The sequence below is a fragment of the Opisthocomus hoazin genome, chromosome 5 (assembly GCF_030867145.1).
Source record: "Opisthocomus hoazin isolate bOpiHoa1 chromosome 5, bOpiHoa1.hap1, whole genome shotgun sequence".
Taxonomy (NCBI): Eukaryota; Metazoa; Chordata; class Aves; order Opisthocomiformes; family Opisthocomidae; genus Opisthocomus; species Opisthocomus hoazin.
In genome coordinates this window covers 67,530,463-67,818,820 of record NC_134418.1, presented here as the reverse complement: position 1 = coordinate 67,818,820, position 288,358 = coordinate 67,530,463, and the positions used below count along the sequence as shown (strand labels likewise).

The window sequence follows — 288,358 nt, the reverse complement described above, 5'->3', positions numbered from 1 at the left end:
AAATCCCGAGGCTGGAATGTCTGCAGAGGACAACTATAGTGGAACGGGTACAAAGGACGTTTTTCCACCTTTTCTGGTCTTCAGTTATTGCTACACCCTGAACTGCTTGTTCAAAGACTATGCGACCGAATGGAACTTTCCACACCATGTTATTAGCAAAAGTGGCTTTGATCATTGTGCAAAATTAGAGTCAAAACCTGGGCTGCTGCAGTATGAAACAAGCTCAAAGACCGGAGGAGAGGCAGATTAATCTGCCTCAACCAGTCAATCACACTTCACACTGAGGAAAGAAACTTTGTGCCAATATGGGATGTTTTAGGAAGTACAAAAAAGCCTTCAAGAAGTTAGCAGCCATCTGTTAGGAAAGTACACCACGATATGGCACAGCTTCTCTATATGCTAATGCTGCAATAATGAAGGTGGTAAATAAACATCATGTTCAGATTGAAACAACAGGTCAGAAAAACAGTCTGTTTCAATGACAGTTGCATTCAATTACATATTGCTTGGCTGCGTACTGTAAGCATTTGAAAATATTTTTCATTGCTAGGACAATTACCACAATGCAAAAGAAATCACTGCAAATACTGCTGGAAGAATCATGTTAAAACAATAATGCTTTTACAAATAAAGTAAGATTTCTGTTATAGAATTAAAATGCAGTGCAAGTCTTCTGACAAAAAAGACTGCCCATATTCCACACAATTCTTACACAGCTCTTCTTAGAACTGTCAGGATCCTAGTGTATTCGTCTAAATCTCCATTACTGCCAGCTGCAGGAGACACTGCTTTCTGAACCCTGAATCTGGTAACCTGGCAACTCTGTTAAGCAACAGAAATATAACTTTCTCTTGTTGTCTCCAAAATCAGGACACACTTCAGGAAGCTTCTCTCCCCTGCCTCTCTTCTCTCTCTCCTCCCATCACCCAAATAAAAACCACGCTATTTCCATTTAAATGCATGAAATTTACCTCATTTATTTCCTTCAAATCTAAGAACTCACCTTGAAAATCTGCCTGTCCGGCTTTCTGACTGTGTTTGTACCTTTCCCCACAATTACAACCTTGCAGTAACACAACAAAGTATGAGTGTCCAACAAAGTATTACCTCCTAGATGCAGAAGCAGGTAATCAAATCTCAGAAGAGACTACTGAAATTTTTAGAGCCACGCTGCAAGTCATGGGGGAGTCGGCTCTTTCAGGGTCAGGTCTTAGTTTGTGCAATCAGCATAATTCTACTGAATTTAACACAGCCAGTATAATTTATCCCAACTAAAAATGTCGTTCTCCATTTTTAGCACGACCATTTTCACAAACTTTTCAAACAGAAATGTTATACACAACAGAACGCTCATCATCTCCTCTTCCCCTTAATCAGCATCGCTGGAAGCATCCCTTTTCTACATTTCATTAAAGTAATCATCTTCCAGTTCCCAAGAAAATGTCATTGTGTAAAACGGTGTATTTGAAAACTTGTACAAGGATTTGGAAAGAGATAAAATTAACTTGGTAGGTACAACTACTTTTTGTTTAAATGCTTTTCCTTTCTCGAGCTAGAAGGGCCAACAACCGCTTCTGAACAGACTGTCTAACATTACCTGAGAACACCTTACACCATCTAAAAGGATACAAGGTTTCAGCACTGAGCTTCTCTGTTAGGAGGATAGGGATAGCTACGGGAAAAGACTCTGAGGCTGACGGGTAGAAATACTAGCAAGAAATTGGCATAAATCTTCAGGAATAAAGAGGATTTCCTGAGGCAGAGAAGGTATAGCAGAAAATATGTAAGTGATCTGTTACTCTCAGAAGACTTCATACTACATTTTTAAAGGAACAAACTGTTATTTCCCAACTGGTCATCTGTGACCTGCCATACACATTATTCTGAGAAAGTCAGATGTTTAGTCCAAGACATCCATTGCTTACATATATCTCTCTGAAATGATGCAGCTGGGAGTCTGCTTCACCCGCCTTGCCCAGCCCAGCCCAGCCCACACCTCGCCGCTGGAGCACAGCTGGCACCGCAGCTCGCAGCTGTTCGGCGGTGACCTGCCGCACCTCTCCGAAGGCCTCGGTCCCTCCAGATGGCTGAAATGGATTTTAAAATCATCACCTAACTAAAAACACCGGCATACGCATACCTCTGCAGAGAGGACTACCTCACACAAACTAATGATTAAATGTTAGCAGCAAGCGAAACAACGGACCTCAACTTCCTACAACTGTCTTTGGGCTAACAGCTTCTGTCCCTCACCAGACAAGTGACAGGTCTCTTCCACCCAGCATTGTTCCAACCTCATCCACTGACCCACAGCAAAGGGTGGCTTATACTTCAATGGGATTATTTTGGTGGCTTTTTAGGCTGCACTTCCAGACATAGTCTAATTTCCTGTAACGTCTTATGGATTTACGACATTCATTGGGACAACCAACTGTTAACCCATGTGCCGGGCTTTATCCGTATTTACAAATGGCCTGATATTCATGTCACACACCTTCCTATCTGCATGCCCGATTTTTTCAGTGACTGCAGAAGTAACAGAAACATTACTTATTTGTGAAGCACTCAAAGGCCATCCAATAAATGGTACCAGCCATAGAAATCAGACAAGCAGTAAAATCCTCTTACTTAGGACATCCTACTGAACTTGTCCTGATTATATGACTTTTTTAATTTAGAGAAGAAGTTACTCAAAAATAAAACAGCACAGAGAGCTTTAAAATGATAAAATAAAATGAGCATTCATTGCAAGCACAGGAAGCCAACCGATATTCCTTGCCTCTCCTTCATTAGTTCCTTTAATCTTGATGCATTTCAAAATGCATTAAAAGTTTCTAACTTTGCAGCTTCTATTTAGGAAAATTCAGTTTGGCACTAGTGGAATTAAGCTTTTGTTAACCAAAACTTACAAAAATGTAACAAAGTATATCATTACCAGTTACTTTAACAAAGCAATGATTCATCCTTCAAAACAGAAAATACTACAATATGTGCTTCACTGTGACTGGAATTTCAGTTCCAGATTTTTTCGTCCCATGTTCAGATCCCACAGGAGTGGGGCCAATCAGATTAATGATGTTTTACACTGTTTAACCTCCGAGTTTTGCCTATAATACCTGTGCCAGTTTGAGTACCTAAATTGTACTGCATGCTATTTATAGACATGCCCATAACACTACATCAAACTAAAAAATAAAATAATTTATTATAGAGGAAACCTATCCAGTGCTAAAACCAGTGTGAAAATATGTTCCCATTCATCATTGCGATAGTGCCTGAGGGTCACAAACTCTGAGCCTTGGAGTTCTCTACAGCAAACCTCCTATTATGTATGCTCTCTCACTGTGTAAGAGTTCTGCAGAGGTGTACAGGATTATGAGATTGAGCTTTGTAAAAATATGCCATTCACCCACCCTAACTGCTGTTTCCGTGGTGAGCACAAGCCATCACCAAAAAAAAAGTACAGCCATTGTACGGCCTTAATAGTTTCAAACCATACCTCCTCCTTTAGCTGGACAAAGAAGATGTCATCAAGAAACTGTCTGCTGTGCATGTAAGATCTGCAGCTCATTTTTGGAAAATGAGTTTTTTCACCACAAGGATTTGTTTTTACGCTTTAAAACTTTATCGTAATTTAACTGAGATAAACAATCATTAAAATATTTACCAACACTACTTAGTAAATACCATTTAGTAAAATTGCTTTAGTAAAGCAAATAAAGCTTTACAATTTCCCTTGCAAATAATCACCTGAAACTGACCCTGTTTACTAAGAGCTTCTAGGCACAGATTTAGTCAAACAACGGTCTTTTCTGGGCACATTTACATCACAGAAATGAAAATCCACTTCTCCTTTGTATGATGTATGAGAAAAGCAGTATTTAGTATAGTGTCCTTCCAGAAGACCTCAGGTTCAGGGAGATGCATCAAAAAAAAAACATACCACCTGCACTGCACATTCAAAGGTCAGACTAAGGACCCTGTCTGCGTGCCCCAGCCACTGGGAGACCTAATCATAGCATAAACTGTGCTCTGGTCATTCACACTGTGCCTTTAACCATGTGTATGTCAGCAAGCTGCACACTGCCCTAGCAGCACATCTGTCGAATGGAAAGTTGGTATTGGAAGAGTGAATATATGGTTTCATGGGTTTTACTTTGGGCTAACTTTAGGTCACTCCTGTGGACTCAATGCCCACTAGCAGTCTGTGTGCCTTGGTGGAACTCCAGAAACACATCCTCCAGTTGAGTTTAATTCAAAACCAATGTGTCCCTTGTGCTCCTAAACCACTCAATAATGAGAGCCAAGCAGCAGTCAGGGTTGATTAGTAAGTTTCCTTCAAAAAAAGAACATTAATCCAAACCACATGACTCAGGTGGAGGCACCCGTGTATTTTCAGCTTGTATGAAAAATGTATTTCCATTTGGATGGAAGTAAAATGCGGTATGATGGCATACCACTAGAACTGGTTATGTTGGGCTGTGTAAATGTAGTATCAATTGAGTATTTCGTATTTTTTCCACTTACAACATTCTGAAAAGGAGTTTACCCCAAGAACAGAAGTATTAAGCATCAAGACTTATTTAACTCCCTGTTCTTAACAGGTACTTCATTTTTCATACCACACAAACAGGTTACACCAGCTCCCATGCAAAAAAAAGAAAAAAAAGATACTATGTTTACCTGTGTTGACATCTTGCACAGTCCTAGTGTCTGGTTTGGTGTTTTGTTTGAAGTCCTAATTGCTTGAAATAATCCTAAACACGTCACCTCCCAGAGAAATATTACCTCTCTTCTCTCCTGTTATTTTTAAAAACTCCTGACTTCCAAACAAGTGTCATGATTTGGGTGTTTGTTTCATGAAATGAAGACCAGGCACTGCCAAAATACAGTAAATCATGCTGTAGATCTTACAGACCGATTTGTTATACTTACAAGTGGTTATTTAAAACTTCTAGGGTGAACCAGCTGGAGTGGCTGCTGTGCATTGCCTCTGCAGTCCAGTCTTGAATAATGAAGACTTCAGAGCTATAAAACACAACTGAGCTCCTACAGTTTAAAAAATTACTGTGTCTCAGCTCTACTAACATCCTCTATTACATCTGGCAAATCAAACTGCTTTATTTGTAGACTGAAAATATTTCTTGCCTCCTCACAGAAATATGATAGTGTTGAATGACACAGGCATTATTCCTTCATTGATGAAAAACACAAATTTCCTAGCTAAGAAACAGTTTGATCAACTGCTGAAGTTCAAGTTAAACAGCTAAGACTTTTTGCTCTAACCTAACATTGCAGGGAAGAATATGCTTTCTAGTGTTTCCCTTACGTGAAATTCAGTAGCTACTTCAAATTTTGGATAACGTGGTTGGGAGGTACTTGCTTGTTTTAGTGTTTTTCCATAGTTAGACCAGGAAACAACATTTAGATTATTCCAAATCATGATTATTAGAAATATTACTTCTCCCTTTGAGCCACACTTACTGTATTTAACTGAAATGCTACATATATTACGATAACTTTGTTCAGGGTAAGCTAGTATCTCACACTGTTTGCCCGGAGTAATCAGTTTTTGCCCATACAGCATTCTAACACATACAGCATCAAGCTCTTAAAATAGCTTCTCTAAATACTGCTGATCAGCACGTAATGCAACAAAACACAGCATTTTGTAGCATATGGCATGCAAAGCAGCGAAGTGAAGGGCATGCCTAGATCTCAGCTGTGGCATGCCACCTAGTTTGTCCCATAACACTTATCTAACCATATGGCTCATCCTAGGTGGCAAGCCACCACTAAAGCACAGGTGTGTATTCTTTCACTTGAATTCATGACCCATGCGACAAAGCTGAAAATCAGCTCTTTTCATCACATATTCAGTGTCAGTTCTGTTGTATAAATTTACTTAGGGTTTACTAAGAAAACAAACAAATCCTGCATAACACCTGCATATGACAAAATACTTAATTACATTGAGTATTGTCTAAAAACACTTCCCTTTGGGGAACAAGACCTAATCTAAAGCTCATTGACAGTGATATAAACCACAGAGCAAGCATGATGCATTTAAAAGGAAAAATCTACAGTGTCTGACCAACAGCAAATGGATTCTCAAACTTCCTCTGAAACAAAGTCATCAGTATGGAATCAAAATCTCATTTATTCTGGCTCACTTCTCAGTGAAGCAAACCTGAAAAATTCAGCTCACAGGTTTCCCCAGGTCCTGGATCTTCCAAGGTTCTTATTTCAGAACTGCTCTGCCTGTGAACTAGATCCTCACCATTGCTTTCCACCTGGCTAGCAGCAACCTGTTTCCAGAAGTCCTCTGAGCTTACTAGGCTTTGTCGCCTAAAGGACAACAAATCAACAGAAAGGCTTCTATATTTCAGTTAAACAGTGCCAATTTGTTGCAGTATCACAGGTACCCTCTAATGCTATGCAAATCAGAAAAGGCTCAAACACATAAAGACATTTTTGCTGCTCTTTATATTAAGGCATGCTAAAAGTGTTGTAGATCATCTAGCTGAATCTATTACATAAACGAGCTTTGGGATTTCCCTCCCCCCAGCTCTTTCACCTTTTCATTAAGCATCTTTTTTTGCAGATACTGTGAAATGCTTTGCCTCAGTTCATCCTCTGTGAAACACAGAAAGCAGATAAAGCCAATTTCAGAGTTGTCCTGAGCAGAGCTGGCATTTCAGGACCTGAAATCACCATTGGAAATATTTGCAAGAACCACCATTTTATTATGCAAACACGAAATACAGTAACAGCTTAATCTTATTCTCATTGGAGCCATTGGAAGTTTTGCTATTTACTGAAACAGGAAGCAGCTCAAACACGAGAAGCTTAATAATGCAAGCGCACTTACCACTGTGCAAACAGCATTCGATTAATTCAAGGCACCGTTGTAACACACGGAATGGCTCTGTGCAGCAAAAAGAGAAGCCCCACTCTTCACAGGAATGGAAAACATTTCTAGCGTAGAAACCCTGGGAGGAATCCATCGTGCCTCAGTGTGCCACTGCTGGTCAAAGAGCTATGGGACGGGGCTCTGTGCCCAACACACGCTCAGCCATCAGGGCTCGAGTCCCCACGTAAGTCACCACCCTGCAGACACCCCAGTAAATCCCACTGAAAATCTGGTTCTCCAGTCAGCTCAGTGAAACCAATTCTTCTATACAGCTATGAGTTTACAGCATCAGGCAGAGCAATTCTGTGCATAGATGTATTTTTTCATCAAACCAGAACAAAGTTGCATTTTATAGTGCTTAGCTTTACTAAGGTATTTTATGTAACAGCAAGAATAAATTTGTTTAGACAATGACAAATAACAGAGGAAATAATGTACATTTTGCTGCTCTCATGTCAAATACATGCTAGTCAAATACTTCATCAACTCCTACTACAGAGACAGACCGCCAGAATGGTAGAGAAATTTTGAACCTTTATAAGACAATTTAACCATATGTCTTGATCAATTTATATGCAGATCTCTTCCCTCAGCAGAACTTTTTTGCACTGTTAGCCCATATTGTGGAACTGAATTCAGTACAACAGTAGTGAACATAGGAACTGTTCCCTTTTAATTTGAATTGTGATAAAAATGCAAATCTAATAAAACTATTTTTATAGCAGCCTGTAGGTTTTATATGTAACTGGCAAATCATAAACAGAAGCATATTTACAGGTTTTAAAAAAAAAAAAGAATTATAGCCAAAAAAACATAAGTAAACTGAGTGTAAATGTAAATACAAATAATACTGTACCTTGAAAGCTGATGTGAAAAAGAGAAAAGGGAAGCAAAAAAAAAGGAAGAAAATCAAAGGCTGCTGGAAGCCAGAAATAAGGCACAATCTCCCCTCTTTTTCTTCTTAACACAGTATCCTGAGGCTTGAAGTCACTACCTTGTAGTATCTTAATAGTCATGCAAGTAGAAAACTGTGCCAAGAACAATTGTGGACAATTGTGCTATCCTAACATAAAAACAAGGTTTATTTTTATGTCCGAGATCTGCATGCAATGCATAAGATGTATGTATGTTTTGTACATTCAAAAGACAAATTAAAAATATTTTACATGTAAAGGGACTACTTTTTATTTGTTTTAAATTACTTAGGTAAATACAGCGTACATGAAAATACTGCAGATGTACCATTCATTATATAGTTGCTAATTTTAAAGGAGGTATGCATTTTTTGTGTTTAAAAATTTAAAATATTTCATATTGCTTTTGTTACTAGTTTAAAAAGGTAGAATGTGCTGTAATATATGCTAGTTAGGGACTTAATCTAAAATTAATGAATTATTTGCTGTAAGCAGAACAAATTACATGAACTTTCAGAGAAAACAGTATTGTATTCCACACGACAATGCCAAAACAGATTAATAAACCTCAGTGTAAAATAAAAGTTCAGAACAGTATGGAGCAGGGATACAACATAAAAGGTTAAGCAACACTGTTGATGGCAAAAGGTTTAACTTGCTTCACAAAAATATGGGAGATAAATGACTTTTTTACGTAAATGTAACTATTCACAGCTCTCCTTGACAGTCAAATGACAAGCATGGAAGTCAAATATTGAGCCAGCATGTGCTAAGTACCATAGAAAAAGGATATCTCAAACATTACTTATCTTTTATATAAAAATGCAACTTGTATCACACGTAGTCCACTAAAAAGCTTACTCTGTCTCAGATCCTTTTGGGGGATACAAAGTCAGGCTGTGACACTGTTAAAATGACAACTTGAAGAATCATTTATCCAACGCATGGTGTAATGGTTAATTTTTCTCTTACTTTCAACTTCTTCATTTGGCCCTTTTATTTTTTTCAGTTCTTTCTGTCACTACCATGGTAACAGTAATAGTACCGCTATTTACAGCACGGTAAACAAGTGTTGAGTTCTAAGCTGTCCATACGGCCAACTTTTTGATTGGATTCAAATAACTTCCTACCAGTTTTACACAAAATCACAGGCAGTAGATATGACTAAGACTGCAAAAATCTTCTCCTGTAAGTCACTCTCCTTCCAGGGCAGGACCATGGCTTTGACGCTCTGCCGTCTCCTAGTAGACACTTTCACCAATCATGGAGTCTCACATTCCGCTACATGAGTTATGCAACGGAAGCTGTAACATTAAATGACAGAAAGTACCTTAAAATTCTCTTTAGGCACTAACATACAGAAAGGAAGGGGGTTTGGTTCAATAGAGTATGCCCTTGTTGGGAGGTTCTGAAATGCACATTAACCTCACAACGTTAGCTAAGCCATCCTAATTTTTGTTGGGTATGTCTGCGCAGACAATCTCAGAGTTTCAATCACTGCAAAAGGAAAGTCTATTAACCTACATGTTATCATTAATGGATGCTAAGCTGCAGTTACTGCACAGTATCAGCAACACCTTTTACAGAGAGGCCTTTATGTTTAAGCCCTCAGTGGCATTTCGTATAGAGGTATTTGGGGAAAAAAAAAATCCCCTTTCCTTTATCTTAAAATACTGGTTATCTTTAAAAGGAAAAAAAAAAAAAGAACTTGTATTTATAGAGTTATTACCAGCACAAATTGTACCAGAATTAATGACACTTTTTTGATTATGACAGTATAATGCTCCTGTGGACACCCTTATTCTGGAATACACCTTCAGAAATAAAGCCTCCACTAGAAGTAAAAAAAATTTAGCCGAAATACTAGACTTGCTTTCAAATGCTGTAATAAAGGCCAAACAGTCATAATATTAATTAGTGGACTAAAAGTTAAATCAATACAGCATAGCATAGATCAAAAGAGACTTGTGCCCTAATGTTCTCACAGTAGACTGTACAAACTGCTCTGGTTTTTAGTTTTTTCAATACCACTAGATGTGCCTTACGCTTACCTCATTCTACAGTATGAGGATGTTTATGACAAGAGTGACTGAGCTAATACAACCTTCTATAAGTAAAGCAGGCAGAAAAGAAAGGCAAAACCATTAATTGCAAATGGAAGGAGATGAAACAAGAAAGAAAAAAAAGAAAGAATAATTTCTGTGAAAGGTAAAGGCAAAGCCAAGAAAGAACAACTACAAAATCATCACTGGAATAGTGTAATATATCCAGTTAAAGGACCTCCTTGCACAGTCCTTGCTCTTTTCTCACGACAAAGAGCTTAACCATTGAAGGTGTCCCTTTTCTCTTTCTGTACTATAGCTAGAAAGCATGCCGCGTCACTGCTGACAAGCTGCTGTTCTCAGAAGTGTTCTTCAAACTGAAGTCCTACATGCACTGCTTTTCTGTCTCCCTTCAATATGGCATGACCTCAGCCCCTTTCAGTTGCAGCATCAAAAGCTGTCCAGCCCCACAGTTCTTGGCCCTTGAACAGGTAGGCTCCTTGGCAACTGGCATTTGTAATTATCAAAAAGTGTGCGGAACTTGTACTATTTGACAATGACACCAAGCACAAGGAAGTAGCATCTTTGCTTTACAACACAGGAAAAGACCAGTCTGCGTGACGATGCCAGCATCATCTAGATGAGTCACACGAGCAGATTAAGTAGGGCACTCACATCAGAGAGCAGGGCAATGAGAACCCAAGAAGAGAAAAATGCTTTTTTAGATTTTTAAGCAGCGGTAAAATCAACAGTGGGACTAACACCTTAGATATCACTACAATTAACAGAATTCCTTCTAGGGGTGACTCTTGCAACAGAAGAATTAAAGACATTAATTTATGTTCAAGGGCCTGGAATATCTATCACTGGAAAATCAATTCTATTTACAAATGTAATGAGAGTAGTGAACCACCATTACTATAATTAACCATATAAACTTCAGTGGAGAACCATCTCCTCTGTATGGCACATTTCAGTCATTTTATAGCAATGAAGGCACTTTTAAGCGATTTACCTGAGTGGTTTCAGTGAGAAGAGAGTCATGTGTGTACTGTGAATAGAATTAAGATCCAAGAGAGCAAGTATTTCAGGAAAACCTATCTACCTGTTATTTCATCCCTTGTAACAAGTTCATATATGGTACTAAATGCTCAATCCAAATATTGGCAGGTCAGTCAGAGGAGAAAAGCAATCTGTTTTTAACAGTCCTTTGGGAAGACAGGGCTTGCAGTGAATTTGGTGCTTTCTGGTATATTGCCTACACTCCAAAAACCCAAAAATACTAAATACTTGAAGGACCTATGGAAGACAAAGTCATTGTGAATGACAGTCTAGTGCATGACAGTCTCAGAAAGGAATCCATCAAAGCCCTTTAAATCCCAACTCACAAGTTGTGAGTTGGCAGTGTATGCCAGATCTTACCAAATCACAGCAAAACGTAGATCACTTTGGAGCAAGCTGATGACAAAAAGAGGCCACTAGGTCAGATGTAAGCAGAGAAAGAGGAAAGCAGCTACGAGCATCAACCCTGTTAAGTAGCAATAGAAATGCTGAACTCCCTGTCAAGAGCAGAAATTTGCAAGGAGTCTGTGAAAACTACAAACTACAGAAAAGATGAGCAATGACTAGTCTTGAATAGTATTCTCAATTGGGTTTTCCAAAACATAAAGACTGTATCACCTTTTAATCCAGAGCTAAGTATTACAAAGACTGTTAGGAAATAGTATCAAATGCTACCTCAACAAGAAGAACTTTGGGCACATACTTCTAGACTGAAACTCCAGCGATATACACACTGAGAAAACTAACACCAATGCAGCAAAATGATACTCCGATCAAAAACAGAAATATCCATTCATTCACCGTCTGACATTCTATTAGTATGCATGGGGCAGCACTGTAACACTGCTACTGATCATCTTCTTGGCAAACCACTAGCTTCTTCAGTGCCAGGACGCGATCTCAGAGACATAAAGGTATGACCTTAAAGTGAAATATATTCTGGAGAGATATTCCTGTCCGAGATGTTTGGTCACTCCATTTTCTAGACAGATCAAACAGAAAGAAAAGAAAGCTACAGAGATGTGTATACGCTATTACAAAATACCTGCTGACATCTGAAAACAAAACTAGCAGAAAAACAGAATAAATAAGACCTGAGGCAAACAATCCTTTGAAGAGAATAATTAAGTGATAAATAAAATCAACACATTTCTAGTCTAATCAGGTACTTCAAGTGTAAGAAAAGGATTGAGAGCAGAGGCTGAACTAATGGGGAAAAGATGAGGAGAATCTCCAGGAAAATCTGTTCAAATATTCTGGAAGATATGGGCAACTGATCTGTTTAACCCTAGATGAAATCAGTGAGTGTTGATTTAGATAGCTGATTAAAGTAATTTAACAGGTGCACCTTCTGCTCCTCTTTCACATGTCAACATCACAGGGTGAATTCTGACCACTGGGACAAGACTATTTGGAATACAGTCTTAGCTTTAGGAGAGAAGCTTGGCATCTAAAGCACTTATTACTGATGTAATATCCAAGAACACAGATTTGACACATTTAATTCAAGCCCAATTATGAATAGTAATACTAAGAGGATAAGATTGGTCTTTTTCATCTCTCTTCTGTTTTACAGCCTGCTCTGTCTTTAGTGACCCTCGTGAAACTTTTTAATTAGCTTCTTTTTAGAATGGAGGAAGTAAAAATTAATTTCCCTCAAACAGAATTATTATTGGTGGAGGTTTAACATAGGGTTTGTTGAGCCTAAAAACGGAACTTGAATTAGCAGGAAAAGACGGCTTGAATCTGTATTCTCCCATCTTAGCCCATCACTTCTTTATAGGTTGCGAAGTATTTCTTTACTCCTGTCTCTATACAAACAGGAACCTATTATCCTTAAAGTCACTGAGACAGCTGAATAAATTAAATTTCATTTTAATCTAATCACTAGATACTGTTTCACATCAGGATCATCCCAGAAACATGAAACTCATATGAACCCTGACTCGTTAGGCTCCTCTTCACACAGCCAGTCACTCTATGGAAGTAATACCTCAAAGTACTGCTTATCAAATGAGTTCCATATTTGTATAATAAATGTCTCATGATCACTACACTGTCAAACCAGTTTTCAAGCTGTTGTGCAGAGGATGCAAAAGTTTGTTTTTAATAATAAGTATGCTATAATCTTAATTATAGATGTTCTACTGCATACCGAAAGCAAATATTTTTAGGACAAAATATTGCCTATTTTTCCTCCCTGCAATTAGGGAGACTACAGCAGAACATCTACCAGTTAGTCTTCAACTGATTAGACCACCAGAGATGTGGCCTGAACTAATATTACAGAAAAATGATAACAGATGCTGCAAAAATCAGTGCCTTTAACAATTACATCTGTTCAGTAGCAACAGAAACAGAATTTCTGCTTTCTGACAATTTTGTTCAAATACTGGAAGGAGGACAACTGGTACAATCAGGTAAGATTAAGAGATCCCTCTGAACAATTCTTTAACTTGTTTAATCAATCCTCTCCATTCACAAATAAATTTAAGGTACAAATATATTTGAAATTCAATGTCATAAATTCAGTTCTATTTATGCATTATTCAATTACTTTTTAGGATTTCTTTTATTTTTCATTAAGTAACCATTAATTTTATTAATATAATTGGAACTGGTGGCTTACTACATAATTTCTTCTGCCAGATGTCTCAGATGAGTTAGTGGATTTCTGACTTTCAGGGACATGGAAACAAGGAAGTAATACCTTTGTCAGATGCATTTTAGCTTTGCTTCTCCTTACCATATAACAGTTACTGTTATTTTTAAGTTTCATCTCAGTTTGATAAAAGCCTATATGCTACTGACTGAAGAATATTCTGTTTCCCTCAAGACTAGATGCATGTAATTTAATCAAACTTTCTGTAATGAACACCAGTAATATAAAATAGCAACAAATAGCAGTAAGAATCAGTGTGCATTTAGTGAAGTAATCACCTCACTCTTTCGCAGCGAGCAGAATCTGGCAACTGAAGTAACAAGCTTGAGAACCTAAGTTTTCATCCACTACTGAGAAGTTGCTGACACAGGAATCAGCTAAGCTCTGTAACTTTCTCCTTAACACTCGTTAATTAAGGTTAGCATCATAAAATTTACACTGTCTAGCCTTCTACTGGATCAAAGACTTTTGCTAACCTAATCAGAGGTCTATCAAGGAATTCTACGAAAATACCAAAAATAATCTGAGTTCTTCCTAGACAATGAGAAATGGAACCAGAACTACCAATTTGGTTACTTGCAACACCCCCTCCCCCGACCTATTCCCTCTTATTCACAACTGACATTCAGCCACCAGTACAACCAGGAAAATACGTACATTATTGTTGCCAACAAAAGAAGGATGATAAAGTACTATTCAACATAAAATATGCAGTAAGTCCATCATTAAAATGTGAGTCATTATTAAAATGATTCACAATCCAGTTACACATAAACAACATGTGACTGAAGCAGAACCCATTCAAAACAAAAGCAGTACTGGTTAGCCAAAAACAAACAGTTTTGAGGTCCTAAAACTAGAAGGTCGTCTTTTGTTTCATTCACGGGAGTTGGACTAGATGGTCTTCAAAGGTCCCTTTCAACACAAAGCATTCTATGATTCATTTGTACGCAAACCAACAAGTCTTATTATTCTGAAATTTAGGAGGTTGTTAGATTGTTAAATGATGATTATTTTTTTCCAGGCAGTTATCTCCATATTCAGACATTTATTGTTTGTTCAAATGTATTTCACTACCCTGGTGGAGATCATCTACCATCTCTGTACAAAGTATTTTATATCTACAGCTAGTACAAAAAACAGAAATCATACCTCCAGACCAGAGATGAGCAGGATTTCATACCTGCCCTTCTCATTCAATGTTGCTTTCCCTAAAATATTGCAAGAAACTAAAGGTCTCAATCCTGTATTTTAAGTCAGAATAATAAGCAGTCATGAAGGCCCAGGATATCTAGATAATGCTAAACCTGGCAGGAAGCCTTCAGCAAAAAAGAAGCGGACCACTGGTGAAAGAGAAGAAGCTTTGCCTGGTACAAAACAAGGTTCTGCACAAACCCCTCAATCACATTTTTTAATGATACAAAATACATTTAATTGACTTGTTCTTTCCTGCTAGAAATGTATCTGCTGACAACAATGAAGTAAAACCAACAAAATCAAGCTGAAATTTTATGACTGCAAAATCAAGTCTTATGTTTCAGCTAGGAAGTAAAGGATTAAGCATTTCACAGACTATGTGTCATAGATCTTACACAGTAACTCATGCCCTGGAAGACCTGTATTCCACAGCCAGGAAAGGTCTATATTTAAGATCTATTTCTGCAATTTTCTTTATTTTACTTTTGTCTTAATTACTACTATGAGTTTGTGGTGGTTACCAGTAATCAATGCAAAGCCCCTTCTATGTCACCAGCTGGAAAGTTAGCATTAAATGGAATTTAGCAATATTCTTAAAAAAAAATATGACATTCACACCCTTTCTAAAACATATATGCCAGAAAAGAAAGGTTGTTCAATTTTTTTTGTGTATCTTAGTGTGACTCTTCGCCAAAAGAGAGGACATATAAGAGTTAATCTGTTATTCTGCACCTATGCACTTTCTGGAATATAATGATTCTTGACTGAAAGCAGTGTAATGCATTAATTAACAGAAATGAGACAACCTAAGATTCTGGAGTGGGATTTAAAAATGGGGTTGGTCAGAAACATTTTTGTAAGACATTCATATTCTGACAACTGGAACTTTTTGTTGAAATTTATCTTTTCACCATTTCCTTCTTCCCCCTCGTCCCAAAAGAGAACTTCTAAGATCCAAACCAGAGTTTTGGGTCACAAACATAAGGAAAAAGGATAGGAAAAAGGGCAAGTGTTCTCTAATTGGCGCTTATTTAAAACAATTCATCGGGTCAAGTACCTGAATCATGCAGAGGAGAAAGTGACTTTGATTTCCCCCCTTTCACACAAACGCTCCAAGATATTTCTCTCTCTCCCTTCCACTCACCTCCCTCCTATCTAGTAATTTTCTCTTCCTATGTCCTTCTCCCTCTCTTCAACTTTCTCTGTCTTTTTTCCTTACCCATAAGAAATTCCCGATGTATTGTTTTCCCTCCCTCATTAGAAAGGAAACTAATATCAAAATAATGAATTTTTCTGTCAAACAGAATTCTTGTTTTCTCACCAGCCCTTAGGAAATCTAGACTCATTTCTAGCTCTGCTGTAGACATTCATTATGACCTTGAGTAAATAACTTAATTTCCCTCCACCCTCTTTTCCACTGCATGTGAAAAGAGGAATAAAGTCCTTCTGTGTCCCTCATATACTTCACTTCTGAGCTTTTTGGGACAAGGACTGGCACTTCTTATACAGCTGTGCAACATCTAATATAATAAACCTGCAGTACCTTCAAGGACATCCAGACACGAATGTAATGCAAGCAAACACAGAAGATGCTCTGTAGCACAAACTAGTTCTTATTTACAGTTGCTGAAGGGTTCCACCATGAAACTGCTTGCACAGTTACCAAATGTACAGCAATCACTCTCAATACCTGCTTATAAATACAGAAATACTTACAGGCTTTTGGAACACTAAACAAAGTAGCCTCAAATTAGCAATCTCGTATATTATAGCACTGATGCAAAAGCAATTGATAAAAAGGCTATGTAGTTGAAATCCCGCAAAACTACTAACAGACACAGACCAGTCTAAATGTAATATCCCAAGTGCTCTTAACTGCTCCTCACCATCTTCAACACTCCCCTTGTGACTAGTATATATGATACCCCTGAGGAAATAGAAATAATCTGAAATGAATACCAGGACCTGAGAAAAAGCATTGACTCACAATCAGATTGCAAGTCTTATGTACACTGATTTATAATGGTGTGAGTTGGAATGGTGTGATTTATGTGAGATGATTATACATGATTTATATCTGATTAATAATAGTGTGCATTCAAAATCATGATCTTCACCTTCGTAATCGACTGTTTCATGCTATGCTGCAAATTGACTGGCAGAAGCATTTCCATTTCCATTGTTCGTCCCTAAGGATTAATATTTAGGCCATACATTTTATTCCAGAGCATATATACTTTGTTCAACTTGAGCATAAGGTGAACAAAGTCTTTCAGTAAATAATTTGAAGGAAAAAAATTCACAAAAGAACCTCCAAACATGCACATACAAAAAAAAACCCTAACCCAAAAAAACCCCAAGCCCCACAAAATTGCTGAAGCTTTCAGACGAGTCCACTTCAAAAACCAGTTCATTTTTAAAGCCTAGTGGAACACTAGCCTACAGTTTGAAAAAAGGGTCTGTCTTCAGAGAGTTGCAAGGCCTTGAAACCTACCAAACATTACTGTAAATGAAGGACTGGCTGATACTAGAAAGCCCTCAAACTGCAGCTCAGTATCAAAAGGCCACTCTTCAGTCCAATTTATGTTTCTTCTTCAGGGGAAATACCAAATCCCAGACTAGAATTACACACCACTGTGACAGTTAAAACAGAACTCCAGAACAATGCAAATGCTGCTGTTTACATTCAGGACTAAATTAGTCCCAGTAAAACAATCAATTTCTTATATCAAACACTTCTCTTAATGCTACACCAGGTGAAACACAGCAAAGCAAACAACAGAGGAGTGCTCTTAAAATAGCAATGTATTTTTCTCCCAGAAAAAGTATCATGTCTATAACTTATACACGGATTGAACTTGGCAGCATGAGCATCTGAAACAGGCTGTGGGGTTTCTAATGCCACTGTAATGCATTGCCAGAAGTTAATGTTAATAAGAATTCCAGAAAAGCGTAGGAAAAACTGCACCCAGTTTCCCTGAAGGATACATCACAGTACATTCAGAATCTTTTGTCAGAAAAGTGCACTGCATTTTCTTGATAGCACAGCAACCTCTTTTTTTTCCTCTTCGTATTAATGAATTTATTTAGAAACTAGCAAAACTGAGAATTAATGCAACATGAAACCACAGAATATTGCAACCAGAAAAAAAGATTTTAGTATGTTAATAAGAAAGCAATGTTAGGCCTTTTCCTGGAGATTTCTTTCTATTAGGCTAAATGTAAAGGCAAGTTAATTAGATTTGCTTTGTGTTTTCCGAGTATCTTCTTTTGCACAAGAGTCATCTTTTTCATCACTGAAAACATGCGTGTAGGAGCATCTTGGTTCCTATCATCAAATATTCCAGAGCAAAGGCCAGGACATACAAGGAGAATGGTAAAAGAGACACTTCTGACACCTCTCTGTATTCATAATTCCTGGAGTGGGTGGCAGGAAATCTGGAACGGTGAACTCAAGTCTGCCCTTACCTGTGTCATGCTGAGAAAGCCTGCCCCTCTCGTTCTGCTACGCAAAGAAAAATTCCAAAGTGACACACTCCTGACACATGCCCCCATTCCCTCCTGCCTATGATGTACTTCCAACAGATCATCTGTTCCAGAAGAAGGATATGCAAAATCTCAGGAGCAGGAGAGAGCAGGAAGGAGAACTCGAAGTCATCCTTGATATGCGAGACGAATCCTTGATGTCACGAAACAGTGAATACAGTAGTGGTATAGCAAACAAGATGAGCCCCTACACATTCTCCATCCCCACCGCCACTGGCTGGGCAACTTGCATCCAAACAGCCAGCCACTCTTCCCTTAAAAACAAGGTGGCCAACACCAGATTGCTGATGGCAAGCAGCTCCTGGCCTGCACTCTCCCTAAACCACGCCTGGACGTTGGCTGCGGCTGGCTGGCATAGATCAAAGCCTGCAGTGCTGGTACAGCTAGAGTGACGAACGATATCAGCCCACTAGACCACAGCACATTATAAAGCATTACCAGCAGTCAGAAAAGACTACTTGCAAGTTGCAAAGTAAGTAGTAAGAAAGTTTATCTAAAGGTGAAATCGCTCATGCTAATCAGAAAATCCTGAATGATTACTCATGAAAACGCTAAACCACATCCAGTCATCCATTGTTTAATCACCATCACGAATTCTTTTATAACATACATTCTTCTATATGCCATTGAAAAAATTACTTCACAAATATTTTCAAGTTCAATTGTTTGTCTTATTCTTACACTCTGAAAAATAACTTGTTTCGGAGGACTCCAAACATACAAGGTTAACAGTTATAAAAAAATCTCATCAATCCGTTCACACTATACATGCAAATTTATTACTTTTTTTCAAAGTGATACACGTCCCTGCTTCTAAGACCCAACCACTTGCAACCTCTGCCTACTAGAAGCAAGTCTAAAGCTATGCTAGGGAGGGGAAGAGCTCTCTTCTCCAGCGTTACAATCTAGTTTTCAGTCTTTCAGTTACAAACCAACAGACTGAAGGTTAAGCTTCTGCTAAATGAGCACAATCTTCAAGTTTCAGAAATTAAAGAAAAAACATCATGAGCTTCAATTGTCATTACAAAAAATCCTTCTCGTACATATTTTCTACACTGTGTACAAAGGGTGAACAAATAAACATTCTGTGCCCAACGTGTTGCCTGAATCTGAAAGAGCGGTAGATTATCACCACCACAAGATGGTATGCACGTGTATTTTCTGAAGAGAGACATTTTGGTTTGTTTCACTTGTCAAAGACTTTGTAAAAAGAATTTAAGATATTGAAAGAAATACCATCAAGCTGTTTCATTTTTAGGGGAATCAGTAACTGCTACCTGACATTTTATCAGAAAACTCAACCACAATGCTGATCATTCCATTGAAATTATTCTTTTTAAAAACAGAACTATAGCTCACAATGAATTACAACTAGATGTGATTAACATTAACCATTTCTCAAAAAAGAAAACTTCCATGACATTTACTATGAAGGGAAATGTATAGCTAAAGACACAAAGACAAAGAATCTGAGGAGGAATAATCTTAACAAGAGAGGTGCATATGCAGACCTTCGCTCTAGCCTATCCTGCTCAACAAGATTTCTCTTGATTAAGTCATGTTTTCAAACAATCTCCAGAAGAATAGTCACTGAAGAACAAGCAATGGTTCAAAGGAAATTACATCTTCAAAATTGCCACAATTCCTACATTTTTTTTACTAATTATAGTTTGTTTAGGCCAATCAGTGGGTATATTCTAAATTAATCATTAAGAGCTGGTAGTATTGCTACCGAAGCAAATGACATTATTTTAATAAGGACTGTGTGTTCTGCTCAAGTGTAACTACTTATGGACAGCAGACCTAGCAGCCCGATGGAGCACCTCTAGTCTGGGCAAGAGTTCTTCCTGACATTTGGGGGGGGGGGGGGGGGGGGGGGTGACAGAGCATTGACTGTCCCTTCAGAAACACCCTTCTGCATGGGAAGCAAATTCAGGCACACAAAAACGCAGGAATGCTGGTGTGCACTGGTACCCAGTCGGTCTCATCATGGGATTAGAATTACAGCCTCCACCTGCCATGAGCCATATTAATTTAGCAACAGAAAACTCATCGTTTAATTCAGCCATGTGTGAACTCTCTGCAATGTTTATTGTTAATTTGAAACTCCAAAAGTTTTCCGTATATTTTGTGCCTGAGCTAAAACGTGATGAACTGCAGTCAAATATATCGGGAGGGCTTGCACACATCCTGCAAATCACAGCCCTGCTGAGCTTCTGCAATCCTATGTACCTTGCTGGCATGCTAAGTACCCTGGACCTTTCAGGATTCAGCCTTATAGTAGCTGTCAGTGAGTTGCAGCAACTGAATAGAGATTTTGAAGGAAAATCTAGTAAACTCATTCCTGAGGGCTGCATAAGATTTTGTGATTACTGTTTTTTCATTGCCTGCAAAAAGGTACAGACACACCAGAACAAGGCTGTTCTGTTCATTTTTCTCTTGATGTCCCTCTTTGCTATTAAACAGCATATCAGTACAGTTATTCATGGTATTGTTCTAACTCCAGGTTTAAATTGTTCACTGTCCATGCTATGTACATATAATCCAGATCTTGACAAGAATGTTTTATTTGTTTGTAAGCATATTTTTCCTTGAAATTTTGCTTCCTGTTTCCACACATGAAACCAAAAATCAGCCTAGTACACAGAACATATTATGTGCCTCTAAAGGGTGACAGGAACATATTTTTCTTATGCACTTTACAGTAAATGTAACTTCCATTCTTTGTGGTCAGTAATCCAGAAAAAAAAAAGGGGGAGAAAAAAAAAAATCGAGTGCTTTATTGCTATCTCCTATTTTCCCCTTCACAGAAATGGACCCTGATATGAATTAATCATTCCCTGCACGAAAGTTAAACGGAAATAAACAAACTAATCTCATTTTATCTGATGACCAAAAGGAAGATATCATTCCTAAAAATAATTCCTCTTATCATTATCCAAACAGCTCCTTCAGCAAATACTTGGGACGAAACAGATTGTCTGACAGATCACGAAAATCACATAGAAAGTTGAGCATCCTTCATAGAAAACATACTGTCAACAGCATCCTAATCTTTAAATCTAGTGCCTTTTAGCTTTAGTGTCTATGAACGTAGCTGCTGAACAAGAAGGAATCTCTATCCACATAGCCAGAACTAAACATATACAGAACTCTACAGTCTGAACTCTCTATCCTGAATTAATCTAGAAACAATGAAGCGACTAGGCCCATGGGAAGAGCAAGTACCATGTTGGTCACGGTCAGCGCAGCTTAAAATACGAACAGTGTTAACTTTTACCACCTAAAATATACAACATAGAATACAAACTGTAACTCCAGGATAACAATGAACTCGTTCAAAAACACACTGCAACCCCTCCTACGGGAGGCCAAAAGACAGAGCTTCTGTTACAATATCAGGTTCAAAAACAGAGGTCTACTAGTACAAATTAAGTTAAAGAACTTAATCTAATGAGAAACCTTGAGGTTGGTACATCCTAGAGAAAAGGAGACCTGATCGTATAACTGCTTCTCTTTTTCACGTGTCTCGCCCTGGCCCCAACTGTGTTCCATAAAGATAAGGCAAAAAGTAAGCTCTTCTTTCCTACCATCCTCTGAGCTCTCAGACTCTTTCCCTTCTTTCTACACCATTGGGTTATTCCAACCAAAAGGTGGAAGACCGGCACAGCATCCGGAGCACCATACAGCCCGAGCGTTTAAACCCCTCATAGCTTAGCAAGTAGCTTCTGGCCACTTCCATTGCCTCGGAGCATGGTCAGTCACTCAAGCAGGGAGAGGAACAGTTTTGACAGTTTCAGTTAGAAGCTTCTAAATAGCAGCTTTTTGTCATTTAGGCTGACTTCATGTCTTTTCCACTACATGCTAACTGTTGCGAATTTCATTGTTAGGCATCTAATTCTCACCACCCAGCCTGGGTAACACAGATGTCTCCAGCCTTGCTGCGTTCCTGGACTTCAAAGTTCCTAGTTTGTACATGTGACAGTGTTATGCACCACAGTTTCCAAATCACTTTGGGGACTGGCCTGTATTGGTCAGCTTCATGGAAGAGAACTGGAGATGTCACCACAGCTAAGAAGGACTCATAGCAAGCATATAAGCCACCAAAGATTACAGAACAAGAAATTCCCAGAAACATCAGAAGCAGCCTAAACTGCAATGCGCACATCTGCCCCTGGCTTAAAAGTCTGGAAGGGTACTTAGGACAGATCTGAACTGCATGAGATTTTTTTTTTCCTCAAAACACTCCTACAGCATATCAACAGTGAGGTACACCTCTTCCTGACTTCTCAAATTATACAGCTGCTCCTTCGGTCCAGCGCACACACTGAGGAACCTGCTATGGAATGAGATGAGATCTCTTGAGTGCTAATACAGAAAGCATTCAGAAAAAGAAGCAATCAAAAAGGTTTCTACGGCTTCCATACTGAATCCTGACAAAGCACTTAACAAAAGTGTGCGATACTTTAAAAAAAATGGGGTCATACATGAACATGCACTGTAAAGTTCAGAAAAAATATTCTGTAAGTCCAATAGATACTCCAACATTTTAGCACTTTTTAGGAATTGTTTAATCCCTGCCTCTTTCCTTATACAAAAAATTAAATCAGTCTTCCACACTCATACATAAAAAGAAATAATACAAATTTTGGATCTGTTTTTGTTCCTACTACCATCAGCAGAAGCTTGTCCATTTACTTGACTGAGCAAAACCAGCCTGGCCTTATTAGTCTGGAGTCCCAGACTATGGGATCAGGTTGCTGAATACCTGAACTAATCCGGTTAGTCACTAAAGGGACTGAATGACTTTTCAGTCACGACTTTTCAGAATTTCAGTATGATCCACTCTCACCAAATGAAAGCATCTTAAAATGGGGCAGATGTAAGGCTGTGAGTGAAATTAAAACCACACTTGCAGTACAATTTATAATGTATAGTGACTCATTCTCATCTATTTCCTGATCCCTCAAATCCATCTAGTCTTCAAATATAATAAAATTACATCATTATGTTTCCAGGTGTTCATTTAAAATGGCTTCCAAAGTTTAAAGCTGTGTATAAATATAGCCAATTAATATTTGTTGATTGAGCAATTATTTAAATTAATATAATTGACTTTTCCTAACATTGTCATATTTCCCCCCTCTATGCTTTATCATATTAACAACAAAAGGAAAGAAATTGTCTTCCTGCTCCCAAAACTTAGCTAAAAGTTACTTCTCCCCCTTCCTGCATCAGGACAAAAGTATAATTACTGAGATTTTTTTCACCAAAAATTAATCAAGGCAAGAAAAATGAAGAGTGACAGACAGAGAGGGAAACTGATGTCAAAACTAAAATGGCCCAGCACTAAGGCCATTAAACTGGGAAGTGAAAGACAAAGGGTTAAATTCAGGTCTTCTGCCTGACATGGACAAGATATGAAATAAGCGGGTTAAATCCCAGATGATTCTCCAAACTACTCACTGTAATGCTAGTGTGGATCAGTCCTGCTGCTGCTATAAGTAAGACCGCTGTAGCTTATGTAATTATGAGCTTGGTATGCACTAGCCATGCAAACTGTTTACATTGCTTTTCAAACACCACACCTGGAATAAACTCCCTGGTATCAGTATGTCTGCACAAGGTACAATCACGCAGGAAATTTTTGCTGCTTGCAGGATCCCACATTTGTAGAAAGAACCCCCCTCTGAGACTACTATTAAAGTATTATGGAATTTCCTACATTCATATGAAGGAAAAACAAAGAAAAAAAAATCAGCATTTTTGGCTTGGAATACATTTTGTCAAAACCAACTTATAGCTAGTATCAGGGAGGAACATTTTGAGCAAGCTAACCCTCAACGTCTTCAATTTCAAAGATTTATGAGATTATTGAAGAAATTGCTCTGACTTGCTCAGAGCCATACAGTCAATTTAATTAGCATACATTTGCAGACATTCTGAGATCGTTTACACATATACAAGTGAACACAACACATTCCAATATTTTAGATCCACAGTATATGGGATGGTAAACCACATTAGCCTCTTCATTTTATGGATACAGACCAGCATCCTACAATTACCAAATACATTCATAAAAGGCAGAAAACCAAAGAAAATAAAACAAATCCTTTCTCCAGGCTGCAAAGCAGTTGCAGAAACGTTCTGTCAAGCTCTCTAGCCCTGTTGCTGACATGAGCTCTGAAAGCAGTCTTCTCCGTAGACGTGAGAGAATCTTCACATTACCTAACAGATTGCTGTTTAAATTATCCATCATACAGTGTGCTTAGCAATAATCTGTTGTTTGTGATTTTCAAAGTGTGTGAAAGAAAATCAGTTCACACCATTTGCAATAAGCAGAGGCATCTTTTCCACCCCAAGTCATGTTTCTAAACTTTTAAACAATTTATACCGAGAATAAATTACAGCAGTAATTTACAGCCCTAACCACAACAGCCTGAAAAACTGCAGCATCAAATCAATGCAATATTAACTACCTGAAACCGAGATTAAACTGAATAGGTGGGATACTATAGCAAGCATGTGTTCATACATCTATTTTGAACATTTCATATAATCAGCCACTGCCCCTTACTGAGCTTTGAAACTCTTCTAGCAGTTGTATGAGCATGCATTTATGAGTTAGGGCCAATACAAACATTTCACAGAATTTTGTCCTACTCTTGTTATCAGAAGAGCCATCTGGAAAACACATGTCCATTTTCAAACACAAACAGCAAAGTACTCTTTAACACTGAAATACAAGCACGTTTACCTTTTGTAGTTAACCATGATACTGCTTCCATGTGCAGTAAAGCCCAGGAAGTCACTTCTGGACTAGCTGAAGTGATTGGTAATTCAGTTACAGACCCGGCACCCCAAGCACACAAAGCAATCACACCCTGATTGAAGTTAATGAATACAGACCTGAATAATACCCTTCCTCTGATATCAAATAAAATAGTAGATTAGAGTTGAAATAAGACATTCCTTGTGCTTGATTCCATCAGCTGTAGTTGAACTGCATGTAATATTTCAGCCCTCAAAAAAATCCTGTTCATTTCTCTGAGTCAGGTTTGAGACCAGGTGGTGGGAGACAGCAGTAGCTGGAGCTGAACCACACCTTGCAGTATCATAAAGAATATCTTTTTCTTGTAAAATATATATATATTATTTTTACACTCTCACAAAGCGACAAGGGGGTACAGCAATGTTGCATTAGAAGTCAAAAATGTTCTATGGTGGGCCTAGATACAGACAGATAAATAAAAGTAAATAGTATTTCAAGAGACATCTATGCCACTCTATAACTGCATGCAGATAAATACAATAGCAGTATTTTAAGCATAGTTATTGATTTTAGAAGGTCCAATATGAATTTGTTCAATGTATGGTTATTTAAAACCTGCTTTTACTCCTTACTGTTGATCTGTTTTACAACAGGCATTCACTATGTTTGTCTGATGCTTTTACTTACTCCTTATTGTTTATCCATACAGAATTCATTATTGGAAGGACATACTCATTTAAATCAAAGCCCTTTTTCAGTTTCAACAAGGTCCCATCTAATATGTACCTGTAGTCATTGCAGATCTTTTTTTGTTAATGAACTTACTAAAGGAAAACATTAAGATTTCAAGATAAAATAATTATGATGCTTCACAAGCCTATATATTTTGTACAAAAACATGCAGACTTTTGCCCTATACCTTTTCAGAAATCTGTATGGCAAAAGGAATTAATCCCCTGTCCACAGCCTTCTAAAAGCACGTGCTGCTGTATTCATGTTCTGATAAATGACCAGTTATTAAATAATAATTGAAAAATCTTGATCATTTCAGAAATAAAAGTTACAGTTAATTGTCATGAGAAGTCCATTCACATATCCATATACAGAGAGTTTAATATACACCACCATATTTTTTACCTATTCAGGTATCTTTTCAGTGTTATTTTCAGTCTGACCTGACATTCCTTAGCTTCAGTTGCAGTGACAGACTTTTGTTCCAGAAGATGGGCACAAGTCTTCAACAGAAAAAAATCAGTAATCCATGCACCCAGTTCACAGGGGTGAGAACACTGACTTGACGTGATAAATTAGCTTACTAGTAACAGCTTTGAAAAAATCCTCTTCAGAAAATGGATTGTAGGGTTTAACCAATGTCCTGCTTTTTAATTATGTGACATTCAAAATAAACTACTGTTCATTATATAAGTAGGCATGTACATTTATATATATGTGTGTGTATACACACACACATATACACCATGTTTATGTTAACTGTGGGTTATTTCCTCTTTGTAGTTTCCTAAAAATTAAGTCCTACCAGCACATATTAAAGAATTATTAATTTAAAGTTGTATCTTCCTTGAGCAAATGTTTTTTTACAATTTAATCATGTTTTCACAGAAGATGCTTAATAAATTAATTCTGCTGATTATCTTAATTTACTACATAATGGTGACAGAATAGCCTTTACCTGTTTAATGCATTTTCAAAATAATAGCATGTTCCCAGTTATTATATAGTTTCCTAGTAATTACCAACTACTCAAAAAGAAATATTTATATGTTAAACATGTCTTAATTCTCAAAAATATTTTAATCATGAGAAGCTTGATAAAAGAACTAATGAAATCGGCAGTAAGCGTACCACAATGCAGTGGCCCTTACTTTAGGGTGTGTGACACACACTGGATACTACAGTAAGTCTCTCGCATGCAGGAGTTAAGTGCAGCCCCAGCTATGTGCAGTCAGTAGTCCTACCAAAGTCAGTGTAAATTAAAGCTTTTATTAGCATAAACAGAAAAAAGTTACTACATTTTCACACAGTAAACATAAACAAAAGCATATATAAACATATGAATATATTGAAGAGACTGATAATACTGGGAGCTTGACTGGTATATTTAAGGCTTGATTGATATGCTACTCAAACTGCTATTAAACATAACTCATTTCAAGGTTTGTAAAAGTAAAATATATATTCATACTATATGCAAAATTGCATGGTAAATTTTTATTTCAGATATATGGACAACATTAATGCAATAATCACATGATAAAAAACTAAATAGTCAAGCAGCCAAGCCAAAACTGTCATATTTGTATCTGCCCACATTCTGGATCACAGCTGTGTGAAAATGCTCTGTGAGCCAGGAGCAAAGATGCACAGCAGGGACAGCACTGTCACACAATAAATACCCCAGGTTTTTTTACAAATAACTCCCAGGAGTAGAAGGATGCTTAAAGTTTGCTGCATAGCTTGATTTTGAGGGGAGAAATGTTTTGAGAGCAGCAAAAGCACGAGAGTTCCTACTGTAGGCTACATGCTGGTTTTATTGTATCATTTCAGGACAGAAACCCATCTGATCTTGTCCATTTCAATTACAACAGGGTACAGAACCTATTTTACATCTGCTCACTGAGCCTGAGAAATGTTTTATAGTGAAAAGGAAATGAGAAGGACTAGGAATACAAATGAACTGAAACATAAGCATTTAAAAAAATCCTCCATTCCTCTAAAATCAGTTCTGATAATTTATCGTGAAACATACTTAGGCTTGGTCCACAGTAATTTTAATTCAAATAAACATACAGACATTTCTCCCATGTGATATTTTTTTTTTTTTTTGCTTATTCTTTAATCATTTTGCCAGCAGTACACTGAATGCTATTTCTTTACGAATGCAATCTATAGCACTATATTCCAAAAATGGCTGGGAAAACCTTCGCCATGACTCCCAAGTTGCAACATGCTAGATATTCATAGGTTTTCAAAGCTGCCAGTTGAAGATATAATGGAAGGATCTAAGGTTTACGCATGAATCAGCATCCCCTTGTCATAATGTCATGGTGCAGTGATCCCTGCAGAGCTGTAGGGCTTGATTTAAAACAGAAAAGCTCAACAGTGGCTCTTGAGCCAGCAGGATTAAACATCCAAGATCGTGCATGTATTACCTCTGTGCTGAAACTACTGCATGAAAAACTTGTTACAGTTATGGAAGTTTTATAGTACTCCATAGGAAACATCTCTTTAGGTGACCGAAACGTCCTTTCAGTACATAAATGCGTGAGTACATAACACAACCATCTCCGTTTGGGTTGGCAGATTTAAGAGGAAAGGACCTCATCTTCACCAGTTTCCTCTTTTTTTGTTTTGACAGAACTAACAATTTTTTGAAAAACCTGATGTCACTGATGGTCAGCACTTCTCCAACTAGACCAGACACGATTACACTGTGCTGAAGGACAACAGAGTCCAGTGGTTTGGATACCTTCCAGTTCCTCCCTGTGAACCACCTGCAGCGCTGTGCCTTTGCCCCAGCTGTTAAAAGCCAAAGAGGTTTTGCTAGAGTGAGCTGCTTTGTTAACACCTGCCTTTACCACCTAGACTGTAATCCTCCGAATCGCCAAGAATTTTCAGAGGGCTAAGCCTAGCCCATTTCTCTTGAAGGATGTAACAGTAGTCATGGCAGCACACATTTCTCTTCACTGTGCCACCAGTCTGAAGAAAGACCGCACCATCTCTCGGTCAAAACCATTCAGCCTCCTAGCAACGCCGACTCGCGAGGTGTCAGACTGCAATCAGATGCCAACAGCTACTCCTGATGACCTGTCAAGACAGCCTTGCACAAGGCTTGCAACAGTCCAACAACCTAAAGTGACTATTTGTTACGGATACATTATGCGAGTTAAGGCCACCTACTCACAGAGCGACCATTCCTCCTCTGCTACAGGTATCTTCTGGTCACCTGTAAATGACTGACCAGTCTTACTGCTTCAAACATCCCTCAGGGGTACATAACCACCATCTCTTTTCTGGAAGTTTAGGAACCTAATTTAAAACTCGTACCAGCAATACAACTCATTCATCTAAAAACTGTTTGCTCCATCAACGTACTCTGAGGAAGTGCTGATAATAAGTCTGAGGACTCCCTTAAATAGTGTTACAGTGGGTTTTTTGTTTTTAAAGCAGATGGAACTGCACGTCCCGGTTTCCCTTTGGTTACAAAGCGGCGGGAGGGAGGCAGGCACAGCCCTGCCCAGGGCGCACAGCTGCAGACCGTATCTCCCACACCATCGTTCAGACCTTCTGCAGCCTGAGACTGGGCTGGTTTGGGGTTTTTAAATCTAAAGCTGAAATATTTTGGTTGCCAATTTTAGAAAACGTATTTGTTATTCTTAGGGCAGAAAAAAGTCATTACTTCTATCATAGTGTAAGCCTGCCACTATATTTCTGCGAAGGAAAAATCACCTTGCTGGAGTGAAATACCTGGGTAACTATTGAAGCATTTTCAGTTTCATAATATCCTACATTTCTGTGACCTTCTTTTACACTTGTATTGTTCAACTGTTGATAGGGCTGGTTTTGGACACAAGTTCTCTGTACACTATTCTAAAAAAAAACCTCACACCCAACCTGCAGATTTTTCACTATTTCAAATAAGAACAAGTATAAAGTCAACAAGAAAAGATGGATCCTCCTTAACCATTTGTGCACGGAGCTCTCTGCAATCAACCACTAAATTTTGCTTCTTACATGGGAAGTATTTGTCTTTCGAATTCTTTGTCCTACAATCAAGCCTTTCTTGGACAGTAATCAAGGAGATGCTACACATATTTTTAGCATATGCTTCACTAGTCAATTAAATTCAATTGACAAGATAACATCACTAAACCGTCAACGGTGACCGAGGTGACGAAAAAGCAAGTCCACGTTCATGTCTTAATTTGGTGCTCTTCAAACTGCTTAAAAATGGAAGCCTTGGAGAAGGTTCTGCCACAGGGAAACCCAAAGTGTGGACAGCATCTCCCATCTGCTGAGAGTCTCAAAGTCCATCACTGTGCTCTACAGCCTACACATGTCATCTGAGTATTACAAGAGCTCTCCAAGGAAGACAGCTAAGCTCAAGAGCAAGGCTGATGCAGGCACACAAACACAGGTAAAAAACTTGATGGGTTTGGAGAAAAATATGAATTCTTTACTTTTGCAAAGACCAAGCGGCTATACTTGTCTCTAGTACTAGCAGAAAAGAAAAATTTCGGGCATTTTACACTAGTTCTTTTCAGGATTTTATTGACTTCGGAGAACTGAGAAACACAGAAGGACCCATCTCATTTTTGCAGGATGCCACCTAGACTGCTACACCACCCCTTACCTCACCGACAGTCCCAGTAACACACACTGCAGATACCAACCACACGCAGCAGCTCTGCTGGCGGGAAACCCTCAGCCCCTAAGGAAGCAAAACCTCCCCACTTCGCAACGACCAGCAGAGCGGCCTTCCTGCGGCTGATGACCCGCTCTGACCTCTCCTGACTCCAGCTGTGTGTGCTGCACCCTCCCACCCGCCACCGAAAGATCCCGGGTTTGAGCTCCTGCACCGCCTCCCCCAGAGCCTCTGCCGCGACGCCCCTCTCCGGCACCCCCGCACCGCCACCACGCAGCGGCGTCGGGGGAGGGAAGCGGCCCTGGCTGATCGCTGACCCCGGACCCGGTGTCCCCAGGAGGAAGGGGGGGGGGGGGGGAGCGCTCGCCCCGCCGGGCAGTGCCGGGGGACCCCCCCCGCCGCCAAGGGCTCCTCGCTTCGCCTCAGCACGACCGCCCCGCCCCGCCCATCGCCTCCCCGGGCACCGCGTGTGCTCCGCGCCCCGCGGCCCGGCCCTGTCCCGCCGGAGGCGGAGCCGAGGCAGGGCAGGGCCGGGCCCCGCCGGCCGCCCCCAAAGCCGCGGGGGCGGCGGGCTCCGGGGCCTCCCCACGAGGGCAGGGGGCTGCCGGCGCAGCGAGATGGAGCCGGGGCGCGGCGCGGCGTAAAATGGCTGATCGCCCCCCCCCGGGCAGCCGCCCCCTCGGCCACCGCCGGGAGGGGTCCCCCCGCCCCGGCGAAGGGGAAGGCTCCGCAGCCTTATATAACGCGTGCGGGGGGGAACCATTTTAACCCCCGGCGAGGGCTGGGGAGGCGCACGGGTACCCCGTTCCCCTGCCCCCGCTCGGCGGCGGCGCGGCGACCCCCCCCTCCCGCCGCGGCGTGGGCCGGGCCGGGGGCCGTTACTCACAGGCGTTGGTGACGGCGAAGCTGTTGGCCACCTCCAGGTTGTCGATGTGGGGGGTGAGCCTGAACTCCGAGGTGGAGAACTGAACCATCCCTACGCGGAACGCGCTGTACTCCTGGTCGGCGCCCCTCGGGAACAGCCCCCCTGCACGGAAACACACACAGACACACACAGAGGGGCGTGAGGAGGGCGCGGGCAGGCTCCGCCGGCTCGGGCACCGCTGCCGGGGCGCCGGCGGCTGCGGGTCCGTCCCGCGCGGCAGGGCTCGGGGGAAGGCGAGGGGACGGGGCGGGGATGCCCGAGGAGCCCCGGCGGGAGGAGGGCGAGGTTCCCCCGGCGAGGCGGCGGGCACCTACCGATCTGTATGCTGTTCGAACGGACCCCCCAGAGCAGTCCCCACAACACGGGAGCCAGGAAGACAGAAATATGCATAATCTTTTGCATTTCCAGGAAAAGTAGAGCATCCACAAAGCCACCGAAACAGCCCGTTCTTCCTCCTCCTCCTCCTTCGCGGAGCGCGCTCGTCAGCAGATTAGATCCCCAGCGCGGCGGCCGGCGGGCGCAAGCCAGCCGCGGGAGGGAGGGAAGGCAGGCAAGCACGCAGAGCACCCCGGGGCGGGCGGCGGGAGCCGGAGAAGCCGTCGCCCGCGCTGCCGCCGCTCCGGTCCTCGTCCCGGCTCCGGAAATACGGGGGGGAGGGGGTGGCGGCTGCGCTCCTGCTGCCAGAGCGCGCCCGACCCGGCCCTCACACGGCGCTTCGCCCGCGCTCCCTCGCACTCCACGGGCGGGCGGCGCACCCGGCGAGGCGGCGGCGCGCCTGCGCGAGCAGCCAGCCCGGCGGGAGCGCGCCCCGCCCGCCCGCCCGCCCGCCCACCTCGCCGCCGCGCCGCGCCGCGCCGCGCCCCGCCCCGCCCCTCCAGCGCGCGGCCGCCGGCCTTCAGCACCGCGGACAGAGGCGCGGCGGGGGGCGGGGCTGCGGCGCGCGCGGGGCGCAGGGGGCGCGCGGGCCCCTTCCAGGTATAACCGGACGGCGTGTTTGGAACTGCCGTGATCGGAACAGCGGAGTCCGTAGGCAGGAAGGGTTAACCCCACCCGGATCCTTCCTGTCCACGTACAGTGGGGGTTTGTCCTCCCCGCGGTGGGTTCCGGCCGCGTTATTCACCGAAAGCTGGATCTGACGTCCTGCGGTTCGGCACCAAGTCCGCTGCTACGCGCCGCACACGCGGACACACAGCCGAAGGAGCTGCAGCAATGTAGCAACGCTATGGCTGCCACGATGGATTTGCTATTAAATGATCTTTTGCTGTTGTGTCTATATATATATATGTTTAAAAAATATTCTTCTTTTTTTGGTCAATAAAGACGAGGAATATCCATGTAGGAAAGGATACTGATCTTGCATTGCATTTCCTTTCTTTTGTTATTAAATTGTCTTAATTCTCCTTTCCAGAGACAAAGAAAGGTCTTGACACTTCAGATGTTCAGCTGCCAGTACATCTCCTGAACACCTGGGAAAGAGGCAGTTGGAGGCCCTTCACCCATCCCTAATTCGTGACGAGTTTGGTTTCGTTTGAGTCATTTCACCGGGAAGTTCTGTGCTAGCTTCTGTCTGTACCTGTGCCGTCACCCCTCTCACCACAAAATGAGTTGAGCCCGACAAAGAGCGCAAGATGCGACACCCTGCGCTTGCAGACCCTGTGGCGGTATTTGGGGGGAACGGCAGAGCGAGTGCGGCCGCTCCCCGCTCTCTCCCCCAGCCTGGTCCCTCCCGGTGCTCAGGTTTTTTTGTGCTCTATGGTAAACCCCCCCACTGCGTTCTGTGACAGGAGCAAACAGTGTCACTGTTTCAACCGACAGATGAGACAGCAGAGGAAAGCTTGCATTCAGGTAGTCCTCGCTGCGCCCCGGGCAATGAGATCTACAGGCATTTACTTTTAACAAATACTTTAATGTAATATTGCCAGTCTTCAACAGCACAGATCAATCATAAACATACGCTTTTTTTTCACCCAGGTCTGAAGAATCCCCTTCTGCATATCAAATAAGGTTAAGCTGCGGCAAAGATCTCAGTTTGAAGATTGTATTTTAATATTTTATAATTTAAAAAAATCTGTTTGCCAATATACATTACAGCTGCATAATGAACTAAAATATAAAAAGGATTAAGATGATGCAAAATATAAAAATGAAATCTAGAAGAACCCCAGTTTTTGAACTAGTTGCCTTTACAGTTATAGAAAGGAATTAAATCTCTAAGCCGCTTTGTTTGGCTGGTTTATTTTGGGGTTTGTTTTGTGTCATAGAGAACAGTGCTATTCCACATGCACACCAACGCCTTTGCCAGATACAGCAAGAATAATCCATGGCAATGCACTTTTTATATGGGTAGATTGTAAAATGCTGTTTTACTGTTTATACTAAAGAGTGGATAAATGCTAAACGAAGTTTGGATCCCACTGTACTGGGCACTACACAACGAGCAACCTTACCCGAGTCAAAACAGTTTATAGATGAAGGTCCTGAACCCACTTTCCATCATGGCAGTGCCCTTGCTACACCTTGCGAGTCAAAGACCTACGGAACACAGAACAGCAGGCAGGTAAAACGGAAGTGACCCGAGTAAGAAGTTAATTATCAGCTACAGCTGGGGGTTTTCTACAGACTGTTTGTGGTGAGGTAATAACAACCACCATGGCAATCACGGCTGATACCAGCCTGCCTGTTGATTTTCCAAGGCATATTTTTCCGTTACAGAATTGTGAGTATGCATATGTATACAGTACATACAACATGTGTGTGTGTGTGTGTGTGTGTGTACGTATGTGCATGTCATATTCCAGATTGGTATCGTCACGTCAGAACATGTAGAAAAAGTGTCAAATTTAGTGGCCATACTCTAGCGTTGGTGTGCCAGAGAAAAATAAAAGATTCCAACTGAGATGAGTAAGTACAGAAGGATGGCATGGGCTAGTGAATCAGCAAGGAAAATGTTTAATCAGAATTTAATAACAGGGCAAAATGCTGACAATAAAATAAGACCTTCTTCAATTCTGTATTTTTTATAACAGTCCTATGCTAATCCAAAAGATGCAAGCAGGCAAAGGAGAAAAAAGAAATTTATAGGTGATAGTAATTTATGACCGTGTACTAAGAATAGACATGTTCATTAACATTGTGCATAAAAAAATCAGGCTACATTACTGGGAATCACATTCAATACTTTCTGCACAAGAAAAGGAAAAGAATCCAGCAAGAGGTAACTAAGGATTGTAATCTTAAAAACAGAAGATTATATTCTCATATGCATTCTTCTAAATCCACGATAAAAGCTTATATAAAAATGCATTAGTTCAGAATCTGAATAAAGCATCAACAGGGAGACTGTTAATAATCAGCATCAATCACTTGTTGAAAGGAACATAGCAGTGCAACAATAATGAAAACAATGATAGATGACAGAAGGCCAGATATCAAATAATAAGATGTCAAAACCCTAAAAAGGCTAAGTGCCTAATCCTGGTTCCAGAGAAGCCCAGGAGAGATTTGCTACTTATTGCAAAGAATGCAGGATTCGATCATGGCTGTATCTGATTTAATAGGCTCTAATGGACGATATTGTGAACATAAGGTAGAAGTTGGTGAGGAAGTTAAAATGGGCTAATACATGTGCTGATCAGAGATAAATATGAGTTTATCAGGAATACATTTCCTCAGCAATTCATCCTGGCACGGTCCTGGTTGAGACAGTGGCTGCAATTCAGCCAAACATCCACACATTTCAGCAGGTGCCCAGGAGATGTGGAAACAAATGTGGCAGTGGCTGAAGAACTGGAAATTTTTGCCTTGTGCTCAGAGATATTTAGTGATCGCTCCATCTACTTGTCAAACAGATAGGTGAGGAACGACTCGATGACATGGAGTACATGCTTCAGGAATGTAACTTTTATAATATAAAGCATCTGAGGAGATGTATGCAGCAAAAAACCCCAGTATTTGAATGCTAATATTAATCATCTTCAGATTAGAAATAAAGTTTATCTTTTCTTTTGCTGTTTTAGTAAGGTGTCATTGACGATGGCAATCACATGCTAAGCTTTTTAGTGAATTGCTCAGCCCTGGAAAATGCTCAGTCAGAACCAGATTCTGTTTGAAAAATCCTTGTTGTAGAAGTTAAATTCTGAGAAGTTCCTTGGTAAGGCCTCAGACGTAATGGGTATAATGGTCCCTTCTAGCCTCATATGCCATCAATGTTTGGTCTTACATTCAGAATCTTTTTCATTAGAAAAAAAAATCTTAAAATATGCAGACTTTGTAGGATGCAAAAACGCTGTACTAGTGTATGAATCCTTTGATTTTATGGCCAGTCAAGACATTCTTCCCTTCAAAAAAGATTGTTGTCTTTTTTTGAAATCTGCAGAACTTTTGCAAATAGCAACAAATGCAAATAAAGAGGAAATACAAACAGAAGTTTCAAGTTCCAGATTTTTCTTAAACTGTTTAGTCCCATATGTTCACTGTTGATCTCAAGAGTCTTTTTAAAAATAAAAAGTACATCCTGATCTCCCGTGCTCATTCCGCTCCCACTCCTGATCAGCAAACACGTACTGTTCCCATTAACAGCACATACACCCAGGGACGACACGCACTAAGGAATAGCTTATGCTGCCTTCTATTATGTTACCCCGATGGTGAAAAAAGCAACATTACTACCCTGTGGTATAACTAATGCGAAATAGTGATAATCATACAACCCTAAGTTCCTTTGGCTGTATAGTAGCTGTGACAGTGCAGTTTGTTACGGCTTAGCTAACAATTCTGAGAAATTCATAGTGAATTGAGATTGATTATATTTATCTGGGCTACTAACATTCTTGCTATTTGAGAGAAATGTTATATATTTCTACCGAGATTATGGCAAATTACATGATTAAGGCTCCAGAAAAAGATAAAAGGAACACTTGCAGATTAGACTATGCATGCTAAATCCTTGATTCTTGTCTGGCAATCTCTTCCCTTTTCTTTCAACAGCATAAAACCTTCCATTGCCTTGTCTCAGTCCCAAATAGCACACTTCTTATTCCTGTCCTAATTTTTTCCTGCCTACCTGCTACCTCTCTTCTTCCTTGCTGTCTCCTTCCTTGCCTGATTTGCATCTGGTTTTCCAAATCGTCACCATCAGAATCTTCTTTTTCTCTCCTGTTATTTTGGTTTTACCACCCCCATTCCCCTTGTAGCGCACAGCTAATTAAAATGTGTTGGTTTTTTGCTTTAGACTGTAACAGCCAGCCTTGATCCTCTCTCTTTTCATCCGCCACCTCTCCCATCTGCTCCGTGAGCAATGCCAGCCTTGACTCCAGTGTTGTTTTTTATTCTCACCATGTTCTTATTCCTTTTTTCCATGCTGACATCTATGTTTCAAATATGAACCCTACACCCTTTCTTCAGGTCAGTTCTTGAACACTGAAATTTCTCTTTAGCCTTGCATATTTTCTGTCACCTGTGAGAAATGTATTACTCATTATTCATAACAAAAAGCCCTTTGGAGATGATGAAGACATCAGACTTCATATACTGGTGGACTGTACTCTGCTGAGGTATGGTACTTGTCAAATCGCCCCTCCACCTCAGTTCCCTGCATTCATCAACACCATGCTAAAATGCTGAAAGGCAAACACAAGCTGACAAGAATGTTGTAGTCCACTCTCCATTGACACATCTGCAGTACACTTTTGCTGTTACTCATTCTCCGATTTCTACTCACTGGTAACTTAGGCCCTTTTTTCTGTACAACAGAAGCAATTTCCCAAAAGCAAGGGGTTTTCTCCACCAGCAATCACAGCACCATGCAGTGATCTCGCGTCTTCAGAATCCCAAGCAACGACAGCAAGGAGCCGCTCCAGGTCCACAAATTACAGAGAGATCGAAAAACAAGGATAATACGTGCCATTGATAATAACACCTTTGTATATTGCGGCTCAAACATTTCTTATGGTTGCGCTTAACATTATGGATATTGTAGGGAGTCATTTCTGTCGTTGCAGTAAGTGTGCTGAGGCAGTATTTTGAACAAGGATACTGGACAAATACCAGCCTGTGGGAAATGGACCGTGTAACGATCATTCTTGAGATGGAGAAGGCACGTTCTTCATTTAATGTTTCATTCATAAAAACTACTCATAAAATATATGCCTACTCCGCCTACCCTAGAAACCTGGAGAAATCAACTGATCTTTTTTGAATTTGAACCTGTTGCAAATCTGATATCTCAACAAGGTCAAAAAATGTCAGAAACTTGACTGCTTTTTATATCTTGACAAGGAAAATTCGTTCATCAACACTGAACTCCTATGGAGAATGGAAGTTCTGACCGTGGCATTGCACTGCTAGTCAATACTCTAAATTGCTTCATGACCCTGCACAGGATTCAGGGTGGCATTCACATCAGCTTTGCAGAGAGGCTTTCCACCACAGCAGAACTAATGAGTCCCAAACTTTTACACTAAACTCCTTAATCCAAGCAAGACAGTTTCTCACAGTATTCCACAGTGCAGGAATGAATCTCTGCTACTTGACTTCTTGTCTGAAACAGCATCGGTGCGATCTCATTCACATCCTTCACGCAAGGCTTCGAGGCCAAGAGCTCTTTGAACCAGCAGGAAAGCTGCGATGACAGCGCTGGCGTTAACCCTGCTCTTGGCCTGGGGACCAAGCCAGTGAGGAGCTGTTGCCGGGGAGGGGGAGCGGGCGGTGTCACCTCCGTCCCCTGGGGCTGGGATGCCCAATTCCAGGCTGCTCAGTAGAGGGCAGCCAATTTGTCTAGCTGTCAACGTGGTGAGATATGTGATGGCAACAGGCTGCTTCTCTGCTCCCTCCACAGTAAAGCGGAACAAAATTCACTGCATTCACCAGGGGAGTAAATGAAACATCTGGTTTTCTTCTTCTGTAGGGGTGTTTCACTTTTGAACCTCACAGAAGTATCGGAAGGTACACAGGCATCCATTTCCATTTATACCAACACCGCTGGTCACAGTCATAACCACTTTACACTGACCTGGCAGCATAATATGGTTTCACGGGTCCTCAGGTAACTGAGAATTGGGTCATAGATTCATTTATAAGCAAATTGTGTAAAGCTGGATTTTTTTGGTGGATTTTAAAAGGTGAAAATCCCTTTCTTTTAAAAAGACATGTGTTCATGTTATGGATTTAGTTTAGACAATGGTTACGTTATTGCAGTGTATTTATCGAGATCACTTTTACAGTTTTATAGTTTTGTCAGGGTTTCTGTTACGAGGAAAATAAAGGGAAATTTAAGCTGTAGTAAGAGATTAAACACCGATCAGTCAAACATTCCCTGTTATGTTTTTCATAAAAAAGGATAGAAAAATGATATCAATCATACAAAACCATTTGAGCAAATGTTAAAATCATGTACTTTATGACACAAATAAGTAAGAGACAAATTGTGTTGTTGCAGAAATTATAACACAGAGCTCAAGCACTTAGCAACATTAAAAATACCTTAACCTGGAGGAATAGATAGAATTGCATGAGACAAGATAATAATTCATTTCTTCAGGAAATATCCAAAAGATATAAAGATGTTTTTACTTATTTAATTACCCACTGCAGGCATTTTACACTATTCTTTCAAAAATCCCATCAAAAATATGATATAAGATTAAAAGGACTGCTGTGATTTGGAACATCAGCTCTCTTATCATTGCAATCTTTCAGCAACAGAAATACCTTTTGAGTTCACTGTTGACTTGTTTGGCATCAATAATTTTTATTTTGATAAAATCATCTTGTCGAGAAGCAGCTCGATCGAGTTATTACGGAAATGTACAGAGTTGAGCCTAACAGAAGTTTATTTTTAGTTCTGAAAAATCACTTCAGTGGTTCAGTCCCAGAACTAGTTCACAGCACAGATAGGAGATATTTTTACTTTCACCTCTGCATAGGTATATCTTCCCAGAGATTAACTGTGATAAAGTTTGCTATTAATGGCAAGCTTTTGCACAAGGAAAAACAACAAACCAGAAATGTAAGAAAAAATAAACAATTCTTACGAGGCACTTAATTACACACTTTGGACTAGAAATGCATCTACATCATAGTAAATGCACAGAAAATAACATTCTTATAATGGCATAATTTCTTTAAATATAGGCTTTAATTGCAGAGCTCATAGTAGAAAAAATTCTGCTTGCAATATTTGTGGCGTTGTAGACAAACTAAATGATGCTGCTTGTCTTTATTGAAACTTCATTTGTGTTACAATAGGAAGTTATCTGACACAAATTAACGGCTAGCCATTATCGGAGTCTGTGTAGTTGCCCTTTAACCTGAGGCTTACGTTACTCCTTGCTAATTGCATGGCCCTAATAAAACATACACACAGAGATGATGTGTGCAGGTAGTTGCGTTCTGAACGATTTTAAATTTACGGTTTCCCTTCACTACAGGTCAACATACACAGCGCAATGCATCAAGGGCTTAAAAAGAAAGAGACAAGCTGGTGGGGTTTCAAGGGCAACTCAAAGATGGTGGTTATGGGCACACTACAAAAACCTAGCCTTGAGCTTAGAAACATCCCTGTCCTGAGTCTAAACCAGCTACAAAGAAAAACAGCCTATGGACAGAGCTACACCACAGCTAGGAGTAGGCGGACCAAGGACAGGCATGCTCCCATGGGGATCCACCATCCTCTGTCCCATGTTTTGGTTGTCCCCAACCTGTCAGTACCAGCTGTAGCTACTGTGAATACAGCATTCACACCTTTCTGTTAAATCAAACAGATCTGCTAATGTGATCTAATGATCTCGGTTTCTACAACTAAAACTACAAAAAGTGCTCACTTATGGTGTCTGAAGAAACTATGAGTGCTGAAAGGCATTTTCTGGAGGAGAACCTTCACCAATGTTTGCCTATGTTCTGCTGGGCTCCCTGTGGTTTTAGTAGTAATAAGAAAATAGGACCTTCATTTTAGAGATTGGTCAGCTACAGCAAATTAATGACAAAGGCAACGAAATGAGCTTACCCAAAACACATAAGATCTCATTTAGAAAAAAACAAGGGAAATATACAGAGATCAGAAACTTCTAGCCTCAAACGTGTATCCAGAATCATCCAGTTCTTACAGATGTTTTCATGCCAGAATGGTAGCAATAGCTCAGATTTTCTTTACAGCAAGGAGAGTTTGGTTATTTGAGGCAGTTAGGGAAAATCACAGGTCTCGCAAGCACTCTGAGTGCTGCTGCTGAACAGGATAGCAGAACGCAATATTGATTCTTCACAGCTATTGCAGCGCTGCACTAAAAAAATGTCTGTAGTATAAACGTTATGTTTTGGAGTGGAATTTTCTCTATTCATCATCTGATGATTTCATAATTTTATTCATTATAACTCATCTCAATACAGTGTCTCATTAGAACAACATACAATTTGGTGTTATTGACAAATGATTGTGTGATACACATGGACAATCAATTACAGTAACATCCCATGAAACAACAGTGAAATTAAATGGATTGAAAATGCCACCCTTCACGGGCTTCTGCAGTCTTTTGCTGTTGAACATCAACCACGAAAGAAAACCCTGCTTTCTGACAAGAGCAGTGCTGGGCTTCCTCTCCATCCTGGAGAAGGCGGTAGGCAATCCACGAGTCAGACAGACGTGTGGCATTCACTTTTAACTTTCTGTATATAAGCCAGCCCCCAGGTGATTATATCTACACTGCTGTTGGATCATTGTCCTACAAGTGAGAGACTGTGTCGCCTAATGTGAGCTTCCCACCTCAAGGATTTAGCTAACAAACCCCAGGAAACATAGCTGTATTTTTCAGTATCCTTTCATTAATTTATGTACTAGTAATTAACTTAATATACTCATTAATTGCCATATAGTATTACTAATAGTAACAATCTAGGAAAACATGAGATACCAATTAATCACTGTTTTTCCTTAAAAAATAGTACTTTTTGATTACATTACATGTGACAAAACTTGTTCTGAGCTTGCAATTGGAGGAACTACTCCAGCACGTAATTTAATAACCCGTGGCTCACATAACTCACTCTGTGCCATGGCAGGGGATGATTTATTTTACCGAGAACTGAAAAAACATGTGGTATGACATTGATGTACTTTGAAAATACTTGCAAAACAAAATAATAATAATGGAAGGGGGAAAGACCAGTAAGTTATTATATCCTGACAAGCTGTTTTCGTGAAGGCTTAGTCCTTAGAATGCCATTAAATTAAACATGGATATTTATGCACACGTACATTAAAATATAAATTAACAAATGTACCATTTTAAAAGATGCAACTTCTTCCTTTGTTATTCTGTAGATTCTTCTGTGGAATTTGGATCTGAGGAAGGAACTGTGAGGTTATTTGAAGAATCATTTTTAGACATCAGAAAGGAGTAATATTGAAGGGAAGCATATACACATACAGTGGGTTTCATCCTCCTCTGAGAGTAAACCAGAAAGAACGGCAGTGCAAAGCTAATGTCAACGAAGAGAATATCAGGCACTTGGTATCAGAGCCAGACTACTTCCAGAAATGTTAAGACCGGGGAAAGACAAACAAAGATATCACTACTGTATACCACTCAATCTATTATTAACAATGACTGAAAGAATATATATTATTCGTGTGCATTACAGTAGCCTCTTAAGGCAGTGTACAACACACAGCAACAGATGAGTTTTGGTCCCAGCCATGTCCAACCTACACAAAAGGCCCTTAGCGCAACAGAAAGCAGCCTTGTTACCATCTATCATTTGATGCAGAGGACCGTAGGAAAACCGAGGAAATAGTCTGCCACACCTGCACAGGAGACCTGGGGCAGGGACACCCTGCTCTCTTTAGCAACTGGAGACCGTGCTGAGCTACAGACCGTCACTTACGCACGACGTTCAAACTTATGCTGTATACGGAGCCATGCCGTCCGTCATGCACCGGGCATCATCAGCTGACAGCAGTCATTTTACTGCCTGGTCAGAGAAGAAATAATTTCATGTATTGAATTCTTGCAACACAAACTGGCAGAAAGGCCATATTACGGGCGAGCGTGCTGGTCGGGTGCAGATAAGAGGTCAGTATGGAGAAGACCACCTGGTCTTTTCTATAAAGCTGTATTTTTTCTTTTCAGTGGAGAAATGAGAACTGTTGAAAGATTCAATGTTGTCCCGTCTTTTAAGGCTGGAATCTCCTTTCAGCCAAAATAATTTATTCCAATTGTCAAAGCTCATCAGGCTCTCAGCGTGAGTCTTGCATAAATGGATTTATTCCTGGCTGTTTCATTTGCACACTCCATGAAATTTTTTTCCACCTATTTAATTTCATCAAGACTTTCTTCACAGAGACTAGTAAACTTGTTGCAAGAGCACTGTAATGTAAAAGACACTATCTCTTTCTTATATTCCTGTGGAAAAAAAATAGGATAAACCATAATATGCTTTAATAATTCATATACTTACAAATAATCCCACTTTAAGATGCTGTTCCTGAAATGGGAAAAATATGGAAGTATGTGACAAATAAAGCAATAAAGCCATGCTTATGGGTAACAGATAATAAAGTGCTGCCAACTTGGATCAGCATTTTCTGTTTAAAATCTCTCATGGTGAAATTCATGATATTCCATATTCTACAGTAGTGGTGTAAAACTCTCCCATGAAACTGCAGTGTCTGGGAATACTACTCTGGCATCATCATTCTTACTTTTCTAAATAAAGTGCCTCTCTGTCGCACAAAAACTCATCAAGTGGAAAATGTGACGAACACGTTATTGCAAAGGGACAGGGTTTGGGAAACCTAGCCGTGTTTTCCTTTGCCTAGACTGCAGCCGTACGGGGCAGGTCCTGCGCAGGGGGTCTGCTCTTCGTCTGTGCTTCCGTAGGGCAGCCGTAACGAGTTCAGCAGCAGTAGACCCTCCGAAGCCTTCTTGGCTTTAAGACCACAACAAGGGAAGAGCTTTTAAGGCCAAAACCAGCAGGGCCAATGCGATCCTCTCCTGCCGTTATGCACATTTGTTTATTCATTTAAGAAATTGAGTTATTTAGGAAGTTTTCACCTCAGGGAAACAACCAACTAGAAAATATGAAGAATTAATAAAGAAAGACTAAAGTTTAATTCCACGAAGTAGATTATAGCTGACGGTGTATGCTGTATATCATTTGTATTTGCTTGAAAAAAGAAGATTGTTTCTATAATAGCCTGATCCTGAAGCACATCTAGGAGGGGAATGGAAGCAAAGCTGCCTTAGAAGCTGACACAATCAGACAGACAGATATTTTAAAAAGCCTATGAAGATTTTACACCCTCCAGTAGGCTGAGGCTAAACAGGATTTGTCAGAAGCAGGAGCAGGTAGCAAGATAGGCTTTGTCAAAAGCAGAGACTGATGCCGGAGTGGTATTGGTCAAAAACATCAGTCTTTACAGTCAGTTCCTGTCAGTATTATGCCTTTGAAATAGCCAGTCTTCAAATTAATGTCTTCCAATGAGCTGGCCTTTGGGAGTCAAAGAAACAAACAAATTAATCTGAAAGAATGAGCCTGCCTGCGACACTGATAAATCTGTTGTGACAATGTAAGGCTTATTAAACACTGAGAAATATATTTCCCTAGCCTCTGGGTCAAATGCAAGTTTTAAGGTTAATAGAGAAAATCAACATTTAAAAAAATGTCACATGAACTACTTTTTTTTCATAGTCTGCTTTTGACAGGAAATTCATGATTCAATACACTTAACTCAAAAATATAATGCATATAGTGAGGAGCTATCCAAATAACAAAATATTCTGAGTTACAGGGATATAACTGAAATGGGATAACATAGATGATGTTATCTGTTCTTGAACATCAGCACTGGCTTGCCTTCGTGAACTCCGTCAGTCACACACATGATCTTTGCTCTGGCTGTACGGAGATGAAAGGAAGGATAGGTGGAGCGTATTGCCGAGGAAATAACTCAGTCTTGATAAAAGGGGTGCTTTGCAGAATAGAAAAGCTAAACACTGCTATTGATTATCATGATGTATGCCACAGCGAAAGAAGGTGGAACCGCAGAGGCTGCCTACACACAGCTTTTCCTCACAGCAGCAGCCGCAGTTTCAGCAGGGATTTTTCTTGCAATTCATGGCATTAGAGAAGGATTCCTCTGAGTTGAAAGGTTTTTGCAGGGGACAGTGGTACAACAACTTGACTTGCTATACTCAGGAGGGTTTACTGGGCCCCAAAACCTCTGCAGTTTGCTTCCTCAAGTGAAAAATGACTCCCACTGTGGATGTCCGTAGAAAGAAACAGACATACTCAGACATATATATGAAAAAAACCACGCTACCCACTGCCACAGCCTGAAGAACTCATCAGGTGCAGAACAGCTATCCAAAACGTTATGCTTTCTCCTCCACAGTCCCCACACATCTTCCTTTCAAACCACGCCATGTGGCTTACGCAATTGCCTGGTGGCACAGAAACCCTTCGTAACCCACCTTGTCATACTGGTTGGTTTCTGCCACTGTGAACCATACTTTCAGGCAATAAGGGGAAAGACTGTTAATTTTCTTGTACTAAAAGTTCTGTATTTTATATACCTGCTGCCTCTGTGTGATAGTTAACAGAGCCAAGAAGACTTGAGATTTACCTCAATACTCCAAAGATTTGACTAACGAGCTTGAAGGTCCTTCAGGTACCTTCTCTGTTTGGAGGGAGTCAGTCAATGTGGTTCTCCAGAATCCTGACAGGCACCGTCATGTTGAGAAACACCATGCTGAAAAGCAATCAGTGCCCCCCCAAAACCAGGGTTGACCTCCGTGGACAACCTGGAAGCCAAACAAGACTTTTATAGTCTTGGCCTCATTAGTCTCACTGGTCTCTTTAGCCTCTTAATAATCTTTTAAAAGATCATAAACCAATATCCATTATTAGAGTTAGGAACTTCAAACAGAATGGCTCTTCTAATGTGTAAAAGGGATAGTCTTACGACCTAGACTCAGTAGACAACCTCATTCATGCTCAGGTGGGTAAATCCGGCTTGTTCTTTTACAAATGCATCGGTTCAGGAAAATGAGTTTCATCTTTGGCACTACCAGTGAACACTTCTGTCAGTACACAGAATGAAATATGTCAGAAATCCTGCACGTCATCAAGAGCCATAGAGAGAATATTTCACGATGGCATCTTTCACATCACCAGCGGGAAAAAATAATTCAGTTCCAGCACACAGTGCGTCATACAGCATACACCTACATTTCGCAGGCACGGGCTGATCAACACCCACACGAGCTAACTTTAAACCAACTGTTTGAGCGCAATAGCCAAGGCAGCATAAACCTTTGTGGGGGTTAACACCAAAGTATATTTTTTGATCTCCTACGCCAGCAGGTAGGCTTCCCAGCCGGAGCTCGCTGTTACCATGGCTACGTTACCAGCCCTCCCCAACTCAGCTAGTTTAAAGCTAATTTGGATAAGCCTGCATTAGCTGCAGACATTTCAGTGACTGCAATGTAGACATACTCATAGCAGTAAGGGATTTTAGAAAGATTTCAAAATAGCCAACTAATTTTTTTTTAAATGTCTGCTGACACTATTACCACCGATGGAATGAGGAGAGGTGCTGGGAGGTAGATGTAGATGGGTGGGAGACTTTCCTAAGTAAGTCAAATTGCAAGGGAGTGCTGCAAGCAGCCCAGATTGTTTGTGATTTATTTGATACAATGGTATAGACAAAACCACAACAAGGATAATTTTATGTCTTTAAAACTGCATTTTGCCTTCTGTGTGTTCCATTGTTTATTCAAGTGTAGAGCTTCCTATGAAAAGAACTAGTTTCTGTATCTTTCTGGCATCACAGATGAACTTAAATTTTCTTTTATTTATTCAGTAATTCTTTTTATATATAAAAAAAGCAGGTAACATATATTATTACTATATGGAGCAATTAAATTGTTAGACACAATTAAATTGAATTGTAGACAGAAGCAAAACTATTATTCAATCTCTCTGTATCTGAATTTCCTTTTCTTTTCACATTATCTTCCCTAATCCCAGAATTAGTATACCAAAGTATCAAGTAACAGCGTCCTATCATTCCCTTATCTGCCACACACTGCATTTGTACTTGTTTCAGCACTAAGCTATCTCCATTGCCTGAAAAATCACTTGACATTGCATATATTCAGGTTGCAGTGCCTTGGAAATAAATAATTTCTTGTTATCTATTCCATAAATATGCTCAGCACAAGTCATCCAATGACCACAACGGTAAGCTGCTTTAATTGAAGAAGAGACCAATGGTCTCAGCTGTATTATAACATCTCTTTAATAGATTACCTTGACAGACTGCTAAAGTAAATTATCGTCTCTCTTCAGAGTGAAGTGTTTTCAAATTCATATTCCTTTTAAGTGCATTTCCTTCAAAATGATTACACAGCCAGATCAATCTCTGGGTCATGCTCATTGAAACTACCCCAAAAGGTAGTGTTTTACTGCTTCCTCTTTAATGGGTAACAGGGCACTGAAGATGCTCTCTCTTTACCCACACATTTCCTCTTACCAACTCCAAATTAATCCAAAGACTTTGAAGAATGAAAGCTGCTTGGCAATGTTTCCAAGTGGTCAGTCTTCTGTACGCTGCACTTACAGAAATAAACTCCCTTCCTTGCTCAGGAGGCAGACTGCTCACATACGCCATCTCAGCCAGAATTAACGTGAGGCTGAAAAAAAAGAGGAGGTGCCAAAGCCCCACTACAGAGCTTCTCCTAACACTGGGTGTCAAACAGGAGTCGAAACAGCATGAGAAAGTAAGGTGTGGATTACGCCACACAGCGCATTTCACACATCCGAACGGGGAATTAGCGCATAGCAGCTGATACACCTTTCAAGTCAGATCCTTACTTATTGTATAGCTTAAATTTGTAGATGCAGTTGAGCAATGAATTAATTCATCCCCATGGAAATTCCTGATGGAGTGTTTGAATGTGTTTTAAAATCCTGAAATGGAAAGATATCTAAAGGGCCATAACGCTTTGAGAGAAAGAGATGAACTATTTGGATACTAACCCTCAATGCTTAAGGGCCAAGAAAATGATGAGGTTTATGTTAAGGGTAGAACAAGGATTTGTAACTCTCCTACCAGCAAACAGGAGAACTTCAAGCAAATGTCAGCTGAAACACAGATGGTCTCTCCCTCAGAAACAGATTTTGCTGTCACACAGCTTGTTCAGACATCACGACTAGTTAATCTAGTTACTAATGTGTATACTTCATGAGCCTCACCTTTGCTACTACTTGAATGTCTCAACTTCTACCATTTTAAATTCACACTGGATGGCAAGTTTCTATAACTGTCCATTGATTTTATGTCCATTTAATTTATTAATATTTTTCCCTTCATATTATCACTATTAAGTAACATCCTATACTCCCTATACAGTTTTATATTTGCACCTCATTCTGGAAATACGTCAACAGGCAGAATTTTACAACTAGAGGGTGCTGGAGGACCATAATGTGACATAGTATGCAAAACTCTCAATGACCTTTAGTGGAAAGCAGAAAAATAAAATAAATCAATTATTACTGCTCAGTAGGACGAGTTAATACATTCTGAGGTAATATAAATACTGCAATATCATTGAGTGTAAATAAAAAGAAAATTAATACTTTATCGCTGATACAGTTTTATTTTAAATTTTGTTTCAATTTTGCTGTTAAACTTAACTTCAGTCCTTAGTTTTTGTGCTGTAATGAATGAAAAGCCTTTATCTTAATAATACACATTCCTTTTGCTTCCTTTTGTGTGAGTTGGAAAGCAAGTACTGTGTATTATTGATTAAATGTTTTATGATAAAACACAAAAGCCGTCAAGTAAGCAGGAAAGCAAGAAGGAACAAAGATTAATTTAACAATAAAATCTATAATTGAGATTATACAGATAGAATGTGGACATTAATTACAGATAAATCATTTAGTAAGAGTTCTAACATGAAAATTATCTTCCAAAATTCATATAATTTCCAACACAGGGTAATTATTTTCTTGCCTTCCAGTACTGTAAGAAAAAATACAAGTATGAGAATAAATAATGTCTATAAATATAGCACTCTGATTGTATGTAGAAAAATTACCCCTCCCTTCCTTCCTCTCTTTGAATTATCCTTATTGCTTCTCAGAGTCTCTGACAATTCTGTAAATACCTTCCACAGATAGAAATATTTAAACTTTGAACTGGAGATAAAAATACATATATTTCTTCCCCCTCTGGGAAATGTCACAGGTCAGTGACATTTGGGGTTTCCCTTCCATTTCCTCTGATCGGAAAGAGATCCAAAGGACAAACTGTGGCCGCCTCGTAAAGTGGCTCCCCGAGATCTCCACGAGAAAGTGGCCAGGAAGCTGGCGGAAAGCACCTGACCCTATTCTGAAGGGAAGACCTCTTCAACCCAAACACAGATCATTGCAATCAGGCTGTTGATCACAAAATGGCAGTGGTTAGGAAAAACCCTGGGCACGTGCAGATCCACCAGATGCCCAGCGAAGCCAGCGTGGCATGCTCTGCTCTCTTTATGTTCCCACTTCTGACCTTCTGGTTGTGCAGGCTCACCACACGTGGACAACATTCACGTGGTGGGCAATACCCAAGTGACTGAAGAGCCCAGCTGTGGCCTGCATTGGTTCAGCACATCCTGGATGAGCTAGAAATGTAGCACAAGTGTGATTGTGTCTATTTCCTCACTATGGAAGGTTTCAGGTCTTTAGTTCAGCCCCTTTCTCACCTATGAGGAGCCAATAATCCATGTTTCCTTTTATGAATTGCCAATTTAGTGAGAACTGTCTGATTTTAATATTTAAACAAACTGTGGTGCCCCAGCTTCACAAGAGCAGACATTTCCCTACAGCATGCTCACAAGGGCTGAGGCACAGTCCCCGAGTATTCCTAGGGAGCAGAGGCTACTCAGATGTCTACACACAAGCAGCTTTCTCTTGGCTGTGTTTCACCTCATGACTTGCCCTAATGAAGGGGTTACCCTGGCACCTACAGGAGACTCCAGGTCCTGCACTGCATGCCCAGGGGAGATCATGTTTCTGTAGTCTCCATGTCATGGGGTTTCCTCTGGAAAAAGGAGACCAGTCTCCTATCAGAGCAGATTCGTGCATAGGACCTTATTCTCCAAAACGGAGCAGCCAAACCAATGAGTTGGTGAGGGCAGCCATGAATTAACACGTAGGCAGAAAGACTCATGCTATATTTAAGAGTCTCAGCCCCTTAGACCTTTAGACACTTCTTCACTTCTGCTGGTGGCTAATTGTTAGCTTCGGTCATCTGCGCCACAATAGGCAAACTAAAAAAGTACAACTAGCGGTAAAAATGGGATTTAATCTTGACAACAACTGGTCCGTTCAAACTGAAAGCTTTCAAGGGGACAAACAAAACAAACTGAGTAAGACGTATCCGACGCAAAACCAAAGAAATTGTGACTTATATACTGCAGGCTTGCCAGATGCTACAGAAGATGAGTCAGAGGACAGAGTAACGTAAAAAAAGTAAAATATAACCTGATACTGAACTGCACCTTGTGATGTTTCTCCAAAACTCCTGATACGTTCAGTCTAGAAAGTGGCCTGTTTGTTTTTGACATATTGTATCTAGTTTGTTCCTAACGAACCAGCAGTCAAAATTTGGCCCAATGTTTTATTGTCAGCATATTCTCACACACTTAAGTGTGCCTGCTGGATGGATACAGTTTTTGGGTTTTTCTCCTAAATGAGCTAATTTTACAAAATTAGTATTTCTCTGATATTTATTTTTCCACATTGACAAGATCAGCTTATTCAATGCTGCCTTCACTTACAAAGTCTAAATAATATGAATTACAACTTAGCTTTTTCTTCAACAGTGCCATCGAAAATTATACAAGAACAAGATGTTTGGGTTTTGTTGGTCTTGTTCCTCTGGAAATCAGCAGAAAAGCTGTTAAATACTACATATACTAGAATACTGATTTTAATAATACTCAACGTGCACATCAGTTTCATTGTCAGAAACACTTTAAATCTCTGTATGTTACTAATAACTGAAGAGCATTATTCAGCTTTATAATGTAGTATGCATTGTCCTTCATATATATTCCTGAAGCAGGATGTATGCTGTACATTTATATACAATGTTGGTCAGAGCACAGACATTGCAGTGTCATGCTTTCATTCAAATTTCAGATGCCATATGTTCAGTACAATCGCATGGCATCAAAATGCAACATATTGCTTTGCAAACGCAAATAATTTCACACGCTGGTGGTCTTCATGACTGGGAAGGGCTAATGAAATGGGACGTATTTTACACATATGAAAAAATAAATAAAAGATTTATCATAAATATATGGACCAGTATATGACGTTGAAGAACAAGAAGCAAAAAGGAAACAGTGCTCTCGCATAAAGATCGATTCTCTTTGCGGCTGATGGAATGACAGGCTTGGGAGGAGGAGGCTTCTTGTTGTTCTTGGCTTGAGATTTCCCGAGCCCATTGTTGACTTCAATGGGCTTCCCATAACAGTCATAATTCGATAATTCAAAATCCCTTGGCAAGCTTCCAACGATGCTGAAATCATTGGATCTCAGATCAGATTTCGAAGTGCAAACTTTTTTGCATCTGGTCTCACCAACCTATGAAATGAAGAGTGAGGGGAATGATGATCTACTCACCATATTTCATTAACAAACTTAATGCAGCTGCTAGAGAACACTGCAAACAAACATATAGGAAATTACTTGTTGATAGGGATACATTACATCAGCCCAATTTGCTGAATGGTTGCGTTATAAAGTACTTAAGGATGATAAGTCAATCATATAAACTAATCCAAACATTCATAATTGTGTAATTTTTCATGCACAAGGTGCCTCATGCTGTGCAACCTGCTATAGTTACACTCCTTCATTTTAAGATGATGGAAGGGGAGAGAATATTTCTGTAGAGCGTATTTTGGGAAATCGATTCTGTGCTGATGAACCTGCAGGACAGATACTATTCAATACTTACATTGTTCTGAGGCCTGGAAGCTACAGTCAGAATTAACCCTAAAATTCAGTGTTTGATGCAACAAAGTCTATTCTGGCTCCACACAGTAGCTGGCTCAAGATCCTACATCTCATCCTAGGGTTATCCCCTTGCACTGCTAGAAGGCACTTTCTTTGCACCTGCAGTCTTTGGTGCCACTCTGCAGACACGTAACAAAGATGCGACACCACTCCCAGCGCTTCCCGTCGGTACACTGGAGAACTGGGCGACTGGGAAATCTAAATCCAGCAGCTGAATACCTGTCTTTCCTACCGCGTTGTCAGTGCTCTTGGGGATCAAGTACTACTGTGCCATGGGGTAACCCCAGGTGAATGATTCTCTTTTCAGAGACCAATCGTTCTGGCACATACAATGAACCTTTAAAAGGAAAAAAGTATTTGGTGCCCTTCAAACTTAAGTGTTCGGGGTGTGTGTGGGGGGAAACATTTCTACATTTGCTTCCTTGAATTTTATAAAGTTTGTATTTCAGGTACAAGAAATCTCTAGGAGGAGCACACCCACACTGCTCAGGGAGCTTGAGGAGACCACTTGCAAGGCTTGCAGCTTGGGTAATTCTCTCCCAAAGTTTCATTTCAGTTGGACTACACAGTAAAGCGGGGGGAGGGGGGGAAATACAAGTTATGAAATTTAACTACATTATTAATAATGCCATTTGTTCACATGTATAACCTGAGAGTTAGCTGGGAAAAACGCTGCATCACAAATCAGGTTAATATGCACGGGCAACTGGCATTACCGTAAGTTTCACTAGGGCTTTCTGCAGCCACAGATACACTAAAATTTGGTTCTTCCAAAAGCTGCCCATCCCCCCTTCCCAGCAGCCTATCTCTCCTCCACAAAGCCTTCAGGCATTTTACTCTCAGCTCTCTCCACCTCTGAGTTTTCTTTAGTCTCAGGATGATGGTTCAGGATATTCACTCATCACATTTTGTAATTAAAATAATAACAGTGAAATACAGTACCAGACTTACAGATGAATGAGAAACATTCTAGAGAACATTATTAGCTTCTTTGTGACAACTGTCAAGGTATCCTGGATGAAAAGAGTCGTGGCAGTCAGGAAGAGACCTAAACTTTGACTGGAGCTTTTACTCCAACTACTGGCAAGGCTGATTCTTGTGCAGGATGGAAGAGAAGCATGGCACCCTTCCCTCAGCCAGGAGTGGAAAACATCCCCAGATTTGCCAGACTAGTATTTCTCAGGAAAACAGTAAATTCTGAAACCAATACACTAAAACTGAGGTGCAGCTTACATAACAAAACCAAGCTCACAGGTCGTAAAAAAGAAAAACAAGATAGGTGTTCCCTGATGGCAAGGCAAAACTACATATATAAATTTCCTGCAACTGCTTCCCAGTCATCAAAGAGCTGACAGTCTGGGACAGTGTCCAGTATTGGAGTAGCAGGGGCAAACTGTCCAGTAAGGCGGTGACTGAGAGACGTATGAACACGATTATGTGACCCTGGGTGACACAGGGGCTGTCACTCAGTGATCCGAGAGGTTCCTTCCAATCGGATCATACCCAAAGATGTGGGTAATGAAGGTAGAAAGGACACCCTTGTGCAATGCAGGGGTAATTTGCAGGACTGGGGTACACGTTAACTGGAGATTCATAGGAATATTACACTTTTTCCCATGGTCAAAACTAGTAAGATTTAGTAAGGCCATTACAAGAAATAGAATCATGTATGAAATTATAAGCCTCCTTCTGGATTTGCAGACTTGTCCATTCCTCTTACTACCAGCAATATACTGTAGAACTCAGTGACACTAATTGTAGCCTAAGCACTCCTGTCTACCACACTGAATATTCCTGTTCCAACTGCAGTATGTAGAGGGTGGTCCCTAAAGGCTGCTACACGCTGGTTCTCATTCCCTCGTGGGACAGAGCACTGAGAGAATGGCTTCTAGGTCACCTCTGCCTTGTCAGCAGAGGGCTGTTCGCAGCACCTTCACACTGAGCTCTGCTTAGTTTAGTGTCAGCTGTAGTTCGGCTCTATCAGGGTGACACGATTTCCCTTGTACGAGCAACCTGACCCAAATTTCTCTTCAGTAAGTGTATGTTATTTTTAAAAATAATTTCTTTAATTTCCCTGGCTTTACAAATCTAATGTGCTTCTATTTTCTACATTCAGTTCCTGACTACATATGCTTTTAAATTTCTTCTCATACATCCCTTCAACTCTCCAATATTTCTGTTGTTTTACTCTAAATGCGCTTCAGTTGACCTACAGCTTTCCCTAAAAATATGAGATCATATATTAAAAGCAGTTTATCTGCTTTTTATTCATCCTGTCTTGGCATGTACTAGGGGTAGAGATGTTCCTGACACTTCCCAAAGGCTACAGGAACCGTTTCTGTGGAAAACAATACCAGAGGACTTGATCTTAGAGTACCGCACTGATGACTTGTAAAGAAAGTAAAACACTGTTAAATGTTTTATCTGTTTGATATCATCCTGACACAGAACTTGGCCTTGGAACATATTTGACATCATTTGCCTTATCCTGCCCCAGCATCACGACCCGTGGGCCAGCCCCAGCCCACAGGATACTTCCACCAGATCTACAGCTCTTCCCCCACTAGGGATGGGGAGCAGCTCTTCGGGCAGGGAAGGCTGCCAGAATAGCGCTGCAGGCTCCCCACATCGCCAGCGAGCTTGGGTCGCTGCTCCTCGTCCCTCCAGCATGGAGGCGGGGGGCTGAGGAGGGCATGGGCAGGTGACATGGTGCTGGGGGCTTGGCCCAGCACACAGACCCTGCTCCTGTTTCTCCCAGGACTTGGCCACCTTGCCTAGATTTGGTATGTTGGACAGGACACCTGCCTTTCGATGAACAGCTCAGCAATGCCTAAAAATGACTCCTAGAAGCCAGAAGGCCCCTTGCGATGAACTTTTCTCACCTTTTATGAAATTCAGGCTGATGGGTGTGCACTGCCAAGCTCAGCACCTGCTGCTGTCCTGGATGCTGTGGTGTCCAGAGCTGTGCCGTGTGTGCCACCACAGCCAGGCCATACCCAGCTCAGAAAGCCTTCGTTTGTGGGGCTAGGGGAATAATGTGACAGGAAAGTGGGAAAAGAGCAGAAGAAAGCAGAAGTGCTGCCTGTGCACACAGACTGGCAGGGAGGGGGAAGCAGCTCCCCACCACTGCCTCTGCTGCTTCTGATGCTCCTCATCACTCTCCACATTCACTGCCCAAACTACTTATACCAGATGTTCCTTTAAAAACATCCAGGATGAAGACCTTTTTCCATGACCTTTTTACTCACAAACATATGTACCTTATTTCTAACCTGAAATTATTTGGCTTCAGTTTTCAGTCATGAGGCATGACTATAGTTAGTCTGATTAACTGCTGGTACTTACAGATGGTAACAAATCTAACCTTGATTTTGCATAATTCAGATGATGTAACCAGGCTGGCATATGTAGCCAAGTCAAATGTTCTTCAGTTTCTTACCTCCACATCATTACCTCTGTCAACCTAATTGATCATCTTTTAAAAAATTATATTCAGTTTGATTAAATCAATAAATACACAGATCAGCTTTAATTTTGCTGACCCATTCAAATTTATTAGCTAACATAGGGTTGAACGATGAATAATATTAATGATAATTAATACTTATGAATAGTAATTATTAGTCATCCCCCTGTTAGCTATGCAGTATTTTCCACTGATTGATATGAGGCTTATAATTATTCATGTTATGCCACTTATCCTTTAAAAGTACTGGCACGATGTTAGCTTCTTGCTGTCTTTTGGAACCCTCACAGTTGCAAAGGATTTATTAAAAAATCAATATTAATGTTCCACAGCACTCATGGACCAGCTCTTTAAAAAATCCTAGGTGCAACTTAAACTGAAATCTTGATTGTAAAATGTCTAACTTTAATAGCTGCTGCTGAACATCCTCATTAGCTACTGTCAATGAAAGCCATTCCATCATCTGATTGAATATATCTGGCTTTCCCCCAAACACAAAGCAGAATATTTGTTCAACACTTTCGCCTTTTCTGCTAATTCTTGATACTTGCAGCATCTCTGTCTAGTGTCGGACCTGTACTCTTGTTACCAGTTTTTGTATTCTTCCTACAAGTGTAAAGTAACTTCCTATTGCCCTCAACTATGCAAACCATAGATCCCTTTTGTTATCTACACCTATTAACTACACCTATTTTCTGGATTTCAGCTCATATTAATTGCTATTAACTTCTCCATTTGCCAGTGAGAAGAAAAGAGAAATGCTTGAAGATGAGTTAGTTTCTAATCTTTGGGGTGTTTGTTTTCAATTGCACTGTTTGTTAGGGGTTTCTTTTTAATTAGTATAGCTTCCCTTCTGGTCTGTAGCTGTTTTGAACATTGTTAGACACCTTACCAGCATCATTGATTTTTTTTTTTGTTTAAATTCTTCCACCCAGATGAGAAGAAATAGTTTTCAAATTTGTGATATCTGTCCTTTCACAGCACCAAAAATACTAGGAGTCAACTAAATTTGTTTTGTGCAAATAGAATAGAGACCATTTTCAATGGACTGTTCATCCTGTGATCAAGTCCTCATCTGTCAGGATGAAGCATAATATAAAATTCCATCATTTTGGATTCAAGAATTTTTGAAAGCAGAAATGTATTGTCCATAATTTCTAGCAAAGCTTCAAGCATGCTACAGCACTGGCAGCCTCTCAAGCTCAGCAGGTGCCCCTCAGGCTGAAGTGCCTCCCCACCATAATGCAGCATTCTCTGCCCTGCACAGCACCTCTTCTCTGCCATAAAATCATTTCTTCTGCTGCATGGAACCTCTTCTGGCATGCAGCTCCGTCACTTGTGCTGCCAGTTGTGTGAGAGTCTTCCGTACAAGACGAAGGAGGAGTTCTAACAAACTCTGTCATTAATCTTTCTTCCACTTGTTTTGTGCTCTTCTCTTGCTCTTGCCATAATGATAGATGTAGATCATCAATAAAGTAATGATTGTTTAGCATTAGAGTATATTCAGACTGAGTATGTTTTCTGCTGCAGTTCAGCAGGAATTTGCTATCACATTCCAAATATTATATTCCTTTCAAATCCTTATTACCCTACTAACTGCAAAGTACAGCACAAAGGATATTTACACATAAAACATCAGAGAATCACAGCATAGTTGAGGCAGGGACCTCTGGAGATCATCTAGTCCAACCTCCTGCTCAAAGCAATTGCTCGGGGACTTTTTACAGTCATATTCTGAATTATCCCCAAGGATAGGTACATGAGTCACTAGAGCAGAAAGTACCTATCCTGTACCTGAAATGCTGTCAGGAACTATTAAAATAGATTGCAGCCCATGGTTTCATGTACAACATAAAATGTATACTGGGTTTCTGGTGGTCCTGTAAGAAAAATCTGTGTCTGGAGTGCCACTTGAGGGGAAAAGACAATATGGGAAGATCAGGTCACCACAGGTCACCACCAGTGGTCAGGCGCATCGTAAATCAGTAGAGATGAATATAACCCATACCAGGTTTCAAAGCCTAGACGCGGCTCTGACAAGATAAAGCAGGCGATAGTGCTACTTCTCTTTAAAAATAACTGGGTTTAGAGCTATCACCACCACCTGCACAGCACTATTCATCACCCGCCAGAGCCATTCTTTTAGCAAATGTTCTCTCCAGTCATCAGCACATTATCTGTGGGGGACAGCTTCTATAAATGGCCTTGATGAAAATGTGACTTTTCATATTGAGGGGTGTTGTTATAGCTAGCAGTGCAATCTCTCCCTGTAATCACACCACCAGTGAAAGCAAAAAGAAACTGATTCGTCTTCAAAACATTTCCCTTGTTGCTTGTTTTTCTCACTTCATGATGTCACATTGCTAGGAAACACATGCAAACTCCTACTGAGGATTCCCAATAAAAAGCCAGTGCCAGCAGTTACCACCAGGTTGTATAATTTTCTCCTTTGCTTAGAACAGCATCTACTTGCAGCCGCTACGAGCTAAGCGAGCCAAACTGTTCTTTCTCATGGCTTCTTGCCTGTAAACGCATAGCCACTGCAGCTCCTAGCAGACACAGCAGAAGTGCTTATGCTGGATTTTCTTTTTTTTCTACAGATTCAGGTTGATCTTGCCAGATAGACCACTTGACTTTAACCAGTCATATCGATAAACCTGGGGGCTTAAAATGGCACTGACATTTCAAGGGTTTTTAGTCGGAGGGGCCATGAGTCATAAAGCGTGGACTCGGGGGTTTGGCGTATGCTGGCAGCAAACGGCTTTTATGTCAGCCAGTAACCAGCGTTTGGTGGAGAGGAGAAGTAGTTATGCATCCATGGAAGGCTTTCTCCACCTTCAGCTGATTCTCAGACGGTGAGCATTGTTTTCATCCTGCCATCTTCACTGCTGCTGTTGGTGACTATAGGTCGTAATCACTGACTTCACTGACACAGCAGTGCTTTCTGCTGAAAACTTCCAGCTGGACACGCTAAGGGTTCTGCTACAGGGGTCTCTTCTCCTCACCATCAATTATGAATGGCATCAAGCTTTCAATTTTTAGGATATACTGAAAAGTTTATCCCTTTACTCAATTTCTTGTCATAAAAAAGGAACAATAGCCACTGCAATTTTTAAGTATGATCATGTGTTTTTGTTATGGCTTGGTTTTCACTAATATCAAACATGCCAAGCTCCAGACCAGATGCCATTTTTATCTGTCACAAATGGAGCAAGCACATGAAAGCAAGTTGTTCTACGAGGGCTGGAACCAGGGTTGCTTGACCACCTCACTTGCTTCCCTGTGCTCCCTCCGATCCTCCCCATGCCTGGGACCTTCCCACCCCAGCAATCCCGCTGTACCTGATGCATCAGCCCCTTCCCCAGATCCCCAGCAGAGACACCGCTGCTGCGATGCTGCCTGGCTGCGAGAGGCAGCAAGAGCGCAACTTGCTGCTCAGGGAACGCTGGCAAACTGGCCTGGCTTTGGGATCAGGGGCATTTTAAAGTGAAATAAAGCAATTTCTCTTTTTAAACTTGAGTCCCCTCTAATAACTTACAGATATGTATCAGTGCCATTCAGTTAATGTCTCATAATAAAGAAGTGCTTCATTTAAGCTGGGGAAACATTTACAAATGCAATTATTCATGCTCTCTCTTTTTCCCTTCTTGGAGTCTTCTGCTTCCAAGTCTTTCTAGTTCGCTTTACCTTTGAGCCCCATCTGTCTATCCACTGCTTGAAGCCTAGCTATGCTGAGATTTCCAGCTATGCCCTCAGTCACTTTTGCCTTAGTAGCACCTGCTCTGGTTTAGGAGTTTAGCACAGCCTCCTCCAGGGCTGAGAACATTCAAGTACTCCTATGCAGTAGCTGGTTCAGAGAGGGTGTTTTCAGTGAGAGAGATCTGTTGCATTCAAATATAGAGAATCTAGCATCAGTATCCTACCACATCCCGATGTCAAATGATTCATCGGTCTGGGACCTTTTTTTATCTCAGCCTGATGATCTTCCCAGAAATTACCAGCCCAGGACACCCTTCCTCAGGTAGACTGCATTTCAAAGTGGGTGGCTGGATACGAGCGGGATCACTAGCCATGGGAGGAGGTGACAGCTTAGCCACATGACCAGCTTTTACAGCAGCAAATACATCTTTCCAATATGTCTCTGTAAACAAATGTTTTGTAATTCTCTGTGTAAAGATCATCAGAAGCTACGCATGCCCAGGACCCCATATAAATCCAGCACAGATCATTGTTGCAGAACTCACAGATGCTGGACAGTTAAAGGTCTCTGACAACAAATTGGGAAGACCCTGAAAAGTGCAGGTCAAACACGACATGGTGGAGCTGACATTGCACGACTGTGGAGGGGAGACACTGCAAGATGTACCCAGTACAGGCTTGGGGCGGAGCTGCTGGAGTGGCAGCTCTGTGGAGAGAGACCTGGGAGTGCTGGTGGACGACAAGTTCACCATGAGCCAGCAGTGTGCCCTGGCTGCCAAGAAAGCTAATGGGATCCTGGGATGCATTAGGAGGAGTGTGGCCAGTAGGTCGAGGGAGGTTCTCCTTCCCCTCTACACTGCCCTAGTGAGGCCCCATCTGCAGTACTGTGTCCAGTTCTGGGCTCCCCAGTTCAAGAAAGATGAAGAGCTACTGGAGAGAGTCCAGCGGAGGGCTATGAGGATGATGAGGGGACTGGAGCATCTCTCCTACAAGGAGAGGCTGAGGGAGCTGGGCTTGTTCAGCCTGAAGAAGAGAAGGCTAAGAGGGGACTTACAAATATCTTAAGGGTGGGTGTCAGGAGGATGGGCCCAAACTCTTTTCAGTGGTGCCCAGTGACAGGACAAGGGGCAATGGGCATAAACTGAAGCATAGGAAGTTCCGTCTGAACATGAGGAAGAACTTCTTCCCTCTGAGGGTGACGGAGCACTGGAACAGGCTGCCCAGGGAGGTTGTGGAGTCCCCTTCACTGGAGATATTCAAGACCCGCCTGGACGCAGTCCTGTGCAGCCTGCTGTAGGTGACCCTGCTTCGGAAGGAGGGTTGGACTAGATGACCCACAGAGGTCCCTTCGAACGCCCAACATTCTGTGATTCTGTGATTCTGTGAAGATCTTGGAGGACAGACTGAGATCTGAATCCTAAAAACATTCAGCCTACTGCTGGACACCACTGATGGGCAATGTTGCTGAATTTTTGTGGACAACGACTCCCCTTCCTCTAAGTTCTAAAATGCACTGTACATCCAAACTTGCCTTCCTGAAAAAATTATTAAAAGATGAAAGGATAGCACAGGTGGTAAAAGTTACCATTTTATTCTCCTTATGGCTACGACAATGGCAAGCACCTTAAAGGGTGTACACACCAAGGAGAGTCAGTAATTTAGCAGTTTGGTTTTGTACACATACTGAAAAACTTCAGTTCTTTTGTTAATCTTGTCATTGTTCAATCTATACACTTACAGTTCTTAAGTACTTGAAATAAATAGGAATAAATAGATTTTATGCTGCTTTGCTGGACTGTTGCAACTATTTTGTCACAAGAAACATCTGAATTTGGGACCCGCAAATTGCTGAATACCAAAATATCACAGACAGTTCAGGGGAAGCAAAACTGTAGCGGAGCCGTCGTTCCTTCTACTCAGTTCTCATGTTGCCTGGACTTGGGGATGTACTTGTGACACAAGTCAAAGCAGATGAAGGGTTGCTCTAAGCTGAGCCTGGTTGCCTGCCAAAACAGTTCCCAGGAGACTCTTCTACCGGGTGAGAATTATGGTAGTCAAGCGCACCACTCTGTGATAGCTGCAGCTCTTCTGGACTGGGGGTAAATAGTTATGAGGCAATGCCAGCTTGATACTAGGACAGGGTTTCTGCCGTTCTGGCGTAAGCTGCTCCCTTCTTAAAGAAGCTTTACAGTCACATTGTATGCTACTGATATCACTGCTTGGATCTGGCCTAATAGCTTTAATTTACACATATAAATTGCTGAGTCTTTGAAAACTGCAAGCCAAATTTGTATTCCATATATTGTAGCATAACATATGTTCTTCTGTGATTTAAATGTCACTATTTAAATATCACTCAGGACTGAGGGCAGTTGGCCTGGGATGTCTCGTAACTCTTGGAGAACAAAGGGGGAGTTGTACAACACCAGGAATCTACCATCGTGATGGAAAACTTTGGCCTGAACGCAAATGGACACCTCATCTTCATCCACATAATGAGATCTGACCAATTTACCCATGAACTATCTGGCAACACAAGAATTGCAGGATCTGTTTGACAGACAAACAGACCTGTCTTTTGTTTACAAATGCCAAGACTTCTGGATCCCTGGCTTCAGAGATACTTGACATGCAACAGGGTGCAGCTGTGGCCATCCCGAGGAAAGCAATGAGATGGGTGTTATTTGAGTACACTCTCAGCAAATACTGACTGAGGGTCCTGTCCTCTGGATAGTTACGGCTTGACAGCTGCTATTTGTTAGGAGAAAAATAGCAACTGTAAAGCTGCTTGCTACTTTGTTTACCTGAAGCTCGGCAGCAACTATGGTGCTAGGGTATTAAAAGACAAATTTTTCACTTAATACCTCTGACCCCAAATCACTAGGGACCAATTGGTCAGATTGCTAGCCATTAATTACCAGCGTGTTTTTGATGTCTTGGCCACTGCTGAGACTAAGCACTATCCAAAACTGTTATGATGCTATATTCCTGGCGTTGTATTAACAGAGGACAATGCTGATTTTGTATATGCAGATTCGCAGCTCCTACCTGTAAAGTGCTGATGTGGACCGGAGTCCCTGTGCCATTCACAGTGTTCTTCTTAGCAGCATTTCCACCCTTCCCTTCTGCTTGCTCCGCCTTGGCAATCTTTGCTTTTTCGGCTTCAATTCTCTTGGGATTGTTTAGCATTACCTGAACCACCGCATACTCCACCAGCGATGCAAACCCAAAGAGAAGGCAAACAATCAGCCAGACATCTAAGGCCTTCACGTAAGACACTTTGGGAAGTTCAGCGGCGAGAGTGGTACATTCAGATGCCAAGCTGAGCACTGAGAAAATACCTACAGAAAGAAAAACAATATATTGGTTAAAGAAAACTTACCCTTACTGACACTGGCTGTGCTCTTCCTCTGAACCAGACAACACCAAGTGATGTTTTGCAACAGCGAATGGGACTTCACAATGCAGTCAGTGTATTTTGCAGCAGGTAGACAAAGTGAACATGCCTTCAGTTAATGAACAAGTTACATGGAATACTCATGTAGGATATTGCAGTTAGTGATGAGTTATTAACAATGCGTACCTTCATTTTATAAATGGATAAAGAAGTAAGTGAGGCTAAACTGGTTGCTGTGGTTTTTCTGCTTCATCACACATCACAGAACTGGGACATGGGCCTTCCGGAGACTTATCCTGTAATGTGCATCTATGTCTGGCAAGATGGAAGAGGAATATATGATACTTCAATCGAAAGACTCCAAGTCCTTTAAATTAGACGTGAAGAGCTACCGTTGTCCCAGAAATCTGAATTGTGCTACAGCAGGGGCAATGCTCTGAATGACCCATCCACAAGTGTGATACACAAATCTTTGGTGAAAGGGAAGTTTCTGCTAAAGAGCAAAACTGTACCAGCACATTAAAAAGCCTGTGTTCCCAATTCACTGTGAAGATGGAAACACTGAGGTGACTGAGGGTCCGCAATCATTCCCTGTTTCAGCTTCCATGATCTAGAGGAAGCTTTCTAGATAAAAGGCTTTCCAGGAAGCCCTTATCATGAAAAAAAATACATCTGCAGAGGCTGTTGAAAGGTCACACTCATCGTCAGACTCTGTTTCAACAAGCAGTGCTCCTCACAAGGCTTCCAAATGTCACCATCAACACAGGGCTCACATTGCAAGAGACTAAATACAAGCCTGATCTCAAAGAGGCTCCTATGAAACGGCCGAAGTAGCGTGAACAGCTACATTTGGAAAAAGCTAACTTTAGAAATGGCTGTCATGTGCCATCAAGCTTATTTCACCCTCCCCAGTTCAGAATGTCCCATTTTGGCTTTGTGAACCCTAGCAATAAATATCTTCTTTGGTTATGAGCGGGTGACTTCATAAAACGTAATTGATGACCCTAGAAAATGTTGGCTTGAAGGAGATACTCAGCTAGTCTTAACTATGTTTCTTATATTGCTCATGTGTGCTATTCAAAGCATGAAAAAAATTTTAATTCATAGAGAGATCATTTTCTTCAGATCCATTTTAAGTAACTGAGGATGTGAAAATGTTAATAAAACTGAAAGTTTATTGACCTATGAAAGTATTAAATTCTAGTTGATCGTAAATAAGAACTTGTTAATTTGCTGCTGTTCCCATTTGGATTTCAGTAAGATTGATATGATAACTTATTTGGTATTAATCTCAAATGGGCAACTTACTAGCTGCCAAAACACTGAGGAGAAACTGTAAAGAAATCATTACATGATACAATTTTAAAATACAGGATCTTACAGTATTTTATTTTCAAATGTGCAATAACAACGTATCATTGCAAAACTGTTTTTTTTTGTCCACTGAGATAATACAGAATGGTCAGATGTGCTATGTGAGATCATAATGACATGGCAAATACTGAATAAACAAACCTCAGTGTCCACTCCAGCTTATTTTCGATCTACTGTATCTGAAGCATTCAAGTACAAACATGCCCATAAGGACAGAAAGTCAGCACAGAATAGTCTCCCTTTTTATAAATGTATTTTCACTTACCAACACCAGCTGTCTTGGGCTGAACACTAATTATGGATCATAACGAACAGCAATAACAAGTACAAATAAGGCTGTATTGCCTCCCAGTATATAAAGGACACCTCTGCCTACGCCCAGCTTTCTGTTCATTCTGTAACAGTCTATTGTACCAAGTATCACACTGGGTCTATGCTAAACTTCTGAAAGGCAGCCTCTACCTTTACCCTGAATAATCAAAATTAGCCAACGATATGGACTGGCTCAACATCTTGGATATTGTAATTTTTTTCCTACTAACTTTAAAAAAGTTAATAATCTTAATATGTGAGTATTCTCATGCCTGCTGCTTAAAACATTTGTACAACCACTTTGTAGAGTTTAAAGTACTACATCTTACAATCTTGGATTTAATTCTATAAAACTAATTCACTAACTACTAGCTGAAAAGATTTTAGTGAAGCTTTCATCATTTTTTTCAGTAGAGCAATTGAGGTCATCGTGACCTGCCTCTAATTTCCATTTGCTTGGATTCCTAGGATGAAAATTTCATTCTTAGAGCCCGAGAAATTTCTAGACTTTCAAGGTAACAACAAAGTGAGACAGAAGCACAGGAATATTCCATTAAGCAACAATTTTCTGCCATATCAGAGTTGGCATGGCCTTGGAGACCCTAGTACCAGAGTTGTAAGCCGCATCTCTGGCAGCAGCAGCACTAGGTACCTACCTAACACGGTCCAAAGCCCAGGGCTCAAACCAAGTGAGGAGAATGAATAAATAAACTGTAAGATTACTTACTAAAAAAAACAAAAAGGGAGCAAAAAATCCCTGTTTTCTTCTCAGGGAGCACTAAAGACAGGGACAGAGCTCCTTCCTCTACACTTGCAAAGTAAAGGGAAAGTTGGCCTTTCTAGGAAATACCCCTGCATTTTTACTCCTACTGTGGTATCCCTCTTGATGGCAAAGTTCAGCTTATCAGTAAGGCTAGTTAGCTCCCGGCCCTTTGACTGTACAGAGCTACTTTTTAAAAAATATTGCCTAAGGTTACATATGGATAATATCAGAAAGTGTCAGCAAAGCACTTCAGCATGTGCTGCCAGATAAATATATCTCCCTTTATTGAATCCATCAAAACTTACTGGCCTCAGCACTATCTTCTAGCAGTGAATTCCACAGGTTAATTATATGCTGTACAAAACAGTATTTTCTGGTTTATATTACTGCTTTCAAAATGTCTGGCTTCATCTCATTTATGTTATTGAAAATAGGTAATATTCTGTCTTCCTTTCCTTATAATTTGATATCTCTAATACATTCTCTTCTCTCATTAAACTCCATCAAATAAAAGATATACTCTTTGCCAATCCTTCTTCATACCACAGTTCTAACATATATCTTTATGTCTTCCTCTGAGACCCTACGTTTGTTACAATTTTATAAAATTAAATGACTAGAACTGAGACAGATCTGAGGACAGGAGTGATGGGGCAGGGGCATGCCTGGCCTCAGATCTAGCTGCCCCTTGTACGTGTGGAACCTATCATCGCTGCTCCAAGCCTTCAGCAACCCTGTTGTACCCCCACCTGCACTCAGGACCAATGCTCTGTGCTGTCAGGCTGCTGCGGGTGGACAGAAGTCTGATCCCTGCAGCTCCAGGGAAGATCTTTTTCTCTTTGGGAATCACACAGCAGTGAAGGAAAGATATGAATTTTTCAAACAGATACTGGCACAATGTCCACCTGTAAAGAACTGGAGAGTCCTCTGTTGGGCTCATTAAAAGGTGAAACACCAGTGTCTAATTAGAAAGAAGCATGCAGGGATATCAGCCTTTATGTCGCTTAGCCACAGCGGTCCAGGTACCAGTCCTTTGTGGAATTCCCTACCACCAGATGATCTAACTGGATGAAATGTTACAGGGCTTGCAACTTATTTAGTTCCTACATGGACAAAGGCTTTTTCTTCAAACAAATGTACATCCTTCTCCTAGAACATTAATCAGCCTACAGATACATATTCTGCTAGCTGGCTTGCAAAGTATCTTTTATTCCTAAATCACCTGGAAACTTCTGAGATGCCTAGCCACGGGGTGCAGTAGGCCACTATATATAATTCTAAGGATAACTGTATTAAGATATTTTTAAGTAAATCTGAAGTAGCTTCTCATCTGATGTGATCTGTATCTAGCCATTGAGAGTGTAGTGGCCATTGGTAATGCTTTTTGGGGATCAGGTATCATCCACTTGACACAGAAGTATTAATCTTGTTAGATTTCAAGGTCAACTGTCTTCAAGGATGTAGCTAGAATAGTTAGTTTGTCGCTGCCTTTCAAACTGGAGAAACATAAAACTTACCCCAGTGACAGTGCTATCAACTTGTGCTACCAAATACTGACTCGTCGCTAAAGGATGGTCAGATTTAGCAGGTTTTGCTTTGCTGGGGAGTCAGGAAATGTCACATAACTAGGTCAATGGTTCTTATCTTTAAAAATGCATTATTTTAGAAATGCTAATACATAAAAGGAGCCAATAAACACTTATAATATATGAAAACAAATAAACAATAAATAAGTATGCATGTTTAGTCATAAAGCAAGACATCCATGTTACATAAATCAGCACTACATCTCTTATAAATCTAATACATAAATAATAGGGCCGTCTGGTCAGCTATTTGAAGTGCAGGATTATGAAACAAGAAATACAGCTCAGGTTTTGATCCCATTGGTGCTCACTACATAAAAATATTTCCAGTTCTTGTTTCTATCTTTTTAAGTTAAGGCATGCTACGTTTTCCCCACACTGTTTTTTCTTAGACTGTCTTCTGTTGTGCATTATGGAATGCATCCTTGCTGCTTTTCAAGGCAAAAGATTATATTTGTTACTTGCTATCCAACTGATACAGATTGTGACTCCTCCCCAAGTAACTATTAATATTTTTAAAGGTCAAGAAGAATAAAGCTGATTTATATTCTGAAACAGACCCTTAGAAAAAAGAGACAGTAAACATAATACTGTTTTTGTTATGTTTAATTAGAGCAAGGTAGCCAACACTGACTCAGAAGCCAAACGTAGCACTCTGATCATGGTTCTCCAGTTTTTTCACAGCTCGTGGTTCATTTTGGCTGTCATATCACTGGAGGAGGAAAAGGCATGGTAGATGACTTGAGACGGGAGCAGTGGGGCTCCAGCCAGGGGGTATGTGGACACTTCTCCACCTAACAAAACTCAGCAGGCCCCCTTCCCACTCCAGCTGGCTCGTAACACAGGGGTTTCAGCTGCCCACTACTGTAAGACCCTGCTGATCACAGACACGGACTAGTAAGGTGATGTGGCCGGCCCTGACGCGAAGGGTCTCCAGCGCTTCTCGACGCACGTGAGGCTGTACAGGGCTCACGTCGTGTGGGGATGTGGAGGTTCAAGTGCGGGTGAGAGGTTTTTGAGGAAGGCAGGGTGCTGGAGGGATTCTGTAGCTGCACTCACGGGGTCTTGAAAACAGATGCCATAAACATCCTGGGACACGGAAAAAGTTTAGAAAATAAGGGGTATGGACTTGTGGAGGAGTGCCAGTGAAAAGGGGTGTATGGGGAGGCTAGAGCATGGGGAAGGAGAGGTCGTGGCATGGGGACAGGAATCCAGATGGGAGAAGTGTCAGGATGCAAGAGCCTGGCTCTGCATTTCATTGAGCTCTTGGGGTCAGCAGGTTTGGCCACCCCAGAGCTGGAGTCCCATGTACAATCCAATTCGTCAAGATAATATTGTTTTGATTAACTCGATGTCCTACTAACTCATAATAAACGAAGAGCCTGCCTACTGCGTTGTACTAAGCAGCATGAAAGCATGGGCCTGAAGTACTCTCATGAACTGAGTCTCTAATGAAATAAAACCAATCAGGTAACAAGGATGCTAATTCTCTTCCAGATATCATTCTGTTTCTATTACTCTTCAGAAAAACTGCTCCAAGAGGTAGTTATTTACAACCTTACTCATCTTTCTGCTTTCTTACTGATTATTCAGATGTTCAAATTCCTCTAAACTGCACATTGCCACAGTGTCTGCAGCATCACCTGTACATGGATAATATCATCTTTGTCTGGGCTGAGAGACGCACAGACAGTGTGCTTGTAAGTGCTGGAACCATTATCAAGCAAAGCCTAAATGCGGAGGTGGATTTTACAGGACTAGGGATGAGCAGGTTTCAGTGAAAATGATCAGCAGACGATGGAAATGAAGTTGCTTTCAGTGTCCAGTGTCATGTTGTCAAAGCAACTGAGAATGGCTCAATGGCATTAAAGTGGATTGTGATGGTACGTGTACGCGCAGGTTACCCAGTGGGACTCTCGCAGCACTTGCATCAGGATTGATCCAAAATGACAGCCAGGATAGAACAACAATTAGCAGTGTAGGAGCATAAACACCCATCATGTAAAATCCAACTTGTCTTCTTAAAGTGAAGATTACTTCTACACAAGTGTAATAACCTTTAAAAAAATAAATGCATTAATGTTTAATGTGCTTTGCAGGTCAACCTCTTCAGATCTGTATCTTCTAGGCCTTTTTCTAGTTAAGAGCAAAAGTTCAATGATAAGATTTTCTTTATAAAAAGGCAAAGAGTTCAGTTCGGAAAAAAACTGTTCAAAACACAGAGCAATATAACTGCCAAGCATGGCCGGGCATGTGGTACTCTCTGTGCTCTGTAAGGCACCCTCCGTCTTTTCACAGCGCATCAGTAACGGGCAATTCAAGTGACCCCCATCTTGATGCTGGCTTCAAGATGCAGTCCAGATAAAACCAATGTGTTCTAGCAGTCATACTAGCTTAAGCTCATCTGAAAATCCTATTTAGCATTCCTTTGTGAAAAGGATGGAGTTAAGAAATATTAGCGTAGGAAGTTTAGAATGGAAAGAGGTGATCTGAATGTGACACTAAGCAGAGGTTCCCCTAGTACTGAAAGATGGTACAGGTGACTTCTATAATTGGTTACAGACTTCTTAGAAAAGACTCTAAAAACTCAGTAAATTTTGAAAACAAGGAATACAGCCACAAATATTTTAAAATGAGGATGTAAGTCACCCAAATATTTAAGATATCTGTTAAGATGAATTCAATAAAAAATAAAGCTGCAGATACTAGAGGTTTTGCTGGAGACAGGAGATGGATCAGGAAGTCCAACAACCAGAAAACAAATTCTGTTCATGTTTTCACTCAGTTAGCAGAACTGGCATTTTTATGTTAATACTAACACAAAAGCTTTGTAAAAACAACTTCATAAACTATTCTATCACAAGGAAAAGGCATGTCTATGTCACACTACAACAATTTCAAAATTCAGATCAGGTTATATCTATAAATAAAGTTGATGCAAAGCTGATTTACAAGATAGAAACTGTCAAAAATATACATTTTTATCTTCTCCGTTTGATCAATTAAGTGTCATAGAACAATAAGCCATCTTAAAAGTGCTATTTGGGCATGCAATAACCAAACCAACAAAACAATAACACATTAAGGAAAAATTTCCTTGTGTAGAAGACACTATAAGGTATTCCACAGTTGCTCTTCCATGATCTGTTGTCAGACAAATTTCCTCGCAATAATTTCTGAGTAGTTTCCAGATACTTTTAGGTTTTATTTTCAAATTACCTTCAAAATCATTATTTTTTGCTTTATGACAGAAATGCATTATGTGTGGTTTTGTATCATCTTTCATCAAGCAGAGAATACTATCTATTGCCCTCACCCTTCAGCTCGCGAGGACCTCTTTGGATCTGTCCTACATTCTGATAAACAAAGAGTAGACAATTTGCAAATTTAAATATTAAATTTATTGCCACAAAAAGTCACCCCAAATTTGTGGACCCTTTTTCTCCTTAAGTAGGTATGATAAAACATCAGTTGACGTAAACAGGCAGTAAAGACTAAGTTTTTTGCAACTGGCAAGAATCTCCTACATAAGCCTTTAATTTTGAAAATTCACTTGTACATGCAACACTGCCTCTTGATTATCTGACAAATCCTTAACTGAATTAATTTTAACCACATGTGGAAAATCTTTAAAGTCAATCAAACAACTACTGATTACTGAAAACAAACTTTAAAAGTACTTGAGAGTACTAAAATATTCCATTCACATTAATGAAATATTAGTTCCTGTCCTGATTAAGAGATTAACACGGATGTTCTTAATTTTCAAACAAAAAGGATTTGCACCTACTTTGACCATTCTCTAATGTTCTTTCTTTAATGTTCCAAACTCATACACACACACAAAATGTGACCATTTTTCTGACCACTTTCCACAGTGTCATTTCAACTTGTGGTCACAAGGTGCTGAAACTTGAGAGAACACTACTGATTTTCTTTTCTAATTAATGGTAAAGCATACAATTCTTAGATTTTTCTTTAAGGTTCATAAAAATACATAAAATGTCTGAAGATTTTTTAGATGTTTAATTTTAGATTTAGGGCAAAACTCAAAATTATCATGATAACTTCAATAATAAGATATCAATCTCGAGTAAGTATTTCCTTTTTCCCTCAAATAGAATGCAAGTCTTCCAATTTTCCAATTTGTATGAATTTTATTTGGGAATCTCAAGTTCTATCCCTTTAATTTTTCACTACTCTAGAGCTTATTTTTTTCAGTGAATTCATTGTTTCATTAAGAATAAAATATTTTTTTCACTGCTAAGTAAGCTTCTACCATATCCACACTTAGATTGAATGCAATCACTGTCAGTTGGCTATGCTCTCACAAATGCAGAATTTTCCTGAGGGAAGCTAATTTCATATTATTTACAAAAGGTGAATCACCTGAGATACTGAATGTCGTAGTTTAACCTGGCAGCCGGCAGCTACGCACTAGACAGCCGCTCGTTCACCTCCCCCGCCTTTCCCCACAGCGGGATGGGGCAGAGAAATGGATGACAGCGAAAACTTGTGGGTTAAGATAAAGGCAGTTTAATAAGGCAACAAAGGAAATACTAATATTAATGCTACTACTGCTGATAATAATAATGAGATTAATGAATATGCAAAAAACCCATATACAATAGATTTCTCTCACCCCCTGACAACTGATTCGCAGCCCAAAAAAAAAAGTTCAAACTCCTGGCCAAGAAAGAATTCAAAAAAACCTCCTGGAAACCAAGAAGAGCCGATAGCTCTGTTCATAATAGCTCCCATTCATAAACTGAGGATGCCATCCATGGCATGGAACATTTCCACTGGCCAGCTGGAGCTATCTGTCTGGCTGTGCTTTCTCCCAGCTCCTGCACACCTGCTCATTAGCTGAATATGGGAGACTGGAAAAAGTCCTTGATTTCTTAGTAACAACTAAAACCACCAGTGTTATCAATGTTCTTCTCGCACTAAATCCAAAACACAGCAGCTACTGGGAGGAAAATTAACTCTCTCCCAGTCAAAACCAAGACACTGAATTACATCGTTAGGCTAAGAACTCACTCATTTTGCCGTTAAAAACCAAACCTCATTTCAATTTCTATTACCTCTTTCAAGATAAATTCCTTAACTCTGAGATCTACTACGGTTACCTGAGATCTCTTCAGACTTGGAACCTAGTTCAGGAGCAACTGCAAGTGACAGACCCTTGACTTCAGCTGAATAGTCAATAAGAAACTTGTTCAGTTCTGATCTGAGGATCCTCAGAAGCTGCAGAACCACAGCCACCCTCACTGAGTTTTAATGGGAGATTTATTCAGATAATGCAAGCGCACTGACTAAAATACGCCCTGCTGACTTCTGTTGTTGTAGAAAGTCTTGCGGTTACCACAGTATCTGAGTAGTTTGGATATAATTACAGGCAAGAACCAATCTAGGTAAAAAAGATAAACCATTAGAAGCCAGACTACAGAAACCATTGGATAAATCTGTGCCCACACTCAGAAAATAATCATAGGATTGAATAACTACAGGGCTGAGGAGTGTAAGCAGCTTTCTGTAATGACAGACTTTCTAGAACATTTAGAGAAAGGAAGAACCTGCAGGGTGAAGCATTTGAAGATACACTCTGATACTAGTCACTTCTGGAACAAAAGCTGAACCAGCAAACCAAAATTATCCTACTTTGCTGCAACTGGCATAATTCTACATGAACATCCTATCAGATAAGATAAGCATTTACAAACATAAAAATGTATTAGCACTATAGAAACAAAACAGTAACATCAGAAGACATGAAAGCAAAACCACTAAAAACATTTCATCTCATATTCAGCCTGGATGTTTCCAAATTTGAATCAGTTTGCAGTAATTACATGTGGTAGTTAATGTTATATGAACTACTGGTTTGTTAAACGTTATCTGTTTTCTCCCCCAAAATGCAAGACATGAAGTGGCATATTAACCATTAAACTTAAACAGTAATTGAAGGAAGCTTAAAGTTTTTTACTAAGAAAGTCGCTTGTATTACCTACCTGTGCCTTTATAATACTTGGTACAGTTACCATATTCAATATCCTCCTTTTTAATATCAAACTGAGGCAGAGCAATTTTCTCTAGCTGTACAGGATCTCCAGACTGCCAGATAAACCGTAAGTCATCAGTTGTGTAACCAACTACGAGAACAAAATAATAATAAGCATTTAAACAACCATCGCAATCAGAGTAAACTGTGCAAGAAAATCTAGCATATATATATCGTATTTCTTTCACTCTTTCTTTCTATTTCCCGTTCAAAGAACTAAATACAAAAATGAAATAATCCATAACCGAATTTTTATGTAGGCCTAAATTAGGACTTGGTGGGTGGAGCATTGCATTATCAGCAATACTGCACTGTTGAAGAGGTGTTTGTTACAGTGCTTACTGTTTAAACAAAGCAAGCAAAGCTCTGTTCCCCACAGCTTTGAAGCCTCCATATTCATTCATACTCTACTTCAGCAAAGCATGAAAATATACTGAACTTTAACAGCACTCACAAGTCTTAGTAACTTCAAAAGTATTTAACAACTCAATTATGGTGATGAATCTTGGCTTTTGTGTAAAACAACCTTTCTGCTTAGTTGTTCAGATTAAAGGCCTTGATACACAAGAGCACTGACATTCAGGAAATACTTGACCAGGAATTTAAGTAGATGTGTAGTCCTACTGAAACCAATCCAGTGCCTTCCTGATCTCCTGAGCACAGACAGACTTCAGTATATACCTGTCTAAATCATGATATACACAACACCACCAAATGAGAAGCAGCAAAAGTTAGGCTCACAATATTAAATCATAAAGCAACAACAATTAAATGTGCAGTCATAATCATGAATTTACATGCCATTTTTCTGCTACCTTCTGTTTATCGAGGATTAATTTAATTCAAACAGAGATAATGTGTGTTATATGGGAACAGAGATGGGGAAACATAAAAAAGATGGAGCTGGAATGCAATGTTGCATAATTCAAAGCCTCTGAAAAATGTTTAAAGAACTGTTCTTTTTCTGAAGGCTTTAGACAGATTTTTTCACATCTTTAAAAAACAGCTGTGATTAAAAAGGTGAACTGTTCATAAGCTAACTGATACATACAGCAAATCACAAAACTGCCCAGATCCTTTAAGATAACAATTACTGGACAGTGAAAACTTTGTCTATAGGGAATGTGTAGAGATGGGGATCATAACTGCAGATACGAGAACAGCTTAGTAAAAAACGGTGGCCTGTTTTGGTTTGGAAGTCTAGTAACTAGAAACAAAATATTGATTTAAAAATATCTTTGACTAAAACTGCCAATGGCTGACAGTGAAAGCAAGCCGACTGTTGGAACTGGAGGGACAGACAGAGCCGTGGGTATCATTCTCACTTTTGCCAAGTGAATTAAAATGTAGAAGAAAGTTTAGCACACACTGTCTTTACAAAGGAGCAATTTCCCCCTGAATTTGAATATACCTACTTATCATGGAGAGACAATAAGGTTATTTAAATAAAGTTATTGAAAAATTTTTTATGAGTAGTTCTTCCTTGAATAACTATACTTTGCAATGTGTGTAAAGCAATCCAGACTGAGAAAGCTTGAGCAAACTTCCATTAATATTACTGCTTAATTCCAGATTAACCCCAAACTGATCTGGGTTTACCCTAAGAGTTTGCTTCAGCTTATGTATATACGTATTAGTGATGGGCAAAACTACTACGGACATACTACAATTCTAAAGGTAATCACTGGCAAAAAACCACTAAATTATAATGCTCTGATATGATTATCATTATTATCCTTGCCCCTACCGGGATGCCCTGCTCAGCCTTGATTAACCTTACTCTTTCTTCGCTTCGGTCTCCCCTTCCCTAACCCCACCTTCCTCACCACACCCAGTGGAGTAACAACCGAATAAAGTTTTTTGTATTATGGCAGGAACAGAGCAAGCCACCTTCCTTTCATACTAAAAACAAACAAAAAAAGTTTCATACTAAATGCTTTTAATGTATGAGCACCAAATACTCTTCCTCTGTTACCGTATCAAAAGAGATTGAAACAATACCATGCGCCATCAGTGCAATGGGATCAACTGGATCCCAACAACCGACAAAACAGCAAAGGTTGTGGGAGTTAAAGTTGCCTGGGGAAAGCATGGATTCTTTTTTCCAAATTATATGTGTTTCCATTTTACAAAGTTTATTGTAAATGTTTTTATAAAACTCATCAGTTGTCATTATGTTTGATAGCAAAAACTATGAACAGAGTGCATGGTGCCACAACTGTAAGAAACTTTTTGATAGGGAAGTGTATGTTGGTAGGAACCAGTCAATATTAATTTCAAGATTCATTAAAAATGTCGACATGAACCATGCAGAATTCATCATTTTTCATTTGATTCTTGGGCATGCCTAGAAGGCAACTGGTTTTATGCACAAACTGATGTACATACAGCTTTCCAGTTGCATCTTGCAGCGCTGTGTATCCATAGGAAACAAGGTCAAGTCCAAAGGGCATGACAGAGTAATAGACAACCTGAAAATACAGAAATGGAATTTAAAAACAGTAGACTGCAATAAGAAAAAAATCATAGGTATTAGATTTTCAGCTTCTAAAATAGCAGAAAAAATTAAAGTTATAATAAGTAGTAGATTGAAATTTAGCTATCTCTAGTAGTCTGAGAAAAAAATTTTACAGAGAGTTTTAAAGATACAGTAGTTCACAAATTAGAGACCTACTAATACACAACAAAATACATATAGATCAGAAGACTAACCAAACCAAAGGTCCATACAGAATCGAGTCCTATCCCCAGCAGTGGCCAGTGGCAGACTCCTGAAGGCAAATATGAGACTACAGCAATCAGGAATTTTTTTTTTCTAGATTATCTAGCAGCCTCTTGAAAGTTGCACCTCAAGGACTTCCCAAACTAGAAGTAATGTTTCAGTATTCAAGAGACATCAACAGATTTTTTTTGCCTCCAAGAAGTTGCTTTGCTTCCAGTTCCTTTCTGGAATCTGTATAAACTTTAATCATGTATAGCATCCTGCAGCAAGGAATGCCATAGCTAAGCTGCACACGCTCTAACAATCTCCTTTAATCTATCTTGAGCCTGCCTCATAGTTCTCTCACTGGAAAAGAAGGAGAAAAATCAATGTCCATCCATTCTCATTATTTAGAGGGCTCTATGCCACCACCTCAATTATCTTGTTTTTTCCATTGTGAAAAGTTCTGGCTTGCTTAGCTGTTCTTTATACAGGATGCTGGTCTCTACTTTTGACCATCCTTGCCTCCCTTCTTGCAGTGGGAAGACCAGAACTGCACCTTGTATTCAAGATGCAAGGATAGCATGAATTTACACAGTGGCATGACATTCTCTTTAATCCCTAATATTTCCTAGAATTCATTTCACTTTCTCAATCAGTACTGAGCTATTAGCTGACATTTTCAGAGAACTAGCTATTATTACCCAAAAGGTGTTTTCCTAGCTGGTAATAACCACCTCAAACCAATCAGTTTTTCTATAAAGTTAAAATATTTTTTTCCCACGTGCATCATTTTCAGTTATTTAAATTGAATTTCATGTTATATTTTGATGCCTAGTCATTACATTAATCTGTAATTCTCACTGTTGTCTCTTATCTTTACTATCCTGAATATTTTGGCATCACCAAACCCACTTGCCAGTTCACAATTTTCCAGATGATCTATGTTGAACAGCACAGGACCCGGAAGAGACTTTTCTATGGGACTTTACTGCTTCCTTCCCCTTATGTGAGCACTTGCTGTTTATTCCTACATTCAGTTTCTCAATTCTTAACTATTTATGCAGGCAAGAGCTTTCCCTCACACGCATTTTGTCATTCATGTATTTTGATAACTGGAGATTCTTTCTTTAATATGTGATAATATCTCTGTAAACTAAAAACATAAGGCATAGCAATTACAGATTTAAAAAAAAATGAAAATCTTAGTAGCATGTCACCAAACCACAGTGGCTCAAAAAATTAATCTTATCTGCGTACATATCATTTATGAACATACTGTATCATTAAAATCAGCAGAATATACGTAGAGCACGACATTAATTTCAAACTTTATTGAATTTGGTCTTGTTATTTGGAATTTTTCAGAGAAGAATTTTTCCATTAGAAACACTTCTATTAGTATTCACTCAATATTCACTATTCGCTAACCTAACCTATTGACTGAAATAAGCTCATTTACGAATAGCTGCAACCTGGAAAAATATTTTTTAAAAAGTTTCAATGTTTCATCTAACATTTGCTATTTCAAATGGGAAGTTTCTTTTGTAGCTGAAAGTGATTTTCTCATAATCAACTGCAGTCAGAACCAGGACCTTCAGAGTGGCCAAATAAAATGCTTTGATTGCCCAATATATTTTCTTTTCTGATCACTGCTGGCAAAAGTCTGGAGATTGAGTTTTGTCATTCTGATCTGGAATAGGCAAAAAAGAACCCAGACTCTCCCATCTTATTTCTTCTTTCTAGCCACTTCTACTCCAGGAAGAAATAGCTCAGTGGCCGTAATTTCAGAAGTGGTTCCCTCTTCATGGTAAAGTTGTAGTATATGCGGATAATCATTTTTTCCTCTATGAGGGCAATATGTTCCATCTCACACCAGAAGAAAACTCACTCACTGTTAGGAAATTGAGCCCAATCTCTGCAAATCATTGTGTCTACAAACTCTCCAGATCTGTAATTCACTATGAGATCCTTTTAAATCAACCAATTTGCTATTTCCAGTGGATGACTATTTTTATGGCGTCGTGTATACCTTTGACAAACCAAGCTAAACCACAAAAAAGTATGCGTTAATTGCAATGAAATGAAACCATATTTTTGGGTCTTCCTAAAAAATCTATATCCATTAAGAAATAGACCTTCATCAGGATTATGTCCCAGTACTTTTACAAAACATTTATATTCACAAATTTTGTAATTTCTGCCTTTCCCTATTTCATTAGTAAGTTATCACGATTTTCTTTAGTTGGTGTAGAAATTCAAGTAGTGTGCAAGTTCTATGGTTTTGCTGAAGTATTTACTTCAGATATCCATTTCATTATGCTTCCAGAGATCCAAGCAATTATCAAAAGGATTTAAATTTGTTTCCAGTAATACTAGTTTACTTAATGTGTTAGCTTAACGTGACATAGAAACGCACATGCACTTCAAATTTCTAGTACTTGCTGTGCTATCAACTGACATGCTTTAAAACATCTTCATGTGATTTCTTCACACACAATTTATTGTAGTATTGCTTACAAACTGTCATATAAATTTAAATATTAAACTATATTACATTGCTAAGTCTGACAAAGCACATATATATATATATATCATATCAAGTAATTTAAAAAATGAGTAGAAATATATCAACAAAATACCTCATGCTGACTAGGACATCTCCATCCCGAAATATGAAAAGAAGGATATTTTCTTGTGTGACATCATGGAAGTTAGCATTTTTTTCATTTGCAAAGAATAAGTCTGGCTTCCAAAGACATTTAAACATTGTTGGGTCCACTGTCAGTGTATCTGAACCTCTCCAGTCATTGGGTAATTTGAGTCTGGGGTCATTCCACTTCTGTCTTAGAAAGATGTTGACTCTATAATCCTGATGGGAATAATAGTACACAAATATTAGATGAGCTAAAAGTCTAGCCAAAAACACACAGAGAAAGAAAACCATTCTACCAGACTGAAAAGAAAAGCAATTTATGCCCTGACTTTTCTATCACAGATAGTAATCACTATTCAAATTACATTGATAAGTGTTAAGTTTACTACAAATTGCTAGATGATGTCTCACTCATGTTATGAATGTGGTAACATTTTTTTTAAAAAGGGCCAAATTGTCCCCCAGGATCATTTTTCTGTCTCCTTGAGAGCAGGCCTCTGTTACCTAGGCACAGAGAAAAGCATGCAGCAGGACAGAGGGAGGCCATAGCTTGGCTACACTGAGTTGCTGTAGGCAGCAGGCAGAATATCACTTCTCTCAGGATATCCTGTGAGTCTAAATTGGCTAAGCAGCATACCGACATCAAAATATCACACTATAAAAGCAGAAAAAAGACCAGGCAGAGCACAGATTTTACACTACACCCCCAGAATACAGCCTCAGACCTTGTAACAACGATTTGGGACTATGTTGGTGACTGAGGAAGACTGGTGCCAGCCTGCAACACAAGTACTGAGGTAGCGCGTATGAACACAGAAACAGAGTAGGGCTCAGAGACAAAATCAAGACTTTACACAGAGGAAACTTCCCTCTGAATTCATCAGGACTCTTGCTCAGGGATGGACAATAGTAGAGCCATGCTCAGCGACAACGTAATTTTGCCTTTGGGAATTGGAGTAGCGTGTATCTCAGGGCAGAGCGATATCTGCACGTGTTCTGTCCTTAGTGAAAGCTGTGTGCATCCAAAGGAAAAATCTGACCCAGTATGTCAGCTGCAATTTTTCAGTCTTACCTCTCAGTCTTTTTGCCTTTTACATTTACATTTAAGCCAGCGCCTCTTTTTTACGTATATGTACACTAGGCAGACCACAAGATCAAGTAATGCTTGAAATAAAGTAAATATAGTAAAAAACAAAAACAAAAACAAAACAAAATTCTGTAGGTAAGATATGTCCTATCTCCAGTCTTCCTAGTTGTCTTCTATGGTGTATTTTATTTTTTCGTAATTGTTTATTAGGCACAAAGCATCCTGAGACAAGGGCTGTGTCTTTTAGAGCAGTGAAAATACTGCTACTGCTTTACACTTACAGCGAAATGCTAGAAATCTGTGAGTGAAGGTTCTCAATGTATTTTTGGTTTGTCAATGTATTCTGCATAACAAACCAATTTTATGAAGTTGTTTATTTTACATGTTAACACCCTCTTACATGTTTTTCTGTTAATACAATGTGAGTTTTTTTATGTTGTACTTACTATAATGTATACATTTACAGTCCAAAGCAAGTGCCATGTTGAGATAGTCATGCCAACTCCAACAGGAAGGAGTTCACTTGGCAAAGACCTCATGCAGCATAATTCACCCTGTTGATTTGCTCTGTTAATCTGAATACAGTGCCCACTTTTCCATGCTCAGTCCACCAGTGAGATCTGCCCAAGTGTTTCTTTATTACACTATACTGTGTAATATTTTTCCGTATTGCATTGTAAGGAAAAGCAAAGCATCAAAACTAACTAGAAAGAACCAAGGCAATATTTATTAATATGCATAGTTCTGAGAGATACGTTACTTGTTGGCAGTCCGTTTTTGAAAAAAATGTATATAGTCTGACTCTTATTTATACAGAGACCTATATTGTCCTGTCAAAGTAAAGAAGTAGTATAAAAATGTAGTCGATATGAAATTACTTTCTACTGGAAGGCCCTCATAGAGAAGCTTCAGAACAAGAGGGAATTCAGATCATTATCTTAGAAAGCATATTTTCAATTATATGCATGTAATTGAAAATTTACTTTACTTGCTTCTTGCTGAAGTTCCTATTCCATATGCACTTCTTGTCTCAGTGAAAACAATTACTTTACACCCTATGAGATAAATACTGCATACCGTTCATGCTCACAAGCATTACACTATTCATTACACCAAAATTAATTTCCCCATAAACAAGTGCATTACCCTAATTTTAACAAAATAAAATGCCTTCTCAAAGCCATAGGCAAATGATAAACAGTGTCCAATGCTTGTCTTCAGCTTACGCATTCAGAAGATGGAGATGTTTACATCACTGAAAAGTAGAATGCACTGGCAAAATAAGAATTGGAAGTAAGATCCTTGCTCAACTACAAAAGAACTTAAATTACCAAACAACGGGATGTTGTGACATTTTAAATAGTTGATTCTGTTCCCATTTAAGTCAATGGAAGAAAAAACCCATTAACCTAAAATAAGTAGGTTCAGACCTACCTAAACGACTAGAAACTTGTGACAGTGTACTTGGAGAGGAAGGCCACCGACATACTTGAGGCAATACAGAAAATGCAGCAGGAAGCAAAGAGATGTCAGGATACAAAACTGTGGCAAGCCAGACGATGATGTGCAGCAGGGCTTCTTTTCAGAAGAATATAAACTATTATAGCATCTGGCAGCAGTATACACTATGACCTGGTATAAATCTATTTTGAAAGAAGTCTGCAAGCAGTCCTCTCAAATTCGGCCAATGGATTTTAAGAGCACATGAACGATGATTCGGTTCAACAGGGGTTGAAGAAGTAGTCTGCATGAAGCACATGGCCTTCTTTCCATACATTTTACAAACATTCTTTGAATATTGCAGAATGAGTGGCATTTTATAATAAAGGAGAATCAAATAGCAATTTCAAAGCCTGAAACTAGGGGGGACTGGAAGAGATGTTCACCAGCACTAGAAATAGGAGGACTTGGTAGGTAAAAAGAATCACAGAAGTATTCTGCAGGGCTTTGTTTTCCCATGAAACTCCAACAGAAGGCAAGTTGTTTTCAGGGAGGTTGAAAGGGGAGGCATTCTAGGAAATATTTCAAATGCGACCTACTAAACAGTGGGCATGTGGCCAGAAAAACTCCTCAGGCCAGAAACCAGGCATAGCCAATACATCTCTTTCTGCAAACTGGAGCACACAGAGGATCATGAAAAGCTTTTTCTACATGAACTGCACTCATACAAAGAAAGGAAGCATAAAAGCACTATCTGTTAATAAAGTAGAAAATGGCATTTTTAAGACTAAAGTAAGGAAACTGAATTTTCCTTTTTATACGTAAATATTAAAAAGAGCATTCTGCAAGGTTTTAAAGCAAAGGAGAAGGAGGAACTGATATTTTGCCATCTGAGTCTGTGAACAAAGGTTACACTGCAAGTACAAACCTTAAATATAGATTCTACAGCCAGAGGGTGAGATCGTCAGCACAGCTAAAATACTATAGCCCTGTGGGTATTTATACCAGAAAGGAGCTATCCCTAGGAATCCTAGACTGGTCATCCAATCTATGACAGTTTCGAAATGTGACATAGTCACCATGTTATCCCACAAATCTGCAGTCTAAAAAAATATCTGCAAAATCAGAAGCAGAGTTAGCATGGGGATCCTACACAAGTAGTCTAATGAGCTAGAAGGAAACAAGTTACAGTATCCATGACAAAGGGAATTTACTGGAAGGCAGCAGCTCTGGTATAAGCTCTTGTCTGTTTTAGCCGTGCAAATTCTTATTCACTCTGTAGTTAGCTGATTTTTTTTTTTAGTTTTTCCAGGTAACATGTTTGATAAATGTGTGAAAGCATCGCAATTCTCTCGAGTATTCAACAACACAACATGAACACTATCCTTTCTAGACACAGAGCAAACATTTGCCCTTCAGTTTCCTCACAAGCGCTTGAATAAAGCAATATGGGTTTCTGGGCATAGGATCCACACTATGGGTCCTATCTTGCTTCAAACCAATATTGCTTCAAACCTGTCAATGCTTTTCTAGAAAGAAATTCCTTTCTCTCTTAAAAACTAGGTAGACTGTACTTCGGTGGGAGGTAATCTCTACTCAGCAGAGCTAAAACAGGACGCTTCACCCTCACACAGATTTTGCAAAAACCTATGAATTCAGCCATTACAGCCAGGAACGGCTACAGACCTAAGAATCATTATGATACTTCATCAACTGAAATACTTAGAAACACATTATTGCACATATTTTGGTATTGGTAATGATACCACTCCAATCAGTTTAGTAGCTTCTGGTAACTCTAGAGACAGACAAGAAATCAATATTCCTGGCGATTCACACCAATGCCTGAGACAGTAGAGATGCTGACAGCCACTCTCCTCTCCAACACTGGGGAACCTTTCTCAGCAGTTCTGTTACTGCCTGCAAATGTCTCTCCTTCCTGAATGCAAGAGGTCCCTCTGGTCCTCCACAGAGTCGTGGCCTCAGCTCCAGGAAACACTTCTCCAAGCTTTTCCCTGTTATAAGGGACTTGCTTCTACTGCCTGGTGCATTACTCAGACCATCTGAAGACAAGTACCAGGCTATCCCCACAGGTGCAGTGGCTCCTCAACGTCCACAGGACCCAATGCCCACTGCAGTAGGAAGAGTTTCCCAAGTGATACATGGAAGAACAGATTGTTTCTGTTGTCCGTGCTTCCTGTGATACATTAAGGCAACCAAGAAGTAATCCAAACTTCACATAAACACACTTAGCTATCATGGTGATCAGCTGGATGTAGAAATTTGAACAAAAGCATATATTAAAGCAAGTATGGTGTCTGAAGTTCTAAAATATGGAGAAGAGCATGACTTATCTTACAGAACATCCCAGTAAATATGTGGGTGAGCACACCAGGAATTCACAGGCAGGCATACATACATCGCTGTGGAGGGCATACTTAATTTGGGGGGTGGTGAGCACACTCCTTACATTCATGTTTTGTTACTATTTAGATCTGGGTAAATTGTAAAAAAAGCCTCTGTAAAAGCCACTTTTTAAAGCATGTAATAAATTTTAGAAACTTGAAAGGGCCATCTGGCCTAATATACCTGCCATCTTGGACACTTATCTCACTCCTACTTTCCTGCTCTTCCTCCCTGCCCCTCTTTAAAATCCAGCTCCCTTTTTGTTTTCAGGAAATAAATCTCGAGGTATCTTCAGCATACTTACATTCTCTGTTTTAATATCACTTCCCACTAATGCTATTAGTTGACTTACTATCTTTTGCAATCAAATCTAAATCTTTATTCACTCCTAGTTGAAGAAACCGATATTTCTGGCCAAGCTGTTCAAAAGCTGCTTCAGCCACCACATACATTTAACTCTGAGCAGCTCTGCAGTCCTACAGCAATGTCATTATGGTACTGTATAAGATGGTTCTGAACTTGAAGTGGGTACTTACTTCCACCGACCACAAAAGGTGTTTATTATTTATTAGTCATATTATGGTTTACTGCTTCTATGCCTTTATAAGTAGGAATGCTGCCCTAGACACGGCATTGAACAGAGCTGCCTGGTTTCGGGAACTGCCTCAATGTTTAGGATGGAGCAGATCACCCAAGTTATTTCTAAACGGGATGCTCAGGAAGCACCTCAGAACTCCCATGCTGAGTGCATGCCCTGGCTGTGGCTTCCCATGTACTGGCAAGACATGGTGTGCTACCCCCTTTCTTACATTAAGGAAAACCCCAATCAAGTCAGAATATCTTCAACAATCAAATGTCTATTCTTTTGCAATATTTTTGATGGTATTTGTTGGAAATACCATTGCATAAAAGATCTTCAAGTCCCAAAATATTTGGAATGGCTTTGCTGAAATGACTTTTTATTTTGAAATTGATATTATTTCCTATAGAAAAAACATCAAAATTGTAATGAGGATTATTTAGTGCTGTGGTTGACATGTTGAAATTTTGTGACTGAGCTGGAAACACATTTTTAGAAACTTCACTTCTCAGTTTCTCTCCCTCACACAGTAAATAAACAGGACTAAGAGTATGGTCATTGATGATCTACCTTTACTCTTTCTCCATCCAGTCCTCCACGATTTACTCCTATCCTCAGAAGTAATTAAAACAGAGAACCTGTATGCTCCAGACTTACGCACGCGTGTTCTTTTTCTTTCATATACAGTCCTAGTATTTTCTTTTGTAATACACCAACCAATTTATATTTTAACTCGTAGGAAGATTACTTAATTCCCCTGAACTGAATAAGTTATGGAAATATGTGTATTTCTTGCATCTTAGAAACCATGGATTTCCTTTCACGTACCTCAAATTCTAAAAGCTATGACAATGTGTGGACAAATACAGAGTGAAACAGATTAATAGGTTTATGACAGAAAGCACAGACAGTCTATCACTAAACCCATTAACTCAATTATCAGTGTCTAGAATCACAACAAGTATTTCTACTTCATAGTTCATAATCCTCAGCCTGAAATTTAATTTCATAAGAAAATCTCCATGTGTGCTATATTAATTTCATTTCAGTCTTACCATAGTTGTCTCTTGAATAGATCCAAAGCTGTTAATGAAGATGTTGACTGCAACATCGACTGGAATTCCTTTTTAAAAAAAAAAAAGATTTCTAGTGAACTGCACAATCCAGTAAAGTTACGTTTTCCTTCCTTTAAAGATCCTTTATCCTGCTATCACAATGTGAAATGTTTTTTTATAGGGTCATACAACTTTATCTTTTCAAGTTAGTATATACACAGATTTCAAAAGCTATGGTTTAATCTGTTCCCATTCAAAGCCAATAGAAATCAGAAAAACTCTTTTCAACCTAGCGATAAGAAAACAGATAAAAAAAGCCTTATTCCAGAGAGCTAAGCTTAAAAGAATTTCACAGATCATAAATTTGAATAATTTTCGAATTCCATGATTTTCTGTTCTAACAGAATGCACAATCCAGCAGTACTTTTGCATGCAGTGTACTGCACAGAGGCAATTCACATTTCTAGCAGTGGAGACTTTTCACTGTCAAGGTCATAACGATGATCTACCATCCCAAATAACCTGTTTATGATTTATGATGACATATTTATTTGTCTTGTAAGAGGATACTTCTTTGTGCAATGCAAGTACCTAACTGTGAAGTATTAATGCAGGCAGACAAAAATTGTTGCATGCTGCTTTTACAGCTACCTAGCCTTGGTGCAGGAGAAAGCTGCTCCATTTTACAATGTTCATCGATTTGCCAAGAAAAATTTCTAGAAGCCAGTAGCTGTGAAGATATTAAGATGAACTGGATTTTTCCCTCTTTTCCACAGCCAGGATTCCTGTAGTTGAAGAGGGATGGTGTGACAGCTGCTGCATCTGCCCTCTGTCACCCTGTGGGAACTGATTGGCAGTCATCTAATCGGGTGTTAACGGAGAGTTATCACGACGCAGGGAGAAGTGGCCTGATGGTTGTGAGAACTAATTATGGTCCACTGGTTTTATTTAGCACCTACATGTTGAGAGTGTCAGTATGTACACTAGATGCATGTATCTGATCTCCTTTACACTGTTTGTTACTAGTACTTAATTCAGTGGAATTCTTCCTATTCTCAGCAATTCGAGATATAACAATATATAAAGACCATTTTGAAAAAGTAAACAAATACAAACTAACGTATGTCTCATCTAACAGTTTGCTTGTCTGCATACAATATTTCAGTGTACATTTAATACACAACTTCAAACTCTTTCTTTTGGTTCACCGGAAAATTACTAAGATAAAATTTCACTTTTTTTCAATTAAACCAGTTTGTTTGTTTTTTCAAAAAATCAGACCAGTTAAATGCGGTGCTTTTGGTTATGCAAGAAGCATAATACTTTGTTCAGCGCCTGACGCGTGTGACAGAGCACCCACCACACCACTCGTAGCCAAGAGTGCACTGTCTCTTCCAGATTTGAATAGGAAGTGCTGTCCAAGAAAACCACTCATGTGTGAGGAATCCATTAACATGGGCAAACCACTTGTCAGAAAACATTCTTTTTCTTCCACCTCCCTGTGAGCTAATATTGCATGTCCTCCCTTTTTCTTCCATCTTGATTCTTACCAGACTGCCAGCAAGGTTATCAAAAACATAAAGAAATCTGCAATATGCTTTGTGATTTATCACGCTAAAGAACAGGTAGAACAGAGGCTGGAGGAACAGACGCTGGACATTTATTCTTTGTGACAAGGCTCAGTGTTGAAAACATACAAATAAGATTCTATGGAGAATAAGGAAAAAGCAGGTCACTTGCTGAAAACTGAGTTTTATACATTTATAAAACTTAAACAGAACATCTGCAAATGGTCTCTTCAAAAGCACAATAAAATAAATTTATCATACTATTGATACGCATGTTAAAATACCTCTTAAAGTACATATAAATATAAATTTTAAAAAGAAAAAACCAATGCATGTAAACTGCAGTGTCTGTAATGTAATAAAATTGTCCATGTCTTTTTCCAGCAGGGAAATAATCTAATTCCTAGAAAGTGTAACTTATAGCTGTATGAGTTATTAGAGGTTTTGCAGAGAATATGTATTCCAACCTCTTCTGCATATGTAAGGAAACCACATTTGCCTACACAGAAGATTCCTGCAACATTCGAGTACCAGGGAGATGTTTTAAAGTCAGAGAATGTGTTTAAATTCACTACCTATTTGAAATCCCAAAGAGTGAAGTCTGTATTACTGACATGTATTCAAAGGGTTTAATAACTGTATGGTTTCCCGATAGTGATACTGCTGATCCCAAGTTTTATAAAGTCATCTTAAAGGATTTCTATAGAGAAATTTGGTGTTTTAAAATACTGTAAACTGGAGATACTACTAATGTCTAACTAAAATGTAGGGATAAAAATACATTTTAAAAACTTATTCTACAAAATCTAATTATACTTTTAAAAAAGCTTTTATAAAAAAATAAAATAATAATAATAATAAAGCATCACATAGAATTATGATCATGAAATCCTAACATATTACCTTTCAGCTCAAAAGGGTAAATAAATTCTGCAGTTTCACACTATCTAGGGAAATTTCCATTTAAAAAAAAAAAACACAAAAATTTAGGATGTGAATATTATCTCTATATAAATTTTCTGTGTGAACAGAGCAAAAATTAAATTACAAAAATTAAAAAAAATGTTGAAACATCTGACAAACCTTTGAAATTAGGCCTTATCCTGGGATCATAACTGAGCAATAGCCTATTCAAGATATTGCTTGTAGAATTAACTGGTACTCTTGCAAGGTCTTCAGCTGACTGCTGTCTGTAAAAAAAAGTGCATTAGTTAGTGTTAAGACAGAAACAACTGTGTGCTTAAACTTAAGTCATTTTAAAGTCATGCCATAAATGCCATTTCACAAGCAAACTATGTTCAGGATTTTCAGGTTCCGTAGTGTATAGTCTTCCATTCTTTGTGATGCTTCAGTATTTTTCAAGAAACTATAACAAACGCCAAAGCTCTCCTATATACTCTTAACTGCAAACTGCAGAAAATAAACTACAATTCACTAACTGTTCCCTTCCCTCCTAACAGAAATGTCCAAAGGGACTTGATTTCTTCCCTAGCAGAAAGCAGCCACCTGAACTATTTTTAGTGACAGTCAGATTAGGGACATCAGTAAAGTGACAGGCTCTCCGTAGGTGCCAAACCATGCAGCGGCTTTTGGCAGCCTCCTGCTCTCGCATGCCAGCGCCAGCTATTCCACCGCGCTGGAGCCGTTGCATAATCTCCTTGTCAAGGGCTCATCAAAGCTTTGTTATGGAAAACGAGGCCTTGGACTCTCCTCTGGTTTTGCAGGGGGAATTTAAACATCTCCATTTACCTTGCTGTTATTGTATTGGGTGGTAAATTAAAACCATCGGTAAAATAAAAAAGAACCTGTCACAGATAGATGTAGCTACAAGAGTAACACAAAATTGAGTGCCATTAAAAGCAAGGGTGCCTCAGTCCCCACCCCATGTATTTTAGGCACCTAGCAGGATGATAACGTCATGTAAATGAATTTATATGTTGTCTGTAGAACCTGCCCAGTGATGTTTTCCAATTTTGAATGCTGTCATGTAATCACTTTTCCATCCGTTTTATGATGACTACTCTGCTGACTTTCTGTCATTATAATTTCGCAACCAAGAGGCCATGTAAAAATAAGACGAACACCCTATAGCGGCATAAGTCATATGCATCAACGCCACTACCTCTAGCGAACAAACATCTGAACATATTTTTAAAAATGATGCAGTTTATTTCTTAAACGTTTTCCATAATCAGCATCAGCTGCCATTGCCTCCTTTACCCTTTTTAAAATCTTTTTTTCATTATTCTCTCTCTCCCATATCAATGTCACCTTGACTTATTCTTTATAACATCTCGGTGCATTGCTAGTTTTCTTCTCATCCTTCAGTTTCCTTCACGCTCTCTGGGACTTCTGCATTATTCAAACATTTACTGAAGAAAATACTCACACTCCAAAAGGCTTTTTGCCAGTTAACAAAAAAAAATTTGCATGAATGTATCAGACCTCCTGATTTTAAGATGTCCAATTATAGTAGCTCCTGTTCAGCATCTTCCTTAATGACTACTGGGAAATTAATTAATTAATAAACAACTGTCACCATTGTATGATATCACTATTTGATTGAAAACTGGAAATGAAACCAGATCCTAGCCCTTTGCAGAGCTTTTATGAATAACCGCACCTTCAAAACCAACTGTTTTAACTCAAACTATAAGGGAAACAACAGGAACAATTGAACAAGATCTGCTGACTTGGTAGCACTTATGCCTTCACAACGAGATTTAATCTCCTCAGTTAACATTTAACAGCTAAAATGTTTATAAATAAAACCATGAAGGAGTTTCCTGTTATTAGTGTCTGCCATATATAATTCCCAACGCATCTCTCACAAACGCACTAAAACTGCTGCCACATTTAACAACTGCATAGGCGAACTACTTGTTCTATCAGCACTTATCCAGAGATAAATACTCCACTAATAAAACAAGGAATTTTTTACTTTGAGTAACATATGTTAACTTCCACTAGTATGTCCTTGTTCTGTGTACAACAAACCTCTGCTAATTTACTATTACAGCAGTTAAATAGCAACAGGTGTTCTAACCCCTTTGAATAATTGATAAATTCCCTTCAAATAGTTCTCCCAGGGTTGTGTTTACGGCTTTTTATATTTGATTTGGATTTGGATCATTATGCAAAAGAACTAATTGATTTCTGTCATTTTGAGATTTCTGTTCAGTTTTCAGGAACGACCTTTACCAATGAACAGGTTGCTACAGAAATATCATAAACCAGCTTCGTATGCTTTTTTTTGCAGTTACCACTAATTGGACAATAGGAAAACATAAATGTTAAGATTATTTTCTATTTTGTAGCAGGAACAAGACAGAAAAGAATGTTCATTTAGGTACTCAAAAGCCAGGCAAACACTCTCTACACTGTATTTATCTGATACGAAAAGATTCACAACATTGCTTCCTTTCAAGCTGCACATCTTAACATCTTAAACATCTACATGCCTACAGAAATTATATTTATAAAAGGAGGGTCTCCTCAACACAAGCAATAGGAATTGTTTCTAAATCATATAAACCCAGGACGAAGAAAATACCAAAACGAAACCAAACAACAACTAATGAATGAACTTAAATCTTCTATTTTTTTTAGTTTCTCTTATGGCTTATACAAAGTTTATTAAATAGTGATGATGGTAATCTGAACCACAGGGATAACATTGGCACATAAATTAAATACAGATGCTCATAAAATGCAATGAGGAAAAGAGGAAAAAAGTCAGAGAAATTAAATCAGTGAGCATCAAAAAGCAAAAGAAAGCCAAATACAGCTGACAGGATTATTTGTCTCTTCAAGGAAGAGGAATAAGGCAGTAGCTCTGTGAGATCTGAGTTGCACTGCAGAAGTATGTTAATACAAATATCTGTTCAGGCTGTTTGTGCAAAGGTCAACACTGAATTAGACAAAGGCGATTTACTGCATTGGGAAAACAGTGATGGGATGAAGAATGGGTGGCAGCACTACTTTTTGGTAAAGAACATCATGATCTCATCTTCTGTAAGTTGTCAGGTAGTGTTTTGAAATTACACAAGTGTTAAGCACACACATTTATCCTCTTTCGTATACAAACCAAGTGAAATGCAACAGCATTGGCTGTTTTGAGTTGGGAGAAGAAGCAAGGAGAGTCAGTAATTGCTATTTTTTGAAAATAATTTTGAATGAAGTGGTTGGAACAGCTGCTGGAAAAAGAAAATCTACTGAGTATCAGTTATATTTTCACTGTGGTCTTTTAGCACGCTGTCATTGAACTACTGCCACTGAATAGCACTCATGCGACTAAACATTGTTACAAGACTGGATGTCCTGCAGAGAGCCTTGCTGATCAAAATGCCTGAATTTCACCTGTAAATCAATAAACCATATGTGTAGCTTTTGGGGATTTAAGAGGTCACTTTCAGAGCGATAGACGAGCAGCATGACTTAACGAAACAGGGTTAGGTGCTTGGAGAAACAGGCTGGGACTACACATGCCACTAAGATATTTACCTAAAGCCACAACCACCCCTGCTTAATTGGCCATTCTGGAATGAATTAATGATAGGCGAATGTGTAGACTACATAAGAGAAAAAGAATTTGATCTGAGATCTCCCTTCCTGATATATTCCTGTTGAATGTACGTGGAGCTGCTGGAAAGCATTAGGAAATGGAAATGCAGCGGCATTCTTCAGAGTAACTGATGAGTTCTAATCCAGATACGGTGAATATCAAACAAAAGGTAAGGCAACAGAAGTCTCACAGTTACTATAAAGGAAATATAAACGTAAGTAATAGTAAAGATAGAAATTGCCTTAACAAGAATTTTGCCTAAATAACAATTCTGAAAAAAAAACCAAACCACAAAAAAACCCAAACCCATAGTATGTTTTCTCTTTTTCTGAAAAAAAAACTATTCTCACTTCTGCAGTCCCCTCAAAAGCCAGAAAGAAAACAAAGTGCAGTTAGTCTTTCGGCATAACATCTGTCTGATATGACTGGCCTCTCTCCAGTGTTTGGGAGGTTACTTCTGGTATCTTTGATGAATAAAAGCATGACTCTAAATACTTTATTTCACAGTATATGCAGTAAGGTGTCCACCTCCTCTTCCACTGCAGCTCTACACATTTTATCACTGCCTTTGAAGAACTTAATCAATGTTTTCAGTTGATGGCGATGGATAATTATTTTCACAATTCACTAATCAAAATCCAGAAGTTTAGATAAGCAGATATCCATGGCAAAAGGAAGCATATATTACAATTGGTTTGAAATTTATATAGCTTCCTTACTTTTGTGTTAAGCAAATGTGTCAGAAGACTTTATATCTCTATGGGTTATCATGACATTTAGTCTCTCGGAGCTCACTAAGCTACAAGGAGTCCTTATCACACGCAGTGCTACAAGATGATGACTGGAGAAAAGAATATTAACAATATTCTACACAAGTGGAAAGGAGAACCTTTGCTGTTGTATTAATTCACTTACTGACCTGATCCCTAGTCTTAAGATCCCATTATGCTGAAGAATCTCTAATTTTAGAAGAGAACATGAACGTACTTTTTACTAACGGCATGTCAATCAGGAAAAAAAATGACAGGGACGTGTTCACATGCCATAACACACTGCAGTCCAGACAGTCAGGTAGCGTGCTTATTCTGTTGTTGGTGTTTGCTTAGAGTGCATAGCTTGGATAATCTAGCACTGGGTTTTGCCTTTGCATAGTTCTAGATTACTGTCTGACAGATAAAAATACGTATTCCAACTCACACTGTTCAGTTATCTCCAGCAAAATTTCCTATATAATGCTGAAACAACAAATTTTACTACAGTTCATCTAATCTATGTGACGGAAACTGACATTTTAGTCATATATGTGGTAGTGTATATCTGAGAATGATGAAACCAAGTTTTGGTAAACACAGTGTCTGTCATCTCACCATATAATATACGGATTATTTCCCCAATATAAACTATTAGAGTTCTGATTTACAGCCATTTGATTTTCTGCATGCAGTAACTCAAAGCATAAAACCAAGTTAATACAAATCAACGAGATGCTATATAATTCTTCTGAGTGATCTCTATGGTCTCTAGTATGCTTAATAGCTACATTTTCCAACTGTACCAGGTGACATCTCTGTTACTAGGAAGAATAAATATGATGCCTCCAATGCGAAGTGATATCACTCAAATTACAATAAAACTATGGAACTCTGAATAACTGTTTATGTGTCCTCACAAACGCAGTTGACAGCTAAACACCTAAAATTAGATACATAACTTCAGTACCTAAATTTGGAGGTAATGTAGTGTGGTGAACCAAGAGAAAGGTTCCTTCATAGCAGAATCTGAAACAGAAGCCCAGATTGGGCACCCCGAATTGTGAACCCTGAATTGTGGGGGGTGAAATAACCCATCTTTCATCTCCTATTGTAGACAGACCAAAGCGCACAGCCTCCTAAGGCGGGTACGTAAGCAACTTTCCTGAAGTTGGGTGGTGTGAATAGCTCAGTTAGTGTCACTACTTCAGTTCTTGTCTATCAGAAACCTCTAGGTCCAACTTTGGTTTCGCATGCAACATCGCCAGGTTTGGACACCTTAAGGAGTGTTTATATGGTAATCTGAAGTGCCTTCATATTATTCCCTAGGCTTGAGAAAAGTAAGATGATTCGTCCGCCAGCCACAGAGGTGACAGCTCCCAAACCAGTAGAACCAGGTTAGTACGGTACTTCATCCAGCCTGACTTGTACTGCTCACAGTAAGCTCACAGCAATGCTTCTATTTCTTAAAACTGGACTGTTTGCTCCTAGCTTAGGCATCTCTGCATCCTACCGACTTCACCACCTAAGCAACCCTTGTGCATAAAGGGCAACCTGTTGTGTCCTGACATCGCATGGAGACATGAAACACGATCAGCATCCAGATGTTTTAGCAGAACTGCAGACATTTTACAAATAATTTATCCACATCAGTTCCTTGTCCCAGTCTTTTTTCCAGATGCAGTAAGTACTGTTTAATTACTGTTTTACAAGAGAACTTAGGTTTTGCTTGTATAGCTTTATCTTTTACTCCCCAGCACATTTACCTAAGCTGAAAACAAATTCCCAAACCCCCTGGAATGTGGCCCTATCTATCTGGGATCACAGCCTTCCATGAGAGTTACATGCTACAGAATATTCAAACCATTGACCAACTGCTGTTACTATGGTGCAAAAGAATTGTTATAGGAACCAGATCTGGGCTCTGCAATGTGCTTATCTTCAGAATGACTGTGAGATGTAACTGCCTCCACAACCAAATTCAGGCTTTTCTTTCAACTTCATTCCATCTTCTCCCAGAAACTGTATCAACCCTCCCATCATACCTACAAATCAAAATATTCACAAACTATCAACAGTGTCTTCTACAAGATGGCAATGAAGACAGAGCTGATTCCACTTTCCCGCTATTGGCATTTTGGCAATGATCGCATACTACAGATAGAGAGGCCACGTATACCCAAACACTTGACATATCATCATAATTAAATAAAGTCCTCGTCCATGGGAAGGTGGAGAGGATCCAAGATCCAAGATACACTTTGAACTTCTTTTTTAGTCTTTATGGGAAGAGCATGTCAGAAGCTGACAGCTATGCAAGAGAAATTTTAGGACAGACTTTCATACGATTCTATGTTTTAAACATCTAAAGGCTTTTTTTCCCTAGTTCCACTGTCTTTCATTGTTATTTTTTAAAAGAATCTGTTTATTGAACCTTGGCATTGGTGACCTTTCTAAGCTTCTGCCCTGGCAGATGGTACAAGCCATGTTTTCTGGAGGGCTTAGAGGGCCATTTCACAGTTTCTGAAGTAGCTGATATGCTTTATTGAATACAAGCCAAAATATGATTTCTACTCTTGCTTTGTGGGTAAAAAAGTCTCTATAGATGTCATACAGTATTTAGTAAATCATCTCCATAGATATAAATCCCCATCTGGAAAAAATGCGTAAAGGTGAGGGAGGGACGCTATTTTAAAAGCACAATCTTGATAACCAGACAAAAGAATGAGGTTGAGTGATTGAGGTTATACACTTAGCATTGCCGTAGCATTACAGACACTGTGCCACCTTCGGAAATGAACATTGTGCAAGAGAGCAGCTGAGTCATGCTGAAACTGTAATTAATAGGGACAGCTGTGATTATGAGCACAGTCGTAACTGATTTTTTTAGCTGCTGTCTGACACTCTTACATCTCCATGACTTCTACAACACTGTCATAACCAAGCATCCCTTTCCTTAGAGTCTCTTTTCTCTAGAGAGCTTGCAAGTACTTTTGAGACCTTTGGATTTGGGGGATAACAGCAGCAGCTCACACAGCATGAAATAACTGAGTTATTTATTATGACATAACAAAAGGAAAAACATTTTTCACCAGTGCTATTAGAAAAAGTCACAGCTAAGTGTCCAACATGTTTACCAGAAACAGGTATTGTGAGGAATTATGCAGAAATTAATGAGAACTGAGTAACAGAGGTAATACAGCTGATGGATAGTCTACAACCAAGAAAGAGATCAAGTGACTAAATCCATCTGTAGTTATATTGAAATCATCCGTATTCAGTATAGTGAATTTCAAAACAGGCTTTGTAAACAGAAGATTGCAATCCACAAAATTCTTAATTTTTTTCTTGAACAAGTGGACCTATTTTATTTTAAAAAATATTTTCCATGGAGACAAAACACAAGAGTTTTGTTACACTAAAGCTTTATATTTCAGTGCACTATGTACCTGTGGAAGCCAGCTTCTCAGATTTATGCTTCTATACTCCCTATTAAAGGATTTTAGGCCTAATATATCAATTTCTTTGTTAATCAACAAACATTCAGGAATCAGACATGAGTATAATTACTCCATGTTTCATTTAGAAAGCCTGAGGTAAGAAGTAAAATTATCTAAATGTAAGATGTGAAATCTTACATCTGTTCTGAGCAAGCATTAAATCAAAGTACGAACGAAGTGATTAAGCACCAGCTTCATGAAACGCCTCGATAAAAAAGCTGTGAAAGACTGTTTCAGAAATAAATGAAAATAAGATGTCCAGTCGAGCCACTATCACACAATGCACTGAGAACTACGGCGTTATGAGTAATCACAAGTAAGAAGTTTTGCTCTAAGATACAAACCAGAATTTTCCTAGTTGAAGGAAGCGAATATCTGTTTATGAGGCAATAATGAACTTTTTATGGAGTTTCTAATCAGTTTGTTTTCAGCTTATTCTGATAGTAGTTAATTTCATGCCAGAGGGGCACATTTGGTGAAAGGCTTCCATTCTGCACAGCCATAAAAGGAAAAGTTCAAGTACGCTCAGTTTTCGTACAAACAAATTCATGCTGAAGTCCCAAACCAGTCTTGTAACCATCCATTTCTTAAAGTCAAACTAAGGAATTCAAGCAGTAACATCAGATTCAGCATAAATCTTTCCTGGAAAATTATTTGCATACATTAGAATTTCATTATAACGTTTGTAAAGGATAGACTGCTCCTTATATAATTACTAGCATGGTTTTGCGTTCTCTTGAGGAGGTAAAATTTAGCTTTTCACATGTTGTAAGGAAACAAAAGGCAATAATTCATTACAATCCAGCTTTACTTTTATTGCACCAGCAACCAATGCAAATTAAAGGTAGATTAAGATTTCAACTTATGAACGTTTGTTTTCACTAGGAATTTGTACCATTCAATTTTATAAATGATGCAAAATCCTATTTATTTTCTTTTAAAGAGATACAATACATTCTTCTAAAAGGATTCACTCATGCTTTACTAGTAAATTTTTCATTCAGCCACCTCCTTCAGTCAACCATTATGGTCTCACTTAATTCCCACTCCACTGCATTGTGTTCTGGTTTGTTTCTGAGGAAACATTCCTTACTTTTTTTCTCCACAGGAAAAAAAGTACTAAGAGTAGGCAGCCTTTTTTATCATGCAGAGTGTCACCAAGTAAAGAAGTTCTGTGAAAGATTATAAGAAGCATGCTGATGATTGAAAGTTTGCCATCACTAGCCTGAGTTAAGAGAGCACTAGATGATTTCCCTGAAAGACAGAACTGACTTTCGTTGCTCATTCACACGAGAGGTCTTCCAGGTGCCAGCCACGAAAGCAGCAGTCCTGCAACCCTGCGATTACAAGTGGTTTTCTCTCAAGCTGTGATCTTCAGCCAAGTAAGATATAGACAACTTCTTCATTATTCACAAAATCTGACAGGGCTTAGTGCTACGGCAATTAATTCTAGCTAGCATCGCTGCACATACTGATATGTACACTGATACACCGTCAGTATTCTCACAGAAAGCTTCACCTAGCTGGAATATAAAACTATCACTCCAAAAATTACAGCTTTTATTCAATGCTTTGCAAGCATATTGGTGACAAATGACATCTTATTTAATGGTTGTAATGTCAGCTGGTATAAAAAAGAACAGGGTACTAAGAAATACTGTGCTTCAGAGAAAAACAAACAAGCAAAAAGCCATCCACTTATCAAGACAAAATGACATCAATGTTTTCAATTCTAATTGAGACCCAGTCAAGAGCAAGGGGGAAATGCTGGCTGCTTCAGTGAGACTGTGGAGATCTGGATTCAGTTCCCAGCTGTGTAACTCGCTTTCTGAGGAGTTCAGTGCTTACGTCTGTCGTGGGAACTATGACATTTCTCTCCTTGCTACATACCCTCACCGTAGCTCAGACCAAAAGCTCCATACAGAGCTCAGCTTCACTATTCAAAGTGGATAGAATGGGTAGGGGTCATTTCAGATGAGTAATGATCACATCTGAGACTCGTATCTTGATGTATTCAAATCACAACACGCATTTAATTTTTCAGGTTTGATATAAAAAAAGAATTTAAAAACTCACCATATGTATAAACTTTCTAAAAAATGTGGGTTACATGTAAACATCACAGTCAATATCTAAAAAGACTGGGAACTTTAAAAAGTATTATTCAAACATTGTTTCTATCTGGTTATTCTACTTCTATTTTTCTTTTCTTTAGAAAAAGTCTATTAATGTCAAATAGTCAGTCTCACCTTCCAGTCTTTTGCTTTTATGGTTGAAGAAGAAATGTGTTTTACATTTGTCTAAAAAAATTCTATCATTTCAGGCATAGTGCTTTTCTATGCTTATTGGCAACTTACTGTATTCCATCGATATTTTCCTCAGCTATTTACACCGTAACACTACAAAGATAAGCAAGGCTGGCCAAGAAAATGACAAAAGACGCCCTCAAAAGTAAAACTTTTGTATTGTGCTATGGATCACAGCCTAAAAGGTGGTAGGCATTAGAAAGAGGGAGTATTTTTAACATGAAGTAATTGTGGGTGTCCAGAATACGTTCTCTACTCAGCTGGGCAATCGCAGGTTTTAATTTCTGTATTTTTACAGGTATTATTCCATAAGGGCATGCTTTATAGCAACAATCAATCCACCTCCATAAAAGGTATAGTACTGTAAATCATTGATGGGAGATGCTGAAGACCTTCGCTCTATCCAACGTGCAGTAAACATATGAGTAAGACAAGCCTTCTCTTACAGAACTAAGCTAACCAGAAACTGAATTTCAGTATGACTGTTTTGCATCCTCTTTGCTTTTCTCAGTATACCTGCAACACGATACTAGACAGCACAGCACTACGGGACTACATTACTCTGTCCCCATAAACAGCAAGACTCTGGGTTGGAATCCCCGACAAAGAAAGAAATTATTTACCATGGCTTAGATTTGCCCTTCCATTAAAACAGAGGACCTGCTGCAGAAGAAACATACTCATTGACTGAACTTAGCTACAAAGCTGGTCAAACCTTCTTCCTCCCATTCCCACCTCAAACCCCATTCTCTGCAGATGCAGAAAGCATCACCTTCTACTTCAATTGTCATGTAATTTTCACTGTTAAAAATATGGCAGGATTGCCATCATACAAAACCATAAAAGAAACAAGGAACATACGAAGGACATAGATATTGCTTCTTCTTCCCTTTTCCTTTCTTTGAAGACTTCTCTTTGGAATAGACTTCTCCAACCAACAAGGAGAACGAGATGAAAAAGAAAACCGCTAATAAGAACTTCATCTTGCAGATTACGCTTCAGAGAAACCTTCAGTCTGTGGCAAGAGAAAAGAAAGAGCTTTACATTAGCAGGGCCAGATATGGCAACTGGGAACACATACCCACAAAACGTAAACAAATGTTGGTTTTGGTTTTGTTTTTTTAAAGTGTGATCTTAGTTGCCTTGGGAGAGAGAGTCTGTTGAGGCGTAGCTCTGATATGGAACCAACTTTGGCAATTTTCTGAGAGTCCAAGTAGCTTCCCAAAGTTAAGAGAATGACAGTGAGGAGCAGATTTAAGTGCAAGTTTGCTCCAGTGTGTTTAAGAAATAAACTCGGTGTCCTTCAAAGGCTGCCCAACTCAAAATCCTCAGGAACAGAATTCCTCACCAAAAATGTCACGTATCAACTACGTGAAACATGATTAAATGTGACCAACCAGTCATCTCAGCACGGCAGAGAACTGCAAGCCCTCTACGACCTCGCACGGACAAAACAACAACCATTTCAATGCCAGTTACCAGAAAGACTCGCGAATCTAATTTCACGCACAGAATTTAAACAGAAATCACTATTTTGCTGTGGAGCTGGCACCGCAAGGGCCTCGCAGAGATGACTAAACACAATCCGCAACACCGTGCTCCATTGCACCGTGTTCGTTTCAATGACCGGACTTCCCGGGGGCGAAGCCCGCGTCCCAGGGGCCGGGAGCCCAGTGAGCCGGGGCAGAGGCGGCCCCGCCGGGGGCTCTCCATTTGCCCCCCGCCCCCCAGACACCGACTGCCTCAGCACCAGCTGCCTCTGACATTTTTATGTCGTTTATCTATTTTTACTCCTTTTGAAGGGGCAGCGGCTGCCTCTCTCCCTCCCTCCCTCCCCGCCACCTCCGGGAGGCACCGGGATGCTTCAGTGCCCTCCCGCAGACCCCCCGTCCCCCGTCCCCAGCTGGTGACGGTCGCGGAGCTCCCACCGCCGCCCCGCTACCCCTCGCCCGGCCGCCTCGCCTCCCCGGCCCGGCCCGAGGCCTCCTCCCGCCGGCCCCAGCACCGGGCAGGCAGCGGCCTCCGTGCTGCCGGGAGGAGGGAACGAGCCGGGCAGCACCCCCGAGCCCTGCCGGCGCCCTCCCGGCCCCGGCCCCGGCCCCGGCCCCGGCCCCGGCCCCGGCCCCGCCGCCCCCGGCGCTGGCCGAGGTGCTGCTGCCGGGGCCTGCGAGGCGGCCGCCCGGCGGGGACCGGGCTCTCGGCCGGGACCGTTTCTCCTCCCCGCACCGGGGGCAGACGCAGCCCGTCACCGCCGCTGCCGATCTCCGCCCCCCCCCCCCCCCCCAAAAAAAAAAACCGCGATTGCGGGCCATATCGCGATCCGGTGGGAGAGAAAGCCCCTACCTCCGACGGTGCCCTCCGCGGCCAGTGAGCATGTGCGGGAGGAGCGGCGCGGAGGCCGCCCAGTGAGCATGTCCCGGCCGCCCTCCCGCACATGGGCACTGGGCGAGCGGCATCGACCGCCGCGGGAAGGCCGGGGGAGGGGGGGGCTGCCCGGGCGGCCTCTCCAGCTCCCCCCCCCCCCTCCCCCGGCCCTCCCGCCCGACCCTGAGGAAGAAAGACCGGTGTGCGTGTGTGTGTGAAGCATAGACTTCTCTTCCCCAGGCTGAACAGCCCCGACTCTCCCAGCCTTTCCTCACAGGAGAGGTGCTCCAGCCCTCTTGACCATTTTCGTGACCAAGTCACTGAAAATCATGACCATTTCCAAGTCTTCTTTATCTTCCAGCCTTGTTTCTTATCTCTCCTAGTATTCACTGCCAGATCTCCAGTCTGGAGTATGACAAAAGAGCGGCATCACCCGAGGAATGCTTTTTATTCTTCAGGATGGAACCAATGTTAAAGTGTAGTACATCAATGGACTCTTTCTGCGAAGTCCTGTATTCCTCATCAGGCTTCTTTGTGAAGCTCTGTCGGGGTTTCAACTGTAACATAACAACAAATAAAAAAATGGAGAATGTCACCTGTTTGGCAGATGAGAAGTAAGTGGGCACACGGCCCAGTGAGCGTGCCACGGCAGGCAGCAAGCAGTGTGTAGATTCTGTGATACCCGAATGTCGGGTACCGTCAGCTCCACCTTCCGAGCAACGTTCCCATTCTAACTGAATTGTAGACACACTCTGAAAATACTTCCATGCCCTTCAGAATTTGCTGCCGTGTGGTGTACATATACTGCCATATATGTATATACATATGTGTGTGTACACATACATGCACACGGATGTTAAAATCTACTGCCATGGGTCAGCTTAAGGCCGCAGGTGTGTAGAAGAACGCTACGAGCTGGTTTTGTCTCGACTTTGCTGTTGTCATCTCTTCTTGGCCTCCGAAAAAACCACCACAATGACCTACAGGAAAGCACTTGTGTGTGGATTAGCGTGTGGACTGGCAAGAGATGACTTGTCTAAGCGGGCAGCACGTGTGGCACGAACTGCACGTACGGCGCATGGGCAAATGCCCCTATAAAAGGGCAGCACGTGCTTCTCTGAGCTCTCTTGCTCTCCTCCTCACCGCCTTGCTGCCGGCCCTCATTCTCGCCGGAACCTCCACGCCTGCACAGAGACTGAGCCGACCGGACATCGCTGGACATCACCGAATCCGTGGTGGTGGTAACCGATTCTCCTCCCGCACTCCTCTCCTCTCCTTTCTTTCTTTCTCTTGCCCTTTCTTTCCTTTTTTTTTTCCTTTCTTTCTCATGTTCTCCCCCCACTGCCGTCCCCGCCCGACCTCCGATTCCCGATTCACCAAAATAAAGTTTACAAGATTGCACGGCATATGATTCTGCTTGCATCTTAATCTCGTCCCCTGGGATCGCATCAAAAACCCTCCCGATACTGGATCAGGACAAGGTCTCTCAAGACACAGTTTTCCAGCTCCAACACAGGGACTTGCAAAATTAAACAAAGTGAAGTTGTTTCCTGAAACAAAAAACAAAGCCCAGAGGCTTCCCCTAACACTGTCTAACTGCGGAAAACAAAAGGTAAGCTTATTTTTTTAAAACCCTGCTGAACTTTATCTTGGAAATAGAAACCAAGATGCTGTAGACTTTCTAGAAGGATTGGCATAAACGTGTTTGAGCTCAGGTGCCCACTGATCACCATTTCCATTTTTCTGCATTTTTGTTGTGTTACTGGGGATAGGGGCATGAAAATTAAGACAGCAATATGCTTAAGGCACGAGGACAGACCAGTCCCCTCTTTGTGTTAAGAAAGCCTTAACATGGAGGAGCAGAACAAGCATCCACAGCGTGCCGTAGCAGCGACGGCAGAGGAACAAACGTCTGTCAGCACCGGCAGCCTGTGCTGCCGCAGCCACGACAGGCTCCGCTCGCTGCACGCTGCTGCCTGCAGCCACCCAGCCTGGCTACCCATGACCTCCTCTGGTGGGCAAGCACCCGATGGCCTCCTTCAGGCTGCCGGCAGATCCTCTGGTATCTGCAAGCGTTTCCTGGTGTGGCTGTGGCTGTAGGCACCGAAGCTTGGAGGAGTGTTTGTGGTAACTCAACAGGACTCAGTATAAAGCAGAAACGCATACCATCCACCTCTATGGTTCACATAAAATACGAGCTACTATCTTTCTATAGCTGATAAAAGTGAGGTATATTTGACAAAGGCAAGAAAAGAGACTGGCTTTGGTAAGATATCTATGTAGTATCTTTCAGTGTCTTACACCTCACAAATAATATAAAATTTTATAAGAAGTATTTCAATAACCCTTGAATTTTTTTAATGCACTTAGATGGAATAATAATCCTTGGCAGCTGCAGGGACAGAGCAGCCACGCTGCCCACGCCAACCCCTGGCACGGCGCTTGCAATGCCCAAATGGGAAGGACTGGGGAAAAAAGCGTCCCGTAAGAGCCTTGTGCCAGCAAGCCGGTTGGTCATGAGTCATGGGCCAGGTTCTACTGATTGGTTTTGGTGGTGTTTTGCATTTCAGAGATCCTGTTGACGAGAAATAAATAAGTAAATGAAATAGAGGTTTTACTAGTAAATGAACGTATGAGGGCAGACCCACCTCTGTCTCAGCATTCATTGTATTTCAGCACGCAGGGGTGGACTCAACTATTTTTCTTCTGCTTGCAGCTGTTGCTGCAGCCTCTGTTTGGAATATCTAACCATGTTCATTTCCCTGATTCTGGAATAATTCCTAGGAATTCCTGATCTTAGACATTATCCTGACTACTAGAAAATAGTTGTGTAAACCATAGGCAAAATATAACAAGACCTTTCCTAATGATCAGCCCAGGGATGTTAGTCCTTTCTTTAGTTTGCCATAGTGGAACATGGAGATCTGAGGATCCAGCAGCCCGGCTCTGCTGTTCGATGACACGAAAGATACTTCATAGCTGTATAAGATAATATTTCTTTGGCTTTATTGTTCTTCTTAGACTGCTTTCTTAAGGTAATGAGTTTTGTGTAATAACACTCTGTATGTGTGCACGCTTCAAACAGCTTGTTGCAAACTTCTGTTTTTTCTGGGAGAAAGCTATTATAAATTCTTTAAACACAAACACACTTAATTCATAAAGTATCTACTTTATTAAGGGAGGAATTATGACTGAAAAACAAAACTTCAATGTCAGACAGCTGAAAAAAATTTTGTTAAAGCCTTTACCAAGCTTTTTTCAGCAAAGCAAATATGTATTTTTCAATTTCTAATAACAGAAGTACCCATGCCTTAGCTTTCAGGTTAATTCAGTTAAAAGGCCATGCAGCCACAAGACCCACATTGATTGGAAATCAGATTTCATTAGTTTCAGTGCTCACTAAACTAGATTTTCTTACAAACTGAGTTGAATTAATTCATACAATTATAAAACATCATTTTAAAAAGGATTTTGTGTTCTGTAACCCTTGCAATTACAGATGTTGCAGATTTCAGTCACCTGTCACATCTTGATGGCTTTGGTGATCATCCAGAAGGTGTGGAGGTTTACAGGGCTCCTAAGAGAGATTGATGTCTAAAGAATGCCGAAAGTTCTTTGTTCATCTTTCCTTTTCTACTGTTGTAAAGAGGTGTGTATCCTCAGGTCATTCTACGAGGTGGGAAAGAGGGACAAAATAGGTTTTTGATATTAAGGGTTTCTCCCTTCTGGTAGCAATGACCAGAGCTGTGGAAGCTACCTGATTTCCTTCCTTCTGAAAAGACTCGTGATTTTTGTTCCATTTTGAAATATGGGAACTTAAAGCATCAAACCCAGCAGTGAACAAAATTACAAACAGATGAACCATCAGATGGAGAAAACTATAGACTATCCTCCTTAACGTTCCAGCTCCCTCATCACTCTCTTCTTTACAGATACTGAGTGTGACAGATGATCCTTACAGGGTTGACCCGAATGCTGGCAAATTCAGACAATTATGCTTTGGTGCAGGCTCTAAAATGAAGAATTTTAAGAGAGCTGCATGCACAATGAAGTGTCTTATTTATTAAAATTTAACAAGCAAGCGATTAGAAATGTGTGCCCCTGTAAACATGGTATTGCTGGTAAGTCTAATAACCCTGGGCTATATTAGGCTTTATGCATCTGATAGATAAATAGCTTGTCAAACAGCAATGGCATATATTGATCATAATAGACATAATCATATTAATAATGCCTGTACTTCACTGGAAGCAGCCATATGTCTTATTGCTGCCGTGGATATACAGGAAATTGGGATCGTACAAGATGTCCAAAACATATGTCACTTGCAGGCATTTTATTACTTGCATTTCCTATGTAGCTATGCCTTTGCTGACAGATCTCCACATGCAAAGCGCTGTTGAGCTTTGCATACGAATTCAAGATCTTTTTCCCCCCTGTTCTCTTATTGCCAAGATGAACGTACTGTAGCAAGGACTCCAAGGCTGAAAAAAAAAATAACAGAAGAGAGTACATGCCCTGTAATCCCTGAAAGGATTGATCAATGTGGAAAGTAGAAGTGAATTAGAATACAGATATCCATGTGTCAGATGGAAAGACCAAGCAGGGACGTGTACGTGAATAGTAGTTAATTCTACTGTTCTCTAATGTCACTGCCAAAGAGATTAAAGTTTAATCCCAGGTCATTGAAGCCAATACGATTTGCATTGCTGGTATCAGTGGTTGAAAAACTCTTACAGAGGTTTCAACCTAAAAAACAGTCTCCAAAGTGATTAAGTTCATAGTTCCTGTTGTTATGCAAATAAGCCTCGGACCTAGTATTAATAATATTGCTATGCGCAGTTCTGTGTGTTCCTTAAAGACAGCTTAATCGGCCTGAGAAATGTATTAACTGTCAAAAAACATTTTCTCTCATCTGAAGCACCTCTCCTTGTGTTGGAGTATTTTACAAGTGACACTGAAGTAGTTTTAGACTCTTTTTGCACCTTCTAACACCCATAGCCAGCATAATACCTTAAAAAAAGGTTTTGCACGCAATCATGTACTTTTAATAGTGTTAAAAGACCAGCTAAACCTCTCTTTAAAATGATGCAGGCTCATTTTCTACCTGTAAGTTAATCTTTCGGAAAGTTCAGAAAGATTGTCACACCCATTTTGGGAAAAAAAAACCCACAACAAATCCAAAGATGCCTGTTTGTATGCATCCACATTTAACCCGTACGCTCACATTTAACCCCTATGTTTCAATAAAACTGTATGACCGTGTAATTAATTGGCCGAACACATTTAGTGCCAGCGCCATTTCTTTTGTGGATTATACTGTCATTTAAGAACTGAGATGCAAGTCAATGGTGAAAAGGATTAGCCTGTCAGCTTTGAAGTTCCTAGAAGCAGTGTTTGTTCATGCATAAATGGTAGACAACAATGACCTGGGAAGAGTTAATGCATGATTAGTAATTGTTATCAACACGCTACAGGCACAAACTGCATGCCTTACGAGTAACTGTACCGCAGCTATATCTGTAGAAATCCATAAAGAATACAACTGTACATTGAAAAGAATCAGGAAGACAGTTATTATTGAAATGTCATTCAGCAACAAGTTCTATACTTTCTGCAACATAAACACTTTCTAAAGGCACTTATTGCATGCAGAGATCTATACAGGATCAAGTACTTGTCTTTATTTCCTCTATTTACATAACGAAGAGACAGATGCCTTGTTGCGCAAGTCAAGGCAATTCCAGCTAACATGAGTTTTAAGTACAATTCGGGATTCCTCCTGGCTGACTGTGTTAGAAAGATACCTAGATGTTCCTGAGGACAGCAGGGAGGGCAGCTTGCAATGTCACGTTCAGATTTCCTTTTTGCCCACCATAGTGCGTGCATTCTGCCTAAATCGCACCGCTGATGTGCTTTACTGTAGTAGCTGCTCTTTACTTAAATTCCTCTTGATTTGCACTCAGTCTGAACAGCTGTCAGCTACCTGCTAGACATATGGTGCCAGAGGCCCACAGGGCCAATTTCTTACGACCCACAAGATGCTCAGTCGCAGTCTTTGGAACGCTTCTAGCACACCATTATGGTGTTATAAGGAATTGTGCTTATCCCGGGCTCCAGCTCCAAGCTGGACACGAGCCTCAAAATGCAGAAGAACCATTATGTATATACAGCAGCCCAAGTCCTGGAAAGCGACAGCAATCAGCAAGAACAGTTGCCTGAGGCACAAACGCAAGTATGTGACATATGATTTCAGGAGATATTTTTCAAGAATAGGGAATGTTGGGCGGAAATTAGGGGTTGGAGCAATCGCTGTTATATGAACCCTCTTGACCAAATGTACTTCTGAGAGGCTTGAATACAATTAAGCACGCAAGAAAGGCCGTGTCCTCCTAGTTTGAAAAACACACTTCAGAGTAATCATAATTATATACTTGGTGCCTAGTTATTACACTACGTGGTTTCTCAGAAATTGTAATAGCAATTAATAATTTCCAAAATAGAAACTTCCAAAAATATGTTACCCAGAAATCCCTGTAGAAATCCCATTCATCTTACAATGACAGCTTGTTATGGAAACAAGTATTTTACACAGTATGCCTGAAATGTACAGTGTAAATTACATACCTTACATCAACTTTAAAAATAAATCTAGCACTGAAAGTTCAAGAAGCTATGGCGAAACCTCTTGTGCTGCTAATTCTGTTTTTTACACCTAACTGTAAACACAGATGCCAGAGGTTTTAGCTTTTGTGGTCATTCAGTGTTAAAGAACGTACTGACCTTTTACTGCACCCTTAGCATAATTTTCTCTCCTCTAAGACATTATCATTCCTGTCTTGAATGAGGCGAGACTCATACATACTAATGGATCCGACATCAGTGCATGTAGAGATAACTATTTTTATGCTGGAAACAACCTGGTGGTTGAGAAACGATGTTCTCTTTTTCAGGTTATATCTGATTGTTGCTATATTTTTGCCTTTACATAGGTTAACTGTGATATCAGTTAGGCCAGTCAGCTGAGCCATTGCCTTTAGTAGTGTCCTGGCTTCCTCATGTCCTTGAGTGTGATTTGAAATGCTTTGTTTGATTAAGGATCTGTATTTTATGCGAGTGCTTATCTTGAACGTTTTAGTTAAAACCATAGATCTCGCAGTCACTCTGAATGCAGAACTCAATGGAAATACTCCATTTTGAACATCTAAAGAACTAGGACTAGGGGTTGCCTGCCCAGACAGATATATCGTGTCAAGGTACCATTCTGTTATTCTGTGTGCAACATAATTGCAGTACTGTTCATATGAAGACCATGCAGTCGTCAAATATTCGAAAATGATTGTCAAATGACTGCGTAAAAGCAGCCATGCTACTTCAGACCACTGGAGCCCATAGCGCAACATTCTGTCTGTAACAGTGGCCACAGGCAGATGCCGAGGGACGAGCGTGATTGGGGCCAGCAGATGTTGTGCTTCACCTGAATACCTTTCCAAACTCCAACCATTTTCAGCTCAGGGGATTTCTTAATACCGTTGTGAAAGTACATAGACCTTAGTATATTAGAACAAGGCACATATCAAGGGTGCTGCTGCCCTGCCCCTCTGAGATTAGTAAAAGAAGAATATGGGGCCACCTGAGTGCACAGAGGAACTGTCAGACTGCAGAGATATAGTCTGAGTCTGGCTGTCACAGCTGTCAAGTCTAGCATGACAGCTCAGCTCCAGGGATGAAATTCCTGCTGCTGCAGGGCAGAATAACTGGGTAAATAAGAGCCAGAAACCCCAGGCTCTTTATGTCATTGTTTTCGTTTGGCTAGCAGTATACATGCACAGGCATTCGGCCCAGTGCACACAGGAACACCGTTTTTCCTGGTTTTCCCCATATTATCTCTGTTTCATAAAACAAAAAATCACTCAGCCTTGCAAGTAGAAGCGATTTCCCAACCTTTGCCCAAATCCTTCCCTGCTTAATGCCTGGTTTGTGAAGAAAGTTCTTACGTTAGCATGCCAGTGTCTGCATCCAACCACACAGGCTTCCAGTGAAGATCTGTCTGAAGACAGACCAGACAGTGACCATTTCTGGGTTCTAGCCCAACATCCAGGAAAACGCGACTGTGAAGCTGCCCTGAGTACGTCTCGGAGACCAGCCTCCAGCAGCTGTTGGCTGTCTCATTAGAGTCCCTCACTGCTGGAAGCAAAGCTGACCAGCCAAAGGCCACAGAGGCTGCTGAGACTACACTTACAAAGGGCCTGGACAATCTCTTTGTGGCTAGCATGTGAACCAGAAGCTGAGCCCCAGTCATGGTATCATCTACCGACATAATGACCCAGGTGAAGATGTCAGCGAACTGTACTGCGACATTAGGGACAGCCACCGTAGTTTTTATATATATCTGCTGGCAGCAGTGATGGCAGAAGTGTATCTCAAATGGGCTTTACAGCATTTATAAGTCCCATCAACTTTCACTAATATCCAGGGAGGCCTCTTTTCTGGTGGCTCATCTGGTCTAGCTCTTTACAGTCAGCAAGAGTCTGGAGACTCTGAATTACTGACATCGTTCACTGGCCAGTTAACGGCCTAGATGCTGAGGGTGATGTTTCCTGCTGGAAAAGTGATAGCGTAAATAAAATGCATTGGAGACAGCTGGTCTTAAAATCGCACAAGGAATACATAGTGTCAGTGCTGCAATTACACTCCTCAGTTTATATGTCAGCCAAGAAACTCAGGAAGACAGATCATGGGAGACATTTTGATGTCACTCAGCCTCCTCTCAAATGTGTAGCTATGGTTCTTCTCTGCAGCGGCATGCTGCAGTATGGTGTGACGCAAACACAGTGGCTTGCTGTCCAGAGCCATCTCCAGCCTCTGCAGCTGCTACTACATCTCCACATCTCAGGCGTATATCCCTAGCTAGACCCCACATTGCCTGGACCTTGTCTGCTGCAACAACTGTCCTTACTTTAGTCTCTGCTTTAGTCCCTGTGGTCTCACTATACCCTCACTCAATTCCTATTACGGAGTTTCCCAGCCCAGCCTCTCAGCACTTGCTCTAATCTAATCTTAATGACTACTGTCAGCCAGTCCAGTCCTGCTCTCTGATTCTTGCTGGAGGGCCTGGACACTAACGCAGAGCATGTGGGACAGATCAGGGCTCTCCCACCCATTGCCAGCAGTGGGGACTCGCTTCCAAACTGCTTGGGTGGGCTCCTCAGTGCAGTCTCAGCTGGGATTAAGCGTCTCTAGATAATAACAGTTTTAGGCCACTGGCATGAAGGAGACGCATAACGCTGCTTAGGTTAGATGTTTGGGCTGGCAGTGACAGGCTAGAGACCTTCCCAGCTGCATGGTGACTGAAGTGCGCTGAGCATCAGGAATGCTGCCAGAGGGAGAGGGAACAAATTGCCATGTCATGTTGAGCTGGGAGCTGATGATAAGTAGGTTAAATTAGCACTAATAAGGTTCAAACTAGACCACATTTCTTCATTTGCTTATGCTGAGATAGATAACAAAGTCCAGCCTTACTAAAGTCAAATTACTTCACACCTACTTTATTCACTTACAGAGTAGGCTAGCTGCTCTCTCAAAGAATGGTTGGCTTGGAGTGTTTTGACAAGTCCATATTGTATGCTTCTTAACACCTCATCCTTTCGGTGTACACAATTTGATGAAACAAATATGTTATGCCCTTTCTCTTTCTAGAATTTCACGTTCCTCCTTTCCTCTCTTTTCATGATACTTTAATGAAACTGAACTAGCATCAGGTTCACAGTTCCGACATACATAGTCTCTAGCCTCTTCTCTCCTTTCCTGTCTTGAAATCTGTGGCTAACTTCCACAAATTCTAATAATCAGAACAGTCTCTGAATTTTCAGATCAGTAGCTAGATTGGTCACTCCAAATATGGATTGACTTCCTTTTTTTATGGTGTTCTTAAATCTACTTCAGGTACTGGGCCTTGTGCATGAAATGGATTTAAGACCACTGCAACAATGCTTAAAATGGTTGTTTAATTTATTAAAAACATTAAAATTAACTAAACATTTTCCTTTAATAAGTACCTTGGCTTGGAGTTTTACAGAGATACAGATCACAGCAAAACATAGATATCTTGAGATGCTCATTGTGATTTGCTAAAGATGAAAAAGTCACTCATAACTGATATTTCTTTATGCGATGTTACCTGTATCCCTGAAACGATCCAGTGAACTTTCGTAACAAACCAAACAGAAACAGAGACCTGTTGTCTAGTTCAAAAGTATGGACAGTCCTTGCTCAGACTCAGGTAATAAAAAAATTCCCTTTTAGTTCATGTGAACCAGGATTTGAGCTCTGGTTATGGAATATCATTGGCAGTGTAGATTAATGGATTTCTTGTTGTTGTTTGTCTTCTCTTTCAAAACAACTTTGTTGCCAGTCAGCTATTTACAACACAAGTTCAGAGCAGCAGTTTTGTTATTAAAGTGGTGGAAAAGAAACAAATGCAAACATAGAAGTGCAAAGATGTGTAGCCAAAACTTTTAATATGTTTAACCAGAAAACAGGCCACATAAATGATCTTTATTATAAAAATGTATTTTTTCTGTAAAACTAGCCACTGATGCTTATTGATGATGTACGCCAAATATGAGCTGCATTTGATTGACAAAACTCCCAAACCTGGCCCACATCTTGGCCTGCTCTGACTACCCGTCAATAGCGTGGAAGGAAATCCAGCCATCCAAAGCAGTTCCAGCTCTTTCCACCCAGGCATCTCCCATCCAGGTCTGCTGGGACACAGTGCTGCTGGTCACTGATTTTTAGCAAGAGATGATTCCTGGCTCTGAGAACACTGCTCCCTTCCTCTGTCCCAGGGGAAAGCCACACAAAGCTAAGCTGTTTGACTTTGCCTTGGGACAGAGTTGCAACGTGCATATATCCCAGCAGTGAATTCAGTTCAGAAGTGAGGTCAGGTTTTGTCACCTCCTGAATGAACTTGAACCCTGGATCTAATTTAGACAGTAAAGAAAAAAAGGGGGAGGGGGGGGAGAACAAGAGGCTTGTTCAGCCTGAAGAAGAGAAGGCTGAGAGGGGACCTAATATATGCTTATAAATATCTCAAGGGTGGGTGTCAGGAGGATGGGGCCAAACTCTTTTCAGTGGTGCCTAGTGACAGGACAAGGAGCAATGGGCACAAACTGAAGCAGAGGAAGTTCCGTCTGAACATGAGGAAGAATTTCTTCCCTCTGAGGGTGACGGAGCACTGGAACAGGCTGCCCAGGGAGGTTGTGGAGTCTCCTTCTCTGGAGATGTTCAAGACCCGCCTGGACAAGGTCCTGTGCAGCCTGCTGTAGGTGACACTGCTTTGGCAGGAGGGTTGGACTAGCTGACCCACAGAGGTCCCTTCCGGCCCCTACCATTCTGTGATTCTGTGATTCTGTGAAGAGAAAGAAAAGGAAAAGAAAAAACCAGTCCTCCCAGAAAGGACCCTGAAATATAAATGAAGCCCCTGTACTTGCCCTATTACCCCTTGACTTCACAGCTGTGTCTATCCACATCAATAGGGAGAGAGGCTTAGGCCCCTGCCAAGCCTGTTTGTGTTTTGTTTTTTTTTTTTTCCCTGAAATGAGCTAGCGGTGACGTTACTATTAGCATTCTCTCTGCTAAAATCTCCCCAGCACTTCCATGAGAGTCCCCTTGCTTTCACTGCCTCAGTAAGCATAAATTCTTCAAAAGCTAGTAAACTCAATGTATCATAAGAACATTGTGTTGCTGGAGAAACTAGCTAAAATCTTACCTTTCCCAAAATATATCTGCCCATGGGCTCTCGCTTACTTTCAGGAACTGCAGCGTTTCCTTATCCGGCCAGGTATGGATCTCCATTCATGGGCATGGACTAAGCTGAGATCTGGGCTTCACTGTTAGGCTGATGCAAACTGGAGACACTCTTTAGACATGTGGTTCCCCTCTGGTGGCTGAAGATCCAATCCTATTTCAAGGGGCTCTAGGGCTGCATGGACGTTACAAAGTGGTGCAGAGCAAAACAGAAGGAACGAGAGTTTGACGTGTTGAAACTCGGCATGGTCCTAGGATTGTATATGCCCGTGGTGTCTTTACCAAGAATTATATTTGTGCAAATATCTGACTGCAGGCACGCACCACACATGCATGGAAAGGTAATGTCTCAAGTGGGGTGAGTCGGGGGCACTCCAATGCGTGACCTCAGCCTTGGTCCCAGCAAGAGGGAAACCATTTCCCAGCCCGGCAGTCACACACCCTGGCACATCCTGCAAGACTCCAACGGTAAGTGCAAGGCAAACCCAACCCCTCTGGTACACTGAATCAGAAATGTGCAGCCATTCTTCCCTTAGAGCAGAGCAGTCATTTTGAGTTAACTTCACATTAGCCATTTAGTGTCAGTAAAAGCAAATAACAGTTCTTTAGCTGTGTCTCCCTACACTGTGGGATAGGAGCAATCTATTACCGTCTACCACAGCTAATGGTTTTCTCTTTAAAGGTAGTGCAGCCACAATGACTGATATGTTGGAAATATAATCACAGTCTTTGCAAATACTTTTCTTTTCCTCTCCATCGATAACCAAGAGACACATTATACTCCTCCAGCAGTGCTGCTCAGTGAGAAAAACTTGACCCTGCTCAGGCACTAGCTTTATTTTGAATTTATTTTCAACAAATTTTTTTGTTTCGAATTCATATTAAAGTTGTGAAAATATGTTCCTTTGGTCTACAAAATGATTACATCCTTTCCAGTTTACACAGAAACTGTCACTACCCTGACACCAAACCAATTTTTCTTAATGGGCTCAATCCACTGTCAGTGAAACCAATGAAGTGCATTTTTCATCAGACTTAATGGGATCTGGACAAGGGCATGTGTTTCTAAATAAAGCCAAATACTGGGCTGATTCGGTATTCATTTATACCCACGTAAATTGGAAATCAGCCAGTTGGCAACTTCTTTTTTTTTCCTTCGCGATTGTGTTTTGCAGCAGAAAAAAAAATCCCACTTTATTAGGGTGGAAAGGGTAGAAGAGCAAGATTACAAGAATGAAACTGTAATTCTCTTTTCAAGTGATGTTATACTTGATTGGTATGCCTCAACTCAAAAGGAGCTTTATAAATTATCCTGAGTTCAGCATCTCAAAAGATTTGCAGCAGCCTTAGGGTTGATATGACTTAAATTCAGCTCCCCACATACTAAAAGAGACTTTTCTGTTGCTGACTATTGGCTAAGTATAACAACACTCAAACTATACCTCTTACATGGCACCTAGGTATGAGGCAGAAAGAACGTGAAGTAAAGCTATCACATCTGTTCCACTCGCCCCTTACCCTCGGGGATTTCCCTTCATTTATTTGCTTTGGCAAAGTAAAGAGATTTTTGCACAGTCTCTGGCATCTCCATGTATCTAAAGGTATAGTAACGCAATCCCTGAATTTGACATATGGGTGGATTATGACAACGGCTTACACAGCAGACAGCTTTAAAAGCACGAATGACAATCTGTTTAGTTTTCAAATAATGGCAGTTTTCTACACAATCCCTCACATATAAAAAAGACAGAAACACCCCTGTGGTTGAGAACACGGTGAGCATTGCCAATGATCTCCCTCTTGCTACTTCAAAAAAGGGGAAAAGATAGTCCAATGCCTGGTAAAATTTCCTTTCTCCTCTATTCTTTGCCAAAATGACCTCTCTTCTTTAGCAAATGTTGAGTTCTCATGTTTTGCATCTAGAAAGCTTGATAATATGTTTAATCACTTTATAAATTTTATGACATTAAATCATTAGCAGCAGGCTGATAAACTGTAGTTTTATTCCATCTCCTTCATTCTCTGAGTTCCTCCTTGAAAAATGATGATGGTCTTAAAAAATCTGATGTCTCACAGGAAAATAATGGAACTTATGTACTCTATATTGGTAAGTGTCTCCCATATATGAAGACACAGAGCTCAGGTTGAACTGTCTCTTGCATAATGCACAGCAATGAAGAATGGTAAAGATTTTAAAGAAACGGCCACTTAGAGGAAAGATGACATGATAGAAATCACATGTAAAATGGAACCTGGCATGGGAGATGAGCAGACAGAGAAGAGCAGGCCTCTGACTCGGGCAGGCGCTGATTAATCCTGTAATCCTTTCACTCAGCAAAGAGGCACAAACATATACTCCCTGCCATTCCTCAGAACGTATCTCCACCAACAGATTCTCCCTGCATTGTTCTGCATTTATCTGTTAAAGTGTTCTCTAAACACAGTGTGATAAGAGCCTGTTTTCAAACAGGGATAAGTGAAATAAGATAAAAATAAGCCCCTAACTCTTCCCTCGCTGCTCTGTTCCCTGCTCCCCAGCTAACAGGCAACTCCTGTTGGTTTCCACGGGAGTGGTAAACATTGCTAGAGCAACCAGACAGAGTACACACAGAGGAAATGACCTTTTCTTCACCACCTTTTAGGGCCTTGGCAGTCCTTTTGTGTGGACAGCAAGAATGTATTTTGTTAAAGAACCCCATGCCCAGTTCATGACGCCGTTCAGCTAACTCCACCAACGATGCCTGGCACGGCCGTATGGCTGGTGCACAGCCCCGTCCTCTGGACAGGGTCCGTTCACACCTCCCAGGCCCCAGCAGATCCAGTTATGATATGTCAGAGACAAACACAGCCACATTTTAATAATTTTGAAAAGGGGACTTAGTAGAAGGCCCTGCTGGAATGCTTACTAGTGACTTCTAGGGGTCAGAGCACGTTAGACAAGGACCCTGGAAATTTGTTTCCAATTTCAAAGGATTTTAATAATTAAATGACAGAAACATCAGTATGAAATATCAGTTGTGGGATTATTTTTTTTTCTCTTGGATATTAATCACTAGTTGTATAAACCCTAAGGAATAAAGAACGCATACCTTTCCCAGGAAGAGAATGAGAAAAAATTTTGACAGAAGCACAGTTCACAAACACTTTTCAGAATGCCTACCTACAGGACTGAAGGCTGAGAAACACGTTTTCAGGCAGTTATCACGGTGGTGTTAAGACATGTCATTGACCTAGAAAATGCAGTTTACCAGCTGAGGTTTTCTGACTTCTGTCTTGAATGGAATTCAAGAGAAACTAGACCCCAATTAGAGATAAGCCCCACCCAGGCAAAAAGCATTATTGTTTGGTCTGTCATCCCGGCTGATGGATTTTCGCACTTGCAGGAGTTGTGGTGCATCAGTTAGTTTAATTCTTCCAATCATAATTCACTTTTTAATGGTGTTATATTTTCTTTTGAGTCACTAACTGTTTTCCTTGATTTCTAACCTATTTCTTTTGTTTAAAATTAAAAACATTTTGCTGCTAGGACTGAGTTTGGCTGCACATAGACAGTATATATTAAATAGATAGTATATATTATATCAGTATATGTCCCACCTCTTTCTTATTTGGGGTTTTCCACTTTTCCTTTCCTCCTATTCAGACCAACCAACTCTCCTTAACTCTTGTTTTCCACAGAAAAAAGAAAGTGATGAATGATGCAAGGCCCCACCAGTGACAGAACTTTTCCATATGGAAATACTGTCTCATTCCAGTGCTTTCTAAGCTATGAGGCAACATTTTCAAAGCCACACAGAGCATTCAGCCACACATTTTCCATGTTTTATAAGCTAAAAAAGTTTTTGAAAGATTATGCTGATGGACACATCCCCTATGAACTCTAATTTTTTATATAACATGACTTGAGTTCCTTTATTCAAAAGCTCACAAATTCCGAAGAACAGCTTCTACTGATACGGGAATTTGAAGTATCTTTTTGTCTATATCTTCCTGACTATCTTCAGTTGAGATCACATCCACAAAAAACAAAATAATTATTCAGTGCTTAAATTCTATTAGAATGAGTTCTTTTTGTCAAGAACAAACAAGGTCACTTTTATCACATGTACATTTTAGAGATCCTCATTAGTATAAATATTTTAATTTAAATTATTTGAAACTGGTAGATAAAAGTATGATCTCAGATTTCTGTTATACTGGAGGCTGGCTGACTTTGTAATCTTGATAAATAGTGGTGTGTACTGAGCAGTCCATCCTAGTATTCATTATTGGTCTTGGACTTGGTACCAGGCATAAACTTTATTCTGAACTGAAATGTTGTGAGGGACTTCAGGGAAATTTTGCCTAGAGTTCTTTGTGAGAAAGTCCCAAAGGAACATCATGAAAGGAAAAGGATGTGAGAAAAATGAAGTGTTTGCCAAATTCCCATCACTACTGACTAAAATTGCACATATTCCTGATATCCATGCACTCGAATACTCTGCACTTCCCTACTTTTATTACTGAACTCCTGCATCATAGTGCTTACACATGTAATTATTATTTACTTTCCTGTCCCAAAAGAAGAAACTATTTTAAAAACAAAAATAGATCTCTCAGCCAGGTTTTGCCTCTGCACAAGAAACACCGGCCACATGAAGCCTCATGAAAGGTTACCATAAAAGCTGAAAACAAACACAGACTACCCGAAAATGCAATTGCTCAATATACCCAGAACTGCCAGCAGCAGTTTCCTCTTTAGGCTATTGACTTCATAACCTTACCCAACCCTTCAGAAATTTCCTGGTCAACAAGACTTTTCGGAAGCTTTGTGAAAAAATAATAAAAAATATATAAAAAAAGCATCAGTTCTAAACAGTTTCCTTAAGACTGAATCACTTCACAAGAACTCAGACTAAACAATTGTAGAAGTTACTATAAGTAAACTGGTTTATCCCTGTAGAGCAATAAAGGCAAACAAGCAGACAGGAAAGCTTGTTGAAAACAACATCTTCAGACTACCAACTGGAAGGAAGATTCAGGTATCTACTGAAAATCTGCTTTTCTGTAGTGGAAGAAAAGGTATTGCAAAGATTTTTCTTTTATTGTTTGTTCTTTATTTTAAGTAAAGGTTTCAGAGACACTCCCTGGTACAAAGTAGGTGAAAGATTTCAGGCTGAGAGGGTTAATTCTTCATGAAAGCTTGGGTCATGATTACTCCTTTTCTAATTGAATACTGTGTTTACAGTTGTGAATATTCAAACTTGTAAAAGTGATTCTCAATGTAAAAGCATAAAGGCCATTTTTGAAAAGTGTATTCACATCAGAGAGGGAAGATATTTTGTGAGAATACACTGGCTCTGCATTTACTGCTGTTAGCATATTCCTGTCCTTGGAGATGACCTTGGAGGGATTACTTACATGGACAAGTTCAGGCACTCATGTAAATATTAGTACTACTGGATTATGTGTCTGTACCAAATGGAGCCCCATCTCACTCCTGGTTATAGTTAGTGATTAATATTTCAAGGAGAGACAGAAATTAAGAAATAAGTAGCCAGAGGATGTTAAAGATTAGATGAGAAAGTTGGGGTCCCATCTAAGTAAGGATGCTGTTATATTTTTCTTTACATAGAAGCTTGGACAGCTGACCTGGCTGCAATCCATTTTAGAGCTTTAAGGCACACAATACAAATCATATCCATAATTTCAGACCTAGGTTTTGTGAGATTAGCCTTATGAGGATATGATGAACTGGTCTATATAGGACAAGACACAGGAGTTACCTTCTATTTAAAATGTTAACTTACTTTTTGAAGTTTTGCCATCTTTAATGAAAACTGGCAGCTCACATTTAAAAAACTCACAGTTTTTTCTTTCCAGGTCTCAAAACTGTAACTGAAATATGACTTTTAAAAAAAAGTTTATCACATAAAATTTGCCATTAGAAATGCTTCTAACCCAAAATGTCTATGACAGCATTATTCTCTTTCAGCAGAGGCTTACAGACCTTCAGTCATTGAAGAGGCCTCCACCGTGATGCATATGCACGTCATAAAAAATGCACTGTACCACGGTACTTAAAGTCTAACAAAGAAGAAGTTTCTTTTTTGGTCTTTTCCTGTTTTAGTGGGCTTTTGGAGGGATCACAGCAGAACCAATAACTCACCAGTGGGCTTTGTGAAGAGCTGAGACATCAGCTGGTGCAGAACTTCCTTCTCCTCCCAAGGGTTAGCTGGGTGGATGCTGACAGAAAACAGCATCAAGCCAGGCCTTGGCTCCCTGCTCAAAGTCAGATACAAGCACATGCAGAAACATTCACTTTCAACCAAATGCTCCTACTTGCTTTTCCTTTTTTCTTTTCTTTTTCTTTTCAGTACTGGAGTTTACTACCTCTTATTTTGCTTGAGAGAAAAGTTAGGATCTTTCTAAGGAAAGAAAATAGTAATTAAAATAAACAGAAGGCAGGATCCTATTAGCATCTTTCAAACAGAACTACAGTTAAATTTCTGCGTTTCCATTAAAAGTGCATGTCTTATTCTGACTCAGACAGGGTTTAACAAATACAAATTGTTACGTATGCTTAGGATATTTTAACCTATACCACTTAAGAGAGTCAAGTCCTGTACTCAGTTTTTCTAGGATTTTCATTTTAGCAAATGTTTGACATTGTGGTTTGAGAACACAAAGCAATTTCTTCTTGGCCTTTCATATGACAGACGTAGATAATCTCCTTTCTGACTTCTCACTCTTCTCCCGACAGGGGGGATGGCTGCAGAGCCATCAACCCCGAGAGCGCTGATTGAGCTACAATAGGTGCTGCTCCTTAAAACACACTTTGAGAAAGTTTTGTTTTTCTTTAAACCTCCAGGTCTTTTTCTTGCTGCTTCGGCTTTCATAGCCTATTGCAAACTTCCTGTCTACCTGTCACAGGTATTTGATTACAGCTTTTCCACTCATCCAAAGTATAATGAAATTCCTGCCCTGGACGCCGGGGGTTGTGAGATGAAGGAAGAAAACATGCGATTGTTTTCCTGCCTGGGAACGGCTGCAGCCAAGAACAACACAGATTCCTCTGGTGCCACGTCTGTCACCAGCAGCCACGCTCCTTCCTACGCCACGCTAACGGCCTTGCGCTTTTATTTGGAACGAGGGGCTCCTCCATGGATAAAGGGACAGATGAAGCATGAGGGGCAGCGCCGGCTGCAGCAGCTCGGGGAGGGCTCTCCTGGCAGACCGAGCTGGACACGGACAAACAGGAGCAAACAGATGTTACACAACCACAAAAATTTCTTCTAACATCATTTTAGCAACATAGGGGAACCCTGGCAGTCGCAAGGCATTTAATCAGTCAACCTTACTATAAATAAACAAGTAATTTAACTTTAAATGTCATTTCATTCCAGGGTTCAGTTTCAGGTTGCTATCACACAGGCCTCTTCCTCAGCGAGACTTGTTCAGGGATGGTTCCTGAATTCACAAAAAGCAAAGGAGGACAGAAAGTTTACTCAATCACAAAAAGTACAGTCCTGTTTTGAATAGCAAACCATGAACTGGGAGAGGATCAGGACTTTCTTTTAACAGTGATGGACTGAATAGCAAGCCTTGTTTTATAACTAGATAAAACATTCCCCGCAAAACTCTTAAGCAGCCAGGAAATGTGTTTTTCGTAGTCTTACAATTCTCCTTTACGGACCCAAAAACCTTTGAGGATCTGAATTACGAAAACTGGCAGGGTACAATAAAACACTGCAACTAGAATAAAATATCTTCAAATACAGAAGAGCAAATTCTGATATAGAATCATGGAATCACAGAATTGTTTAGGTTGGAAAAGACCTTAAGATCACTGCCAAGTCCACAACTAAACCATGTCCCTAAGCACCACATCTACACGTCTTTTAAATACCTCCAGGGATGCCCTCCCTGGGCAGCCTGTTCCAGTGCTTGACAACCATTTTGGTGGAGAAATTTTTCCGAATATCCAGTCTAAACCTGCTTTGATGCAACTTGAGGCTGTTTGCTCTTGTCCTATCACTTGTTGCCTGGGAGAAGAGACCAACACCCACCTCACTCCAACCTCCTTTCAGGTAGTTGTAGGGAGCAAGGTCTCCCCTGAGTGGTAGCTGAGGAGTCATAATCCTTCTCTTACTGTATAAAACAAGCCTGTTCCTGCTAAGAGAATTTCAGCTCATAAGCCCTGTGTTAGAAATGCAAGACTTCATACTGATCCATGTCCTTCTCCTTTTTGTTCCAGTCCAAGGACATCACAAAGACTGAAAAATGGCTTGGAAAGCAAAACGGGTTCAGTTTCCTCAGCCAGGAATTCCTACAACATACCTTATTATCTGCTGAGTCAGGATCATCCTCGTTTTTCCTTTACTGCCTTTTGGAATGGAATATCCTTTGGGGCAATGGGAAACAGGGCACCGAAGCTCAGGTTTGATACCAAACCCCTTAGGATCAGCAGGCAGTTTGTCTCCGTATGTGGCACCTGGCTGCAGCTATCCCCAGAAGCATTCATTCTACGTAGGTTAAAGTATCCTATAATGCAAAGTGACTTTTTACCAGGCAAAGTTACAAAATAATAATAAAAAAAACATTAAAAATACAGCTAGAGGAAAACATTGTGAAAGGCACCAGGGAGCTCACTTATAAATTCATGCTCAAATTAGGTAAAATATCTGAAGATTGTCACATGCCAGCAAAATTTTGAATTCCCAATACAACTAGTTTTCAGCGACAACTCAGGCATGTCCCAAATAGGAGTAAATCCGTGTTCTAATCATTTGAACACCTTAATCCAATAAGGGGAAAAAAAACACAACTGAGTTCCACCTCTGTTTCTGTTAGTGCTTTGTTTTAAAGTGTTGATACTATTAACATGTTACATCTGACCTCATTCTTTCACCAAGGGGTCACCACATAACTGCAATTAGATTTTACAGCTTCCCTAGATATACTGCGTGACTCAATATTGCTTCATAATCAGTTCTTGTGGCAAAATTAAAAGAGATGCAGACAGGATTTAAGGAGGCTATAATCAGGTCCATAGCTGTGGGTGGAAAGGAAGGAAGTTGGAAGATATTTTTAACGTATCATGTGAACTTCAAGTTGTTGTGAGTGCAATACTCTCGCTATAGTTATGTGTGACTTGGAGCAGAGCATATTAAAAGTAATTTCCCTGGATACTGGTCAGTGCAATCAATATCCGCAAATAGAGGATCATGTAGTATTAGTTTCCAGAATATTCTTTCCAGGCAATGCTAAAGAGGTTCAAAGTTTACATTCAGTTTGAAGAAGAGGGCTTATCTGAAGTTTACTTGAATTAGCCAAAAGTCATGCAAATTGCTGTGGGCTAGAAACCTCTGGGAACAGCTCTTTATTATCTCTCCAGCATTTATGCCACATTTCTGTGCCACAATTACGGTAGGTCTTTTTTTAAGGTTTTTCAGGATAACAAATTATACTCTTAATCTAAGGATGGAAGTGAAACAAGGTACAAAGAATATGTGAAAACAATACATTTGAAACCCAAATTATGCCCATCCATAATCTCAAAGGGTGTTTATAGTCATATAAAAATCACACCATCTAGTAGAAAGATGTATCCCTAAGAGCAATCAGAATCAAAACTTTCATTTACTCTTCTGTCTGCATGTTAATCTGGTTAGCATAACAGACCTATTTGAGAGAGCAAATTAGATTTTCCTATGACATCTATTCCATCTACAGAATTAGTTTAACAGTATAATCATACTTAGCAACACTTTAAATTTGAAGATGTTTCTGTCTCATGCTCTAATGATGATGTCTGAGACAAAAATACCACTCGACTTCAGCCCTTGTAGGAACTGGTGAGAGGGTGAACGTGGAAATACTTGTATTAGCAAACACTTTGAACGTGAAGCCGCTGACATAAGACTTCACTGCCATATTTTGGAATCCATTCAGGTGTCCAGTTCTACAGAATCCCCCAAATATCAGAGCCATTCCCCTTGAGGGTATTGCCCTATACTGGATGTACTAGAAACCTCCTGAGCTGTCTGAAACAATGCTTTGCTCTTAGTATATGAAGGAACCTATAGACGTTCAACAGTGCATTATAATGAATCACTTACATATCCTATATGTATCAGTCTAGTCTACAGGGAAAAAAAAGGAAGTAATTTATTTTGTATACATAGAAAAGAATGATTATACATGCCTTTAAAATTTCCCAGGTGTTCTCAATTTCAAAATGTCAAAGAAGATGCATCTAACGCAAGATATTTTTCTAGATTTTTTTTGTTTTTGTTTTTTTTTGTGGGTTGTTTTGTTGTTGTTTCTAATGGAGGTAGTGGCATCTTTTCTGTCCAAAATGAATTTCTAGTTCTTATGAAATTCTTAAGAAACCTCTGATGGAAAAAGAAGGAGACAGATTTCTGCTACATTGAGACAGCAGCAGGTTTGCAAAAAACTAAAGCACCAGAATGTCAGACTGAGTATGCTTTTGGAAAGAAAATTTCTAGCTTAGAAAGAGGTCATGTTAAAAACAAAACCAAAAAAATCACACATTTTAAAAAGCCATTAATACTGATTTTACTCTCAGTCTTGCTCCTCTTTTTTTTTTTTTTTTAATTCTGAATAGGCATGTACAAAATTGTTGCGGATTAGGATGCAATTAATGCTAATACTTTTCTTGTTATGTCTCTAAAGACCGACTAGGAGACTCCATTTAAACACATAAATGTGAGAGGGCCCTTTTCCCTAGGGGAGCAAAACGCAGAGCCAGTTCATATTAGCTACGAATCCATTCTGGCGAGAAGTTAGACCATTTCACTCTGGACGTCTCTTTCTAGTTCAAGTAATAAAGACAGGTCTGGAAATCCAATTACTGTCTCTTGTCTGAAATATTTTAAAGAACTTAGAAAAGGTCTCAATGAGAGAGAGAGACCCAGAAAACATATTTTGAAAGTTTCATATTTAAAGTTTATGCTTGTATCCTTATGGTTTGGAGTTCAGACTTTAACTGATGTGATTACCCACATAAATGCACTATATGTTATGACTATTAAGTCAATTACTGAAATTACTGACTCTTTTTTTTCTGGCTACAACACCACAGAAACAACGTACAGGTTTTCTGCATTCTGTTTGCAGCTCTGGTACTGACTTGCATCTCAGTCTAAAAGGCAATGGAAATATAGTTATGTTCACCAAGAGAAAAAGGAAAAAAAAATAGCTTTTGAGAATGGGGAGTGATAAGCATTATTTCACAACACTAGTTTTGGCCATACATATATCTATTTTGCCTTTACCCTTTCTAAAATGAGAGTGAAGATGTGTGGCAAGAACAGACGTAAAAGTGCAGGTTTTTAAAATGGGTATGGAAGGCCAGTTTCAAATCTGAGCAGGCAAAAACTTCGAGATTGAGGTGCTTGTTCAGTTCAAACGAATGGGCACATTTTAAACACAGAGTATTTGCAGGAGCCATTTCATACACGACCTGGAGAAGAGGTCATTAGACGAATAAATGCAAAGAAATATGCTCTGCACAGAAAACGCAGGAAGAGCAAATGAAGGAAAATTCACCACATAAGTAGATCCCTCTGACTGATGTTTGTTAGGCATCTGAAGGCACCTTAGCAAAACATTTGGTGCTGGGGAAAATAATTCATTATGTAGATAGAATGATTCTGTAATTTGGACTTTGATTTTGTGATGAGGACATGCAATATGAAGCAAATGCAGCGATGCAAACGAGTTCACACAAGCTACCCACAGCCATGGCTCCAGTGATTAGGTGGTTTATGTGTGTGTGTAACGAGCTGGCCATGCACGACCCACTGTTCAGTGCTGCCATCGTCTGTGCTTTGTCTATTAAGAAGGGCTTATCGCTCAGGTATTTCCTTATTAGTTTTCTTTTTAGAGGTGCTGAATTTCAAACCAGAGACTTCCTAAATGACTCACACTTGCTTTTTAAAATTAAATGGGAACAGTGTCAGTGCTTCTTCTCCCAAACTGTAGGAGTCAGCACATCTTCATCTCAAATCAGTGATTGCAGGTAGAGCCGGTTTAGGATATTCTGTCATCAAGGTCAAAGTTTATCAGGAGCGCACCAGTTTTTACAAGATTTACCAAGAAGGAAATCTCAGAAGAGAATGTGTGTTTTTGTCATGGGAAATTCCAAGTCCAGGCCGCTCTGCTGGGAAGGAAGACATAAAGTTCAGGTATCATGTCTGTTGAGCTGCAGCAGACGACCTGCACCCATGTCTCTGAGATCACAAGGACGTGTCCAGATTCTTAGGTTACGGATTCCTGCAAAATCTGGTGTTTCAAAAAACAGTCTCCAGAAACCCCAGGCTTAGGGCAGGAGACTTGCAGATTTGTGAAACAAGAACAATGACAAATAAAACCAGACACACCAAGAAGAACAAGTCCAACGGGTCACCTTCTGCTTATTTGTATACCTAGGGTTAGTCGCATGGATGCTTGACTACTAATCATAGACAGACATTAGCCAGGCAACGGATCCAGTACTGTGTCAGAAAGAGATAGTTGTCAGTATTTGCACAAAGCAGCTCAGTTTTAAAATTTTGGCTTTTAAGCAAAAGCTACTCTGTCAGAAGGCTCCTGATAACCTATAGGAATAACAAGGTTTTTGCAGCAGTCCCTAGTGCCAGCTTTCCTGCAGCCAGTCTTCCTAAATAGAGAGGTTCTTTGCAGGATCCATTTTTTACAGAGTAGATCATCTCACAGTTCTGAATCTTGAGGATTCTCAAAGTTTTGAGAAGGTATTAGAAAAATACTAGATAACGCTTGCAAAGTTGTTTAACATAAGATTTTAATATAATAATAAAAATGTTATTCTGATTTATTTTTAAATCTTATTACACAATAAACAGGATCTTGAGTTCCTACCTTTCTTTTTGACCCAGATGAAGGGAAATGAATCTAAAAGAATATCCTCTATAAACGTACCCAAGAGTTGTCCGCTTTTATGGCCCCAAGAGGCTTAGTGCTGAATCCTGCCATAGGTCAACTTGATCCATTCTCTCTGCTTTGAATGGTGTTCAGCCACACATGGAACATGGTAATATCCTCAAACGGGTTACCTCACAACCTTGTCAAGCAACCTAGTTTGTTTTATATTATTTCTAAACATTAAATTTAAATTACATATTCTGTCAAGTTATGTTTTTCACATTGTTCTAACAACAAAAAACCCCCCAATTTTGGTTTAGATAAGTAAGAAACATTGAAAACATCAAGAAAGGAAATAAGGAATGGAGATTGATCTGATATAAGCGTGACTGAATCTGAAGGTCGATGTTATTAAATTGTACATCTTACAAAAGAACAAAGGTATGAGAAAATGGCAGCAGGACCAATGTTATGGGACTACAGAGCTAGAGAATAAGAGAGCCAGGACTGCTGAGAAGTAGGTGGTCTGCCAGTAACCTAGTATCTGGCCAAGAGGCAATGCCATTTTCAGGCTGAGCTTTGTCAAAGGACGTCATGTAGATGCTAACGTGAGGCCCCAACTCTCTTTAACCTTTCAGCTCCAGGTCTCTGTGTAGCATTTTCATTTTCATTTACCAGCATTTGGGGAGGGGAGGGGAAGGGGGCAGGAAATAATATTATACTAACATATACTGCGGAAAAGGTTTCTTTGTAACTGCAAATTACTTTTGGGATCTGCTTTTGACTCATAATGTGAGTAAGTCTGGGAAATTCCAATATTTTGTAACTTCAATTTTATTCCAGTGACCTGCAACCAGAAATTCCAGGAAAGTTCCCTATTGGAAACTGTGTGGTGTTTGAGAACACCGTGCAAGGTGAGCCAGCTGGACTCCCTCAATTATTTGTTCCCTGACTGAGCCCGCGTGTGGGTTTGGGCTTTCAGAATGGTTGCTCACAGGCAGAGGCGACAGAGTCTCTTTCTGCACATGTGTCCACCTCCTCCTCACCTCCACAACAAGCAGAGAGGCTGAACCTCAGGGTAGAGCTCCTTCTGACCTGCTGCACATTACAGCTGAAGACGAACCCGAGCTGGTACCAGTTTGCAATGTAACCAGCCTGCACTGGTGAGACACAGCTTTCCGATTCCCTCTTTGAAGCAGCTGTGGTCTGCTTTTACGGCTCTCCAGCACTTCAACACAGCCTGGCCAGATCTGGTTCAGACCTCTGGACTGTTGAACTCAAACCTCCTGCGAAAAAAATAGGGATACGTATTGGTATTGCCAAACTGCCTGCCTGGCAGACCCTGCAGGAGCTCAGTTAACACTACCTACTTGATTAAAATCCAGCAAAGAGTACATAGTTTCATCAAGAAGAAGTTAGGAAAACAGCTCAGTTTTGATGAGAAAATATCAATCCATTTTATGAAAATTAAGTACCAAAATCACATTTGCACCTCTCTTCAAAATACCGGGTAAAAGAAAATCCGGTCTCTCAGAAGCATTCCCTCAGCGTCTTTCAGCTCCCCCGAAACACCTTTTCAGTAGCATAAGCAGCGACTTGATGTTTAGGCAGATGAGTTCATTATTGGCCTGGTTTTTTAAGAATGACTGTACCATGCGGTAGTTATGACACTACTTTTCCAGCCTTTTTTCTAACCCAGTTTTCCTTCTTATTTAATTGCGAGCACTTTAGGGCTGACAATTTTTTCTTCTTCTGTATTTGTAGTTATATGTGGTTTTTAACATAATAATAATAGTCTGGTGTATAAGGTTCTGTTTTCTTTTGTTCTTTTTTTGCCAAACAAGAAGCATCCATATACACCCTCCTGAACAGCAGTATGGAGCTCCTGGAATATTAATTATGTGTAGCTCATTTCAAGATTCCAAGATGTGGTTGTAACCATCCTGATTAAATCCATCTCACAAGTAGAACATAATCTGGCCAGTGGCAAGAGGTTAAAGAGATATTTATTTATCCTACATTGTCTTCAACTAACTTTGGAGACATGCTTCAATCAGGTTTTTAATTAATATTTCCCTTAAGTGATCTCTATTTCCCTAATGACTTTGACTATGTCTTAGCAAAATTTTATGATGATGAAGCTAGGGGGAATTATGAAGAAAGGAGAGAATAGCTCATTATACATAAAGAATGATTGTGAGGCTTACAAAAACAGTAGTTAAATGGAGAATAGCGTGAAACTTAAACTCAGAAAAAAAGATATTAGTAAGAATTTCTGGTATGAGCCTATTAGAGTTAGGCCTATTAGGATTTGCAACACAGAAGAGATCTGAACACATTAGCGGCATTGAGCACTAGCAGTTTATAAAGTTTCCAACTAGATTTAGTATTTCAAGCGGTGATGAAGAAGTATTAAAGCAAGTGAAAATCTCATCTAGAATACTGTGGGTAATGTTCCAGAAAAATAATTCTAAAATACGGCCTTCAGGTAAGGGAGGTCTCGATGATGCAGGAAGCCTTTTCTAGGTGTGCATTTCTATGCCTTTTGGCAAACTTCACTGTATAACTTCATTATTTAATCTTCACTAAAAGCCTGTCCAGAAAATGTATTTGGCCTTCTGACTTGAGCTAGGGAGCAGGGAACACTGATATTAAACTAACTCCTTATTTTCCTTACGCATCAGTTTCCCTGTCCGAGAAACAACAAAGTTATTTTCCCAGTTTTGTAAACATAATTAAGCTAATTAAATACTCATCAGTCTGAGTTATGAATTAAGCACACTTTGCCTCTGCCTGATATCATGACTCATGACTCTGATTGACATTACAACTGAAGAAAACAAAACCATCTAGCTTTAAGCTAGGCACTGGCAGCACCTAAACTTACTATTGTCTCCCTTCATGAGCCCTTGAGGTGCTTCAGGTGCCCGGGGTACTGCTTCTGTCCAGAGCCATTCTGGATGGGGCAGATCACTGAGCTCCCAGGAGAACGGTCAGGAGACTAAGTGTTTCTCCAGAAAAACTGGAAGGGGCCCAGTACATAGGATGGTTTCAGGGAATTCTCAGTCTACACCTACAATCTGAGTCCCTTCCAGTATGAAACCACAGAAATTGTCTTTTTGATGAAGCGACAGTGCCTCTCACCTGGAGTCGGAGAATCAGGAGAACTTGCAATTCAAGTCCCTCACTTGATTCTTTCCATGTCTTCAGAAGCTGTAAATCACATTTTACAAAGGAGTATCTGGTGACCTGTTAGTTTGGGGTTTATGAAAAGCAACATCCAAAGCCTCTTGAATGCGTGTCACTGTGCAATGCATGCAAGATTACATGAAGGAAAAACAGGAACATTATTCTACTATCTACTTGTTAGGGCACTGAAAAGAGAAAACAGACTTGGGAAATCCTAGCTTGATGTTCGTAGTTTCCACTAAACTCTAGCAAGAAATATGTGAGTAAGGGTTTGGTAATCCCGTGTCCACACTGAGCAATGTTAACTAGACTGAGGGAGCTGATGCTTCCTTCCTCTCATCCAGTGAAACTAGGATTTGCTACTAAACACTAATATCACTTTAACACTTCATGTAGAGAACATCTCATCCTCATACCCTCTCAGAGGAGGAGATATGATTAGGCCACCATCAGCTTGGGAAGATAATTAAACCCAGATTTTCTGTTACTAAGTACTCAAACTACTAAACTGACAGTGGCAGGGGTTCTCTACGGGGCAGGCAGGGCAGGCACATCGTTTATGCCTGTCCTGTGGGTGATTCACGTGGCAGGAGGACACCTGCTGATGTACCAGGGAGGGATCTAATATATGGAGACAAAGAGCCTGAAAGTTGAATGACACAGTGCCTGATCCCTTCAGCCCTCAGCTAGAAAGTATGATAGGATAATTTCCTGAATGAATGGCCAATTCATGAATCATATGACTTTTTCTGCAATTTTCCAGACATCCTTTGGGAAATTTTCCAGTCATTGGAGTATCTTTTTTATCCCCAAATACCACAAAATATTAAGGTGATTGAGAAATCCTGTCTGCAAAGTGGGAGCTTATTTTTAGAAAAACCTTCAGTTGTCAGCTTTAATAAGTAGCCTGATCTCCATGGTCACACTGTGATGTAACTTAAAATGACCTGCTAATCAGACAAAGTATTATTGTTAAGAGAAGATTCATAATGGACTAGAGTATTGCAGCACCTTATTTAAATGTTGTGTCATCCAGTGGTCTTTACAGCCCTGAGTCAAGTGCAAGGGCTCCCCTGCATGATACATAAGAAGAACTGCTACATAAAATTTGGGTTCTCAGCAGTGCATGTTCTGAGCAATAAATCGCCACAGATAGCTGGGAGGTAAATCCACCGGGTCACGTCAGATTTCCTCTCTGCCTGTATACAGCATGTCAGACAGGTGTGTTTACAACCAAAAATATTGTCATAAAAAGAAAGTCTTCTTAGGGCCTAGAATCTCTTTGTTTAACTGCGCATACCATTAAATGATAGACGGAAGAGCAGTTGCTTCTACTTTCTGCTCAGTAACTTGGTGGTTACTGCCACCATACACTGCACAGAGACGCAGGTTCACCATGTCTCTCAGCCTGCCTGAGTTTTGATCTATGACCCCTGCTACAGAGCTTTAAATACTGGGCAAGGTTTTTTTTGGCAAAGGAGTGTTTCTTCTCAAGAAAGGGCTCTTGAGAGGCAAGTTCAAATCCAGATGCTGGACTAAAGGACTTTCTAGGCATTGTGAGAAAGGGGCACCAGGACGTCAATTTTTTTTTTAATTGTCCACTCACTCTTTGAATCCAAACCAGCAAGCTCCACAGCATCATAGTCAAAGTCATGTCTGAAGGATTTCACTGAGTATGTAGGACAGCAGAGGTGGTTCACCATAATAAACCTTCTATTTTCTGGTGAGTCAGCTGTCCCTTTGGGCACTCCTTTGATGAACAGATCTTTATTAGGAAGCTTCACTCTCCTGATTTGCAGAGAACCAATTCATTGTAATATTATCCCAATTTAGAGGGCCAATGTGATTCCATTTAATTAAAATTTGCCAGCTGGTTGGATACGAGCCGTCCTCACTGCATGTTCATATTGTATTCTCCTTGTAAATATGCACTGGGACACATCCTGCCCTCGTTTCACAGCTGTAAATAAATCGATTCTAGCTTTTTAGTAGTGTCAGTGGAAGCAAGGTTCCTCACCTGTTCTTTCAAGGGTCAGATTTTAAATGGCATCATGTAGTCGGCTCCTCAGAGTTCTATACACATGTGCTGAATCAGGAAGCTGAGCACTTATTCTAAGAAACGGTACTTTCTTTCAGCCCCTAAGGCCCTAAGGCACCAAGCGTCTCTACCTTCCGTTCCTCGCTGATTTTACGTTCCAGTCATTTAATCAACATGCTGTGTTGTACCATATCATATACTCAAATTTCTGTGAGGCATTTTACATCAACACTACTACTTTTAGCAACTAAGTGTGTAATCTTACTTAAAAAAAAGGTCCAATTAACTTCTCAAATTCTATCTGCCATAAACAGTGATGAATGATTACAATTAATGGACAGAAATATAATCACCTTTAGTTCTCCATTAATATATCAGTCAAGCTAACACATCTCTTCTGACTTGGATCATTCTAGTCCCCCTTTTTAAGTAACTGGAGCTTTAGTGATAAGAACTACAGATTTAATGTGCCACGGGACATGATATGGCAATGACTATGCTATACCCCACTCCCATTAAGGTGGAGCTATAATCCCCTGCTTTTCCCAGTTTTACAAAACTCCTCTACCAGTCCAAGCTGTACAAAAAATTAACACAAATATTTAAATTCCCTTGAGACAAGTTTCTTCTGTCGGGTGCAAGTCAGTGACACTTGCTTCCTTAGATGGTTATTTTAGTAACAGCTGTTTACCAGCCTCCTTAGTTACTTTTGGAATAGAAAGTATATAATCTCCATAGGAGATGCTGTATTAACACAGAATTTTCCATAACTGCAGAGGCATTTATTTTTCAGCTGATGTGAATATCAGGAGAATTTAGTAGGCTGGAATATAAGAATTTTGCAGCATAATTTGGATGTTGGTAAACTAAACTTATATTGAATGGACGAAATTGACCCTGCTCCGGCAGGGGGGTTGGACTAGATGGCCCACAGAGGTCCCTTCCAATCCCTAACATTCTGTGGTTCTGTGATTCTGTGAAATGTATGACTCTAAAATTCTGTTAACAGAGCACCGTGAAGGGAAGCCTAAACTAGAGCCAAACAAGTCAGCTATACAGACTAAGAGGCACAGCCCTAAGAGAAAAACAGTCTTCCCTGATGAACCGTCTCAGTGGATGAATGGTTTCCATCTCAAGCAAAGTACTGGGCTGACCCAATTCTATCGTTCCTAGAATTTTAGATAATATCTTAGCACAATGCTTCAAAATCCCATGTTGATGAAGTTTGTTCCAAATAAGCTGTTCGCTCCCCAACCAGGGCTGCCATGTACCATGTGGGACTGCGGACTGCCCCACAATGGTGCTGTCATCGTCACTTTCAGACCAAGGATAGGAGGAACCCATTGCAGGGAGGCAGGCGATTAGGCTGGATTTAAGTTGACCTGGACCAGATGAAAAAATTCAAGGTATCTGGGAGGACTGATACCTCCTGAAAGCAGAATGCGGCACTGCAAGGACACACAAGCTGACATCCTAAAAGAAGCACGGCCATGCTAGCACAACTTTGCATGCAAATCGGTTAGCTCTTTGTTAATCCCCATAGTGATTTCTCTGTAGTGAATTTTTCCATTATGCTTTCATTTTTGCAGCTGTTTCAGCAGTTCTGAGTGAATATATGTCAGATGTCACTTGGTGGTTCTTACACTTCACTCACTTCACTTTCTGTCCCTGATATGCCAGGTATGAGAGATGAGTGACTACAGAAAAGGGAATGTGTTGCTGGAAGGTTTTTTTGTTTTTTCTTTTTTCCTGCTGGATGTTGCAACCTGCTTTATGTTAAAATGAACAAGTTCACATCTGCAAAAGGAGGCGTGAATGTTTATTTTATACACTGAATACTTGACAGATTCTCAAGCTTATTAAATTCCTACATATTATATAGTATATTATATTGCTTATTTTCTTTGTATGGTGTCATTACAAGTTAGAACCTGATTTACTAACCTTGAAAACCAGAATGATATTATTTAGCAGCTGTAAACATTGTTCTATGAGCAGATTTACCTAAAATAACTCATAATACTGCCCTAAGCTATTAATGCACTTTGTCCTGCAAAAAAAAAATCACCAAGTATTAGATAAAAAGCTACAAATCAAAGCTAACAATCTTGGAAAAAGAAATGGAACGGTTTTCAAAAAGCATTTAGAATTTTCCACTGTTTCTACATGAAGCAGCTATTCTAAATACCATAACAGTCACATAAGAATTAACTGATGCGACAAATCTGACTTCAGTCTGATAACTGCATTAGCAGTTTCGAGTTAGTCTGTGCAATAAGATTTTTCTGATCTATTCAATTAGCATTAATCCCTCTAAGTTACTTAAAGCCATATATTAGTCTCAACTAAAATTGCAGATGTTAAAAGTACATTTACAATAACTGGGTACTTGTAGTACAAGGTTTTGTGACTGCCCATGGTTTGCAGGAAGAAAGAGCATGGTGACTGAACGATCTTCTTTCAGTGGCTAGAGTAGTCCCAATTTGATTGAATTGCCCTCACAAACAGCTCTCCCACAAATATGAGGGTCTAATAGTGCTGGAAGAATAAATATGATGCGTATCTGTAAAACTGGTGGAAGAGATCGAGAAGAGGTTTGAAATAATAATTAGTCTCTACTGCAAAGCCAGCACCAATTTCTATTTCCATCAGCAGAATTCTGTCGAACTACAGCATTTACATTGTGATAAAATGGATAGATAGTCTAACGGCTGACCTCTGCTGTCTTTACCAAAGTAAAATTCCTACTGCTTTCATAAGATATAAGACACTGATGGAAAACCTATTACTATAATCGCTTATTAAAACTTACCACACACAAAACATTTCTTCTTGAAATATACGAAACATAACAAGTAAGCTTATTTTCTTTTTTTTGTAGGTGGCAATGAGCACACAAACATGCAGTTAATAAGAAGATGGATGAAAAAGAATAGAAACGTGTGAGTCCGGAACACAAACAGGACAACAAAAAAGGCAGTAACTCAGCTTTTGTAGCTTTACCCAGCTCTCAGAATGACCTTTCCACTTTAGTATGACTTAGTTGGTCATGACCAGGTGTGGCACTGAAAATGGAGCTTTCATGATTTCGTTCATCAAAAATATCAAAATCCATTCATTAGGGTGTAGCCAGGACAGTTGAAATGAGTGCAGAGAACCCACTCTTGAACTATCTTTCCCATTAATTTCTGATTACATGAAGGACTGAGCAATCTCTCTTAGCTTTGTTTGTGATTTTTTAATGACTGTAATGGAATTAACATTACTTAGTTCAGTGGTTCACAGGATTGAGCAGAAATGTTCTGACTTACAGAGGATCAAGTCATACTTGCTGTATTTAAGCATGACCAGGCTTACTCGTTCTACGTGTGTGATAGGACTCCTCGTGCAGAAGAGTTTTTAGGTTCTCATCCAATAGCATAGTGGGCAGGATTAGGAATCTGATCCTGAAAATCCATTTAGATTGGCACCCTTTGTGTAGTTTAAGAGCTATCATCTCAACACTGCTTTATACTTTTGAAATATGTCCTTGTAATACTATTCATATTTTGGACTGATTAAGGGCTTCCTCAGGTCCACCCCTATTCACACAATTCATTCTGGGCATTGCTGACAAGCTTTCTGAATGGGAGCCTAATCTTGTGAGGTGCTGAGTTCTACCCAAAAAGATGCTGACAACTTCAGCATCTTCAGCTGCTGGTTAAATTGCAGGCTATCGACACTAACCAGCATGGTCAGCAAGCACTAGGGAATGACAATATCACTGTTTCTGTCTACAAATCCACTCTAATATACTTAACTAGACATAGATTATTTTTTAAGGAGAAAACAATATTTTTTATAAATTTGAACTGCAATGGAGTGGTATTTTTTTCAAAATGGATTGTGACAGGGCACAACATATAACAGTATCAGAAACACAATATGAAATAAGTACTTCAAAAACCTACTGTCAACCTGAACATATTTTATGAGACGATCTGTGATCCAGATGGTAGTGAAGCTGAAGTCCTTATTTTTTCACAGTGCTGTGGGAATGAGATACTGTGATTTGACGCCAGTATTTGATCAATACAGAAAAATGTTGGCAATACTCTGGAATATTGTGCATTCATAACCGGATGACGTGAACTCCAGTGATTAATAGTGGAACAGCTTTGAAGAATTAGTGGAAAAAGCTTTAAAATTATTTTCCTTTGTAGTATATTTCCATTCAGTGGATTGGCAAGGAAATAACAAAGAGAATTTACTGGTATGAATAATGTATCATTTGTACATTCTTTATACTCTCGTCCAACTGGCAGTCCTTGATTCCCTTAAGTTTTAAGTTTTCTGCAGCGTTACCTGGATTTCCAGATACAAAAACTAATGTATGATTTGAAATATTACTACTAAAGTAGGCTTTTGTCTATGTTTTTATGCAGTGTAGCCAGTGAATATCTAAGTAAAAATTTAACTGCTCTTTAATATCTCAGATTATTCCAATCTATTTATAATCTGCAGAAATTCTACCTATATTTATGTGGGAAGAGGTAGCAGGAATTAGGTAGAATGGAGCTCCTAAGCCCTTGGCAATAGCATTTTTTGTCATTAAAAAATTCCTGCAGAATCTACACCTGCTTTTGATACATTAATGAATGAAGGGACTAAATGAGATCTAAGAACTACAAAAATATTAGAACTGTCGCCATCTACTAAGCTGACCTGATATTTTAGAAGACTTTTCCTATTTCTGAGTTTGGAAAAACACATGGGATGAAAGCCTCCATGTTCCGTCCTGAACCTTATTTCTGCCAAAATAATTCAGATAGTTCTGTGACTGAGACAGCTGATGAGAAAGTCAGTGTTTTCGATTTTCTATGTCCCCCCATGTTAAAGCTTTTTTTCAAGTTTCTACCGAGTCCAGGTTTTAGAAAGTCATATTAACTATTTTGTTGAACATGTGTCTGCTGCTTTCTTTTTACATAAATTAATCAAATTTAAGAATATTGGAGAATATGCACTTTTTTTATGGAAGTATACTGAAAGATCTCCTGCAACACATCCATAGTGTGGATGCTGGGTTTGTAGCAACAACCATTTCACTCCACTGATTCAATCTTCTAGTCTATGTCAAACTACTCAGCACAACGAAAGCCTGAGTAAAGTTGTGAGAAAGTTTCATTCTGTGAGATGATCATGAGAAAAAAGATTTGCCATGGTAAACAAATCTGGGTTGTAGACTGGTGGGAAATGACAGGGCACAGTACAAAGAGGAGACAAATCTGAGTGCTAGGGAGTAACAGAGGACCAGTTATGAAAGAAAGGAGATGGATTAGTAAAGCTAGTACTTAAATCCAGCGTTGAGAGATAAGTGTAGGAGGCCAAGACTTTAATTAAATAATTAAGTGCAGTAGAAGTGGTAACTAATTAATTAGGAAGGGTGAAAGGGAAGAGGTGAAAGAGAGGAAGACTCGGGAAGAGACAGAACAAGGACAAATCAGAGGAAATGTAATGTGGTCAGTCAGGGTTGGGGAGGACAGATACTTCATACCCAGCAGAAGAACATTTGCTCCTGTGCCTCATCATTCCTAGGTGGTTGTGTCTGCTCTTCAGTTCCCGATTGCTCCTCTACTCCTGTTGGTGTTCTGACGTTCCTCTAACCTTTGGACTTGCTTGCAATGTCTCTTAGATGGATTTCATTAACCAATGAAACTGTAGTCTCAGTTTAGCCTGAAGACAATGTTCTTCGGAGGCTGACGCTGTCGATATGATTCCTGCTCTCTTTTGCTGAATTTGAACTTCAGTGAAGGCTCATAGCTACATAATTGTCTCAGCGTTATTCCTACTCTGTGTGGACTGGGGTACCAGAAGGCTAAAGCTGAAGTGCCACAGGTATATAAAGAATCTAGTTCAATTAAAAATAGTCATGAGATGAAGCTCTTAGTATCAGTAATATCCTTTTGTAAATGTAATGTACCTATGACATCAAACTAAATCAATAAATATTATTTTTCTACTCCAGACCCAGTAAATGTAAAATTTCTACCTGAATAGCTCATGTGACTGATCTCAGTATCTGTATTTTATGGACAGTCTGCATTCAGACTGGTAACTGCTAGGTACGTTGCAAATATTGGTAGTGAAATTACACTGCTGTCCCATAAATACCTTCAGAAGAGCTTCATTTCTCTGAAAAGCAGTTTCAAAGCCATTAGAATATTCATATACAAAGGGCTTAGAAATATTTCAGTATGAAAATGAAAGTAAAAATCTTCAATGTTATAAGTGTTTTTTACCAGTGTATGAAATAATCTGTTCATATCTATGGATTTTGAATAATACAGTTTACCCTTAAGTTTATTGAATCTGGATACAACTATCTAACTTTAAAACTATGTGACACATACTGTTTTTTGGAGTAGCAGTAGTTAGTAATACTTGGAAATACTAACCAAAATTTGTATTCTGAATGCAAACCTGTATCTTGCGCTGCTCAGTCAAAGGGAGACAGGCAGGAAGACCAAATCCAACAGTTATTCGGAATTCAATAGGTATTTAGAGCTGACACAGAGACATCTTATGCAATCTTCGGTTGTGATCATGACAGGATTTCATGCCTGCTGATAGAACCTAAGACATTATTGATCAATAATTGCTGTAATCTGATTAAAAAGCAGCCAGAAACCTTATCTGGCTCCTGATGTAAGCAAAGTCATTGCACACATAGTCATAAGTAAGCAAACATTCATGTGTACCTGAGCAAGCCTGTCCTCTGGGCACAGTCCTTCATGTACCTACTTAAGTGTGCTCTTAGAAGCACAAGGCGTTTGAATACTGAGGGGCATCTGAATCGGGGTGTAAGTCCTAGAGGTCACAGAAGCATTCTGCTCTGGAAGCATGCAGAAGAAAGTGAACTGAGAGAGTACCCCCATACCCAGAACACTCCTGTGTACCCCATGAGAAAATGCCAACTTCAGCAGTGGTGACTGCTGCCTTTTCAGGCCTCAGTGTAGACCACGCTTAAGTTCAGCAAATGTACTGAGGGCCTAAGTGACGTAGCCACGTTTCGCTTTTTACCCGTTGACTTTGGAAGCCCACCAAGACCCAAATGAGCTACCAGCTGCCAGCAGTGGGTAGCATTGTTCCAAATAGTTTGGGAGACCTCTAGTGGGCCTCCTTCCTTGTCTCCTGACGGAGCTCCTACAGCCTACCTACAGCAAAGTTCCACTGGCATGCAGCTTGGACTATGTACCTGCACGCAGCTGATAAAATCATCAGACTTACTAAATATGAATGCTCTAAAGCAATGCTTGCAAGTGGAAATCACGCAAAAGTACAATAAGGACTTTGCTTCTCAAATGTTTGAGTCAATTTGAAAAACCATAGTTTAAGCTATGCAATGTTGAGAACAGAACATCAATATGCTTAGATGTCTGTGTTCAAGTGCTTATCTTTAGGTGTATTTACAAGTCCCAAGTCTCAGTTTAGGATTTGCAAAATAGAAATGGCACTTTATTCAGAGTTGTGATTCAAGTGACCACAATACGTTCGGAGCTCCTTCTTGTCTGGTTGTGTCTGAGCAGTCCACACTGTATAAAGCATCAACATAATTGAAGCCTCTTTGGAATTCACTCTTTTTCTTCATTACATTTTTGAAGGTAACACAGAAAGAGGACCACAAATTTTCAACTTGTTTACAGATTCAGTAGGAATGGACAACAAGGCTGAAATTCCAAAATTTAGCTCATTTACCGGAGTACTTTCTAATGTAGGAATGATTTTCTGCTCAATTCCATATGCAGACTTTTCACGTCACATTAGTAAGATTACAAGAGTCATGTTTATCTGTACAAATGCCTCGTTTTCTATTGCTCAGTGACCATGAGAGTGGAATATAATATTGTTGTTTTTCTAAAAGACAATTAGTGTTTCTACTGCAATTTCTGTTTTCATATTTATCACTCATCCATAAAAGATTTTGCACAAACATAACATTTAATAACTGTTTAGGTTTTCTTTGCACAATTAAAAGTAACTCCGTGAGGTGAACATAAGCATGTCAACCTCAGCTCTGTTATACTAGCATCCAAAGACATGGACCCGTTGGAGCAGGTCGAGAGGAGGGCCACAAAAATGATCAGAGGGCTGGAGCACCGCTCCTGTGAGGAAAGGCTGAGAGAGCAAGGGCTGTTCAGCCTGGGAAAGAGAAGGCTCCGGGGAGACCTCACAGCAGCCTGTCAGTACCTGAAGGAAGCCTACAAGAAAGATGGAGAAGCACTTTTTACAAGGGCATGTAGTGATAGGACAAGGGGTAATGGCTTTAAACTGAAAAAGGGTAGATTTACACTAGATATCCAGAAGAAATTCTTTACTGTGAGGTTGCCCAGAGAAGCTGTGGATGCCCCCTCCCTGGAAGTGTTCAAGGCCAGGTTGGATGGGGCTTTGAGCAATCTGGTCTAGTGGAAGGTGTCCCTGCCCATGGCAGGGGGGTTGGAACTAGATGGTCTTTAAGGTCCCTTCCAACCCAAACCATTCTATGATTTAGTTCCTTTTTTTTTCCCCCATAGGAAGTGAAACAAGCCATGGGGAAACAAGAGAATCAATCTTCTTTTCCTAAGTGTGTCCTAATCTTGCAAAGTTACGTAAATGCCTACCTCTAACTCTTGTGAGACATGAATTTTATAGAAGCAATCGTGTTTGTGGAGCTACATGTGTCCAGAAGCATTTCCCTTTGGTTGTACATCATGCCTAAAAATGGGTTTATATCTCAGCCTTTTCCTATTTTCCTGCAAAATATTGTATTTCTCACCCTATTCCTCCTCAGGAGATAAATGCTTATCTCGTTGCATACCTTACAACGGGGGGAAGAAGCCTTTCTGAAGACGGCATATAGGAAAAGGAAGTAGTATGCTTCCTTGCAGAACTTGCTTGGGATATCTAGAGACGTCCAAAGTCAGTTGAGATCTCTTGGTATCAGTTTAAATTGTGAAGGGCAGTCTGTGAACACCTCTGCGCCTTGCCAGTTCCAGCCCACTTCCACAAGTAACTCTGGGGCGTCTTTGTTGTTGTAAAGTGGCGAAGCGAGAAGGCGTGGAGTGTGTGTAAATCATCCACCGCTCTCGGTGCTCTGATGGTGTTATTTTGACTCTGGTGTGGGGAATTTCTTTTGTTGATGTAAGTGGAGTTTGTGAAGACTGTGTGATGAATGCACATTTTAATGATAACTCTTTAAGTCAATAGTCATCACAGAGAAAGCCTTTTCATTGCAAGGATATTTATAGTTTAGGAGTACAAAGGATGTACACTGTCACAGTAAGTCTCTGGAGTCTTAACAGGCCAAATTTCCATTGCCTTCTCTGGTGGCTAGGTCTCAATAACTTCATTTCTGGAACTGCTGCAAGATAAACTCCTGTGGGATAATCCAGATAATTCAAATTTTATTCAAGTACAGTAAAAACCGCTTCAGAAAGTTCTAAATGAGGATGACGAAAAAAACAGAGTCATGAAACAATCTGAAAATGTGTCAAATCAGCGTGGCTATTCTACAGAGCAAAGTTTGCATCTCAAATTATTTGAAGATGGCAATTAATGGAGAAATGTCTGTAGCAATATTTAAATTCAAGAACACTTGATGCATAGCTTTATAGACAATATTACAAAACCTTTGGGGAAAAGAGTCTTTGACTCACCTTCAAAAAGACTACATAGGGTAAACTAAGTCGTTGTGAGATGAGATGTGTCATGGTGACTGATACAAAAGACTGAAGTGCAGTCCTCAGCATGGAGAAAAGTAAGGAATACAAAGCTAGTTTAAAATATTTGTTATGGATACAGAAAAGAATGAGAACATTGTGGTAGCAAAATACAGAGAAGTCTTAATGACATCCAGAGAAATCTGTTTTGGGAGTCACCAGAACTCTGAGATGCATTGGCGTTGTGGTCCCAAGGGAAACTCAGTACTGGCAACGCGATATGCACTGGCGTGAATGATCCAAACTACATTAGCTTGATGTAATTATCTAACCATTCAGAATATTTTTTTTTTAGTGTCAGTACTTCTGTGGATCATTGCGTGAGTAGATCCAATGAAAAGACAAAGGCACGCATAAGAAATAGTATATAACAATAAAATGTTTTATCTGTGTTGTATATGTTAAGACTAGGCCTTCACTCGTGTTCTGGTTGTCCTACTCTAAATAAAACATAGCAAAACCAGACTGAACTCTGCAAAGCTTAGAGGTATGGAGATGCTCAGGTAAAAAATGTAGTAAAAATGTCTAGTTGGGAAAGAATATGATAGGGCTATCACACAGAAAATGAACAGGGAAGAGAAGTTAAATCATTTATATTTATCCATGTTCATAATTCAAACACATACATATACCTGATGCAACTGGAGAGCAATGACATTAAAGATAAACATAGTTAGCTGATGATAAACGCGTAGCATGAATTTGAGAGGAGACTGGACATTTATCAGGCTAGGGATTACCACACACAATAGTTTGAATGGGATTAACAACAAAAGCATTTCTGAAAAGAAGTAGAGCCTTAATGATCAAAAATATCCCCTGATCTTTAACCACAGGAGGTTTAGAGTGAAATCTTCCTCCTCAGGCAGTGTTATTCCATATTCATCCACTATGCGGGTTCTTGCATTTTCCTTTGAGAAGTCAGAGCCAGGACGCCAGAGGAAACACTGGTCTGATGCAGCCAAGATTTTCAAAGCTATGGGAGACGTCGGATGCTTCACTTTTCACATGCACAGTGTGAGACATTAGGTCCATGTTTTTCAGGAGGAACTTGTCATCATATTCTCCAAAATACAAAGAATCCCACAAAATCCACAGGCAATGAAGGTTAAGTTACAGGGCAATACATCATTTATTGGATTAAAAAGCCTCACTGCTTGTAGTCACCAAGGTAGAAGACCTGGAAAGCAGTACATGTTGTTTTTATTTTCTTTTTAAAATAACAACAGTGAAACCCAAACAATAACAATTAATAACGGTAACAAGAATAAAAGTGGCTACATAGTCTACTTTGTGCCTTTCTCTGCACTCTGTAAGGGAAGAGGGTTGCTATTTACAGCGTGCTCGAAGTCTGCGTTTCGGAAGGCAGCCCAGCTTTGGCTGGAGAGCTTTCAGTTGCTACTAGGAATATGTCACTTATTAGGAAGAGAGAGGATGTTTATCACTGTCTCAAGGGTTACTTCGGCTGAGGTGAAGAAACAGCTCGGTTATACAATGGAAAGAGCTGGGCCAAAGGATGAGAAATTTAAACAGCATGTGCTCAACGCTCCAGTCGTACAGACTCGGTTTCTCTCATGGGCCTTGCACAGACAGTGAGACCACGGCTACGCAGGTCTTCACATCCGCCCCCAACACCACCCCAGAGCTATGGGGGCTGAAGTCACCATTGAAAAACTCTTGCAAAACTTCTCAGTCAAGAGGAAAAAAGATTTCTCCTTCCCGCTGTTTCTTTGGCCCTCCCGGTATTTAGTTAGCATTCGGTCTTGTTACCCAGACCCAGCATGTAGTCACGGTTCAAACCTTCTTCCAAGCAAACTAGAAATGCCAGCTCTAGCAGAGAAGTTTGAACCACGGCATCATCTTGACGGGTGCTGAATAAAACTGGCCCTTTTAGTCCTCACCCAGGGTCTCCTCTCCCTGTTGTACTCCCCACCATCAAGGCCACGCTTTCCGACCAAGCGTTTAACTAAAGCGCCAAGTTTTCAAGCACGAACCCAATTACCGTAACAACCACCCGGTAAACAAACACCGGTCGGTCGGCGCGACGCCTCACCCTAATCTCCGGAGCCAGAAATCGGGCCCTGGGCTGGGGCGGCGGGGCGCGGCCTGCCACCCCAGCACCTGTTGCGTCGCCATTTGAAGCCGCCCCGCCGCGCCAGGTGCCGCCCTTCGGCCGTGAGGGAACAGCGGGAGGCCTCGTCCCGCGTTCGGCGGCGCGGCCGCTGAGGGGAGGGCGAGGAAGGTGTTTCTGTGGGAGCGCGGTCCGCCCGCCGGCCTCCCTCCCCTCCCTCCCTCCCTCCCTCCCGGCCCGCCCCGCCGCTCGCTGCCGGCTGACAGGTGCGCGCTCCCCCGCGGCAGCAGCGGCCCCTCGCCCTCACCAGCCCCGGATTGTTTAGTCCTTGGGAAGCTGGTCTGGGTCCAGATTTTGCTTTGATCTTTTTTTTTTTTTAAGAGGAGGAGGAAAAAAAAAAAAGAAACCAAACCACCCGAAGAAAAACAAAACCTGGAGACGCAGAAAAAGGGCTCTAGGAAAAAGTTTTGGATGGGATTATGTGGAAACTACCCTGCGCTTCTCTGCCGCCAGAGCGGGCTCAGTGCTGCCTTCTCCCCAGCGGCGCAGCCCGCGCCGGGCGCTGCTGAGAGACGCCCGGGCCTCGGCGCCGCGCCGCCAGTGCCTGCCGTGCCGCAGCCCCTCGCCCCGCCGGCCCAATGCTCCTCCTCGGGCTGCTCCTGCTGACATCTGCCCTGGCCGGCCGGAGGCAGGGGGCCGCCGCCGAGTCCGACCTCAGCAGCAAGTTCGCCTTCTCCGGCGCCAAGGAGCAGAACGGTAAGGGGAGGCGGCGGCTCCGGCGCGGCCCGGGGCAGGGGCAGGGCGGGCGACCGGCCGGCGCGGAGCTCTCTGCCGGCCGCGGGCGGGGGAAGCCCCGGGGCCGGGCCGGTGCTCGCCCGCCGCGTTGCGGGGAGCGCCGCGGGGAGGAGGAGGAGGAGGGCAGCGGGCGGCAGGGAGCCCAGCGCCGGCTCGGAGGCTCCCTCCTCCGCGGCCGGAGGGGCAAAATGTCCCCCGTCCGTCGCCCCCCTCCCAAGCAGCGGCCGGCGCACCTTCGCACCCCGAACGCTGGGCTCCCGGGGGAGGGGGGGTGGTTTGGGTGCCCGTGCGTGAGTGAGCGGTGTTCTGTGCAGGCTGGAAACGAGCTAATCCCTCGTAGGAAATGAGAGTTACTTTCAACTTTCAAGTGTACCTGAAATGTTTAGAAAACCCTCAGATGCGAGTTCCCTCGGGCTGGGGCTGCGCGGAGCCGGAGAAAGGCTCCTTTCATACGGCGAGGGCAGCTCCGGGGTGTGTAATTTGCTTAGCCTCTGAACTCCATCTGATTTACATTATTCAGATTTTTAGGCGCCTTTCCTCTTGATCTGCTATTATGAAGTCATTTTAAAGAATATTTTGCAGGCGGAAACGTTATATGCCGCATGAAACCACCTTAGCATAGAATATCTAAAGTTGAGGCTGTTAGCAGACAGTCGTGGAAACCCTGGTGCTTAACGTACGGGGGGGGGGAATGTGTCTGGTGAGAAATTTAGTACTTTGCACGCCAGCTGAAACAAGCTTTTTCCCTGGGCACAAACCAGCACAAAAGGCCAAGCTGGGAGCTCTCAAGACTCTCTGAACTGTACTGAAATAAAGCAGAAGCGCAGATTCGAGGCTAATTCAATTCTCTCAACTTTGAACTTGGGACTCCCAAGATAAAAGTATTCAACGTCATAGCTTTTAATAGAAAGCAAAGTTTCAGGGACCTCCAGAAGCACTCTGTGCATAGGCAGAACGTGCAGCGTGCTAGTGAATTTAGCAGGGGGAGATTAATAATGCTGTGGCCTGCTAATGTGATGATATATGGCACCTGCGGGCTGCCGGAGCTGCTGATCAAAGAGCAGCACAGGGATCAATCTCTAATCAGAGCCACTGTGAAGGGCCAGAGGAAAGCGATCAAAAGGCTCAGAGATCCGGCTATTCTGACAGGAAACCAACGAGACGTGTGCACAGTACAGGAAATTATCTGCTCTGTGCGAGGAAAGAAAGCACTCGCTTTCTACCCCTTCCCCGCTTACCTGGCATTCCGAGGCTTTGGGGCACCAGTTTGTGACAAAATGGACTTGGCGCTAACGCACTAGAGTCTCGTGCTGTTACGCTGCCTGCTGTTAAATTTGGGTGGTGGGCGTGTGAAGCATGTCGACACACATCACCGTTGCTTTGCTTTAATTTTGTCAGGAGTGGAAAGAAACCTGTTGCGCTGTCAGTCTGCCCCGAGAGGTTTGTTACAGGGTAACGCAGCTGGGGCCCAAAGGGCTGCCGGGGTCCGACAGTGGGAGCACAGCGATAAAAGGTGAAAGGTAGAGCACGCGGCATAGAAGCAAACCTGGTGTAATAGGTGTAAGTATACGTGACAACACAAACTAGATTCTGTTCGCGTATATCAGAAATGCAACTGCCTTAGATCAGGCTTCAACTGGTTTGCAGTGCAGTTTCGCATGCTCTAAGATACACTTGATGCGTCTTAACAACAGATAGAAGGCCAGGATAATCTTCTTTTTAAAAAAAGTGCCCTGAAACAATATTCTGTGGTAGTTTGTACTTAAAACAGTCCAGGTTCTTCTTGTAGCTTACTTGAAGTTTGATTTCTAGTTGTTCAGCTGCAAAATTTACTTTAAAAATTAGCACAAGTTTAGGTACAGCTAAGTGCCAACTCCTGACTTTTCCTAACTGATTTTAATTATTTGGGGGATCAGTAACACTGGTCAAACCAGTTCTTACTTGATTTAATTAGGGTGATTTTTACACTCTGCTGCAATCTAAAGATTGTATAGCTTTTAGCTAGAGGCAGGTTAAAACTCCCTGGAGTATGAGAATGAGATATTGCTGTTCACATGCCAAATAATCTTTGGTCAGAAGAGAGGGAGCTTTTTCACTCACGCAGTCTACAAATAAAAATTCTGTCCTCTGTTGTAAAACTGCTAAATGGCCAAGAAGTTTTGCAGTAGAATGGATCACAGTGTTACTCAGCAGCACACGTGGGTGCTGTAGCTATTGCTTCAGGGTGATGCTGAAGATGTCTATGACCAGTTATTTAATCGGTGGGACTACTTGTGTTACAAAAGGGTAAGCATGTGCTTAACGATTTATTTTTTCATGGCTGTTTTTTATTTATTTGTTAGCTAAATGATTTTTAACTTCAAAATTACAATTTGACTCGATTTATTTACTAAATGCAGACATAAGGAATTCTCTTGTCTCTGCTGCATAGTGAGTGTCATTTTGAGATTTCCTAGCGTAAATATTTCTTTGTAACTGTAAATTAGCTATTCTTAGAACACAGTATTTTGCTGCTGCCTCCTAGGAATTCAGTATGATGGTTGTTGTGGGGCCAGTGTAGCTCCATTTGAAACCACTTAAAACTACCTTCTTGTTTTTATTGGCCCACTGTTGTAATAAGATTTTCTTTAACAACACGTTTTATTTGTAAACTCTGCTTGACAGTAAGGGGTTTCATGTGATTTCCTTGAAAAATTCATATTTATCTGTAATGTTTTATTTGTAATCCAAGTGAGTAAATACTCATCTGGAGGATCAAAGAAGTTTATGCAACAATTTTCTGGAAACTGAAGTAGCAGTGAATGGTGCGCGTTGTGATGGCTCCCGTTTATCTGGATGGATTTCATTTCCATGATTCTTTGTCCTGTTGAAAAAGAGATTATGCTTTGAAGGGTTTTTTCATACTTAGGTGTCTTTATCAGTTCTCTTAATGCTGTCTGGTGTATATATTACCATTTTGCCACGTTGAAGTAGAGTCAAGAAAAATTGATCATTCACTCTCTTTTGAGGAACAAAGCCAATCTCTTCCGTATTGAATTTGATTACTTGGCTGGTTTACTTATTCCTTCTTTCTGTTACAGTTCTTGCTACTCTTCCATCTACTTTTGAATGGTATTTTTATGTACTATCTTCATCCTGTTTCAGCAGTGTCTGAGGGAGCCATTGATGGATTGAGTAGTGTGAATGATTCAATTCTAATGACTTAATGCTGGTGGTCTGAGTGCACCTGCTTATGTGGTATTAGTTTAATCTAGATCTGATTACAGCAGGAGATGGCGGGAGAATCTAAGTTCTGTTTTTTTGGCTGTCTTAGGACAAGAAGTGATAAATGTTTAAAGTAATTTTGCTAAGCTATCAGCTGTTAGAATTTCTATGAGAAGCATGAGGATGTCTTTATAGAAAATAATGTAAAAACCACTATTGGGTGCCATAAGCAATGAAGTGTATAGCTTATGTGGCATTTATATTTAAAATGTAGTAATGAATGACTTCAGAAGACCAAGAAACTGAGGTCAATTAGCAACTCACCAGGACCAACTAGTTAGAAATATTAATTTTCCTGCAGTCAGTTTCAAGTATGAATGAACAGCAATAAGTGGAGTTGCTGAAGTAAATCTTACAAAACCAAAATGCCCTGCAGCACAGGTCATGTACCGATGATGATGTATCTTTTGATAGATCTTAATTTCTTTTAAGTTGGTTGTTTGTTTTTTTTTCTTCCACCACATGAATAGAAACTCCTAAGAATAAGTTTCACTAGTGGATCACTTCATAATGTATTTCTTAAATCTTCTGAAACACTTGAGGAAAAAACCCACACAAAACCCAGACAGGAGCCCTTGAGCTGGAGTCTGAGGCTCGCGTATCTCAGGCCATCCTTGGGAAAAGTTGGTGGATGCAGCTGGAACTGAGTGAGTAGCTGAAGCGCCAGAGGGAACTTCTCTCATCACCTCGGTGTGTGCGTGGCCTCACGTGCCTCCTCACAACCACCCAGAGGATTCCCCGGTTCGTCTATCTCCAAAGCGAGCTTCCAGCTTATTCGGGGATGGGGACAGCATCACCGCTCAGAGTTTCTGATGAAGTTCGTTTAACTCGGGCTGGACACCTGAAGGAAGGTGCGGATGTCCAAGTGATGCAGCACATCGAATCCTCGCGGAGGGGAATGTCAGTGCTTTTGCTGGAGTGCAGTCATTTGACTGCAAAATTACCTCTTATAAACCAAAATACTTCAAAGCAGTGGGAACTGGCACCACCTCTGCAGACCCTTGTTGAATTGATGAGTGCCAGTATGGTCAGTTGACTGCTGCTGGTGGCAGAAATTGTCTTCATTTTGAGAAGATGAGAAAGTATGAAATATGAGCACGTGTCATCTAAACAGAAACTTGACAGTGATGCAATTTTTCTCAAGTTTAATCTATTTTTGCTTATCCAAAACTTGTTTTGAAACGTTTTAAAGCACTTTTCCTGGAGAGTGGAGAATTGCACCACATCCTCTTTTGACTTTAAGCAAAAGATTGTGGCAAATTAGAGAAGTTCTTCAACACCACAATAAACTGCAGTGGATGAAAGTTTTAAAAACTGGTCTTTGCTTTTGTAGTTGACTTCTGGTGTGTTGTCTGCTATTCACCAGAGTACTGCTTGGGACTTCTCCTTAGTCCTGCTGCTTCTCTCAGTTTCTTCTGTTAGGTATAAATAAAGGTTTTAAAAGCACAGAGCATTTGCTGTGTGTCCCAAATACGTAGACATTCCAGCTTCCCGTATCTGTGTTAAATATCTTGAATTGAATTTAAGGGAGAAACATATAAAATCTTATTTTTGCCATAACTAGTTCATATTGGGTTTGCAGATCAGACTTTAAAGCTTTATGTCATGCCATTTGGGGTTTTTTAGTTTGTTTATCAGTAAGATACAGAGTTTTATAACGGAAAAGAAACACAGGGCGTACCTTGAGACACTCACAGCTATACTACTACCAAAGGGCTTATGTTGAACTTTGTCTTCACATACACATAGTGTCTCTTGTATCTTATAACTTTATCCAAACCTTTTGAAACTAATTATTATATATTCAACATCTAATAGCAAAGTACTGGTTTGCACCCTCGAGCAGCGGTTGTGCATTATAGCAGAGTGGTTTTGGGGGTTTTTGTTGTTGTTGGGTAGTTGTTGCTTTTGGTTTTTGCTGTGGCTGGCAGTTCCCGATCCCTAGAAAGACGACGTGCTGTGCAAGCCCAATCCGCTTAGCTGGAAATAAGCTTCTTCAATTACTTTATAGAAAGCTCTTGGCTTGACCAGAGTGCCATGCCTTTGCTTTTCTGTCATAAAGTGTGTGTCACGGAAAATACACCTCCCAGTGTGTAAGTGTCTTGGGCATTGGCCTGTATGTAGGTAGTCTTTTAGCAGAAACCTGTGGGACTTTTTCAAAGTTGCACAACAGAAAATGAATAGACCTAATATGTAGAAATGCAGTTATTTTAGTAGCACTTCGGTATCTGTATGAGTGCTTAGTTGTTTCGGAGTTTCTGAGAAATTAATTGCACATTAAAACCTACTCAGCTCTGTCATTCCCTTTTGGGGAAAACTTCTGCAGCTTGTGTTTGAATGTGAAATGCTTTTATTGAAGTAGGTGATAGAGTGAAAATTCACAATGTGCTACTGTGAAGTTAAAATGCAAATTTGTGTTTTCCGGAGGCTTTGTTAAGTTGTGGGATGCCATTTTAAGATGGCAATGCCAGGTAACTAATTCATGGCTCCATCCGTAGACATCCCAGCCTCAGGGTTCGTCTGTCGTCTTCTCAACTTCCTTCTGCTGCGATTTTTATAAACATATCCCCAGTGTTACATTGTGTTACTTGTGCTTAATTTCATGATCCTACAGCGTACTAAGCAGTTTTGTTTTATGTGAAGATACCCCATCTTACAAAGCATGTATACAATGGCACCACTACATGTTTTCATAACCTAATCAGTTTCTACAGAAGTTGGTTGGAAGGGTGAGACAAGGCAGGACTCTAGACCCTCATGGTGAAAGTCTTGTGCACGGAGAGTATAAGAACTACTAAAAAATTGATATAAATGAAAGCAGAGAGCCCGACTAATTCCTTGGTCTCCTGCAGGCCTTCTGTGTTAGGGTTAGCAAGGGCGGTCTTTCTTCTGAGTTCAATTAATTCCATTCCAAATACTCCATCTCTGTTAAGCATGCCCAGAATTTTGGACTTTGACATTTACCTTGCATAGGCATGACTGTACATTTGTACTGGGCTCGTAGCTTCTTGTCGCTGTGGGTTCTGCTGACGTTTCGTGAGTGTGTGCCACCTCTCAGCTTGTGTCAATGTGCTTTTACCTTTGCCGACTAGACTGTCAGGTGAGCTGGCTGCAACTCGTGTTCAAAGAACTCATCAACTCTTTAGTTAAGTCTCTTTGAGCTGCTGGATTGTTATTTCCGTGTGTGGCTGTTCTCATTCAAGCTGGGCTAGTTTGAGACCATGCAGGTTAACTCTGCAGTGAAGATGTTCACAGTGCGAGTTGCTGCACTTTGTTTTTTTTCCCCTCCATTTTTTGCACTGCTATTTTCATATGCAGGTGTTTGGGCCTGGGGAAAAGGAGTGTGAATTAGCCTCCCATGTACTGCAGTCCAACACAATACAGGCAGAAGCAGCATTTTCACATGAAATAAGAAAATGTTCAAAGGTTATTTACCATGTAGTGACATCCTTTTGTCATAGTAAGAATGGGAGAACTGCAAGGGAGTAACCAGTAACACCTTTCTTCAGTGTCAACGTGCCTTTCTGTGAATTAATCATCCTTATAAATTATTCATTAATCTTGCACTTTATGGTAAATTCATTCAAGGTATCGTTATAAACACAGACGTTTTAAGGAGATTCTTCTAGGGCAAAGAGCACCTCTGTTCATCTACTCCCTGAAAGCCGAAAACACTGAAATTTCTCCTCGAGTTTGTTAAAATTGATTATTAACTGTATGAAAATAGTCTGCAGGCATGGCTCAGTTAGGTCACGGTTATGCTGATTTCTCTACGTGCAGTGCAAGGTACACACTGGTTCTGAATAAAGCCAGGGGAAGGACCAGGCGGCGGCAGGGAGGCCAAGGCTTTCCTCTGGCCACGCACCTTGCCAGCACGGTGCCTGGAAGCAGAAATCTTTGTTCTGAGTTTTTTAGTTCTTTGTTTTCTAGATGAACGGTGGTGTTAGATGGGTAGCTATGCTTTTACGTTCCCTGTGATACTACAGTTCTCCCAAAGGAAAGTGAGGGAGGTCTTCCAAGCTTTCAGCAGATGTCTGGCGTAGCTGGTGGTAACTTTGAGTGCCGGGTTTAAACTCCCTTATCGCCCTTGTGTGGCTTTTCTTTAAATGTTAAGTCTGTCTGTCTCAGAAAAAGCAAAGAATGTCTTGGGGAAAAGGAAACAATGCTGCTTGTGTTTTCTGTACACTTAATTCCTTTTTGCATTGCTTCTGCTGTAATATTTTTATTATGAATTGGCAATAAATTGTGCAGGAAGGTGTGGGGGGGAGAGGTTAGGTGCTGCAGGTAATTAGGGAATTGGTCCTTTAATCTGATAAATGGGCTTCAAACTAGGTTCAGGCAGTAAAAGGTAAAGGAGTGGTGCCCTTTTTGTAGTTTCAATATTCTACATCTTTAAACCATTACTCAGTTTGGCACATATCAGCAAAGTTTTAACTTTCTATGGGGGAAAAGTCCAGGTGTAAAACACCAGGGAGTGTTGTATTTGAAGAGTAGCTTACACTGGAAAAAATGGTTTTGGAGACGCTCTTAGCATGTCTTCCATGGCAATCTATAGCTGCCAATCTCTTTATGCCACTTTCTGAGCATTATTTGTTTAAAAGCATGTGAAGTGGGAAAATAACTTTTCTGGAAGAGGTACTGATTTGTGAAATAATGCGTAATATTGCTTGGTTTAATTTTTATCTTTAGCTATAGTCTTTTCCACAAAATTCAGTTGTCCAGTCTTTTATTAAACTGTTATTTGGGGAGCTTCATTGGATGAGCCGTTGCATGATAGCAACTAGAATATCTAAGAAGTTTAATTTTTTTTTTTTTTAAATTATTTTTCTGCCAGGTGTACCTCACTGTGTAACCATCTGACTGCCTTCACCCTCGTTCAAAACAATCAGAGGCACGAGTCCTAGGGGCTCCATGTTCCTCCTCTGATTGACAGGAAACCAGTACTCATTTTATACAATAGCTAAACATTGAAAAAGGCATACGGCACAGGAAATTCTTTTGCTGTGTGTGAAGGTAGGCATTTCCAAACTGAAAGTGTTGTTCTGACTATTTCACCGGTAGTGGTGAGTTATATGAGGCCACTTCCATCTGCAGAGAGTGTTTCACTTGCTTGTGGTTCTGGGGCTCATTCAAATGCTCTAAAACAAAATAAAAGGAATGGATGTAATAACTTCTTCATGGAAAAGTCATAAAAAGCTACAGGGCCGTGTAAACAAATTGGGTCATTTACAACATGTTTAAGTGATGGATATTCAGTCCAAATTCAAAGGTGTGGATTAGGTTTTACAGACATCTTGACTGAATTTTGCCCTCAACAAGGCTTTCTTTTTCTGCCAGAATGCCTTTGATGCTATAGATGACAAATTCTCAGAACTGGTGTTTTCAAGAATTTTGGTGCGTTTAGAGTAAAGCTGAATAGTATGTATCATGCTGCAATTCAGTAGTGTGATTTAATCTTTCCCCGGGTGAATGAGGGGCCTTTCTTGATCCGCACGGTTACTCTGTAAAGCCGTGGTGGAACTTTGTAGCGTTCCTGGGGCAGATAAGCTGAAAGTTTCCCTTTTGGGTTCAAACATGCCTGAACTAATTACAAAGCAACCGTTTTGGCTCTCTGCGCTGTTCATATAAATAGGTTTGCACAGAGCAGCAGCGACTGTGATCCAAGCTAAACTGCGCCGGTCACAGAAACTTCTGTCGGACCAAACTGCAGCGTTGAACGTTGTATCTGCGGCGCCTCAACTCGCGAGACCCTGGTGACTCATTTCATCACTTGTTGGACAGTGCTGAAAAAGCAGAATGGAAAAGAGGATAACTCATGCTTTTTCATGTTAAAATATGTTCTGCAGTGTTATTTATGTGCTTCAATGTAGATGAAAGCTCATGTATGCACAAATTTCTGAAGTTTGGGGAAGGGGCATTGGTGTTAGCTACTGTGGGGTGCTTTCCTTCTCGTGAGATATGGTTACTCAGCTCTGCTATTACCAATGCAACTTGAACTACCTTTCATAACTCTTCATGCATTAAAAGCTGCAGATCCTTTCAGAATGAAAAGAACTTTACTCAGCACAAGTTTTGAGTTAGTTGTAATTAATTGTACATAGGTGAAGCTACCTATCTGTATATATAGCTCTAAATAATGAGCTGTTGACTCATCTTTTAGATGCTTGATACTGTGCCTTTGAAAATAATAGTTGTTACCTGGAAAGTATACGTGTCTGATTATACAGTATTTGAAGAAGTCCTTCAGAAAGTGATTCAGATGAATGTGGCATCGTACAGTGTTGATTGTAAAAGATTTGTATTTATATTATTGGCAATTTGTGTTTTAAAAATAGAGTTTTGGGAGGTGGGCTATCTTAATATCTCCTGGCTTCAATGTCTTACTACTTAGCGTGTCTGTTACGTAGGGAGCGTGTCTGTTGTTACATAGGGAGATCCACACCTGCAAACGTTTATGTTGCTTGAGTAACTATAGTGGACCTGAAAGTGAAGCAAAGCCCAATAATTGAGAGCTAACAAGCTCCGAAACAAACATGATTTCTAGACAACGGGATGAAACTGTTATATATGACCTTACCTAAATGCTATTTTTTAAAATACGACTAAGGATTCTTATTGGGCCTGCTTTCCTTTCTTTGTGTCACTCAAAAATAACCTGCCCCCAGATGCACTGCATATCTGCAGTCAGACTAGAGTCTAAAATTTGAAATACTCTAAAAATTTCTGCTAAGCACTCACTGTATTTCTCATAGAATTTGCTGGCACAGGAATTCATGCAGTACTCAACTCTAGAGCTAATGCAGCTTTGTGGCTAGTTCTTCTGAAGTGGAGACTGAATTTGTGATGAACAATATCATTACCGCTAAGGGTCTTCACCAGTAGAGTCTTTCAGTGATCTTCACCTATCCTCATAAGATGCTTTATAAAGATCATCATAAGATGTTGTGATCAGCCATCTTTTTGGTTTCTTCATTGGGGACCTTTATTTATACCTCTTCTCAGTACCTGCAAGAAGTAGTATGTGTGTGCGGAAGTGGGTGTCCTAGGCTGAGTCCAAACAGAGCTGGCAGAAAGTTTTTGAGCTCATTAACTTTCATATCAAGAGGGATTGTCGAGCTCATCTTTGATCTTACCTAACATCTCAAAAGTGCCACACCTCGGTAATATGAGTGTACCAGTGAAGAGAGCTCTGTTACTTAAATACCTACCTGATTTGCAAAATTATCTTGCTACTTGTGGGGGAAAAGATGGTTTGGTATAGTTATTAAGTGGAAATATAAATGTGTTTCTAAAGCATGTGCCTCCCTTAGTGAGAATCTTGCAGAAGTGTGATTTGCCTCATTAGTCAAGATGCATGTGAAGGTACTGTGTAGTAATAATACCTAATGAAACAGTTATGGTACGTTTCTGTATTGTTACCAAAATTTGGACCTGGTTATTTTTTTTCATTAGGGAAAGAAACTGATGATGTGCCTGTAGTGTTTCTGACACTGTCCATTACTGTTATGGGATCTATACCTTCTTTTTGAGATGAAGTTTGAGAAGGGTGGTGAAACATTGGAATGGGTTGCCCAGAGAGGTAGTGGAGGCCCCGTCCCTGGAAACAGTCAGGACCAGTTTGGACGGGGCTCTGAGCAACCTGCTCTAGTTGAAGATGTCCCTGCTCACTGCAGGGGGGTTGGGCTAGATGACCTCTAAAGGTCCCTTCCAGCCCAAAGCGTTCTATGATTCTATGGTAATCTCCAATCTTAGAATTAAGAATACTGTTTCAGGGTAGGATCAGTGCTCTTGCATCAAGCTGATTTCTCTTGCTCATTATTGAGGAAAAAGTCCAGATCTTGTTAATGGTTCTGATTCATCTGAAACAGTTTAAATTATGTCACCACAGAATGGAGGTTTAGTTTTCTTATGCACAATTTTAACACCACAACGTTTATTTCTAGCAGCACTTGCTTAATAGATGGTCTCTACTCAAATTCATAGTTATGTGCATTTGTACTTGGTTTATTCTGACATTTTTATGTATGTGGATGCTTAAGGTATATTTGTTCTAAATCTGTTCATTGAGACATGATCTTGGACTAGATTGACTTGTTCAGATTTTTTTCACTTTCAGGAAGTACTTGGTAAATTTTATGTTCTGTATTTGCATTTCAGATGAGAATATGTTCTCAGTAGTTTTTAAAAAAACAAGGATCTCAAAAAGTTGGCTTGGGCAAGCAGTGGTGAATATTGGAGCTAAAACTATTTCGACTGTATTAAACATGGGTTAGCAGTACCTTAAACAAGCCCCCAAACATTCCATAAATGAGATAATGTATCGCTTAAATAGTAATCTTGTATGTATATATGAAGATCACCTAATGCTAGGTAACGTGGCAATTAATAGTTACATTTCACTTTCGTTTTCTTGGTTTGGGAATAAAGGACTCTTCCCTGCTTTTCTACATGTCAGCTGTTCTTACACTCATTTAATTCGAGGCAATAAGCACTGTTGAACATGTGGATCATAGCCCAACCAGCAGCTTGGATGTGGCCGATATGCTCCGCAGAGGGATAATGTCTCATCTGTGTGGCTGCAGCTGGTTCACGCCATCTGGTTTTGGAATGTGCATGTGCACCCAGATGTTGCTACTGAATACAGAATAGAGTAGCTGTTGATTTCTGACTCCTTTCATCCCTGCCCATCTTCCGGATCTTAGAAGACAACTCTGGAGTATGTGGTATTTTGTTTTGTTTCGTTTTTTTTAAAGTGAAGGGCTTTATAAGTAAATTGCAGCACCCTTGTTTGTTTGTTTGTTTTAATTTTTTTTTTAATTTACTGCATTTACTTGCTGGCTTAAGACTTCAGGAATAGCTACAGTATAATGATATTAGCCTTTACTCACAAGTAGCTGTTTTTGTCAGTTACGTTTACTCCTTTCCATCATCATTTTGCAGGATAGTTATTGTTTTGAAGCTTGAAGTGTACTTGAAAAGACATTTTGTAAAGTACTTAATATTTGTGGTAATAGATTGCATTTAGTTAACTCCTGTCACTGCTTTAGTCAAATCCTTAATATAAAGGCAGTTGTAAACTTGCTGCTTGCTCTAATGCATGCTGTTGTATTTACTGTTCCCTTAAGTGTGAATACTTCCTTATAAACAGTGTGTTACTAGCTGACTAGGTCTAATCCCTAAATTTACTCACTGACAGTACTTTGGATAGGTGTAAAAGATGCAAGGGTATATTAAGGAGTTGTTCACTAAGGTACCCAAAAAGCTTTCTCCAGGTATGAGGAATTCCATGGAAGTTGAGAAGTGATTTGATCTAATTAATAGGAAAAAATTACATGATGCACGTTTGCACAATCAAGCTGCTGTCATTAATTCAAAGCTTGCAAAATGGAAACATCTAGCAAGATGATTTCTTTTTCGGAGTTTTGATTATGTCCATAAAATGTGAAATTAAGATCAGCAATTGTGTTCATGTTTGTTATGTTGGTTGAGCCTGTCTGGCTATAAAAATAATTTACTGCATGTAAATTGCTTTCTTATCTGGAGAAAAAAAAAAGAAATTAATAATGGTTGAAGTGTAATAAAGTTTATTAATCGAAAGTAGTATTTGAAAGATAAAAACTAATCATACCTTCATATTTCGAGCATTATTTTCTTTTATAGTTCTCTTTCATTCAATGCCTTTCCTAAGCTAAAGAATCCAAGCTGCATGTAGAACAGGACTTCTACTCCATTTACAGTAAGCTATTGATGGACAGATATGGAAATCTGTGCTGTTAATAAGAATTTAAAAATAATTTTGAACGAAATGAGTGAGAGGTAAAGACAAACGTGAAAAGGAAATCAGTGTTGAAAGCCATCTATAAGAAAAAATAAAAAAGATGTTAGCAGTGAACCACACTGCACAGAAACTGTCTTTCTGTGTATCTTTTTTCTTTCTGTAGTAGAACGCTGAATAGAAGGGATCTAGCACAGTAAGTCTTCTTTGATGATTACCAAATATGGTTAAATTTTTTTTTCATATTATTGTGCATAAGTATCTTAAGTCTTTTTGAGGTGATGTTCCTCAAAACATAGGATGTGTGTGTTTGTGTGGTGATTGTTGTTGTTTGAACAAGTAGGTCTTTATTATAGTCATTCAGCTAAACTTCTGGTGGACAAGTTTCTAATGCTTCATTTACTGTGTCCTGAGGCTGGCTTGTTACAAAGCAATACTGGTAAGTCATTGGCTTTGTATTTATGTTATTAGCCCATCAGGATCGATGTGAGTGGAGGTTTAGTTTTTCAGAGAAAGACATGAATACTGTGCCATTTTTTTCTCTCACTTCATGATAATCAGAGTTCATGTCCAGGGAGTGAAGAGAGTAACCAATACTTTCAGCTGTGATAATTTTTCATCCTAAAACATTCTTCAATGTCATGTAAGTATTTATATGTCTGATGAAGTACAGATAAAATTAGCAGATTCTTAGCCTTTTACTGGAATTGGAATCTTAACATAAGCAATCTCCGGTTTTCCCTGTTTTCTCCTTGTGCACCAAAATCAAAATGTTCCACGTGGCCTTTCAAGTTGCTTGGCTTTTGTATGGCTAGTTAGTGTGGTTTTAAGAGACAGCTCTGTACCAGTAATTTTCTTTTCTTTAAATGAAAGCAAACGATAATACTTTTAAAAATCAAGATTGTAGTATTAAAAAAAATGAAACTTCATGGCAATGGAGAAATCACATATGTGTCTGAAAATTCTCAATATACTTTATCTTCTGTCAAATGCTTATGTTGCCACTTGGCACTTGATCCTTAAAGTAAGAAGAGAGAGAACATAACAAACTGCGCAATGGCACATTGGTGCCAAGACAGATTCAGTGCAACCATATTTTGTTTTTGTTATTCCTGGCACTTTTGGAAAGAACGATTTCATAATGCCTGAAATGTTTCTGAGGAGAAACAAGATTGTCTATTTCTTTATTTCCCTTAACTTTTAATTATTTGTATGCGTTGAGGAGCTTTGCTTCGAGCTTGTGTTATACATCATACTGGTAAGCAGTAAATATTTTTTCTATGTGTACTTACAAAAAAAAAAAAAACCTGAATAGGAGGAACATAATGTTATGCTCTCTTTCAAGAGTTGTTTTTACAGTTAAGATTGCCTATGTTTATAAACCATGGGGAGGCAGTCTTCATGGAAATAAATAATGGCTATTTGTAGGGCACAGAGAGGCTCATGAGAAGATAAACCAAAGTACTGAACATCTTAACAGTAGTTGTTTTCTCAAAGTGAGCATTGAGTGTCCATTGCATTGGTATCCTGATAGGCATAGTACACTAGAGTTTCTAGATACGTAGGCAGCCAGTTGGTCTAACTCCCTGTATTATATCTTAAAAGTGGCTTTATTTGGGACTAACAAGAGTATCTACTAGGGAGTTCGCTTTTTTTATCGTCTCTCAAAAGAAGGTCCAATTTGAGCCTGACTTCATTTGTGAGTGAAAGCTGTCTTCTGGTTAGGATATACCAAATGACTATAAAAGTCAGTGGGTGGTTTGGTTAAAAAGGGTGTAGTGGATAACAAGAGCATTCCTGTGGTAAGATGATGGGAGAAGGAAAAAGAAGTAAAAGAAAAGTAAGGGGAACCATTTTGAGGAAAAGCAGTGGCTTTAGTCTTAATGATTTCTGCTTTTTTTTTTTTTTGCATGTGGAGGTTTTGTGTGTTTTTAAATTGAGCCCTAAGGGAAAATGTGTGATCCAGACAGTAGTTACAGCATTGATTTTTTTGAGTAGAAAGGGTCATCAACTTGCACCTGCCAAAAGGGTTTCAGTCAGAAATGGTTAGATTTATATTAGATGTGTACGTATGGATAGGAAAAGCAGGAGGAAGAGGAGCTTTGGTAATTTCTCTGTCTGTGAACAGCCCTGGAGCCGCTAGAATCATCTTTTGCAGAAATAAAAGTTACTATGATCAACATAAGGCTTTCAGTGCTCAGCTAGCATCTGCTTTCTGTCACAGTTAGAGAAGGGCTAGAGGGAATTATCTTGCATGTAGCTGGAGTGGTCTGTGATTCAGCTCCTGAGAAGTGAACAACAAAAAGAAAACCTCAACCAAAACAAAATAAGTCCTTCTCTTCAAGATCACTTGACTGCAAAGAACACACCGTAAACATAATGTGATCCTTTGCTCAAAGGACCAAGCCATTTATGTTACTGCTACCTTTTGTAGGCAACAGTAGAGAAACTCCATAGGAAAGCTTTTTAATAAAGAATTATAATGATCACATCTGAAAAACAAAAAGAGTCATCCAGTCTTACTTTCTGTGCAGTGTAGGAAGAGATGCTGCTAAGATGTTGTCTTGTGCAGTTCCGTAAATACTGTCTTGAAATAGAAGTGACAGAAGCAAGGCAAAAGTAATCATATTATACAAAATTTAAGAATGTCTTTAAGCAAATGAGATCCAAATTGAAGAATCTGCTTTTGTTCTCTGACACTTATGGGTTTTTTTCATTTAAGATGGGTGCCCTTGTCTTAAAATTCTTGCTGTTCTGGAATTTCCTTCCCTTCTAGAACTGAAGTCTTCTGTATGTAATTCAGCTTTCCTGAATTTTCATTCTTTTATAAAAAGAGTACCTGGTTCACTGGTTCTGGGTACCCTTTTTCCCCTTCCTTCTTCGAACCCCTGTTCACAAATATTGGTTCAAATAAGCATATTGCTTCCAAAGAGATTGTGTCCAGAAAACAACTCTCTAATAGCTTCGTGTTCCTCATCAGGCTTGGTATGATTCTGTTGTCTTTCCATAGCTTTCTGATAAACACATAAATTACTTGGAGACCTCACTTTAAAATTTTAACATTTTAATCTAACTGCAGAGGGCTACCTAATGATGATAATGCCACCTCCAACAATTGTTTTATAACTCTTCAAGCCTATATACTAGGCTTTAGACAGTGTTAAAAACTTCTTTGAAGTACCTGCAGAAATCTTCCAGGTTCATGAAGCTAGAAGACCTTTTTATTGCTTCCTTGATGTAAAAATATTGCCAAGGACTTCACTTAATGACAGTCTATCAGTGTAACATTTCAGCTATATGTCTTAATATCATGGCATTATTCAGGTAGTAATAAAGCCTAAGCAACTGAAAGCACAAGGCCTAGCTATTTATCTTGTTCTGTTCTTGTAATTTACTTGAAATTAGGTTTAGCCACTACCTGAGTAGGCTTTCAAAGAAACATATAGTGTTAGTTGAAGGGAGTCTGGAAATCGTGTGGTAGTTTTCCATCTGTATTGGTACTAAATGTGACATGATGGTGCTCTCACTATTGTTTGTGGTTTTTTTCTGTTTTGTTGTGTTTTTTCTTCCTCTCCCCCTACTCATGCTGGAGGGTTGAGGTGGTGACTGAGATCACCTATCACTTGCTGCAGGAATAACACATTGCTCTGACCAAATGCAAATTGGAGAACTGCTCTTGGTCCCCATAAATTCCTTCCTAAACAGTTAATTTTCTTGCTTTACAAAAATGCCTTTGGTACAGAGCAGCTACTACTGGACTACTTTTTAAGTTGATGATTGCTCACTTGGCTCTGTAAAAATGTGATTGCCAATCTGTTGCTCAGTCTTACACAACTTTAGATATGTTTTAGTATTGTTTGGGATCTTTACATGAAAGATGTGATGAAATGTCCGTTTATTATATTTCATTTTTAACTTGTGGAAACCGTAGGAAGAGAAGCTGTAGCAGTTGTGGCACTGGGGCTTGAAAGCACAGCTGAAATCTTTAAGAAAGAGAAAGAAAACAGAACAGAGTTATGGGCAGAGCAATTGCAGTGCTCACTCAGACATGACTCCCCTTTAGGAAGAAAATTTCTGTTACGAATTATCAAATTACCTTCTAAATCTGGAAATTTTTAAAGATATAAAACTTAGGGTTAATTAGTTTATCAAATATTAGGCTGATGAGAATTCAAGAAAATTATTCTTGATTGTGCTCAAAAAGAAATGCTTTGTATTTGAGATGAAACAATTTTATTAAATGTAGGCAAGAAGAGGTAATTAAAGATATGGAATTATATGTGCATTTTGAGTATCATCAATGGTAATGAGGCCAGAAGGAAGAGATAAGGTTAAGTACAATGCTGTGATCTACAATACTGTAGATTAAAAGAAAGCACTATAATGTAGCCTGTGTGCCAAGGCAACTCCCTGAGAAATATCTAGAAGGTAATAGCAGCCATTCCAGGCCAAGTGAAAGGTCTAGTTAGCTCAATGTGTTATGTCTGACAGTACCCGTTAAGGAATGTAATTATGATTCCCTGATCTAGTCTCCTGCCTGCTAGCATTTTAGTAGTCAGAATTTTTTTTTAAGGTGCAGGCAGAATTTTGGGGTTTGGTAGCCCAATAGCTTTTTGAAACCTTGCAGACTTTTGTTATCTACAGTTTCTAGTGGTGAGAAAGTTTAACCATGTAACAGATAACTATCTTCTTTTGGTTGCTTGACCTGCAGTATTGGATCATTTTATTCAATGTCATTTAGTTCTTTGGTTTTGCATATGATTTTTAGATTTGATCTGCTACTGTGGAGCTTCATCTGAGAGCTGCTTCAGGCTTTGAATCTGCCACGTTGTTCTCCTGTATAGTGTTTGTGTGTGTGTCTATAGTAAATATGCACATATTTAAGTGTGTGGGTATAGAAGATTTGAATAAAAATGCATATAAAGTATGTATCTTCTGGCATTCCAAGTATTAGACAGTATTGGCAAGCCATATTTGAGAGATGAGTATACCATGGATTTATACAGTGATAATATTTTCTCTGGTTCTCTGTGCTTTTGCCACAGGGTCTTAATATTCAGGTTTTCTTCTTTTTAGTGTAATCCTGTCCCAGTAGGACAGACAGCAGCGCTGCACATGGGAAAGATGCTGAGAAATTGCTTTGTGTTGTGCTCAGATCTGGGAGTGATGGCAACCGCAGTGAGATGAAGCCATAGATTTCACAGGAGCTAGCTGTTTCCATGTTCCACTTCAAGTATATAGCTATTAATATGGGTAAAAGATGTTGTCATTCAGGTGGTGACTGTAAAAAGGGAAGTAAACTTTCTTAAGTGTTCTTTTCTGAGAGTTAGGTTGGGGTGTCAAGTGGTGTTCTGTTTGTTTTGGCCTTAGTTTTCTTTCCATAGACTTTTTTTTTGGTTTGTAAACCTTCAGGACCAGAATCTGCTCCTCCATTAAGTCTCTGCATAAGAGGAGCAGAGACTTTTTCTTGTTACCTTAGCAGCCTGCAAAAGGAAGAGGTATAGTTACTGAGTTTATAGGAAGAACCCTTTTCAGCAGACATCAGCAAATTGCAGCTTTCTGAAGGCAGCATGAAGGCTGTGAAAACTGTGATCCATTTGCCGTTCATGTATGGGAAGGATGTGTACCTGTAGGAAAGTTTGTTTTGCATTAGATATAGAGATGTTTGTCTGAGCCATCATAATGACAGTAAATTGTCCTTGCCGATTATTTCAGCTCCCCATATGAAGGGGAACCTGCCCTAGAAATAAGCAGGTTCTTCAGTGTAGCCGACAGTATTTAGATCTTGCAAAGGAGCTGCTAGTCTCCCATCCTTTTCATTGCCTTCCTTCTGACTTGAGAAAAGTTTACCAATGTGAAGAAAAGAAATTACCAAAGCTCCAGTGTTTCTGTGAGAAAGTTTACCAATGAGTTTCACCGGTAACCCTGTATCTTTGTATACCTTTTGTATGATAGTGATTGATTTCCCCTCCCTCCTCCTTTTTAAACAGAATATTATCTAGGGTTTCTTGGTTATTTTTCATTGAAAAAAAGCATATCCTTTAGAGTACCAGATGCTTCGCCTGACACTACCTTTCTAGATTCTCTTGAGTCAGCATTTGGATGTCCTTCTGCATTTAGGACTGTTTTTTTTTACTGAAACTGAAATAAACATTATTTGTTGTTAGAAAAGTATATGGAATAGGGAACTTGTGTACCTCTGATGGCTTCTGTGGTCGGAAGTTCTGCTTAATATACACACAGTAAGTAACACCTACTTAGTCGATAATTCTCATTAACCTCATCAGTAGAGGTGACAAGACAAGAACTAGGTAGTAGCAGGTATTTGTTTTCTGGTAGTATATTTAAATTCTGCAGTACTAGAGTTAATGTTAATGGCATGGCACTATTATGTTTAAATTGTAGAATTGAAAGCTCAGCTTTAAATTTACCATGGGAAGTAATTTGGCAAGCATGTTTGTGTTTGAGATGATTTAGAAGAAATAATTTCCAAGATTGCCTTCTATGTTTAAAGATAGCCTAGCAATTGAACTATTAATTGGCTTGTGGGGGGGTTTTTTGGTGGTTTTTTTTTTTTTTGTTGGTTTGTTTGTTTTTGGTTTTTTTGATGGATTCCTAGAGGAGGAATGAACTCTTCAGTCACGAACAGCCTAATGCATGCTCTGCTGAAATTTTTTCTCTCTCTTCAGTAGTATTGGATGACCCTGTTAAGTAAAGCCTGCAGTGATCCAAGCCTAGTTCTTTGTGGGCAGCGTTATCAGCAGCGACCAGTGTCCACGAGGACGGTGTCAGTGGCGTGCTGCTCGCCAGCGGTTTCTGTCTGCAGGAAAGCCTTTCAGGGGGAAAAAGTGCTTGTGGTGAGATGTGGCTCTTGGTTGCTGCTGGATCCAGTACTGGTCACCTGGGCCTTTTTCCTCAGTCTCCTGTCTCTGCCTTAGGAGGGTCTAAAGGTATTGGGGAAGGAAAGAAGAGAAATGGATATTTGGTGCACGAACTGAAAAAGGCTTATAAATATGATTCGTACTTTTCTTTATTTGGAGAACATTATATGTCTTTTTTCACTGAAATAATTAGACTTTTATGAAAATATAGGCTGAAGTGATACCATGCTAGGTGAAATGTAGTAGAAATCTCAGATCAAGTTGCTAGTACTTCCTTTTCTGGCTTGCTTTCAACTGTGCCTGTGAGCGCAAAGGAATGGCATGTATTTATACATTTGTAAATAAGATCCCACACATTTTCCGCTTGAGAACATGCACTCAGACCTTTTATGGTCAGGAAGGGGTGTTTCCCTCTGTCTGTGAACTACCCAGAGAACTACACATTTCCAAGTATGCAGTTCAGAAACTTGTAGATAATACTTTGTAAAGTTGCACTTAAATAAAGAGGTTTGGGGGATTATAGGCAAAAAAGTAGTTTTTCCTCTTTTTCCAGTGGAAATATACTTTCAGATAAACAAACAGGTTTTTATGTTGATGTTCTTGCTTGACTTCTAAAAATAACACTTAGATCAAGCTCTCGCGACTGTGTTTCTTCTTTTCAAAATGTCTGTTTATCAAGAGAGATTCTGTTGATAATGGCTTATTAGGATTTCCAGAACTTTTCCAGAACTCTTTCTGGATATTCAGTGTCAGCTGATCATAATGGAGCAGCATACTCTAGCAATAATCACAGAATCACAGAATGGTAGGGGTTGGAAGGGACCTCTGTGGGTCATCTAGTCCAACCCCCCTGCTGAAGCAGGGTCACCTACAGCAGGCTGCACAGGACCTTGTCCAGGCGGGTCTTGAATATCTCCAGAGAAGGAGACTCCACAACCTCCCTGGGCAGCCTGTTCCAATGCTCCGTCACCCTCAGAGGGAAGAAGTTCTTCCTCATGTTCAGATATTCTTAGCATAAAATCAATTTGGGATGTTTTAAAACAAAACAAAATTCAAAATCCCACCTGGGTGACGTACAAATATTTAAATAACAGTAGCTACTCTCAGGTCTATTATTTCACTTATCAAAGAAATTTCTGATTCTCTTTCACTGATCTCCAACCCCAATAAGATGGATGCAGAACACTTACATGTCACTGCTATTAAAAAGTACTGTTGTAGAGAGTAATACAGAAGGCAGAAATGCAATAGCTCACTTAGGAAGCAATTTAGCTGCAGAGAGCATAATAAATCTATTATCTTTCTTTTATGTTAAATGGTGAAGTGTTTTAAGGAAACTGTAGTGTGCAGTACAAAATATGTGTGCAGGTGGGGTTTAATTTTCCCCTGACTATCACTTCTGATCAGCAGAGCTTTGAAGACTGCAAATAATCTGAAGTTGAACAATTTGAAACACTTGAAATACACTACAGGAGCTACAACTTTTTTAGTTATTAAAAAATGTTTTCAGTACTAATGCCATGATGCACACAGTACTCCACTCTGGCTATTACATTAAAAGGTTTTAAACAGCTTTTCTTGAAACTACTTGCTTGCTGTCTTCAGATTGAGCAGAAAAGACTTCAGTACTTGCTGAAAAAGGATGCCTAAAGGAAGAAGAATAATTACTTGCTGATTACTAAAAAGGATATGTTTCAAAATTTTCCCATGGTTTTCCAAAGGTGCATTTCACTGAAAGATGTGAGACTTGCCATTGAAGTGTTTTTCAATTTCTGGCCTGTTTAATTAGGTCAAAATAACATCACAGCAAGGTGAACATTAGAACAACAGTATGTGTCATTGTAAATGACAAGAATATATTTTGAATTATAGTGCTTTTATGCATTTTCCATACTCAGTTACAGTTTAGGAGAAGCTTAAAGTGTTTGGGAAGCTTGCTTTTTTCTGCTTAGAAAGGATGGATTGGATGTGATAGCCAGTTCCCTGCTGCTTAGGCTGCCTTTGGTCATATCATTCTGCAAAGGTAGAATCGGTGCATTCTTCAGTTTAGGTCACAGAAGTCTAAATTTGCAGTCAGCCAACCTGACATAAAGGGGTTGGCTTAATATTTTTTTTTGAGGGGGGGGGGGGGACGACTTGTGGGGTGTGTGTGCATGTAAGTTCCCTGAATCAGTCCGTACAAGTAGGAAGTCGGACAAGAATTAAGACTACCTTGCAGATGCTTTCATAATACAGGGAGCTTTCTCTCCAAGGTCATGTTCTTGCATTAACCAGTGTTTATGTACTCTTTGAAAATATGTAGTAAAACAATTCTAGAGCTAGGTAGTACTTATATTTATTAGCTTTTGCACAGGCAAAGCTCTCAAGTTTCATGGTACTGTAGGTTTTTTTTTTCTTCATAAGGAATAAAGAATTGGCTGCAAAATTAACTTTTTTGGATAACGTGTCAGTAGGGGTTTATGGAACAGGGGAAGAAAAAGGCAGGGGGGTGGGAGAAGTGATAATATGACACACAAGAAGAATGTGTTTGCCAAATCCATGCTTTTGATTCTTTGCTTTCAGGTGAAATTTCACCTGCCACTAGCCGTCTCTTATTTATGAAGGACTTGATAACCCATATTCTTGCCTAACTTACATGTGTGTAACTCAGAAAAATTTTGAGGGAGAAAACGGTTACGTGATCATCTCTTGCCTTAAGATGAGCCAAGAAAGTAATTCCTGTTCCAAAGAAGTAAAAATCAGTGGCATAATATACTTTTCAGGGCACTTTCTCAACTTAGCTCTTCATTACTTTGTGTAGGGCTAGAAATCCCAGTGCCACTAGTTAATTAGTGGCGTAATCCTGAACTTTACTCAGCCAGAGGCAAGCAAAGCTATTACTTAAGTGGAAATAAGTGAGCAGGATTAAAACAGAGAAAATTGGGCCTCAAGGGGATCAAGTGTATTCTTAGAACTCAATTGTTGTCACTTAATGTGTTTAATTATCTCTTGATTCATGCCATGTGCAATTATCTGGAGTTACAAATAACTAATCTACAATTTTTTCAGTTAAAGGTGCCTTTTTATTGATGTTAGACTAAAATACGTCTTCTGTAAAGTCTCGTTCTACAAACCAGGGCACCATTTTGCTATTTTCCTTTTGTCTTTAATTGTTGTTTCTCCTGCCTCCTCATATCAGATTAATTACCTTTTATACTGTTTTTCCATTTCCAACTTTTGCAGCTGATATTGGTAGCCTATTATATGAGTTATTGTCTGTTCTGTGTGATTTTGTAGCTGATGTTGGTTAATGATGTCATTGCTGAGGGCATGAGGATGACCCAGGTGACTTCTCAAAGGTCTTACTGATCTCTCTTTGCTGTGATTGCATGTTAAACTTGCTCTGCGGTAAGTCATACACAGTATCATGGAGCTAATTAATGTTTTAGGTGAGACTCACAGCCATGATTCACTAGATAGGAGGTGACTCTCCTGTGTTGGATACAGGGAGCATGTTGATCCTGACCAGGAAGCTCTTCAGAGTGACTCTGCACTGCTCAGGTGCTTTGCTAGATCGGGGCCAAAGTGTTGAGCATCTTGTAAGGCCAGGTCTATTTCTTCTGACCTAGTGAGCAGTAATGTTTAAAATGTAAATATTTGTCACAATAAGGGGTTTTGAAATAAAACACATACATTATAGCGGCATAGTCAAATACCTCAGAAATTGAGGCTGCAAATTATTAATTTGAACCTGGCTACCTGTGCAAAGTACCAGACTGCTTATTACACAGGAGAGCCCTGTTGTTTTTGCATCATGTCTGTGCTTTTTTATGGTCTATCTGCACGTAACATCAGCTGTTGGTCTGAACCACACAAAAGTGTGTTTGGTTACTTAGAGGCCACCTCTTACTTTGAATGATAGTGAAGCAGATGGCATTGTCTATTAGCACTGAGGCTGAAAACATAATATATAGAGAATAAAGGAACAAAACTCTGCAGTTGTGAAATTATCAATTAAAATCTCCAAAGACAAAACCTTTCTGTGATTCGAAGCCTTGTGAAAAATTCTGGTGGCTCTTTCCGGTGTAAGCTGATAGGAAGGCTATATTTGTAAGCCTGGGGGCATTTGTGGGATCTGTGCTTGTGGTGGCACCGAAGGGTTAAAATTCAGTCTTTATTTTCGAATCTCTTCACCTTTAAAGCAGCAGATCATTAGTTTTTATGCTCCATGGTGGTTGTTTTTTACCTGAAATTAGGAGAGGAATAATTCTTTGCTGTCAGAGCCCTGAAATTGTTTGCACCATCAAAAAAACTTCGTGCAATTTTTGTGATGACCATGTGTGCAGTTTTATTGTTCTTTCCAACAGCAGTATGACCTGCTTTTTACTACAGCTTCAGAATAGTCTTAGCAGTCTTTTTATTGTCTTTGTGGTTACTTATCAGAAGTCTTGCCATTTGAGTGAGGAGAAGGTAATCCAAAACCTTCCTTAATAACAGGAAATATTTGCCATTTCGCCTCCAATACAAAAGAATTCATGTTTGCTGAAAAGCTGGGTCCTTCTAAAGGTCAGAAGTGTGGAGCTGTTGCATCCTTTGCTTTCACAACTCCTGTCTGTTTTGCCTGTTTAGAGTCAACCTCTCTTGCAGTCCCAGCAGATAGTGATTGTGTTTTGGTATTGTGACGTGGGTGGGCTTTTTTAGTGTGTTTGATGGTTGTGGGTTTTTGTGTTTTTGTTTTTTTTTTTTTTGTTATTTTAATAGGATACAGAAAATCAGTATGAAAGTAGGATTTTGAAGATTTTGGAATGGAAAATTGAAGTACTGTTGTTAAACTGATGAGGTGGGGAATGTGGCTCTGAGTTTGGGTATTAGTAAGTTAGACTCAGCTAAAGTAGATTTTATTGCTAATTTTATATTTGTAACAGTATCCTCAGTTATTGTTCAAGTTCAGGGCTAAGGTTATTAATTTATTAAAATTGCAATGAAACAGAAGACTATTTTTGAACTGACATAGTTCAAAGCTGAAGTAATGGATGGAGGCATTTTCTTTTTCTTTGTTAAAGTGCATGCAGTGCACAGAATGAGTGTAAGGGAAGGTGAGGTTTTGTTGTATTTAAGGCATTTGACCTCGGTTTGGAAGTGTGCTTCAGTCTCTGGGTTCCCCAAGGTTTTTCTCCTGTGATTCTGGGGTAGGTACTTATGGCCGTTTTCAAGTATCATCTTCACCAATGACTGTCCTACGTTCGCCTACTGAGATACAGTCTAACCCTGGAGATAGCTAACATCTCTTGATGCTCTTCCTATTAGTAGTTGCTGGCTACCTAAAAAGCTCTGCTCTTGTGTATATCCTGAAATGCTCCACTCCTGGCAAGCTGAGGTGACGATTTGTCGTCATGTGAGCTGTCTGCAAATGCAGATGATCTTCTGCTGAACTTCCCAGCTGGGCTTTAGTTAGTAATCAGACAGTATTTTGTGCCTATTTACATAAATATGCTCCCCACAAAACACAGTGGCGGTGCCTCTTGCTTACAGTAAAGACATCTGCTGCTCTTTCCTCAAACGTGACTCATGATGAGAGACAGGATTTCTCCTTTTTCCGAAGGATTTCAAACCTTGTGTCTGACATTCGTGGAGAAAAGCTGTAGCGTGGCATTTAAGGATCTCTCCAGGAGTGTGTTGTTTGATGGATCTGAACACATCTCGGACTGAGTGGAACTGAGCCAAAGTTTAAATAGTCCTGGTGTTTGTTAAGTTACAATGCTATTGCTTATGAAGTGGAGTAGCAGAATTGCCTGTCTTTTCTGTCATGTTTGTTTTTAAAAGAAATGTGTGCCTTAGGACCTTCAAAATGAGACTGACTTAAGGATCTGAGTAGCTCAGCTTTGAGTCGTGCACTGAGAGCTTTGAAAGAAGAGGGAGTTCTTTCAAAAAAAAACAAACCAAACCCAAAACAAAAACAAAAAATAAAACCACCAAAAAAGCATGTCGTCTTTGTTTTGTTTTCTCAAGACTGCTTTAAGTCTTTCCATGGTACATATACTGATTTGAACTGGTGAGGTTGTGTTTTTGTTGTTGTTGTTTAAATTCCATTTTTCTTTGCAGAAGCCTGATAGAGGTTTCCAGATTCACTTGGAAACCATGCACCAGATATTTAGGTATGGCAGTACCCATGGGATTTTTTTTTTATCTTGCCTTTCATATTTTCATACTGTGAAATTCTCATTTTTGTATGCTTCTTCTAAAAATTGATAAATGTCTCCTTTTGTTTTTTTTAAAAAAAAAACACGAAAAAACAAAATATGCACACTTGTCTGGCATTATTTTGGGTAAAATGGAAGTCTACATATTTCATTTGTATTACTTTGTAAGTGAATCCTAATTGTTGAAAGAACTATCTGTACTGAGGAAGGAAAAAGTGCAGATCTGTGGAACATGGCTTTAAGATGTTGGTATTCAAGGAACAAATGAAAATATACAGTAGGGTTTATTGTGTTTAAAATTTATATTTTGGTAATTCATATTTCATTATCAATACATAGAAAGTATGATGGGCTGCATTGTTGATCATCTTATGCCACTTGGTAAATACAAACTTAAGAAAATAGCTACACTCTAGTCAGAGATGGTAATTCAAATCAGCTTCTTGAATTTCTCATTTCACCATTATCTTTCTTTCACCAGCCCCCCTTTTTTTGTCTTTTGTTTGAATAAAGCCTACAGTGAAGTGTAACTTGAGGCCCATTGACTGGGAGATTTCCAGAAGTCTCTTTACATCTGATCCTTCAAGCTTTATTAAGAACAAAGCTAAAGTACAAAACTTAGAGAATTTTGCCTGTGCAACATGTAATAAATATCAACACTACTTAATGGTTAAGGTTTTTTTGCTGTCTTCGAGACTTAGTATTTGTCTCAAGAATTCATCAAATTTGCAAGAGAATTTGATTCAGCTTTGGTTTCTAGAAATGTGACCAGAATAAATCTATGGAGTACAGCAAGTGTATTTATAAGCATTTGGATGCTACTGTGAGAGTATGAAACAATAATTCTGTACTTTAATATAAGGATGCATATTATACCTTTCTAAGAGGTAAATGTGAATGTAAAATAATGAAGCCCCCCTCTTGTTTAGACTTCTAGTGGAGATAAAGCAGGAAATGTAGCCTTGCTTTGCTGTTGTATGAACATATTGTAACATAATGTGTGAGTCTTGTAAACTCACAAATGTAAACGTGGATAAACAGCGTTATACCTGAACAATTTTGATGTGCCATACCAGCTGGAGGACAGACCTATAAAAACGATGTTCTTGAAGTTGTGACTTGGCTTTTCTGGTGATCTATTTTCATTCTGCAGAATAGCATTTTTGGCCTTACCTAAGTGGAAAGACAGTAAACTGAGACAGCTCTTATTGGGCTTCTGAGATTTTGATTTTGTAGTCAATGTGAAGTTAGAAACACACAGAGTTCAGTTGAACTCAGGGTTGGGGTTGACTGTCCTAGTGTTACCCCAATTTAAAGCTGAGATTAGTTGCCAGAACTTTTGGAAGCTCCGTGTATAGATAAATAAGAGAGTTGCAACTTCTGGCAAAGGTGATGTGTAACTCCAGTTTCCAGCTGTTGCTTTCAAATTGTCCAGTTTGCTTCGATGTAAATATTGCTGATTTCTAAGATACTTCTACATGGTTTTTTTTCTCCTTTTTTCCACCTACTGTCTGTTGCTGATACTGTTGTCTTGTTTGGTCTGTTTTGTATGTAGAAAAGTGTACTGTTAGTATGATGGTCATATTAAGAACTGGAGCGTGGATAAACATGTTGATCTTCAGTGACCACAAAATTATAATTGCATAACAAGTAGATGAAACATCAGATTTTCATGTAAGCAGCTTGTTGAAGGCCATTACAGCCAAATTCTCATGGAAGCCATCTATTACATAAACCCATTGTATCGTACCATAAAAGGAGAATTTTCGTGCTTTAAATTGAGGACATACTAAACCAGAGAGAGAAAGAGAGAGAGAGATATAAAATTGAAAAGCCTGTTAGTTTATCATCAAATACATGCTGTCAGCGTTAAATATTGCATTGACAGGGGAGAAGGGCAGATGTTGTCCCCTGCATGTAAAGCGGTGAAGCACTGTTCCATTCAACCTTTGTTCTTCTGTATAATAAAACAGGAATGAGACCCTGCTGGGCACACAGATTTAGGCAGAACCAGCCTCTGATCTTTTGCGTACAGCTTTACACAAGTAGTGGGGTCACTCACAGCCTATGGAGTCGATCCTGATGAAATGTCTGGCTAAGAGCTTACAGGATCAGTCTCAACATTTAATTGCTAAACTGGTAAATTGTGGTCAAGTTCTGTATCCAGATGTCTAGAAGATCTCATGTGTGCTGTGCTCTGTAAGATCATGTCTACCCTAGAAGTTTAGGCAGTAAGCGAAGAAACTATTCAGAAGGACTGCAGATCTTAAAAGGTCTGCTGTTACATATGAGATGAGTTTCTTTTTCTCTGCAGGAAGACGAATACACTGAATTGTTATCTTTAGTGCTTCTTGTTGGTATTATTGTTACCTTTTCTTAATCAGTAGGCTTCGTAGCATGACCGGAGTCCTGAAACCCTTTACTTTGCTCGTGAAAAACTACTGAATAATTAGAGCTGATTACAAATTGGATGATGTTTTTGCATCTAAAAAATTAAGTGTAGGACTCTAATCTTTCCTCCTGTGTTTGTCCCCTGTATTTTGTCCCCTCCCCCTCCACCATGCTTCCTATCTTTCTTTCCCTGTATTTTTTTAATGCTAGTTTTATTACTAAAAGTTAAGCTCACACAGGTGGTCCTGTCAGGCTATAAAAGTAGTTGCTGAAGCAAAATGAGGAGACTGCCTGAATAATGCTGGTTTTTGCATTTAGGGCTGATCTTGCTTAGAAACCCTCAGATAGGATGTATGCAAGAGAGCAATAAATTGTAAGTAACTTGTAAAACATTCTGGGATACGCATGGGATACAAGATCAGTCAGCAGCACAAATTTTCCCATGAGGGATATGTTTCTAAAGGTATCTGGCAAATTGCTTCATCAATCTTTGCTGTTTACCCTTTAATAATGGTGATAGTTTACTTTACATATTGTTTCTTTGGTTAAAGCTTGTTGAACGGTCCCCAGTATCATGTAACCAGTGACTGATGGAGTTCCATTTCCAGCCGTAACAGCTTTCCTGGCTTAAATGTAAAATTTGAAACTTGCAGAGAGATAAATTTCTGTCCCACACATTCACTTCAAGCTGTTGCTTTAAATAATGACATGCTTAGCTTATATTATGTGGCTCATGAGTGTTTGTTAAAAATACATTTTTGTGTTTCTAGATTTTTATTGTCGGTGAAGTTTATATTTTTAAAAATTGACTCGTGGAAGAAGCTATTGAGCATGTTCTGGAAACTGTTCTTCGTAAATGCTGAAAATAATGGGAAATTAAGAAATGGTGCTGATGGAGTGGTCTTGCAATGTAGAATATCTTGGATGACCGAAAAAACAAGGAAAGTGGTCTGCAGATACTGAAAGTCCATGAACCTGGTAACATTAGCAGACCTCGCTACTTTGCTTTTTGCACAGTGACTTGTCTTGATTGTAGGTACATCAAGATGCGTTGTTTCTGTTGCCTGACTGTGGTGGAGTCAGGGAGATACAGATCGGTTTTGAGACAGACATCCAAAATAAAATAAAGCAAGAGATGTTCTGAAGCTTAACTATCCTGAAAAAAGATAGAAATCCATTTTTAGTTTGTTTTTAGGAAGCAGGGTTTTGATTTTTGGACAAAAAGGTAATAAAACAAGGCCTGGATTTTTTTTTTTTTTTTCCTTGAGGGGTGTGTATATATGTATATGTGTGTGTATATATATATAAAAACATATAAATGTATATAAAATATTGTAATGGAAGATGCTATAACAGCAAAATTTGGGGTTTAGCTGATAGTTTTGAAGAAAAACCTTTGAACATGGCTAGAACCAAGCCAAGTTTTCAGAGGTAACAAACATAGTGAAGTGAGAGGTGATGTGTAACGTGCTACAAATTTTGGATCACATAAACTTAAATTTATGCATACAGTTGAATTTTTAGCCCTATAAATATGTAAACACACACAAAACTAGTCATGCTTTTGAAATTAAACCATTTCATTCCTGATTGGTTAAAAAATACTAACATCTATTCCTGTGAAAGCAGGAATTTACTGAAAGAACATGGACAAATCTTTAGCACTAGAAATCTGAGCAGTGTCCATATAATATTGTGCATGCTATTTAAATAATCCATGAATTAGTCACACATTTATCAGCTTAATGTCGCTCTGTTCAAAACTTCACACTGAACTGCAAACATTGAATCCCACAAACGCTTTTCACAAAAGCTAATACGAGAAGCCTTACTGCTTTTTTTTTAGTTTGTTTTTTTTAAAGGGAAAAAAAGAAAACAAAGAAAACCCCACAAAATCCAGCAAAATATTGAAAGGTTTGTTAAGAATATTCTGAACTGGTTTTAAATTTTTATATGTCTGCATTAATCTCAGCTTTCAGTAAAGTGCTGTCGTCGCATTATGTACTCCATTACTTGGGATTCAGATCCGATACTGATTTGATGTGGAAAATAGAGATAACCCTTTCCCAGGAAATAAAAGGGTAGGTTTTTTTGCATTGCCTGCTGCTCTGCTTCTGTAAGATTGCTCTGTCCACAAAGCAGCAGTTTCACCCTTTACCTAGCCAAATCCTGTAGCTCTGACTGGTCTAACACAAGGAGTCTCATGGGCCATGGTAAGCAAAAAAGAGTTGCAGGTCTGTGCCAGGTATTCATGAAGACAGTTCTCTCACCAGCTGCTGCAAAGATGAGTTCTCCTTTCACTCTGTTTAGTGGCTATGGTTGCATTCTGCACGTTCTATGTGAAGATCTCTTTATAGCATCAAAATCATCCTAATGCCTTCAGAACATGTGCTTTATCATCAGATAACACAGTCCATTGTGATGATTAAGTTTCAGGCTTAATGAGGTGCCCTGAAAGGTATAGATCTCGTAATTAATGTCTGTGACATAAAATCTGCAAAGCACAACAGATACAATAATGGGTATTTATCTTTTTTGAGTTGGTACTTCTGAGCTCTTCTCTACCTCCTAAGCGGCCCTTCCCTGAAGGGTTCAGGTGACAAAGGTCAGAAGCAGTCCCAAGGACACCCGGCATAACCTCTCTGCCTCAGCAGCTCGCGGTGGACAAGCAGCGTCCTTGTCACCTTTGCAGAATAAAACATGGAATGACTGTCTTGGTTTCATGCTTTGTTTTTTGTCATTTTAGAGTTAAATCTTGTGTTTCAACGTAATTTCAGGCTTGTTACAAGGACAAAGTTGCAGTGTTTTGTTTTTCTTTTTTTTTTTTTTTTTTAACTTAATAATTTGACTTTCTTCTGAAAGTAACAGGCATGGTAATTTCAGTGTCCCCCACGGTAACGGTGGCTGTTCTGTATCTCCTGCTAATGATAAAATGCTCTGAATTGTGTGTACTTGACTATTGTATTAATGACAACCTTCTGACTATTGAAACATATGTCTCTCTTGATTTTAGGCTATAGTTCACCTAGTAGTTCATATGTGCATGTGAAATTGGAGTTAATTGTCTCTTTGGAAGATGTGGTAACATATGCTGGTGTTCTTAGTTGGCCTGGAATATCATATTTCACGTCACTGGGCTTTGTGTCTTTTTTTCGCTTCCTTAGCTATATGTCTGAAAGACCATGTCTTTTTTGAAGCTATAAATAACCTTAGACATGTAGTTTAGAAAACAAAGAAAGAAGGTTGTGGATACAGAGACCCCATCTTGGTGCCTGCTGAAGTCATCGCGACTCTTCTCTTTGGCCCCAGTGAATGAGTGATCCTGCTTATGTGACTTTGGACCTCTCCTCAGAACATGGCTATGACCAAGCAGTCCCTGCTAGTGTATCCCTTGGGAAACAGAGACACAGAAAATGTTGCTTGAAAACGTTTTCCTCTTAAACATCCCAAGGGGTCTTTTTTGTTAAACAAAGCTGGAAGGACAGAAGTTGGCATTTAATCTCTGCATGTGTTGGCTAGCCTTAGATAGTAGTGCTCAGATCCTCTTGGTAGTGTGTTGGTGTTGACTTCTTTGACCTGACTATTTTCTGTAGCAGAGACCTACCACATACATCTTAATAACAGGCCTCCTGCAGAGAAGCAGTGGTTGAATGTTCTTAAGTAATGGATTTAATCTCTGCATAAATCTGACAGTCTGTAGATAAACATTTGAGCTAAAGACTGTATTAAGCTCCAAATCTGTGCTCTCGTTGTGCAGACGGGATTCTCTCACTCTGCTTCATGAAGTGTGTGTTTGTGGTGTTCCCTGTTAGCGTGCCCACAGGTCCAATGTTAAGCTGCTAAATAATTTGTTTTGTTTCTTCATAACACTGTATTCTCATCCTTGCTCCTGCTGCTCGTTACTTGTTTCCAACAGCCAATAGCACAGGATTTGAAGGACATCTTTGACTCTTTGCTGCACTAGATGAAGGTACAAAAAAATTTAATTTTTCCAAATAATATATTGGCAAGTTTTAGTGTGCAGTAGGGTAGTTGCTTGAAGAATTTTTTGAGTGAGTTACTAGAGATTTGGTTCTGAATCCCAAAGTGCTTAAGAAGACCTAAACTGAATTCGCAGCAGGAAAAATTTCTAGAGAAAAGTGTATTAGCAAGTGGTACTGTGGTGGTTGAGCATGGTTCCTATGCCTTTGTGTATGGAAAGATATAGACCGATAGGGACTAAGTGAGAAACTGAGATGGAAAGGAATGTAAGAACTGATCAGAGAGGATGTGGAAATAGGAAAGAGAAGGTTTATCAGTTCCTTTCCTGTGGAGGAATGGAAAAATGAAAGAAATGGCAGATAAAGAAGAGCAGATGCAGAGGATGATAAATATATCTGCTTGGGAAACGCAAAATACTGGATAAACTGGGATGGCTAGGATAAGACTGCAACTCAATGAAATAATTTAGTGTCATTCAGCCTAAACCTGTGGTTAGTGTAAGCCAAAGCATTTAGTCTGGAAAAAGCAGATATGCTGCTATACTGCGAAGCAGCCAGTTGTCAGGGCCCATTTTGAGGAGATAAAATAGGCTGTGCTGTGCTAAAAAGGCATTTTACGTATTGCTTAATACTTCAGTGTCCTCATATTGCAAATACTATTAAGCCTGCTCTTGCTTTTTTGTTTAGACCATTTTGCAGAAACAAAAGACCAGCCAAGAAGTATGAGTGGTTTGACATGTATTTCAGTTAATATATTATTATATTATGCGGTGTTTTTAAACAATGTGTAATTTTCTCTGTATCGTGGTACATACATCGAAATTTTCTGAATAACACAGATTTTAGAAATGGAATACAGTTTATAATTTCTTCAATGTCAAACATAAACCAGTTATTCTCGGCAGTAAGAAAATGTATTTTTGGCACTGGAACATGTCTGTTAAACTTTCTCTAAGGGACACCACCTGCTGTTCCAATGTATCTGTATTTTTGCTAGATACACCTGGTGTGCAGAGGAAATGTGCTTGTGTAGTGTTGTGTGGCATTGTAAACTTGAGCTTCTTTTCTTTCAAAACTGCTGTTTGAGATGCAGTTCTTTTCCTGGCAACATTTGAATGAATCTGTGGTTTTTTGACATCTCCAGGAACATGGGATACTAGGAAACACACCTAAAGTAGCAGTGATATTGTGAGTTTAGCTGCTCTTTTCCAGTGCTCGTAGTATTTTAACAACAATTTCTTTTTTCCTTTGGAAACCCTGAAAATATGACTACACTGGGGGGGGATTTGTGTAACTTAATTTTTGGCTACCATGTTGACAATTGTGTTTCTTTCTGTGAATTAGGTCTACAGTCCAGAGATCACAAAAGTAACTATGGTAGGACAAGGATAATGAACACTACAGTAAACTAAGAATGCAGAGAGTTGAGTAAATTTCTGAGGTATTCAAGATTGTATGTTCTAGCTGAAAGTTCTGATCTTGGATTATGGCAAAATGTTACCTCAGAGTGGACTCATACATGTTTTTAGTCTTGAAAGGCTCCAAAGTTCAACTAACATGAACCATTCATCTGTACTATGGGAAAACTTTTGGCTGAAGCATTCACATACAAGAGAAGGATTTGGAAGAGAGAGAGAGATATAAAACATGTAAAATTTTCCTTAAAAAATGTTGTTTCCATAGGATGACTTTTCTTTCAAAGCACTAGTTGCTATTGAGGATGTCATATTGTTGCTATACATTTATACTGTATTTTTTTTTTCTATGGAGCCCACAGTATGTAGGACAAGAAATTTGATAACCTGGAAATACAGGCAATTATGATGCCTTCTGCTAGCTTTTCTGGTGGAGCATTGTCAGTCACAACAGAATTTTAGATACACAGTTTTAAAATTGTGAGCATTAAAATACTGCACAGTCCTAATGCCATGCAGTCCCATGTGAAGTCAGCTCATAAATTTGTATTTGCATAGTTATGGACATGTGAATGAGATAATGACATTTGATGACACTTTTTTCTCTTTAACTCATTTTTACCCATAGATAAGACAAATGAATGTGTATTGGGTTTTTTCATTTATTCTTGAAAAAGCAATTTAGTTGCTTTAAAATCAAGTTCAAAACAGTGACTGAATTTACTGATTACAGGCTTAGATCTTGGGATGGTGGCAAGAACAGTTCATGTAAATGGCCTGCTTTGGTCCCATTAGATGCTGTTTAGAACAGCAACGCTTACCAGATTTCGTAGAAACTTTCATGAATTAGTTCTTTTTTCTTTGAGCAAAACACTGATAGGTTATGGATTGGGAAGGCTGGGGTTTTTTAGCTGAAGTATAGCACTCTGTTAATGATCAACTGATGCTTTTTTTTGTAGGATAATCTTACATCTTTTAATTTATCTGTTAATATCTGGGTCTAGTAGATAATCTGTACTTTTAAACAGAAATGTATTTTTTTAAATGTTTCAGGATTTTATTCAAACATGACTCGTGTTCATATGACCCAGACTATTTTATAATTCCTCCTATTTGAGGTATACTTATTCCTCATCTAAGTAGGGCGATGGTGTATGCTTCCCACAGCCATATTAAAATGGTGGTCCCGAAATAAAAAGCTATAGCATTTAATAACTAATGCAACTTTCCACTATAAATGGACAATTATCCCTCTTATTGCTGAAGATAACAGAAGGAAACTTGGGGGCTGGAGGGTTAAGTGGAACTGCATGCACAGGTTTATGTGTATACAAATAAACATAGACCTATCTGGCAGGGGAAGGGGAGAAAGAATAGCTTCCACAGCATGAGATCTGATGTATCCTCTGGATGTTTGCGCCCTCCCAGGTCAAATTCTCACTCTTTGTTAGAAACTGTGTATGTAGCATAGCTATGTGGAAAGATTCAGAAGATCTCTGTGGCCAAGCCAGGAGTCAGACTATGTATCTTTGTAGTTGTTTGAGGTTTGTTTTGTGTTGATTTTTTGGGTTTTTTTTTTTTTGTGTACTGTTTGGGGAATTCCTGCAGTCCAGTGTAGGATATGAAATATGTGCAACTTGTATCCAGAACAGACCTCTGTGCATGTTCACTTTGCTTTGCGGTAGGTCTATAATGGAAGGGTAACTCAGCCTCATAAATCTGTACTCCTTAAAAGTTTTAATGAATTTAGATAAGTTGACTGGAATAGGAAGAATACCAGTAGGGCAAAAGGGATAAAATAAATGATTTTTCTTTGTATTGTGGATTCCTGGGTTTTACATGTGTAGTCTCCACATGTATTCTTAGAGCCTTTACCTTAAATTATAGCTTGTTTGGGACAGGAATTGTCCATGATGCCTTTTCAGAATGGATCCTCATTCTCACTGTGGCATAGAGTAGTAGAAAAAGTATTTCTAGTCAGAAAGCTCCTCACTTTTTCTGTGGTTGGACATTTTGTATCTCAATATTGAACGCTCTACAGTTGTAAATTTTAGTGGTTCTAAAGTAGCTTATTTATATAGAAGCAAGGAATTTGATGCCTCAGATTGCTCCTTCTAAACTGTACAATCTGTTTCATAAATTGATCAAGCTCCATCTTTAAAAGCATCAGAGTTTTTTTGTTTTGGGATTTTTGTCTCTGAAAATCCTGTTACAAAACTAGAGGGAGATGGAAAGTGTAGAGGAGATGAGTGGAGGCATAAGGAAATACAGTAAAAGTTTTGCTGCTGAACTGAGTTTACTTCATGCAATATTTGAATTAGGAGGCAATTCAGATTCAGAAGTCCTGACTTCAGTTCACTTGAATCTGAGCAGGGCAAGGCTGAAGCACAGTGGGAACATTGTATTATGGTTTCTTGATATTGTGATATTTATCAGAATAAGAGGTGGAAAATGTGTATTTCAAATTATGAAGACCACAAAACCAAAATTTACACTAGAATCAAAAGTGAAGAGTTTCTCTGAATATTTGTTTGTAGGGAGATAAAAAAAATTAGTACCAAAAAGCCGAGAACCAAGAAATACGGATAGAAGGTAACATCATTACTCTGATAGCACTGGACCATGCAAGTTCAATCCAAGGAAGGGCTGGTGAAAGTAGTGATGTTGGAGAGAACTGTGAGGAGTGAAGTGAAAACCTGTGAGGCCATGTGGTAGCAAAGAAAGGCTCTTTCAACTTACTGTACGAAAACCAGAGACGCTGGGCAGTTGTAACTTCCCTACTCTATAGGACTCCGATGAGCTTATTTTTGGAGCTAGATACTGTTATGACTTGGATAAAGCTCAAAGGAAAGTTGCAGAGTTATTTATAGAGAATTATGAGCTGAATATGTGTATTTTAGCTAAGCAATACCTAAGGCAAATGTAATAAACCTTATAACAATTGAAATTGCTTGAGTTCCAAGGAAGAAGAAAATTTATTTAGGTGGATGTGAGAAGAAATGGTAGCTAGACAGACAGGCATTCAAAGGGGGGGGGGGGAAATATGAGAAAAATCTGATTATGAGGAGTAAAGTGCAATTTGAAAAACTACACTAAATTATATGGTAGTTTTCTGAGTGAAGTTGAAAAAATATTTACTGGAGGAATTTGAAGCTGCACGTGCTTTTCATCTCATACTTTTTCTCCTTGCTTCGATCTTGCCTGAAAAAAAAATTTGAAGACAACTCTGTTATTCCACTCTGAACTTGCAGAGGGACGAGTTCAGTTGTCTTCATCTCAAAATGTAATGATGTTTTAATGTATTAAAATTACTTAATGTTTTGATGTATTAATAATTGACACTTCACTTTCCAAGTCTGCAGAATAACACATAGCTGTTTAAAAAGGCCCGGAGGACTTAAGAGATTTTAAAGATGTGTGGTTTATGCTATCAGTGTTCAGCAGCTTGAAAAGGGGCAGCTTAGGTGGTTCGTCTGTGGTATCCACTCCGTAGGTGCCGAGATTGGCACGTGGCAGACATACAGAAGATGCATGTCATGTGTTGCGCTGTCTGGGTTCAGAGGCCTTGCCTGTCCTTAAAACCGGATTGGTTTCCTCTCCTGCTCCCATCAATTTCTAAACAGTTTTTGTTCATGAAAATTCAAGGTTATTTATATGAGTGCACTTCAAAGTTCTCTCTGTTTAGGGAAAAATTGAACTGCTCACTACAAGCGGTTTTAACTTGTGCAGTAGCTCTGTGAAAACTTTGGTTAGCATTGCACGGTTTGTCTGTTGGAAGTTCCTGGGGAGCTGCAGTAGGAGAATGATAATTAAGGAAGTTGCGAACAAGCAGAAAGGCTTACACAAACATATTTTTAAATGGGGAAAATTACAAATCTTGTCATGGTTGCCCCTTATTCTTCGGAGGTTAAGAAAGTCCTGCACTATGAAATTTTTAAAAAAATTATTTTAAAGAATGTTATGCAGATGGTGAAAGTTGTGAATGCATTTTTTTTTTTTTTCTTCAAGAGTGATTTACAATGAAGACTGTAATGTGACCTTACAGAGAATTTATTCCCCTTGTGGAGTAGTGGAATATACAACATCTTTCTCTTCTTATCAACTGTTGCTTTCAGTGAAGCTTCTGATAATCATTTAAGGATCTCATAGCAGGGCAGGGGTATGTAATCTGAGAGATTACTGGTTTATGTCCTTCTCTTCACATTCTTGTTAATAGTCAGCATTACCTAGCTTTGTATGTTGGTATGAATTTTAGAAAAGCAGTGTGAAACAGTCTTCATGAAAGTAAATCCAGACACAATTATGCTGAGTCCTTTGAATATCATATTACAGCACCTGTTCTGAGACCGGTGTTTTAACCATTATCTTCCTAAAGGAAGCAGAGTGGGGAAAATCTATATAAAATATATATATTAAAAAATTTATTATATATAGAGAAAAATATATACAATAAAAATATATAAATACATCTAAAAGTATACCATTTATATTAAACACAGTTCAGAATGTTATTTGTGTGTACAGTGGAGGCAGTGCAGGCAGCTGAGCAACTGTTAACCCATCCGTTTTAGAAATTTGTTGAAAGATGCTGTAGAATATAAGATGACCAAATAGTAAAAAAAGAAAGCCAGTAGCAACAAGATGCAGCATCTGAAGAACCAGCAGCTTTCCTTGTGGTAAAAGTCACATCTGTGATCGTAGTGCCCTGGTCCCGAGAGTACTATGAAAGAATGACAACTTTCTGTTTACTTTAAGGTTATGTCACTCTTAATGGTAAGATACAGTTAATTAGAAAAATGCAAAATGCTGTGCTGTTGCTTTTATCACGAAACAAGGATGAATGCCAAGACTCATCAAATTTTCATAAAAATAGCATGATTGAGCCATTGTAGTGGTCGCTGCAATTTCAGTAGACGTCAGCCGATAGGGCTGGGACTACGCGTGAATTGAGCAAGCAGGACATTGTCTTTTTCACAGGAAAAGAGCAGCAGAGAGAATTTAGTGATGTTCAGCCTCTCTCCCTGAGCACTGAACCAAACGTAAGGTACATTGAAACCATTTGGTGAATGTAGTTACACTAAAATTCACATCATAAGAAACCTTGCCTTAGAGAAACTGGCTACCAACAATCCCATTTTCTAACCTGTAAGATGATTTCAGGAATGTTTGAAATCTCAGTTCAGATACTTATTTTGTGAAAGCTCAGCAGCAGCTGAACTGATGTGTACAAATGCATTTTTCAAAACTGATAGGATAAATTGCTGCACACTTAAAATCTGGTTAAGAAGGGCTTAGCCCCTTTTCCTGCTGCAAAAATATTTTAAAATTATTATATATGCATTATTATATACAAAACATATACAGCTATTAAAACCACAATCCTTTAAACATAGTTAGCATAAAAAGCTAAGGTAGCTGTTCATTAAAATTTAAAGTGCATGATCTGCAGTTTAATATGATTTTCTTACTGTCTGCTAAGTAAGCTGAAGCTTTCAATGAAGAAATTTGTGTCAGTATCCTAGTGAAGAATCCCTGTGTAGGAGACTTCATTGCAAAGCCTGTACCTGTAATAGCAACTGTTGATATTTAGATTGTCTCTCTCTTTTTTTTTTTTTTTTTCCTCTCCTCTTTTTCAAGAGTAGTTGAGTTCATGGCTGTTTGGAATAAATTCTGATGTGGTTGTTTTATTATTTCAGCACCCAAATATGCACAGGGGATATCTGTGTTTTCCTTTTTTGTGCAATGCTGCCTTTAATTGTGTCTCCAAAAATATTTTAATATCTTGGATGCTGTCAAGTACTATTATTAAGTAAGTAGTAAAATGCATGTGTTGGATTAATTTAGTTGTGTGCTTTTCAGTCTTACGAGCTGTTAACTGGTGGAGAAAAGACATTTAATTTCATCTTTAAAGCTGTGTGTGATTTGCACTATTGCTTATACTACATGTGCAAGCACATATGTGGATTCAAATCTACCTACAAATTAATGCTTCTCTGCTTCTGAAATGTGAAGTTTTCTAAACAAGGTGATTAATAATTAATGCTAAGTAAGTTTGTGACTAGAACTAGGTGGTTTTGGTGACTGTTTTGCATTGGAGTCAGCAAAAGTATTCAGAAGATTTTTCAGTTGGAAAGCTTTTTTAGTTACCGGATGTTCATATTCTGGTAATGCTAATTAATAATTGTAAAGATGTAATTGCAAAGAAATATTTTGTGAAATAGGTATTTAAATCATTACACCAACTTCACGTGTACAAAGTGTACTGCTTCATTTTCATTTTCAATACTTAAGTTTTTGTGTGTGTTATACTAACTTTAAGTGGAATTATTCACTACGTTTTTTTTTTTCCTGTTTTTAGTTGGATCTGGTTACTCTCTTGTTCTGAATCTCTTTGAGACTTAAGAAGCTTCTCAGCCTTATCTGAAGATAGTCTTTTCAACAGCCTTTTGGAAAATACGGCCACAGTCTCAAAAAGGAAGGCATTAGACGTCATTAAGGGTTCAGTGGACCATTCAAATTTAATTTGAACAATTTCACGTTTACCTACCTTTTATCAGTAAAATGCTTAGATACGCTAAGACTGACTTGTAAGACAAATATGACTGATTACAGCAAAGTAGGGGTTATTGAAGTCAACATTGAAGTGACATCTGCGTTCCTCAAACTTCAGAGAAAAACCTTTGTCCTCCTCTCAAGATTTAATGACTGCAAATCAACCCGTCTTTCCTATATTTTTCTCACAACTGCTCACCGTGTTTAATTATCATGCAGCTGAGTTTAAGAAATTTACCTTGCTTCCTACCTTTTCCATTTACAAATGTGTGACAGTTGTGTGCAGTTTGGGTAGACACTGGATTGTTGTGAATGGCTCCTTCAATTTTAGAATACATAGAATTTGAGAAAGTATTTTGAAATATGAAGTAACACTTAAAAATACAAAATTTTTAGTCTCTTTCTCTCTAAATATATCTGTGATTCTAAGGAAGAGTTTTGTAGTCGTGCAGATTTTTTTTAATATGAATGTTACAGGGATGAGCAGATACTTGTATGTGAAAACAGAAACACTTGGTCTTCTTGATGCCTAATTTTTCTGGTAATGCTGTAATCCTCATCATTTATAAGTCTGCAGAACAACTATCTTTCTCTTCCTGTGCATGAGACTGGCAGTCATTTTAAAACTGTGTCTCAAGTTGGTAGGGGGGGAAGTGTTTTCAGCTACCTGGAAGATTATTTGGTTTTATAAAATATTTTGTGTAAATTTTTGGGCTTCATGATTTTAATGTAGGTTTTACAATTAATTCCTGAATATATTTAGAGATGCTAAGCTAAGCATAGGAGGTAATGGACTTCAGATAGAGCTTAAGATACTGTGCTTCCTAACACTGGAACTTGCATCAGTTTGACCAGTGAGTACAGCTGAAAGATCAGTGGCCTCAGGGAACTTGAGGCGTGCTGCCAGGATGAGGGTGTGTGAAACACACCACCACCATGAGAAACTGCATCCTTTAAAGAGGAGCATTTCTTCAAATGCAGGTGAAATAAAATGAATAAGCAATGTGACTGATAACAAAAGTAGTCTGGACTATAAGCAGATCAGTCGAGAACTCAGGGTGGAAACAAGCTGTTCAAAATGCATTGTGTTAAGGACTTCATGTGATGGTATATAGCTCAAAACTGATAAAGCAGCTCTAAACCTTATAGTCATACTGTGTTTCTGTTCTTTGGTTTGTCAGTATCAACTGTGTTTCAGCTACTGTGCCTGACCCAAGCAGTCAGTCCAGAAACTTTTCCAATGCGTTTGTTTTCCTTTCAGACTTAAATGTTTTGCAGATATGCTCGTTATTTCTTATTTTGGAAAGTTCTGCGATTATAAATTCAGTTTTTACATAATGCTTTCTTGGTCTGATATGTGGTGAGCGATACAGTGGCAGGAGGCCACAGCTCCTTAAATTTAAAGTTGTATATCACAAATCATGCTGATGGGTTATATTAGGGAAATAAGCAGATGTTTTAACATATACCCACAAACAGCTCTTCCTGAGAAATATCAAAACAGCCTTTCAGGTAGGTTGCAAACCATCCAAAATAAGATGCAGTGATGGCCACTAACTGCATTTTTTGTGACAGAACTTCCTTTATTTTTTTTCCTGTCTCAAGTTCCACCAATTTTTCTCTGTAACTGAGGATAAAGGGCAGGGGGGGAAGGAAAACACAATACTAAATACTCAGCATTTTCCGAATTATGTATACATATGTGGTAGCTAGAACAAGGGACACTTCTTAAGACTTCTTTCTTCAGGGATTCTTTTACAAATTTACAGGTATTTGGGGATGATGAGCAAAATTGCAAATATGTGCTTTAGTGACTTGGCTTTCTATTGCATGTCTTTCAAAGAGTGAATGCGAACAGTTTTTCTGCAGAGTGGTGCCTTGCAGACAGGGGAGGTAGAGCTTTCTGAAGCTGTGTTACCGATTTAGCTGGAGGATGTGAGAGTCGTGGGCTCTGGCTGGAGGCAATGGACGTAACTGGAATGCCCTTGAGGCCAGAATTACAGTCCCCAACTCTGGCCTTCTCTGTTAAATTTAGACAGCAGCTTAGTTTCATCCTCTAATTAGTATCTGAGATGAGTGAGTTTACTGCTCGAAGAGAGTGTGGTAATGTAGTCATTGCTTAAGGTGGAAGGAGGACTTCAGTAGTTTAGGCTAGGAGTGGATGTTTGTGGTCAGGGTGCACAGGCTCGCTGCATTTGAAAACGGCGTGCTGATCCTTACTGGCTGTAAGGAAGATGTTTATATTCAATGGCATTGGATGTGTTTATACCAAATCTGAACTTGGTGCTTCTTATAACTGTTTAAATTAGAAAGTAAAATAATACACTAACATCCAAAATAACATTTGCTTTCTTCAGACTCTGGTTTCTGTGACTTCTTAGGGACATGTAGATAATGTCCCTTAAGAAGAAGAATCTCCTTTTAAGGAGACAAGAAAAAATCAGCACTATTTTCCATGCATGTTGGCAAAAGTCTCTTCAGTGTAGTTGGATGGCAGAAGGGTTTTTGGAGTGTTTGGGGTTTTTTGTTTTGCTTTAAAGCAATGTGAATTTATAGAGCACTTCAGTAGGGTTACAAGGGCTTTATTTCCATCCTGTGCAGTGGTATCTGGGAGTATCGGGACCAGGATTTTCTGCACGGACTAGTTTGGCCTTCTGATAAATTAATACAGGGCTCTGCATGCTCAACTACCAGAGCAGACCTTGTCTGTTCTGTATAAAAGGAGCTTGTGTATTCCTGAGAACACTTTGAACCCAGGCTCAAATATTAAGTTTGCACAGGAGACCACCACCCCTATTAGTCAAACACTTGTTGAAAGAGAAGAGTTAAGATTGTTTGTTGTCTCCCTTCCCCCATTCAGAGGAGGTTTGAAATATCCTTATCTTCAAAGCTTGGAATAGATTTGGGGCAAACTCTCTGAAGGGCTGTATTTCCATCTGCACTCTTCTTCAACACCTGCATTCCTCACGTTGCTACCAATCGCTTGGTGCTGCAGTAGGAAAACTGCAGAGTTTGAAAGCCTGTGGTATTTATTTTTTATAGGTTTTGATTTAAATAATTTATTTTAAACAACTGTTGGTTGAAAATGCTATAAATATTGATCCAGGGCCATCTGCCTGAAATTAATAGGCAATAAATAAAGTGGTTTTTTTAAACAGATGTTTCTTAGCCTACAGTGTCTCTAGTTAGCTTTTAGGACCTTTTCATGTACTGGCAGCTGAATGTCCGTGTAGGAAGCCAAAGTCATGTGTATTGCATTCTGTTTGTAAATTCCATCTCAATTTCTTGTCAACGCTGGATGTATTTTTGTGGTTAAGTAATGTGGGTTTTTTATCATAGACAGCAGGAAATATGTTATCTGCATCAAACTGAAAAAGAACAGGCACCGTGTCTGCCCTGCCTGGGTAAAAATAAGACCAATCAGATATTTCTTTACTGTTTCTGATCTCCTTTCTCACCAGAGAGAAAAACTTAGTGCCTTGACCTTCCAAGAATGATATTCTGTATAAAACTTGGCAGTGGTTGGATGCCTGCTTTGGCGCGAGGCAGTCTTACATGAAAGTTACCTTATTCCTTCGTGAAAGGGAGAAGGCTGGAAGAAGTGGTGGTCCTGCCTCTCATTTTTTGCCATGGTAGCCTGCTATTCAGAGTATTCATCGAAGAATGAGGGAGGTACTTCTAAGCCCTGCTCAGCTGCTTTTGCATCCCAGAAGATACCAGACTATATACAAATGGGAGTAGGAGCAGTCCTCGTCCCTCTTCCTGAGAATGGGTAGGGGCACTAAAGAATGCAACGTTACAGCACCTGGAGGGAAAGCAGAGAAGGAGCAGCTTTGCTGTGGGCAAGCACTGAAGGTGTTCCTGAGCAAGGGTAAAGAAAACACTCTTGGAAGGGAGTGTTTAGGGAGTTTGTATTAAAAACTTAGCCTGTAACTTTTATGTTTAAGCATCCCGTGTTCATGTTAGGAAGCTTAGTTTGCAAGATACTTCTTTCAGAATACTATTTTGGAATCTTGGAGAGTGTCTGGTCATACTGGTTAGGTAGACTAAGCTGTAGCCTGTGTCAGAATGCAAATTCTTGATTTATTACTACTAGCAACACTGTATTTTGTCATGCTTTAAATATTTAAATTACTTCACTGCATTTATTATTTTTTAATAAATTCATAGTGTGCAGATTGGACAAATTGGGGGTTTTTGATAATTCAAGACTAGATTGATTTGTGTGCCTTGGAGGAACTGCAGCATGACTAGATAGTTATATGCAGCATGACTAGATAGTTATATGTCTATCTGTGATGCAGTTTAGAAGATACTATTTACTAACCCAATACTTATCCTTTCTCTGAATTCTGCCATGTTATTGTGCCAAATTACACTGAATAAGGACAAGGTACTCTTTGATTACAATTTGATCTGGAGCAATTACTAATGTAAAAATCAGTATAATTCTTATCCATTACATTAGTAATGGATAAGATAATGTTTTAGGATAATGTTTTTGATGATGGCAATGTGGAATATTGGAAGAAATTAAAAGAAAAACCTGCAAATACTTATGTAACTTCCTTTTAGAGAAAACACCAGTATATACATGTTCAGAGGTCTGTATAGGCCAGTGTTCCCTGACTGAGCAGTGGCCAAAGGTAAACAGGTTGGTAAATGTATAAGAGAGTAAGCATAAACTATCCGTGAATTCTCCTCCAGGCTGCAGTCATCTGTTACTCAGAGAATTCATGAGTCAGAGGCAGTTTCTATGTGCAGCAAACTTCTATTCTTGTAACATGTCCAGCTTCCCCTTCAATCTGTGTATATTTTCAGCATTCACAGTACTCTGTTGTGAAAATGTTTACAGGTTAGCTGTGTATTTTTGTGTAGAATTGCCTGCTTTTATTTTGAACCTGCTGCCTGCTGGTTGCGCTTGTGGTTCCTCAGCGGTTGGACCTTTCTCCCACCCATCTTGCTCTGTGAACCCTGTGTTATGGCAGGGGCCTGTGAAACTACTGCTTTGGCCTGCCTTTTCCAGGCTGAAGAATTGTAGATTATTTACTTGTTCCTTGAACAGAAGCTATTCCCTAGATTTGTCATTCTTGCCTTTTCTAAGCCTTTTTGTGACGTTGAAGCACACTGGTAAGACAGGAGCCATAGTGGGCTCTGGCTCCCATCTGGGGCTCTAGAGCCTTCGGACAAGCCACCGTGTGTGCTCCTCATGTGGGCTGAATGTAGCCCTTATACTGCTGTGGTGGGTTGACTTTGGCTGGAGGGCAGGGGCCCACCAAGCCGCTCTATCACACCCCTCCTCAGCTGGACAGGGGAGAGAAAACACAATGAAAGGCTTGTGGGTCAAGATGAGGACAAGGAGATTGCTTAGCAACTACTGTCATGGGCAAAATAGCTTGACTTGGGGAAATTAATGTAATTTAATGTCAATCAAATTAGAGTAGGGTAATGAGAAAAAAACCTAACTCTTAAAACACCTTCCCGTCTTTGTGGGCTCAACTTCACTCCTGGTTTCTCTACCTACTTCCCACCCCAGCATCACAGGGGGATGGGGAGTGGGGGTTGCAGTCAGTTCATCACATACTGTCTCTGCAGCTTCTTCCTCCTCAGAGGGAGGATTCCTCACACTCTGCCCCTGCTCTAGCATGGGATCGCTTCCACAGGAGACAGTCCTCCACAAACTGCTCCAGCGTGGGTCCTTCCCACTGGCTGCAGCTCTTCATGAACTGCTCTAGCGCTTGTCGCCCAGGTGGTCAGAAGTCCTGCCAGCAAACCTGCTCCAGTGTGGGCTGCTGTCTCCATGGGTCCACCGGTCCTGCCAGAAGCCTGCTCCAGCACAGGCTCCCCACAGGGTCAGAGTCTCCTTTGGGCATCCCCCTGCTCCAGCGTGGGGTCCTCCACGGGCTGCAGGTGGGTATCTGTTCTGGTGCCTGGAGCACCACCTGTCTCCTCCTTCTCTGACCTTGGTGTCTGCAGAGTTGGTTCACGTATTCTCACTTCTCTCTCCTGGCTGCTGTTGCGCAGCAGCTTTTTTTCCCCCCTTCTTAAATACGTTATCACAGAGACGCTACCACCATCACTGATGGGGTCAACCCTGGCCAGCGGCGGGTCTGTCTTGGAGCTGGCTGGCATTGACTCCATCAGGCATGGGTGAAGCTTCTAGCAACTTCTCACAGAAGCCACCCCTGTAACCCTCCCCACTACCAAAACCTTGCCACACAAACCTAATACAACTGGTAGGGACTTGGCTGTAGAAATGGGAGTACTTACACAACATGAACCCTGCCATCTTCTTGGCTGACGATGTGGTGTTCCTGTGCCTGGCCCTGCTCTGCAGAATTTTGGTCACTTCTAGTTCATTTGGCCCTTCGGGGAGGGAAGCATTCCTAGCACTTTTTTTTTCTACAGACTTATTTGTCACCCTAGTTGGACCTGTGGATATAAGTGTGGATAAAAGTGAATGTTTTTTGTGGCTCATTGGTGAGGAATGTGAGGTTAGTGAAAGTATGTGCTAATTTAAGAGGTTTGACTTGTGGAACAGCAAATGGAGGTGCAGTGAAGAGTGAATGTAGAAGTAAAGGTCCTTGAAAGTTTCCTGCTTACCTTGGGTGAGAATGGCTGAAGCACTGTAGTGGTAATTTTGCAGATGGAAATTCCTGTGTTTGCAATACATATGTATTAATAAGTGGAGCGTGAGTGGTTTGTGTGGACTGTTTGGCTGTGTTGGCTGGTCTCCTTCTTCAGTCATTCACAGCAGAGAATTTGATGGAGATGCTTTTGCTGCAGTGCTGGTCCCGGGAGCAATGATCACAGCATGGGTTTTGAGGAAGCCTGTTCAAAGTTAGAATCATTAACCTCATTTGGCCATCCCATGGAAGGACAGCTTGAATAGCACTATACTTTGTAGTGCTGCAAAATTTGTGTTTCCGTCACTTTTCTCAGCCCTTTCACTAATACAGTATGAATGCATTGAATGTCTGTGGGACAACAGATGCCTTCCTGCTGTAATCCTTTAAAGTTACCTCACTTTTTCCGTTTTTATGACCAATTTGATTTCAAGGAAGCAGAAGTTTAACAAAAGCTTATTGAACAGAATTAAACTCTTCATGTGTTTAATGAAGCGTAGTTTACTATAGCTGCCTCCCTAAGCCAGTTTGTTTTGTCTACCTTTTGGAGTGCTACCCTGAAAAGAAATCTAACACTTTGCGGTTTCCTGTTATTCATTTTGTTTAACTTTGGCTATAAATTACCTTTGGCTCTATTACAAAGCTTTCAGAAGATAATCAGAAGAAAACAAGAGTCAGGAAGAAATAATACCGATTTGTTTTTATTCTATAAATCTACTTTACTGCCAGCTAGCTGGGCATAGCATAGGAAAAGAGAGGAGTCCAAAGAGCAGTACTATTTCTGGTTGGCAGTGTGCAGGAGTTAATTTAGTGTGGTCAATCTAGAGGACTTCCCCAGCCACCACTGCCACCAAGTCCTCTGAATTAGCCAAGAGAAGCTTTGTTACTTCACACTTCTGTTGCCATTTTCATTTGTCTTCGGCCCTGTTTTCTGTAATTTTGGTGCCTTTGATAAATTGCATGATTACTGATTTATTGATTATTCCTGACATTGCCTAGAGAGTCATAAAGTTTGTGGTACCATACAATTACTTTACAATTTATCGTTGTTATCGAAGAACCTGTTCTTCTAGAAATTAACCTGTGAGAATAGGTAACAATTGCTGGCAGTAAATGTTTGTGGTGGTAGGTGTTAAATTAGATAATCACATAAGTGATTGGAGGAAATAAGATAAACAGAGTGAAACAGAGAAGGTAAGTTCAAGGAACTGATTGAGCCAGTGAATTTTGTGGATGTTTCACTCAGAATCTGCTGGATTTGCACAGACACTTCAGTCACCACTAGAGGCTATATGAAATGAGAAGCTTGTATCTACTTTCCAATTTCTCAACAAAAATTTGAGCATAGAAAGATGACAGCTTATGCAAACGAAGATTTTTATTTCTTCCCCCCCCCCCCCCCCCGGCAGCTGCATGCGTAATGAGACAACAGAGAGAAACAGAGCTATCTTGTATCCTCTTATATGCTTTTGGATAAAACCAAATGATCTCTTTTTGTACTTATGCCCTGTTAAACTGAAAAGCCATCTAGAGAATGAGCAGAAAAATACATAACTTAAAAATAAGGAAAATGCATGATTAGATCACATGACATTTAAAAAAAAATAATTCACTAATACATTTGTTCTTCTGGGTGGAGTTGGAGTGGTTGCGGGAAAGGTCAAGTTAGGCATGTTCATTTCTTCTTCAGTCTTACTAGAATACCTGTTTATACAACCAGCCTTTAGGGAATGTTTCAGTATTGCTATGTAGGTAGAAGTCTTTTGGCTGGTTTACTTAAAAATTCTCTGAGGTTTAATCATGAAGCTTCTGTTCACTTTTATGTTGAGCGTACATAGCAAAACCTGTGTGTGAAATTCCAGAAATGTATTCTTGAGTTTATAAAGGAGAAATTCTGTGAGTACGCATTTTGTTACTCTTCTTTTTCTTCTCTGTCTGTAAATTGTCTTCTACCTAGTTTAATTTATGAAGCAGATTTCAATGCTGTTGCGTTTCAATAATAATTTTTTTAGCAGTTTCTTTACTGTTTAGGAAGAACTTTACAGAATATCTTGCAGGACATCCATGCAGGTTGCTATATGAGATAGTGTCATCTTAAATGGGAATGACTGTCTTGTACTTGGAGTTTTCAATTTGTCTTTCTATGGCACTTCTTTTTCTAACTTTCTCAATATTTGGTGCTGTTGTAAATCCTGTTTGTGCAAAATTACAGACACCAACAATTAAGCAGAATGCAATTCCACTGGTATTCACATATCATAAGCAACACCTGCTTTTCTTTTCAGAGGGACAGCTATATTTACTAATATATATATTTAGCAAAAGCAACTTTGATATCCTTAGTTTATTTCCAAAAGCTGAATGAAATTTGTTGTTAGGTGGAGTTATAAAATAGAGAGGGAGAGAGAGTTTTGTTCCAATTTTTGAAAGAAGGTGGCCCTAAATTTTTTGCTTAAACTTTTTTTGTATTACTTTTGGAAAAAGCCCTGTATTTTGGGAAAAATGGACTCGAGGTTTTTTATAAGTACAGTTCTGTTAAAAACTTTAGGTTTCTTTCATGAACATGTAGGAATTCCAGCAGATTGCCTTCAGTACAGTCAAAGGTTGTGAGATCTTGGTTTTTTTTAGTTTAGGTAATATTGTTGCATACATCAGAAAACACTTTGCTTTCCATTCTGCTCAGTCTGCCTGTAGAGTGGGAAGTTCGAACTTTCTGCCACATTCCTGAAAAGAAACTACATTTGATAGTTGCTAGTGTGTATCATTAACACATAGGCATGCATTTTATATGTATGTGCAGCAATTACAACTTTTTATTGCTGATAAGGATAAAAGAATCAATGTCCATGGTACATGGTCTTTTTGGTACCTTGACTTTTGGGATTCACTATCTGAATTCCCTGTATGTGGGTTTTAGATTCGCCTGTTAGAAAATGTGTCTTGTTTTTTTTGTAGTGGAGTTATCCTAATGTTTTAGGATAACATATAAGTTATCAACAATGTTTATTTTTTGTTATGTTGTTTTGTGTGAAGTAATTATACTATTTGAAGTTGAAACCATTTTAAACTTTACAGGATTAATGTCAAAGGTAATCTAGCTCTATATTAATCTTAAACATATTTTTCTCTGTAGTTCTGCACACACACAAACGTAACATTTCTGAATGGTTCTTTGTATTCTGGATTACCCTCAGTGCTCCAGGTAGTTGTCGTAAAGAAGTACACAAGAAATGACCTGGTCTCACATACCATCACTTACTTAACCACTGAACGTTGCAGATCTTTGTCCCTGTGCCTGGAGCAGTGAGTTTGTTAGGAGCCAGCCTGCATTTGCATGGAGGTAATGGTAAGATGTGCTGCAGAATGCAGATCAAGAACAGACTTCAGGTGCAACCACGCTCGAGGTTCTTTGTTTGGAGTATTTGGAGTTTAAAGAAATCACTGTGTTTTATTAATAAGAGTATGACAAGTCCATTTGTAGTATTTGGACTTCCAATCTGACTGCTTTCAGGCTTCACTGAATCATAACGCAGATGTTGCAGGCCAGTCATCCTGGAGTCATACAGTAACTTAATATGGAGGGGAACTCTGGAGGTCACCTCGTCCAGCCTCCTCCTCGCAGCAAGGCTAAGTTAAGTGAGCCTTGTAATTTTGAAAGTCTGTAAGGACAGAGATTCGCAGCCTGCCTGGGCGACTATGTCAGTGCTTGACTGCTCTGTGTGAAGTCTCATCATCCCTATGTTCAGTCAGACCTTGTCTTGCTGCATCTTGTACCCGCTGGCTTTTTTCCTGTGATTTGTGCCCTAAGTTAGACTGTCTCCTCTGTGAACCCCCCTTTAGGTGGTTGAAGACTGCTATGAAGTGCATCCTTAGCCTTCTCTTCTTCAGGCTAAACAATCCTAGGTCCTTCAGTCTTTCCTCCTGCATCATTTGGTTCATACACTTGAGCTCTTTGGGTGGCCCTCCACTGAACTGCCTGCAGTGTGTCCATGGCTCTCATCCTGGGCACAGGACTCTTGATGCAGCCTCAGGAGTGATCAGTTCCATCATGTGGTGCTTGTGCAACCGGGTGTGCATTTAGCCCTTGTTGCTGCAAGGGTGCCCTGCTGACTTGTTCATTTCACTGCCCACCAGGACCCCCAGGACCTACCCCGCAGAGCTGCCACCTTATCAGCACCTGCCCTGGTCCCTGCAGGCAGCTGCGTCTCCGCGGGCTCCTGAGAGGCCGCTTCTGTAGCCTGCGGAGGTCCCTCTGTGCAGCAGCCTTGCCCTCCAGCCTGTCCACAGTGCCCTCTTTTTTTCTTCTCACTTTCAGACTTTTTGAGTTTGCGCTTCTTCCTTTTGCCTAGATTTCTGGTAAAAATATTAGACAGCATCAGCCCGCATATGAACGCCTTCAAACCTGACTGCTACATTTTGAGCGTGATGATCCAGCCAGTTTTTCACCCACCTTGTGGTCCACCCATCCAGTATGTATCTATTCAGCTTGGCTACAAGAAGTGATGGGGTATTTGATGTTAGGGAGTGCTGAAAGTCACCTCCTTGCACTTCTTGTGCCTGGCAGTAGTTTCTGTTAGGACTTCCTCTGTTTGCTGCCTGGGGCTTGAACTGAGACTGGCTCCTGTTCCCTGGATCCTTCTCCTTGCCTGTTTTTTCAGCATAACAATCTTCATGTTCTGTTTCTGATCACAGCTGAAGTTTGACCTGATAGTTTCCAAAGGTCTCCATAGTGATACCGATGCTTTGTTCCTGAGTGTGCCTTGGTGCTTGTTGCAGATGCAGTTTTATCAGTTGCTGTTGTGAACTCTTCTCTTAGTGTCTCATGGTTTTTTGTGGTGTTATCTTTTTTTAGACATGACCATTCTAATTAACTTTTTTGTTGTTTCACTTTTCCATTAGTTTCTAAAATCATTAGTACTCCAGCAACAGTAGTCCCAGCAGTGTTTATTGAGGGACTACATTGATTGTCTCTCAATTTAAAAAAAATCAGCAACAAAAAACCCAAACAAAACGAAACGCCCCCAAAGTACATACCTGCCCTTCATTTTCTGTGTTTTATGTTATTAATCTTTAGTGAAACTACTTCTGACCTAAGGCATATGTATAAATGCTTTCTAAAAATAATAAAAAAATAAAGGTTTCTACATAAATTCTATTAAAACAAAAATTTCCATTAAAAACACTTTATTTATGTGCATGCTTTTTGTGTAGATATAAATTTACTTATATGATTTCATTGACCTTTGTGGTACTAACTGCAGTCTTTAACATTAAGCACATGAATAAGTGTTTTCAAAATTGAGGTTGTAAATAATAAGCTGTTTCACAGGGAGAAATGTGTCTCATTGATGTGGTTTTTTTGTTTGTTTTGAGGGATTTTTTTAAATTTACAGTTCACATAAATAACTTATTAAAGTCTCCATTAACATACCAAGGCATTGCAACACTGTTTTCTTATTTCAAAATGATCAAAATTAAGAGCGCAATATAATCTTCAAAGAACCAAAATGTGCACTGCCTTTTGCTCATGCCGACTTTAGAGACGTAAGACCTGCAAATGAGGATTCCCTGCTAAATACCAGACTTCCCCCAGCTGCCACATGCCTCAAAATTAATTTATTTCAGTACCTTCCAAAGACATTGCTGAGTGTTTTATATAGAGAAGTGAAACATTTCCAGTAATGTTTGATATTTTTGGTCTAACTCTTCTTTGTCTGTGTTTTGGTCTCCTCTTAATCATTATCTCCTACCGAAGACATTACACTACCGACTTGCCTCTAAATTAGAGTCAGATGTTGGGCTGCTGGTGGAAGTGCAGGCTGCGTTGTGTACTGCTTGCTGGCCCTGCTGGGAAACGGCAGTTTGCTCACGTGCAGCCTCCTGGAGACCATATGTTAGAAGACATTTTCATGTTGTTCAGCTAGCTTGCTAATTCTGATCTCGACTGTTAGTGTGTGCTGTTTTATAAAAGCCCACCAGAAATCTGAGCAAAGTAGAGTTAGGAATGTTGAAATAAGTTCAGCAGATTTTGTAGCAATGAGAGCATAATTGCTGGAAGGTCAAACTAAACTTTTCACTTGAGTTGAAAGGGAAGGAGGAGGAGGAACAGGAGGGGAACTCTTTCACAGCCAGAAGATTGTCATTAACCTTTTTTTTTGTTGCCCTCTCTTTCTATAACAGGCTCATTAAAAAATAACTGCTAATTAATGACTTCTGTAGATCAGGTGTGCTCGAATTCTTATTCTGTATCTTTATGTACTGATTCTCAAAAACATTATCCAGCATGATATCAGTCCTCAGGATGGGGTAGTGGTAGCCAGCACCATTGCTCTCTGATAGTCTTAGCTTTTTTTTTTTTTTTTAAGCAATTGACCAGACCTGCCAAGAAAACAACCTAAAATCAAGTGCTGCAGCTCTTACACCTGGTGTTCATTCTGCCAGCCCACTTCCAGTTCCAACAAAGTGGATTATACTGTTGTTTCCTTTGGTATTGAGAAGAGAGAAGAACAACTTGGAAAGCGCTTCCTTTACATAGTATATTAACATCCATTCAGTTATGTCCCGATGTGTTGAAAACTGAGCTCTGTGCTGCTTTAAATGCAGATTCCTATGGTGCTTAAATTCTGGCATTAGACTCTGACATTTAGGTCCTCTCTAGACAGTATTTCTGATAACCTTTGGAGAATCTTTTGTAGATAATTGAATGTTTTTCCTTAAAATTATACTTACAAGTGAGACAAAAAAAGCAGGTAGAATAAAGTGTGGTTATATGAAAGTAGAAGCTCTGTTGGCATTAACTTGATTGGTCTGAGAACCTGAATTTTCCAGAGTTGGAACTGTCAAGACAAGGTTGAGATGCGTACAGTCTGCAAGTTCTAACTTTCAATTGTATGTTTGTTTAGAATTTTAATATAGATACAGTATTGATTTTAATTCATTCTGCCACCTAACTACGTATTTGTTTCATTTGAAGACTGCAGACTTATTAGACAAAACCCATGTGCCTTGTGTTACCTCTAAGCACACAGCCTTTTTGTAGGGGAAGTATTGCTTTGGTCAGAAGTAAGATTTCATATGGAAAATAGCAATTTTTTTAAGGCCATTGAGCCAGCTGGTAGGACCAGGACTACGAGAAATTCTGAATAATGCCATCTGGTGCTCCTGAAGTCTGCCTCAGAAGTATTTGGCAGTTGACTTCATCAGGTCATTATGTCATTCTCGGATCAGTAGAGTGGAAGAAAATTTGCCTTCTTCCAGAATTCTGTCATTCAGTTTGGAAACAGTATTTCTATCTGTTCCATTTTTTTCCAGAACTAGAAAGTAGGATAAAACTTTGTCAGACGTGCCTGCCACTCTGTTAGAAGCTTGGCAAATATTTAAAGATGGGTTTTGAAAATTTTTTTTCCCCTTGAACATGGTGACGTACACCATCAGTTATGGTCTTTGCAAGTGGAACCACACCATCTGAACATAATGTGAAAAAAAAATTGTAGTGTAGATCTGTTACTGGCTTTGGTAACTTTCACCCAGAAACAAGATTACAAGAAGAGGTGATGGAGGTTCCCTTCCTTTTGCCTTAACAGACTTGCATGAGATTTAGGAAACTGGTCAGTTGCTAGCCCGAGGAGATTTTGCCAGGATTTTCAAGCATCTCCATTTCCCCATGAGGAAGGTGGTGCTTTGATGCTGGTAGAAGTGTGTAAGTCTTGGCTCTCCCTGAAGCAGGAGCTGCGGTTTGGCCGTATCTTGGTGTGCTCCGTGCCCTCCTTAGCACACCTCAGGCAGTGCCTTCCCCGTGGGGAGGGACCACTCTCCAAAGCAACCTCCTTTTCTCCACAGCCTTGTGCTTGGAGCAGGAGTGCTGGGGGCCTGTGGGCATCGCAACACTTAAACCTATGTGAGTCAAGAGGGTAACGCAAGGTAGCTCATTGCAGACTGACATCACAGCATTGTTTTACTCCACGTCCAAAGCACCGGAGCCCTTGCAGGCAGGGAGCTGAGCGGCGTGCCTAGCTCGCCGCAGAGCTGGCGAGCAGGCGGGGAGATGCACAGCGAGTTGCCTGGAGCTGGATCCAGGGTGGAACAATACTATAGGCTCTAGATATAGAGCTGGTTTATCATCCGTGGCCCAAGAAGGAAATCCTCCTCCCCCCGCCCCCCATTTACAGTACTGTTGAAATTGTGATTTTTTTTTTGTGTCTTGAAAGCTCAAACCAGATGAATTACTCCAGTATGCTTGCTCTTGGAAGCTTCAGCTGCTGCGGAGTGAATGCCAGCCTTCCTGCTGATGGGCACATCTGTTATATTTTATCTGTTTTGCAATCCAAATCTTTGAGACCATTTCTGTCCATATACAGTCAATCCAGTTGCGCCATTAGCGTTTGAGTATAGATGGCAAGTGTGCTCAAAATAACGTTCCTGACTGTAACTTGGATTCTGTGAGACAAAAGTTAACTCTTGCCATTTGCGACCCATGCAGACGCAGAATTGTTTTATTTTGTTCAACTTATGCTGGGTTTTGGGGAGATGTAGTCTGAAAAAATAGTTTGAAGACTTTTTTTTTTTCTTGGAAGATGCTGCTAATTCAGCCTCTCTGATATTCCTGAGGAGCGCATCCCACTAGACTTAATCACTGTGAATAATGTGTTATTCTGAGAGTAGACCCAAGGGAGATGGCAGAAACTGTCTCTCCATGCGTCATTTACATCTTGGTGGTAGCTGTAAGTTGCAAGAGTGATTACAGAAGTCAGAGACCTCACAAATAGTAGTGAGAATAAATACTTGGGCAGTATTTAGACTGGAAAAGCTCTCAGATATTTTATACAGACTTTTTAAAAAAAGTGTATTTACATAATACAGCTATCAAAAATTATGAATATTTACATATAGTCTGACAGAAAAAAGGAGGTAACAGGACCCTGTTAGAATCCTACTAGTTTGCCCCTGTTACAGCGTAGGAGCAGCAGCAATGCAGAACAGGACAGAAGTATCCTATAATTAATCTTGAAAGTTTGGGGCTTTTTCTGCTGGGAACTATTTTTCAAAGAAACCCCATCAAAACTGAGCGATCTCTTTATCCAATAGTAGTGCAGCCAAAAGAGAAATGACATTTGCTGTATGTAGGATCTACTGAGAGTAATTTGTCACTAGCAGCAGACATTAGTTAACACTGTAAGCACCACTATGATTCTGACTAAACAGCACTTGTTAAGTTTGGTTTAATTACTATAGTAGTAATTATGCCTATGTATATTACAAGCTTCAGCATAAAAGTGACTATGTTTTTTATAGAGGAGATGAAAAGTGAAAACAAAATGGTTAATTATGACATAGACTTCTTATAGCTTGCACAGCTGTACCAAGAGAATGAAGACAGCTGCAAGTATAAGCTTCAAAAATAGTTTGTTTAGCTTGCCTGTTCCCTAACTACACACACCGAAGGAGGCACCTGGTACCAAAATGGTTCATCTTCCTCTCTTTCCAAAAAGCACTCACAGCGCATTTGACGGCTGCAGAAGCACACAGATAGTATTAAATTAGGAAATATTAAACACTTGTACACATGCATGTGTGTAGTAATCCTCCATTCTGAAACTGAGACATCTATGCTAATATTTCTAATTCTTAGAAATAGTTTTGTTTCTCTACGTTTTTAGACTTGTCAGTAATGGTGGTAGTTACGTAGAAGGATGAAAGAAGTTGAACTTGTAGGAAAAATGTCTAAACAACACATTTCTGAAACAAAGACACAGTGAATAAACTTTGGAGTGTTATTGTTTTATGAGCCATAATTTGAAGCTGTTTATGGCAGGCAAAGGCTTTTTGATCTATATTCTGCTGTTGACTTTTATCTTTGTAGAGAGATGGAAGTAGCTTAAATGAATCTGCTGAAAGAATGGAAAGCAACTTGAAGGGTTTTTATTTTGGAATATAGGATTAATCTGCGGAAGGTAGGATAGTAGAACTCTCCTTTGCTTGCATAAGTTTGGTTAAAGAAAACAGACCTTTAACCTCTGCTCTTAAATGAGAATGTCTGTGCTTTTCCATGCTTTCTGCAGAAAATTTTTAATTTGTGTGTCTAAGTGGAAAATAACAAAAGTAGTGAGATTAATACTTGAATTTTAAAGCAGTCGTCTTACAAATCAGAAATGTTTCAACTTGTCAAAATGATTAATTATTAAAAGGTTTGTATTTATTTTATTATTGATTCATTTGGGGAGGGAGGGAAGAAGGAAAAATGTTTGGTGAAAATATTTTTTAAATTATTCTCTTTTTTTCTCCCAAAAAGAAAACAGGGATTTTTTTTTTCCAAAACTGACTTTTTCCCTCCTCGTTCACATCATCATTTTTCAAAATTGAAAGGACAGGGAAATCATAAACAAAATAAAATAAGAAATGATAAAGCTTCATCTTTGATATGTAAGAATTTAAGCGCCTGCTTTTGGAAATGAAGTGGAAAGTATGAGTAATGAGATATGAAGGAGTATAATTTAGGGTGAAAAAAGGCCTTTTATTTAGGATGTGTGTACTGAAAAGTTTCACTACTTCTTAGCACTACTGACTGCAGTTGATACTGAATTACATCATGTAAAATACCATTTTATTGTAAAAAATGAAGACTCAAAAAGCCTAGAATAATATGGAATGAAAATAAGTTAGTTTTCCCAGTAAAAACTGGTGAATAATCATGAATACAGAATTTTATGAATGTTGAGTTACGTTTTCACACTTCTGTTGTTTTTTGCTGAATTGCAATCACCAGTAAACCATTACTCTACAAACTAAACTGGTGCCCATTTTGATAACCTCACTATGTAAGATATAATCCAATCTATAATGAGTTCTGTTAAGTGGACGGTTAGTAGTTGTTAAGCAGAGTCCTGGAAGGGCACTAGCCAGTTTTGCTGCTGTGGTGGGAAAACTGAGAACCCTCAATATCCATGCAATAGTTTTCCCAGCAGAAAATCTTTGCTTTCGACTGCTGTTGCAAACCCAAACAAACACAGTAAAATTATGATCTGACAAAGGAAAAAAGAAATAAATTGAGACAAATTACATCTGTGTTCCTTGCACGGTCCTACTGCCTGGAGACCTGTGGAAGTGAGAAGCTGTAGGCGGTTATGACCCTGGCTGTTCAGCACTGCACTGTCAGCCTCTCTTTGTGCTTTGTGGCACACATTATTCTTCTTAATTCATTGGAAGCGGGTTTTTTTTTCTTACATCCCCAGAAATCAGGAGATACGTACCTATCAAGGTTTTCTTTAGTGCTGTGTCTGATCCTAGTCGCTCTTACAGTAGTAGGATACTGCAGCGCTCCATTTGTAGAAATGCTTTCAGTATTTTCTTCCTGTAGTCTTAGACTAATTCTGAGTATTCAGAACTTCTCTGCAGTCTCATACTGAGCAACAGATTGACTGTTCCTTGCGTTCGTGCTCATACCTTTATTATTCAGCTGCGTCAGACTGCACTCAGCTGCTTATTTATGTTAAAATTCTGCAAGACCACCACACAGTAAAAAAATGGCAACTGGTGGTAGAGAGTGGGGCAGCTAGCTATTGCTGTGTTGCGGAGAGTCCCTGCATGATACCTCGCTCAGAATTGCTCCTGGGTGCTAAATGTGCTGCAGGTAGGTGATCCTTCCTCAGCTGGGGTTTAGACTGGACCGAGCGCTCTGCCCAGGACACAGCGCATCCTCACAGGCACCCTCACAAACATGATGCTTTAGAATCACGTATACAATGCTTTTATGTGTGCGTATACATATGGATATATACAAATAAAAAGAGTATCTCTTAATTTGGCCACAGTAATTTACTGGGTTCTGCACCATAAATGGCAGAAAATGGTTACTGGTTGCTTCCCTTTCTTTCCTTGCAAAGACTCCAGTCTTAGGAACAAGTCTGGTATGATGACTAATGATTAAAATTTGGCAGCGTTGTAGGTAGTTAAAAAGAGGATTCAGTAGTGCCTTTCAAGATGAAATTACTTAATCAAAGGTGGACATTGTTTCTTTTTCTTCTATCTTCTGTGACGGCTGTAGAATTATGACAGTATCATTTTGTGTGTGAGTGTGAAGAATAAAGAATAGTTTTTTACTGTCTGGGTATAGACTGTCTAATATACCAGGTTTAACAAGATAATTTCATAATTTGTCATCAATTTACCATCTAATTCAGTGTTGGACAAATATAATTTTACATTATATAACATGTATAAAAACACTGATATTTGATACTTTGTATTCCACTTCACAAATCTGGTATTTGCACGATAATAAAACTTTTTTTTTTCTTTTTTCTTGTCTATAAACTGTGCTTAATATGGTGGTATTCTATGCATACATCATTGCTTGAGGTTCATTTATTTTTGTTTTCTTTTATTTTTATACTGTGATCAATCAACATTTCCACTTAGTTTACCTAAAAAGTTTGTGGTGACTAGAAATACTGTGATTCTGTGTTAAAGCGATGGAATGGGAGAAAAATTAGGGCTTTCATTTTCGTCAATGAACTAGGACTGCAGATTTAGATAAGACTTTGACAAGCCTTGGCAGAGAACAGATAATCAGCTCTTATATAGTGCTGTTATGTACGTGTGGATCAAAATGAAAAAGTAAAATGCAATGAAAAATAAAAACTCATTTATGGGGGGGAAAAAAGCGCCATAAAATAGATACAGAGAACAGTACTTTTTGTCATTGGATGAATAACTTGATAGCCAACTGGTATCCAAATTTAAGTCAAAAACTGAGTTTGGCTAGGGGTTCTTTTTGACTTTTGTTGACAAAGCATAACAGCTGACTTCATGTGTGTGTGTTTTTTTCCCAGTGAACGGAGCTCACAGACATCGACAGTACAAGCGTTTTCTGTGTATGCGTAAAAGCACTGGAGGCTTAGATAGAAGCGCATATTTGCAGCTGTTTTACATAACATCTGGATTGCATCCACATTACCAGCTGTAATGTACATGGAATAAAAGAGGGAAAGAGTAGATGAGAAGGATTCCAGTAGATTGTGTCATCAAATGACTATGGCTAATTTAAACATTCAGGTATTAATAGTGGTGCAGTACTCTGAATTTAAAGGGAAAACGAAGAATAAAAAGCAAACAACTACCTGCTCTTACCCCCCAATAATAACAATAAATAACGATAATAAAGGAAGATTTAATGAATTTCTGGTGTTCTGATGTTAAGATAATAGTAAAATCTAGACTTGAACAGTTAACTGTTTAGTACATTTTAAAAAAGCTCCTTAACGGGTTTTATTTAGCTTTGGAGGTCGTGAAGTCTTTTAGGTTAATGTTTTGCTTCGACTGGAGATAAATTCCATTGTATGAAAGGTGTAAGATTTTGTTATGTTAGCAATCTAAGACTGGTCTTCCAGCCCAGACTGGTTGGTAATATGAGCCTGGTGAAAAGATAATTGCATGCTCTGTTGAAAAAGGGGATGGTTCTCATCATCTTTCAGGATTTATCTCCATGAGTAGATAGACACAGCAAGTATTTATCATAAGTTACTCTTTTTCATTTTTATTTACACCAAATGCCTTTATACTTGTTATTTTAACTCCTACCTTTTCACACCAAGACACAATTATTTTGGCTTCTAACCAGAATTTGAATAAATATTACTAAAATGAATTTTATAACACAAATAAGGAATTGGCTTTTTTTCTACTCTTCTACAGTAACTGTAAAAGTCAAAGCTTTACAAGATGGATTAAGTAAGTCCCTGGGCTATTTAATTGGGAATTGCTAATGAGTATCAATGTTGCTCAGTATTTATGTGTCGTTATTTTCCAGTAGCACTAACAGAAAGAAAAGTTGTTCTGTGAGGGGAATTATTAGAACAGGAAACCTGAATGGATAGAACTAAATGCCTTTGGTGAGCCCAACAATATTATCTTAATGAACGACTTCGGGCTGAGCTGTGAGTAGCTGTCCGGTTTTGCCGACTTCTTACCCCGTCCTGCTGTCCTACACTGGTGTTAGAGGGTTGAGGGGTGTGTGCTGGGGGAATGGCACTCATGTCTGCAAATAAGGGAGTGTTTTTCTTATCAGCTTGAATTTTAACAGCAATGGCAAGGAAAGCAAGTGATTTTGCAAATGGATAAAGCAGGTTTACTGCTGTCTGCAGGATGTACCAGAAAATGGAATGAAACCCAATTTTCCGACTGTTGGGGGTTGGAGGGAGTTGTATGTGAAAAATTGCCAAAATAAAGAAAGAAACTGTGCTGCCAGCCCCTTTATTAATCTATACTATTTTTGCTTTACAAAGGTTACTTTGTTTCAGTTGGGCTTTTGCCTAACATTTTCCTAGACCCGTCTCCCGAAGTAGTGAGGATAATAAGCAACACTGGACAAAGTGCAAATGCAGACCCTTGTGGAAACTTCCAGTCCTTGTGGGAAGGCTCCCAAAGGAAATCCTATCAGTATAGCAAATGTCTGAAATGCCCTAAGATACATTAATTCTTCTGTCTGTTATCTCACAGTTAAGTACCGTTCTTTTAATACATTAGATGGTTATGATGTGGCTGAGGAAAACTGCACCCGAACAGCTGCTTCACTCTGTGCTTGCGAGAGTGAATACCTGTATAAACGGGGTGTTCTGCTTACACCATTTGGACCAGCAAATTCTTAAGAAATTGCTTTTTACCAGCACGTGAAAAGGAAGGTATTGACCAGAATATTAGTGGTTTTCTGGTGATGTGCATAGATGGTATCGCAAAGAGACAGGAATTACTTTAAAGCCAAAAGTTCCCTAGTGCAGCTGGTGCCAGGCTTGACCCAAAGAATGGTGAAATGAGAAAGCAGCATCAGCAGCATAGTGCCGGGGCAGACTCATCTCCCTCGCCCTGGCGAAGGGCCCCACCGTTGGGATTGCCAGAAATGCTCTAAACCCTGGTAGAGTGATGAAGGAAAGTCCCTGCTGAACTGGAGCCTGTTTTTTATGTTTCCACCTCAAGATAGTGGAATGATTAGACTGGTTAATGCTGATCTGAGGATATCCATGGACTGCAACTTGAACAATCCTGAGGAATGTGCCAGTCTGCATCTGGCCACACTTTTAATTCCTACTCTTGGTTTTTCTGCTAGCAATGAGTTCTAATGGTATGGACTCATTTTAACATGGCTGTTAGCATTGTTGGTTTCATGTGTGCCTCTGATATTTGATATATTTCACATCCATCTCTTCTGAAGTGGGCACAAAGACTTTCATCTTTATTAGTTGTAGGCCTGCAGCTGGTCTTCAAAGATATCAGAAACAGTTTCTGTTCTCCTCTTCCAGTTTGGGAAAACAAGAATCTTCCAGAGGCAAATCTGCATTCCCATGAGCTGAGAGTGTGTGATCACTTTAGCCTTCATCAGATTTGGCCAATTTCAAAATGAGATGATGACTTATTTTGTTGTTGTTCTTTTTAACTATTTTCTCACTTTCACTTGTGCTGTGAACTCCCTGGATCTTACAAGTATATTTGATGTTACTTCCAGAAGAATGTTTTAGCGGTAATTAGACATGCCATAAAAATTGAAGAGATTAGGAAGAGATCCTATTCCAAGAAAACTTTTTATTTTTTTGTAAACCACAGAGTGAAATCTGAAAAGACTTTACAGACCACAGAGCTAATTCTGCTGAACTGGGAAGTAACAAATACTATTAATTGATGGAAGACCTTAAAGATTTTTTTTCCAGTTCTCTCTAAAATAATCTTTTGGTGGAAACGGGATTTTAAACGAGAGTCTGAGTAAAGTTAGTACCATATGAAGGAAAGTATACAAGTTAGCAAGTCTATATTTGCTAGCTTTGAAAGACAGGTCATGTTTTAAAGTGAAATATTTTCTTTCATCCCTTGTGGTCCAGCCCTTCTTAACAGTGACACCTCAACTTAAAGATTATTTTGAAAACTTTTCTCACTTCAGAGGAGCTATTACACTTGCAATGAAATCAACTGCTTCAGTAACATTTAGTTCTATGTAAATAGGTAATATCATGAAATACCAACCCTCCTCCTCTTTCTGCTCTTCACCCTCTCATGCCCTGAGGCTTGCTGAAGACCTACACCTAAGGGAGGTGAACTTCAGACATCTCTGCATTTAAAAATTGATTCTGAACCTTGCTTGAATATTTTTTTTTTAGAATCCTCAGGAAAATTGCATGTAATGCTCATGTTTTAAAATAATCTTCTGAGAGAATAATGTTGTCAGAAGCGAACTTCGTCATTCTGTCACTACACAAGCAAATTGTGTTATTCAAATTGCAACCAGCAAGAGGGAAATCAGTTATTTCCCTCAAATACGGTCAGTGTGGAAGAAGTCATCAAATAGTAAAATCTCCAGTCATCAAGACAGGTTTACCAAAGACATTATTTAACTTGTCTACTTTTGCAGAAGACCAAGATTATTCACTTTATTTAGTTCCTGAAATATTTTAAAAATCTTAATAAGATGCATTAAAAAACCCCAAGAATAAAAACAAGAACAGCCCCCTCCCCCCAAAATCATGTCCTCAGTTGATTTTCCACTCAAGAATCTGTGCTCTCTTATTCAGCTTCAGAGTGGAGGCAGTCAGCATTTGATATCCAGCACTTCATATTTCTTTACGGCAGTGAGGCTTTGATGTGCAGGTAATACTTTACCTGTGGCATATTAAAATCTTAACTTCAAGCCTTCAGTTCCAAACAGCTGCTATAGCACTTCAGACTTTTTTGTTTTGTTTTAATCGTGCAAGATTTTCATAAAAAATACTTCAGCTAAGGTGCCTAGAAATAAGAAAAGATTAACTTGGCTAGAAATTTCACTAAGCATTGAATTAAGAAAATTCTGATTTGTCTTAAACATTCTGTGTATATAGCATTCTTCACGCAACGCTGTGGTGGATGAAGTAAACAAAATTATGGACCATCAAAGTTTATAGACACTGATACTACTGCAGTTCTGCAGAGGAGAACTGATTAGATATGAAAAATATTTACTTTCTTCTTCAGCCATCATGTGCTTAAGATATGCATGTTTAGCTATTGTAGACCGTTTATCACCACCAGAGTCAAATGCCCCATTAATTGTGGTGCTGGATTAGATTATGCATATATTAATTGTTTTGTTCATTCTAATTTACATGACAGCATAAGCTTGAGAGCTTGATGTTCTCATCTTGTTTGTTTTGCAGTTGAATTACCAGCTTCACTTACTAGTGTTGAAACCGTTGATAAATGCCTTGTGTTGGGAACACATTGGAATTCTTAGGCATAAAATTATAAATGAAATGTGCATCAAGATGTGGTTATTTATAAAAGCTGTTCTCTTCTGTATAGTAACCTGCTGCTATGCCCTGGAAAAATGCAGTGCCTAGATATAAGCCACAATTTTAAGTCACTGAAATCGCTACAGTTTTCTTCTATTTTAAAGTATATAATTCTCTTTTACAATTACAGCACTGGGATTAACACTCAAGTCATTCTATAGTGATTCCAAGTGTAACGAGGCCAAAATCCTTTTTATTTTACCTGTTGTAGTAAATGAGTCCTGGGATTTAATTTCTTCCTTACCTTGAGACTCATGCAATGTGATGTGAACTTTGAATTCAGCTTGTCCCAATGACAGTTAACAAATGCAGTTCTGTGCCTGTGAAATTCACAGTTCCACCCTCCACCTCAAGGAGTTCAAGCGTGAATACAGACTCAGCCACAACAGGCATCCAAGCCACCTTCCAAAAAGTGTGTGAAGAGACTGGAAAGTGGTTTTCATCAAAGGTCCTGACCTAGCATACAGCTGACCTAGGATAAATTATCAGTGAAACAGCTCTTCTTATTTATTGATAGGCAGATAGGGTTCCAATATGCATATTGGGCAAGAGAGCACTACTAAGGCCTGTCACTATTTATTCTACCATTGACTCTTAAACCAAAGCCGTCTTGTCTAAACTGAGGCCAGTTCCTTTGGGGCAGTCATCAAGCTGTGCTGCAAGACTAAGGGTCTGATTTAATTTTGTACTGTTTGCCTGCTCTCCAGAAGTGCAGGGTAACTGCGGAAAATGCGTTTTAGCCATTTCCCCCAACCCTCCCATACGCCTACATGTGTTTTCCAAAGAATTTGAAGAATGCTGAAGAATGTTATGGATGGTTTGGCAAGGGTTAAAGTTTTTAAGAAAAGGTAAAGGGACAGATGTGGCTGCATACTGATCTGTTACTTAAACATGATCCTGAACAACACTGAGGACGAGACTGTTGTGGAAAGCAGCATACCTGGCACACTGGATTTCAAACCAAACATCAGTTTTTGACGTGAAGCTGTGAATGAGCAAATTATGCTGAAGGAAAACATCTCTGTACAGCATTGGCAAGACCCTTAGGAACACCACAGACAGTTTCCTTGGGTAGTTTTAAAAAGGCTGACAAATGGGAAACTTGTCTGAAAGTAGGTATATTGGAGTGATTTAAGAATTTCAAATACCACTTTTGTGGAGTTTTTCGGATGATTTTGATATTAAAGGTAGGCAAAAGAAAATGTCAGAAGATCTAGTGTTAAAAGCTTGAGCTTAATGTGTGAAACCAGTAACAAATTATATGTAAATAAATAAAATTGTAAGTTTAAATGTGAAATAAGGTGAACAATGGCAGCACTGGGGAGTGAAGCCTACATCAGTATATCAGTAGATTTCTGAAGACCACAGCGCTGCATATAGTCTTTTCAGTAGCATAAGCTGTGACCGTGGTGGTCCTCGGGGCCCTGCTGTTAGTCCTTCTCAAGGACACCTGCTGTACTAGAATAGCAAAATGGTCTTTTGGAAGCAGTTTTGCTTAAAAATAGGTTACTGTATTGCACGTGTTATGGGACACAGGTCTCTTATGGCTGCTTTAGTATGCCTTTATGGTCTGTCTTTGGAAAAATAGAGAGGTCAGAGTAAAGTAAGGATAAGTTGTGTTCCAATGTGACAAGATTACTCATCTGAGTTCCCTGAAGTTACTGGTGTGAATAAAGGCTGAAAGACCAGGTAGGCTTATACCACTTGCAATTAACTGAAAGTGGCATGTATTCTATGTATCTAAAGACAAGACAGAATGGCAAGAGTTGTCTCACTGAAGCTAGAAATTTTATCGTGTCCTAAGAAAATTGTCATCAGTTATTCTAAATAATGATTGCTTGTCATTGTGATCTGTCTATAAAAGACATCCTGGGTGTTCATGTACATGTAAGTTCAATAACCAGCAGGATCAGAGATGCATGTTAACAGAAGGAGTTTATCTTCTTGAAGAAAGACAGACTGTCTTTTGCAGCTGGACTTGTGCTTTCTTTCTGAATTGCTTCTAGACATGCAAATCCTCTTCTAGAAGTATACTTCTGTAGAGTGTTGCATGATTTAATCTTCCATGCAAAGGTATTAGAAATGAGTGTTTCAAGTTTGGTTTTGTGCAGAGTTCTGTCTGCTTGAAGTTCTTCCAGTTCAATAACAGTTACACTGCATTTGTCTCTGCAGATCAGCATTGATATTGCATGACCGCTTTCTGCCAAATCATCTTCTAGGAATAAAATTTTAATGAGATGAGGGCATCATATTCTTCCAAAAGCTTTGTTTTAGCAGGTTAACACCAACTAAAATCTTTTTTGCTTTAATAGATATTAAAGATGTGATGTTTTTTTGTCTCTGAATTTGGTAGTGTAGTCCAGTTCAGAAAATACATGAATAGATGCCAAACAATTTCTTTATAGTACTTTCTTTTGTTTCTCTTGCCTTTTTAGCATAAGGGTATGCTGAAGGTACATTTTCTGTATAGGTCATGCAAGCCTGAGGCAGCTTGAAGCTGGCTTTTGGAGTTTCCAGTAGGAACGCTATTTCTGTACGAAGAGTTTGACACAAACTTTGTAATTTGCTTAGGGCCCTCTGCATTTTTGACAGTGAACTGCATGACACATTGGGTTCACTGTTATAGTTACTCCTGTTCTATAGTTAAAACTAGCCCTGCATGTGCTGCAGTCACTCCTTCAGCTGTAGTGTACAAAACCCTGAAATCTTTGGGTTTATTTTATGTCTCCTCTTACACAAGTTCATCACTGTAGTTTTATGACTAAAAATGTCAGAGTTAATTTTCATATAGCTAAGCGGTAATGATTTTTGAATTTGTCTTGAACGATACTTCAAGACTTTCTTTTCAGAACTTGAAATATGACTGATGATCTTCATAACTGTTTGAATTGCCATCATTATAGTGCTCTACTATATGAGGAATTAGAACAACAAAACCCACACAAATAGCAAAACAATGGAAAAAGCAAAACAAAGCATTTCAGGAATGGTATTTCTAAAGAGTAGGGTAGTGTTTTTTATCTCACCTCCTCCCCCCCCAAAATATGATCATGACAGGATTATATTTTTCTTTCTGAATAATACCTAAAATCAGATGTAGCAGTTTAACACATACTGTATCCATAGAGTCTATTTATTCAGACTGAATTCCGCATGGACCATGGGTAATCTTATTCCCAAATGTTTACTAGTATCTGCTCTTAAGAAGTGCTGTACAATGTAAACTGAAGGAACCATAAAGAAAATGGGCATAATAAAATTAAGCCTTGCTTTTCAACAAAGTCTGACATAAGATTAAGAAGTGAAATTTTCAAATGGGTCTGATTATAAAGAAATTTTTCTGTAAAGGTCATGAATCATGTGCATTTAAAAGCATACAGGGAGCCATAGCTAATACCAGAAAATGAGATACAAGCTGGTTTTAAGAGATGTCATTGAAAGCAATGCTTTTAACTGAGATGAAAGGAGGTCCTGGTTCGTTTCATGGTTTTGTTGAAGTTATCTTCTTGCACTTGTAACCACTCTGTGCCATGTCTGGAGAACTGGGGTAATACTGCTCTGTTTCCCTGTCCCTTCCTGCCTCGCTTGGTGTGTACAGTGTTTCAAGACAGACTGACTGATACTGTGTGGGCTTGTGTGTGGTCTCCAATACTAACAAAGCTAATTTTGGATGTAGCTTGTAAGTGGCGTCGTAATAAAATTGAAAACAAATTGGAAGTGCTGAGTTTGAGCATTTATATGTGACATTTTTCACATTCACTTGAGTTTCTCTTGTTGCCATAGATACTATTTTTAGTTATAATTTCTGTTTATATTTGTTTACATTTAAGAATTTAGTTAAGTTTTTTCAAAGCTTTGCTAAATCAGTTTCCTGTAGGAAAATTGAAAAAACAAAACTATTTTCAGTAGCAGAAGGATTGGAAAGACTACATATTTGAAAAGATTCACTAACTTTTTTTCCACTCAAACACATAAGATTTTAAAAATGTATATATTTTTTCTTTATAAAGTAGATAAATAACTTTGTTATCTTTTAGTAGGTATAAATATCTCCAGCTGGGCAACCCTTTTCCTGGTTTACAGTTTGTTCTTGCTTCCTGGTGTATCTTAGCGTTAAATCTTACAGCATGTCTTTTCTATCAACAACATTTTTCATGTATAGTAAATTCTACTTTTCCAAGGAGACTTGCAGTTCCTCCTATCCCAGACCATTTTAATAATGTGTGTGTTAAAACCTAGGTAAGTAGCTTTCAAAAGCCCATCCGTTTCTAAGTTTCATTATCATTGAGGACTACTCGTTTTACCTGTTCATCAATAAATAAGACTAAACCTCCTGCTATTCTGGTCTTCTACGAGATACACCTGGAAAATGGATCCATTGCTGTATACTGTTAGGCTTTGTTTCAACTTTGACACTTTTCAGTATATATTCACAACATTTTGTACAGAGTGACTTGAGAGTGCGGAATGCGTAAAACACTTCCCCGTTCCACATGGGAAGAGAAAATAGGATACAGAAAACAAAAAGATATGTAGCGGATTGATGCTCTGGAGTATAGCAGAAAAGGAAAATGTGAAGAGAGGTCTTGTTGTAGGAAGATGAGGAAGTCGTGATGACCTCATGCTGCTGATAAGTGGAGGTCAGGTATTTAAGCTGATTATGTCTGCTGTCTGCCCTTGATACTATTGATCATGGAGCTGTTCGCTATCCGCCAACCCTTGAAAAGACAGGGGGAGTGATTCACACAGAATGGTGTTTTTTTCCTTTTCTTTTCCTCTCTCTCCTCTACTTACCACTCTTTCTCCCTCCATCCCTCCCCCTTTAGGAACTAAAACAATAGTTCGAGTTGTTACACATTTTGTTGTAGCTTTTTTTTGTCATCACAGTTCCAAATACTACTTCGGCATTTAGAGACCATACTGTAAATGAATTGTAAATTATATGAAGTGTAGAAAAATATGGCTTCAAACAGCTGTTCTTTTGTTGTGAGTACAAGGGGTATTTTTATTTCTATGTCTTTCATCCTGGCTGGTGAACTTTGAATGATTCTTCTACTGTATCTAATACAGTAATAGCATATAGATGATTGTCAAATGCCCAGCTGTTATCCAAACCATATATGACTACTGAAAAATAGAGAATAAGAGTTACTCGTCTTTTGAAGAATATTTCTTCAGAAAATAGCATTAATAATTAGAAGTTTGTGCATTGGTGATAGACTGATCTGTTTTCTTCTTACGAAGTACAGATGTGTAATCAGACTAGCTTCTTGGTGTTTTATTCTGCCTGTATTTGGCAAGGAGATTCCTTTATATCCAGTCTGTAATCTTTTAAATATATGTGCTCTTACAGTTACTAATGGTTTTGCATTTGTGTATAGCAGTGCACTTACAAATAATTCTGTTCTTACTGGAATAAACTATAATATAGTGCCTATAAAGCTTCCATAGGACTTCTTGCTGGAAATGTTACATCCTTACCTCTTCAGTTGCACCTCTGGCACGACTCATGATTGTGGATTAATTCATTAAATATCTAAATAGTTTTGGCTGGGGGACGAGGCCAGAATTTTCTTTGCTGAAATGATGCCTTTTTTGTCTGAGATGACTCGGTTCACTCAACCTAGCAGTTCAATGGAAGAGGACAGAGATAGGGAGCAGTCCTTAACTACAGTCTGTATGTTATGTGATGGCTACTCACAGTATAATATTGTTGTTAGGGAAAAAATTGAGGCAAGAACAAATGTGCAAAAAATGTTATCAAAAGGACCAGCTTAAAATTTGTTTTCTCCATAAGAGAAAAGGAGGACATTGTTGCAGTAAGTTTAACTGCTAATTGTTGTATTGCAAAGCTCTTTGGTAATTTTTGAATGAGTGGTATGTTATATTTATTTTATGAATATGCAGCATTCTAATAATCCTATTTATTTCAGGACAATTTTTGGCCCTTGAGTGAAAAAAGTGGATAATATTATATTAGTCCATTGTAAAATAATTATTCCAACAGTTTTATGTATTTAATATAGATGGAATTCCTTTTATATTCAAGTCAGCAGGAGCTTTAATATTGATTCCAGTGCAGCCAAGACTTTACCTGTGGACATTGAAATAAATGCTTATTGAAACACTCTAGAATAATTAGATCTCAGAGCATGTGATAACACCAAAAAGTTACCTCATCTAACATTTAGCAAAAGGAATTCTTTATCTTGGCTAAAATGTAGTATTTATCTAGTTTTAAAAGGCATTGAGAAGCTCAGGACCAAAACTGCCTTCCAAAAGAGTTTGGTCTGAAAACAGATCTCAATAGAGGTTACTTTTATTGCTAGAAGATTTACCATGCACAAAAAACCCTGTTTAATTGTCATCTTCTTCTTTGAGCAGGAGCCAGAGTACTAGCCAAAGGGCTGGCAGAATACTTGAAGGTTGTAAAATAGACACTTGTAAAGTAAAAGTATAAACTCATTTTTGTTTCTTGATTCAGTTTGGAATCAAAAAAGGTTTGTTAGTGTATGATTAGTCATGATTGTCTTCTGCAAGACGTTAAGTCATGCAGCTGTTTGGAAACTTTGTTACATCTGTTACTACAGTTCCATGCTCTGTTCTCCAATGAGAACTTCTTTTTTTTCCTTTTCTTTTTTTTCCTATTGTCCTTCCCTGTTGGGCCAACTGCCAAAACTGAGGGTTCCTGAAGATCGATTAGAAAGCATTTGCTTCTCTGCTCACTTCATCTGTGTGCAGTCCTTCACACGTTCTTCACATAGTTTCAGCAGAAAGACCTTTAGCCAGCAGTTAAATAGTGTATGATATCTAGTGCCTAAGGTAACAGTACGAGTTTGAACTCAAAATAGTAACTGAAGAAGAAAGGAGTAGGTAGGATTTAAAAAACAAAATACACTTTCCTGCACATTCATCTCAAGTTGTGTGAACTGGAATTTTTTTACATGCCTTTTCAAGTGTGTGAGGTAAGTATGTGTCAGAGGGAGGAGTAATCTAAACAAGATGTAATATTTCTTCTACATGTTTCTAATTTGTTACTTTACAGCCATATATTACTTTATCTGTTGTATTTGTTATGTTTGCTAATTTAGGTAACAAGTACCTGTGTGAATTAGCAGATTTCTAGTTAGAAGTTGAATTTATCATGCTGCAATAGCTGACAGGTCATATGTATATAGTATGTGTACTATGGATATGTGCACTTCTCTCTATATTATTTCTTGCTAATACCTGAAGAATCACAACAAGATTTCAAATAGGTAGCTATATGAAAGCATAGAAGCAACTCAAAATGGAAAATCCACAGAAGGCTATATGGGTCTGAGAGATTTAACCCAGAAAAGCCACAAACCATACCACTTAGGAAAGCTATCTTAAGAGATACAGCAAGCCAGTATGAAGTTCTCTTTGCTCACTACTTGAAAAGTTGATGGTGAAAACAAGCCCTGTGTGTTTCAAAAGCATTTCTTGTGGTACTTCGGGCCAAATGGTTCGGAAGAACAGACTTGCTTGTCAGGTAGGTTGGAAATCAGCTGGACTGCCAGGCTTGAAGGCTCAGTGGCTAGTTGGTGGCAGAGAGTGAGTGAAGGATGAGGAGGCTGGGCTTGATGAGAAGCTACTGGAGAGAGTCCAGTGGAGGGCTACGAGGATGGTGAGGTGACTGGAACATCTCTCCTAAGAGGAGAGGCTGAGGGAGCTGGGCTTGTTCAGCCTGAAGAAGAGAAGGCTGCGAGGGGACCTTATAAATGCTTACAAGTATCTGAAGGGTGAGTGTCAGGAGGATGGAGCCAAACTCTTTTCAGTAGTGCCCAGCGACAGGACAAGGGGCGATGGGCACAAACTGAAGCACAGGAAGTTCCGTCTGAACATGAGGAAGAACTTCTTCCCTCTGAGGGTGTCGGAGCACTGGAACAGGCTGCCCAGGGAGGTGGTGGAGTCTCCTTCTCTGGAGGTATTCAGGACACGCCTGGACAAGGTCCTGTGCAGCCTGCTGTAGTTGACCCTGCTTCGGCAGAGGGATTGGACTAGATGACCCACAGAGGTCCCTTCCAACCCCTAACATTCTGTGATTCTGTGATTGTTTATTCTGGGGAAGAGAAAGTTGTGGGGCATGTTTCTAGCAGGCCACCAATTGCCTGAAGAGCAGTCGCAAGGGTGACCAAGTTAAACTCTTCCTGGTAGGGGCACAGAGCGTAAAAATACAGCAAACCTTGAAAAACCCATGGCTAGAAATTGCAGCTTGAGAGGTTCAGATTGGACATGAGGAAAGACATCTTGCCTCGGGAGACAGTACAGCACCAAAACAGGTTATCCCAAGGCCCTGCAGAGTTCCCATCCGTGGGGGGTTTGAACGTTTGCTGGAAAATGCCAACCCTGAAAGGGGTGACCTGCTCTGGTGTGAGCAGGAACTGTAACTCAAGCAGCAGCTGGGGCTGGAGGTCTCCAGAGGTCCCTTCAAAGCAGCATTTGTATGATTTTGAGTGGCTTTGCCCCGATACCCATTTTACATATGAACAATATCAACAGAGCTATTTGTCTTCCATTTTCTGCCAGGAACAGACCATTTTCCAGCTTTTCCTTTGTACCCAGCAAGAGAGTTAAACACCATTTTGACTTTTACATGCAGATAATAGCTAAGAAGTGCCTGGAGGCAACTGAAACAGAGGACAGAAGGAGGTACCCCTGTGTGCCTTGAGTGAGTACTTTTGAAAGTAGCCTTACCCCTTTTTAAAAGTCTGGTGAAAGAGGAATAAATGGCATGTTATATTACATTTCAAAGAATTTCTTCCACAAAGTCTTGGATTCTGTACATATGTGGAGCATTGTAAAACTTATATGGGAATGTTGTCAGGAAATCCTTTTGATTACTTCAATTAAAAAGAACGCCTTCCCTCTGAAGTTTTGTGGTAACCAACAAGTAGTTACAGTCATCTTTTGATTCTGAGCTTTAAGGCAGAGGACTCGCACATACGGCAACATTACTATATATCTGAAAAAGCTCTAATATTAGTCCGTAAGTATTTAGAGTTGAAACTTTTTTTTATGTTTCAGTTTGTGGGTTTTTGTTTGCTTTTTTTTTAAACAGTGATAGCCAAACACGAGCTAATGCTGTTTCTGAAGGCCTAAAAGTTGATTTTCTTAATTAAGGGCTATTGAATGAAGTTAACCAAATAATATATTAACAGTGCATGATTAGCAGTACTCTCATATATTGTCCTGTTGTGAAATTAGAGTAGGTTTAGCAAAAAGTTCTAAAAATGGATTTCACCAGTACTGTGTGACCTCTTAAGTGAATCAGCCTTTCAAGTGAATCAGTGCCAAGGCCGTTTACTCCACCCGCAGTGCTCCCCTCTCCTTCGGCAGCTCCTCGCCTGTCTCCTGAGCTGCATTTGATTCGTCAGAGTTTTACACATGACCCTCGCTAAAATGTAGTGATTACGATGTACTAAGGAAGAGGTATTTGCTATATTTAAAAAGTGTCAGCGCTGATCTTTGTGAAATGTGTTGTGCCCATGGGGGAAGAGACCTACTTTGAAGTAGGCAGGAATGAGCTTGTCTAGTCGGTGGGTTTAATTTGAGTTTACAGTGGCATCTGCTGATCTGTGTGGTGATACCGTGGTTTTTCATCTGCGTTACCACATCAGCGGAAGGGTTAGGCACTGCCGTGCTTTCAGAATGCCTGGAATCTTGTAATTTTCAGGGGCAGACGTTCTACACTGATAGATATATAAATCTGGTGATAGCATCTTGTACCACATCAAAGACATTTGCGGCGACTCATTCTTCAACTTCAGGCTCTGTTAAGTGTGTGCTGTCCTTTCTTAAGAAGTATAACCGTGTCGTATCCCTAGTTTAGGGATTCTTCCCACCTAGTGTGCCCTGTTTCCAGGACTTTCTCCTGCAGGTGATCTCAGTTGCCCATCTTCTGATCAAGCTTTTTGCTGAAGATGCAAATACATTGGTTTGATCCTTGTCTGTCCCAGTTTCCCTTGCATGGTGTCATTGCCCCCTGGCCGAGATGGTGCCTTGCCTGCCTCGCTCCTTGCCTAAACTGATTTTTCAGGGCTGTTCAGTGCTGTCTGTACTGTAATAATCTTTTTGTTTTCCTTCTACATTTTTCTGGGGGGGAAAGTTGAGGCTGGATGTTTGTTAATAGAAACAATGCTTTGGAGTTAGACAGCTGACCACTGTAAATCTGACTGAGCTTGTTATTCCCTTTAAAGTGTAACTTGGACTGATTTATCACTAAAAATAAAGCCAGGAATTACAAAGTCATTCCACAAAGAATAGCGACTATAGTCTCGTCTCAGGCACATTCAGGTAGCTGTGCTCTTCCCACAGTTTACTCAAAAGAAGTTTGTGACAACATGCATGAACTCAGTAGGAAGAGGCTAGCTTTTTGAGGTACAGTGGTACAATTTATGTAGAATGGATAAAAAGGAATATTGCAGCTTATCTGAAGACAAATAACAATCTTTATTCTCCAGTGAGAGCAATTACTTCCCTTTGTAGTCATACAAAATAATTCTTTTGTAAGGAAAGAAATTCCACTGTGTGAGAGCAAATATTTGAAATGGAGCAAGTGATGTGTGTGGGAATTCGATATGCTCATGGAACACTGTTGTGTGCTAAAGTAAATAGGTATTTTTTCTACAAATGGAGGAGCTGAAGGTACTGGACATGCTGCAACTTCTGTTAACTAAATTGCCACATGCCTTTTCTTTCCTTTGCCCCTTTATAATTGACTTCTCATTTGATATGCCTGGGCTATTTACAATCCTTACTTGCAGTGCTATTGTTATTGTCCTGATGATACAAAAGAAAACACTTTCTCAAGATGTTGTGAAATATAACATGGTTTGCAATCCTGTGTATGCCTTTAAAGATGAAACGAACCACTGAATACAGTGTCGTCAGACACCACGCTTTGGCATGTTTGTCTGAAATGGTGGTCTTTTGCATACTTTGGAAATAGCACTCTGGTGTACTAATCTCTGGGAAAGTCATTTTTGTTATTGTTGGCTCCTGTGTTTAGCGTGCAGCTCTCAGCTGACATACTATACATTATAGAAAAATGCTTGTGACTCAGCTAACAAAAACTCAATCAAGAGTCTAAATTAAGAATGCCTTTTTTGTGTGTGTTTTTTTTTTTTTCTTATTGCAGCGTGCTGTCCTCTCTTATTTATACACAAGACGGTCAGTGTTCCGCAACTGTGTGTGGATGCTGGCAACACCACCCTCCATCAGTTTTATATAAGCAGCAATTCCACTTAAAAGAAAATTTACCATTTTCATACCACAAGTAGAAGGCACAAGTCCATCAGAATGGAAGGGAAAAGTCTGTCAGACTTTAAATTATGTTTAAGTAAAGATTAATTCTTTTAAAATAGCAATGCTGTTTCTGTGGCCTTCTTTTCTTGCACTACATTCATTTAGCTGTCAGCCTTTACATGTAGCTATAATAAGGTACAATTGCATTGCATGTTTTCATTGTAGACTGAAGCAGATATGTCTTACATAGCTTCAAATGAATGTTCATCATAATGCTGGTTAGAAAACAATCAGAAAAATAAGATAAAAAGTGTAACTGCAAGAGACAATGAATAGCTGAAGACAAAATAATTTTAAGAACTCTCCAGTACAAAACTACAAACTTATTTTGTTACTAAAGTTATTAATAGGTAACTGAGAATCCTGTGATTTACTGACCAAAATGTCAAACCTGACTGTATACAGGGTTTTAAAAAAAGCCAAGGATAATAAAAGTCATGTGTTATAGCCAAAGGAAGATGTTTTCATTTGATGTGCAGAATTAAATTTTATAGTTTAGAGATCTCATCATTGTATGTCAACAATGTTAAAATGTATCCAGAATAGGTCAGTGCCTGGTTTTTGCAGCTATATAGCCAATATGAGCTGATTCCAGCTGCTGAATGCGAATGCCTGGGAATATTGGGCTTTCTTGAGTTACTGTGAAGAGTTGTTGGGGCTCTGAAAGGCACAGCCGCTGCTCACCGGAAGTGTCCTTTCCTTCTGGTAACTCCTCACGGTTATGAATTCATACCCTGAAGAGGTCTTTCCACTAGTTTCAGTGTTACTGTGTGCTGTAAAAATCAAATACAGTTGGCTTATTTCTTTTGAAGTAATTTGCTGCCACATTGTAAAACATTCATTTAATTTTACATGTGGTTAGTCTAACAATGCTGTGAAGAATTTTGAGGAATGCCCTCAACTGAGGTTTGTCAGTAATTAGCCTCATTTCTTACACTTGGTGACTTTCCCAAGTTTCCCAAGCATGTCCCAGTTTCATTCCTGTATTGGGATGACTTTTTTCTGATACAACCCTCAGGAAGGAGGCAGCCATCAAAATCCTTATCAGTAGGCTTAAGGATGGTCTTAATTAACAAAAGACAAATTTAAACCATCCCTTCTGTGGTCAGCATGAGCAGCGCTCTCACTGTACCCTCGTGTGATCTCTGTGCAATCTCCAGTAGTAAAGAACCGAAACCCTCAGCAGCCTGCATCATGTAGCCCCACTGGGCTGCTGTGAGGAGTCCAGTTTTGAATTCAAGTGTTTGCAGTCACATTTCTCTTCCCTCCACTTTAAATTCTGTTCTGTTTTCTGAACAGCACCTGGAACTTGGTTTTAAATAAATTTTTGCCAGCAAAGTAATACTGTTGTTACTGTATAGATTTTCCAAGCAGAAAGTCCTTGCAAGATGAAGAAAGGCAAACAAACCAGAAGTGTCTTTATCTGTGCGTACTATACAAACATTTTAGGAGGAGAAATGAGTATTGATGCATCTGTTTTCTCTCTTTACTATAGGCGTGCAGGATCCTCAGCATGAGAAGATAATTACTGTGACTACTAATGGAAGTATTCACAGCCCCAAGTTTCCACACACATACCCGCGCAATACTGTACTAGTGTGGAGATTAGTAGCAGTAGATGAAAATGTATGGATACAGCTTACTTTTGATGAAAGATTTGGGCTTGAGGACCCAGAAGATGACATTTGCAAGTAAGTCACTTTTCCTTTACCTTAGAAGAATCTGAAGGGAAGTGCGGGGTATGCAACAAATGTGTTGCTTGAGTTTTGCAAAAATATGACACCTGCATGTCAATATATTTATAAACTGCATCTTTCAACGTATTAGCTTATGATTTGCTTTTGCAGTGTTAGAGAAGGATTTCATTCTTGAAAGCTTTGGGGTGCCCCCATTTTCGTTCTGCCTTCGGTATCTGGGTCACAGGTATATTGTGATACAAAAATGTGAAATATTTAATCTCTCTCAAATAAAGGTTTTGACATCTGGGAAAATATTCGTGACAGAATGCCAGAGGAATGAATGTCTAAATTTACAGAGAAAATTTGGGTAAGCAGGTTACCTGAAGTGGAATTCAGGTCACAACACAAAGTACAACATCCCCGTTCAAAAAAACCCCGCCTTGCTGCGCAATATTTTAGTGGCTTTTAATGGTCAAGCTCTCAGTTTTCTATGAAAAGTAGCACTTACAATATTTCACGAATTGGCATTCTTCAGTGGTATTGCTTTTTTCCCCGACTTCAGTAAGTATTCTGCCGGCTCAGCCACTGGCACATGTTTCTGTAGGACCTCTGGAATCTGTATTTCCTTCCTGTGATTTCGCAGCCGAAAGCTTCGTAGCTTGGGTGAGAAACAACCATGACATAATGGACATCAGGATGGATATCATTCTGAACCAAGCCATCTGATCATGTTTTGGGTATTTTGTGAGGCAGTAGAGGCTGATGTTATACATGCTACTGTGGGTGGGTGAAAGGGGAGGGTTCCTAAACTCTTGTATCCTGTATCTGTCTGCCATCATAGCAACACATCGTAAAAAAAACCCCAGTGTGTGAATAGCAGTACCTTGTCTGAGCTCTTTTCAGTAACTTAAGTAACAGATAAAATATGTCATTTGAATGGCATATCCTCCTTTTGATGTGTTCCTGGAGAGGTAGTTCACACAAGGTTTTTCTTTCAGTTGAGTTTTTTTGTCTTGTTTTTCTGTTCGGGATTTTGTTTTTGAGTACCTTGTATACACATTTGACTTGATTCTTGCTTTCAGTTTTTCTAATTAACTGATATTTGGTTGGTTTATATCTTGTATCAACTTTTGATAACAGATTTTAATTTCTTAGAGGTTACTTTTGCATTTATCCTTAATTTGGGAGCTGAGGTTCGTAATGGTTGGACAGAGATCTTTCATAATTCTGAAGGGAGTAATTGCCAAGGCCTTGTCAAATATAATTAAAATACGAAGTACTATAAGCATACGTTTACTCAAATGAGTGCACTCCCTTTGCACAATAACTCTTTTCTTTAAATGAAAACTTAGCTTGCTTTTTCTTTTCTTTGCATATGGCAGAGTGAAGTGGCAAGTGAAAGGAAATCCAGGTAGGGTGACTCATTCGTCCACTTGCAAAGAAAAAAAGTAAGATAAGTTAAAATATTTTTAATATTATAACTAGTATTTTAATGGGAGTACATTTATTTTAAGTAAACAATGTGCTGAATACAAAAGTACTGGTCAAATTAAGAAACAGTAATAAATTGCTCATAATCTTAGTTGTAATCTTATCATGCTCGTATTTGTGCAGGGATACCAGGAAGTTGTATGAATGCAATTCCTGATACGTGCACTTTGGAGCACACACTGGGCTTTGTGGCTTGGAAGATATGACCCTCTGAAAGAGAGAGTTATATTGTTGTTTTTAACCAAAAGAAAAAAACATGAAAACATTCGTATGTCCTATGAAATTCAAATTCGGTAACAAACTCAGTAGAGAAAGTGTACCTTGTTTGATGTCAAGGGAGTGTAACTTATTGACAAGTTGAGGAAATAACTAAAACACAGAGAGTTTAACTATGTAAAACAATTCTACACAGGTCAAGTAAGTTACTAGTTATCACAGTAATATCTCTTTATAAGTAATGTGTTGTATTTCTTATCTCTTGTTGTTCCTAATAAAATTATTTAATCTTTTTCCAGTACTTTCTATAGAAAAGCTAAGGCTTTTTATTGACTACATGCCATACTACTTAATATTCCACTGTGTTTCTGCCATCTTGAAACACACAAGTCAATATTGTTGCTGTAGAGTACTCAACAGCTGCTCCGAAGGCAAGCTTATGTGACAAAGGACAGAACAAAATATGACATGACATTTAATGTGTTATAACTCCCTGCCTTACAGTGACCTGATCATTTACTTCTGACCTGTGACTGAAACTAGGTAAAAACTGCAGCCCAGTAACGCTAGACTTTCTATGCAACAGTGTACAGTTTGTACCAGGATATCTTCCTCCCCCTTCTGCAGGGTAGGAGAGGACCTCATGAGTTTACCTACAGTCGTCATTGTCACAGTTTTCAGTTGCTCTACCTGCTTCTTAAGATGCACGTTCTGTGCCACGCCAGAGCTTTCTGTGTTGTCACTGTAGGCTGTAATGCCTTGTAGTGCCCGCCCACTGGGCCAATGAGAGAATCTTCTGGAGTATGTTAGTTTAAGATAATTAGCAGCTTTTAAATCTCGTAATAATTCAAATATTACTCACACATGGGAAAAAAAAAACAAAAACATATCCGGCTATATATGACTTATTTGCTTAACATAGTTCTGTAACAGGAGAACAATAGTAGCGGTGCGTGAGAAAAATCCTAGGTGAATCCTGAAGCTGTGGCAAGTTTTTGCCTGTATCTAGCTGACCTCACCTCCACGCTTGCATTTCTCCAAACTCAATTCTGACATTTCAAGCTATTCTGTGAGATTTAAAGATACATTGAAGGTACCAGTCTAGTCTCCACTTTAAATACTTTCCTGAATCTGAATCAGAGTGATCCTGCATGTCTTTTTTTCCATTATGTTTTTACCTGAAATTCAACTTACAGTATTTACTAAGTAGAGCATTTGTATTACAGCATATTCTACGTGTATGAGCAGCCATCCTGACCCAGCCTCACCTGGAACAGCATTAACATGCATAGCCCTAATTGTTGTGCTAATTCTCACTGGTCTTAGAGCATGACTGCTGTGTTCTGTATGTTTTGGAAACAAAGTTTAAATTATAGGGTTTTTTAGAATAAACTTCTGATATTTTGTCTATATTTCTCCAGGTGATTTTTGTCCCAGCTTTACAATTGTGATGTGCTTGAAATTTCTGCAGTTCATCTCTGCATTGCTTAAAAATCAGATAATGATTTTTTTAACAGTAGTTCTACTTCTTCTGCACTTTCTAGGGGCAAAATGTTTAGAATCCTACTCTGTCCTTTCCAAAGTGAACACAAACTCCAATTTACATGGAAACTAGATCCATGCATGTATCTCAGAAGAGATTTAGGTTATTCAGTTGTTAATAAGAGTATATAAATCTCTGCAATATTGCAGTAATTTTAATCTTGTATGCTTTGTTTGCATTCAGTTATGACTTGAGAAAGAAAAAAGTTAGGAAAAAAATTTCCCCTGGCAAACCAAACAAACAAAAAAGAAGGATGCAGTCTCCTGGCTACTTTGTGCACTACTGTTCAGATGATAGAACCGGCAGTGAATTTTCCTTACATTAGGGAATTTGTAGCTAACAAAGGCATAGTGGATCTATGTTCTGTATGCTCACCCTTTCTGATGAAGAAAAGAATCAGCTTTTTTTCTGCTGGTATGACAGATCATTATTTTCATGATGCTAGCCCCTCAATTTTGTTTTAATCACAAGGACATTAGAATTCTGTGCCTGACAGCTCCTATCATCGGGGAGATACCACAACTCTCCTTGACCAGGATGGACTGATTTTTCCTGGTTGTCCAAAATTGTTGCGTTCCGTCTTCGAGAACATGCAGTGAGAAAAGCTTTGGGATAAACTCCTCTGTGACAGGAAGACACAGATGTATCTTTCTTCCAGGAAGAACATGGAAGCTACAGTTGCCTTTAACAGGCAGTCTGATGTTGTGAGTAGGTTGTACACTGGAGCATTACAACACAAGGCTGCTGCAGGACGAAGAAAAAAAATACTCTTTCTGACATTAGTAACGTGTGCCAAACTCGCTCTCACCCTGTGCATAGAATGCGTTTAATTTTTCATCTTAGTGGTAGTTGCAGCTGTTGTTTCTAATCAGCAGATGATTGCAGTCTGTTTGACTTCTATTATATATAATAAAATATAGAAATATGTCACAAATCCAAAGTGCAATTACTGTAGATAAGATGATAAGGATAAAATACATGAGTACAAGAATGTGGACCCAAGCCATAGTTGAATAATAGATGCCATTTGACCATCATCTTCATTTTAGGATAGCTATACTCTTTTCTGACCTCCTTCAGTCCTCTAATAGTTTGAAGTATGAACTATGATCTGTTTTGCATGGGATTTTTTGGGGGGCAGGGCTTTTAGCAGCTGCATATGTGAATCTGTTCACGTAGTTATATAAATGAAGCATTTACCTATAATGTTTTGAAAGAATTCCCAAAGCTTGTCTAGTTAATATATGCAGTATGTACAACATTCGACTGAAATAAGTTAGTTCAGCTGAAGGCAGCTGTCAGCGCTAACATGGAGTAAAATCTATATGAGTAGTACTGTGAGGTTTTTTTTTCTTCTTAACATCACATTAAATACCTAACTCTTAATACTGGGAATGTTCTTCCTCTGAGGGTTCTTAGGATGATGCTTTATGATACAGAGGCACATGCGTTAAATTCACTACCTCCCTTTTCCCTAATGTTTCTGTGAGCTACTTGCCTTCATTTCAGGTTTGTTGTGACTGAACTCTGCCCGAATTACTCCCTTCCATTCAGGGAACATCAAGGTTCTGTGGTAGAAACCATAATCCAACCAGCTTCAACAGTCATATGTGTTCCTAGTGAACGTATCATTAGGAAATTGCTGACAAGGGTTAAAAAATTAGAATTGGCTCATTCTGACAAGACTGAAACAAGTGTATTAAGAACAAACATACAGATGCTGTCTTTAGTCAGTAGCTATGAAGAAGGATAATATTTGCTTAGCTGTCTTTTTTTTTTTTACATAAATTGTGTCAAATGCATACTACGCAGTGATAAGTTATGGTAAACACAATAAAAAGGCTAAACATTTTGTTATGTAATTTTCTAAAGAGACCTTTTTGTGTAATATAAGACACAATGAGTAACTTGCACCACATGGAGCTCCCTTTCCTGTAATTACTACAAATCTGTACATCTAGCATGTGACATAAAATATGGATGCATTACTGCAACTCCTAAGTGCTTCAGTGATAAAGAGGACAGATATTTCACTTCTGTTTGGTCCCTTATCATGGAAGCACCTTGTGGCATCAACAGAGCACATGCATGAAAGATTAATTTCAGCATCTTTTTCTTCTAGAAAGATGAAATTCCTTTCCCCTACCCGGGGGGGAAGAAATAAATATATATATATATATATATAGTTTTGCCTTGACTGCATTATAGAGACAATATTGATATATGTGCGAAGAACATACTAATATCAAGCATAGATTCAGGAAAAAATAGAAATCTTCACATGAAGTATTAATCCTGGGGCTTTTGAGGGCAGAGAGTTCCTCATCAAGGTCTAGTTCCCAATAAAATTGTTTTCCGGACAACTGATGGGCTGTCCTTGCTGTCAGACAGTCTTAAATACTTCTGGTGGACTGTGATTACAGAGGGTGAAGTTATCTCTTGGGTAAGTACAAAGTTCAAGTTGGCTTTGAATAACTGGACAAAGACCTTTAAATGAACTCTGTATTTAAAGGGGAACGGATGCAGACAATGTTCATGGCGACTCATGTCACTGAGTAGCTGGGCTGCTGGGATTTGTGCCTCTTTTTTTGCTCCCCCCCCCCCCCCCCGACAGTGTAGGGGTTGCTGCTGCCACCTCTATTTGAAAATTCAGAAAACAGTGAGGAGTGCCCCCAGATTTCTAAGGCTTCAAATTGGAAAAAAAATTAGCACCAAAAGCCACAGACTCTGAGAACAGAGATGAATGTTACAGTGAAGACCAGTCCTTAAAGCTCTTTTCTTACACCAGTTGCCTTAGAATTTCAGTGTGATCAGTTTTAGCCACCTGTCTTTTATGAGATACTATGCATGTAGGTGGGCTGAGCTCTGTTTAGGTGACTCTACATATCAGTGATATTTAAATGTTTCTTTCATCATTGGCTATAACTTCTTCAGCAAAAGTGAAGTCATACTAAAGTTAAAATTTATTCTAGCTCTGTTCTGTGAGTCAGATCCATTTGGGTAGGATTGATTCTGTTAATAGCTGGAATTAGAAAAAGGATATGAACTCTCATTCCTTAATAAACAATTTTTAATGTGGTTTTTTTTCCAACATATAAATTATTTGTTAATCATTTTTATTCAAAGTCTGAAAGGGGGTCTTATAATTTAAATGGCTGGGATGAGTTCTAGCATTTCAGTGCCTTAGATTAATCGAAGTACTGATAGGAAAGAATTATTATGAAATGGCTAATTTAAGCTGAAGTCCTTGGTAGCAAAACTTATGTTTTACCGCTGGCAAGAATGTGGCATTTTAGGAGCAGTGTGTAGAAAATGCCATAAAATTTGTGTTAAGGCAGCTAGTGGAGTAATTTCTTCTGGTGTTTGTGGAGTTGTTTTTTTTGTTTTTGATTTTTCAGTTGCTCAATCCATTTGCAAAGCAACTGAATACTGATACCGGTTCAAGAGATGTTTAAATGCTGACTGGGTTTAAATGGATGATGAGAGTGGGGGATGGGGATCAAAGTTTTTAAGAAGTTAGATTAATTTAAGGCCAGAGTCCTTTGTTTATGTAAAAATTATTCTTTTACATATAAAGAAAAAAGATTAGTACTACAAGGGTTCTTTCTTTCATGTGAGGTCAGATTTCAATTTAATGAATGCAGAAGAGTCCAATAGACTCATGCATCCTACTTTCTTATGTTTTGGAGAAAAAAAATAGTGATTTTTTGCATCAAGATAAGTAACTGGATCTGTTTCTTTAGTGTTCTGATTTTGTTGAAGAAAAGTGTCGTTCCTTGTATTTTTTTTTAATTTTATTTTTTTGAGAAAGCTCTTTCTTTTGGATTTTGCATGACTCCAGAAGAAAACTGACTCTTTGATTACCAAATGATTGACTAACTCATCTTTCAGCTGGTCCCATTCTGCTGGTTTAGCTACTGTCTATAGTTCACATTGTGGCAGGGGTGTGTGCTGTATCCAGAAGTATACACATTGCTTTGGGTTCTCCACTGCTTATTAGAAGTTGCTTAATACCATTCTCATGATAACAGTTTTGTAAATGTGACAAAGCAGATATGGCAGGCAGTAAAAGAAGATAAAAAATTAGAAAACCAAATGCAGTACAGTTATAACTGAGACTACTCGGTGACACACATTTCTTAAGCCTCAAAAAGAGTAAACTCAGATCTGCAGAAAGAGTTTGTAGCTGCAAAGTTGTACTCTGCCAGCAAATTGGTGTGCAACATAAGAAAGGGAAAGAGGAGGAGATGCTTCTCTGAGCAGAACGGGAGGACAGCATTGCCTACATGATGCAATCAGAAGGACATGCTGCACAAGCTTAGGGGCTGTCACTGCATTCTTGCACACCCTCTTCTCCCTCCTTTACAGTAAATCCAGCATTCATTTTTAGTGTCCACCGTTGCTAGAGGACACTGTAAGGGATATTATTTCACAAGTAATTTAAAATCTATTTTCACAGTGCAGAGGAGTGTTAGGAGAGTGGTTGCTGATGAGTGGGCAGTTGACATAATCCCTTAGGCCTTTTTCACACCAGAGACTACGCTCATTGACTTAAAACACATTTTAGGCTCTTTAAAATTCCTTCCTGGTCCTCTCGGTCTCAAGCAAGCTGTTTGAATAAAGTAAACTGTGTCCACAGTATCAAAATATTTTTGTAAATGATCCTAATCCTAATTTATTGCTTCTAAAATTGTTTCACATTACTGTAGTTGGCTGTGTTGCTAATGGTGTAGGCTGAAGTTATTTTCTTTGCAAATGACTGTGGCACTGCTGGGTCTTGCTCCTGGCTAGGGTGCTCTGGGGACAGTTGTTATTGATGGAGTTCCCCTGTTCCCGCCCCACTACTTACTGAAAGATAGAAGTAAATGTCTACTATAAGGGGGCACGAAGCCACTCTGGGAGCCATCACCACCTGAGCTCCAGGACAGAGACAGGCCCTGGAGCCACCCTTCTGGTGTGGCTTCTCTGAAGGCCTGATGCCAGGAGGAACGCAAGCTGCAGAGGCAGGCCCAGCAGCACAGGCTGAAGTTAGCCTGCCTGGGGTCTATATATTCCACTTTATGCATAGCATGCACTCCCTCACGGGTGTTTTCTGGTTACTGAAAGTCTAAGCACAGTTAAGCCCATAGGCTCACCATCAGGCTTGTAACCAGCTTTCTCCTGTTTAACCCAGAGGAACAGCGGGCATACCAACTGCACTATTCCTAGATAGGTAGTTGTGATTCTTTACCTCTTACGCAGCTTTTCTTTTTTCCCTTCCTCCACTTGTTCTCTCCTTTTCTCTCTCCCTCTCACTACATGCTGCAGTCGCTTCTTTATGTGTGTCATCAACATTTTAACAAAGTGTGTTGCTCGCATGAAACTGTAGTTAAATACCGTTACCAGCAAATATTGTCAGTCAGACAAATACGGTAACAGTCTCATCTGGCCCTTGGTACTGTTCCAGTAGGATAAATTAGCAGTGAAATGTAACGCAGTTTACATTGATCTGTCCTCATCTGAACATCAGGATATGTGAGAAGATGCATGTGCATGAGAAATTGCAAAAAGGAATGTTACTTATTAGAGAGAAGGTTAGATAATCACGTGGGAGTGTCCTAGGGGTTTTATAAGGTAAAATAAACAGATCTTTTACTTTTCTGACAGTAACGTGAGAACAGGGAGGCTGGTAAACTAGCAGCAATTATTAAGAAGTACTGTTTCAGACTAGCCTTTGATTCATATGCTGTAGCTGGATTAAAAATAGGTCTGCATAATTTTATAACAATTAATTTATAACTTGGTGAACTGAAGTGAAATGAGAGGAAACTCCTTACACTCTTTAGATGAAAACTAATCTCCTGCTAGGTTTGGGAACACATTTTTTTCTGCCTTCAGTTACATTATAGGGATTTTTCCCTTTCTGTTCCAGTAGCAATTACTAGCCTGTCCTGAAGCAGGATATTGGACTTTGTGACAAATGGTCTGTCCTGGGTTGGTGCTTGTGTAACAGCCAGGAGACCGTGTGTTACTGTATTGCTGAAGTAAAGAAACGAAAGTGTTTTCATTTAAATAAACATAGATAGAGTGCCAGTCTCCATTGAGGTGGGCAGGAGGGAGGGAAAAGGAAGAGGGGAAATTTGACCAGGCGTGTCATGCTGCTGTATCATCAGGGGGTGCTTGAGGGGAAGGGACACTGCCTGCACTGCCCTGGGCGAATCTTCACATGCGAAAAATGCCCTTTAGGAGTTTTTTTGGTTGTTCTTTTCTAAAATATGCTTTTAAATATTGTTAGGAGATTGCGGGGGGGGGGGGGATGATGACGAAGAACAGCAGTACTAGTGTGTAGCACAATAAGAACACTCTGTCCTATTACCATTTTTGTTACATGCACTATTATTTCAATTCATAACTTGTGCAGGATACTAAAGAAATCTGTGGTCAAATCATGCATGTAGCAGAAAGCAGACAGATTGGGGGTGAAATAGTACGAGAAAATGTTTCATGTAGATGCTATCCGTTTTCTAGTCCTTGGAAAAATAACCTTTCCAAGTGGTTTCTTAGTTTTGTGGAAAATCTTTTTTAGTCATTTCATATGGCTACAGGAGATTCTGTGGTCAAATAGGAAAAAGGTAAGCATAGCATAGTAACCCTGAGCCATGGAAACTCATGGAGACTTAATCCCCAACTTCTTCCTTTGCATTTTAAGATGAAGGCCAAAGTAAGTAAATGGGCTGGGGCATCACTTGCAAGCTGATTCACGTGTTAGTGTGTTTTTCCAAGCTCTCCGATTTTCCCAAATCCATCTTTGTCTTTATAGTAATAGTAGTGTTGACATGAAATTTCATGCACTTTTGTTTTTGTATCTCTGTTGTACTCATAACATGCCATTTTATAATCAAACTTAATCCTTATTTGAAGAGCTAAACACGTTTCTTATCCTGACTGGCACTGGGAATGTCTGCCATTCTTTGATACAAAGAAGATGAGTATAGGGAACATCTAAGAAATTCGGCAATTGGTCTTTTAAAAGGAGGAGTTTGGCAAACCATCTTCTTTCCTTCTTACCTCCACTCTTGATCTGCAGATTATAGTGTCTCTTTCTATAAGATTCTTATTCAAGTGCTTGAAATAATGTATCAGCAGAAGTTATACCAGTATAAATCAGTTTGTAGGACAGGCTATCTAGGACTGAATTCTCTGGTTCCTGTATTCCTGAAAATGCTTATTTACAGGCTTTATCCATATCGGTGGTTTAATATATGCTTAAATCATTACAAGGTTGCTGTCTGAATGTAGAATTGTTTTGTTTTAGAGCCTGAAGTACATTTACCAATATATCTAGTTTACAATTTCTCATTCTTGTGGCAAAGTTAATACCCCTTCCCTTCCCTCAAGGCAGAAAGTAATTTCAGACACTATGGGATACTCACATGTGCTTAAGATGGAGATACTTAAGTGCTTACCAGTGCACCTAGATACCAGTCATGATGATTTTTTTCCTAGAGGTGTTTGTGTGCCAATTTACTAGTCATCAGGGAAAGGATATGTTTTCAGCAATATTCAGTTTACCAATTGGCATTAAGTGAATTTTTGATAAAAAGGAGAGTTTTGGGGAGGAGTGTGAAGAGATGCATTTCTCTGGGTTTCTTATTTTTGCATGCAGTGCTTTGAGTCTAGTTCACCAAGTGACAAAAGCTACTACAGAAAATGTATATGTCTCAGCTTCACATGATGCCTCAACTTTTCAGCAGATCCACAGATTTTCAGAAACACAGAAATGTGTTTTCTGGTAGACTGGAGAGTGGTGATGCAACAGTTAATTTCTCCAAGTCAAACAACCAGTGCATCCTTTTCTTTTCATGAAGTGTTCAGATGTCTGAAGAGTAGAATTTGGGGGTTTGAACTCTGTCTTGTTTTTCCCTTTCTCTTGCAGTGTTGTAAATATGTATTTATGATCAAAGTAGCTTAAAATGAGTGAAGGGGAAGAAAACTGAAATCTAAGGATTAAACTTTTTTGCATGTATCCTAAATAATAAGGTAGAAATGCGGAGAGGGTTGTGCGGTTGTGTTAAAAGCCTCAGGCTGTTACTAATCAGTATGAGGAAAGATTAAATAGAGAGAACCATGGCAACCATCTAACATTTGTGAATGAATCTGTGTTTCCATAAGGCAATTTCTAATGTACAGTACTGCATATTCTAAAATAGATGTATTCAGAGTAGGTTGGCGCAGAAACTATAATCCATATTTGGTGAATGGCAGTTAGAAATGTTCTTTGTTTATACCTTGAGTATCTATATTTCATGGAAAATGTAGACATGGCAGGATACTTGGGGTTTTTATGCTCATTTGCTGTATTGGCTGGAAGTGATGTCTATTGCTGGAAGTGATGTTTATGTATAATTAAACATCATTTTCTGAGTACAAAAAACTGACCTCATCAGTTATTTATTTGGATTATATCTGGGTATGCTGTTTCTTTCCAGTGACTGTTAAAACACATTGTGTGTAAGATCAGCAGATACAGGTACTACTACAGAAATTTATTTCATGTCAAATCATTGCTGTTCCATCGTATTTTCTCTGCTTTTATATTAAAACGTCAAGCATGACAGAAAATGTAGAACATAACTCTTTCCTCAATGGTTGGAAGATCTGTAATGATATCCAAAGGATTTTCTCTTCTAGTGGAAGGCACTGCCAAATCCTCCTAAAGAGGATGAGTGCTAGGGGTGCATTGCCCATGCTATGAGCCTCATGAACTGGAGTCAGATGACTTAGGGTAACTTTTTTTCAGAAATTCCTGCTGGAAAGACAAAATCTAGAGGGAATATTTTAAATATTTAAAATTTTATACTGAGTAGTTTTCGAAAAACAGTTTTCTTCCAGTATCCTGACTACCGTCACTCAAAGTAGCCTCAGTTAAATATTTCTCATAATGTTGAGCGGAGTAATTTTTTATTGAAATTTTGCCCTGCATGGTGCTGGTGCTGCCACAGGGTCACCATTGCAGCCACAGTGCCCTCTCCCTTCCTTTCCTCCAGGAAATTTGCTTTCTGCTTCATTTGAAGTTTTTTTTCTCTACCACCTGGCTGGCAAGTGGAGTTATTAATAGCTTACTGTTGTGCACTGCTAGTGGTTTGTGATTTCAGGAACCTTTTATCTACAGGGCTGCATAGAGGACTGGACTGAATGGGCAAATCTTTCGCAGTCCACGGCATTTTCGCTGGAGACTGCATGGACTGTTGACCTGTGGGGAATAACAAGGCTGGTGAAACAGATGGGGTCTGCCATTAGATAAGATGGGTTTGAGTGCCTCTGTTATGCTCCACTGTTCCTTATTCCACTCAGATAAATGCAAATATGCCCATCAGAGCATTACTGGAGAGCTGGGATGATTGGAATAGGCCTCCAGAATCTATTGCAAGAGAGGCTGACAAGCTTTGAAAAAATGTCTTCAAACTAAACATTTGGCCTACTTTCCTCTATATGTAAATATAGTGTGATTTAAAAGTGATCTAAGAGGTGAAGACTATGTCGCCAAAACCCTTACAGCTTTGTCTATACAAATACGCAGTTAAGTGAAATGATGGAAACAAAAAGTTTTGTTCCATAGGACATTTAAATATTTCACTGGAAAAAATGAAAATTATTTCAAATGGAGGTGGAAGAGGGAAAGGAATTTTTCCTTTGGAATTATGGTGTTAAAATTTTGCCTAGTAAAAGATCAAAATGATATTTTTATAATGACAGTTTTTAGTAATTTCCAATGTTTCCAAAATTGAAGCTGTCCAAATATAAACCATCTAAATTCTATTCAGTAACAGTTTGTCTGGTGAAGTGCGAGCGGACCTTGAATGCTTTTGGTCTGCAGCTGAGGTAGGTATTTTAGTTTGCTCTGCCAGCAGCCAGAAAACCTTGGAATTCCATGTGCTTTAAAACAAGTTGGAACAGAAATATTGCAGCATCCCATAGGACACTATAAAAAAAATTAAAGGGATTGTTGTCGACTTCCTATTTCTTCTTTTAGAGAAAACTAATAAATTGAAACAGGTTCTTATCAAAAGGGGAATGAAAAATGTATTTCACCTTTAGCAAGCCATTTTAATGGGTGTGCTAGGTTTTCGTCTAGCATGCATCTATATACTGGTGGAGAGGTCCAATGTCACTGATACAACAAAGTGTTTTACCCCATGGGTTTCTGCTTCTTATGTTCATTAATACATTTGTGAAATTCCGAAGGCAGAGGGAAGCCACAAAAAGGTCACAAAACTGCAAGCCAAGGTAAACAGCCTGTCAGAGTATGTTTAGCAAATGACAGTGTAAACCACAGAAAAAATATAGGAAGGAGAGGAAAACCTGTTCCCTTGGAAAATGCGCATCCTGGTTGGAAAGGCATTGCAGTTGAGAGTTGCTTACGTTGCTTCCTTGCTCTTTTCTGATAAATTGTCTTTGTTGAGGTTGTTAACCAGTGGTCCCAGGCACCTAGTCCATAGGGAAGAGGAATACATGTTCTGCAACAGGTGTAAGGGAAGGCATTGCGGGCATCATGACTAAAGGCAAAAGCATCTTTCATCCCCGGAAAGGAGATTGGACTACCTCTTTGTGATAAATTTCACTTACTAACATTTGAATAATGTATTGAACATAGATACAGCACCAGAGCATTTATTTCGTCATTGTCAGAGAGCATTATGTTTTCTCCTTTGTACACTGCACAGAAAAGAAGGATTCTTTGTTGGTTCAGTGTGCATTTTAACATTTTTTTACTCCATTGCAGATTGGAAAAATGCTTCTCAGATCTTGGTTATTTGTCCCAGTTTTCTTGCATTTCATTTACAAGCTTCTTTTTATGGGGAAATAATTTTGGATGGCTATGCTATTGTCCATGTTGCTGTTTAGCCCTGTGACTTGAAGATGCAGAATTACGTAGCTCAATAGCCAGGGAAACCCGAAGGAAGAGCAGCGAGACCCGCCAGGAGCCATCCCATCTGGTTGGGAATGAAGACTGGCTAATCAGAGCAGGGACAAATATTCCTCAGCTGTGACCCAAGCTGAGAAGCAGAACAACAACAGCCTTAAGGGTGGGCATGGACACGGCAGATCCTCTTGCACTCCTCCAGGTAAACCAGCATGCTCAAGTTCCTCCCTGAAATGTCTGTACACCAATGCATGCAGCATGGGCAATAAGCAGAAAGAACTAGAGCTCCATGTGCAGTCACAGGGCCACGATCTCATTGCAGTTACAGAGACATGGTGGGACAGCTTGCATGACTGGAATGATGTCATGAATGGCTACACGCTCTTTAGGAAAGACAGGCCAACAAGGTGAGGTGGTGGAGTTGCTCTGTATCTGAGGGAGCAACTGGAATATATTGAGCTCTGTCTGAGGGCAGATGAAGAACGAGTTGAGAGTTTATGGGTTAGAATTAAGGGACAGGCTCATATGGGTGATGTTATTGTGGGTGTGTACTACAGGCCACCTGACCAGGAGGAGGAAGTTGATGAGGCCTTCTACAAGCAGCTGAAAGTAGCCTCACAGTCACAGGCCCTGGTTCCTGTGGGGGACTTCAACCACGCTGACATCAGCTGGGAAGACCATTCAGCCAGGCACATGCAGTCCAGGAGGTTGCTACAGAGCATCAATGATAACTTTCTGATGCAAATGGTGGAGGAGCCAACGAGGAGAGGCACTCTGCTCGACCTTGTACTAACGAACAAAGAGGGACTGGTTGAGGATGTGAAGGCTGGAGGCAACCTAGGCAGCAGTGACCATGAAATGGTGAACTTAAAGATCCTGTGTGGAGGAAGCAGGGTGATAAGTAGGATCAAAACCTTGGACTTCAGGAGAGCTAACTTTGGCCTCTTCAAGGAGTTACTGGGAGGAATCCCATGGGTCAGGGCTCTCGAAGGCAGAGGAGTCCAAGCATGCTGGTTGCTGTTTAAACATCACTTCCTCCATGCTTAGGATCGGTGCGTCCCCCCAAGCAAGAAATCTAGCAAAGGAGGCAGGAGACCCGCATGGATAAGCAAGGAGCTTCTAGCGGAGCTCAGGTGGAAGAGAAAGGTCCATGGGGAATGTGGAAAGAGGGACAGGCCACTTGGGAAGAGTACAGGAATATTGTCAAAGCATGCAGGGATGCAACGAGGAAGGCCAAGGCCCACCTGGAATTGAAGCTGGCAAGGGATGTCAAGGGCAACAAGAAGGGCTTCTTCAAGTACATCAGTAGCAAATGGAAGACTAGGAATAACGTGGGGCCGCTGATGAACGAGGTGGGTGCCCTGGTGACAGAGGATGCAGAGAAGGCAGAGCTACTGCATGCCTTCTTTGCTTCAGTCTTCAGTGCCAAGGCAGGCCCTCAGGAAGCCCAGGCCCCGGAGGTAAGAGAAGAAGCCCTCAGAGAGGATGACTTTCCCTTGGTTGAGGAGGACTGCGTGAGGGATCGCTTAAGCGATCTGGACGCCCACAAATCCATGGGTCCCGATGGAATGCACCCACGAGTGCTGAGGGAGCTGGCGGATGTCATTGCTGAGCCACTCTCCATCATCTTTGAGAGGTCCTGGAGGACAGGAGAGGTGCCCAAGGACTGGAGAAAGGCCAATGTCACACCAATCTTCAAAAAGGGCAAGAAGTAGGACCCAGGGAACTACAGGCCAGTCAGCCTCACCTCCATCCCGGGAAAGATGATGGAGCAACTCATTCTAGAGGTCATCATTAAGCAAGTGGAGGAAAAGGATGTTATCAGGAGTAGTCAGCATGGACTCACCAAGGGGAAATCATGCCTGACCAATCTGATAGCTTTCTAGTACTTGGCCCAGTCTTACTTAACTTATTCATCAGTGATCTGGATGAAGAGTTAGAGTGTACCCTCAGCAAGTTTGCTGATGACACAAAACTGGGAGGAGTGGTGGATACACTGGAAGGCTGTGCTGCCATTCAGTGAGACCTGGACAAGCTGGAGAGTTGGGTGCAGAGGAACCTGATAAAGTTCAACAAGGGCAAGTGCAGGATCCTGCACCTGGGGGGAACAACCCCATGCATCAGTATAGGCTTGGCGTGGACCTGCTGGAGAGCAGCTCTGTGGAGAGGGACCTGGATGTCCTGGTGGATGACAGGTTAACCATGAGCCAGCAGTGTGCCCTGGCTGCCAAGAAAGCTAATGGGATCCTGGGGTGCATAAGGAAGACTGTGGCCAGCAGATCGAGGGAGGTTCTCCTTCCCCTCTACACTGCCCTAGTGAGGCCCCATCTGCAGTACTGTGTCCAGTTCTGGGCTCCCCACTTCAAGAAAGATGAAGAGCTACTGGAGAGAGTCCAGCGGAGGGCTACGAGGATGGTGAGGGGACTGGAGCATCTCTCCTACAAGGAAAGGCTGAGGGAGCTGGGCTTGTTCAGCCTGAAGAAAAGAAGGCTGCGAGGGGACCTGATAAATGCCTATCAATATCTGAAGGGTGGGTGTCAGGAGGGTGGGGCCAAGCTCTTTTCAGTGGTGCCCAGTGACAGGACAAGGGGCAATGGGCACAAACTGAAGCACAGGAAGTTCCATCTGAACATGAGGAAGAACTTCTTCCCTCTGAGGGCGACGGAGCACTGGAACAGGCTGCCCAGGGAGGTTGTGGAGTCTCCTTCTCTGGAGATATTCAAGACCCTCCCGGACAAGGTCCTGTGCAGCCTGCTGTAGTTGACCCTGCTTCGGCAGGAGGGTTGTACTAGATGACCCACAGAGGTCCCTTCCAACCCCTACCATTCTGTGATTCTGTGATTCAATCTTGTAAATACTAAAGCATCTGAAAGTTTTATTACTTTTCACAGCAAGTTCAGACTTCAGTCCAGATCTGCAATGTGAGGAATTTTAGTTGCACAGAAGAGTCTTTTGGCAGACTCTTGCAGCACATTCAGCCTTGATAACTGACAGGAATAAAGCTACTGGCTAAAAATGTCGTTATGTCCAGGAGACACGTGAGGGACTTTCTTCTGTTGATGTAGACAGAATTTCTAAAGATTCCCCTTGCTGATGGTGAAACACCTATATTGTGCAGGGAGCTCCACCTACATCTGTGTTCAGCAGTATGGAACCAATATTTGTATCTCATATATTTGCCTTTGAAAACAGAGGTATTTGTCTACAGCATGAGACTGTTGACCATAAAATAGTAGAAATCATCTATAGATCCTGAGGGTGACATTGCAGAAAGGGAGTAATCATTATAAACCGTGCCGTATGTACTGTACCATGTTGCCGTGAGACAGTTACGTTCAATTGCCTTATAAAGTAGGTTTTAGTAAATCCCTTAAAACAGTGATATTGGTAATTGTGCGCACTGCAGTGCAGTACTAGTGAGTGCTATATAATGATTAGAGTGTTTCCAGATTGATCCTGTGGAAACAAATGATTTCTGTTGATCAGAATGGTATTAGGGTGGGGGAAGGGTGGAGAAACCTCTCGATCAAGGTAACACTGATAACACACAGATAAATCAGAAATTATTTTGATTACAAATGACAGCTTGTTTACAAATACCGCATACAAAGATCAAGGAGAGAAGGACTGAATATAGAAGAAACACCCCAAAAAACAGAATTATTTGGATCTGTCATGTATGTCAGAAAGCTGAATTTTATTTGGGTTTTTCAGAATATTTGTTTCCCTCTATTTTACTTCTCAACTAATGTAATTAATTAGCATTTATTTTAAGGGTCTAGATTTTGAACTGTGGAATTTGAGTTTCTCTTTTACTTCAGGGGTACCAGGAGACCAAAGGGTGCAATAGAAAGGACTCTGCAAGTTATATAGAAGCACAAACACCTGTGCTATGCCTGACCCCCCCAGACATCTTAAGCCTAAGTCAATGAATATTAATGATTAACTTACTCTTTACAAATTAGAAAAGTAGACAATTACTTCACATTCTTAACTAAAAAAAATGGTTATCCTTAAAAAAGTCTTAGTACAATTAATGTACACATGGCCTTCGTAGTAGGTTGCATACTTGATCATAAAGTAAAAACACTGGTGAATCAGTTAAAGAAATTAGTGTTTGGAGGTGAAAAAAGATGCTGATAAAGTAATTAGTATCATAAGTTCAACAAAGATTTAAAACTGTGGTACATGGCAGTAATGGATTTTGAACACAGTTAATGAGCATATTCATTGCATTCATTTTTAATTACATGGAAAAAATACTGGTCCTTTAAATGGAGATAATAAATGTGCAAGTCAGTCTTGCACAAACATGCAACACAAGAATTTATTGCCTGCTGTCTAACTAGGGAACTGGGAATCATTATAAAGATTAGCTTTACTGAAAAAATATCCAGAAAAAGCTTTAGTAGAAAATGTTTATGAGGTAATAATTTTCACATTAAATATTGCTTGGCATATTTGGTAGTGTGTGAGTGTGTTTTTTAAAATGTAAGTATTTTCTATAATCAGAGGTAGGACTGTTTTGTAATCTTGAAAGGGGTTGAATGCTATTTACAAATTTAGATTTACATGAGACATGTTTAATATATGATTACACATGTAAGAGAACAGAAAAATATCAGAAACCCTGAAACTTTCTGCGAGGTGTGTTATGCTTGTGCTTAGAACCCAAGCTGTGATTTAGAAGTGACCGGGCAAGCTACAGCTATGATTTCCGAACGCTTGCGGTGCTTTAACCGGGGTGCTCTCACCTGCCGAGCCACCGGGCCATGCTGCTGCCAGTGCTCGGGGGGCTTCAGGCGGTGGCAGCTGGGGAAACTCAGCTGAGACGCTCGGTGTCCATCCTGTCAGCGGGCAGCCGGGGAGCTGACATGGAACAAGTTAAAGTGCTGAAACCAGACGTACCTTCTGGAGCAGTTGCTTCCAATGTTTTTATGACTTAAGAAGCCCCTAAGCGTTTCCAGTGGAAGCAAGGACCTTTGAGTGGCACATGGATGACAGTTGTATGGCTCGTTGATGACAGTTGACTGATATTTCTTAGTTACCTTTCACAGACATATTTGAAGTTCACAGATCCCCAGGGATACCCAGACCACATCTTAAAACCCAATGAAACTAAACCAAACTTAATGTTTTGTTCTGTCAGAGCTCCCAACCCGTATCTCTCTTGTCAGTATTACCAAAATATCAGGTTCTTTCTGACACACAGTGTGTCCCTGTCCTTGCTCAACAAATGTCTCACTGGGATACGCGTAAACTCAAAATGTGCTTCCAAGTTGCCCTGTCACCTTAACCTTTAGGAGCTTATTCACCACTGGTATTACAAGAGGGCAAGTTTTCCATGCCAAGAAGCCCCTGCCCTTTCGCTGGGGACGCGCAGTGTACCGCTAGTGATGCTGCGGGACGAACTACTGTGCCACGCTTAGGCAGTTTCAATCTTCTTTTCTCTGACTTTGTTCTGCCCTCTCCCACACGTTGTAATTGCTTTCCGTAAAAGGAACAAACAAAACCATACTCAAGGGTCTCTTCAAAATGCTAATTCTGCTTTTACTTTTTTAACCTCACTGCGTGATTTTATTATGTATTTAAGCCAGTAGCAACTTGGAAGTGAAGTTTAAAACAGCTGGCTTTGGCAGCATGCTTTTAGCATTAAAGAAAAAAAAAAAGAAATTGCAAACTGCAGAGTCAGTTTCTTGATTAAAGCAGGCAGTTTTTATAGGAGTTTTATCAGTAAATGAACATTTGATTTTCTTTTCTGTTTAGGTATGACTTTGTAGAAGTTGAAGAGCCTAGCGATGGCACTGTTTTAGGGCGCTGGTGTGGTTCCAGTAGTGTGCCAAGCAGACAAATCTCCAAAGGAAACCAGATCAGAATACGATTTGTGTCTGATGAATATTTTCCTTCTGAACCTGGATTCTGCATCCATTACACGCTTCTTATGCCAGTAAGTAACGTGTTTCAGATTGGAACAGTTCGGGAAAACAAAATCTTTGAAGTGGTAGCTCAAAAGAATCTTTTAATAGTTTAGGATTAATTACTGTTTATTTCTTAATAATAACAATAATGAGCAATCTGTCTTTAAGATTTGTACATTTTGTTTCTGGTTTTTAAGTAACGGAGTGTTCTTGTGGTTCTTGGATGGTTTTGGACTGGGAAGTTGTGGGCTCAGTTGTTTGTGTGGAAACTTCAATAAAATGTTTGCATTCCTAATACACTACTGTGGAAGAAAAAATTTGTAGCTTTGAGAAGAAGAAAAATCAGCATACGAATCAGCTGTGTGACACTGAAAGAGCGTTGGGAAGTTTCAAAGAAGATTGAAGAAATTATTAGTCAGCTGCTATTAGACACACACAGCCAAATGATGATACCTAGTTCAAAACCAGAAAGGTTCTTATGTTGCTGGATTGTTTTATTACAGTGACAAAGCAGACAATGCAGAATACTCATTTTCCACTGCATTTCCTCTGGAAACTGTACTTTAGACTTCTCTTGAATGTCGCTTAAGGCTTGTAAATCACAGGTATTAAACAACAGTCATTGTCTAAAATGTGACTATTTTCACTGTCAACAGATTTCTGTTACCTTTTTTCACCAAAGGAAATATCTGTGCTAGCAAAACAATGTTTTTAGATTTTTAAGGATGAGATAATGTTCTAAAACATGAGAGTGGAGCGGAACAGGGTTGAATTGTTTTAGAATAGGTATTCCGTATTTAAAGAGAGAGTAAGCAGTATTTTTGTTAAATTCCTCATAATTCACTTTGTGAATCTCCTAAGTAGTCTTGTGGTCTGTGGTATTTGGTTAGTGGAAAATATCTGAAAGCTCAATAAAAAATTGATCAAAAGAATCCATGTTGTAACCGTGCTGACATGCGCTTCGCTCAAAATGCATTTGGCTTGCTTATTGCTTCTTCTCCCCATTTGCAAAACTTCAGTTAGCGAGAAGAAGCAAAGAAAAATTCTGTGTATCTTTTCAACAATACAGAATCTTCTACATAATATATTTAGCATACTGATGATGGTGTAAGTGAAGTGTAGTAGTGTGGGTCTGTGTACATATATATATATGTTATTTTCTGTTGTTTTCCTGTAAGTGTTTTTAAATATTTAGGCCTAACTAAACTATTCCTAAAGTGATTAAAAGATTGATCTGCATATTTGATGCTTTTGTTAGTAGAATAGCGCGACCTGATAATGATGAATTTTGATATTAAATAAAATGTCAATCAGTCTCCAAACCAACCTGAAATACGGGCAGATTTAAACTTTTGTACACCTGAGGGCAGAATGTAATAAGTATGTTTTCTTTTAGAAAATGGTAAAAGAAATTCCCTAAATAGATGTATTTGTGGGCTGGTGCCAAATTTCGTTGTTGCAGCACTAGTATTACATCCTACCTGCGACATATCTATCTGACTTATGTACGATCCGGTTTCTGTGGAATGGATGAAGCAAAGGCACCTGAAAATACCAGAGTGTATGTACATTTATCATTATGCCATGCTGTACAAACTGGCTGAGTTTATTCCTTGGCATTTGATGGTGAAAACTGGTTCTAATATTTAAGTTATCAACACTTGCAAAAGAATTCTTTTATCTTCAAAATATTTCACGTCACTTATTCAATAGACAAAAACAGAGCTGACATCATAGGATGCATTTTTAGTTCCCCATTTTTCTCCATTAACAAAGCTCATGTAGTATAAGAAGTATACGCACAAACTGTTTTAGAAAACAAGTATGTTATTTCTCAGAAATGTAGCAGGCAAGAGCAGCCCCTGTCACAGGAATTCAGAACTGGCCTCAAAACGTGCACTACAACTGCTTATCGGTTTGTGAGGATGAATTTCCAAATCTCTCTTTAAAAGGGTTGTGATCTTTTTCATCAAAAATTCCATCTTAATAAGCCATGCAAAGTACAATGTCACATTTCAGACTGCAGACTGTAAATGAAATCTATATGGCTGAGTTTCAGGATTAGACCTGCTTCATGTACCTAAAGCAATTGAAAACTGATGCCAAAAAAAATGTGCTTTTCTTTAGAACCATGATGCTATATCATCCAACATTTCAAGGGAAACTAAAATTTACAGCCCCTCCCTCCCCTCCCACCTCCCTTAAAAAAAAGATGTCAGCTATAGGAATGAGTGTAAATTTTAAATAATTCTTGCAAAAATGTACCTGATTCACTTCCATGAATTGGTGCTAAACAGTTAATTTTTTTTTTCCCTTCATTTTTTGACAAGAGGGGGAGGGGGAGATGCCTGGTAGACTAGCAATGAGAGATTGTTTGGGGAGAAATGAAGCAAAACTGAAATAAAACAGTGCAAGCTTGTTTCTGTATTTGGAGGCCACACACAGAGAGGGGCACCGGACATTTTTCAGGTCTTTTAAAGAGCAAGAGAAATGGCTTTGTTTAAATCTGCTGTAATTTATTGTATATATGTATTTTTACTTTGTATATTATATTTCAAACTTTTCACATGATGAATAAGTAGGGGAAGAATGGCTATTGATCTGATTACTTCTAAGATTCAGTTACTCAGAAGGACTCGCAGCAGTTCCAGTATCAATAGATGCAACATCATTTTTTAGAGAGGTTCACCGTGGGATCGTAAGGCACCGCATAAAAGCAGCACACATACTGTATACAAGCAGAATGCTCCCTGAGAAAAACACAAAGCTTTTCATCGGATTCTAGCTAAGTACAGTTTAACTATTTGATTTTCTTCCATTTTAAATTCTGTACCCTGGATACATCTAGAACTTTCTGTATTTCTGGTCTAACTCCACTTTCCTTTGTTGTAGAGTTTCAAGTTAATTTTGTCTGGAATACCATAAGGTGGAAGGAAGGGTTGAAAAAGCTTATTCTTACCAAGAAAATGTAGTTTGTGCTATTTGAAAATTATTACGCTGCTTTCAGCACAGCTGTTATTCTTAGTCGCTCTTTTCATGCTCTGCCCTGTCACTTAGTCTGTGCTTACTGGTGAGCTGCTTTATTCACTGAGGGCTGCTTAGCAGTTGTTCTGCGTTTTGCCTGCGCAGCTATGCATTTGTTAAAAGTCATGTTTTTGGCAGCAGTATACTACCTAAACTTTCCTAAACTTTATTGCAAAAACAATCCATATTTCATTTCTTTTCCTCTTTTTCTCACTTGCGCCAAGTTACAGCTCTAATCCATATAGTAGCCACATGCAATTGAGGGGAAACCTTATAAACTCTTATAATATATGTTTGGGCTTCAGTCTTCCCAGTGACTTGTTTAGTTTAAATTATGTCAGTTACAAGTTTGGCAGAGAAAACTTGATGTAATAAAGTCCATTGTTACTTGGGGAGCGGGTGAATGGGATACTTGATGCCTGAGGTGCCATTAAGGAATGCATGACTGATTGCCAAAGTAGTTATTAATTATTCAGGGTACTCAGAACAAAGCAGCTCCAGTTAAAGTTGAAGCCGGGGGTGACTGTATTCCCCTTTTTTTTTTTGGCATAAGGTAGCATGTCATTTGTCATCAAAGATCATGCCAAAGATCTCTGCAAAAAACAGACTTAACCCTCTTCTGTGCAAGTGAAGATGAAGAGGAAAATCCAAGAAGGTGCTTAAAGACTGAACTGGTTTAGAAGTGTCTCGGCAGATGTTTTGTGATTTTGGTGCAGTATGGCTACCTGGATTTTAATCGAAGAGAGATGTTTTTTTTCTTCTGATGCAGAGATGCTGTTAGTAGTGCTATTAACAGTAATGAAGATTAAATTTAAATACTGTGTAGATAATCTGTTTAGGGCTATCTACTAATTGTTCCTTTATTTCATTCAGATTGGCTAAGCTTTACTTTTTATGGTTGAGCAAGTTAATTTTGTTTATGGAATCTTTTAAATTGAGCTTGTTTAATGAAAAAGGCAAATAAAATGTAAATACTAATAGAAAAAGTGCATACTAATTGAACAGAGAAAGGAAAGCCCTTACCTAGCTTGCTCTTCCTTTCAAAAGTCCACAGATTTCACAGATACCAGGTGTGTATCTTGCATGTCAATACCAAAGCCCAAGAGAGGCTTAACCTTGGCTGAAATAACTGAAAATCCATTCAGAAACATCATAGAGAACATTATTGATCTTCTAAACAAAGATTTTTCTACACTCTCTTAAGAAGTAATCAAAAGGTTTTGGAAAAGACATGAGTTCATGGTTGTTCAATCCAAGTTTGTAGGAAGCAGCAGGAGGGTGTGTGGGTGTTATTTAGCACTTTGCTACATAAAGTGAAAAAGGACTGTGAAAGTCCTTTATACAATGGAAAGGACTCTTAAACAAAACCTCTGTGTTCAGAGTTTCCACTGATTAGGTATAGTGAAATGTAAGCCCAGATAAATCAGCAAACTCCTGAAGATGCGCCAGCATGCAAATTCAGTCATTCAATTTTTTCTTAGTGGCAAAAATTCATTGTGAATCAGAGAGGTTTTTGGACTAATTCTCTCCTTGGAGATTTCATTTTGCATTAAATTTGTGCTTCAGATCTAAAGAGAATTTCCTTCTAAATTTCTTAAGTGAGATACTAAAGATCACCCCAAAATATGTAGATAGGAGTGACATGCTTCAGATTAATAAAAAAACCTACAAAATGTACAAAACCGAGGATGGCTATTATCCATGGGACTACGGTTTGAGAGGAAAAAAAAACACCTTTGAAGCTGAAAGAACCTCTGAAGGATATTTCCCAATCAAATCGTAAAATCTTGTTTTCCTGTGACCATATCTCATTCTGTCACATCAACATCATAAAAAATTGAAAAATCTGTGTAGGTGAAGCAGACTTGCAGAAAGACGAGATTAGAAATAAATCTAGCAAAATTGTTCTAGGGAGATTGTAGGCCTGCACAAAAGTCCATGGAAGTGTGTCCTTGACATGCACAACCTGTGATGTCAGTGTGGATTTTCTGAGACTCAAAAAGGAAGAGAGACATTTTGATCCAAATTGGTTGTCAACTAGTTCCTGAAAGGAGTGAATCTGTTTATATGATCGCAAGTTTTGTACTCTGAAGGGCTAGGTTCCTTTCTCTCTGGCCAAAATTTGAATGTAGTTTCTCACGTGGTATATGTAGTAGATATGATTTCTTTTGTATTTTCTTGTGATGTTAGTTTTACTTTGGCTTAGGCTGAAAGGAATCAGAAATCATTTCATTGACTATTTCTAGAACAAAGTAATTTTGTTTTCTTGGACAGACTTTTTTATTTTAAAAATTCATTGTATATTTGGCTAAGCTTTAAATTCATTGATTTTTGAAGTTCATTGTATATCCCACCCAGTTTCACTATGACAAAGGTATAAAAAAATCAGCTGTTTTTCTTATTTCTAAACAAGTAACAATAACTTCAAAATTAAAGGCAGCTGTGTTACACATCAAATGTCACGCTTTGTTTTTTTTCTGTTCAACAACTTCAGTAGAATTTCTTCCTGAAAATTTCAGGAGTGTTAAACAAATAACATGACTGATTCTGCTTGTGGACCATTCACATAAGTCTTAAAATTGTATTTTTGAAAGACAGTATTGAGGGGAAGTCAAAACAAGTGAAGTGGAGAAGAGCTTGTGCAAACTGCTTTCAGTCATCAATAGCATTCTGTACAAGACAGATCGCTCTGGCAACCTGTTTCAAGCAGAAATCATTGCCGTAAGCAAGAGATACGGGGTACTGCAACTGTCAAGAGAAAGCAGGCAGCCCTTTTTGCTCCTTTCTCCATGTTATGTCTTTGAACGCATATTAAGCCTCTTCTCACACATGAAAGCAGATAGTCGGATGATTCAGTGCAAGCAGTGTCTAACTTTAAATACCCTAAAAAGGTAAGAAGTTTAGAAAACATATCAGAAAAGTATTTCAAACACATGAGAATCTCTTTTCTTGAAGTTCTGTGAGTTACTAAAGGCTTTTATTAGGTTTCCATTTAGTAATAAATATTTATATTGTCAAGGACTCTTTATTATTTGGAAACTCTATTAGTGTGTCTCAAAGTATTATGTATGCATATTTATTTCATTTGAAAATGAGTATTACTTTTACATGGTCTACCATTTATTGTAGTGTTCTGCAACAAATCTTGTGTGTAGAAGTTTTAATGTTGTGTGCTCTGTTGTTTTGAAAAAGTCTACAGGAGAAGTTATAGATAGTTCTATCTATAGTGTTAGAGTGTTTTTGTCTTGTTTTGAACAATTTCAGAAGACTCCTGGAATGTCATGACTCTGGGAGTGGTCTGTCTGGGGTATGTGGGATCTTAACTAACATTATTTCTGTTCAGGAACAATCTGAAAGAACTATGTTTCGCCAACTGGTGAGAAAATAGGAAAAAAAATGTGTGCAAATCATGGAAAGATAGTAATGTGGAAAATCCAATCTTCGTTAGTGATGCGAGGAAGAGAATACATGGTACATGGGGAAGGTGGACCTGGGTGAATTAACCAGCCTTGTGGATTACCTTGTCATTCCTCTTGAATTAGTAGACATTGAAGTGTACACCTGCTAATGAGCAGGGAACACATCACTAATGAAAATAAATTTCAACCATTGCATTTTAATATTGTAGTCCTGAGTATGTTCTGGGAGTCCTCATGATAAGAGTGTATCCTGTTAGTACAACATAGTTAAATATCGAGACATAAAGATTTAAAAATAAATAAATGCATTACTGCATTTTGACACCAGAGTTTGAAGAACGTTTCAGATTGTGAGTTTTTCACTTCTTGAAATGGCTACCATTATACTAACTGATAAACATTTTTTTAAGTAGTATTTTGCTCGTTTGGATATTTTTTTTTCTTTAAGTTTACTCAAGGATGACCGAATTAGCTCTAATCAGAACAATTACACAGAAGACCTTAACAAAAGAAGAATACTGCCACTCTGTAGCAACTATAAATAGTAGCCTAAAATATATTATTCTCTACTTCTCTAGTTTTACAAACTTTCCTTTAACTGATCTTCAAAGAGATTCTCTCTTCCTTCTCAAAATCTCACTTCTAAAATGGTTCTTCACAAATGAAGGATGAGCAGATCAAGCTGGTTAGTCTTTATCAGTCAGTAGTAACACATTAAAGAATTTAATATGTGTTACGTATATTGGCATGTGGATTTAAAAATTTATTATTTGGCAGAATTATCAATAATGTCAAGTTTCTAAGCCTTTCCAATTGCTTTTCCACTCTCCCAAATGTCAGGCTGTCCTGAATCAAACCAAAGGTCGCCTAGCCCAGGAGCTTGCAACCAGTGCTGGTCACAAGTGGATGGCAGGGAGCACTAGGAGGAGGTCAAGCAGATGTGATTCTTCACTCCTCCTGTACTCCCCCACTCAGCAGCTATTTTCTGCAGAGGGGGATTTCCTGAGCCTGTGCGCTTTGCTTAATTTGTAACAGACCTTCCTTGCCCGTGCATTTCTGGAACCCAGGTAAACTTCATGCCTTCACAACATCCTTTGCTAAAATCAGATTGTATAGGCACCCCGTAGAAGTGAAACTTCAAACAACTCCTTTACTTGAGAGGGATATGTGTGTATATAAAAACGTGTCACTCTTAAGCTGTAGACACACTGATCCCATGTATTGGCAGCTGTTGGATGCTAGCTCAACAAAATATTCCACAGTGAAGTCCAAACGTTCCTTCAGTCTTTTAAAATTATTCTGTAGTTGTGGTTCAAATTTATCTTATTGATCATATCTGTTCTAAAGAGTTCAGTCTCTGTTATTTCTGGGTAACTTTTTTAATGTAATCCTTTAATAAATGTTATATAAGCTTTTTTCCACTTCATATGTTTGATTAAAAAAATACCAAAATCAACCCTCCCAACCCCAAAAAATAAACAAAACAAACCAAAAAAAACTAAACAAACCCAACACCACCTTCCTGTTCTTCCAGGTCCCTTTAGTTCTGCTGGTTTGGTTTTTTTTTGGCTACCTTTGTCTTTATTTTTTATGCTTTAAGTATTACATAATTGTCTAGTTGACTATCCCTTTTCCAGTTTCCAGGATCAACATGTTATTCACAGCTTTTTGAGAAAGCATGCTGATGGCTTCTCTACAAATGCCAAAGCAAAGTGACTCTGTCCCCTTGTCAAAGTAATCCCCTGTGTAACTGGCACAGGCCTAGATTTTTTGTGCTTTCAAATACTGAGACGTTGTGTCTGACATGCTTGCTAGTGGAAAAAAAGGTAAGCAAATGTACATTTGATACTAGGTTTCAGGCAGCACCATAATTTTCAGTTATGCTGTTTTAGCTGCGTTTATATCGTGTCCCTGTCCATTATTAATATCTTAGTCATGCCGCAGTCCTATCCGTTGCCTCACCCCAACAGAACGGGCAGTAACTAATTAGAGTGGTGTGTACTGTGCGTACTGTGCTAATTTTTCTTACCATAATTCTGGTAGGAAAAGATGAAAGTGGTAATGAATGGAAAGAATTTGGGTCAGAGCAGAGTTACTCAGTGCAACTTCTCTATTTTTTTTACATATGGTTCAGATCTGGAAGGCTTTTAATAACAGCAGAATTGCAAGGAAAAAATGGAATGATTGGTGCAGCTCTAGACATAGGAGATCAAATCAGCTGTGGAGCAGCTTCTGTAGATGACTGACTGCACAGTCTAACTCCACAAACTGGTGGAAGCACCTCTAAATTCAGGAGAAGAATTCTTGACAGAGTAATAACACTGTATAGTAGCTTTGGGGTAAGAGTTTGCTTGTGGAAAGATTAATGTGTGGTTTTGGTAGTGGTATTAAGAGAAATCCTTTTGTTTATGAAAAGGGATAGATAATAAGCACGATGGGAATACCAAAATTTGCACCTGTCTTGTCTTTGCAGTACCTGGCCTCTGGTGTTACAGATGGGGATTATGAGCCGTCATTTGTTAGCTTCTCAGAAGTACTCAAAACTTTTTTACTGATGATGATGAAAGGTTTGGCTGAAGAAGCCAGCATTTTTGTTGAAAAGGTTTTGGTTTTGTTTTCATGGGAAAGTCTAGATAATCACAAAGCTGCTGCATCTGTTCTTTCAATTATCTCTGGCTAGGGTGGTGAGGCAGGAATTGCAGAGGGTTGCTTCCATGTTCGCTCCTGATAGCTGGTGTATGCTGTTGAAGAACTGTAATTCACTGTGATTCAATTACAGTGAACAGAACCAACTTTTCTCTGCAGGCTGTTTAAAAAAATTTAATGATAATTTTAAAACACAAAACAAAATAAACAAAACCTTGCATGTGAAAACAGAAGGTGATTTGTTTGGCAAAAGGCATTTCCAGAGGCAGAATGCTTAGGCTGCTTGAGTATTCATTTCATTCTGCTTTTGAGCTAGGCAATAAATTGTAGGAAGAAAAATAATAAGAATCGTTTGTGAGGAGAAATAAAATCCTGGGCTTCAAATTGAAGGGAGTGATTTAGTGCATGAAAGTTCAGGTTCAAAGGCACTTGAAAAATGGAGGTGTGAAAGCAGATGACACAGCCTTTGGAAGAAATTTTGCAGGTAATCCTACAGACGTTGTGAAGTTGGTGGTTCCCAGCGGCCCTTCCCTTTCAGCCAAAGGATTCCTTCCAGGAACTCCATGATAACTCTACCCTGACACCACATACAACAGCTCTCAGGTCTCACCTGAGTAAGTCTGTCAGGTGGTTAGGGGAATTTCAGTGTAGGGGTGTAGATAATTAAATCAATCTGATGCTTTATTGTCCAGTATGTAGCCCTGGTGTCTTTTGGTAGCACTTCATTAACTTACCGAGTTTCTTGGTAGACATCTCTTGTTCTGAACGTTCTTCTAACAGTGCGACAAATACCTGTTAAACAGCATGACCTTCTTTGACAAGACAGATGCTATGCTAAGGTTATTTTGTTAGAAATCAGTATCCTCATGGATTTGTGAATAGCTGCCATTGTAAATACAATTTCTTAAATTTGAATCTTCAAATATTTTATTTTCAGGATTTTTGTTTTACTTATGGTGCCTGCATGTGAATGTAAAAATGTCATTATTTTTGAAACTTCACAACATCTAAAAATCTAAAATTAATTTGTAGTCAAATTTTGCTAACTGTGCAACTGACCCTGAGCTTCCCTGCTGGCTGACATACCCAAAACAACTAGGTAGGCAAGAAAAGCAAGATAACTGAATTGAGCCAAATTATCAAAGACACTCCGTCATCATCTGTGTTTCTTGGGGAAAAGGGCCACATGCCAAATCATTTTTATCTTGCTAAGTGGCAGGACAGTTAGCCACATATATGTAGGCTTTTAATACGTAAGCCGTTAATAGGCTTTCCATTGCTTATCTTCTGAAAATCACTCTGATCTTCTGAACTCTTATGACTTGTGTGTGCATATTTGTCTTCAGGCCTTTCAGTGTGAAGTGTTCTGGGTAATCAAAAGTTAATAAAATATTTCCCGTTCTTGAGTCATCTGTGTGATGCCTTTTTGGCTTGGAATTCTTGTCTTTTAGTCAAAGTAAATTGTGCCATTGATCTCTTCTTGTTTGCGCTTTGTCAATAAATATAACTTGAAATACTGTATTTGCTTTTTTTAATTGCCCTTCTGCTTAAGGAAGTCATAGGCACCTTTCATGTAGAAAAAAACCTTGCGGTTCGGTGCCTAAAATAGCAGTACAACTTTTGATGCAACACAAATGTTGAATTAAGGTTCGTAAGAGCATTTCGAAACTGTTTGCTGGTATAAAACACTTCAGAGTACGGCCCAAAACCAAAAGACAGATGATCAAGTCAACAGTGTGATGACAAATGAGAAATTTTCAGAGGGTTCTTCAATTATGTTCCCAATCATCATTAAGAATAAAAAATTGAGTTACTTTTACAGCTCAGTATTTACATGGATGAAAGACAATATAAAATTTGGAAGTAATTTACTACTTTGCTAACACAACTTATCTAAAAATATCAGAACTTAAGGAACAAACCTGGACATCTTTAATGTGATAGAAGTGGTTGGATTGAATACCTTGATATTTTGCAAATGTGAGAGACAGATGAACCTGAACGCTGTGCAAAGCCCCCTGTAAGGGGGCAGCTCTTTGGGCAACTGTCAACCACACAGCAGCCCTCTGCTCTGCCGTAGCAAACCAAACTGGTCTGGTTATGTGCTACAGAGCAGCACTATCTATACTCTTACTTAATCTAAAGCCTAAATTTAAAGACTGTGGTTGCTGTCCGTTGTTTCAAGTAGGCACCCCTTGTTTTTTGTCATTTATTGCCTCATTTTCTATGACCTATGTATCACTCACTAGTGCATCTAATATTTTTAAAAAATACATTGGGAAGGTGCTTCTTCAAATTGGAAGAGAGAGTTACCATGCTGTTAAAGAAGAACAACATTTCCATGATAATGTTTGATATTTTTTTACCTGAAACTGCTTACAGATTATAGGAGAATTTGGGAAATCAATAAATTAAAAGCTGTCCAAGTACAAACAAAACCAACTTTTCTCTGCAGGTTGTTTCAAAAAAGAAGATAATTTATAAAACAATTATGCGAGCCTAAGAAGCATCATTAACTAAGCTTTGCAAAGCTGTAATTTACAAAGCCAGTGCTGTACAAAAATGCCAGTAGATAATTTATAGATAGGGGTTAGCCTAAATTTCCTGGTTAATGCGTGGAAGAGTAGCAAAATAGTTAGGTGATGTCATCATAAAAATCTAAAACCAGAGGAAAATCATTTGAACAACACAGTTTTAAGAAAAAAAATTGTTTTCCATTCTTAATTTTTCTTTAATTCCCTAATAAAGTATAAGTATACTTACTTATGAAGGAATCCTCACTGACTTATCTTTTAATACTTACAAAAAGTAATCTCCTAATCAAGCAATTAGAGACTCCCCAAAGAGAACCAGGAAGAAACGCATCAAGTGAAGCATGTGGCCTTTTCATTATGGATATTTTATACCCTGCCCTGACTCTTGTCAGTTACAGTGTTCTGCCTCTGATAGCTGTCTGTCATAGGCCTTGGCTTCCTTGCAATAAGGCACTTATACCTTCCACTGCTATTTTCTGGTGCAGGAAAAGGATGGCAGCTCTTTTCTGCTGTGTATTGAGGTTTAGAGGACAAAAAAAATAGTCAGGTTACCTGAGGAGGGGGTAACTGGCAATAGCTGTAGTGCCAAATTGTCATGGTTGGGTCCTTCTGTTCACAGATCATATTCCTGTGGTTTTTGTCAGCAGAATAATTGTATTTTAACGTTACTCTAACAGTGCATCAACTTGGATTTGTTATTGCATGCAATTTCAACATTCGTTATCTTTATTCATACAGTGATAAGCACACTATTGAAATTGTGACAATAGATAATGTTATATTTTCCAATTTATAGGCTCTCGAAATCTTTGGATATTTTGATTCAGTTCTTTGTCACATAGACAGCGTGACTGGTTACAGACAGATTTTTACACAAGCAGTTCCCATTGTTCTGAGCAGCAAATACTAGGTATTGGAGTCTGAAAAACAATGACCACATTATCAAAATAATGGCCACATAATCCAAGCTTAAATAGATTATTGGGATGTTTTAAAATATGTTGATAAATTAATTGGCAAATAATTGTTTCTCTATATGCATTTATTACACTGAGAATAATGTTCTGCCCAGTGAGATCTAATTTCATAGTTACTACCTGTTCCTCTAATTTCCTAATTCAGTGAATTATACACCATGGACCAATTTCAGCAGTGAGGTAAAGATTGCCTGCAAGAATTTAACTTTGATGGTAATTGGCTTAAAAACAGTATTGATGTTATCATTCTGAGATCACAATCAGTGTTCATCTCAAAAAATTGGTTTAATTTTCTGTGGGAGTAGTGGAATAGTGGGAGAAAAAAAAGAACAAAGGTGTCAGTATTTTAATTGCTTGCTACAACATCCTCGTTTCTCAGAATTCTCTTTTACAACACAAAATAGTTGCTAAGGTAACCTGTAAGTAATACTAAATTATTGTTTGAGGAAAGAGTATAACCTTAATTTTTAAACAGCGAAAGGTCCTCTTCTGACTTTTTAACAGAATATAAACTTACAAAAGGAATTTTTACTCATATAAATTCAATAAAATTAGATTAAGTTTATGATGATGTACTTGAAATGACAGTTTGTCTCCAATCCCATTCCACAAGTGGTTTGTGCTCACGTGTCCTAATTTGTTCATTCAGACACCCATCTTTGTCCAGTGGGACTGAAGAGATAATCTGAAAGATGCAAAACAGCTTCAGATTAAATAATAAATAGTGGAAGAAGGCGAAGAACGTGATAATACTCTCTTCTTGGTAATTTGGTATTTTAAATGTATAATTGTTTAAAAAAACAGAAAATATTTTCTCCGACTACTAGATTGACTCTTTCTTTGGAAAAGCAGGACAGTCGTCACAGTCAATTTACCTGACTTGTCTGGCAGTGCTTTGTAAATGTAGTTTATGCAGCATATTTGAATTATGTCTCTCTGGTATGGAGAACCTTCAGAACTGGTTTCTATTCTTAGTTGAACAAACAGATCATCTCATGGGGCTTCGCTGTGCAGGGCAGGTGGAAGAAATCCCACCAGAAGTAACCGCACAGATCTCTTCAGTGAGTGTTCTTGACTGGTGTTTGCTTGCAAAGTTGCTTTTTTACCCATTCTTCTGTTTTCCCCTCTTCTGCAGCTGCTTGTAGTGTCTGTGGCTGATGCTCAGGAACAAGATGAAGATACATATGCCGTGATAAATACTTTTAAATAACTCCTTTTTAATACCACCTAAATTTAGCTTCTTATTTGAAACAGTGCTTCGTCAGGCATTCAGATGAGCATTTTCAATCACACGGTTTTGCAGCACACTTTCTGTCTTGATCAAAGGATAAACTTGTGGTCAGCCAGAACCTTTCAGTCTAGCAGGCTAACGCAGCAAATAACTCTGTGTAATGTTGGGTGCAACAGTATGAGAACAATGTCTGCAGTTCACAGAAAATCATATTTTTTATAGGCTGGAAAATTCAGGTGGAACCAATGTCTCACACTTTGGCTCTTTACTTAAACTGATAGTAAATCCCACGTCTAACCACTTCCTAGATTGCAATGAACAGCAGCCTGTGAAACCACAATTAATTAAAGCTTAGAAAACCACAGTTTTTGATGTCTGTGTTCTGTAATTAGTTCCATATATTCTACATGAAATCATCAGAAACACCCAGTATTCCTGAACCAGTGAACAGGAAAATAAGAGACTGAAGGAGAAAATATTTTGGGTGTAAATACAAGCAAAAAAAAAAGTATGTTTCAGTGTGTAAATACTCATTTTCAAATGGGTGTTGAAAACCTTTACAAAAAGGGTACATGTGAGAAGCAGAATGAGCAATGCCTCTGCAAAAGGCGTACAACTCTTCTAAAATTACGCCTTTGAAATAAAAAAAAATACCTGCCTTGTTTACAAGTGATAGGTAGCACAGTCCTCTGTAAATGAGCTGAGGTTATTGCAGCGTTAGTGTGCAGTACTTTCTATTTTTGTGCAGATAAATATTTGGACTTTGTAGCGTTGCGGCATGGTGAATGTGCCGGAGCCGGGTGGCAACGCGATAGGAGACGCCGCTGTGTGCCCGCAGAGACAGGTCCCGTTCAGGCAGCGCGACACTCCTAGCAGTGCTGCTGGCAGGACGGGGGCCATCACCAGTGCCTGAACAGACTCGAGTAAAATGTTACGAGGAAGATTAATGGCTTCATGGAGAATACAAGTCACCATGATTTTTCCATCATTTTGGTTACAGAGAGTGCCACCCTTACTCGTATTATGTTAGCAAGCCCAAAGTAATGTAATTAAAAAAATATACATACCAAAAGACTGGTTCTAATTGGCTAGATCAGTTAGAGATCATTTGGCTACGTCTGTGGACAGTGACAGTGTTACAACTGAAGCTCTTTCAGGCTTAATGGAAGTCGATTCAGTTGCTAGCAGTCTTCAGAAGAATGAGATTTGCTCTACAATTTACTGGATTTGTTAATACTATTGTATATTTCTAGGCAGATTTCATCTTTTTTTTTAATGTGTCAAGGAAAGGGCTGAGGAGGAATTGCATGTACAAAGGAAAACATATATTTATGCATTATAATCAAAATAATTTGATTGCTTCAATGATTTTTCTTTTTTAATAACAGCAAGAATCAGGCTGAGGCAATTACTTGTAGTGGTGCCTTAAAATTCAACCTATTATATTTTAATAGATTTGTTCATGCTTTAAGCAGCACAAAATTTCATGGGAGACCACTAGAAAAAGAATGAAGTAGTCTGCTTTCAAATAATCTTTGAAGGATCCATTTTAAATAGTGGACATAGAGATTGAAAAAGTGAAGCATAGCAGAAATGCATCTACTTCTATTTTATAGCTGATGCTAAAACCATCTTCTTAAATGGGTTACATTAGATACTATTTTGAGGCTTCAAAGAAATTGTAAATGATACTGCCAAAGGGACTGCTGCTGCTCCCAAGGAACCAACTTTTATTAGAAAACCCATGACTCCCTACTCTTCTTCAAGAGACAGTGGCTAAATTAAAGTTCTAAATTAGTTTCATTAATTTTCATATTCTCATGTGAGTTAAAGGTTTATGGGTTGACATGCAACAAAAACCCCCGTATTTTTTTCTACCAAATATTCTAGGTATACAAGCATACAATTATTTATTTTTATTACAGCATTAATAGAATAAATCTAAAGAGTTAAAGCATACAAATGGAGAAATAATCACTGAGGAAAAATGTGCATTAGAGTTTGGTTATGTATACAGAAGAGTTTGGGGCATAGCTAGTCAATAGCATGGACTTTAAAATGATTTAGAATTAATTTGTTTCTAGAATTCAGCATTTTCTTCACCATAACTTTAAATGTTTTCTAGAAACAGCGAGATTACCAGGTAGATGCTGTGTAATGCAATCACAGAAATGCAAGATTGGAAGGGAACTCGGTGGGATCTTCTTTCCTGAGCCATTGTCCCATTCTAAGCAGGGAGTAGGTAGATCAAGCTCATCCTTGCGAGATGTTTGTACTCTTCCTAAAGCTCAGAGATAGAGATTTCAGGGATTTCCCCGATCATCTGTTGCACTGCTTTACACAATATGATTTTTTTTATTTTCTAAAACATAATATAAATCTTTCCTGTCATTGATGGACTAGGGAACAGCTGATCATCTGATGCTCTTTTACGTTTGTTATCACATCTCCTGTCAGCCTAGTCTTGTCAAGATTAAAGAGACTTGTATCACTCGATCTTTTCTCATAGTTCATGTTTCCCTTTCCTTCTTTCTTTTTACTCTGAATATTCTCTTTCTCACTGCCTGTATCTTGTAAATGCTGGAGATAAATCAGAACACTCTTTCAGCTGTGACCTCTCTGGCAGCTCAGTAGCCTGGATTTATGGTGGTGTTCTGAAGATACCTGAATGAGATTTGCCTTTTTCATAATAAGATCATATTGTCTCCTATTCCGGTTTTGGTTCCCTGTAAAGCTGTTTATTCTACTTTAGGACTTCTGTACTTGTGATTTTGCATTTATGCTTTTAATGTTTTACTCCTAAATGCAAGGGGTTTTGGAATGTTTTTCTTAAATTTCTCTCACTGAGCATACTTTCCCAGTTAATTCTGGCTTTTAGTTGTTGTGTAATCACGTATACTATGCTTTGTGCATAATATGTAAGAAGTTATAATGAGGTAACGTGAGATGGGAATGAAGAGATAGAGATTGTGGAAAATGTGTAGGTAGAAATGATACAGCTGAACGTGAAGAGTAGCTCAGGACAACATTCTGGTTAGCAGTGTAGGGCTATAAAAGCTAGCTCACAAGTTTTTAAGTCTGGCTTGTTCAAACTGTAAGAATCTTTCGTGGCAAATGTAGCCATGGTCTCTACCATGCTTTTTGGGTTGTGACATGTATGTTACATATAAAGCAAATTTAAACATGAGAAACAAAGCAAATTACTTTTTGTCACAAATCTTAAAATATGGTCAGTCTCTAATATGTTTGATGACACTAAGAACAGATATATGAGGACAGAGCTGAGGTTCCTTCCTTGCAAAGTAGTGTTTTGTTCGAGGACTTTCTACCTTCAAGGCAGGACAAGCTCTGATTTGCAGTGTCTGCTCTACAGGAATGTTGGGTGTGTTCCCTTATTGTGATATGAAATGAATAGAAACCTGTTGTGGAATGCAATTTAACATGCATACTGAAGGAGCAAATTAAAATTGCATGTACTGTAGAAGTCATTTTCATTGTCCTTGCCAAATACACTTTCCACTTGTAATAAACAGTCGTTCATAGCATTTAATGTTTGATGAACCTCTTGTGAACCTACTGGGATAAGTAAACATTTTCTGAACAACAGCTACCCATTTCTAATACCTACAGGGAACTTCAAGAGCAGTTCATTCCCTGACTCCAAACACTTGCTGTTGTTCCATTTGGTTAAGCTTTTTATAAGTATTCACGTATTTTGAGTAAAATGAGTAATTTAAAAAAAGGTCTGCAAACATGGTGTCCTTTAATTATGGCTGACCACATCCCCTGTCATAGAAGAATGTGCAAAAGCTTTTTGCTTTTCAGACCAGCTGCACTTAATGTTGACTGTTTTTTCCGTATAAACTACTGTCTGTCAAGTAAGAACTAGAGCTTTGTGTACAGAACAAAAAAAATATCCTTCTGTAAATCATCAATGTAACAGAGGCAAGTGTGTTTCCTGTATGAATTTTGTGTGTGTCTATATAAACACAGTGATTAATAATCATGGTAACCCATTTGCAGTAAGATTTGAGCAGACATTCATTGTACTATAGCTGGTAGACTGTACTGCAGTCTGGCTATGCGGATCTCTTTTTACATTGACTCATTTGTGCTCTACGGCTCTTACATTAGTGCTTGTCCAATTACAATGATATTCATCCTTTTAAATGATAATTTCACATTTTAAGCATAATTTAGATTGCTCTGTTGCAAATCCTTCTCCTAACTGAAGTAAAAGCTATTCCACGTTTCAGCCTACAACAGGTATGTATATAGCACTTGCGTAGTATCAAAGTTTTGGTGAAAGAAGTTAATCTGTGGTGGGATTCTTTTGTTTCTCCCTTTCTGTTAAAGTTCAGCTAAATATTGACAGTCAGAGGTCTCTGTACACTAAATATGACTTTTGATCTGAGCTGTAAAAAAGATTTTATTAGAATGTCATTATAGATACAGAGAAGAGAGATTCTCTTTCTTGCTCTCTCTCAGTATTTGATATATTATTCTTCTGAAGGTTTCCCTTCTGAAAAGGAATTGCAGATTAACACAACAATCATCAAAAAAGAATGTTCTAGAAAATATAATTTAATGAATAAAAATATATCAATTGCTGTGCTACTACACTATACAGAAAGAAGAAATAATCAGATTCATCCAATAGAACTGAGTGTTGGATAGGGTAGATACTTGTATTTCTACATCTTCGTTACTGACCCTACACTTTTTTGCATTTAAGTTTATATTCACAAAATGAAAGTAAAGGGTTTGCTTACACTAGCATTGGAAAAACACTTCTTATTTAGCTGTCTATTCATACAGCATTCAAGTGTCTTTGGATGTCCATGAAAGAATATTTTAGTGCAAAGTGTTGTTATCACTATTGTAAACAGTGATGCAGTACCCTACTGCCTTAATCACAAGCACAGTTCAAGCACGTAACAAAAAACAAGTTACCGCAAGAGCTTATAGCTGAAATATAAAAATATGATAGTGGATATATACAGAAAGCAGTGAAGCAATGAAAGAATGAAGAAGCAGTTTTAGAAGGGGCTCTGTAGAGTTCTACTTCAGCTCCTCGGTGAGAGCAGTAGGAGGAGAAACCAGCAAGTCATCAATACAGCGTTCTGCCCTGGAGACAGGGTGTGAGACTGCAGATGGCCTTTAACAATGAGAGATGGTAGGCAAGCATAAACTATAGATGTTCTTAAATCCTATGATCAGTAGTTTGTGTAGTAAGGAGGAGTTGATAGGAATATGCTAAGATAGGGAGGACAGAGTTACTGTTTAGGAAAATACTTTGTGTTTTCAAAACTTAGCATCCAGGAGTCAGCAGCAGTACTCTGTGTGTGTTCTTCTACTGTCCAGAACAGAGGTTTGCAAGGCAGAGGCTGCTGGCAATGTCCGCCACAAGCAATTCAACCAAAATTTAACAAATGCTTATAAAAGACACTTATTCCTTCACATGTTCAACACATTGAAACGATTCATTGCAGCTGTTAATTTGTGTGGGACAGTTCTGTGAATATAAAAAAATGCTATCAAGCTAGGAGATGATAATTTCTTAGATGTCAGGTTTTTTGCCTGTTTTACCACCATACTGCAAGCAAAATACACATTGCAGGACTTTCTCCAAAGATTTTATGAGATTGGGGTGGGAGAAACTATATTTTGGTAAATTATTTTGGGACTTTGTTTTGCCAATACGCAGTTTATTTTCAGTTGTTTTCAGCAGGTACTTTGTATAAACACACGCACTTCATAGTCTTTTAAAGGTGGAGACAGATACTAGTATTGCCCATGGTCTGCATTAGACTAAATATTTTTATTTAATGTTCAAATAATATGAGAGAAAATTATTTACTGGGTTATAACTTTTAAAATTTGCAGTTATAGTTCTATTTGCACATGCATGCGATATATAAACATCTAGGTAAATGTATTGCATATGTTTGGGTTGAGAATGTTAAAATGCAAGTTTTAGAAATAAAAATATTTTGCCATTGTTACTAGAATACAAAAAGTAGACTTACTTTTTCTTATGGCATATATGTAGATACATACTTGTATGGAGTGAGGAGAGCTCACTGTAAATTTTGTTTCAAATCTCATTTAGAAGAGACATATTGATAAACAAGAAGATAATGCTCACTTAAGGTTTTGGAAGTACTTATGATTCACATATTCCTCTGCCGCAAGTATACTTTATAGGAACCAAACCCCAGGGATTATATACCTAAAATTAATGTGCGTATCTACAGTAATTGGGGGGGGGGGGGGGGAAAGGGGGAGGGAGGGGCAGAGCCCGACAATAAAAAAAAGAAGGGCAAATTATTTGAGGAAAGGACTCTAGACGAAAACTGAAATACTGATTTCACTTTGAAATAGTCTGTGCTGTAACTTGTTCTATCCTATTAGACTAAATTCATTACGGACTAAGTGTTTGCTTTTAAATGCTCCCTGTTCAACTCAGAGCATCAGGACATGCTTTCGGAATAAGGCTGTTTGGCCACTGAGTCAAAATATGTCTGAGTCATGAGAGGTCTTGCATTTCTTTGAGTCTTCTAGCTAGAATCTTAGCATTCAGTACTGTAGCCACAAATTCCTAATATAAGCAAATATAGTAAAGTTACCCATGACAAAGGTAGAAAGGCATCAAAACTCGACTCCGTTTGCAACTAGCAGGCTGAATCTGCAAGTGGCATGGATTCTAGGGGTTGCAGGGATTGTAGCTTCATAGTTTGAGACCTCTGCAGTTGCCAGAGACGCTGGCAACACAGCTTTCAAACAGAATGGTTTATATCTCGTCTTGCCTTAATTAACTGAAAGAATAAATTAGTGAATGAAAGTTCTTGCCCAAAAGAATACAGGAATCACTAGAACAACAAATACTTTCAGTAGAGGATAGCAGAGAAAAATTTGGTGATTTTGTAGTGCTTATGAAATCCTGATGAAGTAATGTTCACAGCTTCAGTGAGAATTACCAGAGGCACTGAAAAAATAAAAAATTCCAATGCACCTGCATCCAAGAAAGATAGTTCTTTAAGTGTGTATATTTTCTAAGAATAAAAAAAAACACTGCAACTGCCATGAAGTGTATTGACAATAGGGTCTTCCATATAATACAGTACTGTGAGCATTACTTTTCTTCTTTTTGCCTTTAAAATGAATCAGTGTGGATTATTGCTGATACGTGTGATCACAGGAAAAAGCAATAAGTATTTTCATACTTATAAACACATGTGTGTATCCACATACATAATTATCTCTCACGAATTTATGAAGATAATTAACAAAATCACTAAAGTTTTGTTGGAAATGGCTTCCAGAGGTTATTGCTATTGATGACATCCCCTGAGAGTTTATGGACTTGCTCTAGTTATGTGTCATCTTTGTCTTCACAAGAGTGGCTCTCACACCTATGTGTATTTCAAAGGGTGTTGTCAGGGTGCACAGGTTTCTGGCACAAAGCTTCAATTTGCCAGGTGAAAGCTGATGATTAGTGACATTCTGTGCTATTTCTATGCTGATAATTTCCTTGAGAGCACCTCCCAGTTGTTTCCAGCACAATTAGAATTGCAATCCTTCTCTGTCTGGGGGAATATTTAAAACATTTCAAGAAACAGATTTTTATCTCAAAACTTTAATCTGAGGAAATGTTAGGCTGCTCCAAAACTACTTTTACACATCTTTGTTCACAACTGTGATAGACAAAGACATAAAGGAACAAAAACATTTACTTTACCTGGTGACCTTTCTCCTATTGGTTCTTACAGAAAGGAGGGCAGAAGTGATGCATGATTTGGGAAGTGATGCTCAAAGTGCCATAACAAAAATACTGATGTAGAGTTTGGAAGGCCATCTCTGTCTCACCTCAAGATGTACACTGGTGCAAGGGCATGGACACTTAGCAATAAGGTCCTCAGTTGGAGGCCCTGCATGCATATAAAGAGAAGCTGGACAAGCTTTTGATAAGTGGTTGTAGCACATTCGAAGAACAGAAAAAAAATGGGGAGCCAGTGAAAGGCAGAGAGCTGGAAGCCCAGTAAGGAAAGAAGGGGGTGTTATGCTGCATTCTGGATCTTATGGGCTGTAGCTGATTAAATTGAGGAGGACTGGTACTCCTCCTGTTTGTTGTTTGACTGGCAGAAGTTACGTCCCTGAAGTGAAGATAGCTGAACAATATGCACGTTTACTTCAGCGTCACTGGAGCTGAATTTACCAGCCTATGTACTTAGCAGCCCTGGAGCTGCGGTGTCTCTCATCAACCGCCCTCGCTGCTGTGACAGTAACTTCAGCTGAAGAAGAACGAAGTGCTGCAGTGGATGGGAACTGCGCCGGGCTTCCTGGCTTCCATCTCTGTCACACACAAGTAAACATCCTTGCCTTATTCCCTGGCTTTGGCAGTCTAAATTGATTGTCTGCCTTTGCCCCTTCTTTTTGCATTCCTTTGCTGGAGGCACAAGAAGCGGATCCTTTAACTTGATTTCTCTGCTTAGGTGGCTGCGCACAGGCCCAGCTACAGTTCATCTCCGCGCCCTTTTGTGTTGCTGCTGGGACAGGACTAACATTTTGCACAGCAGTGGCGTGGGTTAATGTTGCCCAGAGAAGATGTCTTTACAAGTGACAGACTTTCACAAATGGATTAGCTTTGTTGTACTGCATACATGCAAGCAAGTAAAAGTTTGTGCTTTTTCAGGTAGGTCAGGATTTCTGGAAGCTTCTCACAGTTATTACTGCATGTACTTATGTGAGAAAAGAAAGAGCTGTTGTTATGCCAAGAAGCTTCTATGTCCTCAGGGCAAATCCCGAAAGAGTTGGATATCTGCGCTCCCTCATAGCTTCTAATGATGGTAATAGGAGGGCTATCTGTGATTATAAAGGAAGAAAACAGGCTTTTTTTATTGTGAGTGTTACAAGAATGTGCATGTACTATTAGTTTCAAGAGCATATCTCTAAATCTAAGCAGGACTTGGAGTGTTCCTGTATAATAATAATTAAAAAAAAAAAAAAAAAGCTGTAAGGATATTTCATTAGAAGAAATATGTTATTTCTTTCAAAGCACTGATGGTACTAGTTGGTTTTTGGAGGAGGGGAGGTTCCTCTGAGGTTTTTTTTGTTCCTTCTAGTCTGATTGAACCATACTGATGTAAATAGTTTCTCCAAACTGTGCCAGCTGGTGAATGGGCTTTCACTCAGAAACTACTTGATAGTGTTTCCTTCAAGACAAGAAATGAAAAAAAATGGGAATTTCTTTTGTGGGGAGGGAGTTATTTTAGACATATTATTCACTACTTGTAAGTGTCCCGTCATGCCAGGTATTTGACTCACTTGTTTTTGTTGTTCTGGTCTTAACTCAGTGATTACGTTACTAAACATGAAATTCCTCACTCCTGGCTGCAGCAAACTAACAAAATTACTTCTTGCCTCTCCTTTAACTGGAAGAGGGTAATGTCAGTGCCTTGACAGTCCTATCCTATGAGACAGGAGCAAAACGAAGGCTTTGCTTACATAGTCATGGTGCTTGAGACCTGATCTTGTGTAGATTGTAGATGAGTGCTGTTTTGTTTCGAGTTGTTTATGCTTGGAGCAGGTTCATTGCAAGGGAACAACAGATGGATAGTGACAGAATGGGAAAGGTTATACCATACAGTCTCATATCCAAAGTTTTACCCTTGATATACCTAAAATACGTATTGGTTCTTCAAATAAACCAATAATGAGCGTCTAAGAAATGTTTATTGTGTTCATTCTCTCACAGAACTTGCGAGATCAAGGAATTGCCTTTATGCTCATTTTACAGATTTGATAAGGCTGTGATACAAGCCTGCCTGCTATGAAATTCCTGGCACCAGAGTGAATCTAAAAATGTTTGTGTTAGTGGCTTCAGTGATTTTGGTTGTGATGGCTTTAGCTGTTGGAGGCCTGTACTGTGAATTAAGATTGCAAGAAAAAGGGAAATGGGAAATATTCTTTGTCAGAAACAGTACTTCTTGTTTATGGTGCAGCCACATACACAGTTGTGCTGGCATAGCAAGGAGATGCTACTGCCGGATGCTTTACACCCTGAAGCTGTGGCCTAAACACTATGCTCAGGATCACACAGAAAGTATGTGTCAGAACAAGAAATTAATCACAAATCTTCAAGTTAGGCTACATACTAAATCATCGTTTAGGTTTCAGCTTCAACTAGGTAACTTCAAATTCATTTGTTGCAGGTTTTGTTCAGATTTACTGCTTCACTGATAGTCACCTTCTTATTCTACGTGGAAGAGTGTCCTACCCTTTTCCCTTTGAGAAGCAGGCTAGATGGAGTAGCTTTGATTCCTTTCGTAGGGCACAACTAACACCATGAACACCCTAAAATGCATTTTACTCTCTAAGTTTCTTCTGGAGTACTGTTCTTATGTCGAATCTTCAGGGCTCAATAGTTTTGTGAAGCTGGTCTCTATATTATTTCCTTCCTTTTTTCCAAATCTGTATCTTAAACTGTTGCCTAAGTTTGGTCTATTTGCCTGTCTTTTATGCTTGTAAAGACCTTAAGGGATTTTTATAAGGTATTTGTTTTGACTGAGTGAAGTACACATACAGAAATACAATATAAACAGACCTAATGAGAATTGTGTTTTTTCCAACACTAATTGTCATTCTTGGCTGTTCTGCAGAACAGCAGAAGACCAATGTTTTCTGCTCTGGTTTTCATCCTGCATCATAATAACTAACCGTAAAGGTTCAACTGTTTGGCTCTATCTTGGTTTTAAATATGTTTATTCTTATTAAAGTAAATGGAAATTATTTCTTGGGTGCCAAAGCAAAAACCATAAAGTATTTTGTTTACTAGAGGAATCACATTAAAATACAGAACTTGTTGACGTATTTTTCAAATCTGTCTTGACAGAAATTATTTGTGCTCAGGCAAAAAAAATAAAAAAGGTGGTCTCAAGCCTGAAACATTGTATTAATGAAGGATGTGCTGCTAGGGCAGAAAAAGTCTTTACTGTCGATTAGTATATATTGTAGGAAAGCTTGGAGAACATCACTTCCCAGTAGGCGGTCTCCATCCAAAGAACTATAATTTTATAGTATAGTATTATAGTTCCAAAGAACTAAAACAGAAGTGATGGACTTGCTATAAAGTGAGGGAAAGCTCCATTTAAGGAGCATTTCGGCATTTTGAAGTTGCTACATTTCGGAGTTATGCTGAAGTTTTGTGTTTGCTTGTTCTAAAAGCTGTGTCCCATCAATGAAGTTGAGTTTTGATTTCTTGCATTAAGTTATTTCTCTTGTTGTCTTCTCTGAGAGTAAAACCTTACTGCAGGTGTAAACATTGCCTATAGAACACAAAAATACCTTTGAGAAAGCCAAGTGAAATTATAAATTGTATAAAATTCCAAGATGTCATTTAGGTCAAAGGAAGGAGTACCATTTATGCTGCCCTGGACATTCTGTCCAAAAGGCTTAAATTATAATAAGTAGTACCTATTAACAAGTAAAAGCAATGCAGAGTATAATTTGAATTAACATTTATATAGAAGAATTTACTGAATTGAGATTTAATAAATGTTATTATGTTATAAATATAAATTACAGCATTTATAGCTTTATGATATCAATTATCTTTAATCTTTGGTACATTTTAACTGTCATTTAAATTGACTAAATTAAGAGATTATTGGGAATTTTAAATACTTTATTCTAAAATGTTCATCTTCAAAAGTGTGCAATTTTGCTGATTTAATTACTTTTTCTTTATGTTTTGATTTGCTGTGAGAATGATTAGAAAGTGATGACAACTTTAATTTTGTAACTGTTTAGCGCAATGACTCACCATACCCCCATAACATTTTAACTGGGGCAAATGCCTGCTGAATCCAGAATAAGATAAATCGATGGGTTAGTTCCTGTACATGTATTGCTAAGTGTGTGTGTTATAAGATGTAAATGTGGAAATAGATTCATCGCCAATGAATTTTCATCTGGAATCCATCTATTTCATTGGCAAAAAAAAAATCCCAGTAGGAATGAGACACTGAAGTAAACTCTTCAGCTGGAAACAGGGTTTTTTTTTTTCTTCTTCTTCTCCATTTGATCCTTATTTTGTTTTTTGCCTTAGCAAAACCCTACATGTTGGAACCAGGAAATGTGACTGTTACAAATAGATCATCGTGGAGAAAAACAGGAAGAAAAGTTTTGGAATATTTATTTTTTTGACCTTCTGAATTATAATGTCACAGCACTATTTTGAAACTTGCTGAGTAGCATGTTTTGCTGAGAGCAAATATTTAAATTATAGGCCAGAATCTGTTGCTTTATTATCATAACCTAATACATGGATCAACATGTTATTTTTTTTAATGTGGGCAGTGGAGAGAAGAGGAAAAGGAATAGTTTAACTTTTTGAAATGCACATTCATCCAGAATGGGAAGCAACTACTTCACTCACCCTATTGGAAATGGTGCTAGAATAGCAAGATGAAAATATGGTAAAGTTAATAGTAGCAGCACACTAGATCTATTTTTTGTATTATCTTTGCAAGACTCCCAGTTAAAAAGCAGCACAAATCACTCTAGTGACTGCATTTATTGAAGATGCAGAGAGAAAAACCCAAAAGGGCATGATGGTTACTGCCATTTGTGGCCCTTTCAACCACACATTTAGCTGAAACCAAAAATGCATATTTAATAGAACTGAGAGCACAGAAAGGAAAACATAATTATTGTTATGAAATACAGCTATCACAGGCATATGTATTTTAGAAAACTGCTGTTTAGTACGTAGTGTTGCAAGGATTATTTATATATTTAAAAATCCTCACATCACTCTAGTTTCAACATGTACTCTAATCAATTGACATTATAGATGGAAAAAATTGTATGCATACACATTACATTGTATGTGTACACATCACATTAGAGTACTGAGAGTGCCATGTTGAAACTAAGTGGTGTGAGGATTTTGAAATATATAAATGCACATTAATAAATATATATATGTATATGTTCTGCAGTACTGACAGGCACTGCACAGGGAAGGGACAAGAAGCATGTTAGTTCACTTAATGGAGGGACATTCAGTCCTTCTTTCTTAATATTACGGTGTAGGATTGTTGTAGGAAAATTCAGCAAGGGACCTCAGGAGGTCTGTACTGTAACCCACTGCTCAGGGTAGGGTCAGTTCTGAGGTCAGATCATTGCTCAGGGCTTTGTCCAGTCAGGTATTGAAAGCCTTCAGTAATGGATACTGTGCCACCTCCCTGGGCAACCTTTTACATAACCTGACAGTACTGACAGTGAATAAATTTTCCCTAAATCTTATATGGACTACATTTGAAAGCAGAGGCACATGTAGCACTGCGCATGTAAGTTCAAGATTTCTCGTCCTTCCCATCCCCTAAATCAGCAGTACGTTCAAATCTTTCTTCATCCTTCGTACATGGTCCAGATAAAATGCTCTCGCGTAGTACTGTGGACATGATATCTGTAGTGATGTCTGCCTGTATAACAGTCTGAAGAAGCTTGTGGTGGTACAGTAGCAGCTTCCTGCTTAGCCTTCTCTTCCCGCCTTCTTTTATTCTTTTCAAAATACGGATCAGTGCACGATCTTTAAACAGATTGTAGAGTGAGCAAAATTAGAAGTCTCACTTCGCTTGAATTGTCTGTCACTGAGTATCCCTGATCCAGTGAGTCTGTCAGTGAGATTTGTGCTGCGGGAAAGTACTTAGATTTTTCAGTACTCAGTTTCAGCACTGAAGTACTTTTGGTATCCTTGGGAACATTTTTTTTCATTAAGGGAGAAATAACTATGGTAATGCTAGATGTTGTTATTACTCTCTTAATTATTGTTTAACCAGAAACATAATTCTTAGTACTGTATGAAACAACTGGTGCTTTTTTTCATCTATAGATGGGAGTGGGAATATTTGGTATCTTTGTATTACAGTATGTTCATATTTTATATTGAAAGACAAGAAGACAAAGATGGTGGGTAAGTTTCATCGGGGAGGCAGCATGTGAAATGCGTATTTCCTCAGATTTCTAGAGGGTTACTGTAACTGCCTGTAATGGGATCATATTTTCAAATCACTCTCTGTTCTGTTTCTAAAATCTTGTCCTTCCCTTGGTGAACTTCTTCAAAGAACAGGTATAGTGGCATGCCATCTTCAAGGCTAAAAATGTAAGAAGTGGCAAAACTATGTATTGAAAGTTTGTTTACACTTATCACTGAAGAATAATTAGGTACTTTTTGACTCTTGTCATTTGTCTTTTTAGGTAAACTGCACATTGGAAACAAGCTAGCCACTTGTAAACTTTCCCAGCTGTGTAACTTCATCAAAGCAGGTCCATTAACCCTCTGACTGGTACTCTTCTCTTGGCTTTGATTGCAGCACCACACAGAAGCACCTAGCCCATCATTGCTACCCCCGTCAGCTTTACCGTTAGAAGTATTAAATAATGCCGTTGCTGGATTTAGTACTGTGGAAGAACTTATCCGGTACCTTGAACCAGATCGGTGGCAACTGGATTTGGAAGATCTGTACAGGCCAACGTGGCAACTTCTTGGAAAGGCATATATTCATGGGAGGAAGTCAAGAGGTAAATTACTCTTCTGTCAGGCCTTGCAGCTTCCTATGGGTGTGTTTTCTTAACAAAGGAGCAGTGATTAAGACCATTCTTTGCCTTCAGTTTTGGTTCCAAGAAAGGAATTTGTTAGAAATATAGCCGAGATCGTCATTGTTAGTTATTCTCACCATTATATTATCTGAAAAAGGACTACAACTAAAGTCAAAACTTAAAGGAATTTAGCAGGAAAAAGTAACAAAGAGGGAGAAAAAAAAAGAAACAAACAGGGTAATTTCCTATAAGGAGCCTGGGAAATCTTTATTTCCATAAAGTAGCAGGGCATCTGGTTGGGTGACATAATCGAACTTTGTGGGTTTCTTTTTTTTATGGAGGGCAAAACCCTTAATTTTTGTTTGGGGTAGGTAATTTCTTACACTTACTTTATCACGTGAACAATTGGATTATTTGCTTAGAATTGTTCCAGTCTCTACACCATATGAATTGAGAATAATTATCTAAATGTTTCTCTTCCCTGATGCCTTATGAAATCCCTGTGTCCATGTCCAGTTTGATCACGCGGTTTTCAGCTTTATCAGATGTAAAGCAGATTACGTATTTCAAGACTGGTGGAACGATTTCTTGTTCAGCAAATTGTTTTCTTCCATCTACATTTAACATTTAGGAATTTTCTACTACATATCATCCAGATGCTGCCCACTATTTCATGTTTATGGATTCCATGTGGATGGATAGCATGCAGGCAACACCTCCTTTCTTGCCCACCATACAGCATGAAAATGAAAACATATGAGCATAAGTGAATAGACTCCTCAGTAGACAAACGTAAACTAGATTGTCATCTGATCAGAAAGTAAAGGGAGGAAGTAAAACATTTCATAACTCAAATTTAAGTTTTTGACAGCTAATTCTTGGATCAGAGCCTAAAAATCAACCCTTCTACCCTACCTGTTTTGCTACAGCTACACACACATCAACTAAATCAAAAATCAAAGAGGAGGAAATCTCTTTAACTGCTTTCAACAATGGACCATGCATTTCAGATAGTCATTTAACACTTTCCTAATTAAAGAGATTCAGTATTTGCCAAATTTATGCCATAAGCATACATTAAGTGGGAGAAAACAAAATGTAATTTGTGAAACCTTACATAAGCTAAAATGCAAGTGTTGGATAACATCTCTATAGACAAAAGCAACTCCCTGCAAGACATATCTTAGAAAGAAACTATCAGAGTAAATCTTTTAAAGCCTTCTAATTAGATGCTGAAATAGATTTTTCCACTGAATAAACATATCATGGCATTGCTACATATATCTTTAAGAGACCACCCTCAGGCTGCATTACCAACTGTGTAATGTAATAGCCTGAGGCGGAAAATATGTCCAGTTGAGATGACATAGTATTAACTGTTAGGTCTATTCGGTAGATAGGGAAAGCAAAACGTTTCTTTTTCCCTTTTTTTTTTTTTTTTAACCTTGATTTTTTAATGTTATTCCCTCTAGTAGCACGTTTGCTGTATTTAAAAACCCTTTTAAGAAATGTTTGGGAGAAGTGCATGCCCTGAAGTCTTTGGTTGTTGCAAACTCTTTGATTCTCTAATTATTCAGTTTTATTTTCGCAATATTTCAGTGTAAAAGTTAAATTACTGTCCTACTTTCATAGACAAACATCAATTTACATCTAGATTAAATGAAAATGTAGTTAAAAGTGTATGTTACTTTATGTAGAGAGGAGTATTGTCCTCTACTCCTACTGTATAATTCATGTGAAAAAGACTATATTTAGACAACCTAAATTCCACAGAACTTGTGTGTCTGATGTTTTCTCTGGATAAAATGCTTCCAAAAACTTCTAGCCAGGAAAGAAGAAACACAAAGTTCAGAGGCTTTGATGTCTAAATATAGTCCTAAATTCTTTTATAATATTAAACATACTTAAAAATAAAATACATATTGCTGTGCAAAAAAATTATCCCATCGCTTCCCACAGAAATCTATGCATAATCATTAAACCATATTCTGAAATCTGCTTAAGAAGAGAGTCACAATCCAACTATAGTCCTTAGCAGATATTTTTCTTGTACAGTTATGTGAGGGATTTTTTTTTAACTTCTCATTTGGAGTTTTGTAACAGCCCTATCCTATTGTAGGAGCCATTGTGAAACTTACATTCCCAGGAACATCTCCAAGTGCTTAGGAATGAAAACCATTCTGCTGCTATCTGTGCCCACACACAAGTGCCTCAACCAGAATTTAATTTATTTTGTTGACTATGAGAGCAACATCCAGCTGGAAAAATATTTTGGGAAAGAGGGTTCCCCGTGGTACTGGATATGCATCCCAGAAGATGCCAGACAGTTGCATTGCCAGTTGCAGAGCACAGTTACTTTCAGGCTGGTGTGGGCATGGATTACTTCACTTGTACGTGCCAGTGAAGGCACACTTTTGAAACAGACTTTACTGTAGACCTACCTGCATCTACATTTTTTTCTTCCCCTTTTTTTTTTTCCTTCTCCCCTTATTTTTATTTTAGTGTTTGCTATTCATGTGCTACTGCAGAGCCTTCCATTCCTCCTGAGCTAGTGCTAGACAAAAGAACTTTGTTGTGTCAAACATGATCCATGGGTGGAAGCCAAGTTGAAGGAGTGTTTAAATGTTCACATTATAACAGGTACTGTAACTCAGTGCACTTGGGAAATCCACATAACCTTTTATTGTGGTAAAGTAAACACTTTTAAAGGAATATATACATTCTCTCATCTAGCTTTGTGCCCACAGTGTGTTAAAATAAATTCTGGACAGACAGATACTCTTTGAAAAAATAACAGCTTCATTCACACACTTCAAAGAAGTGATTATATAAGCACTAGATAAATTTGCCACAGACCTTTTAATGAAATTGGATTACATAAGGTAGGGCAAGGGTTCATTGTGAGGTATAATGGCAATATACCTTAGTACATTGTAAAGCATGAAAACCAAACATGACATTTTTCATCTCTCCTGAAGCTTGTTGTGACAGTGAGGTACACTGAGATCTATCTGCCGAGAGCTGATTGCATGTTCTTCCAAAGAACCTTTTTAAAATTGGGGTCTGCAGGTCTGAGGGGTTCAGTTCAAATTCATTCCAATTTTGTGATGAAATGTACAATACACTTGCTGCTCATTTTAGTGCATCGCCCTTTCCTCTATGTTGTAACTACAGCTAGTACCAGGAAACAGATGCATTCCTCAGCTGCTGCCAGTAGGCAAGAGGTAATGGAGAAGCACAACACTGTACAGGCATCTCCCGCCTGTTGGTGGGCCTGCTGGAAGAGGCATCAGGGCCCAGCTTCCGTTTTCAGTTTCTCATGATGAAGGGCTGAGCAGCAATTGTGTTAGGAGGCATAAGTTCAGCTTCTTGAAATTGATTGTGCCAAGAATGTCAGTCTCCGTAGAAATCTACCGATAAAAAGTATCAGCAGAACTAGCATTCCTCTCATTGTATTTTAGGCATTTTATCCTCATTCAGACAGTTCACTTATATGTTTGAAAACATAACGGGAGAAAGAAGTACGCCATTCCTATCCACAGTCCTTGATTAATGGAGGTAGACATGTCCACCCTCTAAATGACTCAGCCTAGAGCTAATAGCTGATCAGAGGAGCTTAAATCATTTCTAATTTCTCACAGTGAGTCTCTCCCTCGGAAGTTTTGTCTCTCTTTTCATCTGCTCCCTTCTCAGCTTTCTCCAAGGAATGCTCTTACAGTGTGGGAGGCAGGCTGGTGTCCTATCAGTAACTTTATTGGAGTTGTTACACACTCCTTGCTTTTAAAAATCAGATTATTTATTTAGGAGCCTATGTTAACCTGATAGTGTTGGAATGAAGTGCCCCAGGTTGGCATTCACTGTAAGTGCAAGCAGAGAAAAGGCTTCAGTGTGTTTAACTGACCTTTCACAACGATAAACCCTTACTCGTGGATACCAGTATATGGATGTGGTATGCAAAAGAAATGTTTGAAGAAACAGGGAATGAAATTGCTGCACAGAGATCTGCTCCCGGGACAGTACTAGTGACCGTTTCTACTAGAGAAATGCAGTTCTGAATTCTCTTGATTTCTTACACGTTTAAGTAGAATTGAGAGGTATTATCTTGCCTTGATAGGCTGAAGTTCTCCTTGGTGACCTCTAGAGGCTCTTCATATAGTCAGTAGAGGGAAAAAACAGTGTTTCTCTAGATGGCAATTCAGATGAGGAACATATTTTAGCTTAACTTTATATCTGTTTATTTACAAACTGCTAGCAATATGTGCAAAGTATTTGTCAAGTGATATCAATGCCCTGGGATTTTTTTTTCCACTAGTTTCTTCTTGATTTAGGTAAAAAACGGTTGGTTTAAAGCTCTTTGCTGCTTTGTTCAAGACCTCTGTCTCAGTCATCTCAGTAGCCATATTATCATAGAGTTTTCTTTTTCTTTTTTTCCCAGGTAGAGCACCCCTGTGAATTAGATATTAATTCTGTTCCTTAGTGGTGGTAGGTTTGGAGAGAAACAGTGCAGACAAAAGATCCCAGATGTTATTGTTCTAGTCCGGCTTTTCTGAAATAAATGAAATTACATTGCTTTCCACCAAAGTAAAAAATTTATTATTTTTTTAACTAAACCAATCCCATTTTTTTCAGTCTTAACTGCCTCTTGTAAGGCCTGTTATTTCTTTGGCTATGCAGATAAGGTGAACCTAAAGGAGCTTGCCCTGTTTCAGATCTTTTAATGAGCTTGCTGTTCAACCCTTGGAATAGTGAAACTTTAGTGTGATACAATGGAACCAGTTTATAGGGAAACTAATGCCAAATATTAATATCTTTAACTTGCACTTCAAGTTAGGTACTTACAAGGAGGAGCTGTGTTTTCTTTAAGACACATCAAGTGAAAAAGAGACCTAGAGAAGCAACAGAAATTTATATATATGCTGCTGTGACAGAGGAGGGGGAAAAACTACAAATAGTTATATAGATACACACACTAGTAGTTGTTCAAATGAATTAAAAATGTGTTTGGAGGTTTGTAGGATGCTTGATTGCCATGTGTGTTTCACCAATACAAAATTAATATAGAATAGCAACACTAGAGCTGAGAGTAGGAGAGTGAACAAAGGGAACTCCATTAGGATTGAATTTGATAAAACATTTATTGGAACATAGTAGCTGAACCTTGCTTTGTTTAATTTTAACCAACTCTGCTAGAGTTATAAAATAATTGGTGAATACTCCTATACAACGATAATTCCATTTAGGTGTCATGGTAGTCATATAATGGCAGTATTATACTTGTGTGCTGAAACTGTGCCACCTGCACAAAAATGGACTTTCCTCAAGGGTTCTACACTGCTGAAGTTGCTTTACCGCCAATGAAGTTGGATTATGAATCAGAAAACCACCAGTTTGTTTCTCTTTGTGCAGTGGTCGATCTCAACCTCCTAAAGGAGGAGGTGCGGTTGTACAGTTGCACTCCTCGCAACTTCTCAGTGTCACTGAGGGAGGAGCTGAAGCGAACTGACACCATCTTCTGGCCATTGTGTCTTCTGGTTAAACGTTGTGGTGGAAACTGTGCCTGTTGTCATCAGAGTTGCAATGAGTGCCAATGTGTACCAACAAAAGTCACCAAAAAATACCATGAGGTACGTGCTTTTTTTAGATTTGCATGTTTGGAAATACTGAAAGCCAGTTAAGGATTTTATTTTTACTATAGGAATTTGCTAATACAAATATTGTAAAATTTGATGTATTGCAGTTATAGTAAATATTTTTTTACCATTTTAATGAGGTGTTACATAAAAAAGTAATGTCTTTCTTGTTAAAATATTTTTCTGTGGAACTATTAAGTCATTCCTGAGGTATTTGTTTACTGGGGCAGTTCAGACACATCACAACCACACCTTCTTGTTCAGCTTTCTCTGGTGGTAGATGTGAACTTTATGAAGGAGCAGATATCTGTCTCTTTCCATTGTTACAAATCTACAGCTAAGATTATTTATTATAGGATTATCTAATAATTCTATTTGGTTAAGTATACTATTAGCCCCTAAATAAAATTAAGTAGACACATGAAACTACAAGATAAAAGCAAGTATCTGTTCATGTTTTAATCAATTTTGTAAAGGGCTTGAGGTAAAAGCAAAGATAATTATTAGAGGGTGGAATAAATGAAGAAACTCAGCTGAGGAAAGCCTATTTCTTTTAATAGGTTTCCTGTCATCCAATGTGTTTCCAGTGCAGTCTAGCTCATAGTCTAGGTCAGTGAAGAAGCATTTGCTATTTTCTTGATGCTTGGCTTCTTCTTCTTCAGGTTCTTCAGTTGAAGCCAAGGATTGGCGTCCGGGGATTGCATAAATCATTGACAGATATACCCTTGGAACACCATGAAGAGTGTGACTGTGTGTGCAAAGGCAATACTGAAGGATAAACATGATTTAGTTGTGCTGTTTTCTTTCAAAGCACATTCAATCAATGGCTGATTCTATTATGGGGCTTGTGCATTATCTCCTTCTGTAATCTCAGTTGTTTGCTTTGGGGAACTTCCATCTTCAAGATTTACAGTGAGCTCTAAAAAGAGGAGAAGCCAAACTGGGATTATATGTTGTGTCACAGCTCTGTCTGGAGGCCCAGTGAAAGGATGGGAGAGAGGCATCAATGAGGGATTTAAAATATATGTATTGTTTTTGTCCCCCACAATTTTCTTGACAACATGGATTTATAATTTAGGAGTAAAAGTAAAGTTAGAAGGCTCACATCATGGAGACTTGATCCTGCTGGCTGTCTCATTTCTACAACTCCAGTACATCTGGCCTCTGGTTGAAAACACCTGAAATCTTTCCTTCTGTGTTCAGCTACTCCTATGTACTCTAAATTGAAGCGTTCTCTGTTGTATAAACTTGGGTTAAAACAGACTGTCTTGATCTGAATTAAACTTATTTTGTCTATATGCTAGTAGGAAGGACTGAATTTTTCCATATGCTCTAGTAAAGCTCCTGCCGTTTAGAAAGAAGACTGGACAATAACGTGAGCAAAGGAAGCAAACATTGAAAAGAACAGCGCCTTTATTCTTACTACAATGGCTGATGATTTTTTGTTTGTTTGTTATTTTTTATTGTGTACATTTTTATACTCTCCTTTTGACAATATAACTATTTGCTTTTCTAAACTTGTTAAATATATCTATTTTTACCAAAGGTATTTAATATTCTTTTTTTATTACAACCTAGATCAACTATTTTTTAGTTTTGTGAGATGTTAAAGCCAGATTTATACAATTGGAGGAACAGAGATATGGTTACAATGGGCAATGAACACGATCTCTTTGCAGTTTGTTGATACACAGTGAAAAAATAGTGTTTTACCTGGATGCACAGTAATAATAGAGATGTGTGAATGAAGCTCTAAGCTTACTAGCTCCATGACACTGAAAATGGGAGAGACAAGCGTCACTATAAGTGATTTCAGAAGCTGACTTTAAAAATTCCCTCTCTCCATTCTGGACTTTCTTCTGGTAGAAAAGAAATGAGCATAGATAGATGCATTCTGGCTTGTTTAACTCTTTAATTTCTTTAAAGTAGGATGATCTACAATGTAAGAAAAGAAGCCCAGTGGCTTGCAGCCTTGGTGCCGCATCATGGCCGTGGGAAGGCAGCCTTGTTAATATTGAAGTGTATGGTTTTCCATTGACAGTTATAGCTGTTTAAGTACTGTTCACTCACAGGATCATAACACTCCGCAGTACAGTTTGATGAACTATGGTTTTGTTCTTCTGTACATTATATTCTTTAACCAATACACTTATCCCACCCTATGCAAATTGAAAAGGAAACAGTAAAGTATTTTGCTTGTAAAATGCTTTAACATTATGCCTAGTTTATTTTTTTGACTATTGGATTTGCAGATTGTAATGAATCACCAAATAAAGTAATAATGCTAATTTTGGGAGAATAAATGTTTCTGTGTGGTTTCATATTTGTGTCTGTTCAATATACAATAACAGGAAAAGTTAAAGAGGGTGATTTTCTACTTACCATTTTGAAAGTCAGTTGTGAAAACAAATATCTTCCATTACCAAGACTTCCACTTGCTTTATTAATTCTGCTTAACTGTAAATCCACAAGAAGAAAAAGGGGAAAGAAGGAATGTGATGGTATTTGTGTAAACATTCTGAATGTTCAAAATTGCATGGATGTGAAGCCATCAAATTGAAAGAACATCATCTGGGTTTGTTTCTGTCATGAAAATGAGTTCTGATGAAAATGTGGAAGTTTTTGCAACTTGGTGTGACTTTCTGAGATCAGTTCTGGAAAATTCTCAGGTGACTTCTGATTCTGTGTTATCTGGTCTGTTTTGCCCCAGCCTCAACCTCCTACTGAATAAGAAAAATATCTGGTCCACATGTGGCATATAATTATCTAGTGTAAATATTAACCCTGTATCAGAATGCAGAATAATGGTCACACAAGAAACCTGGTTTACTTGAATTTTGAGCCTTTGACAGAATAAAGAGTGTTTTGCAGGCATGATGGGGATTTTTTTGCATTAATATTGTCATTTTTTTTGCGATTTGAAGAGCTTTTGAAGAGCAAGTTGAGATAAAAGAAGAAATTGCAGCCTCTGGCACCATAATTCAGCAGAAGAATTGAAAAATGCAATTCCGCCACAGGAATTCCTGCTGTGGGAAGTGCGGGAAGTCTCATCCTCTCTGTAGGCTTGCTGGTGGAAGAAGGCACGGCGTGCATTTTGAGGTAGATGTTCGGTGGCAGCAGAAGGATGGGGAGTTTCTCCAACCATACAGGATATGGAGGGCAATAGTTTTCCGAAAGTCACAAGTACTACTTCTATTGCCCACCTCTGGCTTTTGCTCATTTTCTTCCTTGCCAATTTCTTGCTCCCATTCCCTTCCCAATTGCTTGCTGTAGACCTGCATTTCAACTCCTTATCCCTTTGCTCTTTACATCCCCCTTCACACTGCTGCCTCTCCCATCTGATCCAAAGTCAGCATCCCTCCTGTCTGCCATCCTCTTGGCACGCATTGCTAAGCTCTCTCCCTCCTCCTTGGCTCTGTGGTGAAGCTGTGCCTTCTTGCTGCCACTGCCTGGTCTTCATTTTTTCCACCTCCCCTCAGTGTTTTAGCACTCTGCCTCTTCCCGAGCTTAAAGAGCATAGACAGGATCAGTTGTTTTAAAGGAGGGAATTTGGGAAAGTTACCAACCAAGCAAAGCAGTGAAGGGTGCAGTTTCCCTGCTTTGTGCTCCGTCCTCTGTCCTGCTGGGTAGAGCAGCCGCACCCTGGCAGCGGGTCGCTTCTGCCATACTGCGTCCTGCCCGGCTGCCGCCGGCTTCACCTGGAGACCCTGCTGAGTTCGCCGCCATCTTGGCCTCCTGAAGAGCCTTAAAATGTTTTGAAGATATCCTTCGGACAGCCCAGGGGAGCTGCCGTCACAACAGTAAACCATGCTGGTGACCTCCTGTTGGCGGGAAAGGGTGAGGTGAGGCAAAATATATGAGGTGAAGACAGGCGAGGGGCCGCACGTGGGCCTGGCTGGACCAGGGCCACTGGGGGGAAGCACAGCAGAAAAGGGCAAGAGAGGAGCTGTGCCGACGACCGCGGTCTCCTCTTTATTTGCTGACAGCTCCCCCATGGCGAGGCCTGTAGCTCCCCGATGCCATCCTCCGGTGGGAGGCTCTGTCAGCCCCGGGCGCAAGGCGGGCGGTGCGGGGACGCTGCCAGCCGGCGGAAGGGGTGAAACAGGGGCACGCACGGCTCTCGGTTGGATTGGGATGCCTTGAACATTGCTGGTATTTGGTCTTAAACTTTGAAAAATATATTTGATGTGAAACTTCAGAATTGCATGAAAGAAGTGTGCTAATTATGGTAGGTACAGTTTTAGCATAAAGGGATTATTTCACACTATACTTACAGAAACAATTGCCTAACTCTACCTCACCTGATTTCCTTAAAATTCTCCCACTGAGAGGTTTTATTTTCTTCCTCTGAGGATTTTCTTACCCAAAGGTGAAATGTTTCAGGCAGGTGTTTCTGAGGAGCATTAACTTCTAGTGGCCTTGAGGTGAGCTGAGGCTTTTGGTACCCACAGGTACACCCAGCCTCCAGGAAACGCTCCTCCGGGGGTTTTGTTTCATTATTATTATTTATGTTCTGTTGTTTCGAAGAGAAAAGTGTGGTAAGGACTAACTGAAGGTATTAATCATGAACTGCTAGCAAGCAAACAGCACTGCCTTTCACAGTTACAGATCATCGCAGCTGAGTGCCAAGGATGCTGTACGCATAGAAAAAGATTGACAAACGTGGGTAGAAAGCCCATGATTGTCAACGCGGAATAGAAGTTGCAAGTGTCGATCTTACATCTTTGTGGAGAATTTTTTTGAATTGTTGCTGTCTATTTTAAGCTGTGAGTTGCTGAACTACACTAATGTAAGCATCAGTGTTTGGGAATAAAGAGGGAAATGAGTGTTTCCAATGGGCCTAAGCAGTGGAAACAGTTGAGTGGAATAAAGTTGCTCCTGTAAACAGACATAATCAAAATAGCGTAGGCTGCATTTTGTAGGTTTTATCATATTCCCAATAAATGGCTTTGGCTAAAAGTAATTATTCGCCCCAGAGGAATAGGTGGAGAGCTACCAGCCGATGGTGGGCCTTGTTTTTATGGAGTCGGTAGATATTCACATTCCTGGAACCCTCCTGTCAGCCGTAGCCAGCATGGGAGTGATGTGGAGCAGCACCAAAACTTTAGTCACCAAGGGCGTTAACTGCAGATCTGTTGGCTCTTAAACTCTTTTAAGTTCCCTTTTGCACAGGCTCACAGCTACTTTTCAGTAGGAGACAAAAAATTTGTGGATTGTACAACAGAGCGTGTGGAGGCAAAAGAGAGAAGCACAAAGCTACCTTATTTAATAGCTACTGCATCAGCTAATGTGAACTGTTACTGGATTTTCTTTCTAACAGGGGACTGTATTGAAACTCTGATAAATTTGCCATTCAGATACTAGCTGCTTAAATAGTCTCATTTTGATTGCACCAAACTCTGGAAATAAAGATTGGAAACATTTACTTTCCGTTTGACTTCTGAAGGTACAGTAGTAGAGCTAATGTTGAAAGTGCTCTCATAAAACCCTATGCAGAGATGCTAAAAGAATCATGATTGCAAGCTTCTCATTCAAACCATCCTCTGAAGCTAAGTAGACTAACTTACTTTTCTGATGCTGCTTGTGATACAATATTTAAATTGCACTAAGTTTGCTCTTCGTATCATTTTTTGCATGGGATGCTTTATCAGACAACTTGCCTTTCAAAGTCCTTTCATGCACCTTTTAAACCCAGGGACAGTGTTTTTGTTTGTTTGTCTGCCCAAATCAGAGACTGATAATATGGCTACTTCTTTCAGCATAAATTGGGCAAAGATTTTGAGAGAAGACAGTTTGCCTCTTGCCTCACTGGAACTCCCCTAGATTGTTGAAAGAAAAACATATTTACAGCTCAATCACGGGAGAAAGATGGCAGCTTTTTTGAAAGTGTGTTTCAGAGCATGTAAGTTAGATTCCTGCTCTGAATCATGCTCTCTGTCAGTCTTCATTGAGCTCATCTCTCTTCATCGAGTACAGAGTCAAAGTCTGGCCCTCCCAGTTGAGGCAGCTCTGTTAGATCCATGAGGTTAATCAGTGGAAATACCCCCTTTACAGGGCTGTTTTCTGAGCAAAACTTGTCTTTCTCAAAGAAGTTCTGCAGTCTGGAATGATTTTTCATATGGCCCATTTGGCAAGCTTTTATTTTGCCTTGTGAAGTAGAGACAGAAGTGTCAGTTCGACTCAGGCCCATGCTGCCTTCCTCAGATTCTGCAGCGCTGAAGACAGATCCAGGCCATCTTGGTTCTGGTGTCTCTCCTGTTCAGACTGAGTGACAAATCACATCTCTCTCAGTAAACTTGCTTTTCTTTCGCTGTGCAGAATCCCCATCATTTAAAAAAGTTGGCAAGAAAACTTGTTTATCTGTCTCACTTCGTCCTGCTTCAGTCACATCTGTAGGGTGTGCCTTGGGATCTCAGACAGCACCTACGTGAACCTCATTTAAGACAGAAGGCTAGTGAAGGCCATGATGTTTAGGGTTCTTTTCTGAAGAACAGCACCACACAGTGATCAGTACAGTTAGCAACTTTGCAAATTGAAAGACAGTTAAATTAACCACACCTCTTTGTTTAAAAGCCTTCATTCCGAGACTGAGGAGAAGAAAAAAATGTTTAAGCTTTGATTTCACTCTTTTCAAGTTTTTCCGCAGTTCCAGAAGAGGGGCTACTTTTCTCCTTCACTAATTGCTTTTAATTGGGTATCCTTTTGTCAGAAGTTGAGTAATTTCCCTCAAAAACAATAAAGAAACACATAACTCTATCTCCTCATGTGTTAAAAGGCTGGACCCCCCCCATTCTTTCTGCCTTCAGGGTGACATTTCCTTTATTTTGACTAATAAACTCTTCAGAGAGGAAAAGTAGGTGACCTGTCTACCATGTAGCATCTCTATGCTTGTGTGGCTCCTTAAAGATGCTAAGCAGACTTTTGATGAAGCTACAGTCAGGAGGTGCTAGGCAGAAATTTGCTTTATTTTGGAGGCTTCATGTTATCGTGAAGTCACAGCAGGCCTTATATTGCTGAAGGGCACATGGAATTCAAATGTACAAAATTCGACCACTGTTTCCAGGAAGGATATGCCCCATGTACAAAGCCTCAAATACAAGTCTGTTTACCTGTGACCCACTTAGTTATTTTTCATGTCTCGTTTTGAAGTGTTGAAAGACAAAGTATATCTGAGCTACAAAAAAGCTTATTCATCCAGAAGCTTAAGCAACTAGAGCTCTGATTCATTCAGTAAACCATTCCATGTTATGGTGTGTAGTTACATCTCAGAGCTTCAACACAGATTTCTGATATAGGCAGAAACAATCACCTCTTAGGTTTGTGAGCAGGGTGAGAGGGCATCCTTTCTTGACAGTTTTATGGCATCTGACTCTTTGGGGAGCATCCTAAAAGGTACGATCTACGTATGGTCCTTGGCCACAGGCTGGCTTCCACTTAGAGAACTGGTTATCAGTTATGGAGAATTAGCAGTATCTTTGTGAATGAGAAAACAAGCAAAAGGTCTGTGTTGCTTTAGACCAGATGCTCATCTAGTTCAGCGTTCTTGTCTCTATTCATGGCGATGGTTGATGTTTATGAAAGGGTACAAGTACACTATGCTTTCCAAATTCCACAAAACAGTAGTTTGGGACTCCTTTAGCCAGAGTTTGAATGACAGGCCTTAACATCAGCAGCAGCTGCTGTAAAACACGGGACATTTAGATAAATGAATGTGTCTTCTGTGTGATGTGATTGAAGAAAGTCGAAATTCAGGGCAAGCCCTGCCTGGTGGAGAGATGATTTATTGTGTCATAAGGTTGGTCTCCTTTGACACACCTGAGCTTAATGTGTTCAAAAGGGGCAGATTAGCTGTTACACTACCAAAAAAGCAGGAGGATAATGAAGTACAGATGATTTACACAGGAAAAGCAACACACTTGCATGCACTATGAAGTGTTCAATAAAAGCAATAGTGTCATACAGACTATTTAATTTCTAGAAGGGTAAAAATTAAGTTACTAATTGTTCTTTTATAAAGCATTGTTAATGTGCTATATATGGTTTCTTTCTGTATGTTTCATTATCCCTAAGGCATTAGTCAGGTTGGACAATCTTTTCTCATACATTTGGCATACTCTGCTTTTCTTTTGTCTGTTTCAGATAAATTAAAATTTTAGCTTTTTTTTGAGGCTGATTCTGTTTTTACTATTGGTAACAATAATTCAAGAAGTATTAAAGGCAAACTTTAAAGCATAGCCTTCTCTAAACAGAGATGAGTTGTTAATGCCTCAAATAAAAGAGACAAAATTATGGCCTAAGTCACAATGCAGATCTGTGGCTGTGAGAAATTCCTTTTAGTCACCTTGGCAATTTTACATTTACAGATTTTAGCAGTGTGGCACGCTAGTGCCAAAGTAATATAGCTCTATTTCTACTTGTAAAAACAAGGATTTATTCCATGCAAGCTGTGAAACTAAGCTAGACAGCTAAATTAGAGTAGCTGATGAAGTGTGGGCTGGGTGAGCAGGCAATGAAGTGGACTGAAAACTGGGTGAGTGGTCTAGTTAGACACCAATGATTAGCGGTGTACCCACAGGGCTGACAGTGTGTCTGATCCTGTTCAGCATCTTCATTAATGATCTGGCTGTTGAGGCAGAGTAAGTGCACCCCCAGCAAGTTTTCAGATGACACGAAACTGGGAGGAGTGGCTGATACACCAGAGGGTTGTGCTGCCATCCAGAGGAACCTCGACAGGCTGGAGAAATGGACTGACAGGAACCTCATGCAGTTCAACAAGGTGAAGTGCAGAGTCTTGAATCTGGGAAGGAACAATCCTAGGCACCAGTAGCTGCTGGGGTTCTCACCAGTACCTGCTGGGGTCCACCACAGTGGAAAGCAGCTTTGAAGAAAAGGACCTAGGGGTCCTGATGGACACCAAGATGAACACGAGCCAGCAGTGTGTGCCTGTGGCAAAGATGGCTAATGGAGTCCTGGGCTGCATTAGGAGGAGTGTTGCCAGCAGGCTGAGGGAGGTGAGCCTTTCTCAGCACTGGTGAGACCACACCTGGAGTACTGTGTCCAGTTCTGGGCTCCCCAGTACAATAGAGACATGAACATACTGGAAAGAGTGGAGCAAAAGTCCACTAAGTTGATTAAGGGGCTGGAGAACCTCTCATATGAGGAAAGACTGAGAGAGACGGGACTTTTCAGCCTGGAGAAGAGAAGGCTCAGGGGGGGATCTCATCAGTGTGTGCAAATACCTAAAGGGAAAGTGCCAAGAGGACGGATCCAGGCTCTTTTCAGTGGTGCCCAGTGAGAGGACCAGAGGCAATTGGCACAAGCTGAAAAGCAGGAGGTTGCCTCTCAACACAAGGAAACACTTTCTTACCGTGAGGCTGACTGAGCAGTGGAATACATTGTCTGGAGAGATTGTGGAGTCTCCCTCCTCGTAGATATTCAAAACCTGACTGTGAATGGTCCTGGGCAGCTTGTTCTAGGTGGCCCAGCTCGAGCGCGGGGGTTGGACAAGGTGATTTCCAGAGGCCCTTCCTACCTCAGCCATTCTGTGATTAGCACACATACAATTTCCACCAACATTAAATCTACATCTTAACAGTGAGATATTCAAATCATCGTAGAACTAAGAATTAATAAGCACAGAGTCAAGTATTTCCTTACACCATAAAGGATATACGTAAGTGTCAAATTGCCTCGTAATGTTTATGATCTGATAGATAACAAATTCTTTTACTTCAGTTTCTCCCAGAATAGGCTTCTAAGGTTTCATATCTGCTTTGTTAATCATTACTTTCAAGTTAAAAACTGAAGATAAGTATGTGAAATAATCATACGTTATGTGATAGGAAAAGGCCTATATCTAGGTCAATATCCTGTGTGAAATCACACCTGTATTTTTCAAGTAAGATCAGGTTTCTTGTATAAGTGATAGCCTTTGAACTCTTACCAAATAACTTACCTAATAGCCCTTCTGCATTTCAGTTTTGCTTTACGTAGTGCATAAGAACATAGACATTTTCCTCTCAAAATTGTTAACAGTTCTTTGCCCTGACAAAAGGTACGTCGTAAGTGCAAATAGAGATTGGGAGCTGCTAGTCGTTTGGGAAATGACATCAGAGCAATTTTATGGAATGTTGTCCGGAGGCCGCAATGCCAGGAACAGTGCCACACGGGACGATAATAACCACCGGCTCACAGACAGGCCAGTATGTAAATAGCCACAGGATGCAGGGCTGGGGACCAACAACCTTGGGAGTTAACTGTGGAAAGGATCCACTTCTTTGAAGACTGATTTGTCCTTGTTAGTCTTCTTGAGAGAATATGTAAAGGCAAATGACATCATCTTAGTCTCATCCTGGAAAAAAGGAATGAAGAACTAGTTAAACTGTCCTGATACTTATAAATTCTTTTTGCCCCATGGGAATCTGAAACAACAAATATTTATTTAAGCAATGTCACAGTTCCCATTACCCATGCTGCAGGGTGGCATTTAAATCAGTAAGGGCAGCATTCTTTCCAGTGTGACATCAGTGATCAAGATCCTCTATATAAATAATTTACTCTGTTAAGTACCTGCATTAACATATCACTGCTATGCTTACCACACTCCATCATGTCAAACCACTTCGTACAGTGGGGTAAAACTGTTGCCTTAAATACGGTAGCTTAGTTTTCAACTATTTTAAGCAGTCTTAATGGATTTTAGAATTTTGGCTGCCCTCATAGTCTCCTGGAAGTTTGCTCTGAGTGATGGCTGCAGTGAAAAATTTCTTCTCTGTGACCTGTTGGACAATTTTAAGCAGTGAGGTCATGAAAGCACTCTTCTTTAAATACAAGAGAAGAGGCCAGCCACAGATTTATTTTTAAGTTTCAGGAAAACGGCTAGAGAAGTCATCCCCAATTGGCAGAAAGGGGAGTCCCATTCCTCAGCTAGGATTATGTTGTCTCTCACAACTTAAATTTCCTTCCTTCTCATAGGAAAATGTAAGAAGATTAAAATAAGGATCCTATAATCTAATATTTATCTTCATTCACTTTCATATATTTTTTTCGTACACGTCCTTCTGCAATACAAGCAGTGAATCTGGACTGCCTGAGCACATGCATTTTCTCCCTGCCTTCAAGCTGTGCTGATGGGTCCCAGAAAGTAGAAACACTCTGTCTTTTCAGGTGTTTCAGATCAGTGTCAGTGTGGTTAAGCAATAGAATTGGTAAGCAGAGAAGAGCAGTAAGTTAGTTAGCTCAGGATCTCTATGGATGAAAAATGAAAGGAGCAGAGGAACTCTTTTTACAGACACAATTTTGAGGTAAGCACCTAGCACCTCTTGGGAGTCAGTTGGTCTGACTTTATTACTGTCTTTGAAAATCTCCGCTTTAAGCAAAAAGAAAATGAGGGCAGGAAGGTATCTCTGAAGAGGGACCCAGGTGTGGGCAGGCTGAAGAAACTCAGCGCAAGGCGAAAGGTGGTGTTTACAAAGGAAGATAACCTTGTTTGGGTACTAAAGACGTTCATTGTTTGAGGAGCTCTGAAGGGTTCGTGTGTGTCTCACAGTTGCAGGCAGATGAGCTGAGTTTTGCACTGCTCTGAGTCTGCCTGGCAGTGTAAGATGCTAAAACCAAGCGTGGCGGAGACCTGCCTGTTAATGGGCACCTTGACAGTGGCAGGCTGAAGGGGGCTCAACCGTGCCTATGTAAAAGTGTTCACAAAGGCCACGAAGGCAGGAGCACTCCTGGCTGGCTTTCCCCGGGTATGCCCTCAGCGACAGAGAGGATCCTGGCAGAGGACACACTCTAATGTGAAGGATCTGCCATGCATTTCCACCTGGATGCCAAATGTGCTATCTTGTGCAATGGTTTTTTGGAGATGTTATGAGGTGTGGCTTCTCTCAGGCTGTAGAAGGAAGCTCAGCTCCCACAGTTCTCTCTGGTCGTCATTACTTTGTCAAGTCATAAAAGTAGTAGAAGGTTTTGTCAGAATATTTTCCTGTCCTTTTCTTCTTTTCATTGTATGTTTTACTGTCTTTGCCGTCCTGCCAACAGAATGAGCACATCATTGGTCTGAGCTGCTGTTACTGGTTGAACGCTTCAACTGTAATGGTGGCTCAAGCTAGTGCATTTCATGTTGCGTCAGTGCTAGCCACAAGTGCATCAAGGGTCTGTTATAGCTCAGTTGATGGGTATTATTGTCTGTTGGTCATTTGCTCGGTTGCCAAAACCTGATTGTTTTCAAAGGCAGTGTGAAGAGAGTGCAGGAGGAAGAGCGGGCAATGCAGAGTGCCTGTCAACAGTTACCCACTGTTGGCAATTGCAAGCTTGGATATGGAGGGATTGAACTCCTGAGACAGTGAAACAAAGGGGGCTTTGGTGAGGCTAAGATGTGGTGTGCTTCTTGGGGGGGGGGGGGGGGGCGGGGGCGTGCAGGCAATGTTCAGCGACCTGTCAGGAAGATGAATGCTTTTGGAGTGGAATAGCAAAGTTTGTACCTCAGAGACATCAGTCAGTGAGTTTGGACTGTGGAGAAAGAGTGTGGAGAGGAAGGCTATGGCCTGGAAGTGCCACCCCATCCGTGAAGCAGTGGGTGGTTACTTCCATCTTAAAGAAGTGCAATAGTGGGAGGTACTACCACCTGGATACACGAAAATACTTAATTTTGTCATGTTACGCAAGCTTCTGGCTCTGGGATTATACAGTGGGATTACACACAAAACTTATTGTTGGATTTTTGGTTGCTGCACCTGGCTTTTGTCCAAGCAAATTAAAAAGTGAACTTTTCTCCAGTTACAGCAACGTTGTTTGGTCCATGGGTCTTATCACTGATGGTGTTGTGGAGGAGGAGGTAGAGAGGGTTCAGGATGTCTGTAGGCGTAAAGCTTTCACAGCCTCTGAGCAGAAACATTTTGTTCTGCCTGAGCAGATTTACTTCAGAGAGGGTAAACTGTAATTCTTGGAGGCCTGGCCAACATATTGTTTCCTTGGCTTGAAAAGCTGTATACTGGGTACCTGAACTGCAGCAAGGAAAAAAAAAATGAGCAGCTTTTGCAGGAGGTTCAAGCTGACTGTGGAATGTGCACTTAATAGGTTAAAAGGAGACGTGCATTGTGTTTAAATTCAATGAACCATATATTCCAACTGTTCCCGTTTCTTGTTGTGTTTTGCCTATTATCTGAAAAGCATAGAGGAAAACATTGCAAGGCGGAGCAGGGATTTGGAGAGGCTGTCTGCTGTTTTCTGAAAAGCCATTCAAGTGTATAATGACAAAAGCTGGTTGTGGTTGCACATGGTTGAGGAACAGAGTCTAGGCATTTGCTTAAATCATACACTTTGCATGAAAACTTAGAATCAGGCCTGTGATATAAGTTTTCAGTGACTTGAGCAACTGGCTAATAATTAGCTGTAAACAAAAAAATGCTTGAATATATTGGCTATTTCCTTATTCTTGTAGGATGCCATCTTCAGCTCCAGTCTCTTACTGTTTAATTCAGCAAATCCTAAACCTCTGCAGCTGGAGTGATCTGCTGCATTTGCCATTTATGTGACATGAGTACTCTGAGACTCAAGTCTAGCAAGCAGGAAATTATTTTTTTTTAAAAATAGCTAGAGTACATCTCTTAGCAATCTTCTCCCACTGGGCAATCTAGAATATCTTTACTTTGAAAGTTTGGTCTTCTGTTTGCTGTGTTAAGTTCCTTGGTGTTCCCTTAGCCTATTGTGCTTGATTTCATTTTTACTGTGGGTGTAGTATTTTCGGTAATCGGAGGCATTATATATCATTTTCTACTGTTTTAAACTTTTTCTTTTTATTGGAGCTCCAACAAAGTTGTTTACCAGAGGTACATACTGTGAAGTACATTTTCCTGAGCTTTCCATGGGTGAAATAAATTGCTTCATGTGGGAAGAACAAGAAAATCATACAATGCATTCATTCTGCAAGAGATCTTTAAGGTGATTTTTTTATTTATTTGGATTATTCAGCCTTTTACCTAGAGTTAGAAAACTTCTTGACATATGCATTAATTTTTTTTGCCTAATACCTGTGTCCTTTTAGGAGACACTAAAAGAGAGCTTTAGACCATTTCCAAGCATGCTGACTGTCACTTTAGACATATCAACCATAAGAACATGGATTCAGTCACCCAACAGCAAACACAAACAGATCCTCTTTACTGTCAGGTAGGCACAAAGGCGCGCAGGGGAACCTCTGAGGGAAGGGCTGTGTGTGGCGCGGTGCTGCCTGACCCATGCGCCTCTTCACTTCTGGTGCACGACACCACTGAAGCAAAGCGAAATTTTAGTGCTATTAGCATGTGCTCATTCGGTCTCAGAGACCTGGGCTGGAGACCGAATGAGGATGTCAATACAAAGGGACAGCAAAAGCATTAAAAATTGAGACATTTTCCCTAATGTGCAGATATTCAGATCATCTTATTTTCTTCTATTTTTAAGAAGTGGATGGGGTCCCATCAAAAGGTCTGTCATCTGCTCAGTTTCCCACGTGGTCTTCTGTGGATGTGTCTGCACAGTGTTTAGAGCAGGAGTGCCCTTTTGAAGCAGGAATGCATGTAAATACCTAAACATACAGATTGTGTACAGCAGATTTACACGCTGTTTACATCGTGCTACACCTGTACAGATCCTTCACAAATGTATATGCACAAAAGATGGAAGAATACCAGTATGAATACTTGTTGAAAAGAGCTCCTTTTATTGGTAATCTTTTCTTACTAACATGGAAAAGGAAGAATTGTCCAAATTAATACTGATCTTTTCTTAATGTACTCTCTGCCAAGCTTGCAATTAGATTATTATGAGCTCCAAGTGATTCTGAAATTCAATTTTCTTTTATGATAGAGGCATATTCTAAAATGTGTGCATATTTTGTATTTTGTGATTTTCCAGAAACATCTTTAAGGAACCAACAGATAAATAGATTACATAGTAATGAATTTCCCTTTCAGTTTACATGGGAAATCTTCCTTTTCTTTTTTTCAGACCAGAACACTAAGGATTTCGTGCATTACAAGAAAACAGAGAAACTGAGACTGCAATTCTGAATTACAGATTCTGTGCTGTTATAAGCAAAGACTATGCTTCCAGGTTTAACATTCTGAACTACAGATTCTGTGCTATTACAAGCAAAGACTATGCTTCTGGCTTAACATCATAACTCCTCCTTCCCTTCCTTCAAGTTAGTAACT

At 39.5% G+C, this 288,358-nt stretch overlaps 3 protein-coding genes and 1 long non-coding RNA gene across 10 annotated transcripts in view; 1 reads left to right on the top strand and 3 right to left on the bottom strand.

Annotated features, from left to right (window-relative positions):
- GRIA2 (glutamate ionotropic receptor AMPA type subunit 2) overlaps positions 1-32,184 on the bottom strand; it is an 87,592-nt gene extending 55,408 nt beyond the window's left edge. For 5 of the 6 annotated variants that reach the window (XM_075421622.1, XM_075421623.1, XM_075421624.1 and 2 more), the window contains exons 1-2: positions 31,734-32,184; positions 31,381-31,521 (exon numbers count right to left, since the gene is read on the bottom strand). In XM_075421622.1, the coding sequence (XP_075277737.1) occupies positions 31,381-31,521; positions 31,734-31,821 (229 nt within the window). In that variant the 5' untranslated portion in view covers positions 31,822-32,184. The remainder of the gene's footprint in view (positions 1-31,380; positions 31,522-31,733) is intronic. The other variant, XM_075421621.1, reaches the window with a different exon arrangement.
- A 15,873-nt stretch (positions 32,185-48,057) lies between these two features.
- GLRB (glycine receptor beta) lies at positions 48,058-99,236 on the bottom strand. Its single transcript, XM_075421618.1, has 10 exons — positions 99,109-99,236; positions 97,627-97,780; positions 86,730-86,836; positions 84,079-84,146; positions 77,497-77,726; positions 74,542-74,624; positions 72,104-72,244; positions 67,997-68,149; positions 61,709-62,001; positions 48,058-51,060 (listed from the first exon to the last, which is right to left on the bottom strand). The coding sequence occupies exons 2-10, from the start codon at positions 97,746-97,748 to the stop codon at positions 50,764-50,766; spliced, it is 1,494 nt and encodes a 497-aa protein (XP_075277733.1). The 5' UTR covers positions 97,749-97,780; positions 99,109-99,236; the 3' UTR covers positions 48,058-50,763.
- Positions 99,237-102,474: 3,238 nt separating this feature from the next.
- LOC142361450 (uncharacterized) lies at positions 102,475-125,225 on the bottom strand. Its single transcript, XR_012764078.1, has 4 exons — positions 124,872-125,225; positions 119,260-119,463; positions 117,089-117,201; positions 102,475-102,798 (listed from the first exon to the last, which is right to left on the bottom strand). It is a non-coding gene; the product is annotated as an uncharacterized LOC142361450 (long non-coding RNA).
- A 15,863-nt stretch (positions 125,226-141,088) lies between these two features.
- On the top strand, positions 141,089-275,496 carry PDGFC (platelet derived growth factor C). 2 transcript variants are annotated; one of them, XM_075421616.1, is made up of 7 exons: positions 141,089-141,613; positions 218,845-219,040; positions 220,411-220,476; positions 238,948-239,128; positions 267,312-267,519; positions 272,944-273,161; positions 273,830-275,496. In XM_075421616.1, the coding sequence occupies exons 1-7, from the start codon at positions 141,496-141,498 to the stop codon at positions 273,944-273,946; spliced, it is 1,104 nt and encodes a 367-aa protein (XP_075277731.1). In that variant the 5' UTR covers positions 141,089-141,495; the 3' UTR covers positions 273,947-275,496. The 2 variants fall into 2 exon arrangements, with proteins under 2 accessions (XP_075277731.1, XP_075277732.1); XM_075421617.1 differs by lacking the exon at positions 220,411-220,476 and having other exon boundaries at positions 141,092-141,613; positions 273,830-275,495.
- Positions 275,497-288,358: the final 12,862 nt, after the last annotated feature.

Excerpts from the sequence above, each read along its gene's own strand:
- GLRB (XM_075421618.1), bottom strand. The coding sequence starts at position 97,748 with ATGAAGTTCTTATTAGCGGTTTTCTTTTTCATCTCGTTCTCCTTGTTG. Across the intron at positions 77,727-84,078 it reads CTATTCAAGAGACAACTATG|GATTATAGAGTCAACATCTT; the intron begins GTAAGACTGAAA and ends TATTCCCATCAG. Across the intron at positions 72,245-74,541 it reads CAAGATGCAACTGGAAAGCT|TTGGTTACACAACTGATGAC; the intron begins GTATGTACATCA and ends TTGTTCTCGTAG.
- PDGFC (XM_075421616.1), top strand. The coding sequence starts at position 141,496 with ATGCTCCTCCTCGGGCTGCTCCTGCTGACATCTGCCCTGGCCGGCCGG. Across the intron at positions 141,614-218,844 it reads CGGCGCCAAGGAGCAGAACG|GCGTGCAGGATCCTCAGCAT; the intron begins GTAAGGGGAGGC and ends TCTTTACTATAG. Across the intron at positions 267,520-272,943 it reads TCATGGGAGGAAGTCAAGAG|TGGTCGATCTCAACCTCCTA; the intron begins GTAAATTACTCT and ends CTCTTTGTGCAG.